This window comes from Mytilus galloprovincialis, chromosome 2, assembly GCF_965363235.1.
Source record: "Mytilus galloprovincialis chromosome 2, xbMytGall1.hap1.1, whole genome shotgun sequence".
NCBI classification, from domain to species: Eukaryota; Metazoa; Mollusca; class Bivalvia; order Mytilida; family Mytilidae; genus Mytilus; species Mytilus galloprovincialis.
In genome coordinates, this window is record NC_134839.1 from 115,197,316 (window position 1) to 115,444,702 (window position 247,387).

Consider the following 247,387-nt stretch of genomic DNA (forward strand, 5'->3'; position numbering starts at 1 on the left):
TGACCCGGTTTTGCCATCAAAATCACCCTCAAAAACGTTGTTTGATTTGATTGTATTTTTCTTTTGATGTTAGTTTGTTTAGATTGTTGCTAAGTTTCTTGTTTGAATAGATTTATTTATGAGTTTGCTCATTTATTTGGATTTTTAACCTTTCTGAACAAATTTAATTGTTTTAAATTTGTTTAGTTTGGTTATGGTGTTCCTTTTGTGACTTTAATAAGTCATGGCAGAAATCTATAGAGTGGCAGAAAGATAGAGTGAAGACAACCAGCTGATAAAGTAAGCAGTTCTTGTTATCAAGAACACCTTTCTTAGTTTTTGTACAACGTTTGAACTTTGATCATCTTGAACCCGGATTCACATGTTATACGTGATTCCGTGAGATCTACAATGGTGGACTAAACCTGGTACAACGATGGACTTTTTAGAACCCGAAAACACACGTTTAAAGTGTTTTCGTGAGAACAACAATTGGTGGAATATGGACCATGCAGATTATCCGTATTAACATTCCGTTTCCGTTTGAAGAACTGTGTTTTATTGAATGCTGTATAACTGTGTCCGTTTACATTTATATTCTATGGACCGTACTTTATAATTTGTGTTTACCAACTATTCCTGGACGCTTATGCTGTGTGGAACTTTTCCTATGGTTGGACCGTGTGATTATTCGACATTTTTGTGACATTTATTGACATTTTATGTGCATTGATTTATATTGTTTATTGTTTTTTTACATCATCTATTTTAAATAGTTCTTTTCCCAAATATTAATTTCTTTAATATTTGTCCTAAGGGGGGAGGATTGTAATAGATGTGCCTTGGTGTGCCTAGGTTAATTCCCCTTAATTTGGACAGATTAATTATTTAGTATTTAAATGTTTATTTTAAGTTAAATTTGATTTAAATATAGTAGGATAAAAGTAAAGATTGTTAATTTAACTGTTTCATTGTTTAACTTTTGATGCTTTTATCATGTTTTAGAATATTCATTTATTTAACTTTTCTTCAGTACCTTTTCTGTTAAAGTTAGCCTGATTACTGATAAGTTTAGGATATCATTTGATATTCAGTCGGAGTCGGCCTTGCACAGGCCTCCAAATACTCGCCGGAACTAAAATTAGTACTACTTGAGTTTAGAGTTAGCCACCACTTCGGTGCAGTTCGCCAGAGTTAGTCACCCCTTTTTGGTGCAATTTTACTACATTAAAACACAACGCGAAGCAAATTTACTTGACTTTTAAGACTAACTCTGGGAACACTCTATTTTTCATTTTACATTTGAAATTACTTTATTTTTGAACTTCATTTAAGACAGTTTTCTGACTCCTGTTTATTTCCGACTTTGTTTAAATTCATGCAATTATTATTGTACATTTGTAAATAAAATATAGTTTCATTTGATTCATTGTCTGTTATTCAGCCATAATCTGATATCAGGTATCTCAATGGTCGAATAGGGGCGAAGTACTGACCACTACACGTCCCGGGAGGTTTCGTCACCGACCCCCTCCGTTACACTATATTTTAGCATCTAACAAAGACTAATATAAACGTATTTACACTTTTGGTATTTAGATGTATTTTGCCTCCGAATGACCTTATATCACCTCCGAATAACCTTTTGACGTCAAGAAACAATCACTTCTTTGATGTGACGTCAAATGTTTTGAATTATGATGTCAAAATTTACGGGAACCTGTGTGATTTTATGTAATGGCGGACAAATTTGCATACAAGTGTAAATACGTCTATTCAATGCAATGTCAAAGGATTTAGATTCTATGATTAAACCTAGTTGGTTTCAAAGACTCTTCGTTCATTTAATGTTGATACTACAAGCTGATTTGTAAAAACAAGTATATGTAGTTAGAAATTATGGGTTAATTGTATGGGAGCTATGTTTTAGATGATAGTTATAAAATGTCACGATATTCCTTGTGAAAAATATAAGCACAATAAACTAAACCCAAGTAAAACATGATTATGAAATCTCCACCACAATACAATATGAAAATATATATATGAAGATGACTACTTATGTAATGTGAACAATTGGATATGATACTAATCATGAATGTGCAGAAAAAAGCAATGAGCATATATTGAGAAAAAATATTCTCGATGAAGACGTATAAGTAAAAGTTAGTTTGTGTATAGGCCATTTGACAGCAACCAAACAACAATAATACAAATGAAGACATGACATTTCGGTCATGTTATATTAGCAAAAGACTTTATAAATGACTGGTCATTATAAATGATTACAGTGTTTTAAATGAAGGTAAATCCAAAACACCGATTTGGACGTATGAAATTTATATCTTGTTGTTTTCTTTTTTTCGTACTTTTTTTCGTACTTTTTTTTGACTTCTTATATTATCATTTTCCCCAGCATAACTGATGAGTATTTGAGGACAAAACACACGTCCGGCATAGAATTGAGAATGGAAATGGAGAATGTGTCAAATAGACAAGAACCTGACCAAAAGTCAGAAAACAGCCAAAATGGTAAATTCAACGTTTGTAAAACCCGTTATCTGTGATGATTCAAAGTTAATTATTAATGGTTAAATTTTATATTTTTTAGTGTTAGTCTGGATTTTTTTCAGATCTGTTATATTTCATGACCATATACAGATTGTATAACCATGCTTGTGGCATTTTACAACTAAATAGACAACACGGTGGTGCTGACATTTTGTATCATATATCGACAATTTTATATCACGTACGAGGGGAAATATTTTCCAACAACTGTATTTAACTGCATGCATGAACTGGCGGCAAAAGTAAAATTATTCTAAGGTATGTTAAGGGGATAAGACTCACTCTTTTATGATGTGTCTTAATTCAATGTTATATGATTGTGGCTTATAATAACAAATAAAATATGTGATAAACATTTTGGGAAAGATAATCTTCCGTAAAGTTTTTAATTTTGTAATCCTGAACGAGAATTTTTCAAATTTTCAAAAACCTTAAAGAGTTATGTCTACATTCGAATTTTACGAATATATCTACATTTAATTGATATACTTAGTAGTTGGGCGTTTAATTTTGTTCGGTTGTAAGTTGGACTTCAATAATTTTTACAGGTTAATAACTTTTGAACGTAAATTCTTATAATAACGATATGGAATATCTAAATTATCAAAAGTTCAATGCCACCTGTCATTGAAACGACCTGGAATGCATTTTACTGATTCAATTATTTGTTACAGCAAGTAGGGGTATAGTAAACTATCTTAATAGCCAACCAGGGGGTATAATGCTCTTTTGTTTGCAATTCTAAGGACTGATGTGTAAAAACATTCCAAGTAATGTACACATTGAAGGTAATGAAGTTTTCCCATGCATAGCAATAAAATTAAATGACAAATTAAACTTTTGTACAACCGAATTATAAAATATGTAAACCGACTGAAATTTTAACCAATGGCTTGTATAGACGAGTTCATGCTAAAATGTCTAGTAAACACTTCAAGCTTTTGCAGAATAAATTAATTAGAGAGAGCCAGTTCAAAGAAAAACAAAAGTTTATATCACAGCTGAAAGATGTCTCATTATGACAATTATCTTGTATTCCAGTTAATCCTTTAAACGTTCTGATTTAAAATATCTTTAATAGCATAACTCTCAGTAATGTTATGGTGAATTGAATGTTGAAATCGTTCATTTTGACATATTTACCTATTATGTCAGTTTGGTTGTTTTCACACATCGTTAATGTTATCCATTCGTTTGAGTTGCTTCAACATTTGATTTTGGACTTTCCGTTTAAAATTCGTTATTTTTGTTATTTTACTCTTTTCCCTTAAATAATATACGATAAATCAAGTTTTCTAATAATTTACAATTTCAAGTTACTTACATAAAAAGTAAAATCACAAAAATACTGAACTCAGATCAACTCGGAAAATCCCTAATCAAATGGCAAAATCAAACAACAAAACACATAAAAAACGAATGGACGAGAACTGTCATATTCCTGACTTGGTACAGGCATTTTCAAATGTAGAAAATGGTGGATTAAACCTTGTGTTATAGCGCTAACCCTCTCATTTTGATGACAGTCTTGTCAAATTCAGTTATATTTACAATGATGCGTGAACTAAACAGACACAATAATTAAAATATGGATACAGCAGTCATCATCGTGTAAAATTTTTAAAAGGAACAATTTAACAGAACACAAAAACATATATCTACAAACACATTCATTGATTCGCTTGTCTGACATCAGAAAATTGTATACGTCACATATATTCGTCTTTCAATGTACATACAAACAATTTTAAAATTTCACATACGCAATGTTAGCATACAGGGTTAAAAGTCAAAAGTATGTAAGAATAAATTTCAGAAATAAACCGAGATTTAATAAAGTCAAAAAGTTATATAGGATTTATAAGAATCCAACACGCATATAAATATCATATAGCAAAATCGAAAGCTCAAACACATTAAACGAATTGATAACTACTGTCAAATTTCTGACATGGTACAGACATTTTCGTATATAGAAAATTTATTTAATGGATAGAGTTTTATCATCTAATTATTTTTTGCACTACACACGAGTGGACAGTTTCGTCATATAGATATAAAAAGAAGATGTAGTATGTTTGCCAAACGATAAAACTAACGGCTTTATTTATACAGACGCACTGTTTTATAAAACACCCAACAATTTAGAAAAATTTATTGAAGTATTTGTTTATGTAATAAACTATATTTTTACAAATAGATCACGTTATACACGTAATATTAACCTGAAAATAGTATTGAAAATTACTATTATTTTTGAAAAATCTTTTTTGTTAATCAGATAAAAACTTAATAATAAAACAGTTCACTAATTTATATCTACAAACTGTGGTACTACATATATGTAACCAATGGCTATAACCTTAGTAAAACTCGTACAACAAACATACAAAAATAGAAACCAAAAGATCCACAAAGACAAGAAAAAAAAACTATGAATAGGATATTTATAACTACATTCTTTATAGTATAATCTAATACTAAGATCAATGGAAACGACGCTCCTATCGGTCTTTGTCTATATGGTACAAAGAATAACTGGTAAAACCCATGTTCTAAGAAATCAGATATAGCATATGTATATATAGGTGTTACCTTTACAATCGGAGGGACTTTACATCTGAAACCCTCAAGGTAAGTTTTTTTGAGAAATTTTAGACGTATAGTGGTCAATACTTCTGTGTAGACAATAATTATCCTTGATATGGTCATAAATTTTTTTAAACTATTTGAAAAACCGGATTTTTCAATCCATAAGTAATTTCTAACCCAATAATAATTTTAACCTGTATTTGGTAAAAACCTCTCAAAATTGTGTCCTCAGTACTCTTCAAATTCGTACTTTTTGTTTTAACTTTTTCGTGCATTACTGATAAATCTTTTGTACACGAAACACACGTCTGTCATATTATTTTTTAAACTTAGTAGAAAGTAAAATCACATAAATACTGAACTCCAAGGAAAATTCAAACAGGAAAGTCCAAAATCAAAAAGCAAAATCAAAAGTTCAAACACATCAGTGATCAGTATGCTGGAGTTTTTTTTATTAACAACATATTTGTTGAATTTTGAGGTAGACTTTTTTTTAACAAATTGTCGGCATTCCTATGGAACTAACTACGCGCCTCTCCTTGCTGACCTATCCTTATGTTTATATGAATTGGAGTTCCTTCATACACTTGTCAAAAACAAGGAGATCAAAGAAGCTAGGTCATATTAATTCACATTCAGATATATTGATGATGCTCTTTCCGTTACTAATCCAAACTTTTCTGAATAGGTTCCATTAATAGAACTAGAAATTAAAGAAAGCACAGACACGGATTCTTCGACCTTATTTTTAGACTTATACCTCGAATTCGACATGCACGGTCATCTCAGTACCAGAATCAATGACAACTAAATAGACTTTGTTTTTGGAATTCACAATTTCCCCCACCTTTGTAGCAATATGCCAACTTCACCTGCATATGGGATATACATTTTCCAACTTATTCGGTACTCAAAAGTTTGCAGCTCCTACTCAGACTTTGTAAAATATCACCAATGTCTGCGTAGGAAGTTAATTAACCAGTTGTTTTTCAAGAACGTCTCGACCTTTTTCTAAAAAAAGGTTCATTAGAAGGTACCTAGGCCTTGTTGACATATATTCTATATCAAGCCAGGTATTTTTTAAGTCAGTTATCTTTCAAGATGATGTTTTTTTTCATTATCGTAAGTTTTATCATGTCCGGGTTTTTTTCTTCTACCTTTTTAATAAATGATTTTGTTATCAGGATATCTAATCCAAATCCGTATTTTAAACCATTCCTTTTCATTCTTAAAACAATATGCATTTTAATATTAATTCACATGTTGATACAGATCTGCTGTAAAATTTTATATATGTAATTCTGATCTAGAACCTTTAAAGATCTCAATTATCTACTATTTGTTATTTAATCAAACACATGATAGTTTTCTCTACAATAATGATTTAAAATCTTAATTATGATACTCATTTGATATAGTCGAGAGTTTGATTTTATAAAAAAGAAGATGTGGTATGATTTCCAATGAGACAACTGTTCACAAGAGACCAAAATGACACAGACATTAACAACTATAGCTCACTGTACGGCCATCAACAATGAGCAAAGCCCATACCGCATAGTCAGCTATAAAAGGCTCTGATATGACAATGTGAAACAATTCAAACGAGAAAACTAACGGCCTTATTTATATGAAATAAAACTTGAACGAAAAACAAATATGTTATTGTTTGTTTAATGACTTCCAAATGTTTTTAATTATACATTGTACACTCTTTGAGTATGTTTGTTTTGTTCATGCATCGTTGACAATGTAATGGAATTTGATGCGACTGTCATACAAGTGAGAGGTTTAGCTAGCTATAAAACCAGGTTCAATCCACCATTTTCTACATTAGAAAATGCCTGTACCAAGTCAGGAATATGACAGTTGTTATCCATTCGTTTGATGTGCTTGGACTTTTGATTTTGCCTTTTGATTTTTGATTTTCCTTTTTGAATTTTCCTCGGAGTTCAGTTTTTTTGTGTTTTTACTTTTTTTTTTGTAGCGAATACTTTCTACATGGTTAATACCTATTGAATGTGAAATATTGCTATTTTCAATTCATTTGGTAAAAATATCAAATATCAAAGTATTTAAAAGTTGAAATGTCACCTATTACTTCAAACGACAAGGAATGCATTTTTTTCTGAATAACTTTAGTGGTTCGAATAAACAAGTAGGCGTATTGGAAAATATCTGAATAGCTATCGAAGGGATAAAATATCCTTTTCTTTGTAATTCTTAGAACTGATTAAAAATACGTGCCTAGTAATGTGGACAGTAAGTGTTCTGAAATCATCCCACGCATTGCAATTAAGTTGACTGACACATTGGATAATCCTTTTCCCAACCGGATTTCTATAAGGTATTTAAAAAACTTAATATCAACCCATGCCATTGTATAGACGTGTTGATGTGAACAATAGTACATGATCAAACATTCTTACAATATTTATCAAAGGTACCAACGCGGCTAGTAAACATAACAAGTTTTGCTAGCTAAATTATAAATCTACGAATTAATGGATCAAAACTATATTTTGATATTAACACTGTAAGATGTCTAGTAATGATAATAACCTTGCATACAAGTAACCTGTTTCAACTGACCGAGTTAATTTGATGATGTTATTCTTTGTAAATATATGAGTTATTTTAAAAATGTTACAGCAGATTCCAACGAGTATGAGGCTACAGGTACATTCTTTGGTGAGCTTCCTTGCTAGCTCAACCATGAAATGATTATTACCTTAAAATTGGGAGGAGCATAGCACCAATTCATCATCCAATGAAAACACTCATATCAATGGCCTGTTTATAATATGTATGTTTCATACAAACAGGTTTACCTACATGTAAATAACTTTTCAAATTAAATTTTATTTCTTATAGTCTTTGATTGAATTAAAAAATTCTAAGTATTACAATAAATTAGAAGCGAAGTTACGGTTCATGTTTAATATTTAGTGTTGATTCAATGCTAAACAAATATAAATTCTATAGAAAATCCACAACATTTCCCCTTGTACACTCAAATTTGGCAATTTGGTACCTGATAGACTGAGGATTATTGATAGCAGTGCTAGCAATGATTTCCTTAAAACAAGTTTATAAATTTAGATATTGGTTTAAACAAATATAAATATGGACCAATTCAAGTACACCTTCTAGGGTGCGCTCGACTTTCGTGACTTAGCACAATTTTTTTAATTTAATTTAAAAGGTTGTTTTAGATTTGTTGTGAACTATAAGGCAGCAACCATTTGATTTTCTGGGGGCTATGGTTTTTTTTCTGGACAAATTTTTTTTCCGCCTGCGGCCAAAAACAATCTATTTTTTTTCACATAACTGTATTTATAAATGAACTGGGTAATTGATTGAAATAAAATTGGCAAATCAAACACTCCTTCAACATGCTTGTGAATTTGCTTATACTTATCAATAAATTTTAAATTTAGATTGAAAACTTATTTTTAAACTGACTTGTAAAAACTAGTTTTACAATGTTTATATTATGTCACTAGTTCTGATTGGTTCTTTGTTAAACTATTGACTCCACCCAAATGTTTGTGTACCTTACCTAATAATGATTTCATGGTTGAGCTAGCAAGGAAGCTAACCAAAGAATCTACCTGTAGCTTCATACTCGCTGGAATCTGCTGTAAAAGCCTTCTCTTACTACATTTGAATAGAACATAATGCGATGAATACATTTTTCTAATCAATTGATCATACTTATAATTAACTTCTATATAAATACGCAAAGCCATGTACTTATTTGACTCGATCCTGTTTTGAACAATTAATCCCTTCTTCAAATTTCGTATCAGTATCTCCGGATCTGCCGTATATGTATACATATTTGTTTAGGGGCCAGCTGAAGGACGTCTCCGGGTACAGGAGTTTTTCGCTACATTTAAGACCCATTGTTGGCCTTCGGCTGTTGTCTTGTCTATGGTCGGGTTGTTGTCTCTTTAACACATTTCACATTTTTTTTCTCAATTTTATAAAGGCAATAGTAGTATACCACTGTTCAATAGTCATAAATCGATTTAACTTAAACGAATCTGGGTTAAAAACCATAATTGAGGGAAACAAATCAATATTAAAATTTAAAAAAAAAACGACAGAAACACTGAAACATTGAACGGCTCCATAAAAAACGTCAATAGTTATCAAAAGTACAAGGATTATAATTGTATACGCCAGACGCGCGTTTCGTCTACATAAGACTCATCAGTGACGCTCAGATCAAAATAGTTAAAAAGCCGAATAAATACAAACATCCATTAAAACGGAAAACGAACTATGTAATAACAACTGCCGTATTGCGTAATTGGTACAGAACATTGTAAGACAAAATAGTGGGTTGAACCTGGTTTATGGCTAGTTAAATATTCCGCTTATATGGAAATATTAAAATACCGATAAAATGACAACATTACTTCACAGAAATACAGTACAAATACATGTTATAACATACAAGATCGAGAATATAAGTAATATGCATTTAAACACGTAAACCACAGAATAAAAACGAACGCCAAGTGCGTTCAAAAAAAGTATCAACGTCACAAAATTTGACGTCATAGGGAAATTTCTGAAAAAAAGAATATAAAAATTTCAGAATACGAGGAAATTTGCTGATATAAATCTGCCTACCATGACATTAAACGATTTGATAAAAAAAAAAAAAAAAAAACTCACGTTGTAGCCGTTATACTATGATGCAAATGACGTTACCTATTTTGATAAAAATGACGTGACGTTAAAATACAGGTTGACTAGGTCCATTAATAGTCCTTTGAGCTATGACAATTTGGTCTGATGTTTTTGATACTGTAAACAGGGAAATTTTCGCGGTAGTTTAATTTTCGCTATTTTCGCGGTAAGCATTGAACCGCGAAAATAAAACGACAGCGAAAATATCAAGTAAACTCTTTTTATTCAATTTACTTTTACAAATCATGACTTAGATGGAGAGTTGCCTCATTGGCACTCATACCACAGCTTCTTATATCTACATATATGGATAGAATATCTATAGGACTATTGTATAAAATTGATTTTATAGAGACACATATATAACTGAAATCATAACTGTATATCGTAATGAAAAGCAATGTTAGAAGTCATGTCTTTAACTCAAATCAGTAATCTCATAAGCGATCATTATGTATATTGTTATGTAAACAGCACGCATTACCATTATGTTAATGACACATGTCAATCAGTAATCTCATAAGCGATCATTATGTATATTGTTATGTAAACAACACGCTTTGCCATTATGTTAATGACACATGTCAATCAGTAATAAAAGTATCACCTCGTTGAATCTACTACACAGATTAAACAGATCAAACGATCATTAATTAGCATTAATCCTGACAGCATTTTATTCTAATTCAATCCTAATTAGGTCTACTTTTCTGATATTGTGTATGTGTTTTTACAAGCAAACATGACAAACTTGTAATCTTCTTAAACAGTAACATGATTAATAAACCGAAAACAAAAGATTTATGATTGATTTAATAACTTGATTAGGGATATATTATAGCTGTTCACTTTTGAAAATCATTTATGAAAATATTTATATATTATATAGACCACAGGGAAATCGCGAATTTTAAACGGCGCGAACTTGGATTATGTCACTAAATTGCGAAATAAAGACGGCGCGAAAATTTCCCGGTTTACAGTACTTAAAATTAGTTGTATGGCGTAAACAAGTTTTCAAATGAACGTGCACTTAATTCCTTCGGTAAATTTTGAATGACTTAATTTCAATTTATCAGTCAAATTAAAAGGAAAATTAGCAAATTTTTACTGACTAAAACTTAGCAAAAAAATCAAGGAAATGTTTAACGAAGACAAAATTCTCCAAACAATCATGAGTGCGTTTCCAATTTTGGTCAAGAAATTCGTGCGACGTCAAAATTCCGCAATGTTTGATTTTCTGTGAAAATCCAGGCATTGATTTTTTAATTAAAAAATTGTACGATTGATAAGCAATGATATCAATATACGTCATAATTTGATTTAAAAAATAAACCAAATATGTGTTGCGTTTTAAATTCCGTCAGTATTTCATAAATTTCCTATGGAGTGAAAGATGAATACAAATTTATAACTTAATTAATGCTTTGGATAAGCTAAATCTTATCTTTTTTTGCGCAATTACTTGCATTCAGTAAGTAAAGATTGATTTTATATCCCCAAATTTAAAAAGTCTGTATTTTAAATAACTATTTTCCGAAGACAAAAGTTAACCGATGATCAAATCTTGCAAATCGTCCATAAAAGAGAAAAATCATGATAATTAACAACTAAAAATAGGGAATTGCATGAACTCAAAAGGCGAGACTGCGTGTAAGGGTTAGACTCTTCTTCTTTAAGGCACCAGTTGTCATGTGAATCCTCATTCAGTCAAAATCTCACAATCGTGAATAAGACACTGTTTTAGGTTAACAGTCCAACCTGAGTCTTTAATGTAGTTCAGCAAACTGGCAAATATCTGAAAGTCGACACATCGCTGACAGCTGTTTCCCATCTCATCTTTTACCCCCAAAAAAATTCTATACAAAATATGTTTAATGAAATATTCCCATCACATAACAATTACAGGATGTATAAAAGGTTTACATCCTAAAAAAAGTTAAAAGACAAAAAGATATTCTTAATCTTAACATAAAAGGATCTGTACTACAATTACATTCTTCAGGTGGTCGTGAAAATCACAGGTCTTCAATGTTTGATCAGGACCTGTTTAATCTTTTACATCGGAAGAAATGTCTATTTAATTAAATGTTTTAAGTTAATTTATCAGATATGTAGCAATGTATTTAGTCTACGTAGATACTTATCCTCTTCGCTTCTAGTAGAGCATAAGGTCGCCACAAGATTTTGCCATCCAAATCTGTCTTTAGCCTTTGTTGCGGCTTCTCCTTATGTCATGTCAAGCTCCTGCAATTCTGCTTTCATTGTTCGGCGCCAGGTTTTGGGCCTTTCTCTTAGTCTACTTATTGGATATATCTGCCCTCAGCTCTTAGCTTTAAGTTTGATTGTGTGTTTAGATGCATTTATAGTCCAGCAGCTAAGTCTAATATTTTGAGACAATTGATCACTTTATGGTAAAAGCATGAAACTTTGCACAGTGTTACTTATGATACTTATAAACATTTTTGGATATGGAGCCATCAAAAAAAATTCCACAATTGCCGCCAATTTCAAAATGGCCGCCAACATTCATGAAGCAGAGTAAACAAAATTAGTATAATTGATCATTTGGATTTAAAGTCACAAAACTACATATTGCTAGTTATGATGATAACTAATCTTTTCCGAATTTTGAACAATCAAAATTAATTTCATAAGGGCCGACAAATTCAAAATGGCCGCCAAAAATCAAAAGTTAGAGTGATTTTTATAGCATTGATCACTCTATGGTAAAAGCATGAAACTTTGCACAGTGTTACGTGTAGTTATGATGCTTATAAACAATTTGGGATATTGAGCCATAACAAAAAAAATCAACAATTGCCACCAATTTCAAAATGGCCGCCAACAGTCATGAGGCAGAGTCCAAAAAATGATATGATTGATCATTTGAATATAACGGTACATATTGCTAGTTATGATGCTAATTAATCTTTTCTAAATATGTAACTATGGAATTATTTTATGATGCTTATTAATCTTTTCTAAATATGGAACAATCAAAAATAATTCCATAATGGTCGATAAATTCAAAATGGCCGCCAAAAGTCCAAAGGAAGAGTCCAAAAAATAATTGATCACTTTATATAGTCCAGCTGACAATATTAAGGAGTATCATGAATTACCATTGATGCTTAAGGCATTTATGTGTGCATTGAAAAGTTAGATGAGGGATATGGAATAGCACAGTCTTTCATTGACCACATAGTATGTTGGCACAAATCTTGCAACTTAAAACAAAAAGTTGAATAGAGCAGAAAAAACGAATCTCACATGAGAGAATAGATGATAAAGCAACCACATCTATATAAAAAAAACTAGACACAGCTTTTCCGTTCAGTTCATCGATAACCCGTCTGTGAGCTTATTTTGTAATGAAAATGAGCAAGAAGCCCTTCATATGTTACCAACGTTTGGACAAGATACACGTGTGAGAGAATGAGGAGTAAATTGAATAACACGTTGTTACTTGCAAAGTAAAGCGCTATTAATCTTATTGCCGAGTAGGCAAGCAAAGTACAACTCTAAATGTTTAGTTTCCTTATATAATTTAGCATCTCGAATTGAAATGAAAAATGATATTGTCGAATCTAAAAGAAAAGGCAAATCCATGGTATTGTATTTTCAGTACTTAAAGTCTCTTATATATATGAAACAAGGTCGTGCAATGAAACTATTAGTGTTAACAAGTTGTAAGATCTATGTAAACTTTATATGAAAAAGAATAACATGACTAGGTGCAAATGTTTCATTTCTTGGTAATAGTTCTCGACTAAAAGACAGAATTGTATCTAATTTCCCTGACTGAAATGCTTGCAAACAAGGCCGTGAAAACATTCTTGCTTTCAACGATGACAGTTATTACTTTTTGTAGTCAGTATGATTCAGTTTGAACCCAACATCCAGGATCGTTCATATTCTCAGTCTACATTAACAATAGCACAGCTCCTGATTTATAATTGTACAAAGAAACTATCCAACCGTCACATGAAAGATAATGAATTGTGCTTATTTGGGAATCATGATCCACTGTAAGACTAGAAAACGTTATCTTGTAGATACTTTCTTCAAACTTGGATTATCTGTCTCCTACGACCGAGTGCTAGAAATTTCTACTTCCATGGCAAATGAGGTATTGTTTGCCCTGCCAATCTACTTCAAACTCTATTAACTTTATCTGCTGTAAACAACATTGACCACAATCCAAGCAGTATATTGTCAAAAGATTAATTCCATGGCACAGGTATATCATTATTCAAACATATTTTCAGAGAATGTTGAAATGCGTTGTTCAAACATTTGACCAATCTGAACCTATGTTGAAATGCCAGTAAAACATGTCAAACAGAGTTTCTCTTTTACCGGAGAGTTATTGAAATCCTCCACCAGCTGTACTAAGATTGATCAAACCAGATATCCCATTAATTGAAGGAGAACTTTCAATCATATGTCCTCATTCCAATCTGCATTACAAGGGGATTTCAAATGGCTGAAACATGTTGCGATGTCAAGTGTTAAGGCACAAGTGGGTACAAATATTTCATGGTCCGCCTATCATGCTCCAGTACTGCAAGGTGGGGGAAAATTACCAGCAGTGTTTGGCCTTCTATACCTCTGTTTTATGAGCATGCAAAATCTGTTGCAATAATACAACATTCATTGAACATTATTCGTAGCGTTGTAAGAAAGCTAAATCCAGGCCAAACTCCAGTTGTTGCTTTTGACCAACCACTTTCATCAGGAGCAAACATAATACAATGGAACTGGCCTCAGATGTATGGTGAGGAAAACTCTAACATGAGGTGGCCTACACATAGAAATGGTTGCGTTCAAAGCTCTTGATAGTTGGCTTGAAGATAGTGAATGGACTAGTGTTTTAGTAAATGCACAGATTACATCACCAGGTACAGCTGATTCATTCCTTAAGTGTTCTTATGTTACAAAAACACTTAGAGCACACCAAGTAACAGCGTGCACACTTTATCGTCTGTTGTCAAACGCTTACTGCCAGTACAAAAATGTTTTGAGGGATGATCAGGTTATCTTAGAATTTGAAGAGTGGTGTTTGGAACGATCAAAAGAATCTCCTCATTTCAAATTCTGGTATATAATTGAGTCCAATTTGAATTGACAATATTAATATTTATAAGGTCTATACGTCAGGCAAACTTTTTATTATATAGTGAAGCTCTCTCAAAGATCATTCCTTGGTTCTTTGCCTTAGATCACACAATCTAATCACAACGGCTGCTAATTCATCTGCGTGATATGCTTCTTTTTATTAAAAAACGAACCCAGAAACCCACAGAGCATTCCTTGGCGGGATTTGTGTTGTCAACAGGAACATTGTAAATTTTCTAAGGTCATTACCTGTAACTGTGAAAAATAAGACCTCGCTAAAGACGCCATTTTGAGTTGTATTGGCCATTTTAATTTCATAAGTAATGTCACATCAAATAATAATATGTTTGTATATATGTGCATGTATAGAAATAAATGACCCATTACTTTTTAAATAATTTCATACCATACTTGAACAAATTTTGACATGTTAAACGGCACCATTTTGAATATAGCGGCCATTTCGAAAATATAATATATGCACCCAGGTATTAATGATACATTGTAGGCCTTTGTCGATATTAAATGATCAGTTTCACGGATTTGATAACTTTCTATCACACAATTAGTATACATACTAATACTGTCAAACTGAGACATTTTGGGCGCCATTTTGAATTTGGGCGCTATTTTGATGATTTTTGTATTATAAGGTTTAAAAAAAATAATAATTGACAGATCTTAATTGTATTTTCTTAAGTTTGTGACATCTTCTGGAAAAACTTCCTTCAAGTGAGTGATGTTATACTTATGTCGGCCATCTTGAATTTGGGGGCCATTTTGGATTTGTTTTCGTTGCTCCATATCTGAATTTTGTCTATACCCCTTAAACTTTCAACATGCCAAGTTTCATGCTTTTACCATAAAATGATCAATTATTCTGATATCCGCTGGACTATATAGTCTAGCATGTAGTTAATATTTGTTTTGTTTTTTTCATACATCTGTCTAAGCCAGTCGTAAGTTTGCAATTGACACTTTCAGCGATTAACAGTTTCTTTAGATAGATACACTGTTTTATTAAACTTTCATATTGAAAAACCTACTGAAATAATATTTATATGGAATAAAACCTATTGTTCAGAATCTATCATGGTATACTAGTAATATGAGCTTGAAAAAAAGATTGGCATTTATTTATATGTATTACTTAGATGTTTTATTTTATAGGTAGGCATTAATAAATGATAAAGCAGTTTCAAAAAAAGAAAACTGTTGTAACCTTGTGAATAGTATTGTTTCATATTTCTTTTTTAAAGAGAAGGAAAGAATACAAAGATGGAGCTGCAACTGTTGTGTTTTCTGGTGCTGATGATGGTGAGTCAGTTTGGATGCCAAGCTGCAAATTATCAAGAAAAGGTACAGGTTAAATCTCATATATGACTTACTATAGGATAATATATAGATTCATATGAAATCAGCGGATAAAAATCAAAGTATTGAAAGTACCTTGCCGAACCAAGCACACTGTATAATGTAACAGACAAGTGCTTATTAGAAAGGATTCGTAGACAAGCAAACATAACTATTCCCTAGTGAAAATTCCTATTCTTGTATATGCATTAGAAACTCAGTGTTTATATGGTAAATGCATTGGTGTAACATCGATAGACTAAAACAAATCAGTGTGTACAGAGGATGTTTTGTCGATTAAATAAAAGCAACAATAGTTTACCCATGTTCAAATCTCACCAATTAAAAAGATAAATCAAGGTAACAAATAAAATCTGAGGAAAGCGCATGAACACTTAAAGTAGTAAGACCGTAAAAGGTAAAATTACAAAAAAAAAATGAACTTAGAGGAAAATTTAATCGGAAAGTCCATAATCACATGGCAAAATCAAATAACAAAACACATCTAAAACGAATGAACAAGAACTGAAAAAACTGATACAAAATAAATTCTTTTAAAAAATGCACATGATATGCATCTTATACTTCGACTTCTATTAGTTTTGTATTATTACTATTTAGTCGATACCATTACCTGCATTAATCATCAACGTTTGCCTTGTAGTTTTTTTGCCAATATATGGTAATAAGCAACTACAACGGCATGTAGGTATTTTAATTTAGTTTAATATCCATAACAATTACAATTAATTGTTTTCTTATGATATAAGGGATGTATACTTTCTATTCTTTAGTACCTATTTTATATCTGATTTGATTTAACTACACGGTCTTTAATTTTCCGAATCGTTACAGAGTTTTGAAGAAAAGGTTTTTGCCCATGTTGCTAATTTTACACCAGCATTTGCAAAAAATTCCTTGGAAGATCGAATGTATGATTTAAACACTCGTTTTCTGTCCATACTGATTAACAAAGTAGTGAAAGATGATGCAAAAATATGGGGCAAACTTGAAAAGGAGAGGAAGTCATACAGTAAAGCAATTGAAAGCCTTAAGACTGAGTATCATGAAGAAATTCAGACGGTAGATAGGCTGCAAAGCGAGGTCATCACTCTAGAGACGCAAACTGTAAGATTGAAGGAAAGGTGAGATAATTTGAGGGATATTTATTTGGCAATTTTTTGTATGTGATTTAAACTTTAGGTTGAGACCATTGTTGGATTCAAAAGAGGACATCAGATATAGGAATTGTAATATTCAACCCTTTTTAAACTTTGAGTTCTACTTACGTCGAAGACTTTCAGATAAATGGTGATTTTGGTATAGATCTACAAGAATCTTCTCAATGTTTGTCTTTAAGTCGCACCAATAGTTATGAAAACGTTTTTGCATTTAAAATGATTAGAACTGCAACCATTTGAAGCATATGGGGTATGTCACAGATTTTTGTACTGTAAATGAAAATAAAAACAATAATACCTTTCTCTTTTATAATATCTGATATTTTTTTTATTCAAGTCTTTTAAAATAAGTAAATATTTCACAAAAAATCCGAAAAACTCCGCTCTAAAAGTCTGTATATCCACGATTTTTAATCGATAGATTTTTCTTAAAACACTAAACGATGTTAGTATTCAAATTTCTGTTTTAATGATATTAAATAATAATAGAGTCGCAAACTTAACATGGGAACAGATTAATGTAAGGTCAAATCATTAACTTACAATTCAGGTATGTCTCTGATAGTTGGTAGTTTATGAATTCGTTATTGTATTTATTACAGTGTTGAAGATTTCAAATCTAAGTACCAACACATGTTGGACAACTATATGAAGCAATCAGAAACTATCAACGAACTTGAATTAAAACTGCGAAACACACAGCAAACACTTGAGCAGAGAACACAAGAATATGCTGAAGTGGAAGAAAAAAATGCCGCATTGAAAGAGGCAAGTGGTAATATAGTATTATTATTTATCAACAGAGTGACAGCAAACCGGATTTTCCTGCAGAGGTCAAACTCTAAACAATTGAGCAAGTATATACACAACATTTAGGCTTAAAACAGCTCTGAATTTGAATTGTGATTGAATATTTGATAAAGCATGGGTTTGTGACACAAAATAAATATTGTTAAAAAAAATGAAAATTTGAAATTGAACATTTACCTATTATGGCCCAATATCCAAAATATAAGTACATTGCTACAATCAGTCCAGTCAATCTAGCATTAATTTGACCCTAACCCGAAAGTAATTGCAACAGAAGATTTTAACGTTTTAATCTTTAGCATTATACCCCAAATATACACTGAAAAAAGACCCATAAAATCTAACTTGAGGAAGATTAAAAAAATCACCATTTAAAAAACCTATGGAGATTTGCATTGAAAAGGGAGATAACTCTTGCAAAAAAGGCAGAAATATCAATAAAAATTGATACAAAATTATAACTTTACCACTTCTATTCATCAGAATGTATTGATTCTTAATTTTTTAGCAGTCTTTAGAGTATAAAAAAACAACTCTAAAGGTGTTTCATATCTTTTATCAAGCTATAATCTAGATTTCGTCATTTATTTGGTGACCATTTATTGAATTTTTCAACTTGTCAAGGTAAAGAATCTCAAATTTTATAAAAATAATCAAGCATGTATTCTTTTTTATGTGGTTTAAAGTTTTTTTAGATAAGTAAGTTGCTGAAAAAATATAAAAAACAAATGTGAACAATACCAAATTATCTCTTCAAAATGGTCACAAAGCTTCAAATTTGCAATTTCTTTAATAGAAAATGCACGAAAAAAATAAAACTACCCGTAACACTTCGATTTTTTACATTTCATGAGCGGATGATAATATAATTTAGCCAAATACAAACTTATAACCCCATCAAAGTATCATACTTTACATAAATTTCAAGAAAAAGAACAAAAAACTGACCAAAATTCTGTTGCAATTAGTTTGAAGTTAAATCTTAGTTTGACCTGGACTAAATCAGTATATCAAAGAACCCCAATAATTCAATGTTTGATGGGATACTTCTTAATTATTAACTTCATCTCCATGTTGTTATTAGAAACAACAGATTATTTTTTCCAAAACTTTGGATGCACGGTTCATGAGTAAATGCACGGACAACATTATGCAGACGACCGACCACCCACCTGTCTGCTCGTTCACACGCCGTACATACCCAAATTAATATCCGATATTTTCTTTGAAAATCCGGTTAAAAAACCGATGTATCATGTAAACATAAATATCCAGAGGTGTACTTTAACAGCATTCATGTGTGTGATTTTAGTATATGTAGTTATCTTAAACCCATATGAGACATTCAGATGTTGTGGGGATACACATAATTTAGAAAACTACAGTTAATGAGTTTCGTATACGTTTTGTAAATGATTGCTGAAACTGTCCTGAAATGGGATCGCAGTTTTCGACTATCAACGTCTTCTAAGGGTTGCGATTGATTCAATACTGTGCTACACAAATCCGGATTGCAAGCTGAATTTATTATTCAACGATTAATGCTTACTATCTTTTATATTTCAGAAGTACTATAGGCAAGAAACTACATCCAAGATAACAGAAAAGAGAATGGAGACATGTGAACGAAAGCTTAAGGTTTGTTTTTGATAAATCTTTTCGGAGTTTAAAATCACTTGTATTCAAAATATGGGTAACAACGGGTTAAACTATTTTGAACAGTTTCTTAATTCATTAACGGAGAACCTATGAACAGTTTGAGACAAATCAAGACAGTACAAAAGCATACAGTTGGTGGTTTCAGTACGACTAACGTTTTGCTAGCACTTTTTTCGACTGAGAGCTTATTAAGGATTACAACATTTATTAATTGCGTACGCCAAAAGCGCTTTCCATGATTTAATCACATATACCAGAAACAGCTAAACCCAAACCTTTGAAAGCCAATGATGTAGAAGACATAAACACGTATGACCAAAATACAAAAAAAAAATCATCTGGATTCAACTGTGCAGGTGCAAAATACATTTTCAAATTAGGACGTCATTGAGTTATTGAAGTGAATCACTAAAATAATTCACATTTAAGGTAGCACAATACAAAGATTTTTCATCCCTAATCAGACATCTTTCAACTGATGTAATTCCACTCATCCTTCTTTAAATCTTATAAATGAGGTACCAAAAGAAAGAAGACTGATTAATATTTCAAATTGTGATAATTTCATTATGACATAATTATTACATGATTAATTGTTATGTAATTAGCGGCTATATTGTGATGTCCATACTTGAATGAATTTAGCTTCTTTGTTATTCATAGCATCCCAAAGATTAAACTTTCGCCTTTCTTTTGGTACCTCATTTATAAAAGAGGGACAAAAGATACCAAAGGGACAGTCAAACTCTTAAATCTAAAACAAACTGACAACGCCATGGCTAAAAAATGAAAAAGACAAACAAACAACAGCACACAAGACACAACATAGATAACTAAAGAATAAACAACACGAACCCCACCAAAAAACCAGGGGTGATCTTATATTTATAAAATATAAAGAAGGATGAAATGAATTACATCAGATTAAAGTTGTCTGATTAGGAGTGAAAAAATCTTTGTAATGTGCTACCTTAAGCAACAATTAATTTACCGATGTTCAAAATTCATAAGTTGACTTTAGATATATAACTAGGTAATAATAAATAAACAATCGAAAAAAAATTAAAGCAGAGAGACGTGATGCGTTGACCTGTCAGCGTCTCTTGTAATGCGTGCATCCTGCTTCATATATCTTTAACATATAAAGATGTTTATAAGTAGTGTTCTTCTTCCTTTAAATATCACATTTTTAAAATATTTGTTAGCTATTCGAATCTATTCGGGTACAAGCGAAGACTGCGGAGGAATTTATAGAAGTATCCTTGAGAGATGTTTCCAGATTGATTTTCAATATGCAATCTACATTCTGGACGAAAGTACAAAACTACTTTACAAAGCTAGAGGCAGAATTTAAAACTGAAGTAAGTAATAGTTTTTTTTAGAGTAAATTATGAATACTATTTTTTTTTTAATTATTTGCATTCACACAATTAAGCCGTATCTGAGAAAAGTACAATGTAAAGAACGATATATTTTTGTTACCAATCTCCAAGGAAAATTAAAGACGTAAATTCCATTATCATATGGCAAAATGAAAACCTCAAATGCATCGTACAAATGGAACACAACTGTCATATTCGTGACTTGGTACGGACATTTCATTAAGTAAAAAATAGTGGACTTACCATTGTTTGATAGCTAGCGGAAATTAACATAACACTTGTATAACAGAGGCAAAAACAAATCTATTATCGGAACAACAATGTGTGAACCCATCAATTTACAAAAGATTAAGAAAAATTGCTGTAAGCAAACACTTATAGCGTTGGATAACAAGTGATATATAAGTTTATATAAACGTCCGAATTTTGGATTTATTATGTCTTGTGTGCAATGTAAGTGTGTTTGTCCGTACTCCGGGATTCGAGCAATACAATGAAATTAGAAAAACATTTCATTGTATTGCTACGAAAAACATTGTCATTTCTAATTTCATTGTATTGCTCGAGTCCCGAAGTACGGAAAACTAAACAAAATAACCGGTAATAATGAATGAATTCTGATGTATACATAACGTTTTTAAACCTGAGATTAAAAGAAATATCTGTTTAAACCTATTTGTTAAAATTCTTATTTAGTCTGTGATTAAACATTGAGTGAAGGAAACAAACCTTATTATTAACAGGTAACTAAGGTAAAGAAGATCGAGTATTCTAAGTATGATAAACTCGTCATAGAGCAGAAAGAAGAATTTGAGAGACAGGTAAATGTAGCCAATATTTAATTTATTTAGATTAGTAATGCCCTATTTCTAAAACCAAATAAAAAATAAGATGTAGTTGTATTACTAATTACTCCTTCAACCACATGACGTAAAAGAGATCAACTTCAGGTCACCATACATCATTCAACATAACCTTAACCAATACCGCATTTGAAACAAATAAGATACCCCCGACATAGCAATTGAATGGCAATAAACACAATAAAATTTTAGACCTGATTCACGTACAAATATAATAACTTGCAAATGATATACAAAAACGCACGACCACCAATGATTTACATTTTGACTTTGGACATACAGAAACTTTAAAAAAAAACCACATTGTTATCAAACATTATCAACCAAAAGAACGAGTGGAAAAACAACTGTCATATTTCTTGGGTATTGGTACCCTGCAACAACTCATCATAGGGAAAAAAAATTAAAATAGGATTGTCTCATCAGATCGAAACCATAGCTATGCCCAATTCTAAAAAGTATTAAAACTTTCAACTTAGATCATAACATTGGAAAACATATTGAGAACATTTGAAAAATTTTAAAATGTTAAATTTTGGATGACATTGCAAATATCTTAATCTCCAAGAATATTTTGTTTATTATAAGATAAGTAATGTCTACAAAGAGAAACAGGAAGATTCTAGAACAATTACCAAACTAAGAGAAGAAAGAAATATGCTCCAAGAGAAACTAGCCATAGTTAAAGTACAAATTGAGGCAAGTACCTATTTAATAGGCAACGGAGTAGGTTATATGTCTTACACAAGGGTAGAAACATTGATTTTAATCAAATATGAACCACTTTAGAATACTTTTGTTTAATTTCATCTTACATTGACAGTCACTACTTTTCTAATAACAACGAATATGTTCTATTATATAACGTATTAGCATAATGAAAGATTACAAATGCAAAACAATACATATTTCAGCTACTCAAATTAGAAAACTAGTTGAGGCGTATCACTTTAAAAAAATAATAGTACAACTAGCTTGTAAGGAAATATAAATCAATTACGAAATGCGTTTTTGAAACTACGTTTATTATAAAGTATCAAAACTAAAAATTCGAAGAGTCAACCATTGAATATATTGAGACCATTACAACCTAAATGGCTTCTGCAAACTGCAAAAACCATCTGAGGTGTGATTTTTATTTAGGCCCTTCTTTTAGTTTATCACAAAATTTATGAACTGAAATTTGAATCGTTTAAAACTTTATTTAACAATTTCATAATTTTTATCAACAGGAATACAAGTCAAAAATAAAGGTAACTTCAGGACAAACAACCACTTATGACATCGTACTGAATGTGAGACGCGAGGAAGACGAAGGAATGCTTGAACAAGTTAACTTTTACGAAGTTTTAACAGACTTAGCTGAAGAAGAGTATGTTATATTTCTCCATAAGAACTTTTCAATTCATACGAATATATTTTTTCTTTAGGCATACGGTTAACTTCGTAAGTTATGAGGATCTTGTCTAGTATTTTAAAATTCATTAAACTGCTTAGGTTTTCGATTCGTATCGTTTCAAGTATGAACAAGGAATGATTTAGATTTCTGCAATGATTTTTTTTGTGTTCTACTAAACGAAAGAGATGTCAGTATACTTCTCAATTCAAATTGATTCTTATCATTTGAACAATTTCATTTTTAAGTGACATCCATTGCTACGATGTATTATCTCTGTCATTTAGAAGCTCACATTCTTTAAATGAATACATGCACATAGTTTGGTATGTCTCGCATATTTTTCAGTTTTTGTCCTTTGCATTATATTGAAGTATAGGAGGTCCTTCTTACATTCCTTTGCTTCATTTTTATCAAACCAACGAAAATTAACAAATAAAATTGACTTCATTGAATTATGATCACAGGGAAAGTCAATTGACAGCAGAAAAAATGACAATGAGATGGGAAGATTTGAAGACGTGGTTTAGTCAAGGTATGATGTTTTTAATTATTTCTTACTGTGTTATTTAATAACACGTGCATTTTATTGTAAGGTGTCTTCACGAATTTTATAGCATACTAGTATTTAGTGGATTTTTTTAATTGCAAGTTTGAATCTTTCATATGTATGTGCACCTTTTATTTGAAATCATTAAAATCATACCCCATCTCCTTATTTCTAAGTAAATGGTTGTAATTTTGTGTGAAGGTTTTAAAGAAATACAGCTTTTCATCGATTGCATTATCTACATTGAATCACATAACTTACATGATTGCTACTATAGGTCACTGTTCGATCTGCAGAAATGAGTAAAAACCGCGAAATTAGCTATAAAAGGTGCATCGAAGTGACAAGATGCAAAAACAATTCAATCGAGAAAACTGATTCATATAATGACTTATCATTAAAGAAGACTCATTGATTTGTATTTCTGTAAAAACACTGTTCATACAATGTTGAAATATTCAAAACACTATGGTTTGTGTATCGATTGCCTTAGTCGTTTTTTAACAATGGTATACTACTGCTGCGTTTATTTGGACAAACCTTCCAAAATTGTGAATAATTAATGCTCTTCAACTTTGAAGCATTTGATTGGGCTTTTGCATCAGATGTAATAACATTAACGATACCAATTTTTCTGCACCAGATATAACTAATGCAAATGCTTGGTTTTTATAGATCCACCAGAATACATTAGAAAAAGACTTGAATCAGCAAAAACTTTACTGGACAACCCTACGACACTACAGGAGGATGATCGGGAATCGTCTCAGCTGCAGGTATGTATAACCATGATACTCAGACAAAACTTTCTATTGATAAAAGTTTGTTATATAGAAGTTTTTTATTTGTTTTTAGCTGAAGAGAATATTAACAAATTGTCAAACCTTTGTTTTGACGGGGTTCGAACGAACGAGCACACTTTATTCTATGTTTATGAAAGAACGGTTTAAATGTGAATATAAGATTTTAATAAATTTTCACTAACTGATATAAAGTACAAATATCGATAGAACATCAAAACCATTAGTTGGACAATCAGACAAATAATGCTGTAAAGGCAACAGTAGTATACCGCTGTTCAAAACTCATAAATCTATGGACAAAAAACAAAATCGGGGTAACAAACTAAAACTGAGGGAAACGCATTAAACATTAGAGGAGAACGACACAACATTATTATTAATTGTGTTATTAATTGTTGATTTGTGTACTTTGATAAGGACTCTATTATTGTATCATTGAAATGACTTATATTATTTTATATCGTATTTGATATATATAAAAAAAAAAAACGATAAAGGTAAAATTATATCGTTTACGATGATATAACTCTGGTGCAACAAATGGCAGTGTCGTGTTCTTTCAATTTTCATTTTTCTCTAAACGACACATTTGCTGGTTCAAAAGTAAAACACATTGCCTGGTTGTTCTAAAAATTTTCTTGGTAATAAACCATTTTGTTTGTAAGGTGTTTACCAACCTAAACTCACTTTCTATATAATTTTCAGGAAAGCCTAGATCATCAAATGAAAATGGAAGGCAAGGACCTCAAATGAAACATGTGATTAATACAACTTTCTTTTTTATATTTATATTGTTTCGCCTTGTTTTAGGTATTGAAATTATTTCATTTACTATAAATATATTACTATCATTTAATTATTCATATTGGTTATAAAGAGAATTAATTGCGGAAGGAAGACATGGTAATGGTTGATCGTTGTTTAGAGTTAAGAAATTACAAACAAACTAAGATTCTAACAAAGGATGAGTTTACTGGAAATCTCTATTTAAATAGGTTATTTCTGTCATAAAGCTCTAAATGTATTTAAATACGTTGATGTGAATGACTTCCAGATGTTTGTGTTTTTTAAAGCGTTCATGATAAAGGCCAATTGAGAAAAGCTCCTTGGACGGAATAAATAGACGAAGGGCTAGTTTTATTTAGTTTCTATATGCTTGGTGTTGTTTAAAAAGTTAGACTGCTCATTATTTTGCCAACTTATAAAATTGTTAGAAACAATGATATCATAGAAAAAGCTGTTTGATATATATTTATATCTCAGATAAAATACAAAACTGTATCTCACATATGAACACGTATGAAAATACAAATAAAAAGAATTGGTATATATATATGAATATTTCAAGGATTCAAATATTGATACATAAACCAAGTACGACTTATATTTATGTATTTTCAGGAAAGCCTAGGCCAGCAAGTAACGTAAATGAACAGCAAGATAAAATTTGTGAAAGGCAAAATAAAAAGCAAGCAGAAACTCAATGGAGACATGTTATAAGTCTTATTCTCTTTTTTATATTTTTACTTTTTCGCCCTTTTTCTAAAGTTTAGTAAAGAGAATAATGACTTATCTTTGTAAAATCATGTAATTTGTGTGTCTTATTTATGTAACATTGTTATTTTATTCATCGATGAATGTATTCAGATTGTGACGCAACCTAATGTTATGGCAAAGCTATCTTCCTTTACAATCGATGTCGTATCAACATGTTAAAATGTCTTCATATCTTTTAAATACAGAACACATGTAAAACAAATTCAGTATTGAGTGTTATAGTTCTTTTTCTTTTTTAACATACGGTCTTCTTGTGTTGTTGATATGCTTGAACAAACAAGAATGCATATGTTCTATTATTTCAAATTGACGACAGCAAACCCCACATAACATTTTGGTTTTATATGAAACATGGATTTAATAGTCCATTTGCCAATTACCGATTTGATTCTGTTATTTAACACTTTTTAAACAATTTACTTCCCTTTGTCAATCGTAGACTGGTTCCATACCGGACAAAATTGGCTTTTGCCAATGCAAAGTATGATTATTTGAAAGCGATGTATCGGCGGTTAAACTAATTGTTCATAAAAATAATTTCTGATGTCAAAAGTATTTAGAATAACAACAAATTAATGTAATTAAAAGATTTGAAAACCTTAAAGATCACTCCCATTACTCACTTGTAAATTTGTTCGTTCTGCTAGCTCTCCATTATAAATTAAAATTAATGTCCCTCTTAAGGGAGACAACTGAAAGAGGGATCTCTAATTACAGGTTGCACTTGTGTAAAACCAGCAATGCAGTTTTCCATAGGAACTGCCTAAATTGCATATGCAGTCACTCTTCATTCAGGAAGTTTTGAGGAGAATGTTATATTTCCCAGGAAAGGAGACATGCACTACTTTTTTTTGCACTAATAAAAACATATAGCTGTGCGGCATATTTTCAAGTTTTACTGCCCTCCATTTATAAACATTGCAGGTTCGCACTGAATTTTTCCATTAAATTTGACTCAACACCCAAATGTCTTCCAGTCCTCCTGAAAAATAAGTTAAATAAATAGACATTTTTATTTATATCCATTTAATTCTCCAATCAAGTCTTAATTAAAAAAAAAATACTTTGCATCCATGGCAACAACTATGTAATCAGTAGCAGTATTTTATGCACATTCAATTTCTCCCCAAAAGAGGCGTGACTTGCAAATCACACGTGATTTACAAAGTGCAACCTATACTGTACTTTCAAACCCCTTTTAGTATCAAAATATTCTTATATTCTTGTTGTTATTTATGTAAGTAATAGAAAATAATAAGTTACAATGGTAGTTTTTTCATTATTGTATTTTTATAGTACTTCTAGTAACTATACCCTGTTTGCGGCAAGATGTGTTTTTTTCCTGTTCACTATTTTTTTTTTTTTTTTATTCAAATTATTATTTTTTTTGTCTACTTAATAAACTCATTATATATTTGTGTTTTTCTTGTGCCTTTGTGTAATAGCTATTTGAATCATGGTTAGTTTTACTACAATCTGTTTATTTTGTTGAATTTTTGTCTTCTTTATGTACTATACCATAAAATGCATAAAAAGTTGTCATACAAGCTTCAAAAAACTATCCCTATAACAAAAACATACACCTTATCTTTACTTTCTGTTTATGTTATAGCACACAAGCCTGTCAGCACTGATAAAAAAATTAAATGAAGAGAGGTCAAATTATATGAACTTGTCAAATTACAAAATAATGAGATTAGCCATCATGATGATTTTTATATGATTTATATAAAAAATCTTACATCTGGGGTCACCTTCAGTTCCATCAGATATAAACAAAAAACTTAGTCATTCATGATTGTTTAGTTGTAAGGTCCTATATTTGATGTTTAAATATTAAAATACTGGAATAAAGTGCATTTCAAACAATTCTTACAATAACAATGGGTCTAATCCCATGGCGTCTAAGGAAATACACATTTCAGAATGGAAACAAGCCATATAATAAGGGGAAAAAATACAGAAATAAGACTTTACCTGCTGAAAAAGGCAAATTTGTGAGACTACCAAAAGACTTGTATGACTTAGTGACTAAATCTGTTCATAAAAAGAATGTTCAACTAATTCCTGCCTCTACAAAGTCAGCTCGCTTTCTAAGGCCGAAGCCTCCGACAAAAACAGAAGTTGAAAAATGTGCTGAAAATGAAACAAAAACAGTGTAAGAATACTTTTTTTGTTATTAAGCTTTCAAAAATAATTAAACTTGCTTAAAAAAGCCATTTATAAACAACTATGAAGAAAAAGGCATGTGTCTTATATGCCAATTCTTTAAATGTGACATCTGAAGAAAATGCAAGCTAGGATTATACTTTTTTTTAAATTTCTAGTCCTATATATATTTTCAAGAGCTAAATAGTACATGGTTTTTATATATAATATATATAAAAACACAGGCAAAGAAAAAAATATGCACTTTTGAGAGTACATTTGATCAAAAAGCTTATTTAAAGAAAACACTATTGTAAGGGAGGTAATTCAAAATAAAATTATTTTCACATTTTCCAAACTTAGTTTAACAAATAAAAAAACTAATTCACTTCAATTATGGCAACATTTTTCAACTTCAGGTCAGAGAAAAATAGTTTTCGACTCCTTCGGATCAATGAACTTGAACAGATGTGGAATGAGGTTTTCATAGAACACAGACAAATATCCCCTATGTGTACAGGGTTCATATCATGGGATTTAAGTGCAGAGCAGCAAAGAGGGGCTGCCTGGAGGGAAAAGGCAAGCTGCAATGAGTGTTCTTACCATTCAAAAATGTTCAACCTTTACAATGAGGTGATCGCTAAGAAACGTGGTCGTCGAACAGCAGCTATTAATCTATCCATACAAGTCGCACTTAATCACATAGCTATCAGCACAACTGGTCTACAGAAATTATTTCTTGGTTCTAATATACCAGCTCCTTCCACTTCAAGTATGCAACACAGTGCTAATGTTGTTTCTGAAATTATAGAAGAGTACAATCAAAAGGATTTGGTTCAGAAAAGAAAATTAATTAAGGAAATAAACATATTAAGAGGTGATAATCCTAATATTATTAACATTCAGGCCGACGGAATGTATAATAACCCTATTTATTCCGGAATGGGTAAAACACCATTTCAACCAGCTACCCAATGTACATATAACATGTTAGAAAATAATACTTATAAGCACAGTATTGTAAGCACAAGACAAGTGTCTAAGCTTTGCTCAAATAAGAGTGAACATAAAACAAAAACAAAAGTTAAATCTCACAAAGGTCACTGTTCCGCAAACATTGAAATGCATGACAGCATAGGCAGTGAGGAGCGATGGGCTAAAGACTGCTTGTTAGACCTAAAAATGATGGTCTGGAAGTTCAAGAAATTACCACTGACCCTGACAGCAGTGCATTTAGAGCTGCAGAGTCTCTTTTTAAAGCTGGTACAACCAATACTCAGCCAATTCATTTTCTAGATACAAGACATGTGTCCGCAAATCATAGAAATTTTATTAAAAAAATGTCAGGTCTGAAGGAAATAATGCCGGCACGATTAGTTTCAGAGAAAGATAAAATGCTAAAAAGGTTTGCATTAGATATGGCAGCACGTTGTCAGGCAGAGTACAATGCTGCCTTTGATAAATTCAATATGGACTCTGTACGGGTAAAAGTTCACCTATCATATGCATGTCATGCTATAGTTTCTTGCTATCAGGGTGATCATAACGGGTGTACAAAATATTCCCTTGTTTGTTCAAATAGGAACAGTTTGAAGACATGGACTGAAAAATCAGCTTATCTGAAAAATAACTTTAAATTAAATAAATCAGAGAACACAGCAGCATTGTTACGTGAATGCGTAAAATATCGCCTTGGACCTACCATGCTAAACCGTACATGCAAAAACACTAACACACAAAAAGCTGAAGCAACTAACCGTGCAATACGTGCAACTGTACCTAGCAATGTAACATTTACCAGAAACTATAAAGGAAGGGTACATACAGCTATACACAATGTAAATAATGGCCCTGGAGAATCCATCGTTAAACTCTGTAAAGCGGCTGGGGTTCCCATCGAACCAGGAAGTCGTGCTGCCCGAGGTCTGAAAAATATTCAACAACACAATGAAAAACATAAATTATATAAGCAGTCAAAGCAGTACACAGATCAGAGATGCTCAAAAAAGCATGAACTATATAAAATATATGATGAGTATCAAGAGGAAAAAGACTATGAGAAAAACAAACTTTTACCGACAAAACGGCTGGCCGCAAAACAGCCTCAAGAGTATTCGTTTGCCAAAAAACTCCGATCAAGACATGTTAAAAATAAATAAATTACCTGCATCAGATAAGACAACACGGTAAATGATTATTTGTACACTGTTTTGTCCGTCTACAGAAAATTCTCTCTATGTTTATACTGTGCGACTCTAAAATCGGGTGCTCCGGTTAAATACATTTGGGGTTATGGCAAAGGTGTGAAATATCTAAAGAATCGCCGTTTGGAGAGAAACGGGGAAGATTTTCTTTTAATATTCTTTTATCTAGCATATAAGATAATCTGTGAGCTCTTTCAAGAGTTCTAGTGCCATCAGGCCAATTCATAACTTTTTTCCCATAGACCCCATGCTCCAAAGCTCCAACCCACACTGTACAGTCATAATTTCCATAATTTTTTTCACTTTTCTTAGACAAAGCTAAAGCCAATGCATTCCAAAATGATTCCATGTTGTTTCTGTAAAATGAAAACCCAAAAGGGGTCCGAAATTGGGATCCCAGGGAGGCTGAGGGGTGAATTCCCATTATTTACCTTATAGGTTGCACTTGTGTAAAACCAGCAATGCAGTTTTCCATAGGAACTGCCTAAATTGCATATGCAGTCACTCTTCATTCAGTAAGTTTTGAGGAGAATGTTATATTTCCCAGGAAAGGAGACATGCACTACTTTTTTTTGCACTAATAAAAACATATAGCTGTGCGGCATATTTTCAAGTTTTACTGCCCTCCATTTATAAACATTGCAGGTTCGCACTGAATTTTTCCATTAAATTTGACTCAACACCCAAATGTCTTCCAGTCCTCCTGAAAAATAAGTTAAATAAATAGACATTTTTATTTATATCCATTTAATTCTCCAATCAAGTCTTAATTAAAAAAAAATTACTTTGCATCCATGGCAACAACTATGTAAACAGTAGCAGTATTTTATGCACATTCAATTTCTCCCCAAAAGAGGCGTGACTTGCAAATCACACGTGATTTACAAAGTGCAACCTACAGGGTCAATTACAGGAATTGGCCAATAGCCTATTGTGTCTGAAATAAAGGTAACAGTAGTATACCGCAGTTCGAAAGTCATAAATCGATTGAGAGAAAACAAATCCTAGTTATAAACTAAATCTGAGGTAAATACCCCAGCTATAAGAGGAAAACAACGACACAGCAGCAAGACTGTGCAACAAACAAAAAAAAAAACAATGCAACACACACAAATAAGCTGAAATCATCTCTTTTGTCGTAAAGTTTTGTTTTCAATCAACCCTCATTGTCAATTTCTAGATGTAAGTCAAGATATGAGGCCGACTTAACTGTATCTGTTGTATCCTTTATCTCTAGTTCATTGGGATAGATGCATTCGACATAGTCACCAAATTTTTAATTAGTTAGTGACAGAACATCATCTATATAGCGGAAAGTAGAGTTGAAGGATATTGCTAACTTCTTATCTTTCTTCCTAAGAAGTTCATTTATGAAGTCAGCCTCATAATAATAAAGAAACAAGTCGGCAATAAGAGGGGCACAATTCGTTCCCATTGGAATGCCGATAGTCTGTTGAAAATCACGTCTTCCGAACGTAACAAATATGTTGTCAATCAAGAAATCAAGCATCTTGATAATGTCCGTTTCAGAGAATTTTTTGTTTGAATCAGAGTGATCCTTTACAAAGTAGGATTTATCCCTTCCCAAGACAAGATACTTGTATCTACGTTGGCCATTCTTTTTTTATGAAACAAAGCAATACCAACTCTTTCAATTTTTCTTTTAGTTTGGAATGTGAAATACTTGTGTAAAGTGTAAAAATGTCAAATGTTTTAACACTATTACAAGATGAAAGAGAGTTAGATTGTATGATCTCTAAAAGATCTTTGGAATTTTTAAGTATCCACATCTAATTCACGCCACTTCTTGAATAGGCTGTTTCACAATAACTTTGAAGCCCGTCTTTGGTTGCTGATAAAATAGATGTTAATAATTTAGAAAGAGGTTTCGTGGAGCACTTGGAAGACCCAGCAATATACCGTTGTTTGTAAGGACACTTATGTAGTTTAGTTATCAAATACAGTGATGGAAGATCCAGTTCTTCATCTTTGGTTGAAATTCCAAAGGAACATAGAACAGACCTATTATTATCCAGGATTATCAAAGTACGAAGTTGAAGAGCATTGAGGAACGAAAATTCGTCACCTGCTCAAACGAATTCACTCACCTGTTTGAAAGAATGGTAAAGAAAAACTTTTGTATTTGGTATATATGATGTACTGTATGGTTATTTAATGATTATTCTATGGGGTGTGTATCAATCCTTTTTTCACCAAAATTAATGTTATGAATTGTTGTACAAGTTATAAGTAAATTTTCATCAAATATTGTACAAATTATAATTAGTACAGACACTCACAAAAAAGAAAATTGTACAAATTCAATTTGTACAACTTTCTTTTTTGTCTACACAACACATGTCATTGCGATTGCCAAATAAAATTGATCACAAGATGTAACAAAATGGATCTTAATATGAATTTAATACTAAACAGAAAAAAAAATTAATTTAACTTGTGGCCACGATGTTATGCCACAAACATACGGTGTCAATATTTTTTTTTAGTACACCAGATCCGGATTTCGACAATAAATGTCTCTTCAGTGATGTTAGTGGTCGAAACGGTATTTGGAAGGCCATATAAAAAGTACCCTCATTTTTAGATAGACTCTTGAATTTTAAGAGTCAATGTAGGATGAACGGATCATATTAACCGGAGGGAAAATATGATACAAGCCCAAACGAAAAAAAATATAAACGAGTCTAAATTGAAAACTACGTTCAAACCTATGATTGCGTTGGATAAAAACCGCAATTTTTATACGGTTGCATGTAAAACAAATTTTGTTGTAGAAGGGTCTAAAAACAGCACAAACAACATTTTCCAAAAGACCAAAAAAGTGAAAAGGTATATTTAAGCAAAACGCATTTGACTAACAGGTCGAATAACTGATGTTCCTTAACCCTGCTGACTGTCATTGGCGATTGCCAAATAAAATTGATCACAAGATGTAACAAAATGAATCTTAATATGAATTTAATACTAAACAGAAAAAGAAAAAAAAATTTAACTTGAGGCCACGATGTTATGCCACAAACATACGGTGTCAATATTTTTTTAGTACACCAGATCCGGATTTGACAATAAATGTCTCTTCCGTGATTTTAGGGGTCGAAACGGTATTTGGAAGGCCATATAAAAAGTTCCCTCATTTTTAGATAGACTCTTGAATTTTAAGAGTCAATGTAGGATGAACGGATCATATAAAGCGGAAGGAAAATATGATACAAGCCCAAACGAAAAAATATAAACGAGTCTAAATTGAAAACTACGTTCAAACCTATAAGCATAAAAACATAGCCGTATTTGACACAGCCTTTTTCAACTTTTGATCTTCAATGCTGTACAACTTTGTACTTTTTTTCGCTTTCGATCTTTTATATCTGGGCGTCACTGGTGAGTCTTGTGTGGACGAGGCGCGTTTTTGACGTATTTAATTTTAAACCTGATGCTTTTTGTTATTCATTAATCATGTGTTTCTTTGTCTAATACGTTCTCCTATTTATTTGTGTTGTAGTCTTGTAATATTATGTTGTCATTTCAATGTTATATTTAACATTGCCATTAAAGTGCGAGGTTTGGCATGCCACAAAACCAGGTTCAACCCACCATTTTTTCCTTTAAAAATGTCCTGTACCAAGTCAGGAATATGGCCCTTGTTATATTATTGTTCGTTTCTGTGTGTGTTACATTTTAACGTTGCGTCGTTTGTTTTCTCTTATTTTTGAGTATAATTTCACATTGCGATAAGACGTGTCACGGTACTTGTCTATCCCAAATTCATGTATTTGGTTTTGATGTTATATTTGTTATTCTCGTGAGATTTTGTCTGATGCTTGGTCCGTTTCTGTGTGTGTTACATTTTAGTGTTGTGTCGTTGTTCTCCTCTTATATTTAATGCGTTTCCCTCGGTTTTAGTTTGAAACCCCGATTTTGTTTTTTGTCCATGGATTTATGAGTTTTGAACAGCGGTATACTACTGTTGCCTTTCTTTATCTGTGATTGCGTTGGATAAAAACCGCAATTTTTATACGTGTGTATGTAAAACAAATTTCGTTGTAGAAGGGTCTAAAAACAGCACAAACAACATTTTCCAAAAGACCAAAAAAGTGAAAAAGTCTATTTAAACAAAACGCATTTGACTAACAGGTCGAATAACTGATGTTCTTTAATCCTGCTGACTGTCATTGGCGATTGCCAAATAAAATTGATCACAAGATGTAACAAAATGGATCTTAATATGAATTTAAAACTAAACAGAAGAAAAAAAATTAACTTGTGGCCACGATGTTATGCCACAAACATACGGTGTCAATATGTTTTTAGTACACCAGATCCGGATTTCGACAATAAATGTCTCTTCAGTGATGTTAGGGGTCGAAACGGTATTTGGAAGGCCATACAAAAAGTACCCTCATTTTTAGATAGACTCTTGAATTTTAAGAGTCAATGTAGGATGAACGGATCATATAAACCGGAGGGAAAATATGATACAAGCCCAAACGAAAAAATATAAACGAGTCTAAATTGAAAACTATGTTCAAACCTATGATTGCGTTGGATAAAAACCGCAATTTTTATACGTGTGCATGTAAAAAAATTTCGTTGTAGAAGGGTCTAAAAACAGCACAAACAACATTTTCCAAAAGACAAAAAAAGAAGAAGTATATTTAAACAAAACGCATTTGGCTAACAGGTCAAACAACTGATGTTCTTTAACCCTGCTGACTGCCATTGACGATTGTCAAATAAAATTGATCACAAGATGTAACAAAATGGATCTTAATATGAATTTAATACTAAACAGAAAAAAAAATTAGTTTAACTTGTGACCACGATGTTATGCCACAAACATACGGTGTCAATATTTTTTTAGTACACCAGATCCGGATTTCGACAATAAATGTCTCTTCAGTGATGTTAGAGGTCGAAACGGTATTTGGGAGGCCATATAAAAAGTACCCTCATTTTTAGATAGACTCTTGAATTTTAAGAGTCAATGTAGGATGAACGGATCATATAAACCGGAGGGAAAATATGATACAAGTCCAAACGAAAAAATATAAACGAGTCTAAATTGAAAACTACGTTCAAACCTATGATTGCGTTGGATAAAAACCGCAATTTTTATATATATATTTATATATAGCAAGCGCTCGATTCACACGTTAAATCAACTGGGAACAGTTTACATATCTTTCTTTCAAATGAACAAGTAAAGGATGTATATTTTGAAAAACTTCTTCGTTTATATATCAACTAAAACCTAAATTGGAATGAGCAAATAAATAAAATGTCATGTACAATATCAAATAGAATCCATTTATTACAAAAGATAAGAAAATATTTACCTATTCATTTTACTTCTTGTTTGATTATTGTTGCAATATATGGGGAGGTTGTTATGAAAGTGGAATAAATAAACTTAATAAGTTATCAAAGAAATGCATTCATGTTTAAGTGCACGATGATTATTCAATATTGTAGACATCGCGATAACTTCAATGTTGACACGATATTATGTCAACATCGTTTACATTGTTTAAACCATATATATTGTTTACATCGTTGACATCGCAATGTATACATGTTAACACGATATTGTGTCAACATCGTTTACATCGTGGTGATATAAAAAAAGGTGACGTGTTTACATTGTTTAAATTGTCATATTAGCAATGGTAACACTATTTCATGTCAATTTAGAGTCATAACATTAGGATTTGTTGTTTTAAAAAAATGCAAACTGTATACATGTAATCTACAGACTTTATTTTATAATATTAATGAATAAAACAAAATTTGGAATATTTTCAACACCACAATGTATATGATGCAAACAATGTAAATACAAAGGTATAGACTTGGTACACATTATTTATACGATGTTGACGATGTAAACGATATAAAGAGAATATTGTCAAGATCACGATGTATACGATGTTAACGATGTAAACAGAAAAGTATAGACTAGATATGCAATATAAACACGATGTTAAAACGATATTGTAAACATTGCGATGTATACGATGTGAACGATGTAAACAGAAAGGGATAAACCAGATATACAATATAAACACGATGTCGACACGATATTGTCAACATCACGATAAATACGATGTTAACGATGTAAACAGAAAGGTATAGATTAGATATACAATGTAAACACGATGTTAAAACGATATTGTTAACATTGCGATGTATACGATGTGCACGATGTAAACAGAAAGGGGTAGACTAGATATACAATATAAACACGATGTCGACACGATATTGTCAACATCACGATGTATACGATGTTAACGATGTAAACAGAAAGGTAAAGACTATATATACGATGTTGAAACGATTCTGTTAACATTGCGATGTATACGGTGTTAACGATGTAAACAGAAAAGTGTAAACACTATATATACAACATAAACACGATGTCGGCACGACATTGTTAACAACATGATGTGTACGATGCGAAAGATGTAAACACAAAGGTACAGAACATATAGAAAGAATGCAATGAAAACCCAATAACGACACTATAAAGTTGACAATATCGAAAAAACATCGTGCACTGGACAGACATCATCCAGTTTGTTGTTTAATAGTTTACGTTCAAAGGACGTGTTTTTCAACAAACTGTCGGCATTCCAATGGGAACAAACTGTGCCCCTCTACTTGCCGACTTGTTTCTTTATTATTATGAGGCTGACTTCATGCAAGAACTTCTTAGGAAGAAAGATAAGAAGTTGGCAATATCCTTTAACTCTACTTTCCGCTATAAGATGATGTTCTTTCACTAAATAATTCAAAATTTGGTGACTATAAGGAACGCATCTATACCATCGAGCTAGAGATAAAGGATACTACAGATACAGTTAAGTCGGCCTCATATCTTGACTTACATCTAGAAATTGACAATGAGGGTTGGTTGAAAACAAAACTTTACGACAAAAGAGATGATTTCAGCTTTCCAATTGTGAACTTTCAATTTCTAAGTAGCAACATTCCAGCAGCACCTGCATACGGGGTATATATCTCCCAATTGATACGATATTCTCGTGCTTGCATTTCCTATCATGATTTTCTTGATAGAGGGTTGCTGCTCACAAGGAAGCTATTAAACCAAGAGTTCCAAATGATGAAGTTGAAATCATCCCTTCGTAAATTTTACGGACGCCATCATGAGTTGGTTGACCGTAAGTTATGGAATAACCGTTTCACAAATGATATCGGATATGTTCCTTACGTCGTAACTACAATCCCCTTCCCTTTCATGAATGTGACCTACCGAATTAGACTATTTACCGGATTTGTTATCACATAAGCAACACGGCGGATGCCACATGCTTACCCTTCCGGAGCACCTGAGATCAACCCTAGTTTTTTGGTGGGGTTCGTGTTTTTTATTCTTTAGTTTTCTATGTTGTGTCATGTGTGCTGTTTTTTGTTTGTCTTTTTTTCATTTTTAGCCATCGCGTTGTCAGTTTGTTTTAAATTTATGAGTTTGACTGTCCCTTTGGACAACAAATGGAAGTTTTTAACGACCTTGACTGGCTATACAGCCCTTGCACGGTTGGCCCTGGCTTGCGCCTTTTTGGGCATTTGTCACAAGACTCTGAGTTTGAAGGAATGTGTCCATGGGGCATTGATGATGCCCCCTCTTGCATAAATATAAACCATTATAAAGCATTACGTATAAATTTTATAACATTTGGTTGAAGCAAACTAAAGGTAGAGAACAGAAACGAAAAATTCAGAAAACGACCTCATAAAAATACTCCAAGCGTCGTCACTACTTCATTATGATCTCTTATATATATACGGAGAAAGACTAAAAAATAACAATTTCCCGGATTTTATAGTGAGTCCGTGCATGTGTAGAGACACATGTTACCATCCTTGTTTTTAGATAAATTAATTCAAAGTTGACTGATATGCATAGAAGTTTGTTTGATTAGGGGTTGTAAAATGTCCGGTGGCAAATACTTCAGGTATGTTCAGGACGACACAATACAATTGTTGTGTCTGAAAGACACATTTTAAATGCATCCATAAACAAGAATGTGTCCTCAGTACACGAATGCCCCACTCGCACTATCATTTTCTATGTTCAGTGGACCGTGAAATTGGGGTAAAATCTCTAATTTGGCATTAAAATTAGAAAGATCATATCATAGGGAACATGTGTACCAAGTTTGAAGTCGATTGGACTTCAACTTCATCAAAAACTACCTCGACCAAAAACTTTAACCTGAAGCGGGACAGACGGACGAACGAACGAACGAACGAACGGACGGACGAACGAACGAACGAACGGACGCACAGACCAGAAAACATAATGCCCCTCTACTATCGTAGGTGGGGCATAAAAAAAATACGATTAGAAACATTCAGTCAGTTGTAAAAGTGATTGATAAAATAATATATATTTCGAATGATGTAAACGTGTGGGTTGTGTGCGTATTTGCGGATAAACCTTGCAAACTGAATACATTTGAAAGACCAAGTCAACATTCTGTCATTCGTAAAAATTATGCAATAAAAATATCTGAGAATATATATATACATCCTCTATAAGTAAAACACATCAGTGGCGCATTATGTAAATTCCAACCATTTTAAACGAAATTGACTAAAAGTGTCACAAAAAATGTGCCGTTTTTCACTCAATCCTGCGTTTCTATAATTTGTATTTATACTTTATAAAAAATCGGAAACGGCGTGCATCAGACTTACAAATTCAATGAAAGAGACAGCTTAACAGTCAGTGAACAAATTATCGGGGTTCTTGAAGCAGAATAAACAACACTTCTATCTTGTGAAAGGACAGGACGGGGACAAACCATCAAAACACAAGATATTAAATGGATTTCTGTTGAAATGAGCTTCCCATACATAAGTTTTTTTTAAAGGTTTTACGGCTGTTGACAAGAGAAAAGGGACGGGAGAAAGGAGAAATATGTACCCTGTCCGACCCCTCATAAATCTAGAACTGTAAAAGTGACGACATCAAAATTCAAATTTATTCTGTGTTTTTGTGGTAAAAAGCATTATGCATAAGTTTTATATATCAGTTGGTTGAGGCAAACTAAAGTTAGAGAACGGAAACCAATTTTGTAAAAACGGACGTACATTCAGATGGACATACAAACAGACAAGGATAAAACTCAATACCCCCTTGCTACGGCGGGGGCATGAAAATGTACATTTATGAAATAAAATAAAATAAAATTCCGCGAAACTTTATGAATGGTTTTTCCACAAAGACGTTACGGCTTAACGTGACGTCATGTAAATGAAAACTAACAAACTGACGGTCATAACGTTACTTGTACGATTCAAATTTTGACAAAATTACATCAAAACGGCGATTTTGAGGTAGGTGTTGTTTTATTTTCGATAATATTGTAGTTATCGAACATTGGTTAATCAAAGCAATTCAAAATGGGGGATCCCTCCTTTTTTTCAATTATTTGAATTCGAGTTATCTCCCTGTGTACGCAAACCTTACCTTAAACTGGATGAATGTGGAAAAACAAATCTTAACCAAAAGGCAATACTTCAGTGTATTTAAATCATTAAACTATAATTTACGTTCAGGTATTAAATGAAACGATATTAAATCTTCCAAAATCAGGTTCTCAAATATGGAACAGTTTGTCAAATGAAATAAAAATTAGTAATAAATACAATAAATACACGTGTATCTTTTAAAATAAAATGTTACGAATTTTTTCATCAATTGTGCCAAAAAATATGCTTTTTCATTATTATCTAGATATAATTGTTTATCATATGCTTAGTAGTAAATGCAGTAGTTTTGAATATTTGATAAATAGCCTGCTGTTTAAGGTAGATCACAAGTATATATTTTTTGAGACAGAATTTTTTTATAATTTGCCAAAATAAATATTTTACTATGCTCTTTTCAAAAATTAAGTAAAAAGAATAGGTCACCGTGCTATTTTTCAAGCTATGAGTCGTTGAAAATTGCCAAAATTTGGTTAGTTTGTTCATATAAAAACACATTAGTGTGCATAAACAAAATTCTATGAGATAGAATTTTGAAATAAATTGTGAGAAGAAAGGTTTTATAAGATGTTTTAAGAAAATAAAAAGAAAACATGGTGTCACCGAACTTATTTTCTTGCTACAAGTAAAAATAAAAAATTTCCCTATTAGCCCAGTATAAATTTTGTACTAAAAGAGTTATCTCCCCTTAAATGGCTTATTTGATTTTTTTTTTTTATTTTAAAACCAAAAAATTGATATTTGTTAAAATATTTTGTATAATACGATTAATTAACAAGTTTTCTTCAAATAGAAAAAACAGTCAAACTATTGAATTGCAAATCTGTGTCTAAATTTGCAGAGTTAGGCAAATAACTAGACTGATTTTGTACTGTAATTGTACAATCCAAGATGGCGGTATACCATCAATCTACCTTAATCCACATCGCGCAACTTTGATGTGCACCCTTTATTGCATACCCTTTATCACACCCATAGCCTTTATCGCATACCCTTTATCGCATACTCTTTATCACACCTTTACCCTTTATCACACCCCTACATTTTAAATAGTCAGTTTTTATTTATTTATTTTTTTTTATTTCATTTTTTGTTTAAGATATATTTTTCCTCAAAATAGGTACGGTCATTCGGGCGTGACGCAATTTATTGAATAACGTCATTGTTTGGTATGTACATGTGACGTTTTTCCGTCAAGTTTTCATATTTTTTGGCACACTAAATGCAACTATAAAAAATACAAAACACACGAAAAAATACAATAATAAACAAAATATTTTTAAAACAACAGCACGGTTAATTGTAAGGTAACCTAGGTGCTTTGGGTAAGTAATTGAGCTTTGGATAAGTAATTGAGCAGCTCTTTTTTAAGGCTTTTAAAACAAGACAAAAGTAGAACTGAAGGTAACCCTGTGAACAGTTCATATACTATAACTCTCCTGTTGAAATATATGATAAAGCGTATAAAACATAATATATCATTATAATACTGTATGTACTTATAAATATGCCGCTATTATTGTTTTGAGGACTCTTCAAGTAGGAAGATTAGTTTTACTAATGGGATCATCCTCTTGAAATAAAGATTATTTATTTATTTATTTAAAATATGGCCAGATGTCATATGGTGGAGTGATTACCAGCACTGTTTTAGCACAGGTAATGTTCTACAATTGAAAATATGGTTACTGTATCTCATAAACATGATATAGATAAGATAGATTATATCAGGTGCTCCTTTTAACGGAGGAAGATACAGAACATACTTACACATATTCTTAAGTTCCTCTCCCTTAGATAAAAGATCCCTAAATATGGAAAATCGTGAAGATAACGTCTGTAAATTGTATGTATCTAACTTCTTCTCGGAGGCAACACACCACACTAATTACACTAACTTGTCGTTTTGAGTTTAGGTAGCAATAAACAGTTGGGAAAAATATTAAAATTTGCCCTTATAAATTTTACCATCCCCTTTTCTTGCTTGCAATATCAACAAAAGCATGCACTTGGAAACAAAAAGCTGTATGCTGTGACAGCTGTGATCAATGGTACCATATAAATTGTCAAGGTATCGATAATAAAATGTACAAAATACTTGACAAAAGCAACCTATCATGGGAATGTATAAACTGTGGTATGCCAAACTTCTCCACAACATTCTTCAATAGTACTTTACCTGAATTGTCAAATACTTACTCAGAATTAGAAACAAGCGTTGATTCTGACAATGAAATTATTGATATTGGTTTACCAACACATTCTTCATCACCAATCCAGAAAAATCAAAACAAAAAGAAAAAAGGCAATCACATAACAAAAAACTCAGAACCACTACGAGTACTTACGATAAATTTTCAGTCAATAAAGAATAAAAAACCTGAAATAGAACTTATTATTGACTCTTGTAAACCAAGCATCATATTTGGTACTGAAACATGGCTCTCAAATGACACCTCTCCATATGAATACATCCCAGCCTCCAAATACAACATCTATACAAAAAACAGAAAAGATGGCTATGGGGGAGTGTTACTTGCTATCTCAAACCAGCTCACATCTACACAAATCACAAATACAGGTACCGACCAAGACCTCGATACAAATTGTGAAAATGTGTGGGCGAAAATTTCATATGAAGGAAACAAATCACTATACCTATGTTCCTACTATCGACCACCATCCGATAAAGGAGAATCCCTAGAACAACTGGGTATCTCACTCAATAGAGTCCTATGTAAAAAAACAAACCCAAATATCTGGGTAAGCGGTGATTTCAACCTTGGCCACATAGACTGGAAGACACCAGCAGTCATACCTTGTAAACCTGACGCTTCACTACACCAACAGCTCCTTGACTTATTAAATGACAATAACTTAACACAGGTAGTAAATAAAAACACCAGAAACGACACAACACTAGACCTGTTGTGTATGACCAATCCGTCATTTGTCAATCGAGTCGAAACACTACCACCAATTGGAGCGAGCGACCATGACATAGTTTACAGTGAAATAAATTTAGCACTGCCTCAAAATAAACAACAGGCTCACAAAATATTAAACTACAAAAAGGCAAATTGGGACCAAATAGAAAAAGACCTCACTAGCACATACAATCAGCTTAAACAAAATGAAAATAACATGAGTCTAGATGAACTTTGGAATACTTTCAAGACAAACATCCAAAAGTCTATTGATAAGAATATTCCTAAAAAAAGCATAAGCCATAAATCAAAACTACCTTGGGTAAATAACCAACTAAAAAAACTTATTAACAAGAAAAACAAGCTCTACAAAAAGAAAAAAGGAAATCCCAAGTACAAAAAACAATATCAAGAAATTAAAACCAAGCTCCAAAAAGAAATGAGGAAATCTTACTGGCAATACATAGAAAATATGATCTTTGATATTGAAATAAAGGAACCAGACCAACCATGCTTTAAAAATACACCAAAGAAGCTATATTCCTATATTAAAAGCCAGAAAAATGAAAATACCGGCATAGCTCCCCTAAGAAGTGAAGGTACATTGCACTCAAATCCATCTGAGAAAGCGAACATACTGAACAAACAATTTCAGTCAGCTTTTACATCTGAAGCAAATACTGACATTCCAGATAAAGGTCCTAGTACTCACCCCAAAATGACAACCATAACAATATCTAGGGATGGTGTTTATAAACTTATTAAAAACATAAACCCTAATAAAGCCACTGGTCCTGATACCATCGCAGGCAAAGTACTGAAACAAAACATTGAGATATGTACAGACATCCTCACATTAATATTCACCAGATCATTAGAAACAGGAAAAGTACCATCTGACTGGAACCATGCTAACGTCACACCTGTATTCAAAAAAGGGGACAAACACAACCCAGGTAATTACAGACCTATATCATTAACATGCATAGCTTGCAAATTACTTGAACACATCTTTGCAAGCAGCATGATGCAACATCTTGAAAACAATAACACACTGTATGAGTTACAACATGGATTTAGGGCAAAGCGATCATGTGAGTCTCAAGTAATCTCACTGATGCATAAATTATTCGAAAACAATGACAAAAACATACAAACAGATCTCATAATCATGGACTTTGCCAAAGCTTTTGACAAGGTACCACACAAAAGATTACTATATAAAATGAAATACTTTGGCATATCAGATCAAATCATAAACTGGGTCGAATCCTTCCTTTCAAATAGAACTCAAACAGTACTTTTAGAAAACATGTCATCTTCAAAAATACCAGTCACTTCAGGCGTGCCACAGGGTACAGTGCTAGGACCCATACTCTTCCTTATTTACATAAATGACCTTCCGGAATACATCAAACACAGCAAAATCAGACTCTTCGCAGACGACAGCATAATTTACAGACAAATTAAATCTCAAAACGACTGCCTCATGCTTCAGGAAGATCTAGAAGCCGCCATACAATGGGAGCAAGACTGGCTCATGTCTTTCCACCCAGACAAATGCAACATAATGAACATAACAACAAAGAGAACTCCCATCCACTTCTATTACAACATGTATGGGCACATATTAGAATCAGTAAAACATGCTAAGTACTTAGGTATCACAATTTCTTCAGATTTAAAATGGAACACCCACATTCAACAAACAGCTGCCAAAGCAAACAAATCTTTATGTTTTATAAGAAGAAATCTCAAAGTCCAGTCACAAAAAATTAAAGAAAGAGCATACCAAACCATCATAAGACCTAAATTAGAATACTGCTGTACTGTATGGGACCCCTATACAAGTGAAAACATACGATCACTAGAAAAAGTACAGAGAAGAGCGGCAAGGTATGCATGTAACAGACATCACAACACCAGCAGTGTGTCTGATATGCTAGACACTATGAAATGGCAAACATTACAAGAACGCCGGCTAAGAACAAGGCTGATAATGTTTCACAAAATTACAAACGAAAATATTGCCATTCCTTCACAAAATTTATTACAGAAGAGTCAGTCCGTCACAAGATCCACCAACAAAGATGCTTACAGACAAATCCAATGTAACAAGGACAGCTACAAATTTTCTTTCTTTTGTCAAACAATTAAAGACTGGAACAAATTGTCCTCAGTCATAACAAAAAACACCACCACAGAAACCTTCAAGGATGCACTCACGCACGATGTGCTCCTTGATACATATCCACACCTGAAGTAATCAGGCAATCATGTTTTTATCTTAAATTAAAAAATAAAAAATAAAAAATGTAATATCTAAAAAATCTAAATAAAAACGAAAAATCTAAAAACAAAGAAAAAATTGTAAAAATTGATAATAAAAATATAACAAATATATACAAAAATATGGAATACATATATGTTAAACTATATTTATAAATACATAAATTTGAAAAATTATACCAGGCATGCGCCGGAAAGTAAACATCAGTATGTTGATGGTTTTCTGAAACTAAAGAAGAAGAGGTCAGGAATAACCACCAATTGAGGTATATTGGTATAGACCAATTGATGTATAATGCAAGTTTTTTGTAATTAAATGCTAGTGTGTGAGATAGGAGCATGATTTTGCAACTTGCAACCTATTTTATGACCCTTATTGGGTCCTCGGAAAGTTTCAGTTTTGTCAAAGCCTGCTGCATCTCTTGAGAATGCATGTGTACAACAATTCTTTTGTTGAAACATTTGTGCTATTGACCATGATTGACTTTTAATAATGAAAGTTAAGTATTAACAAAGAGCTCCATTCACCTTTGGCCGGAGTTGTACTCATGATCACATGACTGCAGACAGTAATGGTGTCCATTGACAGGTGATTACAGGTAAATTTGCCATTGAATCAAGAATTGACAAGATAACAATAGAAGAAACTTCAAATATAATTATCGATTAAATGCAATATGTTATGTTACAATACACCTTATCGCTAATCCCGGCTGACCCGTCCGCTTGAACTTTTGACATCAACAACAATCACTTTTCCATTGTTGCGTCAGATGTTTTGTTTTATGACGTCAAAATTTTACGGGAACCTGTGTGATTTCCAGCAATGGCGGACAAATAGCGATAAGGTGTATACTAAACTAGGAATGTTTGACAAGTTTTCATACCATATGGTTTTAAGAAAACAATGCTCCATTTTGGTGGATTAATTTGTTTTGAAAAACAAAGAATTATAAATCAATTGGTCTATACCATTATATGTCAATTGGTGGATTATACGTCAATTGAGGTATAATCCACCAATTGGTGGTTATTCCTGACCTGATCAAGCTTACTGTTTGTGTCATATATGGGCATATGTATGTAATCAGAATCTTCCATAGATTTTATATCCAGTATATAAAATGGCAAAATATAATTTCTTTTGGGTGTATCCATGGCAACAATCTGCATTTATTTGTTATAAAATATTGCAAAAAGGGGGGAAAAGATGTCACTTATTTCCCCAAAATTTGGCTAAAAGTAGAATTTCAATCACTTGAAGTAATACCTTTTCTGAAACTGTGTACATATATCATTCAGCAAATCCAATGAAAATCATGTCTTTCATCTCATTTTTTTTGTAAAATTGCGTCAAAAACTTCGTGCAGAAAAAAAGTGTTTTGTTGGACCGATGGCCGGTCTAGCTATGAAAATACAGATTGTCAAACAGAAAACATCCCATAAAACATGTAAAAATATTATAATCTTGATTATTTATAAACCATCTTTGAAGGCAAAATTAGCACTCAACTGTCTAAAAATGAATTTTATTACACAATAACTTTCCTATTTGAAAAATCCACAGTGGCCAAAATGCGAAACTAAACTAACTGTGTATTGCTACCTTAGAAAATACAGCGTTACCACAGGCACTTGTTTCTATCCATTGAAAGACCCACTATCAACGTAAATGTACCTTAATAGTGGGTCTTCCAATGGATAGAAACAAGTGCCTGTGAGCGTTACGTAATTGATCAGGTTGGGAGCAACCCCTCAATGCAATGACTATGAGTATGAGGAATACATTTCAGTTTTTTCCTTGGTGCATTTTAAATTATATGAAATTATATCATCAGGGTTTTTGAATGGTAAAACTTGATTATATTGGAAATTTTCAGTGTTCATGGTGTTCTGGCCCGAGGCCACAATTAATTCCTCTATCAATATTTATAAAAACCTTTGGTCGCATTAAAAAAATGACCTGTTTTTTTTGTCTAATGTTTTGTGTGTGTAATGTACAGTACAAGTCCAAAAGTATATTCAATTTTCAGGAAATTGCTTTACATCATACAAATTTGGTCAATACACGTCCATACCCCTATCATGCCTATAGGCAAGTCAAGAGATGTTCCAAAAAGTGTAAATATTACCTCACTCAAAAGGTTATTCGCCAGTGATTAATAGGGTTATTCACGCTGGTGTAAATTTTCAGGGTTATTCGTCCTCTCTTGCAATTAAATGAAAATTAACTGAACTATTCCTTGTCATGTGATACGATGTTACCCAATAGAATTGTTTGTAATATATGTGAGGTAAAATAATAGATGTTGCTCCATATATATAAAGGTAGTATTAAAACAACTGTATACCTGACAGTTCAATTTGGTGTCCTCATTGTAGTCCATGTTTAATTCATGCTGTCAGATTTCTTTTAAAAAAAACCTCAACTCTGAACAGTTGTGTAATAAAAACAATATACTTTTAAACATAAACATGATAAATGTTCAATTGCAGGATAATAACAATTTGTGTACAACATTGTAGAAAAATATGAAATGTATAAATTTGTACTCACTATAAAACAGGAGAAAAAATTGGCAAGTATTGTTTTTCTATCTGTTTTAAAGCTCATTCTAATAAACTTTTCCTAGAATATATGTCTTTGTGTACACATATATCCTTTCTGTAATATCAGTTTTATTTTTATTTTTACAGATGTTTGAAAACTAAAGTTAAGTACACATGCCCTCGATGTAATATCCAATACTGCTCATTAGAATGTTACAAAAGTGAAAAACATCTACAATGTTCAGAGAATTTTTACAAAGAATGTTTTATGGAAGGATTGAAAGACTTTGGTTCCAGGTTTGTAGTTAATATAAGGTCATTAAGGTTATTGTAGTTTCTGTAGTCCTGATAGTGGTTTAACATTCAGTCATTGAGGTTATTGTAGTTTCTGTAGTCCTGATAGTGGTTTAACATTCAGTCATTAAGGTTATTGTAGTTTCTGTAGTCCTGATAGGGGTTTAACATTCAGTCATTAAGGTTATTGTAGTTTCTGTAGTCCTGATAGTGGTTTAACATTCAGTCATTAAGGTTATTGTAGTTTCTGTAGTCCTGATAGTGGTTTAACATTCAGTCATTAAGGTTATTGTAGTTTCTGTAGTCCTGATAGTGGTTTAACATTCAGTCATTAAGGTTATTGTAGTTTCTGTAGTCCTGATAGTGGTTGATCAACTTGTCGAACAGCCAATTAGATATCTCAGCACACTAACCAGGGAACCAATAACAGCCAATTAGATATCTCAGAACACTAACCAGGGAACCAACAACAGCCAATTAGATATCTCAGCACACTAACCAGGGAACCAACAACAGCCAATTAGATATCTCAGCACACTAACCAGGGAATAAACAACAGCCAATTAGATATCTCAGCACACTAACCAGGGAACCAATACTATAAACCAACAGCCAATTAGATATATCAGCACACTAACCAGGGAACCAATAACAGCCAATTAGATATCTCAGAACACTAACCAGGGAACCAACAACAGCCAATTAGATATCTCAGCACACTAACCAGGGAACCAATAACAGCCAATTAGATATCTCAGCACACTAACCAGGGAACCAATAACAGCCAATTAGATATCTCAGCACAATAACAAGGGAACCAGAAACAGCCAATTAGATATCTCAGCACACTAACCAGGGAACCAATAACAGCCAATTAGATATCTCAGCACACTAACTAGGGAACCAATAACAGCCAATTAGATATCTCAGCACACTAACCAGGGAACCAATAACAGCCAATTAAATATCTCAGCACACTAACCAGGGAACCAACAACAGCCAATTAGATATCTCAGCACACTAACCAGGGAGCCAATACTATAAAACAACTAAATTTGGCAAATACTTTATTTTGTGTTTATCCCTTTCTAGATCACTCAGTCTTGGCTTAAATTTACCTGATGTACAGAAATGATGTTTTTGATTAAATAAGATAAGGTTTTTCAGGTAATTTTTCTATCAATGAAAGTTGCTGAAATTTAGGAAATAACTGTATTGTATTTTAAGCTCCGACATCATGAATTGGGGATTTGATGGTCCCAAATTAAGATTACTGGCGACGCGTTAGCGGAGACAGTAAACGGGTATATACAACCATCAAATCCCCAATTGATGCCGCTGGAGCTTAAAATAAAATATTTTTATCTCCATTCTAATAAAACCGACAGAAAACAACTTTAAAAGATGTATTTAAAATCTGTCATATGCCGTCTGCGTATGGGCGTACATCCCATAGCATCAATTGTCAATTGATACTATGTAAATAAGTGTAAACTGATACTATGTAAATAAGTGTCAACTGATACTATGTAAATAAGTGACGTTATCCTATCAAAATGAAGTTACAAATGTTGATGCATTAGAATAATTGTTGGCGTAGACCAAAAGATTTAGAAAACTATTTATTTGTGAGACAGCCAAAAAGTCAGACAAAACTAGGATTTTTATTTGTTCTTATCAATAAGTTCAAAGGGTACATGTACATGATGTATTAGACCTTTTTTCCAAGAATGGAAAAGAAAATCTAATTCTGCCTCAGGAATATAAAGCAATTAATTTATATATGATATATATTACTACAATGGTTCCTCAACTTTAAATTTGTTTTACAAAAAGGTTAAGGGACATTTAGAGAATTTCTTGTACTTATTGTATAGTGATAATAAAATTTTATCTTTGATAGCAAAGAAGATAAACAGAATGTTTTAGAGATGTTACAGAGAGTCAAAGATGAAGATCCGGGTTTTGATTCTGATGACGGTAACTGTCATGTTGGCTACAAATAATGAGATGTTGTATCATTCCCAATGAGATGTTGTATCATTCCCAATGAGATGTTGTATCATTCCCAATGAGATGTTGTATCATTCCCAATGAGATTATTATTCACTGAAGATCACAGGACAAGAATGTTTACAGCTACAAATCAGCATAAGGCCTTCAACAATGACCAAAACGCATACCCTACTACGTAGTACAAGAAAAAGGCCCAGGGAAAACAAATGATAAACTATTCAAAAGAGGAAACAAATGGCCTGATTTATAATAAATTCAGTACACACATAACAATTATTATGCACTTTACAGATAGACAAATATTTCACTACAGATTTGTGACTTGATACTGACACATAGAGAGTATGATGTAATATATAAATAAGGAGATGTGATATGATCATGTTGATGGTCAATAAGACAACTATCAACCAAAGGATGTGGATGTCACATGTTTTAGAATGCTACAACCTATATCACCTACCCAAGACAGTGGTGTCACAGCACATAATGAGAACAAACTGTAAAATGTATTAGAAAAGACTTGACTCAATCAGTTAGAAGTAAGCACAAAAACAGCTAACTAAAAGATAAAATATACAAATTATTGATCAAAGACATACCATGCTTACAGTCAACTCAAAGCTAATGCAAAGCAAAGAGGTTTAGGTAGATAAGGGTCTAAGATAAAATCTATAAATAAAATAGCTTTTTATCACTCTACAGATTGCCTTATTTTGTATGGATCATGCATGGAAAATCTAATTTTGAGTGATAAGAAGAAAACAAAACAATACTAATAAAAAATGAAAAGATAACTCTAATAATTTTGTACAGTTTTTATCAGTATAATTATAACACATTCTCTGTCCAAACAAGTATTATATGTATATGTCATAAGAGAAATTTACATACCACCTGTTGCCTAAATAAGATGTGTTTATTTTGTAGATGAAGATTTGGAGGCTAGACTACAAGGTCTGGATTTAGGTACGTAACTAGGGGTAATTATCCCTATCAATGTCAACATAAATGCAGCTATTTTTCTCCAACAAAAATTCTTTTGATTTTTAGATTTGAGAAGTTTCTATGTGCACCCATAACAAAACATATATTACTGTGTAACTTCATCAGTTTGTCTATTGGTCTGTCTCATAATCAATACATCTCATCAAACTTTTTACATACATGTATTCCATGAGTCTCTCTCTCTCTCAAAGATAGATAAAACATAGGCAATTTTATCTTTTCTATCCAGTTTATTTGATTACCTTTTTTTTTCTAAAGAGATTTGTACAGGGAACTCAACTCAATATATCCATGCACTATTCTTAACAAGTAATGGTCTGTTAAGGAGTGAGTTTTTAAATTCAAATTTGTATTTTAGAAACAGATAGTAAGACTGTATGGAATAAATTAACAGACAAAGAAAAGAAAGAGTTTGAGAGGTTGATGGCAGGTGGAGAGTTATCTACCTTGGTTGAGGTTTGGACACCATGGTGGAAAGATAAGGTTTGTTCTGTATAACTTGGTTATCTTTAGGAGAGTTATCTACCTTGATTGAAGTATGGATGCCATAGTGGAATGATAAGGTTTGTTCTGTATAACTTGGTTATCTTTAGGAGAGTTATCTACCTTGATAGAAGTATGGATGCCATAGTGGAATGATAAGGTTTGTTCTGTATAACTTGGTTATCTTTAGGAGAGTTATCTACCTTGATAGAAGTATGGATGCCATAGTGGAATGATAAGGTTTGTTCTGTATAACTTGGTTATCTTTAGGAGAGTTATCTACCTTGATTGAAGTATGGATGCCATAGTGGAATGATAAGGTTTGTTCTGTATAACTTGGTTATCTTTAGGAGAGTTATCTACCTTGATTGAAGTATGGATGCCATAGTGGAATGATAAGGTTTGTTCTGTATAACTTGGTTATCTTTAGGAGAGTTATCTACCTTGATTGAAGTATGGATGCCATAGTGGAATGATAAGGTTTGTCCTGTATAACTTGGTTATCTTTAGGAGAGTTATCTACCTTGATTGAAGTATGGATGCCATAGTGGAATGATAAGGTTTGTTCTGTATAACTTGGTTATCTTTAGGAGAGTTATCTACCTTGATAGAAGTATGGATGCCATGGTGGAATGATAAGGTTTGTTCTGTATAACTTGGTTATCTTTAGGAGAGTTATCTACCTTTGTTGAGGTTTGATCACCATGGTGGAATGATAAGGTTTGTTCTGTATAACTTGGTTATCTTTATGAGAGTTATCTACCTTTGTTGAGGGTGGAATGATAAGATTTGTTCTGTATAACTTGGTTATCTTTAGGAGAGTTATCTACCTTTGTTGAGGTTTGAACACCATGGTGGAATGATAAGGTTTGTTCTGTATAACTTGGTTATCTTTAGGAGAGTTATCTTCCTTGATTGAAGTATGGATGCCATAGTGGAATGATAAGGTTTGTTCTGTATAACTTGGTTATCTTTAGGAGAGTTATCTACCTTGGTTCAGGTTTAATCACCGTGGTGGAATGATAAGGTTTGTTCTGTATAACTTGGTTATCTTTAGGAGAGTTATCTACCTTGATTGAAGTATGGATGCCATGGTGGAATGATAAGGTATAGATATAGGAAGATGTGGTGTGAGTGCCAATGAGACAACTCTCCATACAAATAACAATTTAAAAAGTAAACCATTACAGGTTAAAGTACGGCCTTCAACAGGGAGCCTTGGCTCACACCGAACAACAAGCTATAAAGGGCCCCAAAATTACTAGTGTAAAACCATTCAAACGGGAAAACCAACGGTCTAATCTATATAAACAAAACGAGAAACGAGAAGCACGTATATATTACATAAACAAACGACAACTACTGTACATCAGATTCCTGACTTAGGACAGGTGCAAACATTTGCAGCGGGATTAAACGTTTTAATGGATCCAAACCTTCTCCCTTTTTCTGAAACAATAGCATAACATCACAACAAAGAAAAACATACGATAAAATATCAATTGGCAGACTTAACTCAATCAAAAAACGTATGATTAAACAATGAACGAATAAATTTGATCTGCGATATCTGAATACAAATGCACAGTTCATTAAATATTAGAGACAAACATTCATGACCAAAAAGCTAACAAACAAATTCAAACACAGGACATGACTGAGAAATATTTAACCAATCAATGTTCACTTTAGAAAAAAAACGTTTTTTTTATAATCTTGAAGTTTATACAAATGTTGTAAGAATAAGTGAAAAATTGAAGATATTACAAATAATGAAAGCTGGTGTACAGACAAGATCCATATAAATAAAAAATAACAAAAAAGCATTATAAACAGTATCAACAGGTCGAATTAACAAGAAAATACAATTTGAGAGTACTCACAGTTACTGACAGCTAGTTAAAAGCCAAAACCAATAAATAATAAAAAATCATGCATCAGAGACTAAAATCGACTAAAACACATCACAGGGATTTAGTATTTTAACGTCATTAATAGTCAAAGAAGACATGACTTGTACAATGCCAAAAATAAATGTATTGACAGGTAGTAGTATAGTGAAGAGCGACTTCTATAGAAATAAAAGTTAACGTGTCTGTGTCTCTATACATCTCGCCTCAAAAGATAATGAAATTTAGTTATGTTTTAATTTGCTAATGACAATATCAATATTAGTGCCAATGTGAACTATATTCAGAGATCTTATTACAATATTGGTACGATAACCCTTACTTATAAGTTTGTTTAAAGGTTCGATGAGTTTACAAGGATCACATAGTGATTTCCTCGCTTTAAGTACAATATTACCATAAAATTTAGGATGTGAAATACCATTTTTAATAAGCTTTCTACAGGTATAGCTATGTTCTGTATTACTTGGCAGTCTTTAGGAGAGTTATCTACCTTGATTGAAGTATGGACATTATAGTAGCATGATAATGTTTATAACTCGATCTATGTTATATCACTTCCAAAGCCAGGGGATGGGGTTCAGACAGGGTTAAACATATTTTGAGCATTCTACCAAAATGTTTCTCCATGGTGTCTCTTTTGTTTCAAATTAATTCTGACATTCCTTTATTTATATTAAAGGAACAGGCTGAGCACAAGCAAAACAAATCTCCTTCTATGGGTCAGAGTAAAAGTTGTATGCATACACCCCAAAATGAGGTCCAATATATGTAGTTTATAGAGAATAATACATGGCAAAATCCTTATCACATGCTGTATTATTCCAAAATACCCAATATCAGCCTGAGGGCCTTTTTAGGTGCACATCAAAGTTGAGCGATACAGATAAAACAGCAGGTTATTATTTCAATAAACAGATTTAAAGAATCAAACATTATACAAATATAGCCTTTGTATGAGGTCGATACAAGGATATATTGACCTGAAAGAAGTATATTGACTAAGGACGAAGTCCGAGGTCGATATACTTCTTTGGGTCGATATATCCTGTATTGACCTCATACAAAGGCTATATTTGCTATATTATTAATTTCTGACCATGTTTGTATCAAAATCGTCATTTAGGTTTGTTGGAACTTTATAGATATTAGTAATTTACATTGTCTCCTTGACAATAACAACATATTAGTTGCTATTTCATTTACTTTTTTTGGGACATCTTATGTCTTTGAAGATTTTTTTTGTCAAATAATTGATCACAGATATCATTTGTTTCAAAACGTTAAACAATATCCTGAAATTCATTACATGACGTCACAAAGTATATTGGTTTTTAGATATTCTAAAAATAACCGTGCAATATGCTTTTTGCCGGTCAATATGCTTTTTGCTATCCGCCGTTTTCTCTCTACCTTCGAAAATATAGTTTAACATGTGACTATCCCTAAACGAATCAAATGTGTTAAGATATACGAATTAATAATATATATGTATATCATATCTTTAGTGTTACAATACATGGATGACTTTGTTGTATCATTTGGTAGCTCATTGACATACACTCTGCATTTCCTTTTATTTATGATTTTTTGATGAATTCAATTTCTATTTTGTTCTTTGAAATTACAAATATTCATTGAAATTATTATGCCCCACCTACGATAGTAGAGGGGCATTATGTTTTCTGGTCTGTGCCTCCGTTTGTCTGTCCGTCTTTTTGTCCGTCCATCTGTGCGTCCGTTCGTACGTCTGCTTCAGGTTAAAGTTTTTGGTCAAGGTAGTTTTTGAAGAAGTTGAAGTCCAATCAACTTGAAACTTAGTACACATATGCATGTTCCCCATGATATTATCTTTCTAATTTTACTGCCAAATTATAGTTTTGACCCCAATTTCATGGTCCACTGAATATAGAAAATGATAGTGCAAAGTTCAGGTTAAAGTTTTTGGTCAAGGTAGTTTTTGATGAAGTTACAAGTTACATCAACTTGAAACTTAGTACACATGTTCCCTATGGTATGATCTTTCTAATTTTAATTCCAAATAAAAGTTTTGACCCCAATTTCACGATCCACTGAACATAGAAAATGATAGTGCGAGTGGGGCATTCGTGTACTATGGACACATTCTTGTTTTTACATATGATTTCCACCATTGGCCTCTATAACAATTATCATGATTAATCCAATCACTGTATGTTTATCATAACACATAGACGTACAATTATTTCAGGTTTTGATATCAGAAATTAAGGAGAAAAAAGAAAAGACCAGAATCCCAGCTATTCAGAAGGATATAACTGATATTTCAACTTTATTGTCAGTAAGTACAAGCTGTACAGATTTCTGGGTACAAGATGCTACTAATGGGATAGGGGGAGTGGGCCCCATCATTAAAACTTTTGGATCTTCCGCTGTATAGATATTCATTACAACCTTCAAAGAAATCTCAGATATATATTATTCTTTGAAAGGACATCATTTATTTAGAAGACAGAAGTTTAAGGAGCATGCTGTTTACTTTTATTTTATCCTGAAAAGCTGATGTTTGAAGACTGCCTCTTAAAAATAAAGGGCACATTTGGTTAGGATAGGAATTCCTGTTAAAAACATGTCTTCCAAATGTAACAAATAGGTTGTCACTTAAAAAAAAAACACATCATCTTGATGATGTCAGTTTCAGTGAACCTGTTGTTCCAATTGGAGTGTATGTTTTTCACAAAGTTTGATTTATTCCTGTAACAAGATATTTATATCAACTTAGGCCATCTACGTCACTAGAAAAAGGTACTTTGACCCATCACTCAAGTATAAATTTTACTTTGACGTCTTCCAACATGACAAACAAAAAATTCTATATAACATTTACTAAACTATTCTGCTTTTTGAAGAAAAAAAACTGAACTAAATTCTCACAATCTTTCTTTAAATTTAGACCAGTAAATCATTCAGAGAAACTTTGTAATTGATATGTTTATTTTTGTCCATATTACAGAAAGGGAAGCCGTCAGCAGATCTAAAGAACAATGTGATTAACGTTCTGTATGCCTACTGTTTTGTTTGTCGACTGTACAATGGAGATCACATTTCATTCCCAATAGAGGTTACCAAGGTAAGTTTATAAATCTTTCTTTAACTACTGGTGATATAAAGAGTTTAGAATAAAGATGAGAGATAATTGTGTAATAACCAAGCTGAATACTTCAAAAGATCAGGATGAATATATCTCAAAAGACATTGTAGCAATAACGAATTTTAGATAATCATTGGTGTCACACATTTCAGTAATTACTCATAAAATGATTAACATACACATACAATGATTTATAGTTTGGGGGTAAAATAATAGTTTGCTCTACTTTTTTTATTTATGTCATATGAAACAGATGTGGAAAAGTAAATACACGTATAGGAATTTGAACTTTTACGAATACAGTCAACTCTCCTTATCTAAACCAGAGAAATATTTTGAGATACCTGTTGTTTGACTCAAATGAATAACGGAATTTTGACTCATCAGGAGTCAAAATATAGTTATATGGAACAAAGTTATTGAAATTTTTAGTCATGAGTCTAACAAATAATTCATCAAAGTTTAAACTCTCAATTATACATGTATCTGAATTTGAACTCTCACAAATACATGTTTTTGAATTTGAACTCTCACAAATATGTGTATTGGACTTAACGCTATATTCACTCCATTATTTCACCACAAAAAGCTGCCAAACATACATATATAATAAAGTAGATGTTTGTTTTATAGGAAGTCCTATCCGTTAGTAAAGTACTAAGTGGTACAGCAGTGTCTGGAAGTCCTCCTGAGGCAATACAGATGTGTTTCCAATGTTTACAACATGTACGTATTTAAATATTATCTATAATTAAATGTAGCCTAGAAGCTTCCTCAACTTGAAAGACCATAGATGATCTGTGTACCTCTATTTTCCTAGGCAGCGTCAATGATGCTATCATTGTTTTGAAACACTACTCGACTGAGAAAAAACATCATCAGTCAAATCATTTGGATAATTATCAAGTACAAAAGAAAATAGCAATAAAATGATTTTATTTCATGTTAGAGACCTTGTAAACAGTGTGTAGTTATTCCAGGAAACACTCATATGATACTTATGTTTATAGAATAAGAGTAATATATATTTGTCACACCTTCAAAGAATGCCTCTAGTCAAGACATAATTGAAAGTTACAAAAAGTGCTTTAGTTGTAAGCTCTTCATCAGATATGGGAAATACTGAAATGATATCAAAGTTCTAAAGGTGGTACAAACAATGTCCTACTTTATAATGCGTTGACAGAAAAAAAGAGATTTGAAAACATGATCAATTGAGATTTAGGGTGTATAGCAATTTGACAAAAGCCAACCACTTAAAAAAATGCATGATCAAAATACACATAGATGTCAAAATATGGGCTTAATTACAAGGCAGTGTTGTAAATACAAATGTACAATAATACCTGAAATCAAAAAATCTGTAACCAATGTATTGTTATGACAAACTTTTTATGTATAAATCTATTTATAGAGGGATAAAGAAAATTTGACCTCACGACAATTCAACATATCACTAATAGAGGATGTAATCAGAATAATACAGGGACCAAGTCAATATGATCCTTTACAGTTTGTTATGGCTGCCTTGTCAGAACTGATCCTGTTGTTCCATAAGACCATGTCAGAATTAACAACAGGTATGTTATACAGGGACCAAGTCAAAATGATCCTTTACAGTTTGTTATGGCTGCCTTGTCAGAACTCGTCCTGTTGTTCCATAAGACCATGTCAGAATTGACAACAGGTATGTTATACAGGGACCAAGTCAATATGATCCTTTACAGTTTGTTATGGCTGCCTTGTCAGAACTCGTCCTGTTGTTCCATAAGACCATGTCAGAATTGACAACAGGTATGTTCCATAAGACCATGTCAGAATTAACAACAGGTATGTTATACAGGGACCAAGTCAATATGATCCTTTACAGTTTGTTATGGCTGCCTTGTCAGAACTCATCCTGTTGTTCCATAAGACCATGTCAGAATTGACAACAGGTATGTTATACAGGGACCAAGTCAATATGATCCTTTACAGTTTGTTATGGCTGCCTTGTCAGAACTCGTCCTGTTGTTCCATAAGACCATGTCAAAATTGACAACAGGTATGTTATACAGGGACCAAGTCAATATGATCCTTTACAGTTTGTTATGGCTGCCTTGTCAGAACTCGTCCTGTTGTTCCATAAGACCATGTCAGAATTAACAACAGGTATGTTATACAGGGACCAAGTCAATATGATCCTTTACAGTTTGTTATGGCTGCCTTGTCAGAACTGGTCCTGTTGTTCCATAAGACCATGTCAGAATTAAAACAGGTATGTTATACAGGGACCCAGTCAATATGATCCTTTACAGTTTGTTATGGCTGCCTTGTCAGAACTCATCCTGTTGTTCCATAAGACCATGTCAGAATTAACAACAGGTATGTTATACAGGGACCCAGTCAATATGATCCTTTACAGTTTGTTATGGCTGCCTTGTCAGAACTGATCCTGTTGTTCCATAAGGCCATGTCATAATTGACAACAGATATGTTATAAAGGGACCCAGTCAATATGATCTTTTACAGTTTGTTATGGCTGCCTTGTCAGAACTGATCCTGTTGTTCCATTAGGCCATGTCATAATTGACAACAGGTACCGGTATGTGTTTTACAAGGATACAGTCAATATTATCCATTCATGTTCATGTTGAAGGTCAGTGGTTCTATCAGGGCACTCTGCAGTGGTGTTGAAAGTGGTGTTAAGGTTATATGGGTGTCTTTCCCCCTCTTGGATAAAAAAAAAAGAAAACTTAAGGTCCAGATTTTCAATCTAGTTAGCAAAATTTGATGCAGGAATGCAGATGACTAATGCGATTTTTATGCAGTTAATCTGCATTATGCGAGCACCCTAGATTTGTGGTCTACCCAAAAAATGCTGAAATACTTGCCATTGTTATTATCTAGCTGGCTACTATGTTATATATAACTAATTGAACACTTTTTATACGACCGCAAAATTTGAAAAAATTTTCGTCGTATATTGCTATCACGTTGGCGTCGTCGTCGTCGTCGTTGTCCGGCGTCCGAATACTTTTAGTTTTCGCACTCTAACTTTAGTAAAAGTGAATGGAAATCTATGAAATTTTAACACAAGGTTTATGACCACAAAAGGAAGGTTGGTATTGATTTTGGGAGTTTTGGTCCCAACATTTTAGGAATTAGGGGCCAAAAAGGGCCCAAATAAGCATTTTCTTGGTTTTCGCACTATAACTTTAGTTTAAGTTAATAGAAATCTATGAAATTTTGACACAAGGTTTATGACCACAAAAGAACGGTTGGGATTGATTTTGGGAGTTTAGGTTTCAACAGTTTTGGAATTAGGGGCCAAAAAAGGGCCCAAATAAGCATTTTTCTTGGTTTTCGCACAATAACTTTAGTTTAAGTAAATAGAAATCAATGAAATTTAAACACAATGTTAATGACTACAAAAGGAAGGTTGGTATTGATTTTGGGAGTTTAGGTCCCAACAGTTTAGGAATTAGGGGCCAAAAAGGGACCTAAATAAGCATTTTTCTTGGTTTTCGCACCATAACGTTAGTATAAGTAAATAGAAATCTATGAAATTTAAACACAAGGTTTATGACCATAAAAGGAAGGTTGGTATTGATTTTGGGAGTTTTGGTCCCAACAGAATAAGGGGCCCAAAGGGTCCAAAATTAAACTTTGTTTGATTTCATCAAAATTGAATAATTGGGGTTCTTTGATATGCCGAATCTAACTGTCATGACTGTGTATGTAGATTTTTAACTTTTGGTCCCGTTTTCAAATTGGTCTACATTAAGGTCCAAAGGGTCCAAAATTAAACTTAGTTTGATTTTGACAAAAAATGAATCAGTTAGGTTCTTTGATATGCTGAATCTAAAAATGTACTTAGATTCTTGATTATTGGCCCAGTTTTCAAGTTGGTCCAAATCGGGGTCCAAAATTAAACTTTGTTTGATTTCATCAAAAATTGAATAAATGGGGTTTTTTGATATACCAAATCTAACTGTGTATGTAGATTCTTCATTTTTGGTCCTGTTTTCAAATTGGTCTACACTAAAGTCCAAAGGGTCCAAAACTAAACTTAGTCTGATTTCAACAAAAATTGAAATCTTGGGGTTCTTTGATATGCTGAATCCAAAAATGTACTTAGATTTTTTATTATGGGCCCAGTTTTCAAGTTGGTCCAAATCAGGATCTAAAATTATTATATTAAGTATTGTGCAATAGCAAGTCTTTTCAATTGCACAGTATTGCGCAATGGCAAGAAATATCTAATTGCACAATATTGTGAAATAGCAAATTTTTTTTTAATTAGAGTTATCTTTCTTTGTCCAGAATAGTAAGCAAGAAATATCTAATTGCAAAATATTGTGCAATAGCAAGATTTTTTTTTAATTGGAGTTATCTTTCTTTGTCCAGAATCAACTTAAATCTTTGTTATATACAATATACAATGTATATTCACTTTTTACTACCAACTGATAAATTAAAATAATCTTTACCATTCAGTGATAACAAGCAGTTTTTTTACATCTTAATATTTTATGATGTATTTAGATGAGTAGTTATTGTTGCAAACTCCATTAGAAATTTTAATTGAGATTAGTTTTGGAATAAGGGAAAGGGGGATGTGATTAAAAAAATTGGGTTCAATTTTTCTCATTTGAAATTTCATAAATAAAAAAGAAAATTTCTTCAAACATTTTTTTGAGAGGATTAATATTCAACCGCATAGTGAATTGCTCTAAGAGAAAACAAAAATTTTAAGTTCATTAGAACACATTCATTCTGTGTCAGAAACCTATGCTGTGTCAACTATTTAATCACAATCCAAATTTAGAGCTGAATCCAGCTTGAATGTTGTGTCCATACTTGCCCCAACCGTTCAGGGTTCAACCTCTGCGGTCGTATAAAGCTACGCCCTGCGGAGCATCTGGTTTAATACTTTTTATTCTAGAATATAAAAAATATTACCATAAAAACGTTAAATGGTCGTCAATTTTCCCAAAAGTTTTGAAGTTGCACATAGGAAGTAGTGCTCATTAGGAATTCTTATGTAGTTTATTATCGCCTGTGCTTTTTGGCTAAGATGTCAAAAAACAATTGTACGAAATATTTAATCGCCGAAAATCTTTTAAGACAAGTAGTTAAGATTTCCCAAATGGCAAAAGTCGTAGGAATATTGTTTGTCGTCAATACGTAGTACAACTACGTCAGTAGTCTATTATATAATAAGTTCAACTGTTCATGCTGTTGGCGGCAATTTCAAATAAGAAGACGAAATTCGTATCTTTTCAATTTGGAGGCAGGGGTTCAAATTAGGGGTGGTCCGAGGTCCACGACCTTCCACTTTCGAATTGGTTACTAGCCACGCCCGACGGGCCTTCCACTCTGAGACAACAATATCACAGTTATAGTAGTCTCAGTTCCACTTGAAAGAAAATAAAAAATAGCTTTGCAAACCTTTTCGCCAAAGTCTCCAAATCAATGATCCAAAACTTATTTTAATCATTATTATTCATGACAGCGATGTCAATTTTGTTCAATCGCTAGCTATATACAGAAAATAGCCGACAAAAAATGTGTTAATACGAGTAAAATCGTATCTGACTGACAAAAACAACATTGGAACACAATGCAATGGCTGCCGTGAAAAGACAATTACAATTTCGGATCCGATTCCGGAAGCGGATAAGGGTAATTCAGGGTTTTTGGCGAATCCAGGCAGGTGACAAAATACATATATGCATGGTAAATGAATATAAACACTAGAATTGAAAACCAAAAGATATATGTAAAAGAAAGTAAAGCAGAAAATATTTTAAACAGAAACTCAAAATTACTTTTGACAAATTTTAATGTCAAAATCCAATACAATGTGACAGCTGGGAACAGTATATCTAACAATATATATGTTCCTGGTCACAGTTTAAATTTTTTTTATCAGTGATAAATGTTGATAATGCATGTAAGATGCTTTTAAAGTGTAAACATATTACTGCAATTTTGAAGGGGTATTTTTTTTTCTCAATTTTGAAGGATCAGTTAAAGTAGCTGAAAGATTCTTACTTTATTTTCACAAATAACTACCTGAATGTAGGCAAATCATATGATATATAGGTGGCGTCCTTTGGGCCACTCTACCCCCTCCTGGGATAACTTTGAAACAGATGACCTCTCAACCATATACATTCATGTATGGTACTATATATGTAACTAATCAAATCAAATATAAGGGGAGTCCATGGGGTGACCCACCCCCTCCTGTTTGGGAACTTACGAAACGGTCGAGATCCCCACCCCTAAACAATATATATTCATGTATGGGTCAATTTAACTAATTAAATGAAATATAGGGGGAGTCCCCCTACCCCCTCCTGTTTGAGAACTTGGAAACCGATGAGATCCCCACCCCTAAACCATATATATTCATGTATGGGACAATATAACAAATCAAATGAAATATAGGGGAAGTCCCTGGGGTCATCCTATCCCTTCCTGTTTGAGAACTTGAAAACCCTCGAGATCCCCACCCCTAAACCATATATATTCATGTATGGAACAATATAACAAATCAAATGAAATATAGGGGAAGTCCCTGGGGTCACCCTACCCCTTCCTGTTTGAGAACTTAAAAACCCTTGAGATCCCCACCCCTAAACCATATATATTCATGTATGGGACAATATAACAAATCATTTACATTTACTATGGGCAGGTCAGTCAGACCTCACCTTTGATCCTTGTAGTAGTAAACATTTGTCTGATTTGTGTCGCATAACTATTGTACTATAGAACACATACTCAGTTTTCTTTACAGGGAAACCAGTCCATTCATACTATTACATGTTCGTACTAAGTCAAGACGTTCTACTAACAGTCAACTAAAACCAACGTTAACTACCAACTAGTACAACTACAATCATTGCGAACTTGTACCACTGCAGACTCACCATAAAAAATATACATTTATATATTCATTGCTATTGAAACCTTGATAACATATAAATTATTTGCCTTAATAATTAATTCATTAGATAACATAAATGTACAATACATGAATGTTTAATGCCACATCAGAGGCGGATTTAGAGGGTTTTTCAGTGCCCCCCCCCCCCCTTTCCATTTTTGAGAAAAAATTTGGTTGATTATATAGGGAATCACTGAAGCATGACTGGAGCAGGTCCCCTGTTAGGCAGGCAGTGGGCCCCCACTTATGAAAATTTCTGGATCCGCCACTGCACATAATTACGTTTGCCTGGTTTTTGGTTAACTGCCTTCAGCGCTTACAGCGCTTTGATTCATTTTAAAGAACAAATTTTTAAGTATATATTATATCTGCTTGAGTTTTAATGTTTTTAAATTGTCATTTTAAGGGGAAGTAACTCTGAAATAGTACATGGAATTTTCCTATATTGTGTTTTTGCTGGACAAATGTATGGTGACCCTATCTTTTCTTTTGATATTCTCAAAACATTGCCAAAAAACTATTGTCTCATATTTTATTTTACAAATCTATCATTTAGTTTAGATTCTAATCACACATGTTTTTTCCTGTATAATCCTGTAGCTTGCAAAAATGCACGGTGACCTATCATTTTTATTATATTTTTTAACATATATATCAATGAATACTACATTTTGGCAAAGTATGAACCATTTCTTTCATTTTTAATTTAGACTCCCATACCACCTTTAACACCAATCGATTGAAATAATCTAATTGTGTTTTCCTTTGATCATCTGTTTACTGACGACAGGTATTTTATACAGTTAATTGCTTCATAGAAAGTGAAGGTACATTATTAAAGATGTAGCATTTTATATTTAAATTGTAAACAGTAGTGATGTTCTTTCACAACGTGAATATTTACTGACACTCTTAAAAGTCTTTATATGTATATACTTTTTTTTTTACATATATTTAGAATAAAAGGATATCAAATACAAATAATTTATTTAACACATCCAAAGATTATTTTACACACATTTTTTTTCAACAGTAGTAATATTCTTTTACATGCAGAATATTTTCTGACACTCTTTGTATACTTTAATTTAGATATAAAGAAAAGTAAAGAAGAGAAGACACGACTTGAAAACAAAGATTTAAAAAAGAAAGTGTTTATAAGTTTGAAGAAAGTAGAGTTTTTATTAAGCTGGACACAAAGATTTGGTATGGCATTGCAATCAGCAGTGACAGAACTACAATTAGAATTTTGTAAGTTTTCTGTATTATTCAGGATTCCAAATAAAACAGGGCATACATCAAAAGAATCTTCAATATAAGCATTCAAACTTTTCAGCCACCCTTACTAGAACTAGAACATTTCATGAATGTTTTCTTCAAAATCTCTGAAACTTCAGGGCAAGGGTGGACCGCCATTTATCCTGCATCACCAGTAGGAGCTCTGCTCTAAATTTAAAGTCTTGTTGATAACAAGTCACAATTTGTAAAAGATACCCATTATAGGTTAAAGTACGGCCTTCAACACAGAGCCTTGGTTCACATTAAACAGCAAGCTACAAAGAGCCCTATAATGACTACTGTTAAACCATTCAAACAGGAAAACCAATAGTCTAATCTATATATAAAATGAGAAACACTTATGAACCACATCAACAAACAACAACCACCGAACGACAGGTTCCTGACTAAGCACAGGTGCAAACAAATGCAGCAGGTTTAAATGTCTTAACAGGCACCAACTTTCACCTTAACCTGAAATAAAAGTGTAAATTATGTCATTTGACAAGCTTGAAGTTGGATCAACATCTCCTTACTTTATTAATGAAATTTTTGGCAATTGTTGTAATTATATTCATATCTGCTTGAGTTTAGGGAAATGTTGATACAATAGTTGCTGTTAATATCTAAACATTTGGTGAAAAACTTCATTATTATTGCCTTATGCTCCAAAAATTTTGTAGGTGCCATGAGCAGTGATTTAGCAGAAGTGAATGAAACCAAACAAAAAGTGGAACATTTCCAGAGAGAAAAACAACTGAAAGACAATAGAAAACTTGTTCAGGAAATATAGATACTATGAAGGAAAATATCATGAATTAAAATTAGAGATGATTATTGGGTGTTGGTTTACTCCCCTGAACACAGTTATACACTTCCTTACTGGCACAAGACCACAATTAATGACCCTGTTTTTCGTTGTCCATGAATATAGTTTCTTTTAATTAAAGTATATTTTTTCTTTATTTTTTTTAGTTTTCTTTCTCATACAATTTTAGTTTTTAAGGGGTGGAAATGAATGAATAGAGCTGAAATTAATCTTTGGATGTTTTACTTTAACTGATTTTGATATGGAAAGAGTTATTAGGCTAGGTGCAAAAAGGTAATATTTACAGTTTTCGGACCATCTCTTGACTTGCCTATAGGGGTATGCAAGTGTATTGGCCAAATTTGTAAGATGTAAACACATATCTGTCAAACTGTGACGATGAAAATGCAGGTCATCACCTGATTTTCTTTTTGTGTTTGTGGTAAATAGTTTTGATATTTTACTCATTTGTGAACTCTAAACACGAAGATAAGACTTTAAAAAAACAGAAAATAAGTGCAAATGTGATCAAGTCTAACAATCAGTAGGAAGCAAGTGAAATATGAGGTTCTTTATATGCAAATTTCATCAAATATGTATCAAAAACACTTATTACTGGGTTTATTACTGAAATTTCATGCCAGCTTTAAACAGTAAAGTGAATAAACTATGTATAAGACCATACTGTCTACATGATGGAAGTATGGTAGGTTTAGATTGTTAGAAATGTAAAACAAAAACTGGAAAATTGGTAATTGCTGCATCTCTACTAAGCATGTGGCATTTAAAAGTAATAGCAAAGACTGGTTGACTTGGGGTCAGAATAATGTGTGTGGTTATGGTGCCATAACTTCATGTGTACTTTTACTATGTGAACCATGTGAATTAGCATGTTAAAAACCTGCATCAGTGTGTTGGTCTGGTACATAGTATCATTCATATCCTGATGTCACATGATATTGTCCTGATATCACATGATATTGTCCTGATATCACATGATATTATCCTGATATCACATGATATTGTCCTGATTTACATATTTACTGCTGGATATTAAACACCTATCCATCATCCATGACAATCTATCCTTTGCCAAGATTCTGTGGAATAAAGAGATTATCACATATTTGTCAGAAAACTTTTTTGTTGGAATATGTAATTCCAACAGAATAATCATATCAAATAGCATGATATGTATCAGTCATTTCCTGTTTTGACTTTCATTAAAGCTTTTGATTTTATTTGATTGATTTCAAGTACTTATGAGTCTTCTTAGGGAGATAGTTTTACCTTCCAGCCATTGTAGTCAAAAGTCCTGCATTATAGTCTGGTGCCATGAGAGACTTTCATGATGAATTCTATTTTAGTCTTTTTCAAGACATTTCGGCCATTGGCCTTCTTCAGTTCTTTTATTTATTTTAGTTTGGTTTATTTATACAATTATAACAAGAATGTGTCCATAGTACACGAATGCCCCACTCACACTATCATTTTACATGTTCACTGGACCGTGAAATTGGGGTCAATACTTTAATTTGGCATTAAAATTAGAAAGATCATATCATAGTTAACATGTGTACTAAGTTTCAAGTTGTTTGGACTTCAACTTCATCAAAAACTACCTTGACCAAAAACTTAAACCTGAGCTTCACACTATCTTCTTCTTTGTTCAGTGGACCATGAAATTGGGGTCAATACTTTAATTTGACATTAAAATTAGAAAGATCATATCATAGGGAACATGTGTACTAAGTTTCAAATTGATTGGACTTCAACTTCATCAAAAACTACCTCGACCAAAAACTTTAACCTGAAGCGGGACGAACGAACGAATGGACGAACGGAGGCACAGACCAGAAAACATAATGCCCCTCTACTATCGTAGGTGGGGCATAAAAAGTATGTTCCCTATTGGAATTTTGAAAACAAGGATCCATTTTAGTCCACAATGTTGAGGAGTTGCCTTTGTTGAATATGCACATGAAGGTAGGTTATTAACACATACTCTTTAGAGCCTCAGTTATTGGTTTCTAATCCAGTGTGACAGGATTGATATCATGTGAATTCTTCTGTACAGGAAAGGAATGCTCAGTTATGTGTTTACTGTGAAGAACATTTGTTGTGTTAACCATTAACGATAAACCATAACGTATAGGTCTGGTCAGATGAACCTTACCACAGACAAATACACCTTACAATCATTCCTTAATCCAAATTTAGTTACTCTGAAAAGTTAGCATAAATTTACTGATGACCATGAAAATGAGGTCAAGGTCGGTTGAACCTGCCAGACAAGACATGTTCACCTTACCATCATACCATACAACTACTATCTTTGAACTATTGTAACGAGTATCAAAGAAAGAGACCAAACCATTAATAGTTAACATTGACCAATGAACCATGAGGTCAAGGTCAGATGACCTGTCCAACAGACACATATATACACCTCTTTCAATAGTTGACCTATTAATTATAGAATATGAGAAATAGGTCAAAGTATGAGAAATAGGTCAAAGTATGCATACTTAACATTGATAAATGAAATATGAAAATGAGGATAAGGTGACTGACAGATGAACCTGCCAGACATATGCATCTTAAGATCATACCATACTTGATTTAAAGTTAGCTTTCTGTTTATAAATATGAAAAATGGACCTAACCAAGTAACTTTAATGTTGATCACGGATTCCTGGTCCATGAAATGAGGTTGAATTCAGATGAACCTTTAGACATGAAATATGAAGTTTTATACTAATAGTTTACTCAGCTGATGCCATATAGTAATCCTTACATTAATGTCGCACATTCTGAGACTTTCTTCCCAGGCAAGACAACAATGGCCTCCAAATATATGCTGTATCAGATAGACATTGATCTCTGTCAAATGAATATCAATACATCTATGCAAAGTCTGTTTAAATATTGATTTGATATAAGAACCCTACATAACAGACCAAAATTTGTCTCTTATTTCGTATTTGAATGTTCCAAAATCAATCAAAATCTTCTACACATGCATGTATTATGCATTTCATACAATATATTTCTTTTTAGATGCAGCTTGTTTCTGAAAAACTTAATGATTTAAGAAATAATTCATGGGGGCTTGAATATATCGTGATTTTACCACGGGTTGGCCCTTTATGACAAATATTTTACCCCTGAGCGATAGCGAGGGGTAAAATATCGGCATAAAGGGACAACCCGTGGTAAAATCTAGATATATTCAAGCCCCATGAATTATTTCGATTCTGATAGGACACATACGGCAATTCTTTTGGATCGAAGTGCTCTAGGTGTAGGCAAATATTTGCCGTTCCCATAAATAAACGCACTAATAAACTAGCGTAAAAGAACGGAGCAAACTGCATTAGTGACATGCTTAAACTATTTAAAATAATGTATTTAGACAGTTTTGGATGAATTTGAATGATAATTTATTTATATGTCTTATATGATGTACAATAAAGGGCTTTTGCCACATTTTAGCATCATTTGTGTATGTTTCCTTGTGATGATTTTCGGATTCACAAGCGTGTATTTTCCCGTAAAATGCTTACATTCTAACGTCATTGTTCTATGACGTCGGGTATCTCATTCATAAAAAAGCATATGACGTGGGAGTACAATCGGAACAGTACTGGCAATATATTCATATTTTACCACGGGTGTGTACTCAAAGCGTTTGAAGGACGTCATGTTAGAATGTTCAATAGTGACCTACATCAAGTTTCTGGTACAGGCAATGACATTTAATGAACACAATTCTACAATTTAGTTTTTACCCATCAATCATTAAGCATGTCTATGGGAAGCTTCCTTATATTCTATAAACTAATAAATTTCAAGCTTGTATGTTGTAGGGGGTCTAGGTAGGGTCTTCATATCTATAAACTTTCATTTTTCTCTTTTCTTTCTTTTTTGGTCATTATTCTCTATTCTACAAACACCAAACAGACCATTATTCTAGCTGTAGGCTGAAAATATCCCTGTATTCTATTCCTCTTTAAGGACAAAAAAACATAAGAAAGCTCAAATTTGTGTGTATTCTTTATTATCAATTGTCAAACTTGAAACAGTATAAACAATTTCTGAAATACTGACTTAATGATCTCATTAGGCATATAAGTATTTTATCATTATGTTGCCTATCAAGATTATGGCATAATATGTCGTCACTCATGATTATGACATATTATGTCATCTCTTATGATTGACATGTAATGTCATCTTTCCTGATTCTGACATATCATTTTGTCTCTCACGATTCTGACATATTATGTTCTCTATTCAATAATAAATTATATCATACGATAAGCTGACTGTAACACAGGGAATGTTTTCATAACTTAAACAGAAGTCAAAGATTAAGTCAGGTGAGCAGGTGAACAAAAAAATAGAAAAAAAAATATTCATGCAAAATTTAATTCAGATATATAATATGACATAATAAAAAAACAGATGGATTTCTATTATGACACAAAAAATGGATGGAATTCTGACATGACACATAAATGGATGGAATTCTGTAATGACACAAAAATGGATGGAATTCTGACATATATAAAAAGACAAAAACATAGAATTCAATCAAATAAAAATAGTGCAAGATAACAAAAAACTATAAGACAAACCAGGGACGGATTTCTGGTAACTGAACACTGACGTAATAAGATCTCTATAGCAACAGAACAAAAAATATAAAATCAATGATAAATATGTACTTGATTTCACGTGATTTCATATGATCACCATGGCAACAATGGCAATAATGATTGTGAAATGAAAATTGATAATGAAATATAATTTTATATGTAATTGATGAAAACAAAAACAAACTACATGTAAAAATAACCATGTGTATATTAGGTCACATACATATAAATGAGTGTAGAAAGTATTACAAGTCACATACAAATATTTGACATAAAACACTTTGATCATAAATCTGTTTTGTAAACAATGAAATGCCATGCTTAAACTAATTCCTCAAACCTTTTTAAAGTAGTAAATTTGCCTTTGTTTGTTAATTCATGTAACATCTTTTATTGAACACGTACAGCAATTGATGATGAACAAAAGGTGTATTACATAAAAAATTATTATAACATTTGAAGAAGAGGCATACGAATCATCTCCATCCAAATATGTGGCTTTTTTTTCATGGAATAATTTAAAACAAAAAGTCATTAAATAGAATAAATAGAACAGATATGGCAAGAACACATAACATGATGGATTTTAAAAAAAAATTGACAATTAAAATTTTTGAACAATAAACAATCCAATTTAAAGAATACAATATAGGTGTTGATCTCTGTGGAGCTTATTAATGGGGACCTTTTAATTTCTCCTGAGAGATATCCATTACTCATTAATTTATTTACCTGAAGAAACAAATGGTCTGTTTCATATTCTTTCAATGGGACAGTTTATTCAAATATTAAAATGGACACAGGTAAAGCTACTCAATTTATGGTAAGTTTGTAAGTTTAATTATCATAATGAGAACTTCAATTTTAAAGGAAAATAAAACTACTGTGGTTGTTCAAAGAAAATATAGATAATGGAACAAAAACATGTTATGTCTATTTTAAAATAGAAATAAGTATGTTCTCAAAATTAAAATTTAATGATTTACAAATCAAAATATATTACATGAGGAATTAAGGCAGATGACCGTATATGTATATGTATAATGAAGAGGTATATGGTATCAACACAAGAAAGCACTTTTGTCATACTAAAGACATTATCACAATACTACGACGGAAGAATGATATACCGGTACGATAAATACTCCTGTTTTACAGAAATCTACAATAAATAATTACTATAATAAATCTATCTTCACTTTAAACAATCAATAAATAATTCAATCTAATAACAATTAATTACTTTAAATTACTTTGTATTTACAAATAAATATAACTATATTGGTCACATGAATCGCTTTTATACTCTTTTGGAAACATGCTCACATTCTTTGTTAATATTTGATCAGTTCTATTAATTTCCACAATATTTATCATCAAGTAGATTAATACATTTGATCATTTTAGGCATAATTTAACACACATCATTAAAAGTAATACTTTCATAATTGAATAAAACCATATTAATACTTCACAATTAAAAAGATTCTCCTTTCTTAAAATTTCATTCTTAAAATGTCATTATTTTCGGGAATTTAAAGCTTGTACTGAAACTATTTGTCTGAAACATAAAAAAAATCAGAGCGATTATCAGTGACATGATGCTAAAAACAGTTGCCAGGAATATCTATATATTCTAGGAGAAACCAAATTATTTAACACATGAAAATTGTTTCAAAGGCATATATAAATGTATTACCCTCAAATGAGCCATCAGGTCATAAAAGTAAAATTCTCATTTCAAAAAAATAAATATCATTTAATAAAATATTAGCAATATTTCACTGGGTTGATAAATTATTTGTTGTAAAAAGAATGTTTTAAGCTACAATAAAGCAATTCATTATAAATATGTAAAGTTAAAATGAGACAGAATGACTAATGTATGATTAAATATAAATATGCATATAATAATGGAATGTAAAAATACAGTGGAATGACTGTTGCCATGTAAAACAAATGGACGGGATACACATATATTATATAACTCTGGATGGGATCATAACTGAATGGACGGACATAAGTCATTGCACAATTTCTTGACCAAGAATAAATTACTTTTCTCTCTCATCAATCAAACTCATTCACACATCTAATGCTTTTCTCACTATGTAATACTGTTTCTATAGTAACACCAATGATAACTGCTACCTCGGTGTTTCAAAATGTCTACTGTTGGTAATTTCTGTTCTGATTGGTCCAAGTGGAGGAGTTCTTTCCCTTGTACTTGGAGTGACATTATAATATCCACACTGCTTCAGTACACTTTCAATCATATATTGCATCTGTTCATAGGTGACACCACCGTCTCTGTTGTCAGGATCACACTGATTTGTTTCTAAAATATATAAACTTATTATTAATTATGTATTCATTGTCTTCATTCTCTTTTACAGAAAGTGTTGAGTCTGTTTTATTGCACTGAAATTGGTCATAATGCCATGAAGTTTAATTAGATGATAGATATATATCTTATTTTATCTTAGGGTTAACTATTTTTTTAAGAAAGGTTTGAAGAGTTTAATTATAAAGTTGTAAGGGGAGTAACTGAAACATTTCAAAGTCATCAATTTAAAATATGAAAATTATATGTGAAATAAAATCAATCAATGTCTTTCTATGTTGTGATGTTACACTATTGTTTTGGGTAAGGGTGAAGGTTGGTACCTATTAAAACGTTTAATCTTGCTGCATTTCTTTGCACCTGTTGGATGTTAAGTGGTTGTCGTTTGTAGATGTGGTTCATAAATTTTTCTCAATTCTAGTTTTTTTTTTATAGATTACACTGTTGATTTTCCTGTTTGAATGGTTTTACACTATTAAATTTTTGGGGCCCTTTAAAGCTGTACCGTGTGAGCCAATGGTCCTTGTTGAAGACAGTACCTTGACTTATAATGGTGTACTTTTACAAATAGTGACTTGGATGGAAAGTTGTCTCATTGGCATTCATACCACATCTTCTTATATCTATGAATGTTATATTATTTCCCTTTGTTTAAAGGATATTGGTAATATACAAACCTAATCTATCTATTCCTCTTGTTTCTCCATCAGACATATTTTCTTTGTCCTGTGAACTGGTAGAACTAGAACGACTTCCACTGTCTACTGGCCCTAAGTTTAAATCAATTACCTCCCTTGAGCCACACATCAACTAAAACATCAAATAAAATTATATGACAAATATTTTCCTGAAGTCTTCTGATTATATGTCTTTTCATGTAAATGCATTTATGTATTTACTTCAAAATGTTCCGTACAATGGCTTGAAACAAGATTCTGTCCTAATATGATGGTATTCTGCTTGCCCCACTTGATCAAATTTAGATCAAATAGATTTTTTGAGTTATTAGTTTCATTGTTGTTATACAACAATTCAGAGTATGGTCCTTAGGTCTATTCTATTATATCAACTCTAAATAACTAACTATATAAATAGAACTTTAGTACCAATTATGCAATATTTAAATCAGCTTACTGCACAATGATCAAACTTATAGCAGCTAGTTTTGTAGGCCTGCTTAATAATCAAACTTATATCAGCTAGTTTTGTAGGCCTGCACAATGATCATGCATATTTTAGTTATAAGAGATTTACTGATAATAAGAAAGCCAATAATTTTTCAAAACTAAAAGAAAGAACTGCTTCCAGAGTTCATACAGAATCTGTTTTGTGCGTTCATATCAGAGTGAATTTCTTTTAAGTTGTCTCTTAATCTAAAACTTATTATGTAATTTTATTCTAGTTTGTATTGTTCATTACCATTTAAACTGTCTAAAATATTTATCAAGTTTAAAAAAAAATATAAAAACTAAAATTAAATTTAAGAAGCATCTTACCTTTTTTAATTCACTTTTCAAATTAAAGGTTGTACTATGAGAGGCAAACAATGCTCTCTTAAATCGTTCAATCATTCTCCTCTTCGTGTGGGGTCTCAATGTAGGGGGTAACTGAGTTATATATAGTATCTTATGAAGCTGATGCAACATCTGTAGTATTGGGTCACTTATTTGTCGAACACGTCTCTGTGAAATGGTCAATGTTGGAGTATTAGCACTGTTTGGACGTTTAACTTTTTTCTTACTAGAACGTACAACATTGACTGTTGGACTACTGTTTGAGCGATGGTACTTTTTAAGTGATAATCCCTGAAGATGACCATTGACCAGAGGATCAAGAGAAACAGTTGCGCTTGTGGTTGTACTGTTATTAGGTGATGGGTCACCAGAACTAAGTCCTGAATCACGACTACTTTTCCACGGAATATCTAAGTTCAAAGGTGTTATTGAAGATTTGGATTTCTTTAATTTCCCTCCATGAAATACTTTAGGAGATCTTGGTGGTTTAGGAAGTTGGTGAGTGACATATAGACTTGAGCGATCAAGGGATCGCTGACTACCAGCACTATTTTCTCGACTGTCATTTTCACTACTGTTATAACTGTCATCATCATCACTTGTCCAGCCTGAAACTAAAATACCTAAGTTATTAGTAAAATTATAAACATGCTCTAATAGGAGAGAAACATTTCAAAAAGGTTAAATCAATCAACATCCTACATGGATGGATTGATTAATATTTAACATCCAGTGAAAAATACTTAATGAATATCATGAATAGTACATTTTCATGTGATATGAATATGAATTCTGTTTTGTGCTAGACCAAATCACTGAATCAACTTTAACATATTGTGACTTGGATGGAGAAATGTCTCATTGGCACTCATACCACAACTTCTTATATCTATTTTATCATGCTGTTTCACAAGATTTCCAAAAATACTTGTCATCCGACCCATTATTCTGACTACACACCATTCTCTGTTCTATCTGCTATTAGCATTATGTGCTGCAAATATCAATCTTAAAATGGTTTAAAACACCAGAGATTGAACACTGTACAGCCTGCACTCAAGACGTCACCAAGGAGTTAAACATTGTAGTTGTCTTTTGGTTATTTGTGTAGTTAATTTGCTGCCTTATTGAGACAAACATCCTTTTTCAATCAAATGAGAAGACCCAATATAGAATTACTATTGACTATACCTATACGTCTATATAGAATTACTATTGACTATACCTATACGTCTATATAGAATTACTATTGACTATACCTATACGTCTATATAGAATTACTATTGACTATACCTATACGTCTATATAGAATTACTATTGACTATACCTATACGTCTATATAGAATTACTATTGACTATACCTATACGTCTAACTTTCATACCTCTTTCAATCAAAGGAAAAGACCCAATATAGAATTACTATTGACTATACCTATACGTCTAACTTTCATACCTCTTTCAATCAAAGGAAAAGACCCAATATAGAATTACTATTGACTATACCTATACGTCTAACTTTCATACCTCTTTCAATCAAAGGAAAAGACCCAATATAGAATTACTATTGACTATACCTATACGTCTAACTTTCATACCTCTTTCAATCAAAGGAAAAGACCCAATATAGAATTACTATTGACTATACCTATACGTCTAATTTTCATACCTCTTTCATTATCATCAAGATCTTGATTAAGTTGTGAGTTACATCCAGAATTCCTCAGTAATTCAATATCAACAAAAGCTGGATCTAATATTTCAGCATCTTTTAAGTCTGAGGCCCCTCCACTTCCTGCTAAGTTGGCTAGACGGTCGTAACGTTCTTGTGACAAAACAAATAATCTGTGATAGTTCTGCATATTCTGGTTAGCTTCAAAATAATGCCTAAAAAGAGAGAAAATCAAAAATGATTTGAAATTATTTTTTCCAAATTCCATAAGGTCTTGAATACTAAAATATTCTTGTTTTTTATGCTGTTGGAAAAAAGAACAGATTGACTGCTTATACTGTTCAGTGGCAAATCAAATGCATTTTCATGTTGAAAACATGAATGTAAAATGTGTTTTGCACTTAACTAACACACTGAGTCAAGATTTTTACGAATCAGTTCACATTAAACTAAAACTGAGCCACTGAGATGGTTTAGATAAAAGGTATATTGCGAATATTGTATATTGTACCAATCTTCAATTTTTAAATTTCTTTTTAACACTTTGACAACTAGATATCATTGAGATGGGAGCCATCTCTGTGGGCCCCGCTGTCAATAACGTGGGGTAAATAAGTTGTATGGATAATCTGATATGAAGCATTATTTGAAGTTATTACATAGTCTCATGTGTGATTTTGATCTAAGATTTTAAGTTAAAACTGATAAATATTCTCATCTTACTTTCATAGTATAATAGTGATATGACTGCATGATGTGAACTCATTGATAACTACTCTAAGGTGACTTCTGGATATATGGATTGATGTTTGAACAATATGTTTAAAGGTGCTGCCCAATTGATATTTGTCACATATTTTTAGAATTATGCCTTCAATATATTATGACCCACCAAGTATAAAGTATGAAATATTAATGGTTCTCGAGAGGTAGAGCGGACACAATTTGTTAAGAACAACGAACAGATGGACAGACCGACAGACTGATCTTAGACCTAGGATGCATACATTATGACACATTCTCTTGTGTTGGTTAATATATATGTTAAGTTGAAAATGTTTGTCAGGTATAAAGTATGAAATAATAACAGCTGTCCTCTCAAAATATAATGTGGATCAAATTTGTTAGCGATGGACAGACCAACAGACAGACAGACCTTTGACCTAGGAAGTGGTACATATATCATGACACACCCTCTGGTGTTGGTTAAAATAGATGTCAAGTATAATATTTGAAATCATAACGGTTTTCAAGATATAGAGCGGACACAATCTTCACCACAGGACACAGGGTTGTCAACTGAAACCAAAGTTTTTTTGACGTTGACCTTTGACCTAGGAAGTTGTACATACATCATGACACGCCCTCTGGTGGTGGTTAAAATGTATGACAAGTATATACTTTGAAATCATAACGATTATCTAGATATGGAGCGGACACAATCTTCACCACAGGACACAGGATTGTCAACTCGAAACCAAAGTTTTTGACCTTGACCTTTGACCTAGGAAGTTGTACATACATCATGACACAACCTCTGGTGGTTGTTAAAATGGATGTCAAGTATAAACTTTGAAATCATAATGGTTATCTAGATATGGAGCGGACACGATCTTCACCACAGGACACGGGGTTGTCAACTGAAACCAAAGTTTTTGACCTTGACCTTTGACCTAGGAAGTTGTACATACAACATGACACACCCTCTGGTGTTGGTTAATAATCATGTTAAGTATTAAGTATGAAATCATAACGGTTCTCTAGATATGGAGCGGACACGAAAGTGTTACGGACGGACAGACGGACGGACAGACGGACGGACGGACAGACTGATCACTATAGGGCGACCCGCCGTCGGCGGGGCCCTAATAACGGGGATCCAGAGCACCAATACTTTTATCATGGCCTATCAAACAAATATAAAATTTTATTTGTTCCTTTTTTATATCGGAAATCTAAATTAATCAACTACATGATGACCTGATTTTCTGCTGTTAACAAACACAATAATACAACTAAACCTTGACTACTTATTGTCTTTCTTTGTCTCCATGTCAACTCTAAAACATGTTTTATAATTATGTTTTATTTGACTGTACCTTTGAGCTTTGTGCCTCTCTTTTTCTAACTTTTTCTCCATAGTGGATTGTTGTGTGGCCATGCTATCTATATGTACCATCAGTTTATCAGCCATAGTGCTAGCTACTTCAACAATATCTGGACGTTTCTCTGGGGACTCACAAATACAACTAAAACAAGAGTTAAATTGCTACATATTATCATAACAACCTTTTCATGTGAAATATTTTCAATCAAATTTAGAATCTTTTATTTAAATTTTTATATTAGATTGAGAAATCTTGCAGTAGTCATTGAAAAAGTGATACATCAGAAGATATCATATCTAATTTTCATACCTCTATCATTGTCATCAAGATCCTGATTGAGTTGTGTGAATTACATCCAGAATTCCTCAGTAATTCAATATCAACAAAAGCAGTAAATTACCCGTAATCAATGTGAATATGTACAACTTACGTTTTAGCCACATTTATTAGCCTATCTGTATAAGTCCCTGATGGAATTGGGTCATAAGATGCTGAACATATCTGTAAATAATAAATATAGTAATTTCTTAATATCCCTTTATCAATTAAAATTATATAATTTGAAAACTACTACAATATATATGTTAAGGGGCCAGCTGAAGCTGGATTTTCTCACTGCATTGAAGACTCATTGGTGGCCTTGGGCTGTTTTCTGCTTTTGGTCACATTGTTGTCTCTTTGAAACATTCCTCATTTCAATTTTAAAGATACTTTATATATACTAAAACATTAATTGAAAATAAAAACAAGGGAAAAAATTCATTTTAGCAATGTAAAAAAAGTAACATTCATGAAGAAATGTACCATCAAAATTCTATCACTTAAATATTATGAATATATTTCAAAACCCTCTTCCTTAGGCTTAACATATACATTTACTAAGTGACATGTAATGGTGACTGGCCATAGCATATGAAACTATAAAAACCTCTTGGTAACCATGAAAACATGTAAACTAACCTTAGTAACTAATGACAACATGTTATCACTATAAAATGGAGGCTTTAACATACACATCTGATACAGAATACATCCTAAAGCCCAAACATCAGCTTTCTCTCCATAAGGTTGGTTCTGCACTATTTCTGGGCTGAAAAAAAACCCAACACTTTACATTGAATGAATACTTCATGTGAAAACATAGAAGAAAAAAGACCCTTCCTGAAATTCAATACAGATTACTTTTTTTTTTTTTTTTTTTTTTTTTTTTATATATTTTCATGATTGTAGTTACTATTACATGCACCATATAACATCAATAAATTGTCTCTACTTATTGCCAAAACAAATTAAATCATTGGATAAATCCCATTTATTACCATTATTCCTTTCCTATTTAACTTCTACTTACCACCAATAAACAATAGTTCCCACTACTGAAGTCATTTTACTACAATCACTTCTCTTCTGTTTGGCCAATCCAAAGTCAGCTGAAATACACAATGTAGGATTTCAATGGTCATGTTGCAAGTAGAATTGTAAAATTCATAAAATAGTTTTCGGTCATGATGTTTCTTTACAGTCAATCCTATATCCTATCTCACATGAAAAAACTGGACGGGCGATGTTTGATTTTTTTTTCATTAAATGATTGGATACTCCTCCCTGAACAAAATGATGTATCATATTGGTGTAATATCACTAAGAAAAAAATCCAGGTTTCATGCAAACCTTACCTTAATCAGTGTTATAACTTTTTTTATCGTAATGAATATTGTAACAAGAAAAATTCAATAATCAGCATAAAACCTAGCTACTGCCTTAAATGTAGTGGTATTTTATATCCATCTAACAGATTGAGTGTAAATTCACAAGCCTCAAACAACCCAATACTAAAGTTTCTCATTTCAGATCAAATCATGCATTGAGTTGCTTCCCTTTGTCCAGTTGGAAATTCATTTAGAACAGTGCAGGATAATTCATCTTTCCAACTTTAATCAAATAATGTATGACCAAAATGATCTTTTTATAAGCCCAGACTTCTAACAAATAACTTACTAATTGTAACTTTGTCATTTTCTCCTAACATGATATTTTTTGGAGCCAAATCTCTGTGTAAAATTCCCTTTTCTTTGTGCAGGTATCTCAGTGCAAGCACCATCTGAAAGTTCAAGAGAAGAACACATTTTAAATCATTGACAATAAAGAAGCACACGAACAGTTAACTACTTAATTTCACAGTTGTCTTTTTACACAACTCTAAAATCTAATGATTTGTGTTGACTACAAGATTATTTTTTTTTATGATAGTCAATGCTTAGGGAAAATTATTTTCTGCAGCAAAGTTTAAAGAGTGATTCAATACTGATAGTTCCCTAATTCAGGTCTATGGTTTGCAAAAGGACAGGAAGCATGTTAAACTTTGTAGTGGAAACCATTTATTAACTCTTGACAATGAAAAACAAAAGTGTATTGAAACAACTAACAAGAGTGCACACACTGAAATGTCTCGCCTTCTTTACTAATCATTGATATTATGTTGATAGTCCTAAGTATAAAGCGTTATTACAACTGTCACATAAACTTAACATTAAACAAGATAGTTAAACAAAGACCAATGAACCATGAAAATGAGGTCAAGGTCAGATGAAACATGCCAGGCAGACATGTACGGCTAACAATGCTTCCATACAACAAATATAGTTGACCTATTACTTACAGTTTAAGAAAAATAGACCAAAACACAAAAACTTAACACTGTCCAATGAACCGTGAAATTGAGGTCATGGTCAAATAAAACCTGCGGGACTGACATATAGATCATAATATATTTCCATACACCAAATATAGTTGACCTTTGGTATATAATATTAGATAAAAAGATCAAAACTTAAAAACTTAACTTTGACCACTGAACCATGAAAATGAGGTCAAGGTCAGATGACATCTGCCCGCTAGACATGTACACCTTACAATCATTCCATACAACAAATATAGTAGACCTATTGCATAAAGTATGAGAAAAACAGACCAAAACACAAAAACTTAACTATAACCACTGAACCATGAAAATGAGGTCAAGGTCAGATGACACCTGCCAGTTGGACATGTACACCTTCCAGTCCTTCCATACACCAAATATACTAGCCCTATTGCTTATAGTATCTGAGATATGGACTTGACCACCAAAACTTAACCTTGTTCACTGATCCATGAAATGAGGTCGAGGTCAAGTGAAAACTGTCTGACGGGCATGAGGACCTTGCAAGGTACACACATACCAAATATAGTTATCCTATTACTTATAATAAGAGAGAATTCAACGTTATAAAAATTCTGAACTTTTTTTTCAAGTGGTCACTGAACCATGAAAATGAGGTCAAGGACATTGAACATGTGACTGACGGAAACTTCGTAACATGAGGCATCTATATACAAAATATGAAGCATCCAGGTCTTCCACCTTCTAAAATATATAGCTTTTAAGAAGTGAGCTAACACCGCCGCCGCCGCCGCCGCCGCCGTAGCCGCCGGATCACTATCCCTATGTCGAGCTTTCTGCAACAAAAGTTGCAGGCTCGACAAAAACCAAAAAGCTGTATTATAACAGTTTACAAGAACGTAAGAAATTATGAAAAATTGCAGATATATACATGTTAGCTTGTTCACACTGTGACTTTAATGAAGAAAAAAGCATTTGTATTATTACACTTTAAATGATTTAGTAACAATGGTATGTTTTATTACCATACATTCTAATATTAATATTTTATGAGAATATTCTTATAAAGACACTAACCTGCATGAGTATCTTCCAAATTCTATCTTCAGCAAATTGTTCATTCTTATCCTTCAGATTGTTGAGGTGTTCCTCTAACGGAACACCATCGATCAACTCCATTACAATGTATAACTTTTGACCTGAATAGATAGATAATTAATATAGTGTTGTAAGTTTATGCAACCAATCTTATTTCTTTTCAATTTTCATTTCTTACATGTTCTCTATTTTGCTGATTGACCTGTGTCCAATGATATTTTGCAAAGCTAATTATAGTTCATCATGTTCAAAGCAAGGTGCCTGTTAGCCACTGGTTTTTGATGTTATCTACCTGTACATTTTTGTTTGATTGGTGACCTGTAAATGTAACATTTTGTCTTTTTGATGACTGAATGTTTAGTAATAGATGTGTTTTGTGTGATCATGTAGTCTTCAGATATTTGTTGTCCTATATTAGATGGCTACATAACTTACTCTCAACAAAGGTCTTGAGGAACCTGACCACATTGGGATGTTTCATCTGCTCTTTAATGATAGCTATTTCATTCATAATTTCACCAACACTTTGGTCTATCTCTAGACTGTTCTTACCAAAGGATGGATTGTCAATATTGATCTAGAATATACATATAACAAAGATATAAAACATGTTGAAATTAAGTCAAAGGATGGATTGTCAATGTTTATCTATAATATAAAGTTGAAAAAGTTATAAAATATCTTAAGGCGATAAAATTTCTTTGTATGTGTATACATATGTTTTACCTCTGCCAAAGCTAAGAATTGTTGCCTGGATGCAAGATATAAATAATTTCTTTGTACGTGGATAGTGGATATCAAGTAACAATATTTTAACTCTTTTAAAGCTAAAAATTGTTGCCCTGCTGCCAGATATAAATAATTTCTTTGTACATGGATATCAAGTAAAATGTTTTACCTCTTTCAAAGCTAAGAACTGTTGCCCTGCCACTTGTTTTTTTACTTTGAACACAGAACCAAACGCTCCTGACCCTAGGAGTTCAAACACAGCATAATCACCAATGTAACGATTTGGTGTTCTATTATGGTTTGTTTCCATTATGTTTGTTTTTATATCATCAACGATGTCAGCCTGAAACAGAATGTATATAATGTAACGATTTGGTGTCCTATTATGGTTTGTTTCCATTATATTTGTCTTTATATTGCCAACAATGTCAGTCTGAAACAGAATTTGTCTGGTTGATAAATCATAACTTGTAATATGCAATAACACAGAAGGCATTCTGTTAAAAATAAAGTTTTTTTATAAACTAAATTCAAAACTGTCATTTTAGAACTGATAGTGGTTTTCTCTATGTCCAATGAAAAGTATTTTAAACATATATTGTATTCATCACAAGTTTACTTCACAGAAAATCTCTTTGATATTTTTATTTCCCAGAAAAATTCCTGATGTTTTCAGCAAACTTAAAACTGCCCAGAAAACCAGTTTTGTATAGCTCATATATATTTCTAAAAGGGCAGAAATTAAGGAAAATGAAATTCTCCCTCGCCCTGCTTGTCCGAATTTAAAGTATTTAATCTCTAAATTCAATAGGCTATAAACAAAACAAACACAGATATAGGATTAGTTGCTCGCAGTAACATATCATTTTCTCTTGCGATACAATATTTTATTTTACTTTCTTGTACATATTTCTTCGATTCAAACCACTGACATATCAATCCATGACATATAACATTGTTTCTCATTCGCATTTTTCCTTAGTTAATACCTCCAACGCCTGTACGTATGTAATAAACATAGCAGCAACTGTCAATATACCAATGTGACCAACTTCAATTCGACGCAACTGCGAGCACCTTCTATAATATTACATTTAAATGCCAAACTTTATATAGTACCATTAAATCCCACCCGTAGAAACCGCCAAAACTTTCCTCGTGCATTATACACCCGACATCAAACTCTATAAATAGTACATACTGTTGCAGAACTAGTTATACTAGTTCCTATCTATAAATAATTACCACTAATAGCAAACGGGAAAACACCAATTTCAAACGAAATAAAATATATTGGGTAACATCTTACTGAATTAATGTTTTTTTTTACAAATCAGTCAACAGGAGTTTGATGTAGTGCATATCACCAAGATTAGCATGTTTACATATAAAATTTGAAAAAAGGGGGTTAAACTTACCCTATAACTGTTGATTTTCTCTACCAGTGTTTTATAAGCTGACAGATCTTTTATATAATGTCCAACACTTATAAACATATCAAATAAATCTGGAGGGAAAAGTCTTTTAAACAGCCGTCTATTTCTCTCCATACTAAACGTGAATCTCAAGGCTCGGAATGCATTTCTCTGAAGATTTTTGGCCCATTTTCTCTCTTTTCCAACACATTGTTTACACGGTGGAAGAATAAGTAGTCCAAGGTAGTATAAGCCGTTAGCCAGTATTATATGTTGACCATTAGCATCATTCAAAACTAGTTCCATTAACGCGGCACAACTGGCAGATTTTAATGAATACTGTATCTCCATCAATTCTTCTGACTGTAAATAAATGGCATTATTATTTCGTACTGTTACCATGGTTACTTAGGACTGTACATGAATGTTATTATTGCAAAGAAATACCCTAATTAAATATTCAAAGTTTCAAATGTGAAATAAGTCTGCAAATTACCCTCCTCTAATTTGAGGTGTGTTCTCAAGACTAATATTATAATATGGCATCATAATAAAATGAGAATCTTATAGAAAAAAGTATAGTTTTTTGCATTTTCTTCTTTATTTCCCTTAAATTGCCTATGTTCAAAGTAGCCATGTCCCTAAATATTGCAGAAAAAAGGCTGCCAGAGGATGAGCACACATCTATACCACTGCAAGTTTAAAAATGATTCTACTTTTTTATAAAACTAATTTGAAAATTAAAGTGTGATCCTCTGTTATGAGAAATCTTCTGACCTCCCAAAACTATATATAGCTAGCAGTGGAGATCTCCACACTATATATAGCTAGCAGTTGCGATAACTGTATAAAGCATGTATATATTGTGTACAAGTTGTAATGTTGTACAAATTATAATTTGTACAGATTTTTTGTACAAGTTATCAGTGTTTTATGAACGGCTTAACACAAATGGATGATGCAAGCACACAGTCTTTTGTTTTGTATATTTTTGTCATATTTTCACAACTGCATGGTACAGTCTAATACTAAGCATTGATACAAAAAACATCATAAGACCATAAGAAGTCTTTTATTGGGTATGAATATGGTAAAAGGAGAAAAATAAAACTATAATTTAAACCATTCAGGTATCCTCATTTCAAGTTTGAGGACAAGGAGAATGGCACTAAATGTTAGGTAGAAATATATAAATTTGATTTTAAAACATCAAACTGTTACATTTTAGAAGATAAACCTGTATCACCTGGTGCAAGAAGGTATGTGTCAACAAACTTATAACTTGTACAAAAACTCTGTACAAACTTAGATCTTGTACACAACATATATAAAGCAAGGAATGTATTACAACATTTTAGGTAGTTAACTTTCTTTATGTTTTTTAAATGATTTGTGCTGCTCTCTGTCTCTTTTTGTGTGCATATAACTGAATGGTGTATCTCTCTCTCTCTCTCTTTCTCTTTACATAACTAAATGATCCTGATCTCTCTCAAAATGATTTCTGCATATAACAGAAAGAGGTCTCTTTCTCTCTCAATCATTTGGAAAGATGATTTTTGCTTTTATGAACACAGCACACAAGGTGTTAAACTTATCTAATTATTAAAATAAGGGATTCATAAAGAGAAAGTTATAGCCTTTAAAATAGCAAGTTGGGAAAACTGATCACAAAAATAAATATTGGACCTGAAAATTTACAAAAATTGAACTGATTCTGTAAGTATCATAAACAAAAAAACTTGAAGTAAAAATTACAGTCTACAGAGTCGTTTCCTTTCTTATAGGAAACTGAATGATGCCTTATGATTGGTGTTCAAAACAATATCTTCCTGCAGGACAAAAAGGGTTATAACAGTTAAATGTAACCTGGATATTATCAACTGTGACATGATAGGTTCATAACAGGAAGTGACATGATAGGTTCATAACAGGATGTGCCATGATGATGATGATATACACAGCACACACCAATTACCTTCGACATTCCTCGAGGTTTGGTTAATATTGTCTCCCATATAGCCTAGTAGTCAAATAAAAAATGTGTCTTCAATTCTTTATTTGTCATTTATTTTCTTTTCCTTTATTCATATCTTTGAAAAATAATAAGTTTAATGTAACAAAGAAGATATCAGCTTTTTAACAATATTAAAATAGACATTTCTTCATTGTTCTTCAAATAACTAGTTAAAAATAACTATATATTAATGGTTTACTATTATAAATTGTTATTTGGATGGAGAGTTGACTCATTGGCACTCATACCACATCTTCCTATATCTATACATCCTTTACTTTATACTGAACTAAAATATTCTGTATATTTAACAACAGACAAAGTTTATCCCTTCTCCTTGACCCTTTAATTAACATACTCCTAGCCTAAAACCGTTAGTCCCATTCTACTTACATCATCAACAACAGGGGTCCTCCCATGGGCTCCAGCACTGGCTGGTCCCTCACTATTCTCCATTCTCTCGGTTACAAAAGTTCTATCACTGAAATAAAATAATACATAAATAACAACTTATGTACTGTAAAGAGATGTAATTTGTATAGATCTATTTCATATTATCAATAAAAGAGACATAGACATCCAGAGGACTAAGATTATCAGCATTCATTACAATTTTTCATTTAAATTTCTTTTTTGTTAAATTTAAATTAAACCTCTAACTTTTGTCCAAAGTTCTGGTTACTATAAATATACAATATGTGTTCTGCTCTTTGGTGGATTTGTTGTCTCTTTGACACATTCCTCATTTCCATTCTCTTCTCTTATAACTTCAAAATTTTATATATTTGAGGACCATGTAATACTCACATAGCTTTCTTAAAAAAAAATCTAACTTACTGCAAAAGAGAAAGTAGAAGTGGAATTCCTCCAATCTGTCTTATTTCTTTGCTGGCAACAGGATCTTCACAAAGTTGAGCTAAGCACCATACGACATGCCATAATAAATTAACATTGTCACTATGGAGTTGACTGAAACACATAATATAGTACTAATTATTACACATGAATGGGTAGGGGGGATGTGCAGGATATATATAGGTTGCATACAGCTGTTTCACAAACCACACCTCTTTTGGGCAGATACATAATATTCAAAGATAATTTATTGTGTTAACGTATTTGTTCCCAGATATGATCTCAATGTTTCATCTCTTGAAATATAACTTGGGAAAGTTAGTGTGTTACTCACTAGGGATAGTTGACCATACAAGTTTCTATATCTACACATTTTTCAAACAGGCTTAGGCCGTACCTTGACCTATAATGGTTTACTTTTATAAATTGTTATTTGGATGGAGAGTTGTCTCATTGGCACTCATACCACATCTCCCTATAGCAATAAACCTTTTACTTTTCTGATGAAGTTAATTCAAGCAATGTGTACCATTGTAACAAATCCAGTATGATTGACAAAGACTAAATGATACACAGGGAACAATAAATATTCTACATATTGTGTATGTTTGTAAGTGTGTGTATTTCTATATTTATATTACCTTAGAAGAATTGGAATTCCATCGTGTATCATTACACTGTCTCGTGATAAAGGATCCTGACACATAAACTGTAACAGCTTAGCTGCCAATCTGTCAAAACAAAAATTGGTTTTTAAAAATGAAGATTGAAAGGATAGCCGGAATATTATTAAAATATAAATAATAGCAGAAATGCAGGATACTTAATCTGCCAAAAATGTAAATCTGCAGTTTAAGAAAATTATTTTGCTACAAATGATGAGAGTTCTGAGTCTTAACATCAAATATGTGTCGTCTCACTGACTGTATCACTCTTATCGGCTCTTAATAAAATTGCATATCATGGCTTTGAGACATCAAATACATTGACCTGGACTTAACTTTGACCCTGACATATAAGCAAAGTCAATGTATGAACGGACATGGATAAGTTTGAACCAAAATTATCAAGTAATCTTTTGGTTTGCTCGTGAAACAAAGAAAACATTTGTTTCTATCATGCAAAATATGCAAATACAACCCCTTAAATCAATTATCTTTTTGTGTGCATATATTTATATTGTAAAGCTACTTGGAACATAATGAAGCCTTTTGGAACTCATTCACTTGACAAAAAGTTTGATATTAATACTCACAGCTGATATTTCACAATATCAATATGCATACAACCTGATAATCAGAACGTGTCTATTTACAGACAGATTCTTTATTATTCTACCATTCCTTATACATTAACCTGATAATCAGAACATATCTATTTACAGACAGATTCTTTATTATTCTACCATTCCTTATACATTACTAATATTTGACTTACTTTTTAGACAAGTTATCATACTCTTGCACTATTATCAACAATATTTCTATACAGTTCAGCATTCCAATTTCCTGTCTTGGTTTTGAGCTGAAATTATGAGAAACAACTGTATATATAGTTATTTATTTTCATGAATATTCATGATTAAGAAAAAATACTGATAATTCTGAAAGAAAAAGAAAATATATGTCATACCTATATAATTGTTAAAATTTATCAAACTTATTTTTAAAATCATAATTTTCCATAATCTACATAAAATTGATTTTTCCCCTATCTGTGTTGTCAAAGTACTTACCTTTGAGCCAATCCAATCAATGCATACAAAGAGCAATGTAGAACTATAACATCACTGGCATGGAGCAGTAAAACTAACGACTGAAATTAAAACATTTTAAATATCATGTATCGTGTCTGTTAATGAGCAAACAAACAACTAAAGAAAAAAAAAACATTTCAAATATATGTTTGATGTCTGTTAAAGCAGTACCAAAGTGTATCATTTAATATATCAAGATTCAGTAAATCAAGACATAACAAAAGAGTAGTAAATGACATTTCAATTTTTTATTCAATATACTTTCTCATCAGATAAACTAATATTTGCTTCACATAATGAGGTAGAAAATGCATCATTGAGCCTAAAAACAATTAAAATCAGTAAATTCTTCATCTCATTTTCCTGTATAAAGACAGCCATAGACTAATTAATCCTAATAAATAAGTTGAAATCTGTTAATGGCACAAGAATTAAGTTATTATAATGACACTTACATTGTGTGCTTCATATTCTATCAACCATTCTCTCTGTTCTCCAATGGTAGATATCTTCTGAATAATGTCTGTTAAAAGAACGTTTTATGTGAAGTTTTATTTTATATAGCTACTAAAACACTTTAACACTTTATGCGTAGCTGTATTTCTGATAACCAAACAGATTTATAACCATTCTAAATGAGTTTTACTTTTGGAGTGTGCTTAGTGTCCCATGTTGGATCATCAATGGAGGTACAGTGGGAAAGGATAATCATGCTACTTAGCTACAGATTAAAACAAGAATATGTTTTCATTGGACACCATGCTCTGCTCAGATTATCACTTTTCATATCAAAGAACCACAAAATCTAGGACAAAACCCTAATGTAGCAAATATATAAAGCTCACATCATAATGAACAAGTGTAGTAAGTCATAAAAATGTCATAGCTACTGTGGATTCATGTATTTTTGTGAGTATCATTTTTCATGGCTTGAGAAAAATTTGCAGTTTCATGGATATTTGATTTCATGGTTTTGTTAATCTATGCATACAAAGCCTATAGAAAATTTGTAATTCGTTGAACATTTGAATTGGTGGTTCGGCTGTACCCATGAAACCTACGAAAATTGATATCCAACAAATGATAATTAATCCACAGTAACAACTGTACATTGACCAACATTTTTTTAACTTGATAAACTGGACACATAGATCGGATATAATGCCCCTGGGATTAATAAATGAAATCAACAATGAAATGTCTTATATTCTAAAAATTATTTTTAAGAACTTTTAAAGAATACTGTGCCCGACTCACATCATCACATCACATATTATTTAAACATTTCTTATCATGAGGATCAATATATATATATGTCCTAAATTGAAAGCTATTAATGTGACCACAACTTTATAATATTGTAGGCCAGGCATACATAATGATACTTACTTGACATTTCTTTAAGAATATCCACAATGTAGGGACTTTCTCCATATCTTAGGTAACTCTGCGTCGCCTTTTGGAAATGCTGAAACAGAAATGACAAAAAACTTATTTCCTGAATCTGTATACATTTTTAGGAATTTTCTTTAGAAATATTCCAAATAAATTAAAAATACAGAATAATTTTACCCTTAAAGAACACTTAAGTTTACTACATTCAAAGTAGGAGATATCTAGATATCAGTAAATAACACTAATAAATTGAGATGATATAATTGAGAAAACTTTGTATGTAACATCTCAATCCAATAATAAATTGAGACCATTAAATTGTTCTGTATACCAGACAAAACCTGTTTCTAATAAAAACTCAATTTACATCTTATTAAGATTTGAGACCAAATAACTAATAAAACAGCTTCTGATTACTAAGATCTATACTTACATCTGAAAGAGATTTAAGACCATTTAACTGATAAAACTGTTTCTGATAAGTAAGATCTCTCATTAATATTCTGAGACAGGATAAAAGAAGGAATATGTTCTTTGGTGGAGCCTGAATAATCCATTCTCTGAAAAACAAAAACAGTATAAACATTTATTAGAAACTATGAACATAACAACTTTGAAGATATTTACATCAAAATTTTTGCACAAAATAAAACAAAATGTGGTGAAAATTTCCTGTCTGGCCATAGAAAAATAAGCTGAATATTTTCAAATCACTAAAGATGTTTAAAATATACTCAACTTTCTCTGAACATTTCTAGTTAGTACATTCTTGACAATATTTCTGTATCATAAGGTATTGCACATGGAAAAAATTTACAATACAGGTGATCAAACTTACTCGCAACATAGTCTGTACTTGATTAAAGCTGTGAAGACTTCAGAAAACTTTGTACTCTGTGGATGTTGACTAAAGTTCCTCTCTGACTGGTACCTTGATCTAAACTTCTCCAGCGCCAATGATTCTGTAGACTGGAGCTGATGAGCACCTGACTTTGGTTGAGGTAGAGGCCATGGGGTCGGTTTTGTTAAAGGACTAGAGGAGAGTTCTATGGACGGAAGCTAAAATCAGAAAACAAACATGTAGATTTGTATCAGATATCAGATGAAAAAGATTATTGCAATGTTAACTGTGTACATTTAGGTTTGTTTATAAGTGATTAAGTGTAAGAGTTTGGTGTCGGCTATCTTAATAATCATCCTATTATTAGGCGCAGAAGGCCATACTCTCATCGTTTAATTGTTAGCTTTTTATAAATTTTGATATGGATGGAGAGTTGTCTCAATGGCACTCAGTCATACTACATCTTCTTCTTTCTATTATCTAATGTAACAGTATGGTGTCCAGTAGATCACTTTTGTAACTTGATGTCAAATGCTTACATGATGGTGAAATCATAAAGTATAGATAAATTATGATGTCCACTATATAGAGTGAACTTAGCTTCTGTTTACAGACAGGTATATCATCATGTGTAAGACTAAGAGTATGCTGTCAACTATATACAGGTGAACTTACCTGTTGTTTACTGGCAGGTGTATTTATTAGGTGTAAGAGGTTGTTGAGGTTCTTTCCTTCTCTGAAAAATATGAAATAATACTGATTAAAGGAAAAGCATCCACTTCATTGGTCATTTTCTATTGTCAATGGTTTCTGTCTGTCTTATTTGTTTATTATTTAACCTTATGAGGCAATTTATAGAGTTGATCCATGTTTATCTGCCTTGTATAAGTTGTTACTTCTTACAATACAGTATAGGTTTTTTCCTCCTTGTTAAAGGCCTGATGGTGACCTGTAGTTGTCCTTGTATTAAGTGGATAGTTATCTTAATGACAATTATACCACATCAAGAATAATTCTTTCATTACATTTTTGGCTGTCCCATGCTTCAGATTGACAACTGACTGTTCAATGCTACAGTTTATCAACCAATTCAGTTAAACCTGTTCTGATGTATTTGCACAAGCTATATACATGCATGCTGGTCATTACATTTAAATGATGAAATAGAGTGATATACATGTTGTCTAGTAACTATGAACTTTCTATTTTAGTCACCAGTAATTATACCTATCATCTTTCAGACAAAGCAAAGTTTATTCTAGAAGTCTCTTGTTCATACTCTTATCTTAGCGCTTTTAATAGAGGTCGGTCATTTAAAGACGTATCGACCGTATCATATACGTTGACGTATCCGCATCTGCAGATATACCAAAAAACAGTATATGATCCCGAGCTTTAATTTTATGTACTTTCAATAATGCAAATGGGCGACTCAATAATTTCTAATGCAGAAATTTACAAAACAATTAGGAAATATCGAGATTTTGTGGAATATGTAATCCGACTTTTAAAGATATGCCGGATAGTTAGAACAGTTTACATGCATGATAGGAGTGAATACGGTAAAATCGGTTGCCAGTTTGTGTATGAAATTGTTCTCACGTATAACCAAATTGTTAATTGACAAATAGAGTGATACTCAGTACTTTTTTATTACCTTTTATGATAAAATCGTAAATGAACAATATTCAAAGTTCCTTACATGTATGTAAGTAGTACATTTGATTTTTTTTGGGTGTTTATTCATATAAGATCTTAAAATATTTTTTTAACTAGATTATCAAAGGATTGTGTACGATATTCGTGTACCTGCCCTACATTGGCTCCTTGTTAAGGGCATGTAAAAGTAGTTGATAGAACCCCTTACTTTTTTTTTAAAAACACCACTATCACAAATATTGAAAGACTTAGTGTATGTTTGATTGTTTCGAAGAGATTCCAACTATTTTTTTTTAAATGAAGCATGGCTTATTAATAAGCCCGGGATCACATAATATTTTTAGATATATCTGCAGATGCGGATACGTCAACGTATACGATACGGTTGATACGTTTGTAAATGACCGACCTCTAATATAATAAGTACCACTGCATAACAGTAAATCTAGTTAAACATGTTAAATATACCTCCTTGACCCAGAAATATGAACTTTAAATCGTGACAGAATTCTATTGTGACATAACAATTTAAATAATCAACAAAGATCTTTGTTTTAAACCTATAATAAAAACAAAAGTTAAACCATTCAACCATTCTATATCACCTCTATATATATAGCTAATAAGCACTTCTAACACATATCATTTTCAAGGTTAATAGGTCTCATTAACATTTTACTATAATCTTTTTTATCTTTACCAACCCCCACCCCCTGTGTTCTATCATAGTTTGCTGCTTTTTATGCATCAAGTTTTCAAAACACTAAGCCCTATAAGCATGATAAGTACATTTTAAGTTAGATTACAACTTTTAAAAATATAGCTGTTCTTAAACCTTAACTGTGGTATAAAATTCTTACAAATTCTCACTTTTCCAATCCTTTGTTTGACAATAAACTTGAAAGCAATTTAAAACAGATCATCGATGTTTAAACAATCTTATTAACCTTAAGTAAAGACTTCAGTAAAGTTTGCATTTGTATATATATATACGTGCTTCTAGTCTTCATAATGATAAATTGCTTTTCTGTGTAAACTTCAAGAAATTTGTATAAATATAACTATTTAAAAGGCACTTGTTATCTTATCAACACTTATCATAGGTTAATTTGCTCATTAATAAGACTTTTATTATGATTTTATCAACACTTATTATAGGTTAATTTGATAGATATGCCTAACAAGACTAATATTATGATACTAGTAAGTATGTTTCTGGTGAAACTAGTTCATATGATCCTTTTTCAATAAAACACCATGAAATGTTTTTTTCCCCAAATTATTTTGCAAAAGACCTCACATATAGGATACTGTAAATTCAGAACTTTTAAGGAACAAAATAATTAGATCTGATTATTCATTCTTCTCCAATATATATGGTTTTGGTGTTAGGTAGTAAAAATTTTGTCCTTATTTTGGCTTAGAAATGTAAAAGCAGAGTTAATCCCCTAATAAAGGTATGTATTAGATAGTTATACCTTTAGGGTGTCAGCCCGATTGGGTATATCTAATTCAAATAATTTAGGAAGGGGTCCTTCAGCAATTTTATCACATGTAACTAAAAAGCATGACTGATTATGGCTACAAATGCAAAGTATTCAAGTTCATGGACATCTTGGTTGTAAATAGCTAAGGAATAATACAAATAATCTTAATCAAATCTCTTAATGTCAAGTGCATAAAGAGATGTTTGTGTCCTGAATAAATGCAGGCATTTACTCATCTCCATTAACTCAGATTTAGGGGTTAGGTCGTAAAACTATTGACCTTAAACCTTTAATGTCCAAACTTTTAGAATATGGGAAACCCTAAAAAGTAGTTCTAATCAAATAAGGTAATATGAGGTACACAATCTGCAGATCTTGTTTATGAGAACCTGTTGATCATATGAGAAAATTATATATATATAGGTTTTTAAAATTAAATTTAAGGGCAACATCAGTTGAGACTTTGTCAGATTTACTTGAATCTTTTAGGGAGAAAATATTAAAGCTTCATGTATATGAATGTTAAACTGCAAAAGGCTTAACCTTAATTCATCAATAAAAGGGAAAGGAAAACAGGAAAATAAATTAAATTTATCACAATAAAATTAACATAAAACTCCAGAAACTCATACATACAAATAATCCAAGAACCTAAACATCATTTAAATATTCCAACATCTTACTCTAACAATGAGTGGAAACAAAAACATTAAACTTTAGAAGAATTATATTAGATCCCTCAAATCAATGGCAAAATAATAACAAGATATCAACTTACAATTAATATTAATAAATAAATTGGCGACTTACATTTTACAAGTTTTGTCCATGTTTTTCATCCTTCTAACCAAGCATTTGAAATATTGTGTTATGGTTTATCAATGTAAATTACATTTTTTCCACACAAGACTGAACTTATCATGCTTCCACACGATCATGTTTAAATCGGTTCAGCAATTAAAAATATATGAAGTAACGGGACCAGAGATTTAAATACTATGTCAATGTACCCTAAATAAATGTAATATCATTATAATAATGTAAATAGTTGGGGGCGTGTGATATGATATATTACTTCTGTCAACAAAAGTCATATTGTGTGTTTAAACCACCAGCAAAGGTATACAGAAACTCATTTATTTAAAAAAAAACCTACAAAGGTATTCTCTAAAGATGTGAACAGACATGAACTGTTACCTGTAAAAATTGAACTGGGTTACCTGTAATCAAATATCCTGCTTCTGATGACTGGCACTTTTAAAGTGATCTCACTAAACATACTTTTGTTTTCATTACTTAAGTAATAAGATTTAATAGTACAACATTTATAAAACCTAACACAATATGTTCTGTAAAGACAATAAAGACCACAAAAGATCAGCAATGTTATAAAAAGAGATGAATTAAAGACATAAGAGAGAATTGGAATTACTTTAAAAAAAGTTTTTCTTAAATCATTTTTAAATGCTTTGATTGCGATTTTCCAGTCAATTAAACTCCAATTTCATTTCTAACCAATAGTTCAGTGTGACTTTAAATATTCAATACAATTATTCTACTACATTTAAATTAACCATAATTATAAAACTATTAGCAATAGTCAATATATCAATAACAATAAAGACATATTTAATTCATGTGGTAAATTATAAAATCAATGCTAATGCCTTTCATCATCCACATCCACATCAATATAAACTAAATGGTTCAATCTGTACTACATGTCAACATAAGACAAACATTTGACTATTTACAGAGCCCATGTAGAGTAAAGCTAGATTCAAACATTCAATGCAGGAAATCTAAAGCGTTTCAATAATTGGTAGAATATTGATTTTGAAAATAGAATGTGAAAGGTTGTGAGATCCATTTATGGCTTTAAAGACTTGGACATTATCATTGTTTCTCAGCTTAACATGCAATAATATTAAGCAAATTAAACAGGGAATCAGAATAAGGGTTCTATGTAATGTGGTATAATTATGTTCTCTAAATTGACTCAATTATTAATTATTCAAATAATAGTGCTCAACTCTTGTCTTTTGTTTTAAATTGATATTGGTACATTAAGACTTTCTTGTTAAATTGATATTGGTACATTAAGACTTTCTTGTTAAAAAGAATCAAAACAGGAATTCATCATAACTCTAAATCTGCACTGTTTCTCAAGTTGTGAAAGGACAACTTATGAATGTTTTTCAAATTTCCCTTGAATTACCATTCGTACCTCACTAAATGTGTAGACATGTATAATGTAATTGTGTACCAAGTCAGGAATATGACAGCTATTTTCAATTTATTCGAAGTGTTCAAGCTTTAATTTGCCATTTTATAAAGGACTTTCAGTTATCTACATACATCATACTTGATCATTATAAATGAAATTATCAATCGTTAAATACATTTTGTACGTGTGGTAACTAATTATTTTCAATAATATAGAACTTTTACTTGAATGATTTTATAAATATTCATATATATATATAGAAATGACACTTTCCTTACTAAATTCCTATAAAAATGACCTTTGCCCTTTGTGCTCATTGTATACACATTATTGACTTTATTATGTAATGCAAACATTAAACTTTCACTTTTAAATTTATTATCTGTAAAGCTAATATTACTATATATTTAATTTATCTAATAAAATAATAAATTCAGATTTAATTTTCAAAGGTAGAGCATTTATTCAATTAACCACTGCATCATTTGAAATTGTGTGGGTTTTAAAAATGAGAAAAATCTTACTTATTGTACAAAATGTCAAATAAAAAAGAACTTTTTAAAAACAAACCATCAACTTAGGCTACATTTTATTAAAATATTAAAGTTTGTAATAGCAAATTTAACTGAATTACATTTGATCCCTATATAACATGTACATTTTTTACATCAAGAATAATTTTAAAATGATGATATTCTCTTCTCATAAAAACCATTATAAATGCCTATGTACTGGCATGACACAGATTAGTTGCTGTTAAATCCTCATGTACTTATATGACATGGATAAGTTGCTTTATACAGATGGCTGTTAACATTGTGACAGGACAATAATGATTACCTTCAAATTGTCAAAACTATTTTAATTTTTGTGAGTCAAAATTAATGACATCAACACATGGATACATAGATAGGTACCATACATTATAACAAGGGTTTTTTCAAACAACAAGATAGATTTCAATCTATAAATATCATGTTTAATGATTTGTTGTGACCTTTTTTTATTTTCCTGCAATTGTATGTTTAAGGTGACTTGTCTATATGCTAGATTAAGATAATCAATTCTTGGACCATAGAAATGGTTGAAATTGTAAATCAACAACAAAAGAATAAGGCAGATAATTTAGCTAATATCTAATTAAAGGGGCACTAGCTGTCAAATTCGTGGTCACCGATTTGACTCAAATTTTCATATTTGATTTATAAAATTAATAGTGTAAAACATTTATCTAAACTACCAAAAGTCTAAAATAAAAACAGTTTATAGAGCATGGGGTAGATAATATGTAGGTTCGTTTCGTGTGTATTTTAGTCAAGACGCCAACTAATTAACTATCGATTTGACCTCAGATGACCATATAAGCGATGTAAACATGAATAAAGATATGAATAAATTAAACCGACAAGTGCAATTGGATTTTTTTTAGGTCTGTTTGAGTTTATTTTATAGATTAAAAATCTATGTTTCTCATTGTTTTAACCGTTTAAGAATGATTTTATATGGATCGAATCAGTATTCAAATGATTTACCGTAGTTTCACTTTCATTGTTGACATTCTTTTTCTTTAAATAACCAGTACACGTACAATGCATGCGTTGTCAATCTCTAGCAAGGGGTTAAATTGAAGTTCCCATAAATACGGATTTAATGAGGTCGACTAATTCACTTGCAAGTGAATGAGTAATTATCAATGTTTCTTCGCTTAATTTGAGAAAATTGAACCATTTTGGCTGCTAAAAACGAATTAGTATTACACTATTTCACTTTCATTATTGATTGAACAAAAAATATCTTACTTTAGTTTTTTTTATATATCTTGTAGCTAGTGCCCCTTTAAAGGAATATCTAAAATAAGCTGATCTCCTTAAAATACACCTGCTACAAAATGTATTTAATATACATAGAAAATAAACTAAACAATTAATGAGAAGATGCATCACATGGAATAGCATGCATACATGAAGCTTGTACCAAATTTTAGAAAGCTATCATTTTGAATTCTCAACAAAAATGAGAAGAAATTTTACAGGATGGACAGACCGACGTAAACTACCTTCCTTGTGAAAAACAAACCAACAGACACAATTCAACTAAAAAAGGTCACCTTGAGGCCAACATACTGTCCCAAAATGATTTAACATATATACCATACAGGTACATCAACTTATAAAGTAGCCAAATTTAAAAGTCTACATCATAAAATTTTCCTATTTAATTTCCATTTAACTTATTTGTACTCTAATAGTACCCCGAACTTGAATGTAAAATATCAAACAACAGGCATATACAATCTACAATTCACACACACAAAATTAACGAGTTTGTTAAAGGCTATAGCTATCTGCTGTCAAAATAACTAAACAATGAAAGGGAGATAACTTCTGAAGTCAGAACTTATAAAGAAGACTTCATGATCAGATTTCTGCATTTTACTTTTACTATAGAGTGACACTATAAGTGGTATAAGGAGGACTGAATGAAGAATTCTTCATTTTCGTGAAAAAGAACTAAATCAAGACAAATTACAGGTGCCTTTCAATTTATAGAAAATTTGATTTCATAGAATTACAGCTAAAGAATCTCAATATAGATCTACACATCAATTGAGTGGCAATAGTTAGATAATGACACTAGAAATTATTCAACTATAAATAACAAACTGCAGCTCACATGCAAGTTATTAAAGTAGTTTTGGTTCCTATTAAATTGTCTTAACAGTATTGTAAGAAAATTCTCACATGCATTGTAAACTATCTGATATCATCAGCAATTTGTATTTTACTACTTTAAGACTTACTGTTCAGGTGAAGTTTGCCTCTCAGACGTCGGCATAATTCTGGACGGAATTAGTAAGGATAAGGAACCTCTTCTGTATCTTCTCTCTTCACATCATGTTGCAGGTTTTTATAGTTTACTGAAAAACAAACATCTAGGTGTAAAACAATCATATTTATAATCAAAATTGAATCATCACTCAGTATTCATACTTACTAATATACATTTTGTAAGATATCATCTGACTCAGGCGATACAAATCTAAAATTAAATTTGTGATTTCAAAATAATGTGTTAAACTGTTAAACCTGCCTATAACAAACAGAAGCAAAATCATAAAAAATCCTTATTTCATGTATCAAAATGGTTATCAAAAATATAAGTATAACATAAATGGACAAGACAATATAAATTGGGTTTCTGTAAATTTTAACAGATGCATTTTTTTTTGCATGCATATAGCCTACAAAATGCCTAATAAAAAACAGTACAATTATTTCAAGCACCTGTATAAGAAAACTGACCTTCTCAGACTCTTGTTTCTTATTGTTGACTAGAGAAGGTAACAGTGACCTAACTGTGATGTCAAATATTGTATGCAATAGACAGATTTTTAGTGGAAATTGATTAGATTGTTGGTTGCTTAATATTTTTTGGGAGGGAGAAAACAGATTGATTAAGCCAGTCTGTACACATTACCAACAGAAGCTAGGACAGTTATCATTATATGTGATTTCTGAATGGTCTCAGATTAACAAAAAGTTGGCTTATAAATTCTAAATATTTTTTTTGGATGTGTTTCCATATTACATTGTATACAGAGCTGACCATCAACCTCATTTCAGTTTACAAAAAGTAAAGTTGATATTTCATTGATAAGTACATGTACATGTACATTGTACATGATGTACACAATAAAGTACAGGTACAAATGTACATCATAATTTGTGTACTGTTTTTTTTACCTTCAAATGAATTCTAAGCATAATAATATTATACATGTATCAGATCCCTATATTGGACTTCTCACTTTGTTTTGCATTCATTTATGTTATATACATGATATATCTGGATTGGAAATATATTATACCATTATGTAAGAACATTCAATATTAGCTTACTTATCTAAATAAATTATATATTGAATGAGGAAATAAATGATAAAATGTTACAGAATACATGTAGATCAATAGATATTTTCTTACATATATTTACTAAATTTTTAGACAGCAATCTAACAAACAAAAACAGAGATTTTTACACCATTGATGACCATTAGATATGAGTAAAAGAAAAAGCATAATTATCATCAATATGACAGCAAAGAATAAACTGAAAAAAAAACACCTCTAAAGGCCAACATACATGTTTGAAAGATTTTTTGTACCTACCCCGATATATGATGCTTTGTTAATTTCTCAGTGCTCATTATCATTTATCTTATACAGCACATTCAGTAAAACCTAATGATTGGTGGTAGTGACATTGAGATAGCGTGAGATAATCTCAGTTCAGGTATTCAGTTTGAAGAAGGACAGGATGTGATTTCTATCAATACATGTATTGTTACTCTTATCATGTTTAAGGTCAAAAATTCAAAATTTAATAAAAAATATCTTAGTTGCTAAGATAACAACATTGAGAGAAAGGTAAAAATGGTTTCTCAATAGTAAATGTTTAACTAACTTTAGAAACACACAGGCTTATTATGTAGTTTCAGATTTGTAAATGGGAGTGTTGATTGAGTGAGATACTTTTTATACATTGTATATTAGTAGCTATCATACAAATTTAGTAGTAAGCATTCAGATCTTTAAATAATAATACATATATTGTAATATTGAAAACAATGAGAATTGCAGGTTCAAACATCAGTATTTGCTTGCACTTCCTTTTGATGTACAAAGTTTACATCACTACATTTGTATGCTTATTGCTTTTTCTCCTAATAGAAGGGCCAACAGTCAGTCCACTCTAAGATTGCAATGTCCTTCTAAATTGAAAAAAAGCTACACTAACAGAACAGAAAATAAACTTCCTGTTGCTTGTAATTTTAAGGTCTCTGTTTAAAAACAACTGGCCTGGGATGTAGGACGTCAACTAAGCTTGTGGTTAATTGAGATTATTGACCTGGGCCGTAGGACTGCAACTAATTGAGCCTGAGGTTAAACATAAAGATTGACCAAGGTCATAGGACTTCAACTGAGCCTGAGGTTAAACATGAAGATTGACCAAGGTCATAGGACTTTAACTGAGCCTGAGGTTAAACATAAAAGATTGACCAAGGTCATAGGACTTCAACTGAGCTTGAGGTTAAACGTGAAGATTGACCAAGGTCATAGGACTTCAACTGAGCCTGAGGTTAAACATAAAGGCTGACCAAGGTCATAGGACTTCAACTGAGGTTAAACATGAAGATTGACCAAGGGCATAGGACTGCAACTGAGCCTGAGGTTAAACGTGAAGATTGACCAAGGTCATAGGACTGCAACTGAGCCTGAGGTTAAACGTGAAGATTGACCAAGGTCATAGGACTTCAACTGAGCCTGAGGTTAAACATAAAGATTGACCAAGGTCATAGGACTTCAACTGAGGTTAAACATGAAGATTGACCAAGGTCATAGGACTTCAACTGAGTCTGAGGTTAATCTTGAAGAAAAAAACTTTTTTGCTTTAAAAATATTTTACAAAGTATCATTAAATATACAGCAGAAACTAGAAATTTAACAAATATACAATATCCTAATTAAAAATCATATGTCCTTGTCTATTTAAAATTTTCAGAACCTCCAACACATATGCCTCCATATGATATGTACATGTATTGAATGAATCATGAAGACAGCTAGATTATTTTGAAAGATTTATCATCTCTTTTTAGTACATTTAGTATGGTGGTTAGGAACATCTTTCTAACTTATCACACTTCATAATTCAATCCATGCATTTGGAGTTAATACAGTGCATGTATTTGATGTCCTCTGAGGTCACCTGATAAAAAATATACATTATGTAGAAACTAAGGAATGAATCTTTGTAAATTCTGAAGAGCTGACTTGATCGTACAAAAGTAATACAAACCACTCACAGTGATGAAAAGATGTATTTTAACAATGTGTAATGTTTCATAAATTCCCTAATTTGTATTTTTGAATGAACACATACATGTACATATGTACATTGTGTAGCTAGTGCTTTAAATGTCAGAAGTGAGAAGATCATGCATGATATTTAAGTTTCAATCTTTACTGCCCTAAAAAGGCTATAATATAAATATTAAAATATTAAGGAATACAAACTTAACCATTAAAAACCCTAAAATATATAGAAAAGCATGAATAGGGTGTCCATTTCCCATTGCATATTGTACCATCAACACGATTAAGCCTTATACATATCCTTGTCTCATGTTTTTTTCGTCCTGTTAACATGGTTAAGAATGCATTGTGACCTCACAATTGCCATTGAAAAGACATGCTTAATACGAATTCATATGATATGGTATGCAAAAACATATGATCTGACCATATATATTCTCGTCTCTGCTGTTTTCATGCTATTATAATTATTAAAGAATGCATTGTGCATGTTGTGAGGTCACAATTTCCATTGAAAAAGCATGCATATGAGTACAAAAACATATGGAGCTATTTGGAGTTACGTAAAATCAAAGTCCAAGACAAGGGAAGGTATTGGTGATCTACACACTGATCCCGACGATACTAAATCTCCAAAAACAGATGACGATAAAGAAAAAGCGGAAATATTATCAGAATACTTTGCAAGTGTATTTACACAAGAACCAGATGGCGAAATCCCTGTACCAAATTCAATAAATATTGCAAATGAATTAACTGAATTAAAAATCAACAAAGATATGATAATGAAACACTTAAAAAAGCTAAAGATTGATAAATCACCAGGTCCTGATAAATTACACCCCAGACTGCTTCGGGAAACAATGGAAAGTATAGCTGAACCCTTGAGCTTGATCTTTAACCAATCATTGAATGAAAAGACAGTACCAAAAGAATGGAAGAATGCACTTGTTAGCGCTATATTTAAAAAAGGAAACAAATCGCAAGCAAAAAATTACCGCCCAGTGAGTCTAACATCAGTTGTTTGTAAGATATTGGAGAAAATCATAAGAGAACACATAATACAGCATATGAAGCTAAACAGGTTATTCTCAAATACGCAGTACGGTTTTATCTCGAGGAGATCAACATCATTGCAATTACTAGAGGTAATTGACAAATGGACAGAGGCTATAGACGATGGGTATGAGGTAGATTGTGTATATACAGACTTTATGAAAGCATTTGATACAGTACCACACAAAAGGTTACTAAAGAAAATTGAAAATTATGGAATAAAAAACCCTATACTAGATTGGATACAAGATTTTCTATCAAATAGGCAACAAAGAGTCTCAATAAATGGTGAAGCATCAGAATGGAAGGATGTTACCTCAGGAATACCGCAAGGCTCGGTACTAGGACCACTCTTATTTGTACTCTACATCAATGACTTACCGGAAGGAGTTAACTCAGATGCTTACTTATTTGCTGATGATACAAAAATCTTTAAAATAATAAAGGAAGACGGAGACCATGAAACATTACAAAAGGATTTAGACAAATTAGAAAAATGGAGTGATACATGGTTACTCAAGTTTCATCCAGAAAAATGTAAACATATAAACATTAGCAAAAAATCAAAGCAAGATATTGAAAAATATAATCTACTAGGAAAAGAAATAAGCAGATGCAAAGAAGAGAAGGATATAGGGGTAGTCATTGATGAAGAATTATCCTTTGAAAAGCATATATGTGAGAAAGTAAATAAAGCAAATTCAATTTTTGCGGCATTAAGAAGATCATTCAAAAATCTAAATGCAGAAATCTTTATTCCATTATATAAAACACTAGTAAGAACACATCTAGATTATGCAAGTTCAGTATGGGCACCTTTTAAGAAAAAATATATCGATAAAATTGAAAGTGTACAAAAGAGAGCTACAAAACAAATACCGGGACTTAAAAACCTAAGCTACGAAGAAAGGCTAAAGAAATTAAAATTACCGACACTAGCGTACAGAAGAATAAGAGGGGACATGATTGAAACCTATAAGATCATACACAATAAATATGACCCGGAAACTAGTACTTTCATAAAACTGATGTCGAGCACAGAGAATAGGCACAGTACTAGAACTAATAGCAGTAAAATCGTTCATCAAAGGTTTAATACTAATCTTAGGAAAAATAGTTTTACGGTGAGAATATCAAAAACCTGGAACAAACTACCAGAAAAAGTGGTTAAGGCACCGTCTGTTAATGCCTTTAAAAACAGACTTGACAATCACTGGAAAAACGAGGAATTATATTATTCTGATTACCGCGCAGTTATAACCGGAAGCAGCAGTAACAGTAATAATTACGACATAATATATGAGTCTGGTGAAGAGGAGCCGTGAGGATCCTGTACCGGAAAACATCTTTAAGTATCTTTAAGTAAGTATATGATTTGACCATAAATTAAGCTTAATAAAACATATGATCAGACCATACATTTAAGTTAAGCTTAAACATTTAATTCACTGCACCAGTTTGAAGCTTGACACTGACAGACTAGAGTTTTCAAACCCATAATACAACATAAGATTTATCCAAATTATGCTTGGTTAACAAATAACTCAACTGCCTCAGTTGAGCTTATAACCAATGGAACAAGACATAACGGTATTTTGATTCGCTTGAATGAATATTATTGACAGATCTATCTGTGTTTCTTTAGAACTATAGAAGTACAAGACATTATCTTAACAATTTTTATCAACGAAAAAAACATATTGGTAATGTTTACTTTTTTCTTGTCAATCAATATTTGCCAATCTATACAGCGGATGTCGTTTAAAAGTTTGAAATGAAAGAAAATTGTCAACAAACATTACCTGATTTTACCTGCAAAATCAATCACCTGCAGACATTTTCGTAACCTACTAGGATCCAATCAAACATTCTGTTGCAAAACTTTTATAACCAATTAAAATTAATCTATCTAAACCAGCTGACAGGAAGCACAGACTGGTATCAAGTACTGCGACCGTTTAAGGAAACAGATCGTTAAAGCGAACGAAAACATACAATTCAGGAAACTGTTATAAAAGTTACACGAGACAATCTGTAATTCGTTAAAGGTGAAAATAATGTAATACGTAATGTGCACCGAAATTTTAATGAAATAGTTTTAATTGTTCTAGAAAAAAAAATGCCACGCCCACCTTTTCTGTACTTTCATTTTCACTTTGATTTGACCTATTTCAAATCAATTTTTAGGAAAATGGAGAAATTTTTCTAATAAAACCATTTTTTTTTTAAATCTTAACTTATGTTTGTGATCAACATCCGAAAATTTCGATTTGGGTAAGAAAATAAATTGAAAAAACAAGGACAGGACATCTGTACAATCCTGCCAAATGTGGAACTGTTCCCCAAACGAGTAGCAATCCCTCATTTGATATCATTTGATAGTGACAAAACAAAGATTTCTTCACTGAGTATTTTTAACTTTAAATGGCATATTTTCTTTAAGAAAAAATGCAGCATAGTTTCCCAAATATGAATACATAATTAACATATTTACTGAGAAGTTACAAGCCTATGAAAACTTCGAAAATTGATTATTTCAAAGGCTACTAACAGAAAAATTTAAAACTCCAAATAAAAATATGGTTCATTGGAACATGTGGAAGAAATTGATCTATTTTCTATAATATTGTGCCATTTTAAATAAATAGACCCAGTTGAGAATTATTTTTTTAGCACTGTCTGAAATGATTATTCAAATGAGGGATTGTTACAGTACTCATTTAGGGAACGGTTACCCGTTTGGTGGATTACACACAAACTGTTTAAGCCTTACTCAAGGCATATATTTTGGCCACAATAAACAAGGCTGATGAAGAAAATTAATGTTGCAATACACCAGTCAAAATACTTTCAAACTGCAAAAAAGTAAAACCAACTCTGGTCATTTAAATTCACAGAGGCGGATTTAGGGGGGGGGGGGCGCAGGGGGCCCAGGCCCCCCCTTTTTGGGAAAAAATTTGGTTGCTTATATAGGGAATCATTGAAGCTTGACTGAAGCGGGCCCCCTCTTAGGTCAGTCAGCCCCCACTTATGAAAATTTCTGGATCCGCCACTGATTCAAATGGTTTAAAAAGGTCAATTGCTAAAAATAAAACTCTTTTTTTTACAGTTTAAAGATGTTTAGATGTCCACCGATTTCTATACAAAAAAGAATTTTGGACAAAATTGACAAAGTTGATGCAACAGATCAGTGGATGTATGGCGTTTCTAAACAATGGATGGAAGAATTCAGAAAGCAGTTTGAGGACTCGCCTGATATTGAAACCACTGCCAATGAACTGACTTGTTCACCTCTTAAGTCTGATTTGAAAGTAGACAGAAATGTGTTTTTGTCAGAGAAATGGTGGAAAATATTGGTCACCTGGTATGGTATTGAAAAGGAATGTAGTATGATAAGGCATCCTGTGATCTCATCTTACATGACAATAGTACATGGTAGTATTCAACATTCAGTACTTAGTAAAAAGGAAGCAGATTATTTGGAAATTTCTACTTGTATGTTTACTAATATTGATGACAAATCATCCTATAGAGCAGTTACTTTGTATGCCTGGGACAGTTTTGAGTTTTTAGAATATCAGATAAGAAAAAGATTAGCTTTTTCATCAAAGGTAAAAGTTCGTTTATGGTTAATTGTGCAAGAAAATGGAAATGAAATTGTATTTGATAATCTTGACAAAGTTTCAGGGTCAGTTGTTGCCAAATTATCAGAATATCTCACTTGGCTGTCTGAATTCCTATCCAAGAGAGACCAACAGACAACTTCAAAAAGTAATGGGGTACTAGATCCATTCCTATTTACAGAAAGGAAGGTTCAAATTGTTGTTGCCATAGAACCTTTAGCTTTCGATTTATATCAAAGTAGAAAAGATGCTGATGGTTGGATGCAGTATGATGTTGACTTGGGAGGAGAGTGTGATAGTATTGTTACCTTGGCAACAATCAGCAATCACTGGGATGAAATTTTCACCAATTGCCTTGATGAACTCACAAGAGAGATAACTGATATTACCTTGGACAAACGAGCAACTCTTATTAATACAGCAAAGGATATTGTAAATGAAAAGATTTCACAGACAAATATAACCCAGGTGGAAATGGAAAACAAGATAAAGCAGTCGGACGAGAAAGACAAACTTCTGATGAAAAAAGAACGAGAAATGAAGGAAAGAGAAGATGAACTGAAACAAAAGCTTGTTCAGTATAAAGAGGGCCTGGATTCCTTCATGAAAGAAAAGTGTCGTCTTGAATTAGAGTGGAAAAAGGTACAAGAACAAAACATTATAACTGACTCTCAAATCACACTTGATATAGGAGGAGAGAAGTTTACAACTTCCTTAACAACTTTAACTAATGTGCAAGACTCTGTCTTTGTTCATTTATTTTGTGGTACCTATATTGCAAAGCCAGGCAAAGATGGCAGCTTTTTCTTCGACAGAGATGGAACTCATTTTCGTCATATTCTAAACTACCTTAGAAATGGACCAAAAGCAATTGCAAGCATTCCTAATGAAGAAAGTGTTCTTGAGGAAATATTGAGTGAAGCTAAATATTACATCTTACCCGAGCTGGAAGCTTTGATACAACAAAAACTTGAAAATATGAGTGTACAGTCTGTAGCCATTGGTGACATGGAATTCATTTCTTATCCCTCATTTTCATCTAACTCCTCTAAATAAGTTTTAAAAGAATACAAATTCGAGACTTAAATAGATTTGAAATTAAAAAAAAATGTCTTTGATTTGAATAAAATAACTGTAGTTGGTCATCTGTTCGTTACACTATTGACATTAAACATAAAACCTATATTTAACATCAATTTGCTGTACTATTGAATGAAATGGTAACCCTTTTTTGTTACAACTATTCAATGCAGTATTGGTTTAAACACTTACTCTAATTGGTACAGTTGTACGTCAGGCAATAACTGGAATTTGGTACAACTGTTCATTCCAGTATTGAATTTAAACATGTACTCAAGTTGGTTCAACTGTTCATTGGACTATTGACTTTACACAATTACTGTAGCTGCATTTACATCTGTTCGTCGGACTATTGGCTCTAAACAATAACAACAGTTACAATAGATGGTACATGTGTTTATTACAACACTATTGGCTTTAAACACTTTCTCAAATTTACATATGACGAAGCTCTGAACTTATACATCTCGCCATTGTGTTATAATTGTTCTATGATAATTTTTGTAGTCTTCAAGACTTGTCCTTTTTATGCCCCACCTACGATAGTAGAGAGGCATTATGTTTTCTGGTCTGTCCCTCCGTCTGTTCGTCCGTCTGTTCGTCCGTCCGTTCGTCCGTCCGTCCGTCTGTCCCGCTTCAGGTTAAAGTTTTTGGCCAAGGTATCTTTCTAGTTTTAAAGCCAAATCAGACTTTTGACCCCAATTTCACGGTCCACTGAACAGAAAATGAAAGTGCGAGTTTCAGGTTAAAGTTTTTGGTCAATGTAGTTTTTGATGAAGTTGAAGTCCAAGGCGACTTGAAACTTAGTACACATGTTCCCTATGATATGATATGTCTAATTTAATGCCAATTTAGATTTTTTTACCCAATTTCACAGTCCATTGAACATGGAAAATGATAGTGCGAGTGGGGCATCCGTGTACTTTGCGCCACATTCTTGTTTGTTGTTGAGTGCTTTGTTTATATGCCCTATTGTGTTTCTTTGTTCTTTTTTTAAACTCTAAGAAATTCACAATAGGCATATAGATAAGCGCAAGAAGGACAAGGGAAATTTTTCTTTAGATTTATGCAGAATATATGCTTAAAAGATTAAGTTCAGGGTAAAGATTCAGTCACAGTACTTAAAATCATTCAATCCTTATTGGGGGAATTAACATAGATAAATAAAATCGTATAACAAAAAAAGCTACGAAAGATGGTTGCTAAATTTTGTGCTTCTTTGTTTCATATTTTTTTATAGTGAAATTAGAACACAATGTTTACTGCTGTACCCCTATCTTGACATTTTTTTTAAAATTATTTCTGGTTGTTTTGTTCGTTGACAATATAATGGAATTTGATGCGACTGTCATACAAGTGAGAGGTTAAGCTAGCTATAAAACCAGATTCAATTCACCATTTTTTACATAAGAAAATGCCTGTGCCAAGTCAGGAATATGTTAGTTGTTATCCATTCGTGTGATGTGTTATGAGCTTTTGATTTTGCCTCCTAGTTCAATATTTTTGTGATTTTACTTTTTGGTACTACTGTTTATTACAGTATTGTATTTAAACGGTTACTTTAATTAGTACATCTGTTCATTGGACTGTTTACTTGAAACAATTAATGTAGTTGCATGGTACATCTGGTTTGGACTATTGGCTCTAAACAATTACAACAATAACAATAGATGGTACATGTGTTTATTACACTATCGGCTTTAAAAACTTTCTCGAATTTAGTACTACTGTTTATTACAGTGTTGGCTTTAAACAGTTACTCTTGTTGGTACAACTGTTCGTTACAGTGTTGGCTTTTACTGGACAAACTACTAGCTTATGGTGTATCTGCACTTTCAGTATCCCCCTTGAATTTATATCTTTCTAACAGAAAACAACAAATCAAAGTCAATGGTGTTCTGAGCAGTTGTACTGACATACAGAAAGGTTTACCGTGCCTAAAGGTTTAGTTTTAGGCACTCTATACTATTTAATGTGTTCATAAATGATATCTTGCACCTTGCGAAATTATGATTAAAACATAGGCTAAAAATAAATTGAGCCGATCACTGAAAATATTGACTGTAGCGACAGCAACTTTGTGGATTGGCAGTAAATTCTACTGAGTTATGGTATACGGAAAAAATGAAAATTTATATGTATCTTTTTTGGTTGAAATGTGTTAGAAAATGATATTATGTTTATGCGGGTTCTACTGTCTGATAGAATGAGAATAGCAGATGGGATTGCTATGATTTCATGTACTATTTCGTAGACTGTGACATTATCAATCTTGTGCGTAGTCTTCTTTCTTGTTGTGTGGACCAGTTGAAGGTGTTTATCATGTTTGTCAGACTACTGATGTTATGGTACCCGTGTCAGACATACGCGTATTTGGCAGTTCGACTTTGGACCATCTCGATTTTAGAGGTTTGTTCAATAGTGCGCGTGTCCTATACGAAATGGTCGGACTAGCGCCAGGATATGCCCGAGTTTTGTTGTTCTTGTATGTTTTTAAATTTCTTTTTAAGAAGCGCAATAATTTGTTTCCATTAGCTATGAGTTATGCTTTGTGTGGATCTGATGAGTCAAACCATTTCAATCTGATTTTTAACAGTTTTTATTGCGGTCGTATATTTGTATCACGTCGTCGTCGTCGTCGTCAGCATCGTCAGCGTCGTCGGAAGACGGATGGTTAATTCCGGATAATAACTTTAGTATAAGTAAATAGGAATCAATAAAATTTTAAAACAATGTTGATAACCACAAAAGGAAGTTTGGGATTGATTTTGGGGGTTATGGTCCCTAAGGTTTAGGAATAGGGCCCAAACGGGCCCAAACAAGCATTTATCTATTGCAAGAAAATAAGTTGAATATAAGTATTTCAATTGTTCTGAAATTGTACCACAATGTGTAATACCATAAGTAGAAGGTTGGTATATATTTTAAGGGTTAAGGGGTAAACAGTCTAGGAATAAAAGGCAAAATATGGAGCCAAAAACAAGCAATTTTGCAGTTTCAAGACAATAAATTGGAGTTATCTTTCTTTGTCCAGAATGGTTGTTGAATAACCTTAAACCAATGCTTTATGCAATTTCTTTGAATTTGGAGTTATCTTTCTTTGTCCAGAATAATAGTTGAATCAACTTAAATCAATGCTTTATGCAATTTCTTTGAATTTGGAGTTATCTTTCTTTGTCCAGAATAATAGTTGAATCAACTTAAATCAATGATATATCCACTTTTACTACCAACTGATAAATTAAACCAATCTTTACCATTCAGTGTTTACAAGCACTTTGATTACTATTCTAGGGTTATGCCCCTTTAAAAGGGAAAAAATTGAAGAATTGTTTTGTTTCTGTTCTCTTAACTTAAGTTTTTCTCAACTAAACTTAATGAAATGTGTGCATAATGCTTATTACCTCTAAGGGGACAACCATTTGATATTCTAGGGGGGGGGGGGGGGTGCAGGAGGATTTGTTTTTGATCGGTTATTATATTTGTAAACTAAGAGGACAGATTATTCATTTTCTGCACTATTGAAGCAAGATTTTTCATTTTCATTAAAGCAAGGGACTGATTACTCATTTTCTCAACTATATTTTTGATATTCGAAAACATACAATTTTTAAAGGCACTGGCTACGATTACATGGAAATGTAACAATAATAAAAATATTATTGTTACATCGGAGACTAATTGCCGGAATGCAAAGTTGGGTAAGGGACCGATTAATTACTTATGTAACAATAATTATTGAGGCTACGGTTACATCGTGTTATTGTTACATGAAAAACAGCAATGTACGCTAGATTTATTAAATTTTTAAAAATCTTCTATATTTGTGTTGCTTAATTCTTTCATATGTACTAAATAATACTTGTAATAATGATAAATGATAAATATTATTATTCAACAAATGATGTTTAAATATTTTTACATATTAATGGTTTTGATGTTCTTAAAGGTACTACTTCAGATTAGTAGTGCCAAAGACGAAACATATAGTTCAATGGTTTGTTGTTGAGAACTTGGGCTGGTAAAAGTGTTCATTATACTTTAAACAATGGATGAAGAGATTCCTTTTACCATTTTTTTTTTAATGAAAAAATTAAAACTGCAGATGCGTTTGAAACGAAACTGAAACAATACCAAGACACAAATTTCATACAGCTATAGATACAAACGCAGCTCTAAAAAAAATGATACATCAAAAGCAATGTTTGCTAACTGCAGTGCTAAGTTGGATACTAAAATCCGAGGTAAACCTAAAATCCGTAATGGACGGCAATGCGATTATATTGAAACACGACATGGAACTACACCACATGCTTCCAACCAAAATATTGGATGAGAATATCAACAGTGCTAGAGTAAAAAAGTATTTCTCACCAGAAGCATGGCAAACATTAAAGGTTGCCTTATCTTCTAAAAGGAATATTGCAGAATGGAATTGCACGGTATGCCAAACAGACGTTCACAATGCGGCATCACTGGTGTGTGATGGCTGCTTAGAATTTGGTTTCATTAAAACTGTGTCGGACTTAAACATGCTCCAAAAATAAAATAAATGTCTTCAGCTTTTATTATTTAGTATATTTTCGTACATTGCTGTTTTTCATGTAACAATAACGCTATGTAACGTGGCTCAATAGTTATTGTTACATTCGTAATTAATCAGGTCCTTACCCAACCATGCATTCCGGCATTTAGTCTCCAATGTAACAATAATATTTTTATTATTGTTACATTTCCATGTAACCGTAGCCAGTGCCATTTTTAAATGATTTGTTTATTATAAATAATATATAGTATTTGTTTTGAAGGGTTTTGGAGCCACTGAAGGCCCAAGAAGCTATAGAACAAATGATTCAAAATCATGCTTTCTAGGTGTTTCGAAGACCCTTTCATAATCTGAAAATGAAGTTTTGTTTTAATAATTTTTGACAATATTTTGGTCTCAAAGCAAAATGTATAAATTCAGTGTAAGACTGAAGTTTCTAGGGACAACATCAAAAGACCAATGTGAATGATAAAGCAAAAATGGAATTCACATAGTTAAGTCTGCGGCTGCTGTTTTTTTTTTTTTAAACTCATTATCAACTTTATAACAAAATTACTAGATTACAAAAAGAATGCAACACTAACAGAATACAGAAGGGCAATCAATGAACAAAAGACAAATAAATAAGAAACATTGGTCCCGAAAAATCAGGGCTATAAGTCTGAGGGAAAACAGAACTTTCTTCTTGCAAGGCCGTGAACACAATTTGATATGGAGACAAGCGTTTGGTTTTGAAATTTCCTACATGCAGTTATAGCCCTGTTAAAATAAAAGTGAGGTAAGGTTTCCTGAGACAATATAACTCAACTTTCAGACATTTCAAGTACATTTAAAAATTATTTATACTTCTGTTATTAAAAAAATTGGGAAAAAGATGAATTTATGAAGAATCTGGTGCCATCTCATACTTTCGATGAGACCTGCTGAGTTTTTTATTTTCTATACATTGCAAGTCAGGTAATTTATTTTCAAACTACCACAGAACAAACCATTTATTTTTGTGATTATCAAGGCTGAGTTATCTATTTTCAAAATCCTCCAGAAAAAAAATAAAATAGCCTTGCCAGACGTCATAATTATTTGGACTAGGTTTTATGCAGATAACTAGCTGCGGAACCGTAGCTCTTAGGTCCTTATGTTGTTTTTTTTTTACTATTTGCGGACATATGGTCCGCAAATAGCCAAAAAATAACATAAGGACCTAAGAGCTACGGTTGGTCCGCAAATAGTAAAAAAAACCACATAAGGACTTAAGAGCTACGGTTCCGCAGCTAGCAGATAACATGAAAAAGCTATTTATACTTGTAAAAATTTGCAGACGACAATATCTCACATGATTGCATTGCAATCTACTAACCGGAAATGGACTTTGTATCACAACAACCCAGTAGACACAACAAGTTGCAAGTGGCCACAACTGATATATTTTGAAAAACGCAGTGCCTTGAGTAATTTCATTACTTTCAAAGCATTACTGCAAAATATGTATTGCAAAAGTTTTCATAGGGCAGTCAGTGGCAGTGCCACGACGATAAAGGCAAAACAAATAAATTTTTAAATACACCTTATCGCTAATCCCGGCTGACCCGGCCGCTTGAACTTTTGACGCATACAACAATCACTTTTCCATTGTGGCGTCATATATTTTGTTTAGTGACGTCAAAAATTTACGGGAACCTGTGTGATATCTAGTAATGGCGGACAAATAGCGATAAGGCTTTTAGGGTCTCCTTACACGGTCACCTACATCTACCTAATACTTATTAACTTCAATATGTTAATTATGAGTATATATGTAACAATCCCAAACGTGTCCTTCCCCCCCCCCCCCATAGGTGTTTGATTCCCCCCCAACGTGTTCGATTCCCCCGATTTTCTCCCTAAACGTGTCCGTAATGTTCAATATTCCCCAAACATGTCCGATTTCATAACCCCCAAACTTGTGTGCTAATTGTTATTCCCCAAAGCGTGTCCAATATTTAAAGCCAGAATGTCTCACGTCTTTTATGTATCGCCTAAATAAAATCGCTTATAATGTTTACAGCAATTCTATGATGGGGTACAATGCACAGGTGATGAAGTTGTTACATGTATTTATCAGATTTAGTTAGGTAAATGTAATTTTTTATGATTATCATAAAAAATTTTGCAAATTTAATCTGTAATTATTAATTAACTTTTGACTGAAATTGCTTATTGTCCAGTTCAAAGTATTTCATATATTCATTTAGAGCAAACATACACATAATTCTGGAGTTGAATTAGTTGTTAACTTTGTAAATTATTTTGTACTTATAACTCCGATGATGCCTTTTACATTTATCCGAATATTGCATGGCGGGTTTTTAGCAGTGTTTTTATTCACTTTTGTCAATAGTTCTCCAATTGAATTAGTGTGTATTTCAAAAGCTCATCAAATCATAAACTGGTTATCCGTTTTTTTAATAAATTTTAGGTTCCAAGCATCACTAAAGACACACATTAAAGAGACATAATGTCCAGTGCCAAATATTTCTGCATAGGTTTTATAGATTCATTTTTTTATGAATATGGTTGTTATGTGATCAACGCCGGTTTTAATTGCAAATTTATTTTGTACTGTATAAATAAACTTTAGACTGTTGATTACGTAGTCTCCAGTTGCAAGTACATGTACTTTATGCATATATAGTTAGAGCGAACAACAGTTTTGCAAGTTTTAATGTTTTTACAGTTGTACAGTTGTAACTAAACATGTCTGCTTACAATTTGCATACGACATAACCGAAATGACACCCCCCACTTTAACCCAGTTTATTCTGCCGGTTTGAAAAAGTACAAACGTTCCTTATTTATATTTTTAATGAAATGGTAAAATTAGTACCGGTATATATGTTAATAAAATAGCAATAACCAAATAACGCTTGTGTTATGGACACATTTTGGGGTTAGTTGAAAAATGGACATGTTTTGGGCGTTTATACAAATGACACGCTTTGTCGGTGTTTTCAACTTGACATGTTTTGCAGTTCAGTGACGTCGATGTGGACATGTTTGGGGGAATCTGACACTTTGGGGGGAAGGACACGTTTCTGAGTGTTACATATATACAAAAATAAAAAAAATAACATTGAAATATTTGTAAACATGTTTAGATTTTATTATTTTCCCTAGTATGTGCCTTCTTGTAATCTTCAACATACTGAAGTTAATAAGTATTAGGTATAGATGAAGGTGTAAGGAGACCCTAAATGCAATTTAAAAAAAATATTTTTTGCCTTAATGGTCGTGGCACTAGTGCAAATAATTATGATGTCTAGAAAGGCTATTTTATTTTTTTACTATGCCACTTTACTAATTGACAAGACGTCTTGAAAGGCTATTTTTTTTCTGTGTCAACTTAAATTTGTCTTAGGAAGGCTTCACAGATTTTTTTTTATAGAAGCCATTCTAGGCATCATAATTATTTGGACTAATATTGATCTTTGTAAATGATGTAGGTTACATCAAGTAATTTAGGACTACAATTTCCTTTTTGATGTGTATAAATGGCAGAGCGGTTGCCTTAACTCCCTATTACTGCATCAAACAAGAAATAGCATCTGCTGGTCAATTTTTAATACCTTAATGACTGTTGTAGTTCTAGATCAATCTGTGGCTGCAAAATCAGAAAATTACCCTGAACACAGAATTCCAATGTCTGGGTAGATGACTATACCTGACTTTAAATAAATCTTTTATGCTTATGCTTTTTATGATGTAGCTTCTTGCAGAATATTTTTTTGTTTCATGTAAAGGGCTAGCTTGGTGAAAATACAGCTAAGCGTAAAAAGCAGGCCATTCTCCACTAAAAGGGCTTTAAAGTACATTTTAGTGACATCTTGATTTTTTCCAAGCATTCAATTTATATTCTCCCTACATGTACCTACATAAATATATTCATCTCATTATTTATCACATGTTTTATAATCTAAATGTAAAGTCATAACATGGAGCTCATCCAAATTAAGATAGTCCAGGGCAGCCCTATGCTTAATGACTGATGTAGATTTAAGGACTTAATGACGTAATATAATGTCTGAAACTAAAAACCCAAAACTTTTACAGAAACATGATGATAAGAATTTTCATCTTTCTATAAAAGTTTTAAAGAATTATGAGTATTTAAAATGTTAAGCTGCAATCACTATCGAAAATAGCCTCATTTTGAGATCTTGTCACTAATATTTATATACATGGCAGGACTTTATACAAAATGATATTTGACTTCAAAATGTGTTTTATTAAAATGTTGATTGTGTATAGCAATATTATATTTCTGTGTGTAAAGCCTTGCCTTTTCTATTTTGTTTAAAAACGATGAATTTGATGGCAATTTTTAAGACATCATTGTGAAATTTCAAATCAACTTTCTGCACTAAAGTTTCAAGATGTTTTTAATCTGTTCATTTATCAAAAAGAAATTAAAATCATTTTGAAAGAGTTTAATAAGTTTACATTTTGCATTTTTCAAATAATAACTTGGTCTACTACTTCACAATATAAAAAAGAAGATGTGGTATGATTGCCAATGAGACAACTGTCCACAAGAGACCAAAATGACACAGACATTAACAACAATAGGTCACTGTACGGCATTCAACAATGAGCAAAGCGCATACCGCATAGTCAGCTTTAAAAGGCCCTGATAATGTTCTCTTCTTAATGAACTAGGTGGCATAGATTTGAAGGAAAAAAAATAAACAAGTTTTTATTGTAATGTTTATTTGTAGAATGGCAGGTAACTTAGATCCAGACCTGATATATAGTACAACTGAAGAGAAGACATTCAGTAATCAGGATAAATTACCTCCTTTACCTGTACCAGACCTTAGTCATACATTGGACAGATATTTAGATTCTGGTGAGTTATAGCTAGGATTATCTCCCTTACCTGTATTAGACCTTAGTCATACAATGGACAGATATTTAGATTCTGGTGAGTTATAGCTAGGATTATCTCCCTTACCTGTATTAGACCTTAGTCATACAATGGACAGATATTTAGATGCTGGTGAGTTATAGCTAGGATTATCTCCCTTACCTGTACCAGATCTTAGTCATACAATGGACAGATATTTAGATTCTGGTGAGTTATAGCTACGATTATCTCCCTTACCTGTATTAGACCTTAGTCATACAATGGACAGATATTTAGATTCTGGTGAGTTATAGCTACGATTATCTCCCTTACCTGTACCAGATCTTAGTCATACATTGGACAGATATTTAGATTCTGGTGAGTTATAGCTACGATTATCTCCCTTACCTGTATTAGACCTTAGTCATACAATGGACAGATATTTAGATGCTGGTGAGTTATAGCTACGATTATCTCCCTTACCTGTACCAGATCTTAGTCATACATTGGACAGATATTTAGATTCTGGTGAGTTATAGCTAGGATTATCTCCCTTACCTGTACCAGATCTTAGTCATACAATGGACAGATATTTAGATTCTGGTGAGTTATAGCTACGATTATCTCCCTTACCTGTATTAGACCTTAGTCATACAATGGACAGATATTTAGATGCTGGTGAGTTATAGCTAGGATTATCTCCCTTACCTGTACCAGATCTTAGTCATACATTGGACAGATATTTAGATTCTGGTGAGTTATAGCTACGATTATCTCCCTTACCTGTATTAGACCTTAGTCATACAATGGACAGATATTTAGATGCTGGTGAGTTATAGCTACGATTATCTCCCTTACCTGTACCAGATCTTAGTCATACATTGGACAGATATTTAGATTCTGGTGAGTTATAGCTACGATTATCTCCCTTACCTGTATTAGACCTTAGTCATACAATGGACAGATATTTAGATGCTGGTGAGTTATAGCTAGGATTATCTCCCTTACCTGTACCAGATCTTAGTCATACAATGGACAGATATTTAGATTCTGGTGAGTTAAAGCTAAGATTATCTCCCTTAGCTGTACCAGCTCTTATACATACAATGGACAGATATTTAGATTCTGGTGAGTTATAGCTAAGATTATCCCTCTTACCTGTACCAGATCTTAGACATACACTGGACAGATATTTAGATTCTTGTGAGTTATAGCTAAGATTACTTCCCTTACCTGTACCAGATCTTAGTCATACACTGGACAGATATTAAGATTCTGGTGAGTTATAGCTAAGATTATCCCTCTTACCTGTACCAGATCTTAGACATACACTGGACAGATATTTAGATTCTTGTGAGTTAATAATATTATAGTTACTGTTATACGGAAGATGTACCAAATAAATTTAAAATGCTTTGACTGCAACTTCTGCAAGACTAATGTTAATAAAGTCTCAAGTTAGTAATGTTCCCCTGTAAGAAACAAATCTGAGTAACATAAGGAACATATGTCCAATCACCTGTAGCTAATCTGAGTAGATATGTATTGTCTGATGGGTTATTCCCCCTGAATATATGTAATCTGAGTAGATATTTATAATTATTGATGGGTTATTCCCCCTGCCTGTATGTGATCTGAGTAGACATTTATTATCTGATTGTTTATTCCCCCTGCATGTATGTGATCTGAGTAGACATTAATTATCTGATGGGTAATTCCCCTTACATGTATGTAATCTGAGTAGACATTTATAATCTGATGGGTTATTCCCCCTGCCTGTATGTAATCTGAGTAGACATTTATTATCTGATGGGTTATTCCCCCCTACATGTATGTAATCTGAGTAGACATTTATTATCTGATGGGTTATTCCCCCCTACATGTATGTTATCTGAGTAGACATTTATTATCTGATGGGTTATTCCCCCTACATGTATGTAATCTGAGTAGACATTTATTATCTGATGGGTTATTCCCCCTGCATGTATGTAATCTGAGTAGACATTTATTATCTGATGGGTTATTCCCCCTACATGTATGTGATCTGAGTAGACATTTATTATCTGATGGGTTATTCCCCCTGCCTGTATGTAATCTGAGTAGACATTTATAATCTGATGGGTTATTCCCCCTTCATGTATGTTATTTGAGTAGACATTTATTATCTGATGGGTGTTTCCCCCTGCATGTATGTGATCTGAGTAGACATTTATAATCTGATGGGTTATGCCCCCTATATGAGTGTGATTTGAGTAGACATTTAGTATCTGATAGGTTATTCCCCGTGCATGTATATTATCTGAGTAGAAATTTATTATCTAATGTTTTTTTTTTCCCTTGCATGTATGTGATCTGAGAAGACATTAATTATCTAATGGGTTATTCCCCCCTGCATGTATGTGATCTGAGTACACATTTATTATCTGATGGGTAACCCCCCCCCCCCCCCCCCCCTTGCATGTATATGTATGTGATCTGAGATGACATTTATTATCTGATGGGTTATTCCCCCTACCTGTATGTGATCTGAGTAAACATTTATAATCTATTGGTTATTCCCCCTGCATGTATGTGATCTGAGTAGACATTAATTATCTGATGGGTAATTCCCCTTGCATGTTTGTAATCTGAGTAGACATTTATAATCTGATGGGTTATTTCCCCTTGCATGTTTGTGATCTGAGTAGACATTTATACTCTGATGGGTTATTCCCCCTGCATGTTTGTAATCTGAGTAGACATTTATAATCTGATGGGTTATTTCCCCTTGCATGTTTGTAATCTGAGTAGACATTTATAATGTGATGGGTTATTCCCCCTGCATGTTTGTAATCTGAGTAGACATTTATAATCTGATGGGTAATTCCCCCTGCATGTATGTAATCTGAGTAGACATTTATTATCTGATGGGTTATTCCCCCTACATGTATGTAATCTGAGTAGACATTTATTATCTGATGGGTTATTCCCCCTGCATGTATGTAATCTGAGTAGACATTTATTATCTGATGGGTTATTCCCCCTGCATGTATGTAATCTGAGTAGACATTTATTATCTGATGGGTTATTCCCCCTGCATGTATGTAATCTGAGTAGACATTTATTATCTGATGGGTTATTCACCCTGCCTGTATGTAATCTGAGTAGACATTTATTATCTGATTCCCCCTACATGTATGTGATCTGAGTAGACATTTATTATCTGATGGGTTATTCCCCCTGCCTGTATGTAATCTGAGTAGACATTTATTATCTGATGGGTTATTCCCCCTGCATGTATGTAATCTGAGTAGACATTTATTATCTGATGGGTTATTCCCCCTACCTGTATGTGATCTGAGTAAACATTTATAATCTGATTGGTTATTCCCCCTGCATGTATGTAATCTGAGTAGACATTTATTATCTGATGGGTTATTCCCCCTACATGTATGTGATCTGAGTAGACATTAATTATCTGATGGGTAATTCCCCTTGCATGTTTGTAATCTGAGTAGACATTTATAATCTGATTGGTTATTCCCCCTGCATGTATGTGATCTGAGTAGACATTAATTATCTGATGGGTTATTCCCCTTGCATGTTTGTGATCTGAGTAGACATTTATACTCTGATGGGTTATTCCCCCTGCATGTATGTAATCTGAGTAGACATTTATAATCTGATGGGTTTTTCCCTCTGCATGTACGTGATCTGAGTAGACATTTATAATCTGATGGGTTATTTTCCCTTGCATGTTTGTAATCTGAGTAGACATATATAATCTGATGTGTTATTCCCCCCTGCATGTATTTGATCTGAGTAGACATTTATAATCTGATGGGTTATCCCCCCTGCCTGTGTTATCTGAGTAGACATTTATTATCTGATGGGTTATTCCCCCTGCATGATCTGAGTTACTTGCTAGATAGATGTTTTTGTTCTTCTCTTTGGTTGGGTTGTTGTCTCTTTGACACATTCCCCATTTCTATTCTCTATTTTATTAGTTACATTCTTTAATTATACCTGACCCTTGGTGTGTTAATAGCAAATAATTTTCTGTTTCAGTAAAACCCCATGTAACACCAGAGCTTTAATTATACCTGACCCTTGGTGTGTTAATAGCAAATAATTTTCTGTTTCAGTAAAACCCCATGTAACACCAGAGCAATATAGGCAGACAGAATTTATTGTTCAACAGTTTGCATCTGGTGTTGGCAAAGAATTGCACAAGGAGCTTTTAGAAAAGGCTAAACACTCTAGAAATTGGGTATGTAAATGGCCTATTAGGATTTTTTGATTTATAACAGTTTTAAGTAAAATATCAATATTTATATCATCAGTATAAGGATCTTCCCTGAATTCTCGTCCTGAATTTCCAAATTACATTCATCATGTATAATTTATAAAAACTGTCTTATTGTAACTGATATCAAGTATTATTTGTTAAGGGAAGGAAAATTTGGACCAGCCCTATAAGAAGATGTGACATAATTGTCAATGAGACATTATCCTTGCTCATTTTGTATCACCTATTATTTAAATAATACCCATTTATTATTTGTTTTGTACCACCCCACCCATATTTTGTTTTTTGCCTCACTACAGCTTTATTGTACTGTTTGGGCATGACAAGACACCAAGGTAAGAAATATGAATAGTTAATTTGTCAAAAATATTTCAACATCAGTATAGTTTACTAAATTATTATCTTTATTGTTTTATGACGAATTGGATATACATGGCTGATTATTTAATTCTTCAGTTGGAAAGTTGGTGGGATTCAGCTGCTTACTTAGAGGGTCGATACCCAGTGGCACCTCATGTTAACTTTGGTGGACCTGGACCATATATTCACCATGTCTACCCACCAAAGGCAGGCACACAGATTTACAGAGCTGGCATGATTTTGCATTCATCACTAAAATTCTGGCAGTTGGTTAGACAGTATGTAAATTTCACAATTATAAAATAATTAACCTTTTATTACTGAAATCTTGTAAAATGAATATAAAAAACAACATGCAAGCATAAGTACGGTATGTAACATGATTTAACAAACAGATCTTAATCGATAATAAATTTTTTAAAAAGTTGTTAAAAATATTTTCATATACTTAAATTTGTATGGCCCACCTAGTGGCAGCATGTTCTTTTTTTGTCTGTGTTCATCAGTCCTTCTGTTCATCTCTCTGTCTTTCCCGCTTTACGTTGAAGGTTTTTGGTCAAGGTAGTTTTTGACCCCAATTTCACAGTCTAGTGAACATAGAAAATGATCAGTGTACTATGGACACATTCTTGTTTTTCTGAGGAGTTTAGTGATAGCTGTTGATGTATCGGGGTATTTTGTTTTTTTCTGAGAAGTTGGGTGATAGTGGTTGATGTACTGGTGGTATTCTGTATATTTTTTCCTGAGAAGTTGGGTTCAAGTGGTTGATGTACTGACATGAACATTCTGTATTTGAAATTCTAAGGAGTCAGGTGCTAGTGGTTGATGTTTTCTGTATTTTTCTTAGGAGTCAGGTCCTAGTGGTTTATGTATTGGGGATATTCTGTATTTAAAATTCTGAGAAGTCAAGTGCTCGTGGTTGATGTATTCTATATTTTTTTTACGATTCCTGTTAATATATTATTCTTTTTTTCAGAGAAAAATTAAGAATAGATAAAGACAGTAAAGGAAACAAAATGTGTATGAACCAATTCCTCAGAGCATATAGTACCTGTAGAATACCAGGGGTTCATGTTGATCATTTGTCCTTCAACTTTAAAACAGGTATGTCACGGGAGAAACTCTACATCACCAGAGCATTAATGGCATGTCAGCTAAATTGATTTTTCAACTCTTAAACAGGTCTGCAAGGAAAAGTAACTATATACAGAGCATAGGAGTAGAATTTCATATAAATCAAGCTGTTTGTTTTCTCTTTTGAATTATTTCATATTTTGTATTAAATACAGGAAAAGGTATTAAACTCAAATGTTGATGGTTATTGTGCTGTTTATAAACTTCATTTAAGTAACTTTGAGTAAATTCAGCTTCTTGTATCCTTAAATTTTGAACTCAATTATGATATTTGTCAAAAAGTTATAATTAGAAAGTTATAATTAGATATCTACTTTTAGAATCACAAGGAGACACCCCTAGACATGCTGTGGTGATGTACAAGGAGAGGATATTTACATTTGATTGTGTTGATGAAGATTATGACATTTTAACTCCTCCAGAAATAAGTCAACAGTTACAAAAAATCAAGGATTTCTGCAAGACACATCCACAGGGTCAAGGTGTAGGGGCACTAACAGCACTTGAAAGAACTCCCTGGGCAGAGGTAAGGAAAGAATTAACCCCAGGACTAGGAGTTTTAGCCCTTTAATAATGAATTTTACCCAACTTTTGCAAATTATGTAGAGAGTACCGGTAAACAACACAAAAATTAATCAGCTCAACAAGATTAACAAAAAAGATAATGTTATTCCTGAATTATATTTTAGTCTTTAATGTTGGAGAGTAACGGTAGTTGAAAATGCATACAGATCCATGTGAGGGACACCAGCTCCTCAGTACCTCTACTATAGGTGTTGTTTTATACTTTACAGATGAGGAGCAGATTGATGGCTTTACATCCAGAAAATTTTCATTATCTACGGACCATTGAGACTGCAATATGTGTTGTAACTTTAGATGATGCCAACCCTACTAGTGAAGTTGAAGTAAGTTCCTACTTGTCCCTTAGTGATCAATTGATCTGCTTTAAACAATTGTTGAGGGATAATCTCTTAGCAATTGTTTCATATTCATAACTCTGACACAAGTTGAAGAATGACACGTGAATATAAAGTGTAGAACAGCATTTTATCAGAACTCTTTTCTTCCATCAGTTATTTGATCCTGAAATACTTTTCCGGACGATATCAGATTAAGTCCATCTAAGTTTACACTTAAACATTACCTTAATCAAAATGTAAAAATTAAATCTAATTATTATTTTAAAAATAATCTACTCGTGTTTAAACAGTTCAACAATTTTTAGTAGATTCAAAGTTATTTGGCAAATGGCGTCTTTTATGGTTATGATAGTGATTTGGGTTAGACAGTCTTGACAAAGCCCTGGAAACACACCCCAAACAAAGTTCTGTAGCTGTATGGATTAGACAGTCTTGACAAAGCCCTGGAAACACACCCCAAACAAAGTTCTGTAGCTGTTTGGGTTAGACAGTCTTGACAAAGCCCTGGAAACACACCCCAAACAAAGTTCTGTAGCTGTTTGGGTTAGACAGTCTTGACAAAGCCCTGGAAACACACCCCAAACAAAATTCTGTAGCTGTTTGGAGTAGACATAAAATTGAGAATAGAAATGGGGAATGTGCCAAAGAGACAACAACCCGACCATAGAAAAAACAACAGCAGAAGGTCTTCAATGTAGCGAGAAATTCCCGCACCCGGAGGCGTCCTTCAGCTGGCCCCTAAACAAATATATACTAGTTCAGTGATAATGAACGCCATACTAATTTCCAAATTGTACACAAGAAACTAAAATTAAAATAATACAAGACTAACAAAGGCCAGAGGCTCCTGACTTGGGACAGGCGCAAAAATGCAGCGGGGTTAAACATGTTTGTGAGATCTCAACCCTCCCCCTATACCTCTAGCCAATGTAGAAAAGTAAACGCATTAATATAACAATACGCACATTAAAATTCAGTTCAAGAGAAGTCCGAGTCTGATGTCAGAAGATGTAACCAAAGAAAATAAACAAAATGACAATAATACATAAATAACAACAGACTACTAGCAGTTAACTGACATGCCAGCTCCAGACTTCAATTAAACTGACTGAAAGATTATGATTTCATCATATGAACATCAGGCACAATCCTTCCCGTTAGGGGTTTAGTATCATACCATCATAACATATATGAGAAGAACATAACCCGTGTCATGCCAACAACTGGTTTTTGAATAAATGTGTTTAGTTCCGATGCAAAGACCCTATAAGTGAATCAATATTAACGGCAAAATATGCAATCTTTAATGACCTGACAACAGTATTGTAACTATATCCCTTCTTAATAAGTCTATTCAAAGGTTTTGTTAGTTTTTGAGGTGAATACTGACACCTTTGTGCTTTATAAAGAATATTTCCATAAAAAATTGGATGTGAAATACCTGAACGTATAAGAAGTCTGCATGTTGAGCTATATTTACGAATTATGTCCTTATACCGATGATAAAATTTAGTAAATGTTTTGACTAGTTTGTGATATCGAAAACCCTGGTGTAATAATTTTTCAGTAATACATAAATTTCTCTCGTTAAAATCTAAAACATTGTTACATACACGAGCGATCGTACAAGTTGAGATATATAAACACCGTAAGATGGTGACAAGGGAACGTCACCATCTAAAAATGGCTAATTAACAATAGAAAATGAAAAATCATCTCTTTTATCATAAATTTTAGTATTCAGCTTTCCGTTAGTGATATAGATATCAAGATCGAGGAAAGGGCAGTGGTCATTGTTAGTATTAGCTTTATTTAAAGTAAGTTCAACAGGATAAATTTCTTTAATATACATACTGAAGTCGTCATTATTGAGAGCCAAAATATCATCCAAATATCTAAAAGCATTATTAAATTTGTTTATCAGATGTTGTTTCGATGGGTCTTTGCTTGCTTATTTTTGTAATAAATTGACAAAGCCCTGGAAACACACACCAAACAAAGTTCTGTAGCTATTTGGGTTAGACAGTCTTGACAAAGCCCTGGAAACACACCCCAAACAAAGTTCTGTAGCTGTTTGGGTTAGACAGTCTTGACAAAGCCCTGGAAACACACCCCAAACAAAGTTCTGTAGCTGTTTGGGCTAGACGGTCTTGACAAAGCCCTGTAAACACATCCCAAACAAAGTTCTGTAGCTGTTTGGGTTAGACGGTCTTGACAAAGCCCTGTAAACACACCCCAAACAAAGTTCTGTAGCTGTTTGGATTAGACAGTCTTGACAAAGCCCTGGAAACACACACCAAACAAAGTTCTGTAGCTGTTTGGATTAGACAGTCTTGACAAAGCCCTGGAAACACACCCCAAACAAAGTTCTGTAGCTGTTTGGATTAGACAGTCTTGACAAAGCCCTGGAAACACATCCCAAACAAAGTTCTGTAGCTGTTTGGATTAGACAGTCTTGACAAAGCCCTGGAAACACACACCAAACAAAGTTCTGTAGCTGTTTGGATTAGACAGTCTTGACAAAGCCCTGGAAACACACCCCAAACAAAGTTCTGTAGCTGTTTGGGTTAGACAGTCTTGACAAAGCCCTGGAAACACACCCCAAACAAAGTTCTGTAGCTGTTTGGGTTAGACAGTCTTGACAAAGCCCTGGAAACACACCCCAAACAAAGTTCTGTAGCTGTATGGATTAGACAGTCTTGACAAAGCCCTGGAAACACACCCCAAACAAAGTTCTGTAGCTGTTTGGGTTAGACAGTCTTGACAAAGCCCTGGAAACACACCCCAAACAAAGTTCTGTAGCTGTTTAGGTTAAACAGTCTTGACAAAGCCCTGGAAACACACCCCAAACAAAATTCTGTAGCTGTTTGGATTAGACATAAAATTGAGAATAGAAATGGGGAATGTGCCAAAGAGACAACAACCCGACCATAGAAAAAACAACAGCAGAAGGTCACCAACAGGTCTTCAATGTAGCGAGAAATTCCCGCATCCGGAGGCGTCCTTCAGCTGGCCCCTAAACAAATATATACTAGTTCAGTGATAATGAACGCCATACTAATTTCCAAATTGTACACAAGAAACTAAAATTAAAATAATACAAGACTAACAAAGGCCAGAGGCTCCTGACTTGGGACAGGCGCAAAAATGTGGCGGGGTTAAACATGTTTGTGAGATCTCAACCCTCCCCCTATACCTCTAGCCAATGTAGAAAAGTAAACGCATTAATATAACAATACGCACATTAAAATTCAGTTCAAGAGAAGTCCGAGTCTGATGTCAGAAGATGTAACCAAAGAAAATAAACAAAATGACAATAATACATAAATAACAACAGACTACTAGCAGTTAACTGACATGCCAGCTCCAGACTTCAATTAAACTGACTGAAAGATTATGATTTCATCATATGAACATCAGGCACAATCCTTCCCGTTAGGGGTTTAGTATCATACCATCATAACATATATGAGAAGAACATAACCCGTGTCATGCCAACAACTGGTTTTTGAATAAATGTGTTTAGTTCCGATGCAAAGACCCTATAAGTGAATCAATATTAACGGCAAAATATGCAATCTTTAATGACCTGACAACAGTATTGTAACTATATCCCTTCTTAATAAGTCTATTCAAAGGTTTTGTTAGTTTTTGAGGTGAATACTGACACCTTTGTGCTTTATAAAGAATATTTCCATAAAAAATTGGATGTGAAATACCTGAACGTATAAGAAGTCTGCATGTTGAGCTATATTTACGAATTATGTCCTTATACCGATGATAAAATTTAGTAAATGTTTTGACTAGTTTGTGATATCGAAAACCCTGGTGTAATAATTTTTCAGTAATACATAAATTTCTCTCGTTAAAATCTAAAACATTGTTACATACACGAGCGATCGTACAAGTTGAGATATATAAACACCGTAAGATGGTGACAAGGGAACGTCACCATCTAAAAATGGATAATTAACAATAGAAAATGAAAAATCATCTCTTTTATCATAAATTTTAGTATTCAGCTTTCCGTTAGTGATATAGATATCAAGATCGAGGAAAGGGCAGTGGTCATTGTTAGTATTAGCTTTATTTAAAGTAAGTTCAACAGGATAAATTTCTTTAATATACATACTGAAGTCGTCATTATTGAGAGCCAAAATATCATCCAAATATCTAAAAGTATTATTAAATTTGTTTATCAGATGTTGTTTCGATGGGTCTTTGCTTGCTTATTTTTGTAATAAATTGACAAAGCCCTGGAAACACACACCAAACAAAGTTCTGTAGCTGTTTGGGTTAGACAGTCTTGACAAAGCCCTGGAAACACACCCCAAACAAAGTTCTGTAGCTGTTTGGGTTAGACAGTCTTGACAAAGCCCTGGAAACACACCCCAAACAAAGTTCTGTAGCTGTTTGGGTTAGACAGTCTTGACAAAGCCCTGGAAACACACCCCAAACAAAGTTCTGTAGCTGTTTGGGTTAGACGGTCTTGACAAAGCCCTGTAAACACACCCCAAACAAAGTTCTGTAGCTGTTTGGATTAGACAGTCTTGACAAAGCCCTGGAAACACACACCAAACAAAGTTCTGTAGCTGTTTGGATTAGACAGTCTTGACAAAGCCCTGGAAACACACCCCAAACAAAGTTCTGTAGCTGTTTGGGTTAGACAGTCTTGACAAAGCCCTGGAAACACACCCCAAACAAAGTTCTGTAGCTGTTTGGGTTAGACAGTCTTGACAAAGCCCTGGAAACACACCCCAAACAAATTTCTGTAGCTGTATGGATTAGACAGTCTTGACAAAGCCCTGGAAACACACCCCAAACAAAGTTCTGTAGCTGTTTGGGTTAAACAGTCTTGACAAAGCCCTGGAAACACACCCCAAACAAAGTTATGTAGCTGTTTGGGTTAGACAGTCTTGACAAAGCCCTGGAAACACACCCCAAACAAAGTTCTGTAGCTGTTTGGATTAGACAGTCTTGACAAAGCCCTGGAAACACACCCCAAACAAAGTTCTGTAGCTGTTTGGATTAGACAGTCTTGACAAAGCCCTGGAAACACACCCCAAACAAAGTTCTGTAGCTGTTTGGATTAGACAGTCTTGACAAAGCCCTGGAAACACACCCCAAACAAAGTTCGGTAGCTGTTTGGATTAGACAGTCTTGACAAAGCCCTGGAAACACACCCCAAACAAAGTTCTGTAGCTGTTTGGGTTAGACAGTCTTGACAAAGCCCTGGAAACACACCCCAAGCAAAGTTCTGTAGCTGTTTGGATTAGACAGTCTTGACAAAGCCCTGGAAACACACCCCAAACAAAGTTACTGTCTATGTTTTGTAAGCAGGCATAAATGGTTTTGTATTCAATTTGTCTTAGATTTATGACCACTCAACCATCGGCCATCTTGCACTAGGCAAACACTCTCACTAATTTTTACAACATGCATTACTTTATGAGACTCTCACCACTAAAAAAAAATAAGAAATATAACAAACTCGAAGAAATGTTTTTAATCATAAGGTTTTTCTTCTTCTCATAGTATATTCCTCCTTTCTTGGAGCACCAGTGTCACACAGAGACAAAACTCACACCAATAGAAAAAAAAATCCTACAGACTAGCACCACTCAAGAAATGTTTTAAATCATCTGAGAGTTCTAGATTGTCTTCTCTTAGTTATTTCCTCTGTTATTGATGTACTTGTATCATACAGAGACAGAACTTGACTCAAACTTTAAAAAAAAAAAGATACTACAAACTAGCACCACAGAGAAATGTTTTAATTATCAGTGTTCCATGTTGTCTTCTTTTTAGCTCACCTGGCCCAAAGGGCCAAGTGAGCTTTTCTCATCACTTTGCGTCCGGCGTTAACTTTTACAAAAATCTTCTCCTCTGAAACTACTGGGCCAAATTTAACCAAACTTGGCCACAATCATCATTGGGGTATCTAGTTTAAAAAATGTGTCCGGTGACCCGGCCAACCAACCAAGATGGCCGCCATGGCTAAAAATAGAACATATGGGTAAAATGCAGATTTTGGTTTATAACTCAAAAACCAAAGCATTTAGAGCAAATCTGACGTGGGGTAATATTGTTCATCAGGTCAAAATTTATCTGCCCTGAAATTTTCAGATAAATCGGACATTTCGTTGTTGGGTTGCTGCCCCTGAAATGGTAATTTTAAGGAAATTTTGCTGTTTTTGGTTATTATCTTGAATATTATTATAGATAGAGATAAACTGTAAACAGCAATAATGTTCAGCAAAGTAAGATCTACAAATAAGTCAACATGACCAAAATGGTCAGTTGACCACTTTAGGAGTTATTGCCCTTTATAGTCAATTTTTAACCATTTTTCGTAAATCTGTCATCTTTTAGAAAAATCTTCTCCTCTGAAACTACTGGGCCAAATTTAACCAAACTTGGCCATGATCATCATTTGGGTATTTAGTTTAAAAAATGTGTCCGGTGACCCGGCAAACCAACCAAGATGGCCGCCATGGCTAAAAATAGAACATAGGGGTAAAATGCAGTTTTTGGCTTATAATTCAAAAACCAAAGCATTTAGAGCAATCTGACATGGGGTAAAATTGTTGATCAGGTCAAGATCCGTCTGCCCTGAAATTTTTAGATGAATCAGACATTCCGTTGTTGGGTTGCTGCCCCTGAAATGGTAGTTAAGTAAGAACTAAAAAAAAGTCAGTATGACCAAAATAGTCAATTGACCCCCTAAGGAGTTATTGCCCTTCATAGTCAATTTTTAACAATTTTCTTAAAATTTGAAGATTTTCAATAACATTTTCCACAGAAAGTACTGTTATAGATAGAGATAATTGTAAGCAGCAAGAATGTTTAGGAAAGTAAAATCTACAAACACATCACCATCACCAAAACACAATTTTGTCATGAATCCATCTGTGTCTATGTTTAATATTCACATAGACCAAGGTGAGCGACACAGGCTCGTAAGAGCCTCTAGTTATCTGAGTTATTTCCTTCTTTCTAGGAGCACATGTGTATCACAGACTGAATCTACTAGTTGGACAGTTTGAGAAACACAAACCCAAGCTGTGTATTATCAAGCCGCGCTCACGCTGTCTTTTTCTAGTGAGATTGAATGTTTGTTTGTTACATTGATTCCTTTATTGTTTTTATTGATCATGTAGAATATATATCATTTCAGTTATTTCAAGAATCATTGGGTGGAACACCGATTGACAAATGGTTTGATAAATCACTCAACCTTATCTTTTTTGAAAATGGGACAGCAGGTTCCAACTGTGATGTAAGTATCTAACATGTATCCTACAAGTATCCAAAGTATCCTGTATGTATGCTGGGTATCCACAGAAATTGTACAGGTATCTAACACACATCCAAGGTATCCTTCAAGTATCCAAAGTATCCTTCAAGTATCCAAAGTATCCTTTAAGTATCTAAAGTATCCTGTATGTATCCTTGGTATCCACAGATATCCTACATGTATCCAAAACATATCCAAGGTATCCTACAGGTATCCAAAGTATCGTGTATGTATCCTGGGTATCCACAGGTATCTTACAGGTATCCGTAGATATTCAAGGTATCCTTCAGGTATCCTTCAGGTATCCTACATGTATCTAACACATATCCAAGGTATCCTACATGTATCTAACACATATCCAAGGTATCCTACATGTATCTAACACATATCCAAGGTATCCTACATGTATCTAACACATATCCAAGGTATCCTACAGGTATTCTATACATATCCTACAGGTATCCAAAGTTATAAAACAGTTATCCACAGGTATCCTACATGTACATTGTATCTAACACATATTCAAGGTATCCTACATGTATTCTATACATATCCTACATGTATTCTATACATATCCTACATGTATTCTATACATATCCTACATGTATTCTATCCATATCCTACATGTATCCTATACATATATCCTGCATGTATCCTATACACATATCCTACTGGTATCCTATACATGTATTCCACAGTTTTCAGGTGCACATGTTCATTTATGATGTGAAATTTTAAAATAAATTGCTAAATTACAGTTGTTAACCCTGATCTCATTGTTTCTCTGAACAGAAATTTAAAGTCACGAATCCAGTACATTCTCAGGGATAAAGTTTTAAGGCAATGTGTCTAACCAATTTAAATTAACACTTTGTACACATGTTAATTGTGATTTGAAGATTAATATTTTGTATACCAAATTATTGTTTTGACCCTGATTTCACAGTTCTGACACTTAAACATGTAAATGTGATAGTCATGATAGTTGTAGCAGGACATGATGTCCCATGGACACCTTCTTTTGGTTATCTTCAGCAGATTCATATTTTTATTTGTTTTTATGCGTAATCATATTGTATTGCACAAAAGCAAAAAAAATTACTATGAATTCAAATCACATAACAAATTCAAGTTCTGTAACTACGGTTATTCTGTGTCAGAAACCTATTATGTGTCAAATATTTAACTACAATCCAAATTCATACCTCTATAAAGTTCGAATATTGTGTCCATGTTTTTACCCAACTGTTCAGGGTTTGACCTCTGCAGTCGTATCCAGCTGTGCTCAGCGAAGCAATTAATTGTTTATTGCTCACAATCACTGATTGTATAGTTTATTTATGTTTTATTTATAGCACAAATCTGCTGATGGTATTGTCAATGTATAGATATAGATTGTACCACTGCATCGAGTGTAATATGATATTTATCCACTCGAGACAGTTAAATTTTCAAAGTTAAAACGCGAGGCTTGCCCGAGCGTTTTAAATATTTAAAATTTAACTGTTGAGAGTAGATAAATATCATATTACACGAGATTTGGTGGTGGAATCTGTTTCTCTAATGATTTTCTAACATTATGCAGGCAAACTTATTCCTTCTTTTCGAATGATCTGCAAAAAGATGTATTCTTTCTATGTGACGTCATCAGGCATGGTGGCTTTTTTTCATGCCGTCACAATAGGAAATTCAGAGGAAAGCAAGAAAATTCGACGTCATAATCAGATTTTAACCAATGAAGTACTGAGAGTTGATTAAATTTCTTTTATACAATGGGTGCAGAAAGGGATAAATTGACGAAGAATTAGAGAAATCTATTTATAGAACACACCTGCTGATGTTATAGTTGATATGTTTCTATTTATAGCAACTTCATCTAATGGTAAAGTTGATATATTTCTATTTAAAGCACTCACCTGCTGATGTTATAGTTGATATGTTTCTATTTATAGCAACATCATCTAATGGTAAAGTTGATATATTTCTATTTATAGCACTCACCTGCTGATGGTATGGTCTATATTGCCTTTAAGTCTTATGTTGAACTGCTTGTATGCAAAACTAAAGGACATTGGCAGGTAATTGTTTTATGTTTCTATTTATAGCACACACCAGTGGATGCAATGGTTCTTGTAGCCAGTACATATTATAACGACCTGTTTATTGCTAAAAATAAAGGAAAATGGCAGGTATGGTTTGATTTGGCTCCTATCAATCCTGTTTGAGAATCACTTTATAAATTAAAGGTTAAATGAAGGTTAACATGCACAGTTTTCTTGGTAATTTGTTTAATGTTGTTTTTCATCACTTGCATATAAATTGTTGTCGGTACAGTCAAGCCTGCCTTAACGACCACCTGTATTGAATGACCACTCCCTGTTAATGAGCACTTTTCCAATCATGTAATCGTCAATATCTGCAATGTAGACACTATATCAAATAACCAATTACACACCAAGAGGCTGATATGTCAGAGACAGGGTAACAATGGTTTTTATAAACACTGATATGTTAGATGTAACAATGGACATTGCAATGGAGTTTACAGAAAAAAATTTACTTATTTGGAGTAAACCTTGAGGAGTAAAGGGATGATAAGAGAATATGGAAAATATTTGTGCCTTTCAAAGAAACAGAAAATAACTTTTAAAGGACCTCTAGGGAAAAACTTTATCAAGCAATTTGAGAAGGTACTGATTGTTTGGTACCATATGTTTACCTTCTACAGGCCTGAAACTGATAATTTACATTTTATAAACAGTGAGACTGATTGTTTGGTAGCATATGTTTACCTTCAGCAGGCCTGAAACTGATAATTTACATTTTATTACCAGTGAGACTGATTGTTTGGTAGCATATGTTTACCTTCGGCAGGCCTGAAACTGATAATTTACATTTTATAACCAGTGAGACTGATTGTTTGGTAGCATATGTTTACCTTCGGTAGGCCTGAAACTGATAATTTACATTTTATAACCAGTGAGACTGATTGTTTGGTAGCATATGTTTACCTTCGACTTGCCTGAAACTGATAATTTACATTTTATAACCAGTGAGACTGATTGTTTGTAGCATATGTTTACCTTCGGCAGGCCTGAAACTGATAATTTACATTTTATAACCAGTGAGACTGATTGTTTGGTAGCATATGTTTACCTTCGGCAGGCCTGAAACTGATAATTTACATTTTATAACCAGTGAGACTGATTGTTTGGTAGCATATGTTTACCTTCGGCAGGCCTGAAACTGATAATTTACATTTTATAACCAGTGTGACTGATTGTTTGGTAGCATATGTTTACCTTCGGCAGGCCTGAAACTGATAATTTACATTTTATAACCAGTGAGACTGATTGTTTGGTAGCATATGTTTACCTTCGGTAGGCCTGAAACTGATAATTTACATTTTATAACCAGTGTGACTGATTGTTTGGTAGCATATGTTTACCTTCTACAGGCCTGAAACTGATAATTTACATTTTATAACCAGTGAGACTGATTGTTTGGTAGCATATGTTTACCTTCGACTTGCCTGAAACTGATAATTTACATTTTATAACCAGTGAGACTGATTGTTTGGTAGCATATGTTTACCTTCGACTTGCCTGAAACTGATAATTTACATTTTATAACCAGTGAGACTGATTGTTTGGTAGCATATGATTACCTTCGGCTTGCCTGAAACTGATAATTTACATTTTATAACCAGTGAGACTGATTGTTTGGTAGCATATGTTTACCTTCTACAGGCCTGAAACTGATAATTTACATTTTATAACCAGTGAGACTGATTGTTTGGTAGCAATTTTTACCTTGGGCAGGCCTGCAACTGATAATTTACATTTTATAACCAGTGTGACTGATTGTTTGGTAGCAATGTTTACCTTCGACAGGCCTGAAACTGATAATTTACATTTTATAACCAGTGTGACTGATTGTTTGGTAGCATATGTTTACCTTCAACAGGCCTGAAACTGATAATTTACATTTTATAACCAGTGAGACTGATTGTTTGGTAGCATATACATGTTTACCTTCGACAGGCCTGAAACTGATAATTTACATTTTATAACCAGTGAGACTGATTGTTTGGTAGCAATTTTTACCTTGGGCAGGCCTGAAACTGATAATTTACATTTTATAACCAGTGTGACTGATTGTTTGGTAGCAATGTTTACCTTCGACAGGCCTGAAACTGATAATTTACATTTTATAACCAGTGAGACTGATTGTTTGGTAGCAATGTTTACCTTCGACAGGCCTGAAACTGATAATTTACATTTTATAACCAGTGAGACTGATTGTTTGGTAGCAATTTTTACCTTGGGCAGGCCTGAAACTGATAATTTACATTTTATAACCAGTGTGACTGATTGTTTGGTAGCAATGTTTACCTTCGACAGGCCTGAAACTGATAATTTACATTTTATAACCAGTGAGACTGATTGTTTGGTAGCAATGTTTACCTTCGACAGGCCTGAAACTGATAATTTACATTTTATAACCAGTGTGACTGATTGTTTGGTAGCAATGTTTACCTTCTACAGGCCTGAAACTGATAATTTACATTTTATAACCAGTGAGACTGATTGTTTGGTAGCATATGTTTACCTTCGACTTGCCTGAAACTGATAATTTACATTTTATAACCAGTGTGACTGATTGTTTGGTAGCATATGTTTACCTTCGACAGGCCTGAAACTGATAATTTACATTTTATAACCAGTGAGACTGATTGTTTGGTAGCATATGTTTACCTTTGACTTGCCTGAAACTGATAATTTACATTTTATAACCAGTGAGACTGATTGTTTGGTACCATATGATTACCTTCGGCTTGCCTGAAACTGATAATTTACATTTTATAACCAGTGAGACTGATTGTTTGGTAGCATATGATTACCTTCGGCTTGCCTGAAACTGATAATTTACATTTTATAACCAGTGAGACTGATTGTTTGGTAGCATATGTTTACCTTCGACAGGCCTGAAACTGATAATTTACATTTTATAACCAGTGAGACTGATTGTTTGGTAGCATATGTTTACCTTCGGCAGGCCTGAAACTGATAATTTACATTTTATAACCAGTGAGACTGATTGTTTGGTAGCATATGTTTACCTTCGACAGGCCTGAAACTGATAATTTACATTTTATAACCAGTAAGACTGATTGTTTGGTAGCATATACATGTTTACCTTCGACAGGCCTGAAACTGATAATTTACATTTTATAACCAGTGAGACTGATTGTTTGGTACCATATGATTACCTTCGGCTTGCCTGAAACTGATAATTTACATTTTATAACCAGTGAGACTGATTGTTTGGTAGCATATGTTTACCTTCGGCAGGCCTGAAACTGATAATTTACATTTTATAACCAGTGAGACTGATTGTTTGGTAGCATATGATTACCTTCGGCTTGCCTGAAACTGATAATTTACATTTTATAACCAGTGAGACTGATTGTTTGGTAGCATATGATTACCTTCGGCTTGCCTGAAACTGATAATTTACATTTTATAACCAGTGAGACTGATTGTTTGGTAGCATATGTTTACCTTCGACTTGCCTGAAACTGATAATTTACATTTTATAACCAGTGAGACTGATTGTTTGGTAGTATATGTTTACCTTCTACAGGCCTGAAACTGATAATTTACATTTTATAACCAGTGAGACTGATTGTTTGGTAGCAATTTTTACCTTCGACAGGCCGAAACTGATAATTTACATTTTATAACCAGTGAGACTGATTGTTTGGTAGCATATGTTTACCTTCGACTTGCCTGAAACTGATAATTTACATTTTATAACCAGTGAGACTGATTGTTTGGTAGCATATGTTTACCTTCGGCAGGCCTGAAACTGATAATTTACATTTTATAACCAGTGTGACTGATTGTTTGGTAGCATATGTTTACCTTCTACAGGCCTGAAACTGATAATTTACATTTTATAACCAGTGAGACTGATTGTTTGGTAGCATATGTTTACCTTCGACTTGCCTGAAACTGATAATTTACATTTTATAACCAGTGAGACTGATTGTTTGGTAGCATATGTTTACCTTCGGTAGGCCTGAAACTGATAATTTACATTTTATAACCAGTGAGACTGATTGTTTGGTAGCATATGTTTACCTTCGGCAGGCCTGAAACTGATAATTTACATTTTATAACCAGTGAGACTGATTGTTTGGTAGCATATGTTTACCTTTGACTTGCCTGAAACTGATAATTTACATTTTATAACCAGTGAGACTGATTGTTTGGTAGCATATACATGTTTACCTTCGACAGGCCTGAAACTGATAATTTACATTTTATAACCAGTGTGACTGATTGTTTGGTAGCAATGTTTACCTTCGACAGGCCTGAAACTGATAATTTACATTTTATAACCAGTGAGACTGATTGTTTGGTAGCAATGTTTACCTTCGACAGGCCGAAACTGATAATTTACATTTTATAACCAGTGAGACTTGCTATACATGTTTTCTCTTACAGGGAAGTACTACAAAAAGAGATTTACAAGAACCTATACAACTTATATTCCATGTAGATGATGTTATTAGAGATAATATAATCAAAGCTAAAATTGACCATAAACAAGTAGTAAGTATTGTTGTGTAAGATGAACGGGCTATGAAAACTCACTAAGATGAGAAAAAAATATATTGCCTCAGTGCTACTTTTTAAATTTACAAATTATTCAGAAACTGAGGATCCAAATTTTGTTGTTTAAAGTTGATAGGAGGATAATGAAGGTTCTATAGATGCTCTATAATCAGGGAGTTGTTATAAGGGGATAAGGGGGTTGAGAATATGCTCTATGATAAAGGAGTTGCTATAGTAAGGTAGTTGAGAAAATGCTCTGTAATAAGGGAGTTGAGAATAGGCTCTAAAATAGTGGAGTTGATATGATAAGAGAGTCAAGAAGATGCTCTATAATAAGGGAGTATTTTTTTATAAATATTTTAAAGAATGAGCACAGATTTTAATTTGATATTTCTATTTTAGTCAGACAGATTTTAATTTGATATTTCTATTTTAGTCAGACAATCTGCAGTGTAATGCAAAGTTTTATACAAAATATGGAAAGACATATTTACGCAGAAATAAACTACATCCAGATACACATGTACAACTAGCATTACAGTACGCTTACTACAAACTACACAAAAAGTAAGTATAGGCATAAACTACATCCAGCACACATGTACAACTAGCATTGCAGTATGCTTACTACAAAATACACAAAAATTAAGTATAGACATAAACTACATCCAGCACACATGTACAACTGGTGGTACACTTACTATAAAATACACAAAAAGTAAATATAGACATAAACTACATCCAGTAAATATAGACATAAACTACATCCAGCTGAAGGACGCCTCCGGGTGCGGGAATTTCTCGCTACATTGAAGACCTGTTGGTGACCTTCTGCTGTTGTGTTTTTTTATTTTGGTCGGGTTGTTGTCTCTTTGACACATTCCCCATTTCCATTCTCAATTTTATAGACATAAACTACATCCAGCACACATGTACAACTGGCGGTACACTTACTATAAAATACACAAAAAGTAAATATAGACATAAACTACATCCAGCACACATGTACAACTGGCATTGCAGTACGCTTACTATAAAATACGCAAAAAGTAGGTCCAGACATAAACTACATCCAGCACACATGTACAACTAGCATTGCAGTACGCTTACTATAAAATACACAAAAAGTAAGTATAGACATAAACTACATCCAGCACACATGTACAACTGGCGGTACACTTACTATAAAATACACAAAAAGTAAATATAGACATAAACTACATCCAGCACACATGTACAACTAGCATTGCAGTACGCTTAGTATAAAATACACAAAAAGTAAGTATAAACATAAACTACATCCAGCACACAGTTACAACTGGCGGTACACTTACTATAAAATACACAAAAAGTAAGTGTAGACATAAAATACATCTAAACATACTTGCACCACTAGAATTACAGTACACTTACTATAAAATACACAAAAATTAAATACATGTCCTATGTAATTTTGTAGTATTATATATAAATGCAAAGTTTCAATTCTATTTTTCAATGGGAACCAATTTCTTAAATATTTTCTTTTGTTGATAACAAAACTTACATTTCAGACCCGGGCCAACATATGAAACAGCAACAATAAGACGATTTTATAATGGACGTACAGAGACAATGAGGAGTTGTACAACTGAAGCTTTGGAATGGAGTAAATCTATGTGCAATAAAAATACCTCCGTAAGTCATCTGTATATAAAAATCTATATGACTTCATTGTAATGGATTTTTGAAAATGATAAGTTTATTTGATACTTATATAAAACTTTTATCTTTAAGACATTTAACATAAAATCAATAGTCAGTAAAGCAGGGGAGACGTTTCAGCTTGTGCACTCTTGCTTGACATTTTACAGTGTTTTTTTAATTTTTTTTATAGATATTTGAATGTATTATCTTATTCACTTGAGTTGTTCTTCTAGCATCGACTAAAGTGTTGATAAATCCCTTGTATACTCCATCAATTATCTCCCTTTGGACAACTATTTTCATTCTTTTTTTCACTGGGAGCTTTACATTCAACATAGGCATTTAGGTTTTAAACAGTCAGTACTTTTTAATCATTTGTTCAAAAATATCATTATAACTGACAACATTATTTTAAAAACCTGTTTGAAAACAAACTTCTATGGAGGAGCATGTAGAGAACAGCTGATAATAGGTAAAAAAAAAACTGTAAAAATTAAAGATGTTTACTATAGTTTTGTAAATATTTTTTTCCAGGAACAGACAAAATATAATTTATATCTGAAAGCATCAAATAAACATAACAGATTGATGAGTGAAGCACAGGAAGTCAAAGGTAAGATTTACTTTATAGGTGCTAGATTTATTATCAAATGTTTAGAATCATGGAAATTAACTACTGTTAGATATCTTCATTAAAGATTTTGATTGTTGATATGCATGTCATACATGTTCATCCGGCAATGTCTTTGCAAGCCAAGGATGACAATCCAGTCCCCTCCTCTCCACCCTTGATAAAATAATAGAGAATTTAGGATCTACACAGTAAGGGTTTTTATGGATTTCAGTTGTAACTGGCTGTGTTCTATCATAAAGCACTTTGAGATGATTACATGTAAATGTAAAAACGTAAATAAACAAGTTCCATGTGCTGATTGTGCAACAAATCTTAATGACAAATTTTAGAGGTCTTAATCAATCTTATAGTAATTGTACTGTAATGCCAGTTGTACATGTGTGCTGGATGTAGTTTATGCCTTTACTTAATTTTTTGTTCTTGAACAGAATGCTCACCCAAATCTTGGAATGTCAACATACATTTTGAGTTCTGCTTTAGGAAATTTGTGAACACTATATAGACACAATTGTTTTTACACCTCCACAATGAAGAGATTTCAAGTGCTGCCATTTGTGAAGAATTGTGTAGTCAACATGGGAGTGACTTATGTCTGCCTTTGAGGGCTCAGCATTGTAATAAAAAAATGTTGGCCTAATCAGCCAAGGGTGGAGAGGAGGGAACAGGATCGTAATCCTTGCCTATCCAAGATGATCAGGCACATCAGGAAATTCTTAATGAATTTCAAAAATGACATTTAAATCCTGGAATGTATTGTTTGTATTTTTTGTTTGATTGTGATTTAAGGATTTACATATTTAGCTCAAATGAAATTAAATCTTGATGGCTTAGTCTATCTTACCTTTTTTATTACATTATGAAAGATAATTACTTAAAATTTGTTTTCCTCTGATAAATGTCTATCCTAGCCTAGGTATAATGTATCTGGCTTCTTGATGATATGTTAACATTTAATTTTCTGATTTGGTCCATTAACGACTTACAATATTATATTAAGAACACCTTGTAAGCATAGTGGAACATTCTGTTCCTGCTTTTTCTGTGACAAATATATGTGTAATTTTTTATTTTTTTTAATTTTAGGTTGTGATCGACATTTACTAGGGCTATACCTGTTAGGAAGAGAACAAGGACTACCTGTTCCACAACTATTTACTGATCCTGCTTTTACTAAAAGGTATTTTGTAAGACTTCCATCTATATGACTGCATTTACATCTGTTACAGTTAACAGTATGCAAAAAAGGCAGACATTTCAAACTTCTGTCTGTATTTGATTTTATACAATGAATGAGACTTCAATAATATCTAAAAAAAAAAAATGCTCTAAACATGCTAAATGTAGATGTAAACCAAGAATTTTTGGTGTAAAGAGTATCTAAGTTTTACAAAAAAACAAAACAAAGAGATGTGATCGCAACATTTAAAGTGTACCTAGATTCAATGGTGGCGGTGGTAACTGCCTTGTCTACAAGCTTTGTAGGATACACAACAGTTTATGGTGGATTGGTTCTAATGCCTACATCTGTCTGTGTCCTCACTTATTTTTGTTTATTTTCAGTGGTGGCAGTGGTAACTTTGCCTTGTCTACAAGTTTTGTAGGATACGCAACAGTTTATGCTAGAGTGGTTCAATGCCTACATCTGTGTGTGTCCTCACTTATTTTGTTCATTTTCAGTGGTGGGGGTGGTTACTTTGCCTTGTCTACAAGCTTTGTAGGATACACAACAGTTTATGGTAGAGTGGTTCTAATGCCTACATCTGTGTGTGTCCTCACTTATTTTGTTTATTTTCAGTGGTGGCGGTGGTAACTTTGCCTTGTCTACAAGCTTTGTAGGATATACAACAGTTTATGGTGGAGTGGCTCCAATGGTGGAAAATGGTTATGGTTGTTTTTATCACATGGAACCCAAACAGTATGTATACATCAAGCTTAAGTGTTAATTCTAAGGTTATGGAAAGGATTGATATTGGTGATGAATACCACTATATTATTTCATGGTACTCTGTTAACACTGAGTTTGTGAGTTCAAATCCATGCATGTGGCAGATATGCTCAACTCCAATCTTTATTAACCATGATTGTTTGATTTGTTTTCCTGTTGAAGCCTGGAACTCTGGATTCCTCCACCAAAAAAACCTGAACGCCACGAAATATCCAATAATGCTAAAAGTGGCTTAACATCAAACAATTAATCTTGTATGCTATATAGCATGTTTAAACTCCACTTCATTATTCCATTCTAGTTCTACATTTAATTACATATCTGATGATTATTTACAGAATAGCGGCATAAAATCCATCTGATTATATCATAGAATGCATTCTAGTACCACATGAAATCACATATCTGATGATTATTTACAGAATAGCTGCTGTTGTAACAACATGGAGAAGTTGTAAAGAAACAGATTCTGTTGTGTTTATGAATGAAGTTCACCAATGTTTAACAGAGATGGGAAACATGATAGAGAAAGGCCAACAAACACATGCTAAATTATAAATATTAGCTGGCTCAATACAGGTGTTGTGGATTCATTGTTCATTATGTGTTGTGTCTTATCTGGCACTGCCTAAATAGTTATTATTATATGATAAACAGATTTATATAGAATAAATCCAATAAGCAGTCAATTTTAATTATCACAAACTTGATGGTCCATACAATAATAATTTAAGATACTAGGAGTAAATATTAGACAAATCTTACAATTTGGGCCAGACATCTTTCCAAAAAATAACAGGATTTTTTTAAATAAAAGGATTGTGAGATAAGGACAGCAATTGCATGTTATTCTGTAAAACATAATTTGATATTTTGTATGAGGTATATGTGCCATAAATATCCTGTGAGGATAAGGGTTAACTATTTGCTGGTCCCCTTTCAAATCATATTTCAAAATCTGCACTTTTATATTACTCTTTTGTATCGCATTGCTACCATAGAAATCTTCTGGAATCCATTCCTTAGATTGTTTATATAAAATGAAAAGTAATATGTTGGGTTGTTCCACAAACTGTGTTGTAATCAATTAACCATGCATAATTAAGAATTGATTAATTTGTTACTGTTTACTTAATATAAACTATCCAAAGTTCAAATGAAGTGGATGTAAGCAATTAATTTCTGCTGGGAAATGATAATTAATCATCCATAGTCATTCAATTGATTGGTATATTAAAGATAAGAAATAACCTGTTCCTTTAATTGATAAATGAACTTTCTGATTATTGGCAAGAGACAATATTGCTCAGGGTTATTTCATTAGTAAATTACCTGCCTTTGATGTTCTCTGTGTTTTTATGCCCCACCTACGATAGTAGAGGGGCATTATGTTTTCTGGTCTGTATGTCCGTTCGTCTGTTCCTTCGTCCGTTTGTCCCGCTTCAGGTTTAAGTTTTTGGTCAAGGTAGTTTTTGATGAAGTTGAAGTCCAATCAACTTGAAACTTAGTACACATGTTCCTTATGATATGATCTTTCTAATTTTAATGCCAAATAAGAGTTTTGACCCCAATTTCACGGTCCACTGAACATAGAAAATGATAGTGCGAGTGGGGCATCTGTGTACTGGGGACACATTCTTGTTTGTCATGTAATGATATTGTTGAGCATTTTTTTAAGTAACTGTAGTTTTTGTATCTTTAGATAGAAAGTATTATGTTTTACTTTGTACACTTCTGTAATACCAAAGTTATTTTGTATTTTTATGTCAAACTCTGAACAACATTCCATGTCTTTAAGAATTAAGTAAATATAGTCATAATGAGTGTACTTACTCATATTCAATTTTTATCAATTCAGTGATATGTATTTATTGTTTTAATTGAGAAAAGGGAGAATACCTTGTTTTGTAAGAAACAAAAGTAAAGCATTCTTGTTGAATTCTGCCTTATTTTGTCATTTTCATTGGTCATTTTTGTGTGGTCTGGAAAATTATTTGTTTATTCTGCTGATTTTATGATTTTATTTAATATTTCCTAGAATTACTTTATTGCTATTTTGTGTATTTTCTCTTTGATAAGTTTTTTTTATTTTGATTTTCATATCATGCTAATGGCTTTAGATAGAAAACTATCGCTAGAAACTAAAGGTGTAAACATCACAACATTATGGGAAAAATAGCTATAAACAGATTATCAATGGTCTTTCAAACCTAAGGATGTTTCTAGGCCACATCTCATGTCAGGGCTGTCACCCTTCAATGAGATTGTAGCTGAGAAATACAATCTATGAATATTGCGTAGAATAACTGATATAACATGAATATCTAACTCAGTCTGGAAACCAGTGTATAAATGTTGGAAGCTCCAATATCAAAAGGGATTGTTTCAAAGTGAAAATCAATAAAAACTGTTCAAGCAAAGTCTTTGAATTGTTCCTTTTAAAATGTTGGTATAAAAGAGCAGCACTGGTAATCTAGCAATAAGGTTGTTGACATATATTATGTAGACTCTGTAACAGCACCGATAGCAATAAGGTTGTTGACATAAATTATGTAGACTCTGTAATGCTGTTCAAATTTATATTGAAATGATTGATTCAGCTTTAATATTTTTTATTGGATTGTAAATGGCTGTATTTTGGTGCATTTAATGTGATTTATTGTATAATTTATAATTTATATTCATTTAAACATAATGTTTTTTAGTTAGATATTTTATAGCAACTGACAATGCAATTAATTTTATTATGTACAAATTCAAAATATGTTAAAATAAAATGATCAGCCCTTTGCTTTTTTTTAATTTAAATAAATTTTGCAAGGAAATGTGATGAAAGTGAGACATAATTTTACTTTTCTGCCATAGTTGTCTAAATCGTCATCACAGAGTGTTTTTGGTCCATTACAGAATAGTGATACTTTCCAACCAGAAATATCTCATTTGCTAGGAAGTAAGGAGGCCTATTTTCATACCTACACTCCTTAAAGAAGGGGTATGCTGGTTTTTCTATCTATCAATCAATGGGGATCTCGGTCCTTGGCACATTTCTGTCACCATTTTCTCAACAACTACCAAACAATGTGACACATTTTCTATTTAACTCCTTCTGTGTCTTTCTTTCTATTTCTTAAATACTGATATCTTTATAATGTGAACCAAGATATGGTTAACCACTTTGACCTAATTTCTTGTCATGGTCAGGATTCATCTTTCTCTGAGAAGATTCACCTTGACCTAATTTTCACTGTCTGGGTCAGGATACATCTTTGTTGGAAAATATTAACCTTGACCTCACCTCATTTTCATTGTCATGTTCGGGATTCACCTTTCCCTGAGAAGATTTATGTTGTCCTAACTTTCAGTTATGTTCAGGATTCACCTTTCCCTGAGAAGATTTACTTTGTCCTAATTTTCAGTCATGTTCAAGATCAATCTTTCACTGAAAAGATTTACGTTACCCTAATTTTCACTGTCATGTTCAGGAATAAAGGCAACAGAAGTATACCGCTTTTCAAAAGTAAAAAATCGATGATGAGAATACAAAATAAACCGAGGGAAAAACATCATCTATATGATGAAAACAACGAAACAACAGAAACACTGAAATGCAAGAAATAATCAAACGACAATGTAACAAACACAGAAGCGAACTATAAGATAGCAACTGCCATTTTCCTGACTTTTAAGTAAAGTGGTGGGTTAAACATGGTTTTATGGCTAGCCAGACCTCGTGCTTTTATGGCAATGTTAAATATAACAAGAGCCATCTTTCTCTGAAAAGATTAACCTGGACCTCATTTTCACTGTCATGGTCAGGATACATCTTTCCCGAGAAGATTTATGTTGACCTAACGATCACTGTCATGGTCAGAATATTTCTCTCCAGCAAAGATTTACCTTGACCTCATTTTCACTGTCATGGTCAGGATATTTCTTTCCTGAAAAGATTTACCTTGACCTCACATGCACAATGGCAGTAAATAATTACAAAATGTAATATTAAATTTCGGGATAGTGGTAAGTTTTTAAGACTCTTGGATTCTGGTTGCCTCTCAGAATTATATATTATAGGTTGAAAATGTTTTGTGTAGGTATGTAAATTCTGAACATATATATGAACATGTCTACCTGACAGGTTTATTTTGTCTTTGAGATATCATTTCCCTGTAAAATAATTCAAAAGACATTTTAGCATATCTACTCCTGTTCAATTACGTGTACATATAGATATAAGAAGATGAGGTATGAGTGCCAATGTCTTCATCCATGTCACAAGGTATAAAAGTAAACTATTATAGGTCAAAGTGCATGCATTCTACATCCATTCATTTGTTTAGGGGCCAGCTGAAGGACGCCTCCGGGTGCGGGAATTTCTCGCTACATTGAAGACCTGTTGGTGACCTTCTGCTGTTGTTTTTTTCTATGGTCGGGTTGTTGTCTCTTTGGCACATTCCCCATTTCCATTCTCAATTTTATTAGTTTGAAGATAGTATGGTTCTATCAATAAAAACATTATCTATATATTAATATTTTTTACCGAAAACATATTCTAATGAAAGTCCCCTGCCTAGCACTTTAACTTGCTATTTCAAAATTTTACTAAAAGGTAAAATAACACAACTACCGAATTGTGGAAATTAAGACTTGGTACTGGCATTTTCTTGTGTAGGAAAAGGTAAATAAAACCTGGTTTAAAAGCTAGCTAAACCGCTCACATGTATGACAGTCACATAAAATGCCATTATATTGAAGAATTAGATACAAATTTTATATTTGCGCCAGACGAGCGTTTCGTCTACAAAAGACTCGTCAGTGACTCTCGAATAAAACATTGTTGAAAAGGCCAAATAAAGTATGAAGTTGAACAGCATTGAGGACGACAAGATGTTCATCAAATAGTTTTCATATGACTATAGAAACACCAGTATACTACTGTTGTCATTATTTCCATAATAAACAAAATGTATCACTACATGTATTGAATTCCACCAGCTGCTGCTTTAATCATTCGCTAAACGTTATTGCCATGTGACGTAGTCCGAATGGCATTTACATATACTGATTAAGTCAACTGTTTAGCATTGAATGCATAGTCTTTATTTGTCACCTATTTTCATTAGTGTTTGTTGATGAGCCATATCTAATTCTAAAAACCACTGATATCCACACATATAGCATTAAAGTTATCTCCGAACAATCTTGGGGATCGGATACGCATCTAAGACTTAAATGGTAATTTCATTTAGTTTCCGACAATCAATACATAGCCGTCATGATGAGTCTTTTTTAAAGCAATGGGAGCAGACCATGGACCAGATGATTTTTCTATGATCTTCTATGATATTTCTTTGTTAAAATTTCTATTTCATTTTTCAAACTTGCCTCTTTAACAAAGGTATTCTTCTCGTGTGTTGAGTCATGTAATTTTATAGAATGTATCCCTAACATTGTTTTCCCAGTTTTTCCATTAGGATTTACAGATACCTCTTAGAATAGCACTAACATCTTTCAGAATTCATTGATCTCTTAACGTTTTTATGCCCTACCTACGATAGTAGAGGGGCATTATGTTTTTTGGTCTGTGGGTCCGTTCGTTCGTTCGTCCTTTCGTCCGTTATTGTGTCCGTCCGTCCGTGTGTCCCGCTTGAGGTTAAAGTTTTTGGTCAAGGTAGTTTTTGATGAAGTTGAAGTCCAATCAACTTGAAACTTAGAACACAAGTTCCCTATGAAATGCCAAATTCTATTTTTGACTTTTTTCATGGTCCACTAAACGTAGAAATGGATAGCGCGAGTTTCAGGTTAAAGGTTTTTGGTCAAGGTAGTTTTTGATGAAGTTGAAGTCTAATCAACTTGAAACTTAGTACACATGTTCTCTATGATATGATCTTTATAATTTAAATGCCAAATTAGATTTTTGACCCCAATTCCACGGTCCGCTCGTTCGTTCGTCCTTCCGTTCGTTATTCCAACCGTCCGTCCGTCTGTCCCGCTTCAGGATAAAGTTTTTTGTCAAGGTAATTTTTGATGAAGTTGCAGTCCAATCAACTTGAAACTTAGTACACATGTTCCCTATGATATGATCTTTCTAATTTAAATGCCAAATTATATTTTTGGCCAAATTTCACGGTCCACTGACGATAGAAAATTATGGTGCCAGTGGGGCATCCGTGTACTTTGGACACATTTTTGTTCAGTTAATAATATCTTTCCATTAATAAACGTATTGTCCATATATGTATATAATTTATAAGCCATCTAATCAAGAAAATTATATAAGATATCTTATAAACGATAAAAGATATCTTATAAATTAGATTTCATATAGGATATCTAATAACGTTTATGCGATATCTTGTTGTTAGAGTAAAAAACAAAACGACTTGCCATTTCCCCATTGTACCACTGGCATTCAAACCACACTTCCTTATGTCTATATACTAGTAGTTCATAAAGTATTCAGGGCGATCTCAGTGTCCCCTTGCTCAAAGAAATTATATAGTATGCCAGCTGACAAGGTATTCAGGAAAATCCACCAATTAGGTCCTGATTAAGGAGATGTGGTATAATTGCTAATGAAACAACCATCCACCAGAGTCTTAATGACAAAGATTTAAGAAGCTATAAGTAAATGTACACCCTTCAACAATGAGCAAACACCATACCTTCTAGTCGGCTATAAAAGATATAGCAAGTAAGACAAGAAAAAACCCAACAAAGGTCAAGATTAATTAATGACCAAAAAAAAAATATACCTTGGATTCATGACTATTCGGTTGGATAACAATTTTCGTGTCCTTATTTAACAGATGAACCATGCAAGGAATAAAAATGTTAACGAAGTACAAAATATCTATTGGCGTATACGAAAACTTGATTAAAAATTACAAAATCTAACATCCACGATTATACATTTGTTCCGTAATCCACGAACCTTGTAATCTACGATAGTAATGATTAAACCAATTGTTAATTCAAAAATCATTACGTGCATTTATTATTGGGATTTTTTAGAATGGAGAAAACATGCGAGGTCAGTTTTCGCTGTTTCGGAAAAAGCTGCATACAGATGTATCTATCATAAATGAGAATGCAAATCCTTATTATTGCGAAACTCAACCTGTCGCATAATTTGTTTTAATAAAAAAACATCGACAATAATTGCAGGCTTCACGATCTAACGGAAAATATTGCACTACAATAAAAATAGATAAAAAAAAAAGATGTATGAAAATTTCAATAATGCGATACAATGAAAAATAATAAAAGGTGATGTGTGTCATACATCAATGAGGCACCACAATGAAAATAATAAGAAGATGTGTGAGTCAGTGCCTCATAAAAAGCAAAACAATGAACATACAAAAGGAGATGCAATGTATAAATCCGTAAGGCAACACATCAGTTGAAAATACAAGAGGAGATGTGGGTTTACATCCATAAGGCAGAATAATAGATTGAAAAAAGACATGTAGGGTATACTTCAACGAGGCAGCACAACGAAAATTTAAAAAAGTAGGTGTATATAGCCCCGTATGCATCAATGACATTAAAAATTAAACAAATGAGATGTAGGGCATCTATCAATGAAGTAACTCAATAGCCTGGTATCCCTCACCTGTAATTCTTGTTTTTTAAAAGGATCACCGAATACAATCTATAAACTATTTTAATATCACTCTATTAAACCCTCCTTCACTTTTGCTCTAACTGTTCAGGGGCGGATCCAGGATTTTGGAAAGGGGGGGCGAAATTTTTAAAGATCGCCGAGCGGAGCGAGGCGAAAATTTTTTTTGGGCCCTTTTTTAGGCTAAAACATAAAATAAAGTAATATGCACTTTTTTTAAAAACCGTTCATGGCGTGGGGCATATTTTGTAGTTGCTGTAAAGGTGTTTAGGGTTGGACATTTTCGATGCTGTATTCTCCCTATTTTTTGTCTATCATATAAGAACATTCGGGTCAGACAATAAAACCCCTGCCACAAAAAAATATGCCCGTTTTATTCATCATGTTCATTTAATGCCATACAATTCTGTTGGAAATATTCATTTCTAATAGCAAAAAGGTGGACAAGATTTTTGTTTTCAATCCAGGTACGGCCAACATTTTTCATAAAGGTCACACCCAGCAGGCAGGTTGCAGTCTGGTCTTGAAAAAAAGTATTCCATATATCAGTTCGGCGAAACAGACATTCCGGTTAGACATTACGGCAAAAATCAGAGTCATTTTTTTTTCTCTCAAATATCTAAGACTGTCTCCTTAAATCCATTGGTTCGTACTTAATTACGACTATCTAGAGCTTAAAACGACTGCCCCAGGGATCATTATTCAGCTATGTTATTTTAAAATAGGCTGGGGCGTTTGGGGCTTTTCGTAGTTAGATGACTCTTTTGCTGTGGAGTGAGAGTCTATAGAGTATTACTTTCTGTTTGGTAGTATAGTGAAATAGAAGTCAATACTTCGTTGCTATGAAGGTGTCATGATTGTCATCCTCACTCAGCCTGAGCATTGTGTTACTGTAATTTGACAGAGAGACGCACTGGTCGACTCCACCGTAGGGAATCACATGACTTTGATAATCAGTAAATTTCAGCAAAATATATCTTTCTAAGTAAAGAATTGTCGCATAAAAATTAAATACTAGAGTACTAATTAAGGTACAAAGGAAATGGCAAAGTCTGATTAATCGATTAATCATTTTACCAAAAAAAAAAAAATGTCCGAGCAAAGGGGGGGCGTACGCCCTCTACGCCCCCCTCTGAATCCGCCACTGCTGTTGTAGTTTTCCATTTCTAAGTAGCAACATTCCAGCAGCACCTGCATACGGTGTATATATCTCCCAATTGATACGATATACCCGTGCTTGCATTTCCTATCATGATTTTCTTGATAGAGGGTTGTTGCTCACAAGGAAGCTATTAAATCAAGAGTTCCAAATGGTGAAGTTGAAATCATCTCTTCGTAAATTTTACGAAACCATCACGAGTTGGTTGACCGTTATGGAATAACCGTTTTACAAATGATATCGGATATGTTCCTTACGTCGTAACTACAATCCCCTTCCCTTTCATGAATGTGACATACAGAATAACAATTAGACTATTTACCGGATTTGTAATCACATAAGCAACACGACGGGTGCCACATGTGGAGCAGGATCTGCTTACCCTTCCGGAGCACCTGAGATCACCCCTAGTTTTTGGTGGGGTTCTTGTTGTTTATTCTTTAGTTTTCTATGTTGTGTCGTGTATACTATTGTTTGTCTGTTTTTCATTTTCATTTTTAGCCATGGCGTTGTCAGTTTATTTTCGATTTATGAGTTTGACTGTCCCTCTGGTATCTTTCGTCCGATAAGCCAAAAACTGTGTTTGTCCCTGTGTTCTATTTAGCCATATATATAGCGGTCATGTTTGTTGGTGGTTAAAACCTTCGGATATAAACAAACTAGACTATCTTAAAAGAAAAAGTCAGTTAATAAAGTCACGGTTTGGAAGTATTTGGTCAAGTAGTTTAATTCAGAGAGTGAAGATTTTTGACAAAGTAATCATAGACATGCACGAAAAAATGTAAAAAATAAACGTTCCAAGGACAACAGCTCCTTAAGTAGCCAATTAACTATTTGATCATTTGACTTATTTGTAGATCCTACATATATATATAGGTGAACATAAAGACTTCTTGTTTTTTTAAGTTTTCAAGTGAAAGAATGTCTACTATCATTTTGAGTTTTCTTTCATGAGGGTCTGAATGGGGGTGGGGGGGGGGGGGTGTCTGTTATTCTGTAAACATTTAATTTTCACCCCTTTTTTCTCTAATCTTCAAAAAATAAGTCTATTCTTTAAAAGTGATTTTTTATGCATTATTCTCTAATTTTTTCCCCAGTTTTCTTTAATCTTTAAAAAAAAAAGTAAAAAACATTCTTTTAAATGAATGAGAACGATGATTTCCAAATAACAGCAAGGCTTTCATTTGTTCCTCAACAATGACCTGTTGATGTGTATTGTTCTGCATGCTTTAAGAGCTAGTTCCTTGAAGTAACAAGTCCAAGTTCTCATCAGTTCTTTCCGAAGCAGTGATTTTGACTACACATAAGAAGGTGTGGTGTAATTGCCAATGAGACAACTCTTCAAAGAGACCAAATGACACAGAAATTAACAACTATAGGTCACTGTACGGCATTCAGCAATGAGCAAAAGCCAACCGCAGTGAGCTATAAACAGGGGCGGATTCAGGTTTTTGAAAGAGGGGCCGTAGTTTGTAAAGATAGCCGAGCGGAGCGAGGGGAAATTTTTTTTTGGCCCCTTTTTAGGACTAAAAACATAAAATAAGTGAAATATGCACTTTTTAAACGGTTCCTGGAGTGGGGCATGCATATTTTGTAGTAGCTGGTAAGGTGTAAGGGTTGGACATTTTAGATGCTGTATCTCCCTATTAATTTCTATCATTAAATAATAGTTTGGATTCAAGAGCTATGTACTGATCCATTTAATGTGTGATTTGTCAGTAAAACATAGGCATATAAAATTCTCACACGTTTGTTGTAAGTTAAGTTAGAATAACCTCACAGAGTTCTTGTTGTTAACAAGATATACGCCGGGCTATTCGATTGAATTTGAAATACGACCGACATGAGTTAAAAAAGACAAAAAAGCAATTTTTATCCAAATGTTTGATTGATATGTTTCACCCAACAACATTAAGGGAAGTAAAGGGTTCCAAATCAATCAAAGGCTAAGAATGAGTCTGAAATGACAACGAATTTATGAATGCCGGCCGACAAATGAAGACATAAAGGCCACACCCAGCAGGCAGGTTGCAGTCTGGTCTTGAAAAAAGTATTCCATATATATCAGTTCGGCGAAACAGGCATTCCGGTCAGATATGAAAACCCCTGCCACAAAAAAAATATGCCCGCTTTTATTCATCATGTTCATTTAATGCTAAATAATTATGTTTGGAATTTTCGTTTCTAATAGCAAAAAAGTGGACAAGATTTTTGTTTTGCGTCTAGAATTTTTGTTTAAGACAAAAATCAAAGTTATTTTTTTTCTCTCAAATATCTAAGACTGTCTCCTCAAATCAAATGGTTCGTACTTACGACTTTGAATCTATATAGAGCTTATACTGACTGGGGATCATTATTCAGCTATATTATTTTAAAATAGGCTGGGGCGTTTGGGGTTAAACATGTTTCCGTAGTTAGATACTATTGCTTTGGAACTTTTTTTTTCATGAGAGTGTAATAGTCTATAGAGCATTACTTTCTGTTAGGTGAATGGCGTACGCCCTGTACGCCCCCCTCTGGATCCGCTACTGAATTAAAAGTCTGAGTAGAAGTATCGGAAACCAGTTCACATTGACTGACTCCTATAGTCTGTAATCACGAAACCAAAAAAGGTTTACCAAGTTTGTTTTCACTTTTATCATATTTTTACAATGATAATTTTGATAATTTTCTTTAAATTTTAAGAAGGGAAAATTCTGTTAACAGTTAATTTTTAGCGTTTTCTTTTATTAATCGTTCAATATTCATTATATTTTTAGACCACGCATTTCTCTAATCTTTATTTTTTTTGCCCATTATTCTCTAATCTTCATTTTTTAAGTGCATTATTCTCTAATCATTTAACCCCATCCAAACCCTCTTTCATGTTGCTTGCTTTTTTTTTTCAAGAAAAGCCCTTAAATTGTACAGTTCACTATAATGTGAATATAAGAAATGTATGAATAACAAATCGACAGACAAAGTATATAAACAAATCAATCTTTATATTTGTTTATTTTCCCATGTGAATTAATTCCCGGATTTTAAACAACCGTCATTGGCTTAATATTTAGTAATCATTATAAGAAAGACAACGTTTGGTTGGTCAATAATCTTTGGTTGTATACTTTTGATAAATTACACCTTACAATTCTCGTTTAGCATGTTTAGTATAAAAAACATATTTTTGATGAATTATTTTGCATTATAATTAAATATTGCAATGAATACGCTAATTATTAATCAACGTAAGTGAAAAATGCGATTAAATTATGTAGCTAAATTTAGTATCCAATGAAATCAACCCTTTCATCTTACACAGATACACCTTGTAATTAATTCAGAAAAATGAAAACGAACAATGTGGAAAACAGGTAAATTTAAATGTTTTCATTTTTAAAAGGTAATCACATTTTTAATGCTGAAAAGATGATAACTATTCGTATTTTGTTACTACATTTACGATGTAACAATCTATTTTCAGTCTTTTTAAAAACCTTAAGTGGCTTTACCTGCTTGAACACTGTTGAAACAGAAACTTGCAATAGATATTTATATATGTGGGTTCGTGGTGTAGTGGTTAAGACCTATGGCTACAGTGCTGAAGGTCCCGGGTTTGATAATGACTCGGTGCGCTGGAAATTTCAGTACATCACAAGTGTGATCTGCACCCTCCCACTCACTTCTCTGGAACCCTGACCGAAGTTAAAACTAGAATGGGTACTTTAGGGGCCTCAGTTAGTCAAATTTGTCCCCTGCTTTGATTCAGAGTATATTATAATACATATAATTTTATGATTTATTCCTTTAAGCACAGTGGCTTGTAAATACCGCAGTCCCACTAGGCCACGATCGCACTACGATCTGTGAAAAAGAAAATTTTGACGATCCTAGTGCACTACGATCGTGGAGATCGCAGTAAGGTCTTAGTACAGGTGTGGTGAGGTCTTCACAATCATGATGAGCATGGTCAACTTTGGACCTGTTCAAAACAATACTGGATAAATTTTGGTATGGTCATTATGAGGACGTGATGAGCGTAGGAAAATCGTGATAATCGTAGTGAGATTGCAGAATAAGCATGGTGAGAACGTGGTATAATTGTAGCGGAATTGTTGTAGGAGCATAATGAGGAGGTAGTAGCATCGTGAAAGAAACAAAAATTTACTTTTTCATGTCGCTCACCACGATCTGAATTAATTTGAGATCACAGTGAGCGTGGAGTGATCATGGTCTAGTGGGTCTGGGGCTTTAGGTCGCCAAACGAGATTTTACTGTCAATGGTGGTTGCTATCCTATATAAAATACCACAATAGTGCTGAAAGTGGCTTTAATATACAAATCAATCGATGAACTTTTTTTTATGGCTAACCAAGTATGTATAGTATGAAAGTAAAATACATGAATATATTGACTGCAACTTGCAAATGATAATCAGATGAAATATCCTATCATATTTTTAAATTCATTTTTATACGACCGCAAATTTTGAAAAAATTTTCATCGTATATTGCTATCACGTTGGCGTCTTTGTCGTCGGCGACGTCCGAATACTTTTAGTTTTCGCACTCTAACTTTAGTAAAAGTGAATATAAATCTATAAAATTTTATCACAAGGTTTATGACCACAAAAGGAAGGTTGGTATTGATTTTGGGAGTTTTGGTCCCAACATTTTAGGAATTAGGGGCCAAAAAGGGCCCAAATAAGCATTTTCTTGGTTTTTGCACTATAACTTTAGTTTAAGTTAATAGAAATCTATGAAATTTTGACACAAGTTTTATGACCACAAAAGAAAGGTTGGGATTGATTTTGGGAGTTTTGGTTTCAACAGTGTAGGATGTAGGGGCCAAAAAAGGGCCCAAATAAGCATTATTCTTGGTTTTCGCACAATAACTTTAGTTTAAGTAAATAGAAAATAATGTAATTTAAACACAATGTTTATGACCACAAAGGGAAGGTTGGTATTGATTTTGGGAGTTTAGGTCCCAACAGTTTAGGAATTAGGGGCCAAAAAGGGACCCAAATAAGCATTTTTCTTGGTTTTCGCACCATAACTTTAGTATAAGTAAATAGAAATCTATGAAATTTAAACACAAGGTTTATGACCATAAAAGGAAGGTTGGTAATGATTTTGGGAGTTTTGGTCCCAACAGTTTAGGAATAAGGGGCCCAAAGAGTCCAAAATTAAACTTTGTTTGATTTCATCAAAATTGAATAATTGGGGTTCTTTGATATGCCGAATCTAACTGTGTATGTAGATTTTTAACTTTTGGTCCCGTTTTCAAATTGGTCTACATTAAGGTCCAAAGGGTCAAAAATTAAACTTCGTTTGATTTTGACAAAAAATTAATCGGTTGGGTTCTTTGATATGCTGAATCTAAAAATGTACTTAGATTCTTGATTATCAGCCCAGTTTTCAAGTCGGTCCAAATCGGGGTCCAAAATTAAACTTTGTTTGATTTCATCAAAAATTGAATAAATGGGGTTCTTTGATATGCCAAATCTAACTGTGTATGTAGATTCCTCATTTTTGGTCTTGTTTTCAAATTGGTCTACATTAAAGTCCAAAGGGTCCAAAATTAAACTTAGTTTGATTTTAACAAAAATTGAAATCTTGGGGTTTTTTGATATGCTGAATCCAAATATGTACTTAGATTTTTGATTATGGGCCCAGTTTTCAAGTTGGTCCAAATCAGGATTTAAAATTATTATATTAAGTTTTGTGCAATAGCAAGTCTTTTCAATTGCACAGTATTGCGCAATGGCAAGAAATATCTTATTGCAAAATATTGTGAAATAGCAATTTTGTTTTTAATTAGAGTTATCTTTCTTTGTCCAGAATAGTAAGCAAGAAATATCTAATTGTAAGAATTTTTTTTATTTGGAGTTATCTTTCTTTGTCCAGAATCAACTTAAATCTTTGTTATATATACAATATACAATGTATTCACTTTTTACTACCAACTGATAAATTAAAATAATCTTTACCATTCAGTGATAACAAGCAGTTTTTTTACATCTTAATATTTTATGATGTATTTAAATGAGTAGTAATTGTTGCAAACTCCATTAGAAATTTTAATTGAGACTAGTTTTGGAATAAGGGAAAGGGGGATGTGATTAAAAAAATTGGGTTCAATTTTCTCATTTGAAATTTCATAAATAAAAAGAAAATTTCTTCAAACATTTTTTTGAGAGGAATAATATTCAACAGCATGGTGAATTGCTCTAAGAGAAAACAAAAATTTTAATTTCATTAGAACACATTCATTCTGTGTCAGAAACCTATGCTGTGTCAACTATTTAATCACAATCCAATTTAGAGCTGAATCCAGCTTGAATGTTGTGTCCATACTTGCCCCAACCGTTCAGGGTTCAACCTCTGCGGTCGTATAAAGCTACGCCCTGTGGAGCATCTGGTTTAGTTTTAATCAATTCAACACAATTATAAATAGTTAACATGCATAGTGCAAGGTCTATTACTATATGTCATTCATGTACATATGTATGTCACATTGTCATAATTTTCATATATGCAATTTTAGGTGATACAAACCATTGCAGTCTTAAATTATTGCCTTCCACAAATCTTTATTAAATGGTTAACAAAAATGTAATAATGTAATAAATGTATGTGAATTCGAAGCATTTGTTGTACCTTATTTTACTCTTAACTTAAGACTTTACAATGCAATTTAAGTGACTGGCAACAAAGCTTGCTACAGACTAGTTTAGGTAACTGTTAACATATTTTACAACAGAGCAACAATCTTTTTCAGTTCAGTATAAACATAGTTTGCACTTACTAATTGTTTTTTATGAAAGTACCATTATATATATCTATATATTGGCTTAGATAAATTTTGTCATGTGCCATTTTGAATCCCACTAACCATGCTTACATCATATCAATATTGACCACTCTATGTACATTATGTATGTACAATGTAATGTATACAGACCATGTTAGTTTTGGACAACTATTTTTTTGTCGATTTTAAATAAGCAGAGAAAATCTAATTAGTTAGTCATGGTATTTTTGTTGTTAGTTAGAGTTATTCCTCTTTGTCTGGACAATGCTTTCTTTGCCTGTTTACAAATGTACATGTACATGTTTTTTTTTTTTATTATAACTGTAAAATTAAGCAACAAAAACGAAAATATAGAAAACAAAGTCTTATTGAGCACCAAAGGACATACTCAGATATGAATATAATTCAGTATTGAGGTATTTATATGTTTTGTTATAAAATGATAATATTTGTATATTGACAGATACCACAGTAAGAAAGCTTGTTTACATATACCACAGTAAGAAAGCTTGTTTACATATACCACAGTGAAAAAGCATGAAGTGACAATGGAGGTGAGTTGTTACTAACATTTGGAAAATCCTTAACTTTATGTTCTGTTGTTATACAGGCTGGCAGTATCAGGTTGAATTGCTGACTAATCTAATAGACCACTTTCGAGTTCATCCGTCACCGGCAAAAACTCATCAATTATGCACGCCTTTATGACGTCATTTACCAGATGAAGGGGCTCGCCTGTATCCCTGCACTATTTACGTTCATCAAGCGTCTTGGTGATCGTCTTTGTGCAGGATAAACTAGAAATAATGGTTGCTCTGTAGGTACTTACTGACAATTCCCTAATGACAGCAGTGTTGATTATCAATTTTGAGAATTCAATTTGCCGAATAATTCGTTCAATATAGAATTATAGTTTTCCAACCACTCGCTCAACATTGGAAGGAAGTGACGACGCCCCTAAACGCACAAATGACGGTGATAAAGGCGCGTATAATTGACGAGTTTTTTCCGGTGACGGATGAACTCGAAAGTGGTCTATTGCATGTCTAGAATTCCAACTGTTTTATGATACAATTCTACTTCAATTCTTTTCTGAAGATAGAAAAGTACTAAAGGAGGCATGAAGGAATTGACTAGCTCTGTCTGTTAAAGGCCTCATGTCAACATTCAAATGAAATAGCATAAAAAGAAGCACCAGCCAACATCTTCTTACATATGTATATGGATTCATAACTTCAGTAAAAAATGCGAAATATAAAAGTTAGCAAATAAGAATAAGATAGAAATAAGTTACAATGATACATTCACAGTCTCAAGGATAAACTTTTAAATCTACAGACCTGCAGCTAAACTTTTGGAAAATTTTAGTTAGATTTTGTTGTCCCGTGTAGATGACGTTTACAGGTTGGGGTGCTGGGCCAGTGGTTAAGCATGAAGACTGCATTGAGGAATAAATGATGTAAGGAATTCGTTTTATGATTTGTCAATAATATATGTGTAACAGCTGCCATTCACTTGTTTAGGTAATTCTGGTCTTTTATACTAACCATAACTCCTCCATGAATACATGTAGTCAACATGTTTACAATTTTGATGGATATTTTCTATATTACTGAAGTTTTCTTTAGCAGGCACCTGTTAGAGAATTAGTGAAGTATTCTTTAGCAGTGCCTGTTAGTGAATTACATTACTTGATTATCTCCCTTAGGCTTGTAATATATATATTCAGACATTTTTGTAAACAAAAAGATATAGATATTTATATATGTGGGTTCATGGTGTAGTGGTTAAGACCTATGGCCACAGTGCTGAAGGTCTCGGGTTTGAGAATTAGTGAAGTATTCTTTAGCAGTACCTGTTAGTGAATTACATTACTTGACATTTTTGTAAAGAAAAAGATTGATAATGATTTTGATAGATAATCAAGGAAACTGACATTTTGTTTCCGTGGATGAATAAAGAAAAAATGGCTCTGTATTCAGACTGTTGAATTTAAAAAATGGAAGGTCTGTTTTTGTTTTATCTTTTTCTGCTTTGTATTGATCTGATGATTTAATACCTATTTAACTTATTTTTGTTGAACCTGCAACATTGATGTAGCGAAAGCGAGATATATATCCATCCTAGAATTTTATGAAACTTTTGCAGAAGCTTTTTAATTAGATAATGTCTGAGGCAAACCTTTTGAAACTATATTTTCATTTTCAATATATTTCTGATACATGCATTAAATTTTTTTGACATGATAATTTTGTAAACTTTCATGGATTGCTATGTAAAGAGGAAAGAAGCTTATCGTGAAGACCAAGAAATAGCATCTTAAGAAAATGCTTTTTTTTATTAAATTTTTGTATTTAACTTTACCAATTGTAGCAAGAAACTTAAATCAAAGTACTGAAGTACTGAACATCGGATGACCGCAGGTTCTTGTGGATGGTCAAAAGCAAATGTCACAGAAACAGATCACATCTCTATACCTGAAACTGGGGTTAATTTACAGAGATATTTTTTCTGATACAAGTTCGTGCTTGGATGATGAATAAATGACAGGAAATTCAACCTCACCGTAATAACTATTATATTGTAGTGCAAGAAATCAGTATACCTTGGACTATTATACTTATATAATAATAGTCGTAGAGAATATACTGGTTTGTTGTTATATATCTATACTATTAAACGAGAAGACCTCATTTTGTGTGTCTCTTCTCTTCCTTCCACAATAAATTATCATCATGCCTCTGTGTTCTTTAGGTAACATGCATAGTCTCATTTGTTATCCGTTCTTATGATTATTCAGATTGGGTTATTTTGGGAGAAAAACGACAAAATAGGTGTCAGGATATTGTTTCCGTTATCAGACTGACTTTCAGTCATAGATAATACTTCCGGTTTTAAACATGCACAAGAACAACCAATCGTATGATAGAGTACAAAAATGAAAAATAAATAAGCCAATCAGAGCGTTCTCAATATCATGGTTTTTAGATCGCAACTATTATACCTCCTTAGAGACAATTATGTTTTCGCGTTTATCCACCTGTAAACTACGATTATACTACATGTACTATAAAATACAGAGACTCTCTTTCTACTTTTTACTGAAATATTCACTATCTAAGGGGTCATACCAGTTGCATATATATATTGAAATAAGTAAAACATGTGGAAACAAGAATGTGTCCATAGTATACGGATGCCACATCGGCACTATCAATGGGGTAAAATCTCTAATTTGGCATTAAAATGAGAAAGATCATCTCATAGGGAACATATTTACTAAGTTTCGAGTTGGTTGGACTTCAACTTCATCAAAAACTACCTCAACAAAAACTTTAACCTGAAGCGGAACAGACGGACGGACAGACGAACGAAAGAACGGACGAACAGACTGGAAAACATAATTCCCATAAATGGGGCATAAAAATTTATTGTTGAAAGTGAAAACTTTAACTTGAAGCCGGACAGAAGGACAGACGAATGAACGAACAGACTAGATAACATAATTCCCATAAATGGGGCATAACAATTTATTGTTGAAAGTGAAAGTATGTGTTTGGCCAAAATCAAAGTAGGGTAGAGATTAGAAAGAAGGCAGGACTTATTCAGGACGTCGGGATCGGGTGTTTTTAAGCTCGGGATTTCGGGATTGATCTTTACGGGATGCGGGAATATTTTTTTTAAATTTTGGGATGTCGTGATATGAATTTCGTTAAAATACACACCTAGGGATTTCATGTTTTTAAGCCCAGGATTTTGGGATCAGGGCCTCTCAGGCCACACCTCAAATGAGCCTTAGTCATTTATACGAGATTCAAATCCTACCATTGGCATGTTAATAGGGCTCTCAAATGGAAAAGCACTGATGGATTGTCCTAGAAGCACATTTTATTAGAATAATAATGCTCTATAAGCAGTTTCATTTATTTCATGTTTGAAGAGGTGCAAATTTTTAATTTAATTTGACTTTTACCAAAAAATGCACTGTAGCAAAGGGGAAGAATAATTGTGGTATAAGGCCAGAAACACGAAAAATAACTGAATTTAACAGAAAGGAAACACAAAACAGACTTCGGAAAAAAGGGGAGAGGGCTTATGATACCTTATATGAAATTCTCCAGTCATAATATCTTTTACAAAAATTCATCCTATAACAGTTTACAAGCTGTATATGACCGCGATTTTGCGGGTGTGTTCTAGTATTATTAATATTACAATTGCATGTATATATAATTTTCATCTATTTGTATATGATAATTCTATTCTACTATTATTATAGTGCAGTGCAAGTGCATGGTGGACACTCTTCTGTAAAAAATCAAAGCCTTAAAGGCTGTAAAAGCAATTGCTGCCATGTTAATGTTTTGGGGACTTTTATTTTTCATCTTCATATATAAGAATTAAATCTGACAGGACATGGTTGTCTAGTGAAAAGCAAGAAGGTTTTGACTTTATATTAATAAAAGACTTAAGCAGGAAATCATTTTTAATATGTTTTATATTTCACAAGGAGACAACAAGTTTACCAGGCTAAAGTTGGGGATAATTATGGATTATCCCCTGATAGTGTTTGTAACTGGGCAATAACTACTTTTATTTATTTAATTTTAACAATTTTCATAATTAATTTAAATTAACCATTCAGTTAAAACATTTCACCTTTCGAGACGCTAATGTTGAAAAATGGGACAGAAATAAAATAACTTACAAGACATAAACATGTAAAAAATAAATATATATTTCAGCTTACTAAAAATATGTTCATAGTGTTACTTTGACATCATTTCTTAAAACTAAGTCCCACACATAATTGTTCATTTGATATGTGTCATCCTCATGCGATACGAGAAGTTTTCATGTCGCTAAATAGTCTTCTTGTCGCTTAATTTATTCTTCTTGTCCGTTCTTGACGCTTCTTGTCGCATAAATTCTTCTTGTCCATTCTTGACGGTTCTTGTCGCTAAAATTCTTCTTGTCGTTATTAGTGAGACCGCTATTTTTAGATTACAGGTGGTCATTTACACTACACGTATAACCTGTGTAGTGATTTTTATTTTACAATAAATTTATGAATGAACGATAATTTAATGAATGAACAAGAGCACCTGACCTCTTTCTTAAACACCAATTAAACATATAAAATCGTATTTATTAAGATATAATTCAGTCAAATTTTCACCACTAAATCAACAACTGAAATGATTCCATATTTTGTTGAAAAATCGTACAACCGGAGAACAGAAATCGCAGGTATGAAAATGCACTTTTTTCACTGGTGTTGAAAACCCAAAACTAATTTGACTAATTTATGCATGACGGAAATTTAAGCGATAACAATACATCGGATTGATCTCAAGTCATCCTCTGTAAAAAGGTATAGTTTGTTCATATGTTGTGCATTAATAAAACTGACCTAGGTTAGAGGGAGGGTTGAGCCCTGACAAACATTTTTAATAACGCCACATTCTCTATGTGTTCCAAGTCAGGAGTCTGTAGTTCAGAGGTGGTCATACATGTCTGTCATATTTGCTTTTGGTAAATTGTTTTGTTATACATTAGGCAGTTATATTTTCATAGTCGACTATATGGTATGGGTTTTCTCATTGTTGAAGATTTTACCGTTACCTATAATTGCTTACATCCACTTCATTTGAACTTGAGTGGAGAGCTGTCTCATTGGCAATCATACCTCAATATTTTTTTAATATTATATAAGCATTCACCATTATCATTTTTGAGCATAGAATGAAATGGTTATAGATTATTACATGACATTTTCCATATCAGCCTTTTATTAGCCAGGGACTTCAGGGTCTTCCACATTGGATCCCAGGGCTTTTGTATGTGAGGGCTGATGTGGCTCTCCAATTGGGAAACCCATATATTGGTCCAAGCTGTTTGCTTCAGGCATAAATATGACTTTGGCAATTCAGTGTTTATTACATAAATATACAAAACCCAATGTTTTAGTAACAAATATGTGATAATTATATATATAAACATGACAAGGCCTCAGAGGTTTTTTTTATATCTGTGTGGTCCAATTATCAGTTGGTGTACCTGCTCTCTAGTTCTTAGGCTATTGAATTGAAACAAACTGATCTGAATTTTATTACCACAAATCAGTATTGAAAGATTGTTAAACAGACATGTTTATAGATAAAAATGTAATTTGATTGACAAAATCTTGTAAATTTGGTAAAGCAGACATAGTTGTTGTGTAATGTTACACTTTGTAAGACAGGTAATCTATTGATTTCTAGCCTAAGGGAGATAATCTAATAGTAGCACATCATGTGATGAGCAGGACCCTGTACGGAAAGAAAGGAAAAAAATCCAGGAAATATAATGCTTAAAAGACTTTTTAAAGTTGTTTTCTGTTTTAAATGAAAAAGGCCACTTAAACTAAATGTACATTAATAAAGAAAGCAGAATGCATGAAGCAACTTTAGTGTTAACATATTAGTTAAGTTGTTATACATTCAAGATTTCAATTGTCATGGGCATGCATGTATAGAAAATTGGAAGGCATCTCTTTAGAATTGTGTTTGTATGTTTCTGTCTCATTGAACAATATAATTTTAAGATCATTATTTTTTTATGTATATTTTGTTGGAGACATACAATATAATGAAAGAATTTTCCTGATTTAACATAGAAAAAGCTACAATTACATAGCTATGTATTTCTAGTCTGTATTTTGGTAGTGATTAAAGATTTCTGTTTTATATGAATAGCAAAATGCAAGAGAAGTGATTTTATGGGTGACTGATAAGATTGAAGTTATAGTAAAGATTGGAGGAGTGTAAGATTTTTGTTGTCTCTTTGATAAGAAGTTAATATGTCCTGAAGATATGTTTGTCCATGGATGACCGGAAGTCTGTTGAGTGGTCTGTCAATATTTACCTGTCATTGTGTGACATTAGACTTACCTGTAAATACAGGTACATGATATTGTGTTAATTTGTTTGCCCTTGTAAACACTAATATTGATAGACTTGTCCACATCTATCAGCTAAAGAAGTAAATTAAATGGTCAGTTAATGTATGTCGTACTTCTTACACCACTCCAAAATGGAGAACTAAATTATAATAGTATTAACATTGGAGTTGTACTATGGAAAGAAAGGAATTTTAAACTATTTTTATAATAAAGAAGGCACAGTTAGGGAAGAAGGAAAAGTGGAGTCAGAAAACATTTATTTTGAAGTTTATCTGTTTGTGAATTCTGTCATTTTAGATTTATTTACAATTTCTAAACCATATTTTCAGGTGAAAGTTGTTCTTTTTTTAATCTTAAAGCAAATTGTAAAATGAATAAGTTTCGAATGGTCTGTATAGTCCAACTTCAGAAATGTTAAAAAGATATATAACAGTTTTACAAATACTTTCTACAAAATCAGGTGTTTTACTCTACAGGTAACAAAGGGTGAAGCGTATTGCTTATTGTTTCCATGAGTCACCCTCTAATGTAAAATAGGAAAAAGGAAAGTTATGCATTCATTTTGGATTAAAAAAGGAAATCTGTGATATAATTATAATGTAAGGTACATTGTGTTGTTACAACAACATGAAGTTTGATTATCATAGAATGTTATCACCTCCATCATACAACACAAGTCTGTGTAGATTATTAGGTCCATCATACACATAGGTAAATATCCCTCTACATGATGGAGAAAATATGACAAGTATGTAATCTACAGATTACTGATCTCTGACCCTTTGACCTGCTAGATCTGATCCTAGGATTGTATAATACCTGTCAATCATTAAGGGTTAGAGGTGATATACCCCAGTAGATATTGACAGATGTTACATGTCTGGTGTGTATTATTAGACTGGTCAGCCCCAAAGGCTTTATTATTAACTGGTAATTATGGTGTATTAAAGTACTTGGTACATGTTGGCTTTATGGATCATCAACATACTTCTTACAAACTATTTGGATTATAACATGGATTAATATAACTTGTAATGGAAAAAGTTGATCATATAAGAAGTCAGGGAAACAGAAACTTGGTAAGAATTTTATGTAAAGATTGAATAACGATAATCATGTATTTATCTCCCTTACAGTGCTGGTCTCTAACAAGGTGTCCTTTGTGACAAAGTGGTCATTGTATTAGGTCAGAATTCAACAGACTTTGATGTTTTGACTGCTCATTGACAGTGAATACATTTTCTTTTATTTACATCTTTTAAAGAGATACAAGTAAACATATTTTTGTAAAAACAGGTAAACAACGTACAGCAATATTTCCTGAATCCAACTTTCTTTCAACTTTTTATACGCCCATTTGTTTACAGGACATATTATGGTATACCGCTGTCCGTCTGTCTGTCAGTCCGTCGTCAACATGTTGGACAGTAACTCAAAAACAATTTAACTAATTTGCATGAAACTTTGGTGAATTGTATATATCTATTGACGTGAGCTCCCTTTCAAATTTATAAAATTTAGATTTTACATTCCTGAGTTATGGGGTTTTATTCATTAAAAAGGGGAGATTAACCAGTTTTCTAACAATTACTCAAGAATGCTGTCACCAGCTTACAAGAAATTATAGTGAATTGTTTATATCCATTGGCATGAGCTACCTTTCTATTTTTCTAAATTTTAGATTTAATGTTTCTGAGAACTCTACAGGGTTTAATTCATTAAAAAAGGGGAGATTTTCCAGTTTTTGGCCGATAACTTAAAAATGACCAGCAATTCTAATGAAAGTTTTGTGAATTGTTATTATCTCTTGATGTAAGCTCCTTTTGATTTTCATAAATTTATAATTTGACATTAAGAAGTAATTGAACTTTATTCTGTGAAAATTTGATAGGCTTATCATGCGCGCATGGTGCAGCTTTTTTTTGGAAAATAACTTGAAATGAATAGCGATTTTTACTAAGAAGAAATTAATAAGATTGTACAAAATTTGTACAAAAAGTGCAGGTAGCTTTAGTTAATATATATATGTTGTTTACAAGTTGTAATGTACATATATTCAGTGTTTTGTGAACTGCTTAACACAAATGAATGATTTAAGCACACAGTCTTTTGTTTTGCTTATTCCTGTCATATTTTCACAACTACATGAAACAATCTAATACTGAGCATTGATACAAAAAACATTATAAGACCACAAAAAGACTCTTTATGGATATAAATATGGTATCAGGAGGAAAATACAATTTGAATTTTAACCATTCAGGTATCCTCATTTCCAGTTGGATGACAAGTAGAATAGCACTAGATGTTAGGTTAAAATTAAATTTAAAACATTAAACTAGTACATTTTAGAAGATGACTGTATCACCTGGTGCAAGAAGGTATGAGGCAAAAAACTTATAACTTGTACAAAAAATCTGTTCAAATTATAATTTGTACAAACTTACATCTTGTACACAACATATATATTATAACAATTAAAAATTCTCATGTAATGTTAAACTGCAGTTAAAGGTGGTACCTAACACTAGAGGGAGATAACTCTGTAAAGTTAGCTAAACGTTTTAATTACGTTGTGTTGTAAAAGGAATATTAAGCTTCTCAATGATCAAAATTGGTGTTTGTCAAATTGCTAGACATGTATAACCAGTGTTTTTTTTCCTGACAAACACTTTCACTAAAATTAATTTGGCTCGTTTAATTTCCATAAAATTTTGACAAAGTATTTGCTTTGACCCTTTAAATTTTTTTTTTAAATTTTAAAAATTTTGAACCAACCATTTTATCAGAAAAATTACACTGGTTATATAGCAGTTTGACCAAAACCAATTTTTATCACTGAGAAGCTTAATATTCCCTTCACAACACAATGTAACTAAAACGTTTAGCTGACTTTACAGAGTTATCTCCGTGTAGTATTAGGTACCACCTTAATAATTTAATTTTGGATGTAACACGTATCTGATTGGCTGACAGTGTTTAGTCTATCAGCTCATAGACATAATTTAAGAGAACCAACTACCCGCGTTATTAGTCCCCTACTGACAAAGTTCTTACTTCACACCCCTATAGTCTGTTTATCATACATTTGTTTCTCCAAACATCAACCATTTTGGTTTGTCCTTACTTCACACTCCTATAGCGACTGATGTAGCTCCAATGACTGTCTGTTTATCAAACATTTGTTTCTCCAAACATCAAACATTTTGGTTTGTCCTTACTTCACAATCTAATTGTCTGATGTATAGCTTCAATAACTCTGTTTATCATACATTTGTTTCCCCTAACATCAACCATTTTTGTTTGGCCTTAGTTCACACTCCTGTTCTCATTAAAATGTCTGATGTAGCTACAATGACTGTCTGTTTGTCATAACATAACATTGTTTTCATGCATTGGAAATGCATCATGTGCACTTTCGTGCAGTGACTATTGATTAGTTGTGATAAGAGGTGCAAACATAGAGGGTGAGTTAATAATTGATACAATATCAGATCTTAATTTCATTTTATTTAATCTAATTGAGTGAATTTAATGAAAATAATTAAAGTGTAAGGTAAAAGTAAATTTTTAGCAATATTAAAAAATTCTTTAAATCCAGCACAACAATTTTCTTCTTGTGGATTAAAAGGTACTCAAATGGAAATTAAATGTCTATCTCTAGAATTGGTATAGTTTGTTTATATAACACACAGTTATATCAATGAGAACTTGAAGTATTATAAATCTAAACAATTTATTTCTTAAACCATCATTAGATGTCTTAATTAACCTTGGGCTGACAAGAAATAGCCAGTGTGTTTTAGTTTAAACATATTTATTTAAAGTGGATTGGGAAAGAAGTTATTGCAACTTATATTAATCTTTTTCCGCCTTTGGTTGCGAGTGCTTCCTTGTGGTATTAGCCTGCTCTTTTTCGAAATTACAAGGTTGTCTTTAAAGTGCAAGAGATATGGCTCTCTCTTAACACGGGTCAGCCATTTATCGTCCCGTTCCGACGGACTATCATCGTTGCTAAAGACCATACTTGCAAAAGGTGTCAAAGGAGAGCCAAATATTCAGTCCCTGAGATTTTCACCCCTAAGCAGGGATCGAACCAGGAACCTTTGTTAGTATAAGTCCCTAACCACGGTGTGTGCTATTACTTTAACCGTTGTAAGATGTCATAACCAACCTTGATATGACCAGAAATGGTCAGTGTGTGCTATTACTTTTACCATCGTAAGATGTCATGACCAACCTTGATATGACCAGAAATGGTCAGTGTGTGCTATGACTTTTACCGTCGTAAGATGTCATAACCAACCTTGATATGACCAGAAATGGTCAGTGTGTGCTATTACTTTTACCATCGTAAGATGTCATGACCAACCTTGATATGACCAGAAATGGTCAGTGTGTGCTATTACTTTTACCGTCGTAAGATGTCATGACCAACCTTGATATGACCAGAAATGGTCAGTGTGCTATAACTTTTACCGTTGTAAGATGTCATTACCAAATTAACAACATTAATATGGCCAGAAATTGTCAGTGTGTGCTATAACTTTAACCATCATTAGATGTCATATACAACCTTGATCTGGCCAGAAATAGTTCAGTCTGAGCTATAACTATGAATTAATGTCATTCATTGAAAGAGCCTATTGGAATCTAATCTTTTTTTCAATCAGCTCAAATTTGACTAGTTTCAAACTTTGCAACATTTATTCTAAGTATAAAATGTATAACATCTTTTTTCCGCTTGAATTTATGTCTAGATAAATGATATATATATAATCATTATATGTCAATGAATTTGACTTATTCTGTAAGTTTTTTTTAAAGAATTTCTGTTAATAATATCAGATCATGTCTACAATAAAGTCCTTTATATAAAGGGAATGGAGGTTTCTGTCAATCTTAACTGTCAACTTTGAGTGACTTTTCATGGTATGTAACTTTGATTGACTTTTCATGGTATGTAACTTTGATTGACTTTTCATGGTATGATTCACAGGTTAGTTAATTAATTGTTATCAAGGATATAGACCTCAATCTTAGGTGGGATATTCATATAAAGACGTGAGACAAGATTTGAGAAAAAACTCAAAGGTTACAAAAAAAATATTACAATTTTAGATGTACTGGATAAGATATCTTTGATATTACAATTTTAGATAAGTACTGGATAAGATATCTTTGAAACAGCTGATTATTAGATGCATGAACATTTCACCAATTTTCTTCAGTTATTAATTGTGTACAAACATAAGTTTTTGGTGGATAAATAAGCTATAGACTCTATACTGACAATGTGTGTGTGTGAGGTAATGACTAATGCATGATAAATTCCATAGTGCAGGTGAGAAGCAGATAGTACAGATATTATCATGATTATAGATGAGAATATACAATATTGTAGCAACAATTTTTGAAACCATTGATGAAAGGTAAAGGAAATTTTCTATGGAAACACAAATATATGTGTTAGTTTAATGAATGTTTACAGAATGTGTAAGGCCCAGTCCAGTTGAAATAAGTCTTAGAAGAACAATTTTTATATCTCTGACATGTATAACAAGTTATATCATATATATATATATACATTGTGCCTATAATTCCTTTCTATACATGAAATGTATGTGTACTTAGCATGCTTTGGATCTTTCTATTTGTTGAAAATTCTGTCTTTAGCTCTGACAAGCTTTTATTAGAGCCTTTGATGCCATTTAACTTTCCATTTGTTGTATATTCTGTCTTAAGTTCTGACATGATTCGGTGGAACTTTGGATGCCATTTAACTTTCCATTTGTTGTATATTCTGTCTTAAGTTCTGACATGATTTGGTGGAACTTTGGATGCCATTTAACTTTCCATTTGTTGTATATTCTGTCTTAAGCTCTGACATGATTTGGTGTAACTTTTGATGTCCGTTAACTTTCCATTTGTTGTATATTCTGTCTTAAGTTCTGACATGATTCGGTGGAACTTTGGATGCCATTTAACTTTCCATTTGTTGTATATTCTGTCTTAAGTTCTGACATGATTTGGTGGAACTTTGGATGTCATTTAACTTTCCATTTGTTGTATATTCTGTCTTAAGCTCTGACATGATTTGGTGTAACTTTTGATGTCCGTTAACTTTCCATTTGTTGTATATTCTGTCTTAAGTTCTGACATGATTCGGTGGAACTTTGGATGCCATTTAACTTTCCATTTGTTGTATATTCTGTCTTAAGTTCTGACATGATTTGGTGGAACTTTGGATGCCATTTAACTTTCCATTTGTTGTATATTCTGTCTTAAGTTCTGACATGATTTGGTGGAACTTTGGATGCCATTTAACTTTCAATTTGTTGTATATTCTGTCTTAAGGGCATACGATACAGTTACAGGGGAGGTAATGACGTTGCTAACGTAAATTGTTATTTTCGCGACGTCAAAGGGTGACTTATCGGGAAAAGATGCAGTTTTCGGCTAATTTTTAGCATTTAAACTGATTTAACTTGAAAACGAGTTCATGGACCCCCCTTTTTTAAAATGACATTTGGTTTGATTAGGTAAGAAGATAATGTGTACCAATTTTCATGAAAACGTAAATAGTGCAATTTTTTTAAATTTGATAAATATACAGCAAAACATTACATTTTTTTTCTGCATTCATGATCATTTGATAAATTTGAGTTATTTGTAAAAATAAAATGTACAAATTTATGCAATATTTATATAACACACAAATTACAAATAATTTAACAAAAAACAGATCGTGTTTATCTTTTAAAACAAAAAAGTTATGTATTTCTATCGAAAGGAAAAATATGTCCACAAATCCGTATTTTGAGGAAATATCTGAAATTTGAACCTCAATTTACTCAAAAAGTAGCACATGAAGGTATATTTTTTATAACATATTTGATTTGATCAGGTTTACAATAGCCTATATGCAAATTTTCATCAACTTGTAAATACAGGATCAAAACTGTATCGTATGCCCTTAAGTTCTGACATGATTTGGTGGAACTTTGGATGCCATTTAACTTTCCATTTGTTGAAAGTTCTGTCTTTAGCTCTGACAAGCTTGTGTTGGAACCTTTGATACCATTTAACTTGCCATTTGTTGAAAGTTCTGTCTTAACCTCTGACATGATTTGGTGGAATTTTAGATGCCAGATAACTGCCCATTAATTGTATTGTACTTTGTAACCTCTGACATGAACTTGTTGGGCCACATTTAAAAGAATGTCTGTTTCCCCTCCCCCGGGTCTACCCTTGGTAAACAGACCAGGATTGTCATAGCATGGTCACATGAATGGTTTGACTTGTCCAGTCCAGGCCACTTATCAGTTGTTTGTGCTCAATTTGAGTGTATTTATTTAGATTATCAATCCTTCTGCTGTCAAGCACTTTCCAAAAATGGAAACAAATTATTTTCAGGAAAAAAATATTTCAATTTTTTTGTGGAAAATAATTTTTTGATCTGGGGGCTTATTTTTGACCCGGGTGGGGGGAGGGGAAACAAAAATATTTTAATTTTGGCCTTGTGGATTTCACAGGATCTTTAAGTAATTGTGAAAAATTTGTATGTATAGAAGAATCCAGACAGATTTTTGTCTTGAACATTATTTTAATTTCTTTTGTGATGTTCAAATACATTTATACAAAACTACATAGGGGGACATTACAAATTGAATATAGATGTTGGTAGATATGATTACGTCTTTGTTGTAATATGAATGTTGTTGAAGACGGATATCATTTTGTTTTAGTTTGTCCTGTAAGGTCACATTATTTACCAAAATACTTTTGTTCTTGGCAAAATATTTATAAACAAGATCATTTGTTAAGAGCTGTCAATAAAACTCTTTACTATAAAATTAGTTAATTTCGTAAGGCGACATGGGAAATAAGTTGGATTGCTTTGACTTTTTCATGTGTTTGTGCATCTAAACTTAAAATGAATATAGCATTTAGATGAAATTGGGACAAACAAATTGATTTGTAAATTCTAGAATGTCAGTAGGTGTTTCAAAGTTTTGAATTCTGATCCTTTTATACCTGTATTTAAAGTATTCAGTTTTGAAACAATGAACTGCATATTTATTTGGTTTAAAAGTACATTAGGAACAATTAAATAGTTAAACCACAAGATGTGTATTGTGATAAGATACAAAATGTATATATTGCCCCTGTCTATGGCCTCTTCATTCACCTGGACAGTTATACAGCTTAATACAGAGTTTGTTTAATTTTTACACAGGATTATTATTTTAAATTAAAAAACAACTTGGAATTTATTTCACAAAGGTATGTAGATTTTATTATGTAAAACAAGGTAATTTACCTTTTTAATTAAACCATGTTTTTTAATGGATTGAAGTAAATGGGAAATGTACATGATGTTATTATTAATGTGGACAGTAATTGTCATTCTTATAGTTATCCATGTACAGAGATTGTGCAGGACCAGTCACTAGATAAATATGTCATTTCTGTCACACATTAAGTTTTATGAATAAAGTAGATCAGTCAATAAGCTTTCTTGGACACAAAAACATCAGACATTTTTATAAATGTTTATATTACAGTATAATTGCTAGTTAAATGAGTTCCCACACATCAGATGGAACAAAAGTCTATTAAGTCATAAGATACTTAAAGGATGTCAATAAATAGGAGATTAAATTTCTATATTTTGTCATTAAACCACAAATATTTCCCAGGAAAACATTCAGATTTATTTAGTGAATAAAACATTGAATGTCAAGGTTTTCTTTTTACATTAAACAAGAGGGCACTGTTTAAATCTCAAAACAAAAAGGCACTTATTAACCGTGAATATAAATTGTTCTGTACTGTTTAACCATCAGTTTAACTTATTTTCTTCTCTTCGTCAGACTCTAATTAATAATCAAACATTATATAATTCAGGAGACACCTGCTTTGATTAGTCCCCTTAGTTAGTGAATCATCAAGAAGGGGGGTCTCTAACCGTTCAAAACTGTTGTATGACAGGCTCCAAATAATATAGTGTTACATGTATATACAATATGTTTGGTGACAGACAACTGCTCTAATGCTTAGTCCCCTGAGTTTGGAAAGGCAGGAAACATTAATGGCATGGGTGTATTTAAATTTCATCCTATTATCTCCATTCAGTTGATAGTATATGTTACTTTTCTGACAAGTTCATCAGATGTTCCAGTAACCCACTTATTTTAATCATTTCTGAAAAATCTGACATTTTAAAAAGTTATTTCAACCAGTTCAAAACCTTTTTCAAAAAGATTGAAAAAGGATTGCATGGCTGACTGAATGTACAGATTATTTAACCCAAAGGTCACTTATCAAATTAAATTTACAAAAGCTAATCATATCTTTTTTTCACTAAACAATTCTAAATGTGCTTTAAAGTTTTTACAAAATTAGCAATAGCTTTGTTTATAGAATTATTGTGTTGTTATATATTCATACAACTTTATGTTGGTTTGTGGTCAGTAAAACAAAACTAAATGGTGAAAAGTTGGTTATGTTTGTAAAAGAAATACTCTGCATTGCCATAATTTTTAGGAATGTGAAGAAAAGTAAATATTTGAGTATTAAAGTTGGTGTATAAAGGTCAGCTTAGAATCTTAAGCATCTTAAGTGAAGAATAAACCATCTATAACACATTATACAAACAATTTAAACATGTATAAAAAATAAATACTCTACTTGGCATAGATTATTTATTTTTCCAATTTATAAAGTTGTCAGTATTTTAATTCTTAAGGCAATGAGAAAGAGACATTGTTTTAATTTAAATAAGTGTAAAAAACAGTAGAAAACAAGGATTTTATGTATCCCTCAGGCAATAGTTTAAACATTTCTGTTAAATATTTCAGGCTGTCCTTGACATTATGACAGACCGGTATATAATTATTTGGTAATACTGGGGATTCCTATTTGTTGAGCCTGCAAAATGTTGCAAAAGCAAGACATAGTGATTCTAGATTCCTTCATTGGCAGAGTAAGCATTTAGGTTCAGTCTATGGTTAAAGTTTGTTTGACATCAATAACTTTGTCATACAGTACCTTCATGGATATTTTGGAAATTTAGACATATTTTACTGATAAATGGAGATACAGTTTCAGGGTTAAAGTTTGTTACACATCAATTACTTTGTCAAACCTTTATAGAATTAATGAAACTTTGGCAAAATCTTTTTATTTGCCTGTACAGTAGCCCAGAGTCCGTCCATACATCTTGAAATTGGTTTTCATTCTGTAAGGTTTTCCTCAACAAAATGTTATGAAAATTATGCACAATGCTTAAATTGTTACCAGAAAACAAATTTGGGTGGCATCATTTTTACCTTTCTAAAGTTATGTCCCTTTACAAATGAATAAATTATTGAATTTTATCGTTTCCATTCTCTTACTTTAATTTGCCTCCACCAAATGTTATGAAACTTATACATAATGATTATTACCACAAAACTCAGATCAAGAAGGAATTTGGGTAGTGTCACTTTTACTGTTCTTGAGTTATGCCCCTTAATAACATCATGCAAGCAGAGGCATCATCTGTGTTCCATGTGGAGTACCATTGTTGTAGACTGTACTATGAATGTTTATAAAATGAAAATGTATGCTTCTCAAATCAGGTTAATTTGTTTGTTTTTTATGGATCTTTATAAATACATCATTTAATGGTTTTAAAAAAGGATTAAAATAAAATCATGATTATGTAAATTTGTCTATACATTGTAGAAATTTTAAATGTGGTACACCTTAAGTTCACATCTTTTTTTTTTTTATGAAATCAAGTTCTCTTGTAATTTGATTATAACCTAATGACTCCATCATTACTTTATCAATTCAGTGGCCATTATTGTTTACGATAATGAAAGGTTCTGACATAATGAAAGGTTTTGACGTAGATGAGTCTTTGATTTGTGACGTAAAGTTCTGTTGATTCCTGATTCTCTGTAACTGGTCGTTGATTTATTGACCTTTGACCTCTTACATGATTACATTATGCTGTTGAATTTATAAGATATAAATGATTGAGGGATTATTATTGAGGGATTATTAAAAAGAGATTCTGAAGGATAAATAACACAGATGGTTTGAACATTAATGATCTGTCTGATAAATTTATGGAATATAGTGGTTATGGTTTACAATCAATACTGCTGGAAGATGATATTGGAATATATCTGACATTTGTCTGTACTAGTAAACATTGTAATATTATGGGATGGAATAACCAGACAGAGAATTGGGATTTCAGGATGGAAATTCTATTTTAATATTTTTTAATAAGTTAATTGTAAACTAAATGATGATGATCAACGCAGGTTTGACAGACTGTAAGTAATCAATAATGTAGCAAGATTTCTATACAAAATAAATTTAAATTCTAAAAAAATAATTATGGGCATAATGCTGAACAGCTGAAGGTCAACTTAGTTCATCCCTCAAATATTTGATTAGAATAAACCATAAGGCAGAAATAAAATGTAAATTATTAAAATAAGCAGATGTGTGGCAAACACGACAACTATCCACTCAGACCTAAGGATTTCACTGTTTGGCAAACATGACAACTATCCACACAGACCTAAGGAGTTCACTGTGTGGCAAACATGACAACTATCCACTCAGACCTAAGGATTTCACTGTGTGGCAAATATGACAACTATCCACACAGACCTAAGGATTTCACTGTTTGGTAAACATGACAACTATCCACACAGACCTAAGGAATTCACTGTGTGGCAAACATGACAACTATCCACTCAGACCTAAGGATTTCACTGTGTGGCAAATATGACAACTATCCACACAGACCTAAGGAGTTCACTGTGTGTCAAACATGACAACTATCCACTCAGACCTAAGGATTTCATTGTGTGGCAAACATGACAACTATCCACACAGACCTAAGGAGTTCACTGTGTGGCAAACATGACAACTATCCACTCAGACCTAAGGATTTCACTTTGTGGCAAACATGACAACTATCCACACAGACCTAAGGAGTTCACTGTGTGGCAGACACGACAAATTTTCACACAGACCTAAGGAGTTCACTGTGTGGCAAACATGACAAATTTCCACACAGACCTACGGAGTTCACTGTGTGGCAAACATGACAACTATCCACTCAGACCTAGGGAGTTCACTGTGTGGCAAACATGACAACTATCCACACAGACCTAAGGAGTTCACTGTGTGGCAGACACGACAACTATCCACACAGACCTAAGGAGTTCACTGTGTGGCAGACACGACAAATTTCCACACAGACCTAAGGAGTTCACTGTGTGGCAAACATGACAAATTTCCACACAGACCTAAGGAGTTCACTGTGTGGCAAACATAACAACTATCCACTCAGACCTGAGGATTTCACTTTGTGGCAAACATGACAACTATCCACACAGACCTAAGGAGTTCACTGTGTGGCAGACACGACAAATTTCCACACAGACCTAAGGAGTTCACTGTGTGGCAAACATGACAAATTTCCACACAGACCTAAGGAGTTCACTGTGTGGCAAACATGACAACTATCCACTCAGACCTAAGGATTTCACTGTGTGTCAAACATGACAACTATCCACACAGACCTAAGGAGTTCACTGTGTGGCAGACACGACAACTATCCACACAGACCTAAGGAGTTCACTGTGTCGCCATCAGCAATTAGCATAAAGAATATGGTTAAACATGTTTGTGCTGTTACTATTGTCCCAGGTGTATGTGTAGGGGGTCAGTGTTGATCAGTCTTTAGTTTTCAATGTTAAGTTTTTGTGTTTCATTTTTTGTTGCTGGAGAAAACCACAGACCTTCCATAGGAAAACTGACAATCCTTGTCAATTAAGATGGAGTCAAGTGCACCTGCACAAGAAGGGTTCAAAACTCACAATCTCACTGTTGACTGGCCAGTGATTACAGTAGTAAAACTACACAGAGGACTTGGCCATTGAGGCTCCTAAATCCTTTTGTACTTGTTTACCCTTTAGTTTTGGAGATCATGTCATTGCTCATCTGATTGGCAATCATACATGTACCACATCTTCTTAATGTTGTAATGTCTTTACACTAAATCCTTTTGATGTGTACTTGTTGATACTTCAGTCTGGGAGAACAAGACAATGTTCTGACATCATTTGATCATCTCATTGGCAATCATACATGTGCCAAATGATTCATCCATCAATTGTTTTTTTCAAGATTTCAGTAACTTTTTTAATGGTTATATGCGTCAGCATTGGCGGATCCAGGGGGTTATTCCGGGGGTTGGAACCCCCCCCCCCCCTTTGTTTTGGCCGATCAGTGCATTTTAATGGGGACATATAGTTGGAACCCTCCTTTGTCCTCAGTTTGGAACCCCCCCTTTTTTAAATGGCTGGATCCACCTCTGGTCAGTGTTGATGATTATAGTTGTTTCTGGTGCCAATCTGAAGGTCAATGGATTTCCATTTGATTTGTACAGTTAGGTAGAAGGGGAACGACAAGGGAGGGATAAATTAAATGACAGGACAGATGTAGATAAGATGTTGATGATGTTGAGAATTTATTTAAGAGAACACATTACATAAGAGGCCAGGGTGATCAGGAAGGAGAAGGGTTGGAGAGAAAGATGTTGATGATGTAGAGAATTTATCTATAAAGAGAACATATTGTGTAAGAGGCCAGGGAAGCCAGGGTGATCAGGAAGGAAAAGGGTGGGAGAGAAAGATGTTGATGTAGAGAATTTATCTAAGAGAACATATTACGTAAGAGGCCAGAGAGGCCAGGGTGATCAGGAAGGAGAAGGGTGGGAGAGAAAGATGTTGATGATGTTGAGAATTTATTTAAGAGAACATTATGTAGGAGGTTGTCAGATGAGAAGATAATTAACAGTACAGAGTATATTATATATGTATTACATAATCATGTCAGGATTTATTGGCCAAACATGATAAATATTTCTGATATTAGAAAATAAGGTGTAAGCTTGTTCACATCAGACAGAACTACTCATTTATACATATCAATTAAAGTAGTAAATTGATAATTGAATTAATTTGTTGTCATAGATTATTAATAAGTTACATCTAGATATATTTTTCTTTATTTCACTTATAAGTAATTTTACTCTAATAAATGCCACAAGTCAAAATAAAGAGACACATCTATATACAACTGAACTCTACAAATCAAAAGCATGGAGACACATGTCTATTTATAAACTAAACCACAATATAAAAAAGAAGATGTGGTATGATTGCCAATGAGACAGCTATCCATAAAAGACCAAAATGACACAGACATTAACAAACATTAACAACTATAGGTCACTGTACGGCCTTCAACAATGAGCAAAGCCCATACTGCATAGTGAGCTATAAAAGGCCCCGATAAGACAATGTAAAACAATTCAAACGAGAAAACTAAAGGCCTTATTTATGTAAAAAAATGAACGAAAAACAAATATGTAACACATAAACAAACGACAACCACTGAATTACAGGCTCCTGACTTGGGACAGGCACATACATAAATAATGTGGTGGGGCTAAACATGTTAGCGGGATCCCAACCCTCCCCCTAACCTGGGACAGTGGTATAACAGTACAACATAAAAACGAACTATAAAAATCAGTTGAAAAAGGCTTAACTCATCAAATGGACAAAAATACAAGTGGACGTGGCCTGGTACTTATACATCCCGACACAAAAAGACACAATAAACGGATCTGAGAGTACTCACAGTTATCTGACAGCTAGTTCAAAGCCACTTACAACTAATAAAAAAATCATGCAACTAAGACTAAACTATCAATCCGTACACATCCAACATCCAATGGATTTAGTGTAAAGACGTCATAAACAGCCAGAGAAAAACATGACCTTGTGCAATGCCAAGTTACAGGTATCGACAGATTGTAGATCCATGAATATGTATATACATATAACATACTAGGAATATTAAGTTAGCTTTTAATTTACTGATAACAAAATCTATATTTATACCAATAAAACAATATTCAATGATCTTATTACAGTGTTGATTAGGTAACCTTTTAGAATAAGTTTATTTAAAGGAGCGACAAGTTTACACGGATCATTTCTAAATTGTCAAGAGAAGGGAGAGACATGTTATACAGCTAATTACACAAGTCACAAGAAAGGAGACACAAAAATTAAAAACAAGGAGACACAAAGTCATAAATATACAAATCAACCCACATGTATTTCTAAACTAAGTGATAAATCAAGGAAAAGGAGACATGTATATGAAGTAACTAACAAAATAAATTAAACAGCAATGGGATGCATGTAAAGTTTTGACCACCCATCAAAACCAGAAATAACTGTAGAGGTTTAACATTCTGAGCATTCAATTCAACATCCATTTAATATAGAGCATGTATAGCCCATGTAATGATCAAAACCATTTACAAGTCTATTATTTGTAAAGGTCAACACAGGTTAAAGAACATAGAGCACTGGTTGTTTGCATCCTATTGTGACACATAATAATGATCAGCAATATTTACCTAGTCGTAGTCCTTAAATCTTTAAAGTGATTATATTGGTTATACTTTATGCCACTGTTATAATGTGTGGTGTACACAAGTTGAGGTAGACCGGCTGATATATGTATACATGTGATAATGTGTGGTGTACACCAGTTGAGGTAGACCAGCTGATATATGTATACATGTGATAATGTGTGGTGTACACCAGTTGAGGTAGACCGGCTGATATATGTATACATGTGATAATGTGTGGTGTACACCAGTTGAGGTAGACCGGCTGATATATGCATACATGTGATAATGTGTGGTGTACACCAGTTGAGGTAGACCGGCTGATATATGTATACATGTGATAATGTGTGGTGTACACAAGTTGAGGTAGACCGGCTGATATATGTATACATGTGATAATGTGTGGTGTACACCAGTTGAGGTAGACCGGCTGATATATGTATACATGTGATAATGTGTGGTGTACACCAGTTGAGGTAGACCGGCTGATATATGCATACATGTGATAATGTGTGGTGTACACCAGTTGAGGTAGACCGGCTGATATATGTATACATGTGATAATGTGTGGTGTACACAAGTTGAGGTAGACCGGCTGATATATGTATACATGTGATAATGTGTGGTGTACACAAGTTGAGGTAGACCGGCTGATATATGCATACATGTGATAATGTGTGGTGTACACCAGTTGAGGTGGACCAGCTGATATATGTATACATGTGATAATGTGTGGTGTACACAAGTTGAGGTAGACCGGCTGATATATGTATACATGTGATAATGTGTGGTGTACACAAGTTGAGGTAGACCGGCTGATATATGCATACATGTGATAATGTGTGGTGTACACCAGTTGAGGTGGACCAGCTGATATATGTATACATGTGATAATGTGTGGTGTACACCAGTTGAGGTGGACCAGCTGATATATGTATACATGTGATAATGTGTGGTGTACACCAGTTGAGGTGGACCAGCTGATATATGTATACATGTGATAATGTGTGGTGTACACAAGTTGAGGTAGACCGGCTGATATATGTATACATGTGATAATGTGTGGTGTACACAAGTTGAGGTAGACCGGCTGATATATGTATACATGTGATAATGTGTGGTGTACACAAGTTGAGGTAGACCGGCTGATATATGCATACATGTGATAATGTGTGGTGTACACAAGTTGAGGTAGACCGGCTGATATATGTATACATGTGATAATGTGTGGTGTACACAAGTTGAGGTAGACCGGCTGATATATGTATACATGTGATAATGTGTGGTGTACACAAGTTGAGGTAGACCGGCTGATATATGTATACATGTGATAATGTGTGGTGTACACCAGTTGAGGTAGACCGGCTGATATATGTATACATGTGATAATGTGTGGTGTACACCAGTTGAGGTGGACCAGCTGATATATGTATACATGTGATAATGTGTGGTGTACACAAGTTGAGGTAGACCGGCTGATATATGCATACATGTGATAATGTGTGGTGTACACAAGTTGAGGTAGACCGGCTGATATATGTATACATGTGATAATGTGTGGTGTACACAAGTTGAGGTGGACCAGCTGATATATGTATACATGTGATAATGTGTGGTGTACACAAGTTGAGGTAGACCGGCTGATATATGCATACATGTGATAATGTGTGGTGTACACAAGTTGAGGTAGACCGGCTGATATATGTATACATGTGATAATGTGTGGTGTACACCAGTTGAGGTGGACCAGCTGATATATGTATACATGTGATAATGTGTGGTGTACACAAGTTGAGGTAGACCGGCTGATATATGCATACATGTGATAATGTGTGGTGTACACAAGTTGAGGTAGACCGGCTGATATATGTATACATGTGATAATGTGTGGTGTACACAAGTTGAGGTAGACCGGCTGATATATGTATACATGTGATAATGTGTGGTGTACACAAGTTGAGGTAGACCGGCTGATATATGTATACATGTGATAATGTGTGGTGTACACAAGTTGAGGTAGACCGGCTGATATATGTATACACCATATGTAAGTGTTTTATATAAATGTACATTACCTACTTTATTTTACAGAATAATGGGGATCATCAATTGACTTCTCTGCTGTCGACCTGGAGAGGACCTCGTACGGTCATTATACCAAAGACTGACCAAGGATATGGCTTTACTCTCAGACACTTTATTGTATACCCTCCTGATATAACAAGGTCCAGTCCAAATCTACATGTAAGTTTTGTGGTCTAGTGACCAAGGATAAGGCTTTACTCTCAGACACTTTATTGTATACCCTCCTGATATAACAAGGTCCAGTCCAAATCTACATGCAAGTTTTGTGGTCTAGAAAGTAAATCATTGAATCAGAATCATTATAGAAACAGATTCTACCACTATAACTTGTGTATCACAATATTTCTCCAGTCTCAACAGTTAAATTTTAATTATTTAAAAAAGCTTGGCAAGTCTTGTGCTTATTCCAATTTAACTGTCTTGAGTGGAGAAATATCATAACATACTTGCTGCAGTGGTGGAATCTATATTTTTATCATACCTAAATCTCTGCTTGGAACATTCTCTTCAAAGCATCTGTAAAAATCATTTTATGTCTACTGATTTTAGATAACCGCTACTTTGCTGTTCGATTGGGAATTTAAGGTTTTGATATTCAACATTTATTAATTCCTCAGTAACTGCAGAAATAGTTAAGCTCTCTGATTTGACAGATATTGAATTATACTTATATAATCATTCAAATTAAACAAGGGAAAGATTCTTTTGTTGATGGAATATAGTTAGTGGTAAGTTTCAATTTGTTCTTATGTACTTTGTAAATGACAATGTTTTGCATTAAATAGTTGTAACCTACATTGTTTTTGCTATATATAATATATTTCATAGGATGAATGGGTTTTAAAAAAAAATAATATTTTTAATACATTTATGGTTAAATTTATGCAAATCCTTAAAACATGGAAGGCCCAGTATTGTTTGAAGTACACTTATTAATTTGGTCATAATTTAATCTTTCTCTTTATGTAAACGTATTATATTTGTTTTACAATTCTTGCAATTTGATTTGTTTGAAATATATATCAACTTTTTTGACAAAAAAATCTAAATTGTTACCTTTTAATTGCATCCATTATCACTGAACTAGTACACATTTTTGTTTAGGGGTCAGCTAAAACAAGTGTGACTTTGTCTGTTAGGTGGGTTTTCTCACTGTAATGAAGACATATTGGTGGCCTTCGGGTCTTCAGCTGTTTTCTGCTCTTTGGTCGGGTTGTTGTCTCTTTGATGCATTCCCTATTTCCATTCTCAATTTTATTGGATATATGGTCACATACAATGATAGAAAGATCACTATATTGATTTTGAGGTCACAAATATATATGAGATATAAGCTTTACTTGGATAATGAGAGGAGGCTAAACCAGTATTGATTGTTAGGTCAATATCTTCAAGGTCATATTAACTATAAATATACATTTTGTGAGAGAAATTGGTTTTTATACGACTGCAAAAATTTTAAATCTTTTGGTCTTATATTGGTATCATGTTATAGACATGGTCAGCATCGTCCAAAGACAGATGGTTTCCGGATAATAATTTTGGTATAAGTAAATAGAAATCCAAATTAAACACAATGTTAAAAACCACAAAAGGAAGGTTGGCATTGAGGTGGGGCTATGGTTACAAAGGTTTAGGAATTAGGGGCCAAAAAAGAGGACCAAATAAGCGTTTTTGTAGTTTCCAGTCAATAACTTGTGTTTAAGTGTATACATCTCTCTGAAATTATACCAGAAGTTTCAATACTACAAAGGGATGGTAATGGGGGTTATGGCTCAAATCATTTAGCAATGAGGGGCAAAAAAGGGGGAGGTGAAAATAAAATTGGGAAACAATTTTTCTCATTTCAGATTTCAAATATTAAATAGAAAATTTCTTCAAATATTTTTTTTAGGGGATTAATATTCAAGAGCATAGTGTATTTTTTAAAAGCAAAAAAAGTTCATTAGACCACAACCATTCTGTGTCAGAAACCTGTGCTGTTTCATCTATTTAATCACAATCCAAATTCAGAGCTGTATCAAGCTTGAATGTGTCCATACTTGCCCTAACTTTTCAGGGTTCAACCTCTGCAGTCGTATAAAGCTGCACCCTGCAGAGCATCTGGTTTTCAACTGTCAACTTTCACATATTTCAATAGGAACTTGCCCCTCATTAGCATAAAATACATAGTGTAAGTATCTTGCTCACCAAATTTACTTTCAGTTTTCAGGTATTTTTTCTAACCCCTCTTTAGTAGATCAGACCATTGTTTGAGTGTGCAAAGCTCATTGATTTTATTATGAACTTTCAGGTCATGGCCCTTATTTAGTTGTTTTGAGTATTCCTTGCCCATTAATATTTAAGTAAACTCATAAATGAAAATGAAATATACACAATACAATGTACAAGTTATTATTGTGTATCATTCTGTGGTATTTATACATCTGTTGGATACATTTATGACTTGCAATAAAAAAATTGACTGCTGTCTGTCTTATGAAGTGTTGATAAAATATTCCATGTTATCAGTATAGTGTTGATAGTAATGCTTCATTAATACAACCTAAGATATTTCTAATGATGAGTCATACATTAGGCTGCTTTTCGTTTTGTAGACTCTTTACTAACACAGGTTCACAATCAGTTCTAACTGTTGTAGACTGCCTTAAATCATTCCTGATACATGGTACATTAAGATAACTTTTTTTATGTGTACCTTAACCCTTTCACCGATAGTTGCCTAGACAGAAGCTACTCTGAGACGATGGCTTCCCTGGCTACTATTACTCAAGTGGGAATTCTTCACAATAAATGTCAATAAAAACTTGTCTGTAGTTATTTGTGTCTTTATTTTATTCACTTACACCATGTTCACAGTTTTGTTCATGTTTTGATAATTTTTTCTTCATGAAATATTAAATTTCAAATTTTCAGCATTATCTAGGTGAAATTCTCAAAATTCTGCTCTTTGACCCTAAATTGTATTTTTTTTACCCAAAATGGCAAAATTTAGAACGGAAGTGCCATGTTTACAGTTAAAGCTTTCATCTTGCTTTCATCCGGGTATTCAACAAAGAAGGATAACTCCTGTTTGCACTGTTTTGAGCAGGAAATATAAAAGAGGTATTCTGATCCCGGTAAAATGGACTCATCGTCAGCTGTCTGAAGCGTGAATCCTGATAAAATGGGACTCATCGGCAAAAGGGTTAAGTTCTAACTTTTTTAGAATGCCATCACCCCTTACACATGTGTACCCTACGTTCTAATTTTGAGGACTGCCTTTTTGATTTAACTGGAAATGAAATTCTGTTTTCTATGTTTTACATTACCTTTTAAATCATAGTTAGCTAATTTGGTTTGATTGTTATTTAGATTGTGTTCTCTCGGTTTTACTGTACTATCAATATCATAATTATCTAGTCTGGGTTTAACTGTCATTCTCACAGTTGTTTTTATGCCCCACCTAAGATAGTAGAGGGGCATTATGTTTTCTGGTCTGTGCCTCCATTCGTCTGTCCGTCCGTCTGTGCCTCCGTTCGTCCGTCCGTCCGTCTGTGCCTCCGTTCGTCCGTCTGCTTCAGGTTAAAGTTTTTGGTCAAGGTAGTTTTTGAAGAAGTTGAAGTCCAATCAACTTGAAACTTAGTACACTTGTTCCCCATGATATGATCTTTCTAATTTTAATGCCAAATTATAGTTTTGACCCCAATTTCATGGTCCACTGAACATAGAAAATGATAGTGCGAAGTTCAGGTTAAAGTTTTTGGTCAAGGTACCCGGTAGTTTTTGATGAAGTTAAAGTTACATCAACTTGAAACTTAGTACGCATGTTCCCTATGATATGATCTTTCTAATTTTAATTCCAAATTAAGGTTTTGACCCCAATTTCACGGTCATCTGAACATAGAAAATGATAGTGCTAGTGGGGCATTCGTGTACTATGGACACATTCTTGTTTTACCGTACTCTAGGTTTTACTGTACCATTGATATCATATTTATCTGGTTTGGGGTTTTAACTGTTACTTAGATCCTGTCCTCTAGGTTTTACTGTACCATCAATATCATGTTTTAATTCAGCTGATTTGGGTTAAACTGTTACTTAGATCCTGCATGTCCTACAGGTTTTACTGTACCATTGACATAATGTTTATCTGATTTGGGTTTAACTGTTACTTAGATCCTGTACTCTAGGTTTTACTGTACCATTGATATCATATTTAGGGCCCTTATTTAGATGATTTTGGTTTAACTGCAACTTAGATCCTGTTTCCTAGGTTTTTCTGTACCATCATATTTAGCTAAATTCTGTTTACCCTTAAGAATTTTTCATTGTAATAATTGAAAAAAAATGTCACTCTTCATGCAATGCTCAAGAAAAATGTACCTTGAAATAAAAACTTGATAAGTTATGCTGGTGATTGTTGGTATTCCATGGCTGGATTGACATAATTGTTTCTCCAAATACTTATACAAGCATCACTTAAATTACACAAAACTTCTTGCCACCCCAGCTTTGAAGAATGATTGTTAAAGGTTTATACATTACACAGGAGAAATATTTGTTTAAATCTCCTCATGTTGTTCTGATAAACCTTTATCTACTTTAGTAAAAATATTTGTTGTTTAATCTGAATCAAACAAACATCATCAGACAGCTGCAACTTCTGTATAATTACGTTACAATATCCCTTGATGGGTAGGCAAAAACCTTTGTCAGTTAGGGCATATGGGAGCTATATAACCCTTTTATATAATTATTATACAATATCCCTGGATGGGTAGTGTTACGGCCAGAAATCGCCTTTAAATTGTAGCCAACAAAAGACACAAATCAATAGTAAAATTTAACAATATTTATTATACAAAAGTTTACAAAAGGTATTACACAAATATTACTGTTAACTTAACTGTCAAAATATGAGTCCAATCTGTTATCTTTATCTGTATCCGGAAATCTTTCGGAATCCAATCTGAATATTATGTTCACTACTAAGGTCACAATCCAGTATGATGTTGTTTGTAGAATAAAAGTGTCAATCCAAATGCTGTGAATACTAATGTCTATCAATGTCTATGTCCAAGTTTAATTATGAGAGTTTAACTTTAGTGTCTGTATATATAGTGTTGTCATGGAAAATTCTAGAACACTCTATAATGGAACATTGTGGAAAATCCTGGAAAGTTACAACGGAAGTTTCTGGAATAACGTAGAAGTTTAAATTACGCATCTTTTATAAGGATCATTCTAGAAAGTTCCAATCATTCTGTGATTGTTCCAGTGATTCCTAAATTGCACAGTTATAAGATTATTTGGTAAACAACTATCAGGCCATACAACACAAATTAGGCCAACATAAATAAACATAATAATTACAATATCATAACACCTCCCCCCTTAAAAGAAGTTTTAGTGTAACAAAACTTATCATGAATAATATGAACACAAATACATAATATATACAAAGTGATTTAATAAGCTCTAGATAAAGCATCAGCTATTACATTATCTTTACCCTTAATATGTTTTACAATTACATCATATTCCTGTAACAATAAACTCCACCTAGTCAACCTCTGATTCTTGTTTCTCATTTTATGCATGAAGGTGAGAGGATTATGATCAGTATAAACAAGAATAGGATATACAGTGGGATTTAAATATACATCAAAATGTTGAAGTGCTGACAACATTGCAAAACACTCTTTTTCAATAGTTGAATAATTTTTCTGATGTTTATCTAATTTCTTAGAAAAATATGATATAGGTTTTTCAACATTATCATCTGTCTCTTGATATAAAACAGCTCCTATTCCTACATCGCTTGCATCAACAGCAAGTTTAAATTGTTTTTCAAAGTCTGGAGTAATCAGAACTGGACTATTAATTAAAAGTGATTTGCTATTTTCAAAAGCTTTTTGACAATTTTTGCTCCAGATAAATTTAGAATCTTTCCGTAAAAGATGAGTCAATGGTTGAACAACAGTAGCAAAATTTGAACAAAATTTTCTGTAAAATCCAATCATGCCTAAATATCTCATAAGTTGTTTTCTATTTGTAGGAGGTGGAAATTTGGAAATAGCTTCCACTTTACCCATAATAGGTTTTACTTGACCTTGGCCAACTGTATGCCCTAAATAATCAACAGTGGCCTGACAAAATTCACTTTTACCAAGATTAACAGTCAAATTTGATTTTGACAATCTATCAAAAGTATCATACAAATGTTTTAAATGCTGTTCCCAGCTATCACTACATACAATAAGATCATCAATATAAGCATAACAACAGTCTAAATCTTTTATAACATTATTGATCATTCTTTGAAATGTAGCTGGAGCACTTTTCATGCCAAATGGCATTACAGTATATTGAAATAAGCCATCTGGTGTAACAAAAGCTGATATTTCACGAGCTCTCTGTGTCAATGGAACTTGCCAATAACCTTTCAATAAATCAAATTTGCTCACAAATTTTGCTTGACCAATATTGTCAATACAATCGTCTATCCTTGGAATCGGATAGGAATCCGATTTTGAGACTGAATTTACTTTTCTGAAATCAGTCACGAAACGAAAAGTTTTATCTGGTTTTGGCACAAGGAGACAAGGAGAGCTCCATTCACTGTTACTCGGCTCAATAATATCATTGTCAAGCATATATTTAATTTCTTTTCTCATAACTTCAAGTTTGAGTGGATTGAGCCTGTAAGGATGTTGCTTAATTGGAGAAGCATCCCCGACATCAACATCATGACAAACAGCAGTGGTTTTGTTTGGCACATCTGGAAAAAGATTTTTAAAAGAAAATACCAAAGTTTTTATTTCTTCTCTACGATCAAAAGACAGATGTGCAACTTTTGAGTCTAAATTTGACAAAATTTCTGAATTTTTCAATCTAACTGTCTCTTCCATAGATTTAGAACTAAAAGGTTGTTCAATTACATCTGGTTTGTCATGATTGTTCTCAAATTGAACCATGCCTAAAGTGGCAACTGGTTTACTAAACATAATAAATACAATATCATAACAGTAGGCAGCTAGAAACCTTTGTCAGTTAGGGCATATGGGAGCTATATAACCCTTTTATATAATTATTATACAATATCCCTTGATGGGTAGGCAGCTAGAAACCTTTGTCAGTTAGGGCATATGGGAGCTATATAACCCTTTTATATAATTATTATACAATATCCTTTGATGGGTAGGCAGCTAGAAACCTTTGTCGTTTAGGGCATATGGGAGCTATATAACCCTTTTATATAATTATTATACAATATCCCTTGATTGGTAGGCAGCTAGAAACCTTTGTCAGTTAGGGCATATGGGAGCTATATAACCCTTTTATATAATTACATGTATTATACAATATCCCTTGATGGGTAGGCAGCTAGAAACCTTTGTCAGTTAGGGCATATGGGAGCTATATAACCCTTTTATATAATTATTATACAATATCCCTTGATGGGTAGGCAGCTAGAAACCTTTGTCAGTTAGGGCATATGGGAGCTAAGATATAACCCTTTTATATAATTATTATACAATGTCCTTTGATGGGTAGGCAGCTAGAAACCTTTGTCAGTTAGGGCATATGGGAGCTATATAACCCTTTTATATAATTATTATACAATATCCCTTGATGGGTAGGCAGCTAGAAACCTTTGTCAGTTAGGGCATATGGGAGATATATAACCCTTTTATATAATTATTATACAATGTCTTTTGATGGGTAGGGCATGGGTGCTGAAACCCTTGATGGGTAAGGCATGGGTGCTGAAACCCTTGATGGGTAAGGCATGGGTGCTGAAACCCTTGATGGGTAAGGCATGGGTGCTGAAACCCTTGATGGGTAAGGCATGGGTGCTGAAACCCTTGATGGGTAAGGCATGGGTGCTGAAACCCTTGATGGGTAGGGCATGGGTGCTGAAACCCTTGATGGGTAGGGCATAAGAGATATGATACCTTGACTTTCACTAAAACTGATTTTTGACAGGACAAACATACGGACTGGGATCATCTGTTTATTGAGATCCTCAGAGGACTTAAAAGTTATGATGATCTTCTCTTATTTCTTACTATTTAATGGGATTGCTTTTAATTAGAATATTTTTGGAATGTACAACTGTATAAAATATTTGTCAAGCTTACAAACTTGTAAACATTGCAATTAAAATACTTCTCATTTAAGTGTAAAATATTTATGTAAACACTTAAAACATTAGTATATATATTATTGCTAAAAGGAGGCCACCAACTTGTATTGGAATATAGACATCATAGAACAGAATGTTTGTATGATGTTATACTGGAATAGGACATATTACATAGATGCATAGAGTTTACTTTACAGGTCTGTGACAAAAAACATTCGAATTTACAGAATCACAGTAACATAAGAAATGCATCAGTTAATAATGAAAAATAAACATTTTTGTGGTGATGATTTGGCATATATTAATTTTGAGTTTGTGGTGACTTTAACCACTATAGAACTGATGCAGTTTAGTTCATGTCTTATAATAATAACTGTTTATAATGTAGAATCTGAATTATTAATATTGTGTGATTAAATGTATACCTTAATTCAATGTGAGTTTAGATTGTGTCTTTCTTGTATTGATAGGAAGAAGACTACATAAGAACTGAGAACTTCATTCAAGGTAAGTGTCAGTGTGATCAGGTATATCAGGTATATAATGTACAGGTAGAAAAAAAGGATATCAAAAGTCAAAATCTATCAAAATAAGTATTATTGTCGTATCTTGCATCATTCAAGAACTGTTAGCCGTTCCAAATGAAACTTGATCATGAGGTTAACAAAGTAAGAAAAGTCATATTTGTTATATAAATGGAACAAGAAGCTCTTTTAAAGATTCATATATATTTAAATAAAGGATTGGTAAAGTAGGTAAAAGGACAACTACAATAGTTGGACCACAATGATTGGACCACAATGATTCTGCATTGTCGAGTGAGGAAGAATATCATTACAGTTTATTTGTATCACCTTCAACCACAAACCATGTAATTACAACCGTCTTTATTATTAAGGGAAAGTCTTTGTGTAGCTTGACTTTCAGTCACAAACCATATTATTTTACAACTGTCTTTATATGTAAGGGAAATCCTTGATGTAAATGTCCATTCACAAACCATATTGTATTACAGTCTGTATTTTAACAGACAGAGTAGTGAATGTGGGTGGCTGTTGATATTATTTTTTACGTTTGTTAAATTAAATAGCTTATTCAATACTAAAGGTATTGTTATATCTGTAGAAGTCATCTACTTATCATTAAATGTTTAGGCGACAGTCTCATCTTTCAAACATATATAACAGTTTCCTATCATGCAATAAGTATAAACATATATATATATACATCCTGAGAGTAATTAATTGTCACCTGGATTACATACTTGTAAGTGGTGCCACAAAGATTTGTCAACATTTAATTCTCTCCTTATTTATAGGAGGGACAAAATTTTATTTGTTCACAGTTAAGAACGGTAGAGGCTTAGATTTTCTAGACAACACATTCTAGTTCCAACATAGGTACTATGCAAAATAGATTTAGTTTAATCTTTAAAAATGCAACTATTGTCTTTTACTTGATTTTTTGATAAATAATACCTTAAATAAATATAATCCAGAAGTATAATTCTTTTTTATTTGTTTTAGGATCCAGACGGAGAAGCAAACATGGTGGAACAGAACCTATGGATACAATTTTTGTTAAGAATGTAAAAGAAGATAGTCCTGCCTATTTAGCTGGTTTATGCACAGGGGATAGGATTTTATCTGTGAACAATTTTCCTGTAACAGGAAAAACATATCAACAAGTTATCTCCCTTATACAGTCAGGTGAATCAAGACTTAAACTGGAAGTTTTGCCACAAGACCAGGATATTCTACAAATGGTAAGTCTTAAGTTAGCATTGTAGTAAGCTACACTTCAGGGCTTCTGAATAACAAGGATTTTCTACTTGTGGTAAATTTATTGTGAACAGGGGATCAGATTGGCCTCGAGGCTTTAGCATCAATAGTGTAGTATTGCTAGATGCCTTGCTTTGAAATTTTTGTTTATTTAGTCAAGGACATTTTATGAAAAACTACAGTAAGAAACTTTTGAACAAGAGAAAATGGCACTTGAGAAGGGTAATAAGTAAATCATAGCAGTACTTAATTGTCAATACATTGACACAGTCACCTAGCTAAACAATATAATTCATATAGACATTCAAAAAAGACATTTAAAAGTTTTTCTCAATAAACTTTTTTTTTAAGATCTTAGATATTGTATTAGTATGACCACAGAGTTATTCAAGTAATTGACCAAAGATAAAATATAAACGACATAACATCATCCACACATTAAAACTTGAAACCCTTTCATGTCCTTCAGAAGAAATAAAACATTAAGATGGTTGACTAATTGAGCGATGTTAAAGGTTTAAGTAAGCAGATACCCTTTTTGTCTGCCTGTGAAAATGAGGGAAATTGATACTTTTAAAAAAGATATAATTGTTGCTTGACAAACGTTTCACAATATTGACACTTCACAAAATAAAGATGAAAACTTTGATAGAAATATTTTGACAGCAAGTAAAACTTTGAAAATGATACAGATTCAAAACTCTGTTATATTGTGTCTTATTTGGGCATTTTAGCTCACCTGGCCCGAAGGGCCAAGTGAGCTTTTCTCATCACTTGGCGTCCGGCAACCGTCGTACGTCGTCGTACGTTGTTGTCGTTAACTTTTACAAAAATCTTCTCCTCTGAAACTACTGGGCCAAATTAAACCAAACTTGGCCACAATCATCATTGGGGTATCTAGTTTGAAAAATGTGTGGCGTGACCCGGCCAACCAACCAAGATGGCCACCATGGCTAAAAATAGAACATAGGGGTAAATGCAGTTTTTGGCTTATAACTCAAAAACCAAAGCATTTAGAGCAAATCTGACTGGGGTAAAATTGTTTTTCAGGTCAAGATCTATCTGCCCTGCAATTTTCAGATGAATCAGACAACCCGTTAATGGGTTGCTGCCCCTGAATTGGTAATTTTAAGGAAATTTTGCTGTTTTTGGTTATTACCTTGAATATTATTATAGATAGAGATAAACTGTAAACAGCAATAATGTTCAGCAAAGTAAGATTTACAAATAAGTCAACATGACTGAAATGGTCAGTTGACCCCTTTAGGAATTATTGCCCTTTATAGTCAATTTTGAACCATTTTTCGTAAATCTTAGTTATCTTTTACAAAAATCTTCTCTGAAACTACTGGGCCAAGTTCATTATAGATACAGATAATTGTAAGCAGCAAGAATGTTCAGTAAAGTAAGATTTACAAACACATAACCATTACCAAAACACAATTTTGTCATGAATCCATCTGCATCCTTTGTTTAATATTCACATAGACCAAGGTGAGCGACACAGGCTCTTTAGAGCCTCTAGTTAATTGTGTCTTTCACACAATATTTAGGTCTTGTAAACTTCCAGTGGGGATCCTATTCATTTATATATTTTGAAGTGTCAATATTGTAAAATGTTTGTCACGCAACAATTACTGTAAATTCAGCAATTATTTCGTGCGTTTAGTATTGAAATTTTGTCATTTTAGACTAAAATGTGATTTTTATTTTTGCGATATTGAGAAAAATTCTGTCAAATTCATATAAAAAATTTCAAAATGCAAGTTTAAATTATTGCGATTATAACCCTATCGCATTTTTCGCAATAATAAAAACATGGAAATAGTTATTTGGCTCTGCCCCCTCAGTCATGGTCTATTAAACTTTTGCACAATAATGTCAGTTGAAGGATATTTTTCATGCAGTTTTATATATATAAGCATTTACATATCTTATATCTGGAGATTATTTGTCTCTTTACATTTATTCCTAGTACATTGACTTTTAGTATTTTGCATAGTTTAATGTGAATGTGTTTCTATTTCAACATTTATAAATTTATATCAACATAACAAGCAGGCAATACATGTCTCTGTGTCAATAATATATATACACAATTTCATTAAGCTTTTAAACAGAGAGTGTGAGTCATCAAGTTGTGTATATTTTGAGACATAACTGTTTTATTATCAGTAGTACTATTTGTTTAACATGTCTGACATATCAACCTTATTATGTAATGATATAGATTGTGTTCCTCTTAAGCTGATGACAAGTTTCAAATTTAATTAAATGTATAAGTTGAATAATTTATTTTCTTTAATTTAAGTAGAGAGCCATGACAATCGTAATAAAGAAAGTAATGGTCTTTCAGCTTACTTTTAGTCTATGATAAACCACAAACTTTTAATTCCCACAAGATTTATTTAAATGTGATTTCTTGACAGCTGATAATAAGTTATAATAAGTCACAGGATTATATTTGTACTGACTTTAATTTATGAAGAAGCAGTTGTATGCATTATTTGATTTGTGACGTCAAATGAAAAGGAGAAGGAGAGAGTTTTTATTTTTCATTTATTTTTCTTCATGTTTGTGTTGACTAAACCGTCCCATGCCCCCAGGAATATTGTTAATTTGTTCAAACTTTTTATAACTTTAACTAGGTTAAGCTGATTTCTAAACAAATACACAAAGTCATCAAAGCAATTGTATTTTGATTAAATAACAAATGTTTGAATGGTTTTAAGATATATTACAAAAAAAATGTCTTTATCAGAAGTTTTTTGCTAAGGTATTTCATTGAGAAAATCTTTAGATAAACTTGGATATTTAAAATCTTTATGTTGTTTCCTAAGTAAACAATTGACATATACAGGTAAATCTCAGGTGTGCAGACAGGTAAATGTTGACTGTTTGTCTGTCACCATCATTTCTTTTTATTGTTAGGTTCTAATGAGAGCTTGTTAAACATTATTGATGAATCGCTGCACTGTATGTGGGCGTCCTTTTTCCTTGGGGAAAGTATAACATGATTTCTTGAGGTTTGTGACAGTAAGGTATATTATTATGGAGGAGTACGTACAAAAAAATAGTTTTTGTGGAAACAAAATGTGCAACTTATCCTGAGAAGATACTTAATTCTTAGAAATCTTGTTATTGTATCTTCATTGTAAGGAATTTTACTATAGTGTGTATTATTTCTTCTTAAAAGGTAGGTTTTTCTATTGTTTGTTTGGTGGTCACGTACATATTTCTGATATTTAACCCTAAATAACACATTTAGTGATTAAGAGGTGTTTTTGTTTAAAATTGATTAATAATTGAATGTTTTTTTTCAAAATTTGGGAATGATAGCATTCTTGTTTTGAACTTTTGAATATGTGTGAGATTAAAAGTTAAAACCAACTGTATTAGACATAGATATAAGAAGATGTTCTTCAGTCCTTGACTGTACTAGGATTGTTTGACCTTATACAAGGTCACACAGTACATTATCACTGCTATATCCTTATGTGGTTACGGATTCTTCTTACGGTGTTGCTATATTTATATGTTGTTGATATAATTAGGTGTGAACTCTTCATCAGGATTTATATGTAGTTGACAAGTTATCAATAGGAATACTAGATATGTAGATCAAAAAGGAAAATAGCATGGTTATACATTTATAAATATGTAATATTGTGATTTCATTTGATAGTCTCCTTTTGTTATCTTTTTCAGGCCTACAAAAACACACATACTTTATCCCAAGACTCCTTGTATCATGGACGAGGCAATCCAAACACAGCCTCAAGGCTAAACTCATCTCAAGGATATACTTTATCTTCCATGGAGAATATAGCTCCCTCTAGTGGTGGATACCAGGAACATTCTGCCACTGGCAGTGAGGGACAAGGAGATATGGAGGACTACAGTCCAGAACGTAACATAAAATCTACAGTGTCGTATACCACAAGTGTTTATCGGGAACCCAGTGGATATAACGGTAGAGGGGAACCAAGATCTTTTGGTGATACACGTAAAGAATTTGAAACTAGGGTCAAAGATTACTCTGACCCTCCACCTAATAAAACATTCTCCTTTGGATTATACTATCCAACACCGAAGAAGGAAAGTCGTTCAGAGGTCACCTTCAGAAGGGCTCGGGACAATGTACTGCAGCCTAATGATTCACAAGAAAACATTGCTAAAACTGTAAGGACTGCTAGAGTTATTCCCCTTGAAAAGAAACATTCTAGAGAGGAACAGTCACAAGAATCTTTAGTTAGTTCAAGTAGTTCATCAGGATATACATTGTCATCTTCACCATCACGACATAGTTACCCAGACTCCATGAGAAACAATCCCCCTTTACCCCCACCAAGGTCATTTACATCACCGGAGAGACAGAGAAGTGAAATCCATACAACTACACGTCATTATGTTCCTGTTGTACCACAGAGTCAGAGGTCAGCACAAATGTCATCAAGTTTAGACAATTTAGATTCAAGGACCGAAAATTACCAGACAGATAGGAATTTAAGAACTAATTATAGCACAACACGAATCTATGAACATCCAAGTAAAAATAGTAACACAAGAACGTTTATCGTGAAAATAAATGATAGCGGGACTGAAAGTGAGAATGATGAAAATTCCAATCAAAATCGTAATTCTTATGGAACAGCATTTGCATTGACTAGATCACCCCATTCTACCTCTATAGAAATAAAGTCCAAAGAACGCCCGCGAGTGTCACAGCGTAAGAAACAGTTTGAATCAGGACAAATGGAGAACAATGGATCTACGCCAAATGTCAACAGATACAAAACAGAGATACAGAAAATCACATCGTTAGGCAAATTCAATAGCGTGTCTTCAAGATTACAAAACTTTGAAAAATCTGAAGATGGACAACAAAGTGCACCTAAGTTACGGAGAATGTCATCAACAGAGAGGTATTCATCTCCTGAGGCACCCTCTATCAGTCACAATCAGAACCAACAACAATTTCAAGAACAGGCACCAATCAGAATTTATGTTTCTCAAGGGTCATCAAATAACCAATCATCACCTATTGTTGAAATTGTACCGATGTCAATGTATCAAGGGGGTGAAGCTATGGACAGTAACAGGGGACCAGTCAATAAAACCCCAGTTCATGTCCAGCATGATGACATGGATGGCGGGAGACAAGACACAGAAATGGAGGATGAAGATAAACATGGACAGAAACCTGTGAGGAAACCATCATTCTTAGCTGCTGTCACTGCTTCACAGGAACTTTGTAAGTTTATCAGCATTCAATACTCCACATGCCCTTGTAGAGTATCATACATAGTATTTGTAGATATCACTTATAAGAGGCAGTCACTGCTTCACAGGAACTTTGTAAGTTTATCAGCATTCAATACTCCACATGCCCTTGTAGAGTATCATACATAGTATTTGTAGATATCACTTATAAGAGGCAGTCACTGCATCACAGGAACTTTGTAAGTTTATCAGCATTCAATACTCCACATGCCCTTGTAGAGTATCATACATAGTATTTGTAGATATCACTTATAAGAGGCAATCACTGCATCACAGGAACTTTGTAAGTTTATCAGCATTCAATACTCCACATGCCCTTGTAGAGTATCATACATAGTATTTGTAGATATATCACTTATAAGCTGCAGTCACTGCATCACAGGAACTTTGTAAGTTTATCAGCATTCAATACTCCACATGCCCTTGTAGAGTATCATACATTGTATTTGTAGATATCACTTATAAGAGGCAATCACTGCATCACAGGAACTTTGTAAGTTTATCAGCATTCAATACTCCACATGCCCTTGTAGAGTATCATACATAGTATTTGTAGATATCACTTATAAGAGGCAATCACTGCATCACAGGAACTTTGTAAGTTTATCAGCATTCAATTCTCCACATGCCCTTGTAGAGTATCATACATTGTATTTGTAGATATCACTTATAAGCTGCAATCACTGCATCACAGGAACTTTGTAAGTTAAATAGAAACATCAGCTCTCAATACCCCACATCCCCTTTTAAAGCATCATGAATTATATTTCAAGATAACAGTTCTAAGCAATAGTCAATGGTTCACACATGCCATTTCTCTGACAACAGAAGTAAAAGGTCAACTGAATTCATTGTATATAGAATGATTGAAAGGTGAATATGTCTTTGAGTCAGGGTTCATCTTACCTTGACCTCATTTTCATGGTTCTTTGGTCAAAGTGAATTTTCATGCATGTTTTTTTTTCTTTGATACTATGAGTTATAGGTTAATTACAGAAGGAGACATTAAGCAAGTAACTATCAGTTCATTAATTATTTGAGGGTGCATATAGAATAATTATCTGTCTGACATAGTTCTCCTGACCTTGACCTTATTTTCACGGATCTTGATGTTAAGTTGATGTTAAACATTGTATTACATATACTTGGCCTTCAACAGAAATACTACCTAACTACATGTACATATACTTCACCTTTAATTGAGGAACTCTCTAATTACATTTACTTTACATTCAAATGAAAATATGCTTTGAAAGTATACTTTGTCTAAAACAAAAAAGCTTTAAATATCATTAAATTTGACTAATTTTAGTCAATAATTACAACATTTTATAGCATTTGAATTCACTTGAAATGGTAACCAAAACATGTTAGTCCTGAAACTGTGTCGATGATCATAGTTTGTTATGTAATAAATGGATTAGTATGATATTGTGTATGTAAACCATTGTAGTGTTTCCTGGGTACAAGGAAGGATGTTTTATCATCATTGTATCATACACGTACATGTACTTGTATCAACAAATTCAAGGGAAACATACATTTACAATGCATTGATAAACAGGTTAACCAGTTTCTTTTTCACTTTAAAAGAAGCAAAAATGAAATTCACATGCTTTGACTTAATAACAGCACTTTATGTCACATAAAGGTTTCTAACAGTTTAACATGTTTAATTAGGAACAACATCAAAATGTCATTCTACTTCAAATTGTGAGAATTTTACATAAAGTAGAATACATGTGATTAACATATAACGCAGTAATGAATATATGTAAAAATTTTATTCTTTCATGTACAAATGTAGTGTATATTTTATGTAGAAAAAGGATAGTTTGCGATCAGAGGTTAGAGGAAATTATTATATAAGGGAGAAATGTGTTAATTATAATATTGATTGTGTCCGGTGGTACAAGGAAATAAAACGTGTATCATCATGATCAGAATACTGAAGTTTGGAAATTACTAGGAATAATTCATGGATTATGTTGAAGTTAAATAATCTGGACCTTAATGTTTATAAAAGTTTGTCTGTTCAGTTCCACAGCTTTAGATGGTAAGTTCAGACACTTGCTACAATACAGATATATAGTGAAGAGTAGGCTTGGTAGATATTATATGTAAGAGTCAGTAAAAAAAAACTTGTCTTCCAGATGAGCCTTTTATACCTTACTATATAAGGTATATGGTATGGGTTTTATTCATTGTTGAAGGCCATCCTGGGCACGACTAATGTTCATGTTACTTTCACTTGTATTTTAGTATGAACTAACTATCCCCCGTAGTCTTGGCTTACTCCCAGATTCAAATAATTCCTGGTTGTTTACATCCTTGGCACCAAGGAAATGTTGGGAGTGGGACTTGTAAAAAGTCTTTGTTTAATTATATATATATACAAATTTTTTTATTCCAACAAATAAAAAAAAATGAAAACTGTAATGTGAACTTTTTAAGCTCATTCCACAAATTGAATTTAATATCTTTGGGATCAATGAATAATTATATTTCCTTGGTTCTCAAATACAGAAAGAAAATGACTTTTTTAAAGGTTTATTTAGTTATTGTATTTTAAAAAATTTGCTTGTTTTTGCATCTAATAGCCTGATTTGAATTTTTAAAGTCTTGAAAGCTATTATTCAAAAAGCTATGCAGAAAAATCAAATTTTATTCTAGAATTATATATGTTAATTTTCAGATGGCAGTTCTCAAGATGAGACAAGTCCTGATTCTCCGCCATCACAGCAGTGGAGACAACATTCATCGCCTGAAACCACCACTATATCATACTCATCCTCTAGTAAGCATTTATCATTAATATACAAGATGAAAAGATAAGGAGCAGTTATTGATCCTTGATAATCTTCACTATACTAATAGTTAGACCTACACGCACATCCAGGTTCATGATCTATGCGGATTAATCATCCATATGCTTTTATTTTTCTGTTTTTGGTAGATTATCATATCAAACAAGAAAATCTCAAAAAATTTCAGCTTACTCAATTATCTTGAAACCATCATGGAAACTTGGAATATAAAAATTGATCTACAAAGATATAGCATTGTTGAAATCATGAATTGACTCCTTATAAATTAAAGTTCCATTGCTCTTTAATGACCTTACCACCGTGCAGGACCCTCTCGAGTAGTCAAGGTCATTAGACACCCTCAGTAGTCGCCATATTGACCAATGGTCAACAATTTTACCTATTATCTTGAAAACTATAAAAGATGGATTGACACTTCCTCTAGCAAAAATAGTGGCAATACAAGATTTTTATCTCCAATACTACTTTATATGGGAGGTTCAGTTTTATCAAGGGAAAAAGAAAACAAAACAACTGCAAAAATGCTTTTATGATGGTTTTAAGATACCTGATTGCAATTTCAGGAATGACCAAAATTATTACTGTAAAAAAAAATTTGGCCTTAATGCTGATTTACTTATAAATTTAGGTCATGACTAGGAACTGTGGAGGTATTGGACCTTTAGTTGGAAACATTTATTATGAAACTAATTATTCACAACAAACTACAAGAAAAAAATCACTTATAATAGGATTTTTGTATTCATTATGAGTAAATTATGATCAGTATAGAAATATAAATGTTTGTATATTTCAGGCATTATGCCACCACCTTCTTCAAGCAGTGGTATGACACTAACAAGTACCCCAATCAAAGATTCACAGTCTAAAGTAATACTCAGGAAAAAGTCAGATTGTAAGTTAACTAACAGGTTATAACACTAACAAGTACCCCAATCAAAGATTCACAGTCTAAAGTAATACTCAGGAAAAAGTCAGATTGTAAGTTATGATAACAGGTTATGCAAACAGATATTAAGGCTCTTCCTTGCTAGTAGTGCACAACAACCAAAGATTAACAGTCGTCCAACTCAAAAACCAAAAGATTGAAGTACCTCTCATTGTAACACAAGTCTATGGTCTTTTATCAGGATGTTTTGTCAAATTGTTGATTGGAGACGCTGGAACAGATTTCGATTATGCAAAGGCATATCACAGCTAAACATTTTTTTACTTTCCCTAAAACCAAAATGAAATATCTTTACTTTAAAAAAATGTAAAGAAATAAAACTTTTTTTTTTTTTTTTATTCAATGATTTTATGATATTCATAATTTGTCAATAATGCATATTTTTTCGTGGCTTACAGTTAGAATATAATTTGAGTTTTTCTTTCAGCATCTCCAGATGATGAGGCTATCAAACTCCAAAGGAGGACGTCCTACCTCATGGCGACTGCCAAAGACAGAGATACCAATAAGTTATCACTCGATAAATCATTGACTCACAGTCACTCAGACACTGACGTCCAGTAAGTATATCCTACCTCATGGCGACTGCCAAAGACAGAGATACCAATAAGTTATCACTCGACAAATCATTGACTCACAGTCACTCAGACACTGACGTCCAGTAAGTATATACTACCTCATGGCGACTGCCAAAGATAGAGATACCAATCAGTTATCACTCGACAAATCATTGACTCACAGTCACTCAGACACTGACGTCCAGTAAGTATATCCTACCTCATGGCGACTGCCAAAAACAGAGATACCAATAAGTTATCACTCGACAAATCATTGACTCACAGTCACTCAGACACAGACGTCCAGTAAGTATATCCTACCTCATGGCTACTGCCAAAGACAGAGATACCAATCAGTTATCACTCGACAAATCATTGACTCACAGTCACTCAGACACTGACGTCCAGTAAGTATATCCTACCTCATGGCGACTGCCAAAGACAGAGATACCAATAAGTTATCACTTGACAAATCATTGACTCACAGTCACTCAGACACTGATGTCCAGTAAGTAAATATGCTCAAAATTGGCCATAACGTGAAAAATAATTTTTAAGACTGCCAAAATTTGAAATTGGACATTTATCTATAATGGTCCAATTTCCAAAGCAATCTTCTTAAAATTAAATCTGCACTCCCACACAGCCACCAAGCTGCAAATTAAGCTAGTGTAGATTTCATTTTAGTTATATTGATTTGGGATATTGGACAATTATAGGTAAATGTCCAATTTCAAAATTCTTCAGCTTAATGTTGTGTCCATACTGTTCAACTGTTCATGGTTAGACCTCTGCAAGAAAATCTGATTTGCTGTCATTTTAACAGCCTCTTGTTTGTTGAATATCTTGACTAGAAAGATTCATGGATGAAGCTAGATGCTTAAGTATGCTTGGACAGTAGACCTCGGTTAACACATTAAGATATCTATTTCTACAGTCTCTTTTTGTTACTTCCAATGTACAGCAATTTTTAAAAGACATTGTGAATGGTTTATTTTAATTTCAGGATGATTACCCCTAAGAAGCCTCCCAGCATGACCAAACTTAAAGCATTCTTTGGTGAAAGGGTATGTTTTTAAAATAATAACTTAATTTTCTGTTTTGTCATTAAATGATGAATGAAATAAAAAAAAAAAATTGATATACATAAATAATAAATGTGGTATGAGTGCCAATGAGATAACTCTTCATCCAAATCACAAAATCTAAAAAGTAAACAATTATTGGTCAAAGTACGGCCTTAGTTTAAACATATTTATTTATATTGGATTGGGAAACAAGTTTTGCAACTTATATTAATTCCTTTCCACTTTGCGGGTGCGAGTGCTGCCTTGTAGTAGCATTAGCCTGCTCTTTTTCGAAATCTAAAAGGGTGTCTTTAACGTGCAAGAGATATGGCTCTCTCTTAACACGGGTCAGCCATTTATTGTCTCCTTCCAACGGACTATCATCGTTTCCTCAAGACCATACTCGCAAATGGTGTCAAGGGAGAGCCAAAAATTAGTCATTTCATCGTCGGAACAGGAATCGAACCAGGAACCTTTGTGTTAGTAATCCGATGCACTAACCACTAAACCAGGGCCTTCAACACAGATCCTTGGCTCACACTGAAAAGCAAGTTATAAAGTCTCCAAAATGACTAGTGTAAACAAATTCAAACAGGAAAACCAATCTACACATGAAAAAAATTACTAATTTTATTTTTAGGAATTAATTGGTGATTGCTGTGGCTTCAATAATTGTTCAGTTTTCTGCTTAAGTTCATTTGATAGTAACTGCTTGTGATAGATCATTGATATATAATATACAGTTGAGTTTTATCAATACAAATAAGTTTTATAAAAATGTTGAGGTCCTGGGCTCTATTTAGGTCATGGTCCAGCAAAGGAGTAAGTTTGGTAAGGGCTAATATATTTGGCCCCAATTATAAAGTTCAATGCTTCTAGACAAAAAATGTTTAAGTTGATTTAAAGACATGTGAGAAAGTTTTAGAGAACAATTTCTGTCATAGTTTTATTCTACAGCGTTGATTTTTACATCTCAGTTAGGTCAAAATAAGGGATTTTGGTGAAATTTGACAAAATCAGCAGGATTTCAGCCAAATTTAAGATCAGGAAACATAGAGCACAGCCGTCGACAACCTTAATAATCAAGTTAAGCATGTAAAATTTCATTACAAACATTATTGTCAAAGATCTTTTTGTCGACATATGTTTCCTGTTCAAATATTCAATGGAAATTTACCCATTTTCATTGTTTTTTCATAGAAAATCAAAATTTGTGACGTCACGAATAGAACGCAGGAACGTAAATTTGCAAAAAAAGACTTTCTTCCTATCTTGTCACTGTATAAGCTTTTATTCACTGTGATATTGGTCAATAAATCCCAATTTGAAATTTAGGCTAAAAAAGGGGGCCATTTTAGGGCCTTATCGAACCTACTCCTTTGAATTAAATAGCAATTTTGAATTTTGCTGTCAATCATATTTCTGAATTTTATGTAGAAAGGGGAGAAAAACGTCTCTGTGTCAACAGTTTATGTATCCCTAGAAAGTTACTATAATCAAACGTAAGCCTTGTATCAATAATAAACTGTTTTATGATTGTTCCTTGAGTGTAGAATGAATTGATTTATAGATGAACTATATAGTTATTTCTGTAGATTCAGTTCTGATTTTTTTATCATTTGAAACATTATTAGAGCAATATATTATTGTATCATATGCTCTTAAGTATCAGTAAACAGAAGGGTAACATATTCTATTACAGACTCCAAGGATATTAGAGGCAACAGAACGAAGGCAAGATCCAGCCAGTCCAATTCAAGAAATATCTAAGATGGGATATCTACAATGTAAAACAGATATCGCCGATGGAAAGGTAAAAATAACAATATAAATAGGGATATCTACAATGTAAAACAGATATCGCCGATGGAAAGGTAAAAATAACAGTATAAATAGGGATATCTACAATGTAAAACAGATATCGCCGATGGAAAGGTAAAAATAACAGTATAAATAGGGATATCTACAATGTAAAACAGATATCGCCGATGGAAAGGTAAAAATAACAGTATAAATAGGAATATCTACAATGTAAAACAGATATAGCCGATGGAAACAGTGCAATGCTATTATTTTATTTGGATAAAACACAACAGTGCAATGCAATTATTTTATTTGGATGAAACACAACAGTGCAATGCAATTATTTTATTTGGATAAAAAACACAATAGAAGAATCACATTCTGGAATACACTTTTAGAAACAGATGTATTTTGTTTGGTTTTATGAAGAAGAAAACAAAACTCCAGTTCAATTACATTAGACTTTACAATAATTAATTGGCAATATAACTGCAACCTGACAAAATAATTACACCTAAAAAGATGTCTGCTTCTATCTGTATGAGATTGTTCACTAGTAATTAAGACACTTTAATTATATAAACCCCTTGTTTGTCAACTCATATAACACTCTATTTTGTCTTACAGAGAAACAGTGATAGATCGTGGAGACCTGTTTGGGTTGAATTACGTGGTCATGCCCTTTTTCTCAACAAAGAAAAGAAAGAAGGGGTAAGAAGAAATGTCAGGAGTTAAATAGTAGATATTATATACCTTTTACAAGATAAGACTAAATATCATATATACCATTTACAAACATGATATACTTCTACTTAATATTTTCATTTTCCCTGTACAGAAAACTAAATTGAGCTAATTTGTTTGGTTGTCTTGCAGCTCATGAAATTTATTCTGTTTGACCTTCGCACTTTGTTTTTGAGAAATACTCCTTATAGATGTTGTGTATTTCTGCCACTATCCTAACTTAACTTTGTTTCCTACTTATGATATATTATATTGTTAGAAAAGAAGAATAAATGAAAATTGGTGATGTGCAGTATTTGACACAAAAATGTAAACTTGAATAAAAATCTCACTTATGTAAACCAACTTGTCTCAAAGCCATTATCTTCAAATGACCCACTCTGGCTTAAAGGCACAGTAAATTCTGTCAATGTTAAATAAAAAGAGGAAAATTATTCAAATTTACTTTAATGACAAAATAATAAGATGATAAGATTATAAGATTGATTTAATGATATTGAACCTTATATTTTGTTTTCAGTCTCATCCGTTTGCCTTTGATGAACAGCCCATCTCTGTAAAGTCATCCATGGTGGACATAGCCTATGACTATACAAAGAAGAGAAATGTGTTCCGACTGAAGACATACAATGGTTCAGAATACTTGTTCCAAGCTGATGATCATGATACAATGTTATCTTGGATTGAAGCTGTACAGAAAAATAACAACCCAGATCTTGATGTAAGTGGGTTTTTTTAGATGCTAATTAATTAAGCAGAAATATTAATAAAGGGAGACAAATCTTAATTAAATTTGATTCAGTTAAAATGATTGATATTATTTTCTTGTGATAATGCTATGTTTTCATGCTTTGATTATTGTTTAACTAACTTAAAAAAAAAGAGTGAAAATATATAAAAACATAATTTTTGTTGAATTTTAGGATCAAGGTTTATTTAGTGCCAACTTAATAATCAGAAAATCCAATGAGATGACAACCCAAACATCAGCAGTTTCAGTCAAAAGTTCCCCACAGGTGCCTCACAAACCAAAGAGCAGACTGTCAACCAAGTCTATCATAAAAATACCACATTCCCCAAGTATGAAGAGGAAAGATAGAAAGACAGGAGGTAAGGAGAAAGAAAGAGAGTCAAAATCAGGAAAAAAGTCTAGTTCACTGTAAAAAGCATTTGATATCCAACTTATAAACCATGTACTTAATCTTCATTTAATTCTATTTTAAAAAAAATATAGAAATAATATATAAGTTTGTTTGTTCATTCAAATATTTTTTTTAGAATTCTTGTGTAATTAATTATTTAAAGTCATAAATAATGAAATGGTAGAATTTTTATTATGTTATAAAAACAACTTTGAGAATATATAGAAATGTCCTTAGAGTCAGCAGTTGTTTATAATACACAGCTCATCTACTAACAAAGTTATTAAGATTTATGAAATTCTTTTTAGTATTTTTAATTAATACTTGTTTGAATATTAAAATATTTGTTTTAATAGATGACAGTTCCAAGCAGAAAACAACGCTAAAAGACAGAATTAAAAGTTTTCGTAAGACATCAAATGCTGCAGGATCAGGCGGAGCTGACGATGCTGAGGGGACAGGAATGTTTGGTGTCCCCATCAAATGTTGTATCCCTTCACCTAATAATGATGTAGGTATTTAATGACAAGGGGGGGTGATAATGCGGAGGGGACAGATTGTATTTACATATTTATGTTTAAATGATTGTGGATCTCTGTACAAAGATTGTATTTACATATTTATGTTTAAAAGATTGTGGATCTCTGTACAAAGATTGTATTTACATATTTATATTTAAAAGATTGTGGATCTCTGTACAAAGATTGTATTTACATATTTATATTTAAAAGATTGTGGATCTCTGTACAAAGATTGTATTTACATATTTATATTTAAATGATTGTGGATCTCTGTACAAAGATTGTATTTACATATTTATATTTAAAAGATTGTGGATCTCTGTACAACGATTGTATTTACATATTTATATTTAAATGATTGTGGATCTCTGTACAAAGATTGTATTTACATATTTATATTTAAATGATTGTGGATCTCTGTACAAAGATTGTATTTACATATTTATATTTAAAAGATTGTGGATCTCTGTACAAAGATTGTATTTACATATTTATGTTTTAGTTCGTACCAATGATTGTGGATCTCTGTACAAAGGTTGTATTTACATATTTATGTTTTAGTTCGTACCAATGATTTTGGATCTCTGTACAAAGATTGTATTTACATATTTATGTTTTAGTTCGTACCAATGATTGTGGATCTCTGTACAAAGATTGTAGAGGCTCGAGGTTTAGAAGTAACTGGTGTTTATAGAGTACCTGGTAATACGGCTGCAGTCAACATGATGACCGAGGAACTTAATAAGGTCAGTGTTTACATGAAAACAGAGGTCAAGAGGTCTTATGTAGGTATAGAGTACCTGGTAACACTACCGCAGTCAACATGATGACCAAGGAACTTAATAAGGTCAATTTTTCCATAAAACAGAGGTCAAGAGGTCATATGTAGGTATAGAGTACCTGGTAATACTGCCGCATTCAACATGATGACCGAGGAACTTAATAAGGTCAGTGTTTACATTAAAACAGAGGTCAAGAAGTCATATGTAGGTATAGAGTACCTGGTAACACTGCCACAGTCAACATGATGACCGAGGAACTTAATAAGGTCAGTGTTTCCATAAAACAGAGGTCAAGAGGTCATATACAGGTATAGAGTAGCTGGTAATTCTGCTGAATACTGCCATTAATAGATTTTTATGCAGTTAAGCTGCATTATGCGAGCACCCTAGATTTGTGGTCTACCCAATAAATGCTGAAATACTTGCCATTGTTATTATCTAGCTGGCTACTATGTTATATATATAACTAATTGAACACTTTTTTAATACTTTTAATTCTGGATTACAAAAAATATGACTAGAAAAACCTTAAATGATTGTCGAATCACCCAAAACTTTTGAAGTTGCACATAGGAAGTAGTGCTCATTAGGAATTCTTATGTAGTTTATTATCCCCTGTGCTTTTGGCTAAGATGTCAAAAAACAATTGTATGAAATATTTAATCACCGAAAATCTTTTAAGACAAGTAGTTTAGATTTCCCAAATGGCAAAAGTCGTAGGAATATTGTTTGTCGTCAATACGTAGTACAACTACGTCAGTAGTCTATTATATAATAAGTTCAACTGTTCATGCTGTTGGCGGCAATTTCAAATTAGAAGACGAAATTTTCGTATCTTTTCAATTTAGAGGCAGGAGTTAAAATTAGCGGTGGTCCAGGGTCCGCGACCTTCCACTTTCGACTTGGTTACTAGCCATGCCCGACGGGCCTTCCACTCTGAGACAACTATATCACAGTTATAGTAGTCTCAGTTCCACTTGAAAGAAAACAAAAAATAGCTTTGCAAACCTTTTCGCCAAAGTCTCCAAATAAACGATCTCAAAACTTATTTTAATCATTATTATTCATGACAGCGATGTCAATTTTGTTCAATCGCTAGCTATATACAGAAAATCGCTGACAAAAAATGTGTTAATACGAGTAAAATAGTATCTGACTGACAAAAACAACATTGAAAAACAATGACAATGGCTGCCGTGAAAAGACAATTACAATATCGGATCTGATTCCGGAAGCGGATAAGGGTAATTCCGGGTTTTTGGCGAATCCAGGCAGGTGACAAAATACATCTATGCATGGTAAATGAATATAAACACTAGAATTGAAAACCAAAAGATATATGTAAAAGAAAGAAAAAGCAGAAAATATTTTAAACAGAAACTCAAAATTACTTTTTGACAAATTTTAATGTCAAAATCCAATACAATGTGACAGCTGGGAACAGTATATCTAACAATATATATGTTCCTGGTCACAGTATAAATTTTCTTTATCAGTGATAAATGTTTATAATGCATGTAAGATGCTTTTAAAGTATAAACATATTACTGCAATTTTGAAGGGGTATTTTTTTTTCTCAATTTTGAAGGGTCAGTTAAAGTAGCTGGAAGATTCTTACTGTATTTTCACAAATTACTACCTGAATGTAGGCAAATCATATGATATATATGTTTGATAACTTTGAAACGGATGAGATCCCCACCTCTCAACCATATACATTCATGTATGGGACTATATAACTAATCAAATGAAATATAAGGGGAGTCCATGGGGCGACCCACCCCCTCCTGTTTGGGAACTTATGAAATGGTCAAGATCCCCACCCCTAAACAATATATATTCATGTATGGGTCAATATAACTAATTAAATGAAACATAGGGGGAGTCCCCCCACCCCTCCTGTTTGAGAACTTGGAAACCGATGAGATCCCCACCCCTAAACCATATATATTCATGTATGGGACAATATAACAAATCAAATGAAATATAGGGGAAGTCCCTGGGGTCATCCTATCCCTTCCTGTTTGAGAACTTGAAAACCCTCGAGATCCCCACCCCTAAACAATATATATTCATGAATGGAACAATATAACAAATCAAATGAAATATAGGGGAAGTCCCTGGGGTCACCCTACCCCTTCCTGTTTGAGAACTTGAAAACCCTCGAGATCCCCACCCCTAAACGATATATATTCATGTATGGGACAATATAACAAATCATTTACATTTTCTATGGGCAGGTCAGTCAGCCTGACTTTTGATCCTTGTAGTAGTGAACATTTGTCTGATTTGTGTTGCATAACTATTGTACTATAGAACACATACTCAGTTTTCTTTACAGGGAAACCAGTCCATTCATACTATTACATGTTGGTACTAAATGACTAAGTCAACACATACTACTAACAGTCAACTAAAACCAACGTTAACTACCAACTAGAACAACTACAATCATTGCGAACTTGTACCACTGCAGACTCACCATAAAAGATATTCATTTATATATTCATTGCTATTGAAACCTTGATACGGCTTAAATTAAAATATTGTTTGTTTGCAGTTTACCGACCGACCCTTGAAAACCCTCGCGACTGTGAAAATTTTATTGCTTTATATTTGAAGAAATTTTTTTTAATACTTCTATTGACGCGATCCGGAACTTTGGGTCCTTTCCGGAAATGATTTAAAGTCTGGGTCAATTACGCATTTCAAGTTCGGTTTTTAAAGGCAGTGCTTTAAGGCCTGACTTTCAAGTCATGAGGTACATCTTTTCATACGCAACGTCCAACAAATCTATGTAGGGGGTCTTTTGGCCAGAAATAGATCCGGAAATGTTCAATTTTCTCCTCTCCTTTTTATGGTATGATATGGTTTTTGTTTCTTTCATTTACATTGGGAAATAAAGAAACGATCAGTGTGTATTGTTCGTTTTAAAAAACTTGTTATTTATGTGTATTTTGCATTATAAGCAGTCAACCTGATTACAAACTATCATTATTTGTATTCCGTGTGGAAAGAGGTCGGGTCAATTTCGAGTGTTATCTGACATCTAAAGATTTTTTAATCAGTTCAAACGTTGATATAACAATGAAAGGTCGACTGAACATGATTAATATTGCATTTTCTGTAATTCAAAGCGGAATTCGGTTTATGAACAAGAAACCGTAAGCGTTTTCAATTTCGTTAGTTATGTATGTTGTCTACGTATTATCCTGGTTCCCGCTACTACGTTCCGGGCATTAGCTATTTGATATATGTGTTACATTACGATCGGGTACCAGTCAATCTACGCGTGTATGTGTATGTGTATATGACTCAATACGTTCTATGTTGATGTTGGGAGAATTTTGATTAAACTCCAAATGCTTATAGAATAAGAAATATAATCTAAACAGAATTTACCTCCTTCTGAATAATTTATTGCAATATAAATATAAATCCCTTTTGACAAGAGAAATCTGACTTTTGTCAGAAATATTTTGTTCACGTGTGCAAAGGTAATCTTCTTCTTCTCTGGATCTTTCCACCCTTTACACCTAATCACGTGTGGCGGCCATATTGGTTTGTTTACATAATTGTGAAGAAGCCTCTAGAACTATGACCTAAACATAAATAGTCTTCCGAAAACGTAAACTTTATGCAATACTATTTTATCAATCATGATTATTTTCATAAATTTAAATTTGATTATTTAAAGAAATAAAATTATAACAATTACGATTTTAGATTAGAGATTCTACACAGACATGCTTTGATCTATTTATAGCCAAATTACTAAAAACGTAGTTTACCTGTGTGAAAATGTAAAAATCGATATTAATTTGTTTTATACTAAACAAGTAAAGACAAACTATGGATGGAAGATAATAATTCTCATAAATATTTCAGGACATTTGATTTATTAAACAAAGTTTGAAGACTTATTGTTTTTGCTCAATTCTTATTATTTTTATTATTCTTCCTCTTCTTCTTCAATAGTTATACCGCGAGAACGCGGTGTGTCAGTGTAAGATCACCCCGATGGCCGGAGGCCAGAGGGTGATCTAACACTGACACACCAAGTCCGACTGGGATAACTATTTTACATCCCAGCTGTTTTAGATAAGAAGAAAAACCATTTACAATTCATTAAAATCTAGTTTAGAACGCCACACAACCATTATAATATACTTTATATATTACTATATGATGTATACCCTTAATGACCCCCGAACACGAGGAGTAGATATCAAATAATGTCAACTTGCCCCACTGGCCAATCGGCCCACACTATATCGCCACTTTATAAAAAAAAATGCCCCACTCTTGTTTACCGACTCGCCCCAATTTGAAAAAAATGTAAAATCAAATTGAACAATCAGTCTGACAACTCACTTATTAACGAAAAGGGTTTAAACCCCACTGAATACAGGTATGCCCACTCGCCCCACTTATAAAAAATATCTTGCTTCCTTTAAGTATATTAAATTACTGATAGTTCGTATCCAGTCGTCCTGGTGTAGTGGAATGTGTCGTGGCTTGATATGCTACAGGTCTTGAGTTCGAATCCCAGCATATACACCGGATTTTTTCTACGTGAATTTTGATAGATAGTCCTTTCCGTATAATTAACTATAAGTTTTATAGTGGATTTGGCATTCCCGCCAAAATGTTACAGAACAAAGGAAAGCATGCATAACAAAAAAAACTCAAACTGGGGTGATCTGGTAGGGGTGATCCGGCTCAGATCACCCCTGTTGGAACAAAGGAGCTGGGATGTAATCTTCTTCCGCCACTTTAAAAATGAACTTGTCTGCAGCGTTTCTCAAAAACTGCTTGTCAGATTTACTTAGGGTTTCATAGAATAGTAGACTAATATGTCTAGGTGAGCCATCAATCTTTTGTTTGTGCATTGGGTCTATTAAGGGGTATTTTGGGGGATAGAAAGGAGGGAGTGGTTTACTATAGAACCCTATGGGATTTTATTTTCTAAAATTTTCAAACGAATATAACTGGAAAACTGTATGTGATAGATACATGCAGTTTTCAGAAATGATTAAAGGACAATAAAACAAATCACATGAAATATAGGGGGAGTCCCTGGAGGGTCATCCCCACCCCCTTTAATTTGAGAATATGCTTTTATCTTGTAAACGGTCCAGATCCCAACCACTTAACCATATATATTCTAGAATGGGACAATAAAACAAATCAAATGAAATCAAAAGGAAGTCCCAGGGGGTCATCCCCACCCCGTCCAATTTGAGAATGTGCTATTATCTTGTAAACGGTCCAGATCCCCACCCCTCAACCATATATATTCTTGTAAGGGACAATAAAACAAATGAAATGAAATAAAAGGGAGGTCCCTAGGGGGTCACCCCACCTCCTCTTGTTTGAAAACTTATAAACCGTCAACATCCCCACCCCTTAACCATATATATTCTTGTATGGGACAATATAACTTATCAAATGAAATAAAAGGGAAGTTCCTGGGGGTCACCCCCACCCTGTTCAATTTGAGAATGTACTATTATAAGATATTTAACTCAAAAGTGTGAAAATTCATTATATTTGGAACAACTTTTCTAAATAAGGGGTCAAATTAATAAAGAAGATTATATATATAAGTTTAGAAACATCACAAAATTCTTTTGACATGTTTAAATTTTTTACCATTTAATACTTAATAGATGCATAGTTCTTGGGGAAACGTTTCATCAAATAATATGAATATAAAGGTGCTCATTTTTTACAGTGGGTTGTAATGTTTTTCCAATGAGGGTTACCCCTCATTTGGAGTGTTGTTCCCAACCTGTTAAAGGTCCATCTTTGTGCATAATTTAAAATTGAAAATTTGAACAAGCATCTAATATCCTTACACAAATAAATAAACCCTGGACTGCTAGCTACATGTTCGTCTTTTCTACCGATTTAATTACTAGAATCATGCAAACAGACTTAAGAAAAAGGCATGTAAGTTCATTATACAAATATGACACTTTTTCTAGACAATCCAGATCGTGCAAAATACTTAGCTAAAAATTGTAATGTTTAAAATTGTTGTTGCGCACTAAAAATAACATGGGAACTTTCAAAAGTTGGCGGGTATCTATGTAACAAGTCTTACTATCTTTATGTCCCATTTATGGGCATTATGTTTTCTGGTCTGTCCGTCCGTCCTGCTTCAGGTTAAAGTTTATGGTCGAGGTAGTTTTTTATGAAGTTGAAATCCAATCAACTTGAAACTTAGTACACATGTGTTCCTTATGATATGATCTTTCTAATTTTACTGCCAAATTAAAGATTTTACCTAACTTTCACAGTCCACTGAACATAAAAAATGATTGTACGGATGGCAAATCCATGTACTTATGACACATTCTTGTTTGAAGAAAAAATAATACATCATAACGAAATGGAACAAAGCAGCCTGTGTTAGTGGGGCTTCTTTTATGGTAATTCAAGTTACCTTTTATTTACCTTCATCCACATCAGAGCTATCAGCTCTTGGATTTGTACCTAGTCGTATACTAAATTTTATTTTTATATAAATAAATTTGTATTAGATTGGCGTTGCATCATTTTCTTCTATTGTCATGATTGTCTTAATTGCAAATATGGGAAGTGGTTAAAATGCTAATGAGACAGCTATTATAAATGACCACCAGATGTCATTGTTTTCTTGATTAAAAACTCCTCTTTCATTCATACCAGTAAATTACTTTGTCATGTTTATACTGAAAAATAATTTTGCTTGGAGTTAGAAAAAATATGGTCATCAAAAGAGTTGACATGTTACTATGTACATTTACCATTATGTTACTTGATGTTCTTGCAATACACACAGTACGGTGACTAGTCAATCTTTGTGAACTACTTTTTTCATAGGATGGGGGTCATTGAATATGCGTATATAATCAATAATTAAAAATAGTCTACTTATGTTAATAAGGAAAAGTTCTTTTATGTCTTAAAAATGCATTTCATGGCAAGGTACAGAAAATATACTGAAACAGTAGACTATGGGTGACTATAGGGGAACTAGGTACAAGAGAACTCTTAATCTTAAATACTACAAACCACCTCTGTACTATGGAAGATAATGATATAACTGGACTAGAAATACACACAACCTGTAATTAACTGCCTTTACAGCGCTTTCGCGCTTTGATTCTTAGCTTCCCGTCAAGCGTTCATGTGACCATTAATGATAAAGCACATGGAAATTGTTTACAGGTATCCATGAAGTCACGGAGGAGTCCTTTACGCTGTCGTCTCGTGTCAATTTTAAGACAAATAACAAACAAAAAACTTTATTAGTAAACTGTTTATACAGATTCAGGCACATGTAATGATGTGTGATGATATCATTGACGATGATGCAGCGGATATTCATAACTGACACGATAACCATTCTGTCTCAAACAAATCGGGTGAATCCAGGTTCGTTCGCGCCCATTCACGTTCGCACCCACTCATGTGCGCCCCCTTTCACTTTCGCACCCTACATGTTCGCGCCCAATTTTAATTGTTTTGTTTAGTAATCATGCAAGTTTTGGCAAGAGTATTCTTGTTGTCATTGTCTTAAAATCAAGTGAGACAGCATTTTTTTTTTATTGTGTTGAATAAATCTTAATCATGTTTTGGATAGTGTATTGTTAAAAGAAAATATAATCCTTTCTATAAATAAAGTGGGATTCTGTCAACGTTTTATTTTGTGTTGAATAACTTTTAATCATGTTTTGGTTAGTGTATTGCTATAACTTTGTTTCATTGACTTGTTTCAAAACAACTAAGTGAGGTTCTGACTACGTTTTTTTTGCGTGTTGAATAAATTTTATCATGTTTTGGTTATGATAGTGCATTGCTATATTTTATTGTTTAATTGTTTCAGATCAAAGCTACCAAGCTGTCAAAACAATTATCTTTTGTGTTTTTCATTTAAAATCTTCAATGTTTTACTCATACCAAGCTATAAATACATTCAATATTTACACCAAAGCAATTTAAAACAACAATCATGATTTCCAATTATTCAACTGGAATGTGAATTAAAATTGGGCGCGAACGTGTAGAGTGCGAACGTGTAGGGTGCGAAAGTGTATTGGGCGCGAACGGACCTGATACCAAATCGGGTACAGAATCTGTGGAGCCTGACTTTATGGAACCAATTTCAGTGGTTAAATAATTCGACAGCAGCTTGAAGTATGGCATATTTTCTACAAATCGTCGTGAAGACGACAAAGATGAAACCACTCCTCCGTGACTTAATTCTTCATGGATATCTGTAAACACGCCTGTACGGAGGAAGGGCTCATTTGAAATGTTAATGGATATAGATCATGCCAAATCAATAAGAAGCAACCCTAACTACACAAAGATGTAGAGAAAATGAATGGTTAGCTTGAAAAATAAATATACTCTCTCTATATTAAATCTATCTTCGATTGCAATGAGTATGCTCCTTTAGGATAAGGGGGGCTGCCCCACTCATTGCAGTTATTCTCTTTCTTACAATATTAAATATACCCAAACTCTGTGGCCTGTGTGAATTCAATTAAAACATGTCCTTAGGAGCTATGCTGCCAATTTTTTTTATGCATTAAAAACATTTCAGTACAGACCATTTACTTTTAATGGGGTGCTATGGATTTCACCCCAAACTTTAGATTTCTTTGGTTTTCATTAAAGCCTGGCAAAAATATAACCTTATCACATCTATAATACTAAAATTACGAGGTCCAATTTGTCAGCCGTCATCGGGTAAAAACGACAAATCAAAGAATTCAACTCTATATATAACTAATATAGGACAATGGTGTAGATTAAAAATTACACCACTCCAGACCCTTTTGTTTTCCACATAATTAATATTGCCAATAATTAACAAGTTCCGGGTCGAATCTGATACCGATACCAATAGTATATTCACCTGTTAGCTATTACCTTATCTGTACGTTCCGCATTTGACAGGCGCACCACCAAACGGTGTATTTAGGATTTTGCTATATACACGGGTCATAATCAAAGGGCTGACACTACTAAATTCAATCATTGTCAAATTGTTCCCTATTGTAGTTTTATTCAGCAATCAGCAAGATAACTAATATAGGACAATGCTGTTGATTAAAAAATACTCCATTCCTGGATAGCCAGGACCTTTTGTTTTCCAAATAATTAATATTACCAATAATTGATAAGTTTCAGGTCGACGGGTTCAAACAGAAAGATTTGAAAGCAGAGAAAACTTTGTATCTTATAATCGACATGACTTTATCAGATGACAATACTAATTACTAAAATAAGGCTTAGGCATAGTTATATACTTTAATTCAGTCACGGACCCGCGATATCACGGGTGTGTACTTGTATAATTAAATATTGTTAGAAATATGAAAACAGTCGAATGTCTTAATACTTTATTTTCAAGTTGCCTTTTTTTCAATTGAGGAAGATTCAATGGTTATTTTTTTTATATTAAAAATACACTCTTTAATACATTGTCTTATAAATCTTTAATATCTACATTTTTCTGATGAAAATACTCTACTCATGAAAACATTCTAGTCAAGAAGCATACATATATTTGAATATATTTCTGAATATATTTCTGAATATATTTCTTTAAAACAGTTCTAGTCATAATGACATTCCTTGTTTATAAGTGTTCCAGTATTTAATAATTATACCATATTTTATGTCATAAATTGGATAATGACACTATGTTAAAGTTTCAGTTTTGGTTAAAAAGTTTTTTATCTGAAAATGCCTGTTCATTTGATGTTGGTTTTCAGCATGTCCAGTGTTTGTTGTTTTAAAATGTTTTTTTTTCTTCACAAGAAACTTCGTTTAGTGTAACTGCTTGTTTAAACTTTATTTTGGCTGATAAAATAAAATATTTTTCCTACCTACCGACCCTTCAGTCTGAAGGTACAGTCGGAAAACTGCAAACAAACATATTTTTAAGGTTGGCCTAACATATAAATTATTTGCCTTAATAATTAATTCATTGGATAAACATAAATGTACAATATATGAATGTTTAATGCCACATCAAAGGTGGATTTAGAGGGTTTTTCAGTGCCCCCCCTTCCATTTTTGAGAAAAAAAATGGTTGATTATATAGGGAATCACTGAAGCATGACTGGAGCAGGTCCCCTGTTAGGCAGGCAGTGGGCCCCCACTTATGAAAATTTCTGGATCTGCCACTGGTCCGAGACCACAATTGTCGTCCCTTGATTTTCAATGTTCACAAATATAGTCCCTAGTGTTGACAGTGGGTCACTTGCCATTAATTTTTATACCCCTTCCAAATTTATTTCTCCATGTTTAATGCCTCAAATTGCAAGTATGGGGGTGAAATTACACTAAAAAAATTTGGGTCCAGAATTTCAAAGGAAAGTAGTAATTTGGTCCAGCTGAAAATGGTTAAAAATTAGCACTTCGGAAGCTGTCAAAAGATTTCAAGACGCCCCAAACATAAAATTGTCCATATTTTGAGTTAGAGCCGATGAAGTTTTCTATAATTTTGATATAATTTGTCCCTAAAGTAGTACAACACACTGTAAAAATTTCTTTGAGAAAGCGCAGGTGGGATTTTTTTTATTTTCATTTATGTTCTAAAAGAAATGCACTACAAAATAATTGTGGTCTTGGACCCACTGCACATAATTATGTTTGCCTGGTTTTTGGTTAACTGCCTTCAGCGCTTACAGCGCTTTGATTTATATTTCAAGAGCTTGTGAGTGCAATACATATTCTAAAAGAGGTAATTATTCATGCATTAAACCGTTTATTATATAACAAAGCTACAAAAACTGTTTACACACTTTTTGACTGATAACTATATATAGCTAGAATTCTAATTTGAACTAGGGCAAGGTTATAGAAAAGTGGTCGCTAAATATTGTTTGCCTCATGGAAATATGTTATTTTGTAGGGTATAGACAATATGAATGTTGACCATGAGAAATGGTGTGATGTTAATGTTATTAGCAGTTTGTTAAAGGCATTCTTCAGGAAGCTACCAGAATCTTTAGTAACATCAGGTATAAACATTTATCTTATTATCAAATTTGATAATCTACAAAGGACACATTCTAAAAGTGCAGTATGGGTGAAAATTGATTTTTATGCTTCATTTATGGATATTAGGTTTTCTGGTCTGTGAGTCTGTCCGTCCTTTTGTCTGTCCATTAGTACGTCCGTCTGTCCCGCTGCAGGTTTAAGTTTTTTGGTCAAGGTAGTTTTTGATGAAGTTTAAGTCCAATCAACTTGAATCTTAGTACACATGTTCCTTATGATATGATATTTCTAATTTAAATGCCAAATTAGAGTTTTGACTCCAATTTCACTGTCCACTGAACATAGAAAATGATAATGCGAGTGGGGCATCTGTGTACTAAGCACACATTCTTGTTACTATGCACCTGCTGTTGTGGAGAAGGCATTTTTACTCTGGTCCGTCTGTACAGACGTACGTCCTAAAACTGGTTTCTATTCTCTAATTTGAGTTTGCCTCAACTAGATATTATGAAACTTGTACACAATGCTTTATACCATCAAACACAGATCAAGTTTGAACTTTGGTGGCGTCACTTTAACCATTCTAGAGTTATAGAGTTATGTCCCTTTATAAAAGGAAAAATCACAAAATATTTAGTTTCTGTTCTCTATCTTAAGTTTGCCTCAACCAAATGTTATGAAACTTATACACAATGCTTATTATCACAAAATACAGATCAAGTTCAAATTTTGGTAGTGTCACTTTAACTATTCTAGAGTTATATCCCTTTATAAATGGAAAAATTGAAAAATTTTATTTCCCATTTTCATATTTTAAAAAGTGGCTTAAAATTGAATAAAACATTTCGAAGTCCTAACACTCATTATTTTGCAGACATGAGTGAATTGTAGGTAATTTTTTTCTCTTCAGAATTATACCAAGATTTTATAAATGCCAGTCGTATAGAAGACCCAGAAAGAAGAATGTTGAAATTGAAGCGTCTTCTCCATGAGCTTCCAGAACATCATTTTGAAACTTTTAAACACATTGCCGAACATTTAAATAAGGTAGCAGGTTATGGTCATATTAATAAGGTAAGTACTTATGTCTCTTTGGCTTTAAAGATTGTCTTAATAATGCATAAATAACCAAAAAGCAATGTTGGATGAGAAATTGCACTGATCAGTTTAATAATAATATTACAATTCTGTACATCATGGTCTCCAAAGCTCAGAATAAATGGGAGGAGATCTACAAATACAAAAATGTTCAATCAGAAGAAGAGAGCAACATATTTGTTCAGTGAATTTTTCTTGACAAAAAAAAGTAGTGAAATAGGAAGATATATAGATATAGGAAGATGTGGTATAAGTGCCAATGTGACAACTCTCGATTCAAGTGCCAATGTGACAACTCTCGATTCAAGTCACAATTCATAAAAGTAAACCATATATATGGAATCTGAAACTACTCTAAACGTATGCAAACATTCATTCACCAAATAAAGAAATGAATAGAGCTCTTCATTAAACATTTAGATGTAGTAACAATATTTGGTATAAACGAATTCCTGAACATTTCGATATGATAAATGAAAAAAATAATTTCAATTTTTATCTGTCTTTCCAAAACAAGGTTGAAATTGTTGTAATGTAGAAAAAAAAGCACTACTCTTAACATATCTTTATATATATAAAATGTTGTATGATTGCCAATGAGAAAACTCTTTCCAAGCGACCGATTGACATAGGAGTTAACAACTGTAGGTCACAACTTCAACAATGAGCAAAAACTATGCCAAGGTCCGAATTGACAATGTAAAACAATTTAAATCAAAAACTAACAACCTGATTTATGTTCAAAACAATTAAAAAATCTGACAAAAAGAAATTTTTTTATCATCCTGTAATATTTTTTGTGACTAAATGGTTATCTCTTTCAGATGGATGCCAGAAATCTGGCTATAGTATTTGGACCGACACTTGTCAAAAAGAAAGATGATGATATGGCGTCCATTGTCAAAGATATGTCAGACCAATGTCGCATTATAGAGAGTATTATTTTACATGTAAGTTTAATGCCTCATTGGTCAAAGTAATGTCTGACCAGTGCCTATTAATAAAGACATTTTAATACTATATGGCATCTATTTACAAATGCAACCATGTACAAATGCAACCATGCATTTCGCTAAATATACTTTGTATGTTATTGGGTAAAAGTAGGGAATTATAAAACATTTTTGGTTCATTTTTCTCTAATTTTCGTGCTTTTTTCTCATTTCTTTAACAGTGTGAGAAAATATTTCTCCTCATCCTAAAAAAAATTATTGTCGGTAAATGATTGGTCGAAATTTAATAATAACGTCAAATGTTCTTGATGTTTTCAGAAATTTCTATTGTATCATAAATAAAGAAAATTGTGTTCTATATAGGTGGTGTCATCAAGCACTGATGACGTCACCTATAAAGAATTATAGTATAACTAATCGCTGTATTTGAATATCAAAAATAAGACAAGGACCGACGCATGGATGAAAAGAGTGTGCAGCACGAGTTTAATCCATAGCGGCGTTCGGTCACAAGTTGTCTTATTTTTGATATTCAAATACGGCGATTAGTTATTCTTTTTATTACATTGGCATTATGAAATTAATGTAGAAAATGTAAGAAACTATATCTTTTTCCTACGCATTGACAATTTGTTTTGATCTGACGTTATCGACGTCTTGACAATACCTATTGTTGTATGACGTCAGAGAGTGAAATAACCAAGTTTATTTCACATGTGAAATTATCGGTTTTTATCTAACTGGGAAACCAATGTAATTCATTGCAACCAATGTAATAACACAATTTTCCACAAATCTTTGAAAAAGGAAGGATAAAAATCAATATAGAAACAGATTCCACAACTATAACTTGTGTATTACAATACTTCTCCACTCTCAACAGTTAAATTTAAATTATTTAAAAAGCTTGTCAAGCCTCGCCCTATAGAGTATTTAAAAAGCTTGGCAAGCCTCGCCCTATAGAGTATTTAAAAAGCTTGGCAAGCCTCGCCCTATAGAGTATTTAAAAAGCTTGGTAAGCCTCGCCCTATGGAGTATTTAAAAAGCTTGGCAAGACTCGCCCTATGGAGTTTTTCGGAAAATAAGTTGGTTTACAGTATTAATAGACCTTGTTGTTGTATTTCTGTATGTTAAGAGATGACCCCTGTTATTGTATTTCTGTATATTGAGATGCCCCCTTGTATTTCAGCATGACTGGTTCTTTGGTTCCTGGGACCAGGATGACCATGTGCCTGTTGATGAACAGTCAGAAACACCAACCAACCCTTCTGTTACTCGACTCAGCTGTGATGATGATGGTAGGTTTTATAAATCATATGAAGGGGAATTTATATGTCAAATGGACCAAACGTCTTTCAAATCCTTGGATATTCATTTAAATTGTCACACCAATGGCAAATAGTTATGGAATGGAGAAATTTTTAAATGGAATTATATTTGAAATTATGGGATAGTATTTAATGAATATATTATGTATCTTTACAGTTTTTCTCCTGTTTTAATTTGACATTAATGAGATAAGGTATTGAAGATTTCTAGTTATATATTGTGTGTGGCCTAACAGTCATGGCTGTAGTGACAACTACAGATTACTTTTGCCAAATTTTATCTTTGATCTTTCATTGACACCTCACTAAGTTGATATTTCTACTCCAAAATGGCTCAACAGAATTCAACCTTTCATTCTATTAATGCTGAACTTTTTGTCATCGATCTAATAAGTATGTGTATTAATGTAGAATCAGCTAATGGTCCTGGCTTATTGGACAAATTACTGGTGTTAACTGTGGCTGTTATCAGACAGTCTTTTCAGCCTAAAATATAAGTACTAAAGTGTTTTAAGTCATTATAAATCCTTGAACCCCCTGATATATAATTACTCTTGTGTTTTAAGTCATTATAAATCCTTGTTCCTCCTGATGTATAATTATTCTTTTGTTTTATATAATGATTTTGGCATCTATCATGATATTTCTATACAACCAATGAATCTTTCTTCTGTATACTTTGTTTAATCTAACTTGGTTATTTTTCAGACAATACAGTTAACCCAAAGGACATTGTATTCTCTATTGTTCAAGCAGCCAATAAAAAGTTACGTGGAGAAAAAGACAAGAGTTCAGAAGATTTAAATTCTAGCGTTTTGGATGGAGGATTTTCAGAACGAAATATTGATCAAGAAGTTTATAGGAGTAGAATGAAAGGTCAAATTGAATCTACGTCTAAAAGTAGTCCCGATTTACTTGGGCTCTCAGGACGAGCTACACATGACAAGCTGATGTCATTACCGGTGCGCCAATCAGATAGTGCTAATGATCGTAGAATGGCAAAGTCTCAAGAAATAATGGAATCGGATTGGGATTTTGTTGGTTCTTCACAGAGTATGTATGGGAAACCATTACACTACTCTGATGATTCTCTGGACAAGAATGATGAGTTAGAAGTTTCTCATAGTGGATTAAGTGGCAGCTTCAGTGTTAGTCAGAGTACGATAGATAGACTGAGAATTATTGAAGAAGAAGCTAGGGCACTGAGAGAAAAAGAAGAGAAACGAAAACGGGACTTTGAACGTAGAAAATTAGAAAAACAGAAGATAGAACAAAATATAATGAAAACTAAAAAGGAGATGGAAATTGAAGACAGGCATAGTATAGAAGACTTATTAAGTGCTGTGTTGTTAAATAGTGATGGTGGTCGAAGTTTAAGTCATCACCGTGGTGATTCAATGTCGTCAGATCATTCAAACTCATCATCAGAAGGACGGCAACCTTTATGTTATAAAAAGGATAAATCTGGGGGTGGTAAATATTTTGTTATTCAGAGTATAGTTGGAAAACATGGACGTGAAAAAATTCCTAGGACTTCAAAGAGTGGATCAAACATTGAAGTGAAAGGTAAAAGGACAAATTCCCTTGAGAGGTTATTGGAACAATCAGAAAAAGAAGTTTCTAGAAAATCAGGCCGGGTTAGATATGCCTCAAATGAAGATTCTCAGCATTTACAAATCACAAAGGGAGATTATCCACATAGACGATCTAAATCCAACTTAAGTCGTAGTAATTCGTTACGACGAGGTTCGCTGGATTCTTTGATTGACATGATACAGGACGGTAAGAGGAGGTCGTATGAGGATACAGATTCAGAAGATGGTTCCGATTTACTCTCAGACCTTACGTCGACATTTGATCAAAAGTTAAAAGTGCTTGTGAACCCTAAATATAAGTTAAATGGCAGTTCTTCAAAGTTAAACAGAAGTGATAGTTCTAACAGTTCAAATGAAAAGGATACAAATACTCAGCTAAGGCTGCCACCTCAACTGCCACTTTCTCATGTAAATAAGAAACTTTGTAGCAGTAATGATATGTTAGAAAAACAATATCAAGATCCAAGTTTACATAGATCACCACGGCAACATGAAACAAAAGTAGGAATAGCTTATCGCTTTGAACGTAATCCATCAAACAGTGTGTTAGCACAATCAAACAATTCTAGTGATGTGAACAATACTAATAGTGCTCCAGCTGATCCTGGAAATTCTACAGTCACATTTACTGTACCGATCGTTTCTCAGTCGACAGTGCTCTCACCCATTCAGGATTCTAGAACAAAAAATGAAACAATGTCAAATTCAGTCAGCAATAAATCCCCTGCACATTTATATCTAATAGATGTAGATAAATCTCCGATACATACGCAAAAAAGAAGTTTGGACGAAACTCTTAAGGCCAGGTCATCTTCACCACCGGCAGTGAAACGAAAATCTGAAAAACCAAAGAAAAGACGACACACTGTTGGAGGTACTGATGACCTGGAACACTTCAAAGCTTTAGTTAGTGTAACACAGAGCAAAGGAGAAAACAGAAGATCAGCATGGGACCAGTTACAACCTGTTGTTAAATCACCAGTTGGTCATAGAAGTTTACAACAATGGCTTCACAATGAACGACATCGTGGAAGTACGCCAGATCTTTCACAACAACATAGCCCAAAATTCTATTAATCAAGATTTACTTGTCATAGCTTCATAGTCCTTAATATTGCTAATTCTTTCTTGTATGTCATGATTATAATTTTAAGATTTTTGCATTTTACTTATATAAATAGAAAAATAATCTTTGGTATTTTTAAGATACAGATATTTTGAAAGTTCTGATTTTTGTCGAGCCTGCAACTTTTGTTGCAGAAAGCTCGACATAGGGATAGTGATCCGGCGGCGGCGGCTACGGCGGCGGCGGCGGCGGCGGCGGCGGTGTTAGCTCACTTCTTAAAAGCTTTATATTTTAGAAGGTGGAAGACCTGGATGCTTCATACTTTGTATATAGATGCTTCATGTTACGAAGTTTCCGTCAGTCACATGTCCAATAACCTTGACCTCATTTTCATGGTTCAGTGACTACTTGAAAAAAAAGTTCAAATTTTTTGTAATGTTGAATTCTCTCTTATTATAAGTAATAGGATAACTATATTTGATACAGTACTACCTGTGACTTTATCTTATTAATGGTGGCCATAAAAAATATGTTCACCATGGTGGCCCTATATGTTCATCATCATACCCCCTGTTGCTATTTTAATACACAAGGTATTACTCAAAAACTAGTCAAGGATAAAGGGAAATCTTGAATGCATTGAAGTGTTAAAATTATATAACTTACAGGTCAGGTGTCTCAGGTAAAATATACATGTGTTTGTCAAATTTAATGACTGTGATTATGACAAGAAATTCAAAAATAAAATGAAACAATAAAACTAGTTGAACAAACAGCTTAATTAAATAATTGTCTCCTGACTATTAGTTTTGATATTATACCTTTTAAATAATTTTTGATCAGTTTATGTTATTTTTTATATCAAGGATTTGTATAGTCTTACTATACAAATCCTTGTTTATATTAACATGATTAAGTCTATTTTTGGTAGTGAAGAATAAATGAATCTCATTTTCAATTATACTGCAAATATTTACAATGCCTGCCTTTTTCTATTGACAAGGTGTTTCTCAAATTAATTTTCTAAAATCAAAATGGTTTATTATTGTAGATAGACTGATCTTAACATATGATTAAGATTGTCTTTAGGACTTAAGCTAAATAAAATTTAGGCAATTCCTTATTTCTTTATTGAATAAAATATTTTTTATAAGTATTAGAAAGATTCAGTACAGCAAAATTTGATAATATTTTTATTGTCATATGATATTTTAAACATGATCCATGTTTTAGAGGTGAAGCATTTCTTTTACTTTTTGTTCTTGGGTTGGAGACATTATAATGAGAAGGTAAATAATTTTCAAATGGATTTATATCTCAAAGTTGTTTTGTTAATTTTACATCAAGGAATAGGTGTTCTTCATTGACCTACAAGAGGCACAGTTTACACATTCTATCCTTTCTAGGAATTTTATATTGTCCACTATTTTCTATTTCTAAATTATGACCAAAAATTCTCTACCTTAATTGACACAATCAAGTTTACAGTTTTTATCATAAGTTATTAGTTTTAGATTTTTCTTTAAATTCATTTTTTATTAAGGACTTTAAAAGTCTTAATTCATTAAAGTCCCTGCAATTATTAACTTTATCTAAAAGGCCTAGGTTGATTGGAATATTCTTTGTAAATATGTATACCAAGAATATGTATCATGCCAGTCCAGCACTATCGACAATATAATACACTGAAAAAAATGATTTAATTAATAAACCATTAAAGTGTCACCATCTTTAGAAGTGCACTTTATTTTTTCTGGAGACAAATTTTGAAAGAAATTAACCAAACTGAAGATAACATACTTAAGTTAATAAGTTTCAAGACAATTTCTTTAAATAATTTCTTTTCATAAGATTCACTTGATTCAGATATATAAGAACATTTTTCATTATGATTAGCATTTTTAATGAACATTTATCAAAATTTGATGATAACTAGGTGGACATTTGGAAAATAAGTCTTTTCGGTGATTGTTTGTGCACAACTCTTGTTTTGAGATTTGAAGAAAATTTAGATAAACAAAATTAGTTTTTTCCTAAACCAAATAACATGTATAATGGTACTTGTAGTTTTCCTGAATAATATTAGATGTTATCAAAATCTATTGTAAAAGGATTGATATTGATCATCTTATTTTGTTAAGAAACCAAATTGTTTTTAATTACTTTCATTTTTTTTATTTAAAATATCACTTGCATGATTATTAGTTATTATTAATAGTAATAACTCATTTAATAATGTTAACAAACAATTGAATACAATGTACATCATGTGTATTCATATAAACCTTTTACTTAAAAAACAATTATTAAAAGTCTGTTTATTTCAAATGCTAAGCAATAACTTTAGCTTTGACTTTTTGCCATTTCGACTCAAGATTCTTACCAAGAAGAATGAAAAAAAAAAAAACAATCAAGAAATAAAAAATTTAAATAACATTAAAGACAAAAAAATAATAATAAATTAACAGAGTAAAACAATATTTTATTCTACATTTTCAAAAAAAGGTGAAATGTCAATTTTAATAGAAACCCAAGTCACCTGTACAGGTAAATTTTAATGAAACATACCAGCTGAAAACTTCAACCCTGATTGATTTTAACAGGTAACATAATTAGATAAAAAATCTGCCCATGATTTATGACCCCCAATAAATGGCCAACATCTCAAGATTGAATACCCCAATAAATGTTCACCATTGGATGTTGACCATGCAAGAGGGTGGACATAACTAAGAGGAAGTCACAGGCTGTACTGTATGTGCGTACCTTGCAAGGTCCTCATGTCTGTCAGACAGTTTTCACTTGACCTCGACCTCATTTCATGGATCAGTGAACAAGGTTAAGTTTTGGTGGTCAAGTCCATATCTCAGATACTATAAGCAATAGGGCTAGTATATTCAGTGTATGGAAGGACTGTAAGGTGTACATGTCCAACTGGTAGGTGTCATCTGACCTTGACCTCATTTTCATGGTTCAGTGGTTATAGTTAAGTTTTTGTGTTTTGGTCTGTTTTTCTCATACTATATGCAATAGGTCTACTATATTTGATGTATGGAATGATTGTAAGGTGTACCTATCTAGCGGGCAGATGTCATGTGACCTTGAACTCATTTTCATGGTTCAGTGGTCAAAGTTAAGTTTGTGAGTTTTGGTCTTTTTACCTAATACTATATGCCATAGGTCAACTATATTTGGTGTATGGAAATATTTTATGATCTTTATGTCAGTCGCGAAGGTTTTATTTGACCGTGACCTCATTTTCACAGTTCATTGCACAGTGTTCAGTTTTTGTGTTTTGGTCTATTTTTCTTAAACTATAAGTAATGGGTCAACTATATATGTTGTATAGAAGCATTGTTAACTGTACATGTCTGCTTGGCATGGTTCATCTGACCTTGACCTCATTTTCAAGGTTCATTGGTCTTTGTTGAGTTATCTTGGTTAATGTTAAGTTTATGTGACAGTTGTAATAAAGCTTAGCTTTATACTTAGGACTATCAACATAATATCAATGATTAGTATAGAAGGCGAGACATTTCAGCGTGTGCACTCTTGTTATATGTTATTTGTTATATATATAAGTGGAAAAGCTTTAAAAAATCACATCTTTTTATTAACATGAATACAATACATAGCTTTTAACATTATCATGATTATTATTATAAATTAATTTAACATTATACATGATATAATGAAATCATTTTATGCTGTTTACCTCAAATTTCGTTATTTTTCGTTGATCAAATTTTAATTACTTTTATTTGCTTATTATGTAATTTTATTTGTTTAAGTTGAGGTATTCAGTTGCATGGTGTCATCCATTAGCTTCATTTTGTTCTTCTTCAACATGCTTTGCTTTTTCTATTGTCATAATGCATGAAAGCTTAACAGATTTCATTTGTGGTCAGCTGGTCAGTTAGATCATTAATAAAGCTGTCATTGCCACACGAAAAATGTTGTGAATTTTAAATTCTTTTTTTTTTTTAATTTATTCATTTTATTTCTATTGACCATCACCATTTATGATTGAAGGTTTGTTAATGATTAGCTATAGTTTATTTACACTTTTGTTTTTTTGACCATCATTTTTATCAAGTTTTCCTAGAATAACTATGGTATGTTGAAATACAAGTTTTGTGTTTTTACATTGACAGATTGTTATTAGTGCAATAATATAAAAGATGCAAATGTTGACATTATTGTATATATTGTTAGTAGACACTACATTTATCATTTACTAAAACCAAAGCTGTCATTCTGTACATAGTCCTTATTGTGTTTGTATAAATTATTGAATTTCTTTGATTGACACAAAAATACTATTAATGATCAAAAAGTACTAAACCTACAAAGTTGACTAAATATCAGTGATGTCCGTTGATTCTGACTTAGTAAGACAAGTGTTGTTTGGTGGAACATTGATAATATCTACTATCTCTCTATTATATTTTTTTCTTTTTGTATTTTTTTCGACATATTTTTTTTAAGCTGAATGTTAATCAATCAAAAGTTGGACTTGTATATTATTATCTTTCAAAATTTCTCCCAAAATTTTTTCATCTTTTTGGATGTATTTTAGCTTCTATTTTTACACAGCAAAGATAAAGATAGAACTTTATATTTTAATTTGTTAACTGTTTTTAGACATTTTAGACTATTCTAAACTCATTTAAGTTTCTTTCAGATAGTTAACATGGTTAATATTTTTTAAGTGTTAAAACATATTTTAACACACTGTCTCATAGAAAACATTGTTACACACTGTTAGATAATTATTATCATTTGAAACTGTTTTAATTCATATGTTATGTTAGCAGTTTTGACATTCTGACAGTTAGTCAACATTGTAAACAAGCCTGATATGTTAAGAAATCGTGTCAGAATCATTTTCTTTTCATATCCCGTCAATGGTCCGTGGTTGAAAATAACAGGAGTTGTACTCTGGTCCAAGGACATGTATTGTGTCTTAAAGTGACTATTAAACAGAAAATGTCCATTAAGTTAATATGTAGACTTAATTTATCATCAGATGTATAAATAAACCACTAGCACATGAGTTTTAAGTTCGTGTCAAATGGTTTTCACATGCATGTATCTTTGGAAGATCAGCTTTGAGTTTCCCTGATCCCCTTCACAAAGCTTTTGTTTTAGTTTGTCCTGGACAGTACAGTTGAACACATCGTTTGCTAAACTGAAATGAATTGTAAAGACTGTGTGACCACAGCTGATGAACAAGTTAATGTCTGAATGGGAGATAAAGGGAGATAACAAATAATCTGGAACTGATTTCCAAATACACAAAATGTACTGTAAATTCAGAAATTATTGCGAGGTTTTTATTATTGCGAAAAAATGCAATAGGGTTGTAAACGCAATAACTTAAACTGTCATTTAGAAATATTTTATATGAACTAAACAGGATTTTTCTCAAAATTGTAAAAATTAAAACAGCATTTAAGTTTAAAATAACAAAATCGCAAGAACAAATGCACGCACACACAATAATTTCTGAATTTACAGTAATTAAAGTACCTGTTTTAAAGGGACCTGGATCAAGGATCAGGGACTTCCTCTATTTTCACCTCCTGATAGGTTGCATTATTAAGGGTTTTTATCAGTGCAATCACACTTTTAAAGGAATGTTTCAAATACTGATATTTTTTGTTCAACATTTTAAGTTTGTCTTAACATTGAGTATTTTAGCTGATCACTAGAAACCATTTTCTTGAATAATAAAAAAATATATTAATTGACAAATTTAGTATAATTTATGCAGTTTTCAGTGTTTAAAACCTAAATTTAATGAACACTTTGTAATATGAGTAAACCACAATTTTGCAATTCTTTAAATTGGAACAAAAGGACTTGAAGACAATTCATATAACAGTGTTTTAACAGCCTTTAATATGCAGTCATGTATTGTCTAAAATAAAACCTGATTAGAGTTTAATTTTGAGATTAAACTCTCCAAAATTAATTGTGTAGTGCTAAATATGATTTTTTTTCTGTAAATATTTTATGCAAATTTAACTTTTAATAGATTTTATGAATTATCTTTTATAATGAAAGACATGTTTTCAAGGCCGTACCTTGACCTTTTATGGTTTACTTTTACAAATTGTGACTTTGATAAACATGATGAAGAGTTGTCTCATTGACAGTCATACCACATCTTCTATATCTTTTATTTAGAGGAAAAAAAACACATATGTAAGAATAAATAATATCCTAATAGTTTTGACAAGTGCATTAATAATTGACATTACCAGACCAGTATATTAGTATCCCCACTCAGATAAATGGTTTGATCTGGTCTCCTATATCAACCCGATGGTAGTAAATTGTACCAGTTGATATAGATTAAGCTAACTAGTAAAAAGTATGAATGTTCACTGACTAACATCAAATACAGAAGTTGTGAAAAATGGTTCAATAATATTACAGGGTGTGTTAAATTATTGTTGCATTTTATTTGATTACCGAAAGTCTTCCTATTGTTTTAAATATTATTTAGTTTATCTTGTTAAATCATTAAAAACTTTGTTGTATATGAAATTTTAACATACACGTAAAAGAGAGAAGAGGAAAGTTAATAAAATACTAAACAATATTCAAGTTGTGTCTTATTTTTCAGCAGTAAATCACCTGTTTTACTACTTTTTAGCAAACTTTGTATAAATGGCCAGTTTGAAGTTTTGCCTTCACTTGGGTTTAATTGTCCTTCATTGTCCTTGCAAAGTCTACATGTCCATCATTGTAAGATTCACCTGACCTCCACCTTATTTTATAGATCAGTGATCAAGGTTAAAGGTCAAGTCCCTATCTCAGATACTACAAGCAATAGGTCAACCATATTTGATGATATGGTATCGACTGGGGGTCTAAACGACCAGACACCAACATAATGGTTGGAAAGTGTACATTTTACAGCTGACGTTATCCACAATATCATGGTTCACTGAACAATGTTTGTTTTTTGTGATTTGGTCTATTCCTCAGATACCACTATAATGTGGTGTATGAGTTAATTGTCAGGTATACATGTCTGGCCATATTCATGGTTCACTGAATAATGTTTGTTTTTTGTGATTTGGTCTATTCCTCAGATACCACTATAATTTGGTGTATGAGTTAATTGTCAGGTATACATGTCCGGCCATATTCATGGTTCACTGAACAATGTTTGTTTTTGGAAAATGACGCAGTCATTGTTCCATAACTGCCGACCTGATTTCTCTGCCTACCGCGCTTGGTTTCGTATTTACTAATTTCAATACAAACTGGAGGAATGTGCTTGTGTTATCATTATGCATGAGCATTGTGTAGTAATCAGCCAGGAACCAGTTTACAAACTAACTGGTTTCTGTTTGTATTCCACTACAGTCGAAGAAAGTGTTGTAGTTTGACAGGAACCAGTCCAGAATTTTGTAAACTACAAAACGTAATCGGTTATTATCATTCCGTTTTGGTGTTTCATACCGACTTATATGGTTTGAATAAGCTTAAGACCCTTCAAACATTAATGTGATAGGTATATTAAAGACTGTTTTACAAAAGGATGAAACTGTTTTGCTTTAAAAGTCGTACTATAGTGATATATGTTATGTACGGATTTCCACTCTCACCGGTTAATTTCTTCTTTTACACGTGCTTTTGAAACTTCCTGTTTAAACATCGCAAGTTTTAAAATTGTTTTTTGAGTGAATTAAACTTATTTTAACAATCACGAAGCGTTCGGGAAACATTTCAAGCAGTTTCTTCTTCTCTTTGATGATGGAAAATAGGTTTTCTCAAGAAAATACCGCAAACGATCGCAGAGGAATTGAAACGTACAAGTCAAGTCGGCACCTGGTTAAATTGGCATCTAGTCAAATCGGCACCTATTTGACGTCAATTCTGCTTCCAATAATATTTAGGCACTGGCTACGGTTACACGGAAATGTAACAATAATAAAAATATTATTGATACATTGGAGACTAATTGCCGGAATGCAAAGTTGGGTAAGGAACCGATTAATTACGAGTGTAACAATAATTATTGAGGCTACGGTTACATTGCGTTATTGTTACATGAAAAACAGCAATGTACGGTAGATTTATTAAACTTAAATCTTCTATATAGTTTTGTTGCTTAATTCATTCATGTCTACTAAATAATACTTGTTATAATAATAAATAATAAATATTATTATTCAACAAATGGTGTTTAAATAGTTTTAGGTATTAATGGATTTGATGTTCTTTTAAAGATACTACTTCAAATTAGTAGTGGCAAAGGCGAAAAATAGAGTTCAATGGTTTGTTGTTGAAAACTCGGGCTGAGAAAACTGTTCACTTTTAAGTATTTAACTGCACACCTACTCGTATTACTGTCATTATACTTTGAACAAAAGATGAAGAGATTCCTATCACCAATTTTGTTTGGGTGAAAAATTTAAAACTTGCATGGGATGCGTTTGAAACGAAACTGAAATAATATCAAGACACAAATTTCATACAGCTATACAAACGCACTTACCAAAAATTGATACATCAAAAGCAAAGTTTGCTAACTGTGAACTAACACTGTGAACTTCTGTATACATGTATAAAATTGAGAATGGAAATGGGGAATGTGTCAAAGCGACAACAACCCGAACATATCTAGCAGACAACAGCCGAAGGTCACAATGGGTTTTCAATGTAGCGAGAAACTCCCGCATCCGTCGGAGGCACCCTTCAGCTGGCCCCTTAACAAATATGTATACTAGTTCAGTGATAATGGACGTCATACTAAACTCCGAATTATACACAAGAAACTAACATTAAAAAAATCATACAAGACTAACAAAGGCCATGCAAAGACTCCTGACTTGAGATAGGCGCAAAATTGCGGCGGGGTTAAACATGTTTATGAGATCTCAACCCTCCCCTATACCTCTAGCCAATGTAGAAAAAACAAACGCACAACACTACGCATAGTAAAACTCAGTTTAAGAGATGTCCGAATCCTATTTCAGAATCCATGGAGGACGTACTATAAAAAAAATCAAAAAATTGTATGTTATACTTGTATGTATTGTTAATATAAGATAATGTCTTCAACTTTTATTATTTAGTACATATTACTAGTTCCATCGAACATTGCTGTTTTTCATCTAACAATAACGCAATGTAACCGTAGCCTCAATAATTATTGTTACATTCGTAATTAATCGGTTCCTTATCCAACCATGCATTCCGGCATTTAGTCCGCAATGTAACAATAATATTTTTATTATTGTTACATTTCCATGTAACCGTAGACAGTGCCTAATATTTATTATAATATTTTCTATTCAATTAATTAATAACTGTTACCAAGTACATAGTGAATATTAGGTAAACAACGAGACCAAAGTGAATATGTTGTTGTGTATAAAAGTAAACAACGAAGCTATTGTTTTAACCATTAGACAATTATTAAAATTAAATGGAAAACTATGAGTCCCTTTCAATAAATCAAACTTTCATGCAAAATAATTAGCAAATTTAAGGTGTTTTTTTCCAGTAATGTTTAAACAGCATTAAACAAACAATCCTGTAAAAGACTCAACTGGTTAAATAATGCATAAAAATATCCAATAAGGCTATTTTATTTTTTTCTGGGACGCCTTCCTAAGACGTTCGTAGGAAGGCTTCCTAAGAAGGCGTCCCAGAAAAAAATTAACATAGCCTTGTGGTCATAGGAAGGTGTCCCAGAATAAAATTTAAAAAGCCTTGCCAGACTTAATAATTATTTGGACTACTCATATATATCATTAAAAATACACCAAAAAATTCATGTAGTTGAGAAAAATAAATACATTCAAAATGTACATGAACATCCAAAAAAGTGAAAGTTAGTATTAACTCTTTTTGCTTTAAAAATTTACAGCTGCATATAAGGATTGAATGCTTTTTTTTGTAAAAGCGTTGACCGAAGTACTTTTTGTATGAAGCGCATAAGCGCTTCATTCTAAAAATGTGCACACGGTCAACGCTTTTGTAACCCTATGAGGTTACAAAAAGAAACACTCAATACTTATAATTACTTTTTTTAGCTAGGATCATGAAAACACGAATTTTATAACTTTTTTATTCAATTCATCTGTGCACTTTATTGTGGGACCACGTGTTATCATGAATGAAAAGTTTTATTGAGTGATGCAATTGCTTGAGGAATAACATGTGATGTGCAGTTAGCCAATCAGAATAAAGTATTATAATGAAACATATATCAAATGTAATTATAACAAAATACATTACGTTGTAAGAGTTATCTCCCCAAACACTGTTTTTCTTGTGGCCACCTCTCCTTCATAACCGTAAAAGATTTTATTTTACCAAATTGCTCGTTACATATTTAGGATAAGAATATTCGTTTGAACCATAGCTCTATGGGGACTCCATATGAGAGTTATTTCCCCTTTTTCATTTGATTCAAGCGATATGCATTTTCAACTGGTAAACCATAACTGATAGAGACCTAGGGTCTTCATGAGGTCATTGGTACTAAAAATGAAAATGAGGTCAATGTCAAAGGTCAAGGTCATATTATAAATTTTGATTTTGGCTTATTTTCACTTCTTTTCAAATACTGTATGACATTTTGACAAATAATTTTTCATAAATTATTAGTTGCGACATGTCCTTACTTGTATATTTTGGTTGAAAGGCTGCGCATACAATAAAAGGGAGTTTTTGTCCATCTTACATTTAAAATTACGCGTCAAGTGGTAGTTCTCATTAACCAAACATATTAAAGACCTAGGATATTTTGATTCAAGGTCCATGGTTTGTGACCTTGAAATTGAGGTCAAGGTCATAGGTTAATAGGACGTCATAAAGCCATAGGAACTAACATTTTAAACTGATTTTTCATATTTCAATATAAAAATAGATCTTTTTTAGTGGAAAGACTTCAATTATTCTCTGAACAATTTGTTTTTAATTTACATCATATTTTGTGGGAGAAGGGGGTTCAGACTATGTGGTATCAGGTCTGTTTGCGCCCAATACACTTTCGCACCTCGCACGTTCACACCCAAGGTCCATTCGCACTCTACTCATTCGCGCCCAATTTTAATTCAAATTCAAGTTGAATAATTGGAAAATCATGATTGTTGTTTTAAATTGCTTTGGTGTAAATACTGAATGTATTTTTAGCTTGGTATGAGTAAAACATTGAAGATTTTAAAGGAAAAACACAAAAGATAATTGTTTTTAAGCCCTTTGATCTGAAACAACGAAACAATAAAATATAGGAACCAAAATATAGCAATCCACTATTATAACCAAAACATGATAAAATTTATTCAACACACAGAAAAAAAATAGTCAGAATCTCACTTCATTATGAAAGAGGTCAATGAAACAAAGTATAGCAATACACTAACCAAAACATGATTAAGAGTTATTCAACGCTAAATAAAACGTTGACAAAATACCACTTTATTTAGAAAGGATTATTATTATCTTTAACAATACGCTATCCAAAACATGATTAAGATTTATTCAACACAAAAAAAAAATGCTGTCTCACTTTATTTTGAGACAATGACAACAATTATACTTATAAGAAAACACTTGCTTACAGAGTTATTAAACACAAAACCAATTAAGATTAGTTGCGAACATGTAGGGTGTGAAAGTGAAAGGGGGCGAACATGAGTTGGTGCAAACGTGAATGGGCGCGAACGGACCCGGATTCAGCCTATGTACCAGTGAGAAATATAGAAGCCTTTCTACGGTATTTATTTGTACAATTCAGGTAGTCTTGACCTATTCATTTGTCTTAAAAAAAAACCCAGCCAGTTGGCACCTTCACTTCACACACACACATATACGAATATCAATTATATGCTTACGAGACATGTTGCATTGTTAAACTAATTACGGTATGTGAAAATCAAGACTTGCATAAAAACTATCCCAATATTAGAGACAGTGGCGTCATTTTTCTTCAGAGCTTTCAGCTCTTTGATTTATACGCCCGGGACGGGACGTATTATGGTATACCGTTGTCCGTCCGTCCGTCCGTCCGTCCGTCCGTCTGTCCGTCCGTCGTCCACACTTCGGACAATAACTAAAAAACACTTTCACCAATTTCCAAGAAACTTTGGTGAATTGTTTATATCTATTGACGTAAGCTCCCTTTCGTTTTTTTTTTAATTTCAGATTTTAAGTTTTGGATTTATGGGGCTTTATTCATAAAAAAGGGGGGATTTTCAACACTTCGGACAAAAACTCAAAAAGGCTTTCACCAATGTCCATGAAACTTTGGTGAATTGTTAATATCTATTGACGTAAGCTCCCTTTCGTTTTTTTTTAATTTCAGATTTTAAGTTTTGGATTTATGGGGCTTTATTCATAAAAAAGGGGGGATTTTCAACACTTCGGACAATAACTCAAAAAGGCTTTCACCAATGTCCATGAAACTTTGGTGAATTGTTTATATCTATTGATGTAAGCTCCCTTTCGTTTTTTTTTAATTTCAGATTTTAAGTTTTGGATTTATGGGGCTTTATTCATAAAAAAAGGGGGATTTTTAACACTTCGGACAATAACTCAAAAAGGCTTTCACCAATGTCCATGAAACTTTGGTGAATTGTTTATATCTATTGATGTAAGCTCCCTTTCAATTTTTATTAATTTCAGATTTTAAGTTTTGGATTTATGGGGCTTTATTCATAAAAAAAGGGGGATTTTTAACACTTCGGACAATAACTCAAAAAGGCTTTCACCAATGTCCATGAAACTTTGGTGAATTGTTTATATCTATTGATATAAGCTCCCTTTCAATTTTATTAATTTCAGATTTTAAGTTTTGGATTTATGGGGCTTTATTCATAAAAAAAAGGGGATTTTTAACACTTCGGACAATAACTCAAAAAGGCTTTCACCAATGTCCATGAAACTTTGGTGAATTGTTTATATCTATTGATGTAAGCTCCCTTTCAATTTTTATTAATTTCAGATTTTAAGTTTTGGATTTATGGGGCTTTATTCATAAAAAAAGGGGGATTTTTAACACTTCGGACAATAACTCAAAAAGGCTTTCACCAATGTCCATGAAACTTTGGTGAATTGTTTATATCTATTGATGTAAGCTCCCTTTCAACTTTTATAAATTTCAGATTTTACATTTCCGTGTTATGAATTTTTATGCTTAAAAAAGGGGGGATTTTCCAATTTTGGGACAATACATTTAAAGCATAAAAGACAAGTTAAAAGAGCAACGGGCGTATCATGCGCTAAAGCGCAGCCCTTTATTGTGATTTGGTCTATTCCTCAGATACCACTATAATTTGGTGTATGAGTTAATTGTCAGGTATACATGTCCTGCCATATTCATGGTTCATTGGACAATGTTTGTTTTTTGTGATTTGGTTTATTCCTCAGATACCACTATAATTTGGTGTATGAGTTAATTGTCAGGTATACATGTCCGGCCATATTCATGGTTCACTGGACAATGTTTGTTTTTTGTGATTTGGTCTATTCCTCAGATACCACTATAATTTGGTGTATGAGTTAATTGTCAGGTATACATGTCCGGCCATATTCATGGTTCATTGGACAATGTTTGTTTTTTTGTGATTTGGTTTATTCCTCAGATACCACTATAATTTGGTGTATGAGTTAATTGTCAGGTATACATGTCCTGCTATATTTATGGTTCATTGGACAATGTTTGTTTTTTGTGATTTGGTTTATTCCTCAGATACCACTATAATTTGGTGTATGAGTTAATTGTCAGGTATACATGTCTGGCCATATTCATGGTTCATTGGACAATGTTTGTTTTTTGTGATTTGGTTTATTCCTCAGATACCACTATAATTTGGTGTATGAGTTAATTGTCAGGTATACATGTCCTGCCATATTCATGGTTCATTGGACAATGTTTGTTTTTTGTGATTTGGTTTATTCCTCAGATACCACTATAATTTGGTGTATGAGTTAATTGTCAGGTATACATGTCCGGCCATATTCATGGTTCACTGGACAATGTTTGTTTTTTGTGATTTGGTCTATTCCTCAGATACCACTATAATTTGGTGTATGAGTTAATTGTCAGGTATACATGTCCGGCCATATTCATGGTTCACTGAACAATGTTTGTTTTTTGTGATTTGATTTATTCCTCAGATACCACTATAATTTGGTGTATGAGTTAATTGTCAGGTATACATGTCTGGCCATATTCATGGTTCATTGGACAATGTTTGTTTTTTGTGATTTGGTTTATTCCTCAGATACCACTATAATTTGGTGTATGAGTTAATTGTCAGGTATACATGTCCTGCCATATTCATGGTTCATTGGACAATGTTTGTTTTTTGTGATTTGGTTTATTCCTCAGATACCACTATAATTTGGTGTATGAGTTAATTGTCAGGTATACATGTCCTGCCATATTCATGGTTTATTGGACAATGTTTGTTTTTTGTGATTTGGTCTATTCCTCAGATACCACTATAATTTGGTGTATGAGTTAATTGTCAGGTATACATGTCCGGCCATATTCATGGTGCACTGAACAATGTTTGTTTTTTGTGATTTGGTTTATTCCTCAGATACCACTATAATTTGGTGTATGAGTTAATTGTCAGGTATACATGTCTGGCCATATTCATGGTTCATTGGACAATGTTTGTTTTTTGTGATTTGGTCTATTCCTCAGATACCACTATAATTTGGTGTATGAGTTAATTGTCAGGTATACATGTCCTGCTATATTCATGGTTCATTGGACAATGTTTGTTTTTTGTGATTTGGTCTATTCCTCAGATACCACTATAATGTGGTGTATGAGTTAATTGTCAGGTATACATGTCCTGCTATATTCATGGTTCACTGGACAATGTTTGTTTTTTGTGATTTGGTCTATTCCTCAGATACCACTATAATGTGGTGTACGAGTTAATTGTCAGGTATACATGTCCTGCTATATTCATGGTTCACTGGACAATGTTTGTTTTTTGTGATTTGGTCTATTCCTCAGATACCACTATAATTTAGTGTATGAGTTAATTGTCAAGTATACATGTCCTGCTATATTCATGGTTCACTGGACAATGTTTGTTTTTTGTGATTTGGTCTATTCCTCAGATACCACTATAATTTGGTGTATGAGTTAATTGTCAGGTATACATGTCTGGCCATATTCATGGTTTATTGGACAATGTTTGTTTTTTGTGATTTGGTCTATTCCTCAGATACCAATATAATTTGGTGTATGAGTTAATTGTCAGGTATACATGTCCGGCCATATTCATGGTTCACTGGACAATGTTTGTTTTTTGTGATTTGGTCTATTCCTCAGATACCACTATAATTTGGTGTATGAGTTAATTGTCAGGTATACATGTCTGGCCATATTCATGGTTTATTAATCAATGATAAGTTTTGATCTTTTGTTAGTTATTAGATACTATAAACAAATTTATACTACAACAAATTTTGCGTCATATATTGGTATCACCTCGTCAGCGTTGTGCAAGACATTTGGTTTCAGAACAATAGTTTTAGTATAAGTAAATAGAAATCTATGAAATTTAAACATAAGGTTTATAACCAAATAAAAGGAAGGTTGGGATTGATTTTTGGGGTTATTGTCCCAAAAGTTGAGGAATTAGGGACCAAAAAGGGGCCCAAATAAGAATGTTTCTAATTTCCAGACAGTAACTAGTGGGACAGTATGGATCTCTGAAATTATATCACAAGTTTCCTTCCCACAAAAGAATGGTAAGAATAGACTTTGGGGGGTTATGGCTCAAACCGTTTAGAAATTAGGGTGAAAAAAGGGGGTTAAATCAATGTTATTTTTGTCGAGCCAGCAACTTTTGTTGCAGAAAGCTCGACATAGGGATAGTGATCCGGAGGCGGCGTAAGCTTACTTCTTAAACACTTTATATTTTAGAAGGAAGAAGACCTGGATGCTTTATACTTTGTATATAGATGCCTCAATTTACAAAGTTTCCATCAGTCAAATGACGTCCAATGTCCTTGACCTCATTTTCATGGTTCATTGACTACTTGAAAAAAAAGTTAAGATTTTTTGTAATATTAAATTCTCTCTTATTATAAGTAACAGGTTAACTGTTCTTGGTATGTGGGTACCTTGCAACTTCCTCATGCCTGTCAGACAGTTTTCACTTGACCTCGACCTCATTTCATGGATCAGTGAACAAGGTTAAGTTTTGGTGGTCAAGTCAATATCTCAGATACTATAAGCAATAGGTCTAGTATATTCAGTGTATAGAAGGACTGTAAGGTGTACATGTCCAACTGGCAGGTGTCATCTGACCTTGACCTCATTTTCATGGTTCAGTGGTTATAGTTAAGTTAAGTTTGTGAGTTTTGGTCTTATTATCTAACACATTATGCAATAAGACAACTATATTTGGTGTATGGAAATATTTTATATCTATATGTCAGTCGCTCATTTTCACGGCTCATTACTCAGTGTTGAGTTTTTGGTATACGATTGCTTTCAAGCAATCTGTAGACTTATACCGGTGGCTCAGAGCATTGCCCTCACGTCAATCGTTTTATTCTAAACATTAAGGAACATCTCAGATTCTTATGATTGTCTTGCTTTAAAAGGTAAAAACTAACAAAGGAATTGAACTTAAACAACTTTCCTATAATGTTCTTTTCATAATCTTCATGTTTGATAATTTCCTTGACTTATATGCGTGTTTTAAACAACACGGAAAATCAGAATTAAGCAGTATTTATATTTAGTATTTTTATAAATTTAGAAACACGTCAGAGGGAATTCCCAGTTTTGATAAAATGCGAGAGTTCTCTGAATTCCGATAAATCTATTTCTGTCATTTTAAGAAATGAAGTGGAGTTTTTCTTATATGTTACCGTTATGAAACTGATATTTGAGATTGTACTTCCACAAAGAAATAGAGAACCATCTAGGTCGTTTAATAAACATTTAATATACATTTGTACGTTCTTGCTCCATGGTTTGTTTTGGAAATTGTGCGCATGCGTATAGTTTTCTTGACTTCAAGGGGTTTTGGATTGAATGGTTGCTCTGGATTCTCCACTCAATTAATTAATTTATAACTCATATGATCTTTTCTATGTATGTCTGCTATTGAAGGTTATTGTTGTTGCATAATTTTAAATCATATGCATCATTTAAATTAAAATAAATTAGTCCTCGTCGGAGAACACCCCTTCAGGCGAAATGGAGTCTTCCATATTCTCGTTTCGAGTTGTCTCCCTTCCGGAAGACTTCCGTGAATACTGAATCAAAACAACGGTCCCAATACAACACGTCGAGTGTTAGCTCGTTCTGTCAATAAACGTCGTATTATATTAAAAAACGATCGCATTTTAAACCGATAAATGTGTACGGAAAGGAGTCATGATCACTGACCCAAAGGAAATTAAATATTTCAAGAGTTAGGAATGGGGTTCCTCCTAGAATTAACGTAGGAAAATAGTTATCAAAAGTACCAGGATTATAATTTTATACGCCAGACGCGCGTTTCGTCTACATAAGACTCATCAGTGACGCTCAGATCAAAATAGTTAAAAAGCCAAATCAATACAAAGTTGAAGAGCATTGACGATTCAAAATTTCAAAAAGTTGTGCCAAATACGGCTAAGGTAATCTACTCCTGGGGTAAGAAAATCCTTAGTTTTTCGAAAAATTCAAGGTTTTGTAAACAGAAAATTTATAAAAATGACCATATAATTGATATTCATGTCAACACCGAAGTGGTGACTACTGGGCTGGTGATACCCTCGGGGAAATATGTGATAAGATACGAAGTGAAATACCTTCTCTCAGTCTGAGTCTCAGTGACTGCTGTGGAAAGTAAACTTGGAATTGATAGTACAAAAATAAAACATAGGCCTGATTACATTGTTCATACACTTTTATCCGTGATTGGCTATTTTGTAACTATTTTAAATGTGCAGTTGAATTAGTTTTGAAAATAATATTATCCAGCTACATGTATACAGTCATGTGTCAATGAAACAACGGCAATCGTATCCCTCAGAGCAATCTGCACTTTGATTATGTTTTGGTCTGTAGTTCTTAAACTATAAGAAATAGGTCAACTATATTTGTTGTATGGAAGAATTGTTAGCTGTACATGTCTGCCTGACATGGTTCATCTGACCTCGACCTCATTTTCATGGTTCATTGGTAAATCTTTAGTTTTCTTGGTTAATGTTAAGTTTATGTGACAGTTTGTAATAAAGCTTTATATTTAGGACTATCAACATAATATCAACGATTAGTAAAGGAGGCGAGACATTTCAGCGTGTGCACTCTTGTTTGGTTATTGGACAATATTAAGTACAATGTAATGTTTGAATTACCTCCCTTACACTGCCTTTAAATTATGTATAAAGAAATGTTGTATTGACTTTAGGTGATAAGCTGACAATTTATTTTTATAAGATCGCAAAAATTTTCAATTTTTTGGTCGTATACTGGTATCACATTGGCGTCGTCTTCGTCGTCCAAAGACATTTGGTTTTCACACTCTAACTTTAGTAAAAGTAAATAGAAATATCATGAAATTTAAACACAAGGTTTATGACCATAAAAGGAAGGTTGGGATTGATTTTGGGTGTTTTGGTCCCAACAGTTTAGGAATTAGGGGCCAAAAAGGGCATGAATCCATCTGTTTCCTTTGTTAAATATTCACATAGACCAAGGTGAGCGACACATGCTCTTTAGAGCCTCTAGTTTAGATCACCTGGCCCAAAAGAGCCAAGTGAGCTTTTTTCATCACTTGGCGTCTGTTGTCCGTCTTCATCATCATCTGTTAACTTTTACAAAAATCTTCTCTGAAACTACTGGGCCAAATAAAACAAAACTTACCCTAAATCATTCTTAGGGTATCAAGTTTAAAAAATATATCTGATGTACCAACTCATCAACCAAGATGGCCACCATGGCTTACAATAGAACATCGGGTTAAAAGTAATATCACAAAAATACTGAACTCAGAGGAAAATCCAATCGGAAAGCTCATAATTACATGGCAAAATCAAATGACAAAACACATCAAAAACGAATGGACAAGAACTGTCATATTCCTGACTTGGTACAGGCATTTTCAAACGTAGAAAATGGTGGATTAAACCTGTGCATCTTTTGGATTATATCTCTGAAACTAAACCATTTAGAGAAAAAAATGGCATGAGTAGAATTGTTCGTCAGGTTTAGATTTATCTGCCCTGAATTGGTAATTTTAAGGAAATTTTGCAGTTTTTGGTTATTATCTTAAATATAAAAATAGTTATAGATAACTGCAAACAGCACAGTTAGATCTGCAAATAAGTCAACATGGTTGATATTTGGTTTATTGTCTTATCATGACAAGTTACATGTCAAGTTCAATTTTCACGATTTTAGCTTTTCTCTTTGTTCATTTAAAAGCCATTTCTCTAGAATTAAATTTTTGATGAAATAAGGGAAATAATTCATTTTTTTAAAAGACAAAATGAAAGGGAAATAATTTATTTTTAAAAGACAAAATGGCATTTTGAAATATTTTACCTTTTCTTTGGTAAATCGTTTGAAAAATTTAGTGGTAGTTTTGTTTGTCTTTCTTTGGACTTATAAATTTTCTTATAGGCGATGCATGATGAAACCTGAAGAATTAACTTATCGGTGATGCATGATGAAACCTGAAGAATTTACGGTGATGCATGATGAAACCTGCAGAATTTACTGATCGGTGATGCATGATGAAACCTGTAGAATTTACTGATCGGTGATGCATGATGAAACCTGTAGAATTTACTGATCGGTGATGCATGATGAAACCTGAAGAATTTACTGATCGGTGATGCATGATGAAACCTGAAGAATTTACTGATCGGTGATGCATGATGAAACCTGAAGAATTTACTGATCGGTGGTGCATGATGAAACCTGTAGAATTTACTGATCGGTGATGCATGATGAAACCTGTAGAATTTACTGATCGGTGATGCATGATGAAACCTGTAGAATTTACTGATCGGTGATGCATGATGAAACCTGTAGAATTTACTGATCGGTGATGCATGATGAAACCTGTAGAATTTACTGATCGGTGATGCATGATGAAACCTGTAGAATTTACTGATCGGTGATGCATGATGAAACCTGTAGAATTTACTGATCGGTGATGCATGATGAAACCTGTAGAATTTACTGATCGGTGATGCATGATGAAACCTGTAAAATTTACTGATCGGTGATGCATGATGAAACCTGTAAAAATTACTTATCGGTGAGGCATGATGAAACCTGTAGAAATTTACTTATCAGTGAGGCATGATGAAACCTGTAGAATTTTCTGATCGGTGATGCATGATGAAACCTGTAGAATTTACTGATCGGTGATGCATGATGAAACCTGTATAATTACTTATCGGTGATGCATGATGAAACCTGTAGAAATTTACTTATCAGTGAGGCATGATGAAACCTGTAGAATTTTCTGATCGGTGATGCATGATGAAACCTGTAGAATTTACTGATCGGTGATGCATGATGAAACCTGTATAATTTACTGATCGGTGATGCATGATGAAACCTGAAGAATTTACTTATCTGTGATGCATGATGAAACCTGAAGAAGTTACTTATCGGTGATGCATGATGAAACCTGTAGAATTTACTTATCGGTGATGCATGATTAAACCTGTAGAATTTACTTATCGGTGATGCATGAGGAAACCTGTAGAATTTACTTATCGGTGATGCATGATGAAACCTGAAGAATTTTTATCCATCAACGACACATAATGATTTTTGTACAATTCACTTATCGGCATACATGATGCTACTTGTAAACTTTATTCATTAACGCAATATGTTGCTTCTTGTAGAATTAACTTAATCCTGTATTGGACGCCTAAACTGCAGAAGTGTCCTTACAAACAACGGTATATTGCTGGGTCTTCCAAGTGCTCCACGAAACCTCTTTCTAAATTATTAACATCTATTTTTTTAGCAATCAAAGACAGGCTTCAAAGTTATTGTGAAACTGCCTATTCTAGAAGAAAAAAGAGGGACGAAAGATACCAAAGGGACAGTCAAACTCATAAATCGAAAATAAACTGACAACGCCATGGCTAAAAATGAAAAAGACAAACAGACAAACAATAGTACACATGACACAACATAGAAAACTAAAGAATAAACAACACGAACCCCACCAAAAACTAGGGGTGATATCAGGTGCTCCGGAAGGGTAAGCAGATCCTGCTCCACATGTGGCACTCGTCGTAGAGGTGGCGTGAATCAGATGTGGAAACTTAAAAAATTTTAAGATCTTTTCGAGTACATACAATCTAACTCTCTTTCATCTTGTAATAGTTTTAAAACATTTGACTTTTCTACACTTTATACAAGTATTCCACATTCCAAACTAAAAGACAAATTGAAAGAGTTGGTATTGCTTTGTTTCATAAAAAAGAATGGCCAACGAAGATACAAGTATCCTGTCTTAAGAAAGGATAAATCCTACTTTGTAAAGGATCACTCTGATTCAAACAAAAAATTCTCTAAAACTGACATTATCAAGTTGCTTGATTTCTTGGTTGACAACATATTTGTTACGTTCGGAGGACGTGTTTTTCAACAGACTATCGGCATTCCGATGGGAACGAATTGTGCCCCTCTTCTTGCCGACTTGTTTCTTTATTATTATGAGGCTGACTTCATACAGGAACTTCTTAGATGAAAGATAAGAATTTAGCAATATTCTTTAACTTTAATTTCCGCTATATAAATGATGTTCTTTCACTAAATATTTCAAATTTTGGTGACTATGTCGAACGCATCTATGCTATTGAACTAGAGATAAAGGATACAACAGATACAGTTAACTCGGTCTCATATCTTGACTTACATCTAGAAATTGACAATGAGGGTCGATTGATAACAAAACTTTACGACAAAAGAGATGATTTCAGCTATCCAATTGTGAACTTCATTTCTAAGTAGCAACATTCCAGCAGCACCTGCATACGGTGTATATATCTCCCAATTGATACGATATTCCCGTGCTTGCATTTCCTATCATGATTTTCTTGATAGAGGGTTGTTGCTCACAAGGAAGCTATTAAATCAAGAGTTCCAAATGGTGAAGTTGAAATCATCTCTTCGTAAATTTTACGGACGCCATCACGAGTTGGTTGACCGTTACGGAATAACCGTTTCACAAATGATATCG

The 247,387-nt window shown here is 32.8% G+C and overlaps 6 protein-coding genes and 3 long non-coding RNA genes across 20 annotated transcripts; 7 read left to right on the forward strand and 2 right to left on the reverse strand.

The window, feature by feature from the left end:
- The first annotated feature begins 5,084 nt into the window (after positions 1 to 5,084).
- LOC143065510 (uncharacterized) lies at positions 5,085 to 18,269 on the forward strand. The gene is made up of 4 exons (XR_012975489.1): positions 5,085 to 5,184; positions 16,227 to 16,326; positions 17,176 to 17,465; positions 18,104 to 18,269. It is a non-coding gene; the product is annotated as an uncharacterized LOC143065510 (long non-coding RNA).
- A 1,612-nt stretch (positions 18,270 to 19,881) lies between these two features.
- Positions 19,882 to 26,723, forward strand: LOC143065511 (uncharacterized). Of its 2 annotated transcripts, XM_076239128.1 has the most exons (9): positions 19,882 to 19,949; positions 21,176 to 21,331; positions 22,096 to 22,173; positions 22,804 to 22,914; positions 23,448 to 23,587; positions 24,079 to 24,146; positions 24,837 to 24,937; positions 25,670 to 25,722; positions 26,366 to 26,723. In XM_076239128.1, the coding sequence occupies exons 1-8, from the start codon at positions 19,923 to 19,925 to the stop codon at positions 25,715 to 25,717; spliced, it is 729 nt and encodes a 242-aa protein (XP_076095243.1). In that variant the 5' UTR covers positions 19,882 to 19,922; the 3' UTR covers positions 25,718 to 25,722; positions 26,366 to 26,723. The 2 variants fall into 2 exon arrangements, with proteins under 2 accessions (XP_076095243.1, XP_076095244.1); XM_076239129.1 differs by lacking the exon at positions 25,670 to 25,722.
- A 507-nt stretch (positions 26,724 to 27,230) lies between these two features.
- Positions 27,231 to 31,762, reverse strand: LOC143065512 (uncharacterized). Of its 2 annotated transcripts, XR_012975491.1 has the most exons (4): positions 31,305 to 31,762; positions 30,495 to 30,594; positions 29,273 to 29,468; positions 27,231 to 27,503 (listed from the first exon to the last, which is right to left on the reverse strand). It is a non-coding gene; the product is annotated as an uncharacterized LOC143065512 (long non-coding RNA). The 2 variants fall into 2 exon arrangements; XR_012975490.1 differs by lacking the exon at positions 31,305 to 31,762 and having other exon boundaries at positions 30,495 to 30,845.
- A 10,431-nt stretch (positions 31,763 to 42,193) lies between these two features.
- Positions 42,194 to 66,194, forward strand: LOC143062622 (zinc finger HIT domain-containing protein 2-like). Its single transcript, XM_076234285.1, has 13 exons — positions 42,194 to 42,250; positions 48,318 to 48,467; positions 50,368 to 50,444; positions 51,411 to 51,449; positions 51,847 to 51,971; positions 53,034 to 53,078; positions 56,112 to 56,201; positions 56,874 to 56,990; positions 57,645 to 57,737; positions 58,426 to 58,630; positions 58,677 to 58,805; positions 65,044 to 65,202; positions 65,913 to 66,194. Exons 1-13 carry the CDS (start codon positions 42,219 to 42,221, stop codon positions 66,020 to 66,022), a joined length of 1,371 nt encoding a protein of 456 aa, XP_076090400.1. The 5' UTR covers positions 42,194 to 42,218; the 3' UTR covers positions 66,023 to 66,194.
- A 3,881-nt stretch (positions 66,195 to 70,075) lies between these two features.
- LOC143065513 (serine/threonine-protein kinase Nek10-like) lies at positions 70,076 to 105,300 on the reverse strand. Of its 5 annotated transcripts, none has more exons than XM_076239130.1 (26): positions 105,206 to 105,300; positions 99,272 to 99,388; positions 91,774 to 91,834; positions 91,096 to 91,316; positions 90,691 to 90,817; positions 90,252 to 90,330; positions 89,318 to 89,385; positions 88,842 to 88,921; positions 88,544 to 88,630; positions 87,748 to 87,837; positions 87,089 to 87,220; positions 86,645 to 86,732; positions 86,213 to 86,257; positions 84,241 to 84,600; positions 82,992 to 83,165; positions 82,529 to 82,670; positions 82,073 to 82,194; positions 80,332 to 80,434; positions 79,685 to 79,763; positions 79,294 to 79,423; positions 78,764 to 78,834; positions 78,325 to 78,474; positions 76,223 to 76,440; positions 74,539 to 75,170; positions 73,720 to 73,852; positions 70,076 to 73,036 (listed from the first exon to the last, which is right to left on the reverse strand). In XM_076239130.1, exons 2-26 carry the CDS (start codon positions 99,304 to 99,306, stop codon positions 72,846 to 72,848), a joined length of 3,618 nt encoding a protein of 1,205 aa, XP_076095245.1. In that variant the 5' UTR covers positions 99,307 to 99,388; positions 105,206 to 105,300; the 3' UTR covers positions 70,076 to 72,845. The 5 variants fall into 5 exon arrangements, with proteins under 5 accessions (XP_076095245.1, XP_076095247.1, XP_076095246.1 ...); XM_076239132.1 differs by having other exon boundaries at positions 105,216 to 105,236; XM_076239131.1 differs by having other exon boundaries at positions 105,201 to 105,221.
- Positions 105,301 to 105,308: 8 nt separating this feature from the next.
- Positions 105,309 to 108,209, forward strand: LOC143065515 (uncharacterized). The gene is made up of 2 exons (XM_076239135.1): positions 105,309 to 105,451; positions 106,513 to 108,209. The coding sequence occupies exon 2, from the start codon at positions 106,520 to 106,522 to the stop codon at positions 108,080 to 108,082; it is 1,563 nt and encodes a 520-aa protein (XP_076095250.1). The 5' UTR covers positions 105,309 to 105,451; positions 106,513 to 106,519; the 3' UTR covers positions 108,083 to 108,209.
- A 5,740-nt stretch (positions 108,210 to 113,949) lies between these two features.
- On the forward strand, positions 113,950 to 145,210 carry LOC143065516 (peroxisomal carnitine O-octanoyltransferase-like). Of its 2 annotated transcripts, none has more exons than XM_076239139.1 (16): positions 113,950 to 114,100; positions 117,404 to 117,534; positions 121,656 to 121,780; positions 122,276 to 122,457; positions 123,156 to 123,283; positions 123,634 to 123,839; positions 124,108 to 124,221; positions 131,414 to 131,515; positions 133,528 to 133,611; positions 138,046 to 138,153; positions 138,593 to 138,723; positions 139,710 to 139,833; positions 140,377 to 140,455; positions 141,560 to 141,653; positions 142,272 to 142,391; positions 142,844 to 145,210. In XM_076239139.1, the coding sequence occupies exons 2-16, from the start codon at positions 117,405 to 117,407 to the stop codon at positions 142,977 to 142,979; spliced, it is 1,863 nt and encodes a 620-aa protein (XP_076095254.1). In that variant the 5' UTR covers positions 113,950 to 114,100; position 117,404; the 3' UTR covers positions 142,980 to 145,210. The 2 variants fall into 2 exon arrangements, with proteins under 2 accessions (XP_076095254.1, XP_076095251.1); XM_076239136.1 differs by lacking the exon at positions 133,528 to 133,611 and adding an exon at positions 133,639 to 133,722 and having other exon boundaries at positions 113,951 to 114,100.
- Positions 145,211 to 154,475: 9,265 nt separating this feature from the next.
- LOC143065517 (rho GTPase-activating protein 23-like) lies at positions 154,476 to 225,567 on the forward strand. Of its 5 annotated transcripts, XM_076239140.1 has the most exons (21): positions 154,476 to 154,557; positions 158,460 to 158,550; positions 182,539 to 182,691; positions 191,134 to 191,170; positions 192,190 to 192,428; positions 196,153 to 197,698; positions 200,423 to 200,524; positions 201,352 to 201,450; positions 201,932 to 202,064; positions 203,068 to 203,128; positions 204,831 to 204,941; positions 205,559 to 205,642; positions 206,196 to 206,396; positions 206,599 to 206,785; positions 207,174 to 207,328; positions 207,959 to 208,084; positions 219,042 to 219,150; positions 220,038 to 220,201; positions 221,050 to 221,175; positions 222,368 to 222,476; positions 223,215 to 225,567. In XM_076239140.1, the coding sequence occupies exons 2-21, from the start codon at positions 158,545 to 158,547 to the stop codon at positions 225,176 to 225,178; spliced, it is 5,712 nt and encodes a 1,903-aa protein (XP_076095255.1). In that variant the 5' UTR covers positions 154,476 to 154,557; positions 158,460 to 158,544; the 3' UTR covers positions 225,179 to 225,567. The 5 variants fall into 5 exon arrangements, with proteins under 5 accessions (XP_076095255.1, XP_076095256.1, XP_076095257.1 ...); XM_076239141.1 differs by lacking the exons at positions 154,476 to 154,557; positions 158,460 to 158,550 and adding an exon at positions 173,156 to 173,225 and having other exon boundaries at positions 223,215 to 225,566; XM_076239142.1 differs by lacking the exons at positions 154,476 to 154,557; positions 158,460 to 158,550; positions 182,539 to 182,691; positions 191,134 to 191,170 and adding an exon at positions 191,928 to 192,063 and having other exon boundaries at positions 223,215 to 225,566.
- On the forward strand, positions 156,109 to 242,363 carry LOC143065518 (uncharacterized). Its single transcript, XR_012975492.1, has 2 exons — positions 156,109 to 157,608; positions 241,646 to 242,363. It is a non-coding gene; the product is annotated as an uncharacterized LOC143065518 (long non-coding RNA).
- Positions 242,364 to 247,387: the final 5,024 nt, after the last annotated feature.

Coding starts and splice junctions, on each gene's coding strand:
- LOC143065516 (XM_076239139.1), top strand. CDS start 117,405: ATGGCAGGTAACTTAGATCCAGACCTGATATATAGTACAACTGAAGAG. Junction 138,724..139,709: donor TACTACAAACTACACAAAAA/GTAAGTATAGGC, acceptor CTTACATTTCAG/ACCCGGGCCAACATATGAAA. Junction 141,654..142,271: donor GATCCTGCTTTTACTAAAAG/GTATTTTGTAAG, acceptor GTTTATTTTCAG/TGGTGGCGGTGGTAACTTTG.
- LOC143065513 (XM_076239130.1), bottom strand. CDS start 99,306: ATGCCGACGTCTGAGAGGCAAACTTCACCTGAACA. Junction 87,221..87,747: donor GGAATTCCAATTCTTCTAAG/GTAATATAAATA, acceptor TATGTGTTTCAG/TCAACTCCATAGTGACAATG. Junction 82,671..82,991: donor AGTTCTTAGCTTTGAAAGAG/GTAAAACATTTT, acceptor TGTATATTCTAG/ATCAATATTGACAATCCATC.
- LOC143065515 (XM_076239135.1), top strand. CDS start 106,520: ATGTTTAGATGTCCACCGATTTCTATACAAAAAAGAATTTTGGACAAA.
- LOC143065511 (XM_076239128.1), top strand. CDS start 19,923: ATGGAGACATGTGAACGAAAGCTTAAG. Junction 22,174..22,803: donor AAGAAGAATTTGAGAGACAG/GTAAATGTAGCC, acceptor GTTTATTATAAG/ATAAGTAATGTCTACAAAGA. Junction 23,588..24,078: donor ACAGACTTAGCTGAAGAAGA/GTATGTTATATT, acceptor TTATGATCACAG/GGAAAGTCAATTGACAGCAG.
- LOC143062622 (XM_076234285.1), top strand. CDS start 42,219: ATGGAAAATCGTGAAGATAACGTCTGTAAATT. Junction 58,631..58,676: donor AGTCAAAATGATCCTTTACA/GTTTGTTATGGC, acceptor TTGTTCCATAAG/ACCATGTCAGAATTGACAAC. Junction 58,806..65,043: donor CATGTCAGAATTGACAACAG/GTATGTTCCATA, acceptor ACTTTAATTTAG/ATATAAAGAAAAGTAAAGAA.
- LOC143065517 (XM_076239140.1), top strand. Junction 205,643..206,195: donor ACAAAGAAAAGAAAGAAGGG/GTAAGAAGAAAT, acceptor TTTTGTTTTCAG/TCTCATCCGTTTGCCTTTGA. Junction 220,202..221,049: donor GTTATGGTCATATTAATAAG/GTAAGTACTTAT, acceptor TATCTCTTTCAG/ATGGATGCCAGAAATCTGGC.